Below are 249,343 nucleotides of genomic sequence, written 5' to 3'. Positions count from 1 at the left end.
TCAGATGAGTGAAGATACCAAAATAATTAAAGTAATAAAAATATTAAGTATATACCCTGCTATTTGTAAATAAGTAGAGCCTGTGATAGTAATTAAAGAAACTTTAAATTACAGCTCAAAATTGGCATATATTTATCTGTATGTAGAGAAAAATAACTGATTTAATTTGGATTCTTATACCTGATACCAAGAAATTATGTTATTTGAAAATACAGCTGCTAATAACTTATGTCATCTATATTTGCTAAACTTGACATGACAAATGTATGAATGACAAATAATGGACCAAATTAATGTAGTTATTTTACAAAAAACTATAACTGTGTACATTTTGGACACAACATATCCACTGTGCAGTGATGAGCTGAAAACAGTATTGAGCTCTTTTAATATTTCCGAAAGGTGAAGATTCATGTTCAGATTAAATTTTTTCTCTTTCTTAAACAACCTTTTAAAAAGTCAGGTCTCTTTTGTGCACTGCTTAATGGAAGAGCCAAACTCAGGTAACCAGAGCTACCACTTGCTGAAATGCTGTTCAGGAAGAGGCTTAAGACTACCCAAATTTATAGACACTATGGTGAAAAAGAGGTATATAAATTGATAAAAAGAAACAACATCAACAAAATTATCTCTTCAATGAAAAGGCATTTCATGATCCTTTGTAGGTTTAAGACTGTCTATATAAATGGTAATATATGGGTGAAAAACACTCCCAATTTCTTAGGAAATTGCCTTCAGTCAGTGAGGGTACATGTCTTGTGCCTACAAATGAAGACTGCCTTAGAGAATTTTTGCTTCTCTTGGAATAAAAGAAGGGAAAACACAATGGATTCTCTGTTCCTGTATTCTGAAAACAGCATGCAATGGATGAGCCAATGCATGAAACAGGGTAGTCAAGCAACTTTAAACCATTAAATGTCTCTGTTATCTACCAGAAAAAGGCAACTGATTCAGAAACTGATTGCAAACTCTTGGTGTATATGTTGCCTTGTCATCAATACTGAAATTTCTTTTCCTTTGGAAGGAGGAAGTGAGAGTGGGTAACTTTTTATGAGAGTTAGACTGAAATACAATAATGCTTAGAAGGTTGCAGTCCAAATTTGTGGTTATTTCTTCATGTACACCAGCAAACTGTCTCAGGCTAGATTTAAGCTTGAACTGAAGGTTCTTTTATATAATCCTCTAAAAACACAGAATGTTATACTGGAAATGAGACAATAGAGCAATATACTCCAGAGTTTATTACAATAATGGCTTCTCCATGTCACAAGGCATTATAGACATCAGGCAAGGGCGTGTCAATTCTGGAGATGAGGGAGAAGGCTGAAGAACTGAAGATGTTGGATTAACAGTGTGGGAGGGATGACCATAGCCTTTTCACCTGACGACTTTTTCTTGATCAGTCAGAGAACTACCCTTCCCTGACCTTCCCTTATAGATTGTACAGATACTTGAATCAACTGAGCATGAAAAAATCTCTGTGTTGCTTTGTTTGCAGGTGGAGTGTCACTGACATTGAATTTGTACCATCAAATGTATCAGATTCCAGGGTTGAAAACACGTGGAAAGCAATTAGACAGATTTTACAGACAGGTACATGAACAATGGCCATATTCTGAAAATTCTGAATTATTTGTAAATTACTTCATTTATTCTAATAATTTTGTTGGGGAAGAATGTTTTCCTGCATCTTGAAATTAAACACATCCTGAGGTACATTACTGGAATATGGTTAGAGGACACAAAGCTTTTTAGAGTTATACTCTTAAGTGACTAAAGCATATTTTCACAAATCGATTGTGTAATCTGGTGTGTTAATATACCCACAGAACACTTAATCCTCCAGATTAAATATTCTGCTTAAATACAGCAGTCAGATTTTTTTTCTGTGTTATTTGCAAAAATCAGGGGGTTTCCGTTTTGTTCTAGAGGGTAGTTCCAGATAAAATGCATTCTAACTGCAACTATGTCTAGGAGAATATTAGGAGATGTTGAACAAGGGAACAAAGTAACTGGTGACATACAGGATGACTGGTGAGGCAACCTTTCTAAATGTGTCCAAGGAATGTTTCTGCCTTGACACAATGAAGATCCAAAGTGACAGTCAGTAAACTCTTTAGAACTTCATTTGATTGACAAGATTTGTGGCTTTTCAAATACCACAGCAGCATGTTTGGTAATTTATGTAAGCAATGTTGGGTATCTTCAGGTGCTTTTTGGGTTCTTACAGCTAGATGAAGCTTCGACCACATGCCAGTTTCCAATTAGAAAAAAACCAGCATAGGACTTCTGTGAAAATCAAAAGGTGACCTATCACAGTTTTAGTTTGTGTCCAATCTGCTTCATACAATGTGTTTCTAGCAGCTACTGGCAAATGTGAATTTGGAAATAATTACTTGTCATATTTCTTAAGTTACATAAAATCTTTCATCTGAGAATCACAATGTTCCTGAATCTCCCTGATTTCACTCTGAGGAAAGTAAATACTGGTGATGTTTCTAGGCTATGGACATATAGGCAAAGACAGATAAAATGTAAACATCACTGAGACAAAGATCAAAGAGAAAACAGAAACTTGTAGATTTTAGTTCCAGTTACCTGACTCTGAGTCTTGCTTACCTAGGGGGATAAACCAGACACTGCAATGATAATTGTAATCCAGATTATTTCTAGAGTTTTCACTGATAAAGTGAAATGTAAACAAGGTCTGAATGGACACCTCCTTTTCTTCTTAATGTAACTTAGCCATGTTATATAATAGAGCTATCCAGTTTATAATGTAATTTCTCTATTGACCTATCATGGACATGACAGACTTTGATGATATGATCATGAATGTATGAATGTTTGCTCTCTGCATGCCATGCTATACCATGGCTGCATAGAATTTCACATAGCATTACATGGCTGTTTTGAAGCCTAAATGGAGAGCCCAGCTTACCTCATCTCTCTCTCATGAGAAGAATCTGAAGCTTGGTGAAACAGCCCAGAGTAGCCTGGAATGTTAAAATGGCTGTTAAGGAAAGTCATGAAGATAAGGTACCTCTTAGTCTCTACAGAGACATATTTCAGTGGTCAGTAAGAAAAATACTATTGTTCTTCAGGAACAGTAAGGTGTGGTTAGTTCTAACACATACATATTGGCACATTTTTAAAGTACTGTTAATGAATTGTGAACTAAATATGTAAATATTTATAGAATTGTGTGTGAAAGCACAGATTTTAATTCAGATTTTAAAATTCTGGTAAATTATTTTACAGTCAACAATTACCCAGTGGGATATTGGCCCAGATGACACTGAAGCACCATGCTGTCAATGCTTTGCTGAATTAATTGCTGCAAAGAATAATACTTCATGCCATTCTGAGGAGATAGGAGGCAGGTACAGTACTCAAAACTGCTGTTGGATCATTGGATTTTTGAGATCAGTACCAAATTGAATTGTATATGCACATACCTAGATAGCCATATATAGGCCAGAGTGTTTATTTGCCTAAGGCTGCCACAAAGTACTTTGTGCAGGCTGGAGTTCCCTTTTAATGACATGCAATCCAGTTGGAGCTCTAATGAGGGCTCATGTTCTTTTTTGTCACCTTGAAACCAGTATGGCATCCCTGAAAAGCCACAGGAGACCAGCTTTGAGAGTACAAGTGATCCCTGAGGGAAATGCATCTAGCATTGAAACACTGGTGAGTCTAAAGTCCCTGTCCCATCCCTTTCCAGTCTGAATTACCTCACTCCACACTTCAGGATTTGGGAACTCTCTCTTCAGCATACCTCTGCACACTCAGGCACATATATGCACATTCCATAAAATCATCATTTTAAAAGCAATTAAGACATCTACTAGAAAAAGTTTGAGTAATTAAATATTAGTGTCCATCTGATCCTGAAAGTGGGAGGTAGGGAGCAGCAGACACCTACAAGTATCAGGTTTGACCTAACAAAACCACCATAAGCATGAATTGCAAGCTCTGCATAAAATAACCACGAAGGCTCAGGTTGATACTGCATGGAACAATGAAGGTCTGCAGGTTTTATGCAGGTAGCCACATATTTTTCTATCCTTTCTACTGAAAAGACTTTTCAAGTTCATATTCCCATATTTTTTGCAGTCACTGCAGATGAGCAGATAGCATCCACGTAAGCAATCTGGAGCTTGATTAAATCTCATGGGAATGATGAGTACAATTTACAAATGAATGATGACATTTCAGACCTTTCCTTCAATCCAGCGAATGTTCTGAAAAAAATCTTAGTCCATAGCCAGATGAAAAACTTGAAAACATTAAGAACTGGCAAAAATCAGTGTTTTGTTTGGGTTTGGAAAGAAAACATTGAGCTAGGTGCTACGCAAACAAGCAAGAAGGTGCAGACACTCTAATAATGGTGTTCCTAAGGACAAAAAAAGTGTCATATTTTATACTAAGCTTTTCATTATTTGAGATATTAATTACAGCAAATAAAATGTTTTATGCTATATATTAAAGACCTTGTCCCAGCCCTTTAAATTAAAACCTCTACATACAAGACTTATTAAAGATTAACTCAGTAATGAAGTATTTTGATCTGTAGTTTTTTTAAGATACTCACTATATTTGTACATATGTTTATACTATTTTCTAAAGGGACAATACTTTTTCTGTGGTTTACTTGCTTTATTTAATCCATCCTTTCTGCTAAATTATTAGCCCAATTATTAATATTTGTCAAAAGCATATCCTTGTACTCATTTTCTTTTACAATTCTCAAAATATATTTTAAATACACGTGTTTTATTTTCATTATATGTGTATTTTAAATCCTTCTTGGTTGACCAGTAATTTTCTCAAAACTCTTTTTCTTCTTGGACCTTCCTGAAATCAGCACCAACATGAAATTCTTACAGTAATTTTCATAATATAGTTCATGCTTTTTAACAGTTATTTGTTTTTATTTCTTTTTTTTGCTATGCTTCAGTCTCTATGTTGAGCCAATGAGACTCAAAAGAAGAAAAAAAATGGGGTTTGGCTCTACAGATCAGTACCCTGGCTTTTTCTACTATGACCTTCAATAGAGGAGAGCATTATTATAAATGGTATTATTAACAGTAGTGGTAGTTTCAGTGAATTAGATTATACTAGTTAATATGTCTCTTTTATATCTTTCTGCTGACATACATATTTCTCCTCTCTCACAAACCTAGAGAGATAATCTCAATTTATTTTTTTTTCTTGTTAAGCTGTTTAGTTCTCTGCTTAGGCTCAAGTGAATTCTATTCCTAGGCAGCATCTCTCCCTCCATGTTAAATTCAGACTCCTCACCTTAATTTTCTAGATTCTAGCCCTAGATTACAGCTTTGGTGCACTGCACAATGTCATTTTAATCTATCCAGTTTGGGCTAGGGCATGAACAAATAAAAATTTGCTTAGCTTGCATTGTGCATAAATGACAATACAGAATGATGAGTAGTGAAGGACCTAACATCATATTTCTGCCCTCATTTTCTGCTAGATATTGTTTTACATTGTGATCTCCCTATCTTATAGGATAGGTTAGTGTAGATGAGAATTAACCAATTCTGTCTTTGACTATTCATCACTTGCATGAGCAAGTCCCTTAATTTTCCATGCTTCAGAGTCATTATTAAAATGGTAATTCCTATAGAGTTCTGCCCCTAACTTGATCTTTTTTTGTGGTTATCTCTGTGTTAGGAACAGGCTTTCCTCCATTAGCTAGGTCATTCTCCTCTTCTTGTCTCCTTTGCCCTCTTCTTACTGTCCACTACCAAAACAGCTGGCTGCTTTTCATTATTTAAGAAAAGGTAACTCTCTCTCTCTCTCTCTCTCTCCCTCTCTCCCTCTCTCTCTCTCTATATATATATATTAATATATATATAATATGTATATACACACATACATACAAAGCCAAATCTATAAGGAGCAGCCCAAACATACACTATCCTGCTACAAACTCTTCCTTCCCCTTCAGTTTGTCTAATTCTGCATGACCTCAAGATTGTGAACTCTTTGGGTATGGATCATATTCTTCATTACTTCCTGTGCACATTTATCATCCTGTAGCAGTAACAATGGACTTCATAGTTTCACAGTCATCCTACAAATGCATCTTAGAAAACAGAGGATGTAAAGGAAGTATTCTGAGTCATCATCCCTTAGCAGCCTTGTGAAATTAGATAGAAAAATAATTTAGGTGAATGCTGCATTATTTTTCCCAAGATTAGTGCCCCTTCTCCTCTCTCATACACTGGGAAACTCCTGTAAAAGGAGTCTCTGCACATCTCTGTAAAACAAATGACCTGAAAAACAAAGGCAAAATCAGAAGCTAATAGGAAATAGGGCATACTAATGTGCAAACAGATGCTGAGGCAACAGCAGCATCCTAGACTCCCAAATGTCTTTGCATCTGAGAGATCTATAAACATTTGTGAGAATATGAATTTAGCAAAGTGCACAGAGGAGATGGCTTGAACTGTTTCTGTTCCATGACAGCATCTGTGCTGTAACTATAGGAACAGATTCTATAAATAGCCCAACCCAGTTACCTTTTTCAGAACTTTGGGGATGGCTAATCACCAAAAATAGATGAATTACATAACTCTCTTCTCTAAACATATTAGTTCACTCTGCAAATTGGGTTCTTTGTGCACCAGTGTAAAACTAGTGCATCCTCTAGCTTACAGTCATTATCACTGGAGCAGTTGCTCAGTTGACATGGTCACACTAACTCAAAGGAGCAATTAAAATTTTCAGCATCTGAGGATTTGGAATTTGGCTGCAAATATTTGTTGAAGTGCATTTAAAAAGAAAAGCATATCTGAAATATCAGACAGTAACACTGATCCTAAAATCAAATTGGGTAGGGTCAAAACCACATATTTTTGATGCACCAGCCTGGATGCACATGGCTGGGTTCTATGAAGGGAAGCAAATACTTAAACTGAATCATGCACATTTGCAAGACTGTGCTTGAACTGAAGGTTACAACAGAAGCTGGAAAAGTGTTTCTTCCTCTGGAAAACAATAGTATTTAATAAGCACCTTATACTAAAGGAAAGATCTCATTCTGGAGTTCTAAAATCCATCCTTACAGGAGTAACTGCACACAAATCTGGACCCAGTGTATTGTAAGTGGAAGTGTTAGTCTTGGATCAAATGTTGACTCTCCGAGGGCTTTTTTCAGTGCAGTTGTGTATTGGAAGTATTTGCGAACAGAATGCCACAGGAGTCCTTAATACATGCAGTTTTATGCCCAGATACTGCATTTTCAAGCAGAGCAATCACATACATCACTACTAGAGTGGCTCAGCAGCCTAATAATGTACAGAGAGGACAATGCATTGTGTCAGATCTGAAGACACACATGCTCAAATATGACCTCATCACATTAAGGATACCCTTAGACAAATTGTGTCTTTACAGGAAGGAGTTCTCTGCCCCTGTGCTATCACTAATGCCTGAGCAGGTCTTTTGCTCATGGTAATGCTCAGACCATCTTGGAGGGAAGAGTTTCTTTTCCCATTTTACAGATGAACAAGCAGAAATAGGAAAAACTACATCCACAGGTCTCAGAGCTGAAATCTATGTGGAATGATAGGAAATACCAGAAAAAGTTCCCTGCATCACTGCATGTAAGTGGTCCACACTGTGTAACATTTTGGCTGCAGGGACCCAAAGCAGAAGGTGTTTGGCATGTGCAGTCCTGCATTCCAGGCTGCAGAGCAGACTGCAGGGCTGCCAGTCTATTACTGCTCTATTATGCAATGTTTACAAGCTCTCTTTGCCAACAGTGGTCTAACACCTGTGAAAGGCACATATTTCCCACTGTGCTAGGGTTGTAACCTCATATTTTCTTCCCTGTACTGATCTTCACAGGGGAATTACACCAAATCTGCAGACTTTTTTCTAAGACTCTTGGGTGTTACTAGATTTTCACTCTAGTGAAAATGTGTCTCATATTTTGTGCTGTCCAGATATACTTATTTTCTTTCCATTAGCCTTCACTATTTTATCCATCTCTGTTGTGATTGTCTCCTGGGTTTGTATTCCTAATTCATAATCAGCCATATGGCACACTACCTACCGTATTTTAAAAAAATAATTAAGAGAGGTAGATATTGTTCTGTTTAATTTATAGCTGTGCTCTTTTGAAGCATGAAGTAAAAGCTCTTTGCAAGTATATGAACACTGAATGGAATGACTGTAATTTTTTGGATTTCTGGGAAGCCTCACACTGACAGCTGTTACTGCCGGTGCCAATCCTACCTCCATCGCTTCTTTGTATTATCTCACTGCACAAGTATGATAAATACTTTGTTGCAGGCATCTACTTACATCCTAGTCTTTCTGTGATGGTGAAACACAGGTGTTAAGAAATCACTCAGCTTCTGTGGCTGCATTGTAAATAGCATTAGACTAACCAGGTGATGATATCACATCAATATTTTGCATTTCCAAAGAAATATCTTGCATTTTTATTTTCTAAGTACAGACTATGAAACAATCCAAAGAACTTTCCAAATTTCTCAATGCTAAGAAGAGACTATTGTCCATATAACCTTTTTACAAAAAGAGGCTTTCAACTATCTCCTGTTTCACAGAATCATTTAAATTTTCAGAGTTTCTGTGGTCCAATTGCTTGCTGAAAGTAAGGTCAACAATGAATTCAGACCAGGTTGCTCAGGGCTTACTCCAGCTAAATCTTGAAAACCTGCAAAGACAAAGATCCCAGAAGCTCTCCAGACAGCCTGTTTCAGTGTTCAATTACACTTAAGGGGAATTATTTTATCCTTAGTCAGAATCTCACATTACAATTTGTGGCCACAGTCTCTTAGTCCCTCACAATGCACCCTGGTAAAATAGCCTGGCTCTGTCTTCTTGGTAACCTCCTCTTAGACACAGAAAGGCTATTTTTAGGCCCTCCTAAGTATTTTTGAGACCATCATGGTGGTCCATTGCTGGATATGATCAACTTGATCATCTTTTCTGCACTGGGGCCCCCAAAACTGGGCACAATATTCCAGATGCAATCTAGTGTGTGCTGAGTGATAGGGGATAATCACACCTGTCAGTGTGCTGGCTGTGCCCCTGTTGAAGAGCCCAACATGCAGTTGGCCTTCATTGCTGCCAGGGCACGCTAGGGAATCATGTTTAGCTCACTGCCCACCAGGACCCTGAGATCCTTTTTCAGCTGGCTCTTGAGCCAGTCAGTCTTTAAGGACTGAGTATGACAAGATTTCTGTCAACCCATTCCTTTAACCTAATGCTAGGTCCTTCTGCATGGCAAACCTGCTTTTGAGCTACTAACTGCACCCCCTAGGTGGGTGTCACTGACAGGTTTGCAGAAGTCACATTCTAATTTAATCTAATCTAATCTAATCTAATCTAATCTAATCTAATCTAATCTCATCTAATCTCATCTAATCTCATCTCATCTCATCTCATCTCATCTCATCTCATCTAATCTTATCTAATCTAATCCTTTGGACCACTGATAAAATTATATAAAAAGATGGGTCTCAGAGTAGACCCTTGAGGAAATTCAGTTGTGCTTGGCCCTCAGGTGAAGTATAAACCATTAACCACTGTTCTTTGAGCTTGATCATCCAGGCAGTTTTTCATCCATCTAGTAGTCCACCTGTCCAGACTGAGTCCCATCTTGGTACAAGAATAATGTGCAAAGTTGTGTTAAAAGCTTTGCTTAAGTCAAAAGAGACAACAGCCACTGTTCTCTCCTCATCCCACAGTCATTTCATTATAGAAGACAACCGTGATGGCTATTCCCTATCACCTTTCTCCTCATGTGCCTAGAAATTTCTTCCAGGACTCATGCTATGATTGTACAGGAACAAAAGTGTGGCTGATTGGCCTGTAGTTCCCAGAATCACCCTTGAAACAAAGGAAATCAATATACAAGGCATGCAGACAAACTAATCACAGTTTCCACCATGTCTCTGCAGCAGACTTTTTTTAAAAAGAATTCTAGGCTAAGGTGGTTACATAGCGGTTTCATATGCAAAACAAAAAGCAAGGCAAAAAAAGACATTATATTAAAAATATATATATAAAGAGGAGATGATTAAAAATAATGACATTTTAGCTATACAAAGGAAGCTGAAATAGGCATTTCCACGGTCACTAATTTACGAGTGAAGTGATACAGTAACTAGAGAAAGAAACAAGTTATGCAAGGTAGTTGAATAATCTTCAGTATTCAGTTTTGTTTACACTAAGCAAAACATTCAATAGAAATAGCCTCTGTTCTTGAGGACAGTGAACCAGTTGTATCAGTCTTTGAGAAAGGCTCTTGGGGTGTATTATACAACAGTAAGCTTTATTTAGTTTCATTGCTTGCCTTAATAATTAAAATGGAATAACAAAACATTGCAAGATTAAACAAAATTCACAAAGATCACGCCTTACTTATCTCTCAGAATTATTTGAATATGCTAATAAAGTAGTAGATAAAGAAGGCAAAATGAACCTTGAGCACAACCTGATTTAGTAATTTCTGTATTGCTAAGAATATTGCATGTCAAGAGATGTCACCCACTGGAGCACAAGTTTTCCATGAGGATTTTGACCCCTCGCTTTCTCTTTTCATTAGAAGAAGAATCTAGATACTGGAAAAGTATTTATGTGAAATGAAAGAATACTTGTGCATTTAATATATTTTTTTTAATCAATGTGGTTTACCTCTTTAGGATTTTTACCATGTAATACCTTGACTAAAAGTTAGCTTTGGCAAATTTAATAAAAAATTATTGTCTCTCAGGGGCTTTGTGCAAGCACTAGCAAAACATCCAAATACAAAAGCTTTTGAAAATCAAATGCATTTGCAGCATCTCAACAATAAGTGCTCCATTATAATTAAAACTATACCATTAGTCATGAATATTTGTAATCAGAGAAGGATCTGCTGAGATGGAAGCATCCCAGAGGTCATTCTTTGCCTAGCATGCATTTTCCTTGGCTCATGTTATTGCATCTGTACAGATAATTTATTTCTTCAGGTATCTTTCTTAAAACCAGAAAAACAAATCCAAGGTACAAAATGTTATGTGGGAGGAGGTATCATTTGAACTTACACAGTCTGAATAACATACGCAACAAGGAGAAGCAGCACTTCATAGTGCTTTTTTGTTCTCTCAGTGTAAGCACAGAGTATAATCACAGGACCATAGACTGGTTTGGGTTGGAAGGGACCTTAAATATCATCTATTTCCAACCCCCCTGGATGAGCAGGGACACCTTCCACTAAACAAGGTTGATCAGAGCCCCATCCAGCCTGGTTTTGAATACTTCCAAGTAGGGGACATCCAGAACAATAATACATTCAACATAGAACACCGTGACCCAAAAGAGTTCTGACAACACTTCCAAGAGTCCACTGGCAGTGGCTTCCTTCAGTGTAAATGAGATAGACCAAATTTTATTAAGTGGGCCTTGAAACCAGACTGCCAGGATGATTCTCTTTTATTGGCACAGTTTCACAAGCACAGAACCTTAGATATGTTTCTTCAGAGAGCATTGCTCTTACAAGCCTGACATTCTTACTGGGGAAACTCCCTTTACTTGTGCCAGAGATCCTAAAAGGAGAATTTGGCCTACAGTTCCAACTCCCTAGCTTCCAGGTTTCTGTTCTGAAAGGCAAAAGAGCATTCATTAGCAAAGACAGTTCTTTTATCATTGCAAAGGTAGGGATGCAGAGCAGGAAGCCCAGTCCTAGTGAAGTTGATTTTGTATTAATTTCTGACATATGATGTCAGTTTATTGATGTCATAAGTGGATTTACACTTTATTGAAAAACATGCACATTTGAATGTAAAAAACTAAGTTATATAAATTGTGCCCCTGCAGAGCTGGTTAAATTTTAGGGAGGCCATGGGTTTCTAAGAGGCTCCCTCCAACTCCAAGCATAGGGATAAGTTCTGGAATGTAGAGTTTAACTGATGTTTGACTCAGAGACCTTCTGTTCTATGGCTGTTTCCTTGGATGACATTACAATAAAAGATTCAAATGTCCCATGTACTATCAGCAAGGATAGGAGTTTATGTGCTGGGAAAATGAGAAAAAAATGGTAAGAAGCTTAGGGGAAAATTTGCTTATCATATTTACACGGATATTCTTCAAATCTTGTGTATATTAGAAAGCTGAGAAAGGTCACTTTTTATATAAATATACCATGTTCTAATAAGTATGCTCTCCAATAAAGAGAAACATTTTCCCCTGTCTTTTAAAGACGTTTCTCTCTTGCACACACAAAAGTTGCAGAACAACTAGTTCCCTGCTGAGTGACATCTGAAAAGGCATCAGGTGCAGGCACGGTGCTGCGTCTCAGAACGCCAGTAGCATCGCTGCCCTCTCCTGGAGAGAAAGGAAAGGGTTTATTTAATTGAATCAGGCACCCAGTTACCAGCAAGAGCACAGTGACTGGGCTTGCTTTTGCTACTGAACTAAAAATATGGGGTGCTTTATTCCTATTCTTGAGAAACAAATCTCTCACATGTGCGAGAAGAAAACAGCTGAAAGCCCTACTACTAAGAAAAAAATACCTGAACAATTTGCTATGCAAATAATACAGAACATGACAGAACCTTTCCATGGTCACTCCTGTATGAACAAAGAGAAACTGGGCCAAGTCAACTCTGCAGGAATTCTGATTAAGTCGATGATCTGTGGTTGTGCAAAGGCTGAATCTGGACTGAGATGTTGCTATTTTCTGTGTTCAGCTTCAGCGTTGATAGATGAACTCTGAGAGATTCAGAAACAATGCTTTAGGATGTTACCACCTTACCTGTTGACTCCTTCCAACTAGATGTGACTGCCATAAATACTGGGCTGCATGGATTAGGCAGATGAGCACTTCAGCTGCAGAGCAAAGATTGTCAAATTTCCAGCCAGAATAAACCTACAGAAACCAAGCCTATATTAACAGAATTTCTGGATATTTGAGATAAATCAGGTATAAGTAACAGTAGCTGTAGTAATAGTGATTCACACAATATCTTACTCACACAGTAGAACTTACATCAGTATTTTATGCAGTAATACCATCTTAACCTCCAAAATCTTGTCTCTCCAAAGACCTGTTTGTTATGAAAACAGACTGTGTTAAACTGTTTCTTATTCATAATGATCACATTCTTTTAATGAAAATAGAACTGGAAATACTTTAAAAGCACACAATTAATAAGCCTTTAAAACCGTTATTTTTTAACTTTTTTAGAACTTGGGCTATAACATATAACATACAAGAACTGAGAATGAGTGGTGTAACATATTGAGAACATTAATTGTAACATAACTGAGAACCATTGCTTTATGTTAATTTTCCTACTCTTTACCTAGTTCCTCGAGTACAAAAAAACCCAACAACCCTAAAATCTAAACCATGTAGAAATCAAATACCCTGACAGTTTCTTATTTTTAATGAGAATAAAAACTTATTTCTGTATCTTTTCTGTTGATTTCCTTAGGGAAATTCACATGTAACCTCAAGGATTTAATTTAATCTTTAGAACATCCTTGGTTTCAGTTATCTTCTGTTATCATTACACCTGGAATAATCCTTCATGTAGATTTCAACTGCAATCCCAGAAAGTTCTTAACTCTTTTCCAAATTTCAAGGCTTACTTTGTCCTCTGCTAGACTTACAAGGAGTGGACATAACTGCATTTTGTGATATTTTGTCCAGTGGCATTTGTTGCCAGCACTGTGCTGCTAGACTGATGGTTCAGGCACTGACCCTGACAAAGAAGGGAAGAGCTTACAAAGCAATACTGTAGAAGCTGATTCCTTGTGCCTACTCCATTTTTTAAAGGTGAAATTGCAAAAAAAGTCACATTCTGTGGAAAGGGTGTTTGTTTTACTGTCTTACATTTTTAGTGGGCTCCTGTAATTTAACAGGAAGCTAAATCCAGTCAAGGTGCAGAGAACATAATGCTACGTATTCAAACTTCTACAGGTGCTGTGTGCAGGCCCCGTGACTTCCAGACACAAACCTGAAAGAAAAGGTAATCCCTGACCTCTCAGATTTTATCCTCCTTAGCAAACTCTAGGGAAGTACTAAGAGCAGAAAGAGTGAAAACTATTTGAAGAACAAATTAAGACCTTATATACCTTTATGATGACAGAAAAGGAGATAGTTACATCCCAAAGAAAGAAAGACAAGGAATAATGATTTTTCACTAAAAGGTCATTGATGTTTTTGGTTCATTGTTTTTTTGTGTTTTGTTCTGTTTTTTTGTGGGTTTTTTGTTTTTTTTTGTGGGGGTTGTTTTTTTTTTAGCTCTTGTTTAACCACTGCAATGTGAATCAACTGGAGAAGGAAACAGTTGTTTGAGATTTGTCATCTCGCTGCCCATGTGTGCAGTGTATGATTAAGAAAAGTGGCCACACCTTTCTCCAGCAGGAGACTGAGCAAGACCTGGCAAGGTTGATAAAATGAAGTAAGGGAAGAGAGAGGAAAGTGGGAGGAGAAAGGAACTGTTTCACTGGAAAAAAAAAAAATCCTTTCATTTTTCTTTAGCTAATGTAAAGAAACAAAAAAGAATTATTGCAATTTCTAGAAAGTCCCATGCTTTTCACCTTTAAATGTCCCTTACAGTAATTCACCCCTTATTAAGTCTGGAGAAATGTAGGAGGGAATAAGGTTACAGGAAGAGAAAGAGCAAGAAGTGTAAAATGAAAGGGGTCCAGAGGCAGGGGGCTGTGCTACCCTGGTTTGGAGGAATCCTCATAACCACTGAGTGTTGGTGTGGTATCAGTGGGACTACAGTGAAGTTACCAAGTAGACTGCAATGCCATAAAAGCTCTATGTAGGTCAGATCTGCACAGCCAGGTGAAGTGGCCAAAGCAGTGCTGGATAGGCACATTCAGGCTACTTGTAATCCAGCTACTTCCAGAGCAAGCATACTGAAGGCCTGGTGGCACAAGCTTTACCATGGCTTGGCAATGCAAAACCAAGCTCTCAGATGGTGTTCTTAATGGTAGTGTGGCTTGAACTAGCTAGAATATAGCTGCTGTGAATGTACATATCAGGCTAAAATGGACACTTTCTCTTGGCTAAATAGGCATAGGTAATTAGTTAACTGCAAATCTCACACAACAATGCTATTTTTTGAGAGTGTGTGTTAGTTTGGCAATATTTATTAAAAGCATATTGAACATGACTCCGGAAGGACCTAGAAGAGAATTCTGAAAGAAAAAATGCCGAAGGAATTGGTTTGTATTTATACTTAAGCAAAATATGTCTTATTAACTAACAGTTATTTTGTGAGGATTTTTTCAGGTGTTTTAATGATATCGGAGCTTTATGCATTTCCCCCCCACCTGAATAAAAGTACCTTTGTGAAAATTTAGCTCTAGCAGGTTTAGGATGCAGAACTGAATTCAAACAGGATTTTTCCAGGCCAGAGAGGTAGCTATACTCTGTGATACTACACAGCTCATAGTAGGAATTTGGTCATCCTTCTGATGCACTCAGAAGCCATATAGTTAGTATTATTGCCCCTGTCTAATCAGTCTTTCCACAACAGCTTCACATATTTTGGAATTACTTCAGGATCTTAGGGATGCATCTGACAGTTGCTGAGACACTAGGCTCATTGTTTATCACATAAAACAAAAATATATAGACACGATTTTCCACTCATATATATTTGTAGCATCTTGTGCTTCTTTTCACAAGGTGCAGATTACCCAAGATGTCTCGCAGTGAAAATTCAAAATCCTCTAAGGTGTCATAAATATGTTCAGTCTTCCTAAATACAAACTTCTGGACACAGAGGGCTTACTTTAATTCTCATTGATTACAGTTTAAACCCAAGTTTTACAGTTATAGTGGGATTACAACTGGTTTGCCTATGCAAAAGAACTGTCAAGCCATGTAACACCTAGCAGCTCAAATAATCCTCTATCAGGTATTAACTATTAAAAGTATAAGTTCAGAAATCATCAAAACAGAAACAAATGGGTTTTAGTGTATGTGAAAGGATGTCTAAATGCCCTCAGGTGGATGCTAATGGTGGAGAGCTCTAGCAGGGACTGTTGCTTGAAGAAATCTGTGTGTTGACACCTGTCTCAGATTGTGACACACAAGTATCATCTGTTCTCAGCATACAGAGCAACTGCTATCATGCTTCCAGAGAACTGGAAGAAAGACTGCATCATTCTTCAGCCATGGATATCATAAAATTATTATACTTTTTTGACTGCTGGTTTCTCACATACTTCTCTCTGCAAAAGTCGCTGTTTATTCCATTTCACAACAATAAATTCTGTAGGATAAAAAAAAACCCACCTTAATACAGAGAAGTCTGATATTTTCTCAAAGCATTCACAAATTAAATTCAAACACAATCTGTCAGTTATTGCAACCTTGAGCACACTTACCCTGCTACTGGGAGTGTTATTTGCCTCTAGATGGTGCTCTCATGTTGAGATTAGAGTTCCATCAACTTTTTCATTACAATTTTCATAATACTCTCAAAATCAACATAAACTCTCTCAAAAGAGCAAGGAAAAAAGCTTGCTAGAATGCATATGAGTTTACCATCTGTTAGTTTCAGAAAACTGATAGCCTCTGGATTGTATAAGGAAGTTATTTTAACTCTAGGAAAACCATCACTGAAAGCACATAATACTCTAATATAAAGGTGCAACTTCTATAGAACCTTAAACCATGTAATGAGCATTAGTTAAATAATACCTTTATGGTTAAATAATATGTTATTGTACAGCATTGTAGACTGGAAAAGAAAGGCAAAGGGACTACTTGTTTTGCTCAAAACTTTGAAAAAATTGTGCTCAGAATGTGTGTGTAGGTGATTTGATACTCTTTTAAATGGATACCACAGCTATGAGTTTCCATGTTGCTAAAGTGTCCCCTTGATGTCTTTCTAGGGAGAGAGTATGAGTAGACTCTGTAGTCTAAGAGCACAGCCAAGAGGCTTCCACTTGAGAAGACATATTTTTTCTGGGGAAACAGGAGAGCTGCACATTGCCACAGCAAGACCAGCTTGTACAGCTGTGTAACATGCCCACAGTTCACTCTCTCTCTGTCTTCACCTGCTCTGGTGCTGGAATTGCTCCCTCACAGTTACCACCCCTGCTGGCTGCACAGGTGAGATCTTCGATGCCTCAAACTAGCTCAGGACTCAGGTGATAACTCTGGCATTTTAGCAATGAAGTTCATTATTTTCTTCTAAGAATGAATTACATTGTTGGCTGTGTGGTTTGCATGGATCTGTACTTGCATATTTCCACTCAGCATTCTCCTTCACATTGGTGCAAATATTGTGGCAGAAAGTAGATGCGATTCATATGTCTCAAAGATTTCTGACAATGTCTATTGTCTTGGAGCAGAAGACATTTTTTACATAATTTATAAATGCTGTGCATTCTTTGGGATTCTTTTTGATTTTTAAAAAGCAACTCATCTTACTCTTGAATGCTGCTTTCCAGAGAGAGCTCTAAATGAGGTGGCATTCATCAGCAAGAGGCTCTCTTGGTCCCACTATTTGCCTCTTCTTTCTTTTGCTACATGCAGCTGTGACATACAGAAACATTTTGGTTAAAAATGCAACAATGGAAGATTTTGGATGCTAGCACTCTCTTGCTGATAAGTCTGAAGTTTAAGCTTACTCTTAAGGAATGAGTAGCTTTGCCTACATTTTGTAGTAACTTAATTTCCATTCTAAACTCTTTTTGTCCTTTCTTCTATGTAGTAACACTCTATGCAGGGTCCATCTTGTTCCTTTCATTCTAGGCTCACATTAGAGTAAGCCCTATTGGGACATATAATTATTTATCTCTTCATTGAGATTAGGGCTGTTCATACAAGCTGCTCCATTTCTAGGTCAAGTGGAGCACCCAATTGTTCAGGATAAACATTCAGATGTAAAGTTTCTTTTCAGCAGAGTCAGCATTCCCACATGTAAAGAGTCTATTCTCATACAGCACAAGATAAGAGCAGTAAATTATCCAAAGCTGGCATTTAGTGTGCCCTTTACCTTTAACCTCCAAATGCCCTGAACAGAAGCAACTGAGACTCTAGTTTGTGCTAACCCCAGTTAATAAAGAAAAGAAAGCTGAAACTTGGAGGCTGCAACACAAGAGATTCTGTCAAATACTGCATGAAGTATTTCTTCATGCCAGGAATTACTCAACAGCTGCTTTTCTAACCTTCATGTGACAGTAAATAAAGATATACAGACATAATGCTCAAGAACATTCACTGCTGTTCTAGTAGTGGATTTTTTTCCTGTGAGACCTGATGTTAGGAGTAACTTAGCTTCTGTTCTCTAGGATCTGCCACATTAGCCACTTTTAAAACAGATCACCTTTACTCTTAAGTCTTTCTGCCTGCAGTAATTTAAAATACTTAATAATTTTGATATAGTAAAACTGTAAAAGCATTCCCAAAAAAGTCCCAAGCAAACTTACTGGTGCATTGGTAAGTATTTGCTTCTTACAAGCATGAGAGACATCTCTTTTTCTCAACATACACAAATCTTTTTCATCTTTCAGATTGAAACACATCAGGAAATCAGTGCACACAGAACTGTGACAGTCCATGCTCCAATGTTATTTCCTACGGTAGAGACTCTGATATCAGAGGAGTTATTACTCTGAATTGTTTGTTTGAAAAGAAAAATCAAATGGAAGGTAAAAATTTCTTGATGTATTTCCATCTCTCATAGTTTTATCCATAAAATTACAGATTTAATTAACCAAGTATTTTTTTTTACTGAACTTAATTAAGAGTAAGAAGCACAGATTAGTTTATTTTTCCTGGTAATGTTTTTAGCATTACATCAATCTATTGCAGTAGCTTCCATAACAGTAATTTTATTAGTCATCTTTCATAATTACTTTCATAGTTTTCTCTACATTAAAAACTAAATGGCAAACACCACTTCTATGACTGAAATGCTGGTGCCACTTCCTCACCATGCTGCTTCCCAGTTTTGCCTCTAAACTGCTCCTCAGAATATTATCCTGGGGTATCCGCTGGCATAGCTGTTCTTGTGATCCAGGCTGGAGTTTGTCCAACATCATGGCTTTTCTACTGGTGGTTTCTGTTTTATGAACCCCACTGTTTTCTCTGCTCTCATGTCCTCTCTGTCCTCCAAACTGCAGCAAAGAATCACACAGGTGTTGTGGAGTGAAAGGGTTAAATGCCAGTCACATATTTCTAATCTAGCAAATAAACTGTGCAGAGAGAGCAAGTGGGAAGAAACATAGTAGAGGACAGAGTGAAATGACACTAGAAAACTGACTGTGCACAGCTGTACTTACTCTCACAGTCACAGCCCATCACAGCAGCTGTAATCCATTTCCCTAGTTGGGAAAGAGCACAGGTCTGAAGCAAGTCTAAAGCTCCTACACAGAAACCAGATGGACAGCAGTGAATTAATGACTTAAGTGTTTAAATGACAGTAAACACAGGTTCCTTGCATCTCTGCCCACATATGGACTTAACACATTGATGTGTAATCTTCATGCTAGAGTTGCTCCTCTAGCTTCTTGCCTTTAGGTATTGTGCAAAATATATACATTTATATAGGTAAGGGCAGTGTGGTTCATGTTGTCAGTGGCGGTTTCTTGTAGTTAACTGCTCTTGGGCTAACAAGTTGATTTAAAGTCGGTGAGAAAGAAGGATCTGAGGCCTATAAATGCTAAGATTTGTATGAACAGGCATTGTGATGTGCAAAGCCATCTTATGAGTCATCTGTGTGAATGGATAGTTACGTTGCTTTTCTTCCTTCTAAGAATGAGGTTCATAATTTCCTTGAGAAAAAAACCATTAGTACTCAGCATTTAGCATGGCTCATGCAGATATTCAGGGTAGCCATTCCACTGGATTCTGTTTTCCTGTGATCAGTACAGAGCATCATTTGTAGTCATTAGTATTGAGTTTTGTCACCAGTAACAATCCACGACATACACTTTGCTCTATTTGGGACTAACCCATTCATAAATATGACTTACAGTATTACTTTATGTGGATGACTCTATCAGTTATACAACTTTTTATCAATAATCTGGAGCTCCCAACATAAGAAGGACATGGAGCTCCTGGAGAGAATCCAGAGGAGGGCTACAAAGATAATCAGGGGGCTGGAGCACCCCTCCTATGGAGACAGGCTGAGAGAGGTGGGGTTGTTCAGCCCGGAGAAGAGAAGGCTCCAGGGAGAACTTATAGTGGCCTTCCAGTACCTGAAGGGGCTACAGGAAAGCTGGGAAGGGGCTTTTTACAAGGGCTTGTAGTGAGAGGACAAGGGGGAACAGTTGCAAGCTGAAAGCTTGAAAGATTAGATATTAAGAAGAAACTCTTTACTGTGAGGGTGGTGAGACACCGGCACAGGCTGCCCAGGGAAGTTGTGGATGTTCCCTCCCTGGAAGTGTTCAAGGCCAGGTTGGATGGGGCTCTGAGCAACCCATCTATTGGGAGGTGTCCCTGCCCATGCAGGGGGGTTGATCTCTTCCAACCCGAACCATTCTATGATTCTATGATTCTATGAAATGTCTATTTTCAGATTGCTCCACTGCATGAACCAAAGCATGCTAACTGAAGAGGATCAGGAAATGTACTTTGGAAGTGCATGCCTAACCTGATGTACAATGCTAATGTAGCTGCACCCTAAGTCATCACACTCTCACTGCTTCTAAATGAACATCTGAAGGCTGAGCTGAACAAGATTTGTTTTGATCTACACTCTCCAGAGAAAACCTCAACGTCACATGCCATCATCCCTCAAATTACGAAATTCTGCCCTCATCTTGTAATAAGAAGACGGGTTTCCAGATATCAGAAAGGTAAGTGCTGACTTCTGGCATAAAATAAGCAAATCTTACTCAGTGGAGTTCCAAATGTGTAGTTGGCTTTCTCTGTCTTCAATTTGTACTCTAGAACATGTTTTTGCCTACGGCATATACGATCCTCTCTGAATCAGTTTTGATTTTGTATTTTTCTTCTTCTTGGCAAAAGTAGTCAGCTAACTCTTGCTTTCTTACACATTAGGCCTGCCAGGAAAAACTAGAATCTGAGTCCTCCCTAACTTTGTAACTTCTTTCCTCAGAGAAGGATTTAAACAACTTTAGCTAAAGAGGAAACACTCTGTGAACCAAAAACCTCCTTATCCTCATGCAGCAACTGGAATATCCAAGACAATGACAAGTTCCAACAACTTTCTAGGCTCTTTTATTGTTCAGAGCTTCCTGCATCAATTGTTCTCCCCAAGGTGCTTTGTGCCAAGGTTACATGTGTATACCTTCATTTTATAGCAGGCAACACTGAGAATTTCTCTGAGAGGGAAAGTTTTCTTCCTTCCACCTAGAGTGAGACTTAACTTCTTTATCCTTCCCTCAGTGTGAACTATGCCAACTTCATCACACAGCCATAGCAAGAAAACACATACTGACCAGTGACATTTTTCTAGCTTTCCTTACTGCAAAATTCCATGAATTTCACAAGATAATTAGCCAGTTTTTGTAAGAATTACTAGAAAATTGGGAGAACTTTGTAGAGTAGGGATGATGATTGGACTTGGTGATCCCAAGGGTCTTTTCCAACCTGAATAGTTCTGTGATTCTATGAAAAAAAGTTTTCTTTCTAGGGAACTCCATTCAGTAGTGAAGAATCTTTTTCCATGTTTTATGAGATACTTCTATAATCAGTTACTGGTTTCATCCAAGATTATGTCTTTTAACATTTACCAAAAGTTAGCCAAAAGCATTACATTTTTTTCAGACTTTCAGATAAAGGGTACTCCTTTGACTGGGTGAAAAACTGTGAAGGGAGATAATTAGGCCAGCATCAGTTATAAGGTAAACTATGTGTGAGCCCATTCCAGACTACTGAGGTATCAGATAGCCCAGCTGGCTGTGCTAACCCCAGAACTGTCAGTATCACAGCATCTTCATGGCACTGCACTCAAACTAATTACCTGGGTGATGAGAGATAGGGCTTTTTCAGCTTGCCATGTGGTTTATAATATACTATAGCTTAAGCTAAATGTCTGTACTCTGTTTGCTTCCAGGACATGTGTCTCTGTTAGCCTGCTAGGAGTTTGCTTAGGGTCTTTGCATGCTGCTTGCTGTGGGGTGCAGCCAGGGCCTGAGCAGATAACCCTAGATGGTTGGGTAGGGCCTTGGAATGAAAACAGGTCGCTAGGAAGGAATGCAGAAAGAGTACAAGGTTGCCTGTTCCTTCAACCAGTCACAGCTCCATTTAATGATATTTCTAAGTGGAAGAAGTAGATACTGATCTGTCAGTAGCTCCCAGCATAGCTGGCTACTAGCATCCTAACTCCCTGACAAGCTTCTGATCCTGGTAAAAAAGCCACCAGGTCAGTGCTGTTGCTGTGCTTTGAGAACTGTCCACATCCTTCTCTCCCCACATCAGTGACATAAGAGACAAGCAGAGGCATTTCATGCTACTACATGAAATGTAACCCAAGATCTCAAATTCTAAAATGTCTTTACCTGCCACTCCCATAATTTCTGCCTGGTATCACTGAGTGCCAGAGCTGCATTGCTCTATCCTGACATAGTTTGCTTTTCTTTTCAAGGTAACATGTATTCTGATCTTTCTCGTTGTGTAATACTTGGGTTAAGTATTAATTTCAAGATCTGTGTAGTGTATTTTGTCCTAAATAAGTGGGTGCACTTACCTGCATTGTAATTTAGGGTTTGGAAATGATAGAGCCCTACAGTGGTGTGACTGTACATGATCCTTTGTTTACAAACACATGGCAGAACTCAACACCTACACATTATGGCAATGAAAGATTGAAGCACTATGCTTATCGTGTGCCTAGGTTACTTGCAAAGCAACTACAGCTCCTTTATCATTTAACATATAGAAGCAATAGAGATGAGATCATTATAAATTAGAGTAACAGGAAGGGAGTTTGCATCCAGAGCAGATAGATTGATCTTTGAAGTTCATCAAGCCTTGGAGTTGGTTATTCTTTTAGTGGGGGGTTGGATAAATGAGGTCTAAAATTTTTCTGTTTTTTAATGATTGTAAGAGATTCCAAGCACTCAGTCTTGTAAGGTGTGGAAGAGATAAGGGAGTGAAGAAATAAGAATGGGAAATGGAGGAAATGAGCAGCTATTAAAGGAAAAGAGCAGCTATTAAAATGTCTCATGGAAGAAAAATAATCAGTTTGATTTCTTCTAGTCTTGAGCCTCAAAGTTCAGAAAATCAATCTGAATAAGGTTTTCAAAGGTGCTTGACCTCCAGGTATCTGACTGCTTCAGCTCCTAATTGGAAACCCTGTGTCTATAAGCAATGCATTCAAGTCTAATCCCAGTAGTTGGTCCTGCCAAGAACAGAGATAAATGTAATTTACATCCCAACTAATAGAAAGCTGCTTCTCTCCTTAGGAGAGCGTGATCAGTTTTGCATCTTAGGAGGATTCTAATTAGGAGGAGGGATGTATTTTCTAATCCACATTCTGTCTCTCATCCACATCTCCTTTCTGAAGAATTTATGATATAAAGCAAGTGAGAGATTCCAGAAGATTGACACCCATGGTGTATGGCAGTCTTCTGCCAAGGTCACTTTCATGGACCATGGGAGGAAAAATTAACACTATTACTAATCACGCAAAGTGAGGACTGAAAGCAGGTCTGTCAACACCAGTGTCGGGCAGCCTTACTCACCAGATTACTGGATCTTTAGACTTCTCCAAAATTATATCATAGCTCAGAATGGCTTCTGAGTCCTTATGTTGGAGCACAGAATCATAGAATCAAAGAATAATTTGAGGTGTAAGGGACATTTAAAGGTCATCGAGTCCAACCCCTCTACAATAGGCAGGGACATCTTCAAGTAGATCAAGTTGTTCAGAGCCCTGCCCAACCTTGAATGTTCCCAGAAATGGGGCATCCACCACCTCTTTGGGCAACCTATTCCTGTGTTTCACTACCTTCTTTGTACAAAGTTTCCTCCTTATACCTAGACTGAATCTACCCTTGTTTAGTTTAAAATCATTACCCGTTGTCCTAAAAAGTCTGTCCCCATCTTTCTTAGAAGCCCCCATTAACTACTGAAATGCTGCAATGAGGTCTCTCTGGGGCATTCTCTTCTCCAGGCTGGAGAACCCCAAATCTCTCAGCCTTTCCTCATAGCAGAGGTGTTCCATCCCTCTAATCATTTTTGTGGCCCTCCTCTGGACACAACAGCTCCATGTCTTTCCTGTGCTGAGGACTTCAGAGCTGTACACAGCACTGCAGGTGAGGTCTCACCAGACTGGAGTAGAGGGGCAGAATCACCTCCCTCCACCTGCTGGCCACACTTCTGATGCAGTCCAGCATACAGTCAGCCTTCTGGTCTGCAAGGGCACATTGCTGGCTCATGTCCAGCTTTTCATCCACCAGTGCCCCCGAGTCCTTCTCTGCAGGGCTACTCTCAATCCCTTCAGCCCCCAGCCTGTCTTGATACTGGAGATTGCTCTGACCCAGGTATAGGATCTTGCACTTGGCCTCATTAAACCTCAAGGGGTTCACATGGGCCGACTTCTCAAGTTTGTCCAGTTCCCTCTGGGTGGTATCCCATCCCTCAGGTGTGTCACCAGATGCACAACTCAGCTTGGTGTCATCTGCAAACTTGTAGAGGGTGCACTCCATCCCACTGTCTATGTAACAGATTAAAATATTAAGCTGTAACGGTCCCCTGAGGACCCCTGAGGGACACCACTTGTCACTAGTCTCCATCTCGACATTGAGCCATTGACCACTATGCTCTGGATGCAACCAACCAGCCATTTCCCTCATCCATCAAACAGTCCATCGATCAAGTCCATATCTCTCCAATTTAGAGAGAACAATGTTGTGGGGGACTGTGCCAAAGGCTTTACAGAAGCCCAGATTGATGACATCCATAGCTCTTCCCTTCTCCTCTGATGTTGGTGATGGAGAGCTCTTGCATTCTATGGAAAGCATCCTCAAGGATCTGCCAGCTCTGTTCTGCTCCCTTGTCCTTGAGGACAGTTTCCCAGGGACTCCTATTGACTAATTCCTTGAACAGCTGAAAGTTTTTCCTATAATTCAGGGTCATGACTTTACTCTTTGCTGGACACCTACCCCTCAGGACTGAGAACTCCACTGGTGTGTGATCCCTACAGTCCTGGCTGCCTTCAGTCTTGACATCACCAATTATGGTGGTGACCATCAGCTCCTGTATTGAATCCCCTCTGGTAGGGGTGTCTATTATTTGGCTTAAGAATTTATCCTCAGTACCCCAGGAGTCTGCTGGATTGCCAGCAGCTTGCAGGGCTACTTTTCCAGCAGATGTTGGGGTGGTTGACATCCCCCAGCAGGACAAGAGCCTGTGAGTGCAATGTCTCCTGTACCAGGATGCTCTTGATCTTGTTTTTCTGGTAGCTGCTCCTGTTTCTGTCTCAGGGAGGGCAGAGCATGGCTCCACCAGTCTTATCTCTTTCTCAGACTCCCTGATACTCCTTAACCTTTTTACTTCCTCTTGTAGCTCTGCCACCAGGCTGAGCAGATCATCCACCTGGTCACACCTCAGACAGCTGCTCTCACCACTGCCACTTGTTACCAGTGAAAGGCTCTGGCACTCCCTGCAGCCTGACACCTGGATGGCTGCATGTTTCCATGGGAGCTCTGTCTGGGTTGCCACATCCATTTGGTTGAGCACAGCAGACAGAGCTTTCTGCTAGCTGGATCCCATAGTTGAGCTCCTTCATGCAAACCCATGCAAGAACTATCGCATTTAAACTGCTATTTAACCTGATATAGGTTGGGGCTCTTTTGTCTCTGTCTGGATATAAGTATATATCCATCTATTTGTGCTTAAACACTGAGCTTGACACGTTCAGGGTGCAGTAGACCACCTCTACATATTCTTCATGGGCAAACAGGCATTTTCTCTAAATCAAACACATAGAGAGTTGCTGGATTTGTTGTGCATTTGCAAACCAGCAAATGCACATTACACCTGATTCCTCTGGGAAGTGCCATAACCACTCTGTGTTTGGGATTTCTAAACAGCATGCTGTCTGCTTAGGACTGAGAGGTGTGACAACCAGAAACCCTTGACAAATGTCCAATATCCTTAAATTCTGCCTAGTCAAAATATCTACAGAATCTTCTGCAAAAAATAGGCTGTATCCTTGGGATCATGAGAACTTGATTACTCTGCTTTAAGATTCAAGTCCTGTTGGAGATTGCAGCAATATTGTAGCAATACTATAGCTGTAATTAGAACTTAAAACACAGATTATAAATCCAAATGTTTTTAGAAGAAATAATTTCATGGTACCAAGTGTTACAACAGTGCATTTGGTGAAATTTAAATTTACTGTGTTGCCAAGATTATAATCTTATGGTCCAATATGGCTAATGTTAAGGTTAAGTTAAGCTACTAAGCAGCTCTCTAGTATGTAGCTCAACTGACTGCAAATTATCTGAATGAAGCATTTTTCAGTGTTAGAATTCATGTAGTTCATTGCTTGATGAGAAATGAGTCTTAAAAGAGGTGTCTCAGCATCAGTGCCATCTTGCAAGCGTGCATCATAAACTTAGATTATATTGCTCAACAGCTGTAAATCTGCTCAGTGGATATAAGTGAAGATAATTACTGCCAAACTGAGCCAATATTGTATTTTCTCAATGTTACTCTAAGTATGGTCAGTAGCAGACACTTAAGGAAACAGAGTGTAAGAAGCAAAGGCAGTGTGTTTTTCTCCTTGGCATTCAGCTTCTGCCATCCAGTGTGTGCTGGTTGTGGCTGGGAAGGAGTTTGTTTCATTCCCATGAGTTTTCTCACTTTTACTCTTCTGATTCTCTCCCACATCCTACTGGGGGGAAGTGAGTGAGTGGCTGTGTGGTGCTTAGTTGCTGGCAGGGGTTAAACCATGACAGTACTACTTACATGTCATAAATAAAATATCAGGAAACTGCATCTGGCACTGTGGTGATGGCTTTAAATCAGTGCTAAATATTATATCAGAATTACGGTTGCATCTTAAACCAGATATGGTCCCTGGTCTGTACAACTGATAGCATGACTTAAAATTAAGACAAAAGAATATGCCACAAATTCATTAATTGCATATACTAATCTTAGACTCAGTGTTCATGTGCCCTCACTCTCATTTTTTGCTATTGATGACTTGTGGCTCTATATAAATAAATAAGAGAATTACAGGAAGTTCCACAGCTTCTGAATGTGATCTGCTACTACTGGTTTTCTAATTTTTAATTTCTAATCACATTCCAGGTCATATCACTCAATGACTCACATGAGATTCTGGAGTCAGTCTTAGATGGGTGGAAATAAAGTTAAAAAAAAATCTCATAATGGGTCCTGGGACCATGCCTGAGAGCCAGAAGATGAACACATACCAGACTGACACTTTCTTTGTTGTGCTGCAGTACCTGCTGCAGTATCATTTTGGGACAGTTTCCAGGCTTCAGCCAGAGATGCTGGCAGAGTAACCATTGCACAATAGCAACAGGAATCACTTCAACATATCATTTGCTTCATCGTGATGTAGTTTCCTAATGTAAAGTTTGCATGTGTTAATACTTCGATGTGTGTTACAACTTGGTGTCTTCAGCAGGGATTTTGTTGTCATTGCACAAGTCACACCAGCTGAGGGAACTGTGGTTATTTAGTTTGGAAAAGGGAGGCTGAGGGAAGACCTTATTGTGTTGTTCTCTTCTTCCAAGTAATAAGGGAGAGAACAAGAAAGGGCCTCAAGTTGTGCTGAGAGGTGTAGATTGGAAATCAAGAAAAATTTCTTTGCTGAAAGGGTTGTCAGGCCCTACAACAGGCTGACCAGGGGAGTGGTCAAGTCACCATCCCTGGAGGTGTTTAAAAGATGTGTAGATGAGGTGTTTAGGGACATGGTTTAGTGGTGGACTTGGCAGTGTGCTAGGTTAACAATTGGACTTGATGATCTCAAAGGTCTTTTCCAACCAAAATTAGTCAATAATTCTATGATCTGTTGAAGCTGTAATTTGCCAAGAGCCTGTTCTTATGGGCTACTTGTGTAATGCCCATTTCAACACCTTGACGAAGAATAACAAAGCTATGCTCAGTAACATAACATTCAGCATCTTCATGTTTTAAATCCTTTTCCCTGCCTTACTTTCTACTGCCATTCCCACCTTTATGATGCCCTTCTTTTTTTTATTACTTTTCAGTATTTGCTCTTTATCTACTTGCTTCTGCCATGTCAACCTTGCCAAGTTCAGAGAAATTTCAGAGAGGTGCAATCAGGAGCCTTAAGAAAAAGACACTCCATGTGGATCTGTGTCAAGAGAAAGCCACGTGTCCTGGGTATCAGGATTACCTCAGGGCAGTATCAGAGGGTTGCTAACCTTGCAACAATTGCTGGCTTTGAAAGGACTGTTGCCTCAATAAATCTGAATGAACAAAGGCAGTGTTCTTGAAAATGAAGAATGACAACTACGCCTTGAAGTCACGCAACAGATGGAGCAATAACAGAGAGCTTGAAGGCATCCTCTGGTGGAAACACCCTATGCAAGCTTGCATCTCATCTGGACTTCTGCATTCTACGTCCCATGGTCACTATACAGGAAAATGTGGAAGAGTGGGCAGTGCTCTGGGTATCCAATTCCAAATCTCACAGATAACACTGCAAGGGATATATCTTTAACTTTCTCTCCACCACAACCAGCATCACCAGCTCCTTGTATCAGCACACTTGATAAAACCCAAATAATTGTAATACTTTTTTAAGGTGTCTTGAGGGTGGAAAGCATGTGGCTTCTGATGGAATAACAGCAATAGCTCTGAGCTGTGGAAAAGTAACATACACTGCTGAGCTGTTCAGAAAACCATAGTTCTTTGTGCTATTCCAGCAGCACAGAGTTTGCACAGGCACTATATGAGTGAACTGGTTGCCAGTAATCATGATATGCCTTGTCTGCACTCAAAAGCCTCACCCAGTAACTATCCCTGGGGTCAACTGAACAAGCCAGAGTTTTTGACTCATTTTTAATTCACTGCAGGCAACAAAAAATAAGGGATCCCAATCTTTGCTCCCTCTCTGCTCCTTTGCAGGTGTCTCTTCCCATTCTGCATTGCCCTGCAACAGGTATTCACAGGAGACTTCACAGAGGACACAGACTCTTAGGTCACTATGCTGGGAAGGGCACTGAGGTAACTCATCACTACTAGGTGGATCATAATTTTCAGAACTTAACTTCACCCACCTGTCTCATTAGACAGTCAAGAAAGAAATAGCTCTGTCCCAGTTTTCCCACACTGTTTGTGAGAACCTGTCAGGGTTCATGGAGACCACAGGCAACAGGACAGTGCCCTGTGTTTGACAGGCTTGCTTTCCTCAATTCTGCATATTCCTTTGATGAAGGGGGGCCTCACCACCAATTGGTACCGTCTTCTGATTTGCCCCTGTTGTGCCAAGGTGCAATGAATATCAGGCAACATTATCAATCAATGGAAAAAAAGATTCATTATGCACCAACAAACTGAAAAGTGACAACAAACTTTTGAAGCAGTGATTATGTAACTGAAGAAGAGATACCATTTTATTTCACAACTGAAAGCATGAAATGGTCTATTTCGAACAGAGTAAACACAGGAAATGCATGAATTATTTTGAACCTACAAAATCAGAAACACTACCCTAAAAAGAAATAACTTTGCAGAAAATACCATTATGGCAGGATGTTCTGCCTATATGAAAGGGTATTATTCAACTGCTTAATAGAGCAACAGCAAAGATTATGAAGTAATCATTGTGAACAATAAGACAAGAATTTGTAGTTTATGTAATTATACAGATAGAGAAATGCCTGCTCTTGTTTTTTGTGAGCTAGATCTTGATTGTGTGTAATCAGTCCTTGAGGACAAATGATGAAGTTTATGCAAAAAAGGGTTAATTAAAACAGAAATAGAAGGGACAACTGTCCATGTATTCAAAGGTATCAAATCTAAGGGTATGTTATGTAATTACTAAGCAAAAGAAGGAGGTAGATTTCAACATTTTCATATGGAAAATTAACAAATAAAGAGAAAAAGTGAAGCATGAAATGAGCTCACACAAAAGGATATGGCTACAACTACTGTTGATATGTGGACACATGCTAATGAAATTTACTGCTATAGTAAAGAAATATCAACAACACAAATAAGTAATGATTACCAATTAGAATTGATACTAAAAGAGCCTATAGCCTTGATTAATTGAAATGAGAAGAAATTTAATTTATACAGAAATGTATAGTTTTTTGCTTGAGAAAAAAATAACACTATGTGCTTGTAGTTTGACATGACAGACAGCAAACGAAAATATATTCATCAAAGACACACTTTTTTTGAACTGCTGACATGAGGTAGTTGTGAGAAAAACAAATAATCCTAAATTGCCATTAAGAGATCTGTTTACAGAAGAGGTGTGAAAATATTTTTGCTGTGTAAGATCTCAGTAAAACTTCATCTGGAACATTGTATAAAATTATTAACTGAATCTGAAAAAGATGCAGAGATGAGCTCCTGGAATGATTAATAAAGATATTCTCTGCACAAGAGAAAGCTTACAGAACATGGCTATTCTAGTCCAATACAAAGAAAGCTGAAATGGAGTAAGATTGTTCTCTACAAATGTATCTCTGTGGGAATGGATTATTGGATAAAAGGCAAGTGCTGGCAAAGAAACAAAGGTGTAAGTTGGCAAATGAATGTAGGCTGAAAATTAAAGAACAATTACAAGAAGGTTAGAAGAAGCAAAGTACAACTGTGTTAAAAATGGAACAGAATCATTTTACAAAGGAACGCCTGGGACTCAGTGCCTGTGACAGCTGGGCACCAGAACCATGAGCCCACTAGGCTCCCTTTAGTCCTGTGTTTCTAGCTGGGTTACCTGTCTTACAACGTATTGTCAGCCAGTTTGCTGTTCCTAACTGAGCAACAACTTTCACACCTTTAATAACTGGTCCCTTTTAACAAGTCTATACTGTACAATATTTCTTCTTTACTCTTTTGTTTTAGTGATATGATCCAGACAGCCACATTTTCCAGATGTTGTGATGACCTAAACCTCACACAATCAAGTTTTAACTAAGCCTCCGTGCTACCTCTTAGAGGATCAGCTCACCCTACAGCACTTCTCACAGACAACAGCCATTCCTAGCAACTGTTCCTCCTGCCCACAGGTTTATTGGTACACTCAGTGTACTAAAATGCTATTAAATGTATTGATGGGCTAAAATTCTATTAAAGCAAATAATTTCAATAACAAAGAGTGAAAATATCAAACACAAATGTCACTAATATTGAGCTGGCAGGAGTCAGCACAGTAGCAAGTACACTTAGGATGTGTTTTAATCATTTTTTTCAAAATAAGAAGTAGGAAATTAAGTTTCATACTTTGGATCTTGTAACAGGTATTTCTGCTGCTTTGAAGTGACGCAGCAAGAATGCAAAAGGAGACATTTTTTTGTGTGTAGTCATGCAGCAAAAGATAAGAATCAGCCAGCAGAACTTTATACAAAGTTCAACAAAGGGAAATGCAAAGCTCTGCACCAATGCACTAGTACAGCCCAGGCAACAACCAGGTGGAAAGCAGCTTTGCAGAAAAGGCTCTGGGGATCTGGGTGGACAGCACATCGACCGTGAGTCTGCAACGTGCCCTCATGGCAAAGAAGGCCAACAGCTTCCTGGGCTGCACCAGGAAGAGCATTGCCAGCAGGTCGAGGGAGTTGAATCTTCCCCTCTACTCAGCACTGGTGATATTTTTGGGATTCCAGTACAAGAGGGACTGGGACAACAATGGAATGAGTTCAGCAAAGGTGAAGGTGATTGAGTGGCTGGAGTATCTGTCATGCAAGAACAGGCTGAGGGAGCTGGGACTGTTCAGCCCAGGCAGGAGAATGCTCCGAAGGACCTTATCAGCACGTGTAAGTACCTGGTTGGGGGAGTGAAGAAGACAGCCAGACTCTTCTCAGTGGTGTCCAGTGGTAGGACAAGAGGCTACAAAGAGAAGTAAAGGAAATTCCATTTAAACAAACAAACAAACACATCAAAATTTTTGTGTTGTTTTACTGGGAAGTTGATCAAATACTGTCACAGGTTGCCCAGAATGGGTACAGAGTCTCTGTCCCTGAACACTCAAAACCCAACTGGACACAGCCCTTATGAATCCACTTTGAGCAGGGGGATGGACTAGACAATCTCCAGAGGTCCCTTCCATTCTGTGATCTGGTGATTCAGTATCTTTACTGAATATACCTTGTAATCCTAACAGTTGCTACCAAAACCTGAAGAATTAGCAGAGAAAACATCAGAAGGCAGCAAAATGCATTCAGCTGCAAACAATGTATTCATTACTCATCCATCTCATACACGGATACCTAATACGTGTTAAATGTATTCAGGATTAAGTTCATAAAACACCCAGAACACTAAATAAATATAGTAAATCAGTTGATTCACTACTAAAAGACAAAAGTAGCATTTTTGACCAAAAACTGTATTGCTTCTTTGGAGAGTAAAATTCTAAGTTTACTCTCAAGGGGTGTTTCCTCTGTTTTGAATCCAAAGGTATCTTTACATATTCTAACTTTAATATATATCTGAAAATAAGTTCCTGGACTTTTCCTAAACTGGTTGAACTAGTTTTGACCAGACTGTAATCTTTCAACCACAGTACCTCAAATTAGAAAACAAATAGTTTTAACTGTATTACTTGATGCTCATACAAAGCCCACATTTTGAACTCGTGTATCACATCATGAACAGAAGTAAGGAAATTCCAGCCTGTATTACTGTGACTGGAATGAACTGTAGCTCAAGGATAAGAGCTGTTAATGCTCATGACAACAGAAATACACCCTTTATAAACACCTTTATTAGGTATGACTGTTAACTCCTATCAGCTTGAGCACAAGTGAAGTATTATGAGGGTGTCAGTTTGTGGAACAGAGACTGCCTGTGCACATGCTTCTGGCAGCACAGAAAGTTATTTTCTTTGTTGCCTGATTCTTGAATTAAATGGGCTGCATTTACCAAGAAACAGAAGTGAGCATCCATATAGCCCTCACAAGCAACTAGCACCTGGTAAATACATGACTTAGTTTATGCAACCCCCACTCTTCATAATATATATCCAGAGCCTACTGAAATAAAGATACGTGACAAATGTTTGCATAAAACCAGTTCTGTATGTGAGGTATATAGTGATTAATTTATGCACAGAGAAACCAAGTTTCTATATGAACACTGTTGCTGTAGCATGGCTGTCATTTCTAGTGATAATTCATGGTCTTGGTTTGGCACTTGTCCTTTCACCTCTGCCTGTGACTCCTTTCTCAGTTTCCAAAGCAGGAAGACCGTGAAACTTAGTCCAGGCAGTGGGTGCAAAATTAAAGATTTTTATGAGAAGGCAAATAAAAGGCACAAAGCTTTTACATCTGCTGGCCTTGCTAAAAATTGGGGAGATGCAATGAAGCACTCTGTGGAAGATCCTTGTGAATGAAATCACTTGCTCGTATTGCTCAGAAGTTTGGACCAATGTAAAGACGTGATCTGATCTCCTTTCTTTTTTTTTAATTTTTTTGTTTTCTTTTTTTCTGATTGTGAGTATGTAGTCACCTGGGTTGTATTCTCACAGATAACAAACCAAGAGTTGGGTCTGCAGGCACTTGTAGTTGTTTACATATAGATTTATATAACCTTGTGACTCTCTACCTGTTTGTGTTGGGTAATAGAGTTTCAAATACTTTATTTTTTAATATTAGCTAATGCAAGTCTATGTTGTTGGGTTTTTTTTTTCTAATTTATTCAGTGTGTCTAGACCAGAGCACTTTTGTGTTGATATTTTATCAGTTTTCCTGTGATGAAAAATTCTCAATACTACTGAGCAACCTGATCTAGTGGGAGGTGTCCCTGCCTGTGCAGAGGGGTTGGATCTAGATGGCCTTTAAGGTCCCTTCTAACCTAAACATTTCTATGATTCTATGATTCTACCCTGAATAACTAGTTTGGTAGGCTTTTTGAGAAACAGCCATATGTTGCTACATTAAAAGGCAAATGCATCATGATGTCACTTTGATGTTTTCCTGCCAATAAATAATTTAGGCAGGATAAATTAATTGTGACTTTGAAAGAGTAATCTTGAAAAAAAAATCAGGTCCCCACAATTTCTGAGGCTCTTGATATCCTGAAGAAGTTTTACAGCTTAGTGAATTCAGGCTGTGTCATTGTGATCCTCTGCTTTTTCAAGACATTGTGTTCTAGGGCAGTATAAAACGGATTCAGACAAGTCATAGTACCTTGCAACATGTTGATGTTTTGAGTTCACTGAATAGAACTGTATACTGCACTGATGATCAACACAACCCAGCATCAGTGTGCTCTGAATACTCTGTACATTAATAGAGGGGGGGTTGTTCAGCCTGGAGAAGAGAAGGCTCCAGGGAGACCCTTCCAGTACCTGAAGGGGCTACAGAAAAGCTGGGAAGGGGCTTTTTACAAGGGCTTGTAGTGAGAGAACAAGGGGAACAGATGCAAGCTGAAAACAGGAAGGTTTAGATGAGATACTAAGAAGAAACTCTCTACTGTAAGGGTGGTGAGACACTGGCACAGGCTGCCCAGGGAAGTTGTGGATGTTCCCTCCCTGGAAGTGTTCAAGAACAGGTTGGATGGGGCTCTGAGCAACCTGATCTAAGGGAGGTGTCCCTGCCCATGCAGGGGGGTTGGAACTAGATGATCTTTAAGGTCCCTTCCAACCAGCAATTTATATAGAATGCATCAATTAATGCACTGTCACTGCATTATAACTTATCATTAGTAAGCTCTGACAGTTATCAGATCACATGGTATTTATTATAGACAAGGTTTAAAGCTTCACCACTTTTTTGCCGTTTTCAAAAACGAGACTGGATAAAATACACTTCTGTGCCCACATTGAAACATTATTGGTGTCTTTCCCTTTAGTTCCATTCGGTGCCACAGACATTTTACAAAGTGACTTCTGAAAAACGCACACAAATTTAAATTCCGCGATAATTTGAGACTTTTAATTTGCACATAGCCAAGAGAGATTTTTAAAAAAACAGGGTTTTTTTTAAGAGCTCGTGTACACTGACTGCAATTCTGCATCTGCATCTCTCTGCTGCAGTGGACTCATCCATACCAGAGAATCCGAAATGAAAGGGCTTCATTCCTTTAGGCAGTAATGCTGCCAACATATGTCAGGATTTCACCAAAACAAAATGGAAGCACTGGTGCCGTAACAGTACACAACAAACAGTTCAACCTTTCAGCAGGAATGTGGGAAATTTCAACTCAAATATTTGAGTTGGTTTCCCTATACTGCAGAAGTTCAAATAAAGTCTTGGCTTCCATGTGCAGGAATTTTCAGAGGAAAATCTCTTCACTAGCAGTGATGACAGCATTTAGAGTTATGTGATTCTAATCTGTCAATAATTAATTAGGTAGTAGGTTTAACCTAATATGGAGTAGATAAATCATGAGAGTACGGACCTAACAATGAGGATGAGATAATTACTGGGTTCTGCAGATTCTGTGAGCACAGCTCCCATTCTCATGGCCTGGATGAGGCAGGAGCCATTCTGAAAAATAAACATGCAGTTGTATGAGCAAAGACTGTTTACAGCAGTCCTTATATATTACTTGATATGCTGTGTAATTTGGATGAACAGGGTTTGCACAAGATTACATGGGGTGTTTCCTCATTTTGTCATGTATTGTTTTTTTTTTTTTTAATTAGATGTGTGTCCCACTGTGCAATATTTCGTTGTGAAACAAATGGCACAGGGTGGGAGGACGTGGCACAATGGCAGGTTGTTCAGCAGCCTGGCATCATTTGTTGACAAATGAGGAAAACAGAGCGCAGTCATTTTTTTTTGTAGCCCAGGCGCACTGGTTACCGACACTGTGCTGACAGAATTGCCCTCGCACAGGACAAGGCTGCGCGGGGCCCCCGGGCTTGGAGCCTGTAGGCGCAGAACGTCCCCCCAGCCCGGCCGCGGTGGCACCGCGGGCCCAGCGCGGAACCGGCCGCCGCGGCTGCTTCCGTGGGGGCCGCGGCCGTTTCCGACGGCCTCAGCCTTCCGGCTGACTCCCAACCGAAACCGGCTTCCCATCGCTACGTTCCCAATTCCACAGAAACCAGTCAAGTTGCCGGGTACATCCACCTCAGGCGCCAGATGCGGGGAACACCCCCCACACACACACACCCCCCCCCACGAAGGACAGCGCGGCAGAGCGCCGGGCAGGCCGGGGGCTGCCACGGACGCGGTGCCCGCTCCCCCGGCTCGGAGGCGGCCCCGGGCCCGCTCGGACATGGCAGCCGCGGCGGCGGGTGACGGAGCGTGGGGGGGGGGGGGGGCGGCAAACCCCGAGCCCCGCCCCGCCCCGCCCCGCCCGCGGCCGCCAAGCCCCGCCCGGCCCGGCCCTGCGAGCGGCGGGGCCCGGAGCCAATCGGCGGGCGCGCCCGGTCTGCGCAGCGGCCAACGGGAGCGGCTCTTTTAGGACCGCTGCCCGAGCCCCTCAGAGCGGCGGGGACGGCGCGGGGAGAGCGGCGAGGCGAGGCAGGGCAGGGCGAGGCAGGGCGAGGCGGGCAGCGCCGCCGCCCGGAGCAGGTAGCGGTCGCCCGGGCTGCGGCGGGAGGTGGCGGGGCAGCCGGCGTGGCTGGGGGGGGCTGCGGGTTGAGCCGCTCCGTCCTCTCCCGCCGGCGGGAAGGGGGAGCCGGCCGGCCCGGCGCGTTTCCGGGAGGCTGCTGCGGGGGGCGGGGAGGCAGGCGCCGGGGAGCGGCGGCTCCGGGGGTGCGCGGTGCCGGCGGGGGGGGGGCCTCGGCGGCCGCAATGGGAGCGGGAAGCTGGAAGGCGGGTCCGGGCGGTTGTGTCCCGGCACCGCCGCGTCCCGGCACCGCCGCGCTGCGCTCCCGCCTGGGCGAGGCCGGAACCCCGGCGTCTGGGGCGGCCGCGCTCCGGCACCTGCCGCTGGGCCCGCTCGGCGGGTGCCGGCCCCGCTGCCGCCCCGCTCCCCCGCGGCGGGAGCGGCCTCTCGCGGGTCGCGGCTCTTCCTGCGGGGCGGCTGCGGGTTCCCCGGCGCCCGTCCTGCCGCTGCGGTTCGTTCCCCTTCCTCAGAGCCCGCGTCGTTGCGGCTGGTGCGAGGAGCAGTCTTGCGGTAAACAGCCGGGAGTTCCTCTCCCCGCTTAGGACATAGGAGGAAGAGAACTGAAAGGGTCAGTTTCTTCCAGCAGGGGTCCCAGATCAGGGGGTTCATGCGTCAGGAAATGGATGGGGAGCAGCGATGCCCCATGAGCACGCACCAGGGGGGTGCTTGGAGGTGGAGGGTCGGTGTCCTTGTGGAGCAGGAGCAGCGTGGGTCTGCAGAAAGACCTTCCTGAGGGAAGCTGGCAGTGTCGCTGGTTGCAGCGGTAGGTAGCAAACTGGTAGTTAAAACCAGCTCGAGTCCCATGGAAATAGAAACCTTTAATTTCGTTTAACCTACTTGACAGCTTTAGCAGCTGAAAGTTTTTGATATTTTAATAACTGTTTCAACAATAATTAAACCAGAAGGGGAGCATGTAGGAATTGTATTATCTGTGACATCCATCTGTACTGCAGCAGGCTACTATTTCTTAACCCCTAACTTCCCCATTTTGTGTATCACGTCTGTGCTTCATAACTGAGATACTATTATCTCAGCAATTTAGAAATTACATATTAATTATATATTCTTAGGATCTCTACTCTTCTGTTTTATCCTACTTTTGTACCTGCCCCTCAAAGATAGTTTAAAAGTCACCCCTTTCCCCAGCCAAAACCTCCCACAACTGGATAGGAAAGATTGACTCTGCATGTTTGGGGTTTTGGTTTTTTTCCTTCTAGCTAATGTGGAACTGTAGAGCAATATGCAAACCTAGATCTGTATCTTATTACTCAATTACTTGGTCTTCATTTAACTTATGCTGGACTGCAGGTCTAATGAAGCTTTGCTAGAGACAGTAATTTTAACAGTAAAAGCAGAACGGGGCAGTTGTTTTCCATTAAGTCTGACTGACTAATGTAGAGGTATGTTTTGGACATGATAAATGTATTTCCTCCCTATAGTTACAAAAAACATAACCTGTTGACATCACCCTAAGCAACTGATACTTCTCAATCGAGAACTGGCATTGAAGCAAAACTGTAAATTCTGTAATAGCAAAGGATTTCTCCTTATTCAGTGTTTAGTGTTCCTCAGAGTTTGGAAAATGTGTTCAGTTTTGGGCTGCCCACTGTAAGAAGGACATTGAGGTGCTGGAGCAAGTCCAGAGAAGGGCAGCAATGCTGGTGAAGGGTCTGGAGCACAAGCCCGATGAGGAGCATCTGAAGGAACTGGGATCATTTAGTCTGCAGAAAAGGAGGTTGAGAGGAGAACTCATAGCTCTCTTACAGCTACCTGAAAGGATGTTGTAAGAAGGTGGGAGCTGGGTCTCTTCTCCCAAGTGACAAACGACAGAGGAAAGGGTGTCAGTTTGGGCCAGGCAAGGTTTATCATAGGTATTAGGGAAAAATTCTTCACTGAAGGGTAATCAAGTAGTGGAATAGGCTACGTGGGGAGGTGGTTGAGTCTCATCTCTAGAGGTGTTTGAGACATACAGATGTGGTGCTTAGGAGTATGGTTTAAACATGAATTTTGGTAGAATTAGGTTATGGTTGAACTCGATCTTAAAGGTCTTTTCCAATTAGAATGATTCTGTGATATATAGTACCCAGATGTGGACAGAGGGCATCACTGTCAATTTTGTAATGCTACTCCTGACAGTATGCCATGATTCTGAAATACCTGTACTGACACTTCTGCAAAGGGAGAATCTGTCCATCCATAGAGCCTCTTAGCTCCTGAGGGGCCTAATTGAATCTTCTGATTACTGTAAAGCAAAGGGTCCTTCATCATCTGCCTGTTTCTGCGTTCTGGCTCTTGTAGGAACTCGCAGTTCCTCACAAGCACCATGCTTCCAGTGCTTGGAAGAGATTTATAACAAACTAAAATGGTTATACAACAACTTGGAAAGTTTAAGCAAGTGCTAGAGAATGGACTAGATGGTGTTGAAGACACAGCTGTATTGCTGCAGTGATTTCAGTTTTTGTTAGCTTGTTCAGCCAGAAATTGCATGTACTTCGTGTGCATGTTTGGCTTTGTCACAATATTTTCAGTGTATGAGGAGGGTCCATGTACAGTACAGCATGCCTGCTACTTGTCTGGAGGAATTGGAGCTGCTGGGTAACTCAAAGCATGCAAATGAGAACTTCTGAGAAATAACACATCTTAAAAACTTGTACTGGGTTAGTTTGATACTTAGTAGGTGAAGAACTTGCCTCATGTAAGCCATTAATGGCAGGGCATGGTTGTTAGTACATTGATAAACATCTGTAGTGTTTCTCCCAGTCACCAATTCTGAGCCTTGAAGCAGTCAGGCAAGTAATACAGTCCTCCAGCTATACTTCATTTAGCTTCAACACTATTAAAGTTTGGAAGTTGCAAATGGTCCTAACAAATCCTGTCTCTCTGAATACACTAGGTATTCCTCTTTGCTTTTTTCTTCTGAGTGTCTCCAACCCGCAGTTTGTAGCTGTTCTGCTTTCCCTTTGTTAAGCTTTTTCCAGACTTTCCAGGAGTGTGTTACACCAGATGTACCCTGTGACTTTCTTCCTTTGGGTGTGGTTGGAAAGACTGTGGTTAGTAGATCTCGCCAAATTGCCCCTTGGTGTTGGTGCCTATGTGTTTGCTACAGCATGCCAACCTTTACATGTTGTTGTTTGGCTTGATGCTTGTAAATTTGTAGTGCTGCTTCTGCAGTAAGCATACTTAATAGATCCAAATAGTACAGCCATTAGTGTAAACAGGAGTTAGGATTGGAGCCCTTAGCATTTACATGATCAGTATCAGCTACGGGAGTGGAATAATCACCCCTTCTGAGAAGGAAGAGAGAGGCTTCATGCATTCTGTTCAGTTGTTCACTATTATTTGTCCTGTTTGTAGGACAGGTAGGCAGTCTGTTACTAGAACTTGCTTTAACTATGTTGGTGTTGTAAGTGGTTTTAAAAGATAAATTTGTGAAAATGGGCTTTTCATTTTTTGACAGGGTTTGGTTCTGTGTGTACTGGAACAAAAGGAAAGGTAAACTTGTGTGTGGGGGTTTTTTTATAATATTTAAAGGAGGTGATTAGGCTTCAAGTACAACTTGATAGAGCAGTTGTCACATAAATAAGTTATCTTTAGGTTTCAGAAGATTAATTGGGAATTTCTGCAGGAACATAATGGGAGAGGAAACATCTTTATTGGTTTGCATTGGAAAGGCAGTGAATTGCACAATGTTAAGATGTTATGTTCTTTGACTGCAGTTTTATATGGGGAATTTTGAAAAGGCTCACCTGAACTTTAAGGAATTAAGTTATTGGCTACAATTATTAAATTTACAGTCAGGCCTTTCATAATTTCACAGTTGTTCAACAGTAACCTCATCAGCTGTGAGTATGCTTACTCTGGGTGTCCTTTACTACAAAGGCACTACAAGCCTGGACTTGGTGAAGCATGATCATAGCCATTTGATTATTTTCTTTCAGAAGTATAGTTGGTGAATTAGTACTATATATTCATATGTATCTGTTAAATAATGCATTATGGTTTTTTCCCTGTATGAAACTCTTTGCTAAGAGGATCAGCAAGGTTGATCATTCTATTTTTTTTCTAACTAAAATGTATGGGAAAGCATGGAAGGAGTCTGAAGGTGTTTATTCCTAGGATTCCAAATTCGTTGTGTAGTGTCTGCTGTAAAAGAAAACTCAAGCCTTCTAACGCCATAATAATACGTATAATCTAAAACAAGGGAGGAATAAGTGTGTTTTTCTTGATTAAGTGTTCAGAATATAAATGGTTTGTTAATAAATGTAGTCATACATGCCAAGGTAATTCTTGTAGAAGACTTGCTTAAATGGCTTATCTTGTCCTTCCTGGAATTTTGAACAGAACGTAACTGCAGGTGCAGTTTTTGGGTGGTTATCTTTGTCTTTTCAGCTCAATATGAGGAAAGTGAATCTAGGTTTTAACTACCAAGATTTGTCTCTTACCTGTGAAGCTAGACAAACTGATGAGTCACTTGAGTATTAATTGTTTTTCCCACTGCCCCCTTCCCTATTTTTGGTTTTTGGCTTTCCAAAATACTTTGAAGAACTGTGACTCTCCCCTCACATCCCTTCCCAGCAAAAATGATGGTGTCACAGTAACATGGAGCAAATAATCTTGCTGCTGCTGCTTAGACTTCTTAGTGATAACCTGCACTGGATGTCTACATGCTTGTATGAAGGCTAAATTTGGCTAGTTTTCCTAATGCAACGAGTAAGAACTGAGTGATCTTGTAACTTCAGCATTTTATGTAGTAGTCAACTGTGAATGCTACTTTTTTTTTATATTGTAGGTAGGTTCTTCAGACACGTTTTGTTTTCAGGGTTAACTCGAGACATGATTTGTGCCTAGTAAGAGCCACAATTTATGTAACTGTCTTGATAAACAGTGAGGCTTTATCATGTAATCCTTTGATAACCAAAAGCACAAGTGAGGTTTCCAATGCATATTTCTAATTAGGTAAGATAATTGGAACTAGGATCCTGTTTGGCAAATCTTGAATCAGCTTGCCTCTTATTTTCCTAAAACTCCTTTGAAAGCTCTCTGGTTGTAAGTGTTTAACATGTTTCCACATGAACTGGAGATGGTCTAGTAAATGTTCTTATGTAGTATGTGCTTTAACTGTAACAGCTTTATTTCTGAGTTCCTCTGTGCCTTCTGTGCAACTTGGAGAAATAGGTTAATTATATCAAAAGAGACTTTTTTTTCCCTTCAACATGCACTTGAAGACTAACCTCAAACAGCAGACAATTTGGAAAGCCAACTTATAACCCAAATATAAAGGGATAGCAAAAACCTTTTACTCAGTTGCACTAAATCAACTCTTAAAAACTTTTGTTTTAAGTTGTTTTTGGAGGAGGGATTTGCTATAGAAGAAATGTAATTACAGCAAAGCAAGGGAGTGCTCAAGTGTTTTTTGAACAGAGTCAAAAGTGATTTCAAAGTCAGCTGGTACAGAATCCCTCTGAATAGAAGCAAAAGTGAATGGAATTTTGTAGAGAAATCAGAATTTTGACTGAAAGATGTGTGAACACATGTAAAAGAAGTATCTGTGTAACCTCATGCATCAAATACCTCTAATGACAAAGTTCTGCTGAGATCAACTCAGCAGTGGCCCACACTGAGGTCAGGTTCCTCACAGTATGACTAAAGGATTAAAGGAAGTTGAAGGCCTCATGATTTCAGGCATAGCTCTGACTTCAAAGTATCATGCTTTCACAAGGATGTTTTCAAATGGCAAATGAAATAAGTAGGTTTTGGGTTGGGATGAATTATTGGGTGGTCATGGGTTAGTTGATCAAAATCCACTGTCTTCCTAAAGTAATTGCTTGAATACTGTACTTTGTTGTTGTTGTCATAAAGGGGGCTACAAGACTACTTCAGTATCTGGTATCAGTCTAGATTTTGGTGTCAAAATGCTTTAGTGCTGATAAATAGTTAATATGCAGTATTAGTTAAGTCTCACCTAATTTAATAATGTTCCTTACCTTGAATGTATACACACTACCAGAGTTAGTGTTGTGTCCAGGAGGAATGTATCTTGAGGAGCTTACAGTCCAGGAAGAGCTTTCAGTATCTAGCATATTTCTGTGTTTAGGAACAGTGAGAATAATTGTTATTTTAAAGCAAGTCTACTTTATTTGTGGACATAAGGCTATTCACTTAGTCATGTAAACTTTGACCTAACTATATTAGTTACTCTAACTGGTGTAGTGTTTCAATAGATAAATTATTTAAAGTAGACAAATCTGTCCATTGGTAGTAGGTTAGTCTCTTTGAACATCTTCAGGATTGAAGAATATAGCTAGTTTGAAATATCTATTGTTTTTCAGAAATCTTCTAGTGTATAGAGTTCCAGCCACAAGTTTACTATATTCCACATACACCTTTGGGTCTTTTAGTGTCATCTATACTGCATTTTTGATGACTTAGGTATAATCTTCAGGATTTATTTTTTGTTGCCTTTCACTTGTTTGTAGGGTTTATCAGTGAAGGCATGTTGGTACACATGAGAGAACTTACTATTACTCTGAATCCACTGTCAGGTAGGTGTGCAGTGAAGCAGTTACTATCTGGCATACTACCAGGCATAAGGCAAAGTGTGGATAGCTAATAGGAAATTAGTAGACCCGTTTTGGTAGTTCTTCAAAACTTTGTTGTTCCAATCAGCTTCCAAACCTGACAATGTGTTTTCCAGCTCCTGGAGATGTGTTAAATTTTATTGGCACATTTACCCTACAGGGTACTGTGGCTTACAGCTAGTAAAGAAAATGACCTTGCAGAGAGTAGATAAGAATGTTGATCAAGTCTAAAACATGGATAAGCTTGTCTTTCTGCTAGCTGTGGGAAGAATCCCAAATCTTCCACACAATTGTGAAGTTTGGAATAGGTATGCTTTAAGGTTAACTTACACCAAAAGCAGTTTATGACAGGAAATACTTCGTCATTTCAGTTTCTACTCATCTTCTAAAATGTTATCTTTCACACATAAGTTTCTCAATGGATATAACCTTGGACCATGAAGACAAACAAACTTATCATCCTTCGGTGATAACACTGGATAGGTATTGTCCAAATAGGGCAGATCACTGACCCTTGTGGTTGTTGAAAATGTAGTTGTTCTACTGATAGCATTCAATGATGTACTTTTGTGGAAACAAGGCACCAGCTGAAATGAGAGATATCATGACCCAGGCTTGTCTTTCTGACACTAACCTTGTTTAGATGAGTTAAATATTTAACTTCCTTTTGGTCCCTGAATGTCTACGGTTCTTAAATATATTTTTTGTTGTTGTTGTATAGTGTCCTTGCAACGTGGCAACTAAAACTGTATGAGGGACTCTTGTTACGATTTTGTTTCTGGAGTGGATGCAGTGTGTGGCATTTAAAAGTATTTGGTGCGTTCAGATTTGGTGTCCAGATGGATTTCATCTCCTGAAAATGCATCAATAAAATGTTTTCAGGCTTACTTTTAGGCCTGTTTTTATACTGCTGTTAGAGTGAGGTTCAAGTTGTTGAAGGGAAACTGGAAAATTAATTTGTGAGGCTGTATTTTTGCAGAACTTTGTGGCTAGTTGCTGATGCATAAGATATTGGGAAATGCATGTTTTCTATTTCCTGTGAGTGATAATCTCAATATGATTAGGTTTGGAGGGAGCATGTTGTTGACCTAATATTTGTCAGTGATAAACTAGAGAACAGACCTCTTAATCTCTAACAAGGACATACATACATGCTCTTTCTATTTGCTGGATTTAGCATTTGGTGGAACTGCAGTAGGCTTTCCTGACACTTGGAAAGTGGATCTTTAAGCATCTTGATCTGTGTTTGGACAAATCTGAGAGTTGATCTTTTTTTCTGTTAAAAACAGAATTGTCCTTGTTTTGAGAGTCAGAGAGACCTCTTGTTTGAAGCAGTGAGTTAAATATTGCTGCAGTAGCTCTGAAGGCAAACAGAGCTGCTGTTGTTTGCTCCATAATAGCACTTACTCAGCCTTGGACACCAGAATTTTTTACAAGATGGGGAATTTTGGCTAGGATCCTGGAGAGAAGGGATTTTTTTACTGAAGTGCCTAAGAGCTCTTGATTTATCAATGGACAGCACCCTTCAAAAAAATGGTATCATCAAAGTGTCACCGTTGGTTTGTCCTGACCCTGTGAATTCAGGAGAATCATAGCAGCAGTTCCTGTATAGCAGCTTAACAGAAAATTCCTCTACCAAAGGCTGTTTATCCCTACAAGTCATCTGGTGATTTTGATTGTGTGTCCTAGAGCTAGAATCCTTTACGGAACTCAGTCCTTTCAGTGGTCCATTTTCTTTTCTCTTAACTGTTAATACTTAGTAGCTCAAAAAGTAGGTACGACCTGGGGATTCCAAAGTGTGCATTTTGTGTTTAATGGGTGTTAATTTGTCTGCATGTTTAAAGAGGTTTGAAGTTATTGGGCAACTATTGAAAAGATGTGTTGTTGGTTAATAGCTACAATTCAGATGTTGCAAACATGCAAGAAGTTGCACTTTAAGACTAGATAAAATGATTGCTTACACTTAATTATCAACTGTGAGATGCTAAATTTGATTTTTGGTGTGTTGTCTTGCAAGGTAGGTGTTTTTTTCTGGACCTACTCCAGATGGTTGTATGTTAGAGGTCAAACTAAATTTCCACTTGAACTGCATCTGTTTCTTAAGTCTTTTGTTGTTTTTTTTAAAACACAATTTCAGTGTACTTTTCCAGTAATTTGCTGGCATAAGTAATTTTAAAAGTTAGTTTATTATAGCTGTGAGATAAGTCCCCTCTGAGCTAGAAAATAGGAGTTCCTAGCAATGCTATGCAGAGTGGCATGTGGAGATGCATTCTTAGAGAAGGCAGGGAAAGGTACATGCAGAATAGGAACATTCTTTCCTTTTCCATCTGTTGAGATAACCTTCTTTCTAGTAGGGCAACACACAGGCATATATTTTTTTTCAGGCTTTCTTCACGTGTACATCCCATACATGTTTTTCTAACCTTAATTCAAATTTGGTGCTTCTAGGCAGTTCCCTCACAATCCTGGTATTTATTGCTGTAAATTTGCCAGCAACTTATAATTCTGAAAAGTTCACCAATACTGTTTTCTAGCTGGAGTCTCCTAGAGCAAGTGAAGTAGAGGACAAGCTTACAGAGTGAAAGATTGCTATGATTAAAATATACCAGAGGCTAGTTGTCAGAGCAGGGTAAAAGGAAATGGTGTTGAGTTTCTTAAAGGAAACAGTTGTATCAGTTGTCAAAAAAAAAAACAACAACAAAGAGCTTGTCCTGCAAACATAGTGGTGTTGCTGCCTTTCAAGTATGAATGCAAGCATTTTTATGTTTGGTTTTTTTAATGATGAAATGGGCTCACTTTATCATAGGTTTGGATCTGGATGGTTTGTAGGACACGTGTTCTGTGAGTTTCAGGAGAGTAATATGATTTTGATCCAATATCAACCTTGTACTCAAAGGAGTATGGTCAGAAAGAACTGAAGCAAGAAACTTTCTCATCTCTTCTGGCTTTTATGGTTGTTTTTTTTATATCATACAACCCTAAATATTGTCAGATTTTTTTTCAGTTAAACTGGATGATAGCAACACAGATATCGCCCCTGGTATAATAACCATTCTTGTTGTTTTAACTTTTAAAAATGGATGTAGGACTGTAGCCCGGGTAATGGACATAGTAACAAGGTTCCTGTGTTTACATAGCTGAAGACAGTCTCTGCCCATGTGAACAGGTTTGCGGACTGAGGATACAGTGTTATGTCAGGAGTAGTGTTAAGCCTCCCTTTGAGGAAGGGAAAGTGAACTGATGGTGTTAAAGTACTGTCACAGAGTCTTAAGGGGGAAAATATATGAATTATGGCTAGGCAGGTACATTAATAACAAGATTATATAGGAATCGTAACAAAACTGATTGTGTAAATGGTTGTTTGAGTTTTCTCTTCCCTCTTTGAGGGAACAGAAGTCTCATCCTGTATGTGGGAGTAAGCATGCAGTTTTTCAGGGAGAAATGGAGTTGAATGGTGTCAGGCAAAGACCAGGAAAATGCAAGTTACAGAGAGGATGTACTTGAATAGTGTAGAGCATAGACTGTGACGTCAAGAGCCACAGTGATAATAATAGGCCTGCGTCTTACATTGAACAGGAAAAAATTATTCATAAGCATGCTGTATCTTGCACTCCATGCTTTATTGCCAGAGGTGTGCTTTGAAATCTACATTAAAGTCTACTAAGTATGTGGCAAAAGTGACTTAATATAAATAGCTTTTCCCCTCCATCCACCTCTTTCAGTCTCATCAACCTTCAAATAAACAATTTTGGATGAGGTACTGTGACCAATGGAAATAGGAGTGCTTGTTCTGTCTAAGTTTGCTACTGTATCTCACCATCAGGTTTTCAAATGCTTCACTGATGAATGCAGGAGTTAACTTTGTCAAAAAAGGGAAAGAAAATAAGAATTGGAGTGTTGGACAACAAAATGTAAGACTGTACGCAGAGTGCTGAAACTGGGGCTTTTGCAAGTGATAACTTGTTTCAGCCAAATAATAGTTTAGAGCTTGTTCAGAGGCTTTGTTGTGATCCGAACACGTGGAAAGCACAGTACAATGACTTTAATATGAGAAGTACCTGAGAGGTAGACCAGTGTTCAGAAAGTACTTACTTGCTTTTTGGGCAAAAAGTGCAAATTAAGTCTGTAGTTGTTCACTCCTGGTGTACATTTCCTGTGCATTCCCTGCTAAGTTCCTGTTTGCAGTAGCCTGCTGTTTCAGAAGAACTGAGCATAGTTAAGTAAGTTTATAAGTGAGGGCTTAAAATCTTAGTGGCCATGAGAGGAACCTGGGAAACAGCTAACAGGAGAAAAAAGTGTAGTGAATACTGTTGTTTTACAATAATACATCCTAGGTTCAATGAATTAGCCTCTGGTACCAAACATAAATGAGTATTTTATGTGAGTAAAATATTTTGCATTTTGCAAAAAACAAAGGATAAGTGGAACTATTTGTCCTGCTATAATGTTTTATGATACCTCACAGTACAGCAAGCAGTACAGTACAGCAGTTGGATGTGAAAATGTATCAGAAATGGAAGCAAGGAAATATTCCATAATATGAAAGTCTGTTATAGTCACTAGGCATAGCTAAAGAAAATTGCTTCATATAAATTACTATGGGACAACAGAACTTTTTCACAAATGGGATGTGTGTGTCTACACAAAAAACGAAGTGGCTTATTCATTGAGTATTCTCTTCTACTTTCCCTTTGTCAGTCTGTATTATGGAAGCAAAGCCTTCAGAGGAAGGAAAAAAACTCTGTGTATTTCTCATGTGTTTAATTAACAGTCCTTTCTTGTTGCCGTCATATAACTTCACTGGCCATTTTGGTGAAGCCGCCAAGGTGAGGGATGGTGCTGGTGGAGCCCTTTTGCAGCGGCTGAACTGCAGGAGGCCCTCGGCAAAACCGAGGAAGAGAAGGCGAGAGAAACGGAGAGAGTGGGAGGGGGAGTCAGTCCCAGCCCCTGTCCGTGGGCGGGAAGTAGGAGCTTCTGCGGGGCAGCAGCTCTGAGCAGCCCCTGGGGAGCGTTGGTGACCAGGAGCAGCAAACAGGGCACGGGGCGGGAGAAGGGCGTGCGGAGCAGGGCATGGGTCCTCTTTTGGCTCAGGGTAAGAACTCAGCTAGTGGTCATCCCTTCCCCCCTGCCCCCCCGAAGGGGAGCTAGCCCTAGTATTCACTTGGGCAAAAACCATTGCCAGGAGGACAGTGGCAGCCCAGACAGAGGTGCCTCGCAAGAATGCAGCTGTCCAGGTCTCTGGCTGCACACAATCTCAGCCTGTCAGTTGTATCAGAGGAGAGCAGAGAGAACACCTGTGTACGCTGTGACCGGGGGAATGACTTACTCAGCCTAATGGCTGAGCTGAAAGGAGGTGGAAAGATTATGGAGTATCTGGGATTGTGAAAGAGATTTGGTGGAGTAATACCCTACCATCCTTGAGACAAAACCTCAAGGTGGAGACTTTACGAGAAGTAGAGGATCCTCTGCCTTCCTGTCACCTGGCAGAGGTAGGGGACCTGAGAGAAGAGGGGAATTGGAAGCGGGTCCCTGCTCGGGGCAACACCTGAACCCTCTCCTGGATTCCCTCACCTTCACGTGTGCCCTTACAGAGCAGGTATATGGCCCTGGATCAGGAAAATCTGGTAACTGAGGTTACTGACAAAGATCTGTCCAGGGAGTTGCCGAGGCAGTCTGCTCCATGCATTAGTACTGCCTCTGCTAAGAACAAAAGGAAGGTAATTGTTGTAGGAGATTCTCTTTTGAGGGAAACTGAGGGCCCTATATGCCAGCCAGACCCAACCCTCAGGGAGGTCTGCTGCCTCCCTGGGGCCTGGGTTAGTGATGTTACTGAGAAACTTCCAGGCCTGGTGCAGCCCTCTGATTACTACCCACTAGTGGTCATGCAGGTGGGCACTGATGAGGTTGCCAGGGCAAGTCCCAGGGCTATGAAAAGGGATTTCAGAGGACTAGGCTGAATGCTTGCGGGATCAGGAGCACAGGTGGTCTCTTCCTCAGTTCCTTCAGTGGCAGGAAAAGCTGAAAGGACTAGGAAAACACAACTGATCAATGTATGGCTTAGAGCCTGGTGCTGTCAGATGAATTTTGGGTTTTTCGATCATGGAGATGTTTATGGGGCACCAGGTATGCTAGCAAACAATGGCATAGAGCTATCAACAAGGGGGAAAAGGATTCTTGGCTGGGAGTTAGCGGGGCTCACTGAGAGAGCTTTAAATTAGACCTGATGGGGGTAGAGGACAAAACTGGATAGTTTGATTTCTAGGACACTGGGCCTGCTGGCATTGATGGGAAGACCCTGTCCTGTCCCTCAGGGGACAAAGGGTCCTAGGGCAGGAGTTAGCAGGGCTCATTCACAGACCTTTAAACTAGATTTGAAGTGGGAGGGGGTTATAGCTGGGTTTGAACTAGTGTGGCATTGTTCTAGTATTAATGGAGACCAGAAGGCCTCCCGCCTCCCAAGGGTGCCACCAGCGTGCTCAGCTTGCTCCCTGAAATGCCTGCACACCAATGCAGGCAGCATGGGGAATAAACAGGAGGAGTTAGAGGTCTGTGTGCAGTCTATGGATTATGATCTGGTGGCATTGACTGAGACATGGTGGGACAGCTCACATGACTGGAATGTGGTCATGGATGGCCATGTCCCTTTTAGGAAAGACAGGTCAGTGAAGCGAGGCGGTGGAGTTGCTCTTTTGAGCTCTGTCCAGGGGCTGATGAGGAACAATGGAAAGCCTGTGGGTATGAATTAAGGGGCAGGCTGGCATGGGTGATACAGCTGTGGGGGTCTATTACAGACCTCCTGATCAGGATGAGGGAGTTGATGAGGCTTTCTACAGGCAGCTGAAAGCAGCCTTGCAGCTACAGGCCTTAGTCCTCATGGGGGATTTTAACTACCCAGATATTTGCTGAAAGGCCTACACAGCCAGCCATTCACAGTCTAGGAGGTTCCTCCAATGCATTGATGATAAAGGAGAGGTGCCTGAGGACTGAGGATAGCAAATGTCACTCCAGTCTACAAGAAGGGCAAGAAGGAGGACCTGGGTAATTATAGACCGGTCAGCCTCACCGCCATCGCTGGAAGGGTGATAGAACAACTTTTCTTGGTACTATCTCAGGGGATATCAAGGATGAGGGGGTCATTAAGAGCAGTCAACATGGTTTTACCAAGGGAAAGTCATGTTTGACCAACCTTATAGCCTTCTATGAGGAAGTAACAAAGAGGGTAGATGATGGTAGGGTCGTAGATGTGGTTTATCTTACTTTCAGTAAAGCGTTTGACACTGTCTCCCACAGCATCCTCATAGATAAACTGAGGAAGTGTGGTCTTGATGGTCAGGTAGTGAGGTGGATCAAGAACTGGTTGAAAGCAAGAAGTCAGAGTTGTAGTCAACGGGACAGAATCTAGTTGGAGGTCTGTGACTAGTGGAGTCCTTCAGGAGTCGGTACTGGGAGTAGTGTTGTTCGATATTTTCATCAGCGACCTGGGTGAGGGAACAGAGTGTGCCCTCAGCAAGTTTGATGATGCAAAACTGGGAGGAGTGGCTGACACACCAGAAAGCTGTGCTGCTATTCAGTGAGACCTGGACAGGCTGGAGAGTTGGGCGGGGAGAAATGATGAAATTCAGCAAAGGCAAGTGTAGAGTCTTGCATCTGGGGAAGAACAACCCCATGTACCAGTACAGGTTGGGGGCTGACCTGCTGGAGAGCAGTGTAGGAGAAAGGGACCTGGGGGTCCTGGTGGGCAGGAGGATGACCATGAGCCAGCAATGTGCCCTTGTGGCCAAGAAAGCCAATGGCATCCTGGGGTGCATTAGAAAGGGTGTGGTTAGTAGGCCAAGGGAGGTTTTCCTCCCCCTCTATTCTGCCTTGGTGAGAGTGACAGAGCACTGGAACAGGCTGCCCAGAGAGGTTGCAGAGTCTCCTTTGCTGGAGACTTTCAGAACCTGCCTGGACATGTTCCTGTGTGATGTGCTCTAGGTGATCCTGCTCTGGCAGGTGGGTTGGACTCGATCTTTCGAGGTCCCTTCCAGTCCCTAAGATTCTGTGATTCTTTATAGAGCTCTGTAGATGTTTCCAGTTAGGTCTTCGAAAATTCTGTGGATGGGGCAGCTGATGATGGGCTGATGTGGGTCCTCTTGTCCACAGCTGCATATTCCTTCCAGCTGCCTGTGGTAGCATGCCATGGTACTGAGGTGGTGTGTGCTGTGCTGCTGCTGTTGTCCATGGCTGTGGGACCTGGATGGGGTACAGATACGGGAGGTGGTGCAGCAATCCCTTTGCTCATGGCTGTGGACAACTTCTGACTGGCTGTCCATGACATGGAGCGCAGCCAACGTTGTGCCTGCTGTGACATAGCCCAGAGACATCAGCCCTTGACTTTTGTGATCCCTGACCTTACACCAAGCTTATGTAGATACATGGAATGGAATACTCTGGCTAATTTTGTTGTCCATCTAGTCCACTCCTCCCTATGGGAGGGCTGCAGATAAGACTTTTCTGCTCCTGTAGCATCTGAGCTGCAGGTTCAACAGGTAGAGTGAAGTGATCTCCAAGTCCTGACAGCAACATAAACATCCCAGTGTTATCAGTCCACCAGCTGGAAACTTGCTGCTAGTTAAGAGGGTTTACTGAAGAAAAAAAATAAATCAGTAGAAGGAAAATTGGCTTAATCCTGGCTCAAACCAGAACAGCACTGAATTTGGTAGTGTTAGGTTATGGTTGGACTCCATCTTAGAGGTCTTTTCCAACCACAATGGTTCTGTGATAGAGAAGTTGCATTCACTTTTTCTTAGGTTGGTAGGTAAACAAAGGGTCTCATCCTGTTCAGGTATTCAGTGCTTAAACACTTGCCATCTGTGTTTAAGGAGACTAATTTTTGTTGGTATTTTAGTACTGTGATTTAGTGCAATCTGTCCATTTTTATTGTAATAGCTTGTGTTGATTTGCTATAGAAGACTACAGCTGGACTTCAACTACATCAGCTTGTTACTTTTATAAGTCTCATTAAAAAGATTAGTACAACATGGTGAAAGTGTATCATATGTTACAGTCTTTGTAGAGTAAAAGTAAGGTTTGGAAGGGTTACAGATCAGATGTTGGTATATTGAACTTGGCAGAATGCCTTTAAGCTTGTTTGAGGCACAGGATGACTTCTAAGTTCATAAAGATCATGGTCCAAATACAACATTAATGTAAAAAATAGCAGTAGAAAGTCTCTCAGTTTCCAGTATCTAGAATTAGTCATAATCTCCACGTGGTAGTTTAAGGGAGGGGGAAGAAATAATAATTCTCATAGTCAGTTTCCAAACTGAAGCAAAAGGTTGGAAACCTGTATCATCTGTGAAACTGGGGGGGTTTTGTAGTCAATGTAAAACCGGTTCTCATAACAGAAACTAACTATACCTTTTTTCTGGCCTAATGATGTTTGTGGGAAGGCTCAGCCTAACACTGACAGGGGACTTTGCTGACACAGAAAATACCAGGGCTGGCAATTGGCAGATGCTTGGCTCCCTGTCTTCTGTCAACATATTTGAATTATCTACTTGTGATTATATTTTAATGATAAGACCTGTAATTTACATGGAACAGTCACTTAGAGTGGTAAAGGACCATGCACATAAAGATAAAAATAGATAAAAGTTGAGCTATTTTCTGAGGCTGACTGTAATTCCTTAAGGCACTGTCAACAGGAGTAGTTTACAAGAAGATCTGGGGTGAGTGTAGTGACCCTGTGAGACTGAAAAAAACATCACTAAGTATTTAAGTAAAATTTAAAAAAAGGCTGTTAAAGCCTCATTTTTTTGAGGTGTGAGGTTGAACATTTGCACCTGTGCTGTTATATCTTCTGCAAATAGGAACTCCTAGAAGTTCTTTAATATACCTTTCTCTTTAACTTTTGAAAGGTCATAATGGTTTCCATCCCTGAATACTATGAAGGAAAGAATGTCCTCCTGACAGGAGCTACTGGCTTCATGGGAAAAGTGCTTCTGGAAAAGCTGCTCCGATCTTGTCCTAAAGTGCAAGCAGTGTATGTATTGGTAAGATGCAAAGCAGGGATGACACCTGAAGCACGAATAGAAGAAATCACCAGCTGTAAGGTATGTGTCATATGCTCACAAAGTACGTTTTATCCTTTTTTATAATGTTACTATTTAGTTTTGATAACAACTTTGGGATAAAGTGTGCACAACTTTATTGCTGATTATGTTAATGGGAAGTCAGTAATGTTGTAATATTCCTAACACACTTTTCAAATTATGATCTTGAGAAATAAGAAAGTAAAACTCTGTATAGGCAGAAATTGTAGGTTTTTTCTTCACTTAAATGAAATGTGGATCTTATCTTCACTAGCTATTAGTTTGTGTTTTTATTTTATTTTTTTTGAAAGCTCTTTGACAGGTTGAGAGATGAGCAGCCAGACTTCAAAGCAAAAATAATAGTAATTACAAGTGAACTTACAAAGCCTGAACTGGACCTTAGTGAACCAATCAAGGAAAAACTTATAGAATGCATTAATATAATATTTCATTGTGCTGCTACAATCAGATTCAATGAAACACTAAGGTAAGTATAAAATTCTGTGTTCTAGTCTGGTAAAGCAATGGTACTCAAAGGGAAGGGGCAAATTAGGTGCCTGCACAATCTTGCAAGTATTCAGCTTGTCAGGCTACTTCATGTACTCTGTGTGCTTGGTCAATATAATGATGTGCCTTAACTCATCTTTTCCCCAGAATTTATCTTAAGCTATAGGGTTTTCATTTGCTGCTCCTAGAGATGGAAGACATATTATTTAAACCTCCTTTGCCAGAGGTTAGAATTATGCTATTCAGCATGGAAATGTTAATATCTTTTTTAAGCTTCAGGCAAAAAAAAAAACAAAACAAAACCAAAACATAGTGCTTAGAATCTAAATGATTTTTGTACTTCGTTATAGACTCCTCAGGCTTTGTGTTGGACTTTTTTTGTTCTGTTGGTTTGTTTTGTTCATTTAACCTAAATCTGTGTCTGCATTTCAAAGACTTTGAAGGGCAGCTGTTGAAGAGACTACAGAGCATGTTTTTATTCTGAGCCGCCTTAACATCACGTGGTGTTTGGATCTCTGGGATGGGTAGAAAGGGTATGAATAATCTGTAGCTCTATGTCCTGTGCTCACTGCTAGTGTTAGAGCCCTTCTTCCTAGTGCATAAAAGGGAACACAAACTATTCCTTTAGCTTTCCTTCTGAGAAGGGGAACACTAAGTTTCAGATGATAGCTTTTTGGTGAGACTGTATTTGGAGGAGTTCTAGCACTTGCTGTCTACCTGATGAACAAACAGATTAGATACTGCTCAGCAGTCTCCATCTCCTTAGAAAGTCCTTAATTAAGAATAGTAGAGTTTTGCGTTGGAGGGAATAGAAGGAAGTAAATGCACAGGGAGGAAGGTGAAAACTAAAAGTTGAAAACTTTTGTACAACAAATCTATTAAGGAAATACGAGAGAAAGGCAAACTAGAAGCAAAGACAGATTGTATTTGCATTTTGGCAAAAACAATTAGTTGATTTAGTTTTGAAACAATTGAATAAGTATCCAATTTGGGTAAATGACTATGAGGAACAGCTCTAATTTTTAGGGGGTTGAGGGGAGGAGGAGTAAAGCAACTTGGAGATGTAACATTTCTCAACTCAGATTGAGTTGTTACACGGTTTGGCACTACCTCTGAGAATCCTATGATGTATTATTGTAATGTCATAAGGTAGCCCATGTTTATGACTGTTCAATTGCATTGAAGTGTTCAGGAACTGCCAGCCTGAGAAAAGCTCAGAGGGACTTTCAAATTGGTTCTAAGACTGGTGTAAAGGGGTCTTGGTACAAAAGCCTTTAGCAATTTCTGCTTTCTTGGTGGGCCCAGTATGTTGTTTAGCAAAATAGAAAATGCAAACATTTCTTAGGTGCTCTGATCCCAACTCTTCCCTAACAGATGTGCTGGAGTGGTTGGAGGAACATTAAAAATCCGAAGACCACTTAGGGCAGCTTTCATCAGACATTTAACAGAAATAACTAAAGTTCCATATACTTGGCTTGGGGCCAGTGGGCAAAATACTTGGGCTTATTTTGGAACTCTTTCCAATTTGTATTTGCTGTACAGTTATGTATCTTAAAATTGTGTGTACAGCTGTGATTATGAACTCCTTCTTTTGACTTCTTGAAAGAGGCAGTGAAGAATAACACCTTTAGCTTAAAAAGGAAAAAGTGTTTTATAGATAAGTAATATTTTCCATTGAAGTAAATTGCTTTGGAATAGTGGTTTCCCCTCTCATGTCCCCTTAATGCTTCAGTAATAATGTGTGATAAAGCAATCTTAAATTGAGGGTTTACCTGAAAGGGATGAATTTTTTGTTAATATAACACTATCAAAGTCCTTTGCAAGAAGGTTTTTTTCAGCTGTATTCTTAACTCAGTTTATTAGTAAACTGTATACAAGAAAACTCGTGCCCATAGTAGGTTTTATAGGCTGGAAGGTCTATCTGGATTGTATAAAATAATCCTAATAGCTGGTCAGTAAGATGTGCTCCGGTGGAACTGTAGGGATATACCTACCCTTCTGCACTGTCCTTAAGGACTATTGTAATGAGAAGCAGTGAAACTGGGGTGGGGGGTAAAAGTGTGGTTCCTAGTGGTTTGCCTGTTTGTTTTCTTCCTTCCTTTAATCCTTTTGTGCTACTGAGCCTTGTGATAACCTGCAATAAGAGGCCAGTCTCCAACTCATAGGCATCTGAGCCTTCCTTCCAAGCTGTTGACCTAACTCAACTTGAACTAAGTCGTTCAGAGATGCTGTTACAACTGACATGCATCTTGTCTGGCGCCAAGGTGTTGTGTTGCATTATTTCCTTCACATTTTATTAAAAAATGTAGGATTAGGGTTTAGCTTGAGGAAATCAAAGGTATGCAGCTTTCCCACTAAAAAAATGGAGCACGAAGACAGTAAAACTTGGAAATTTTTTTCTGTACATTAAGAGATGTTCTAGATTAAGACCACAGCATAGTGTTCTAAGCAGAAAGTTAGGATGTTGTCTATGATGCTTTTTGGGGAGAGTGGGATGTTTAGGAATACTTCATATACCCACCAGGGAAGCATTCTGGAGTGAATTGCCTGATTATTTCTTTTTACCTGTTTTTGTCTTGCTTTCTGCTAATCAGATTTCTGTTTAATCAACAGAGATGCCGTCCAGTTAAATGTGACTGCCACACAACAGCTCCTCCTCTTGGCACAGCAAATGAAGAATCTGGAAGTGTTCATGCATGTTTCGACTGCCTATGCGTATTGCAATCAAAAACAGATTGGGGAAGTAGTTTATCCACCTCCTGTGGATCCCAAGAAACTGATTGATTGTCTCGAGTATGTGTTATGTTTTATGATGCTACTTCATTAATCTGCAACCACTTGCCTCCTAGTAATGAAGTACCAAAAAACAGGAACATGAAAGATTAAGTCATTAGCTTATGCTGTGCTGTAAGACTGACAGGATGGCTGACACCTCCCTTTTCTGTGAAGGAGGTGGGCTAAGATTTTATGGTCACTTTCACCTGAGCTAGTTGTGGAGTAGAACTGAAGATGGGGATGCTCATCTCTGTTCATGAGGTCTCCTATATATGGAGAGTGGCAGTTTTCCAGCTGTGTGATGAGCTGAATCAGATGCTATTAAAAACAAAAAAGCTGTGCTGTTAGAAGTATGCCAGCACCAGCATTGTGAGGAAAAGGGATAAAAACAAGACAGTCCCCTTCAGCTGCAGCCTCCACTACATCAACCTAAATGCCATAGCAAGATCAGTCTGAGATACTGAAATAATACTCCTTTACTACTCAGAGACAAAACTGTAGAAGTAGTTCTGTTAGGTATTCAGAGAGTGCAAACATTAAAAAATCTGTTTCTGTAGTCTTTCAGTCTTTAATTGGGCATTGCAAGGAATTACTCACTCTGTATTTTATTGTCTGCATGTATTAGCTGTCCTGTAGTCTGTCTTAGTAGCTATCAAACCCTAGCTGAAATAGAGGGCAAATAGGGGACAAGTCCAATGTAATGTAATAAATGTCTCCTCTCTAAATTGGTCTGTCCCTTCTTCCTTGTCATACAAAATATCACCCCTTGTAAGAGAATTATGAAACTGAAACCAAGTAATTAAAAATTAAAGTACCTTATTTAACTTCTTAGAGATGAAAGAACAATAGTGTTGAAGACAAACGAGCTACTACCTAAAATGCACCTTGAGCCAACATTTTTTATAATGGCTTTAAATACACTTTATTCTGAAGTAGTGATATTATAGTTTTTCTTTTCACAACCAGGATGTAAACTGCTTGGTTTGGACTTGGGCAGCTGTCTGTATTTTAGAACTCATGGTAGTGAGGGAGGGGTCTTGTAAACTTATACAAGAGTGATCTCTGTAGCTGACAGCTGACTGAGACAGAGATTTGTCCCTTTCTGGACTTTTCTACCCCTCTTCACACCCCAGTTCATATAATGAAGGCAGTCTCATGCATGTCAGCTTTAATTGTAACAGAACGTTGGTGAATAATAAGAGTGTTGGCTAAATTGCATTTATGGGGCTTAGATGCTGGGTGGCTGAGGCAAATAAAATCCTAGTCCTGTTTTGAAGTGGAGAACAACAGAGTAGCAACATTTCAAGAGGCACATGTCTGTCGTGCTGGTGTGCTATGACTGAAGGTTATTACAATTTTAAGTACACACTGCTTGCTTAATGTGAGAAGCAAGATGAAATTGAAAGACTTAGCTAAACTAAGAGGAGAAACATGGTGACCCAGCTTACTTTGATGCTTATAATGCAGCTGGGACTCCTTTCCAGTGGCATCACTTTCTAAATCACTTAATGCAAACTGAGGAGCAGTGTGCCTATGTCTCAAAGACTAACTTGCTCTGTCTGCACTTCGTGTTTGAGAATGTAGTTGATAGAATTGGGATTATTATAAAGTAACGTTCTACTTGCTCTGTAGTTCATGTGTAATAAATGAATTACCTGAGCAAAAATGTAAATAGCAGTATGCTTCTTTCAGTGGACTGTGAAGATGCAACCCTCCCTCTTACTAAGAACCTTGTTTTCTGTAACCCATTTCCTTTAAAGACACAAAACCCTCATTCCCGATAACTTTATTTTTTTCTTTTGTTGTTAAATTATATTTAACGCATTTCATAAATGAACCTACTTCCTGCAGTACACCATGTGAAACAGTTCCAGAACACTTACGAAACTGAGCACGTGTTCTGGTGAAAGATACTTTGTTGTTGTTCTTAGCATTTTCTCTCAAATGTTTAGGTTTTTTGAAACAAAATGAGCATGAAGTCAGTATAAACAGTCTTCTGTAAGTTGGTAGTGATGTCCTTCAGCCAACCATCCTAACTATACTGCTGCTGTAGGATCTCAAATATAACATTCTTCCTTAATATCCCTTTTCAGAAGGGTTCTACATATGCAGTTGCCACCTAAATTCAAATAGTAGTGTATAATATAAATGATTAGTTTAATACTAAGAGCTTGTCTATTAGGTTTTTATTTTAATAAGCAAAATCTTTAAGCACAAAACTCTAACTTATATTTTAAAGAATGGCATTTTAGGAGGCTATGTGATTTTCAAGTGCAGTATAAGCTGGCAGACATTTATTGTTTGATATGCAAATGTTTACGAAAATGTTTTACAACTTCCAGCTGTTTAAAGTAGGAAGATGTATGTGACGTGCTATCTTCAGTGAGAGTTGGTGCTCAATTCTGAAAATCAAGCTGAGATTTAAAGTGTACTAGTTTAGTGTTAGATACTGGGGTTGCTGCAGAAACAGGAGGTATGGAACTGAGTTTTTAATTACTGCTTAAATTTCTTAATGTAATTTCTTATTCCTCTGTACTTGTACAGCTTCTAGGGGAATGCCAGTGCTTTGGTGGCTTTGGTATGGGGTTTGAATATTTTTTTGCATTGGGTGGTGTTTGTAAGAAAATACTGGATTTTACTTTCACTTTCCAAAGTATTTTTGACTTATCTGGCAATCCTTTTTTACATATTGCTTTCGCTTCCATTCTTCCCCTCCCCAGTGAAGCAGTGTGCAGTAATTTATACCTGACTCTTATTTTGTTTCTTTAGGTGGATGGATGATGGCCTAGTGAATGATATCACTCCTAAACTGATAGGTGACAGACCTAATACTTACACATTTACGAAAGCCTTAGCCGAATATGTAGTACAACAAGAAGGTGCAAAATTAAACACAGCCATTATAAGGCCATCTATTGTTGGTGCTAGCTGGAAGGAGCCTTTTCCTGTAAGTCTTGGAGCTTTCACCTGACTGTCTTGCCTGTAAACTGTAGTACCTGCTGGCAGCCTGTTCATCTTGTGACATGTGTAGAGGAAAGTCTTCGAGACTATGAAGTTGGGGCTTGGTGGCTTCTGAATAAGAACTGATACAAAAGCTGACAAATAAGTGTTCTTATGTGGGAAATGTAGGGGTCAACTACTAATTATAGAAAATGCACTTCTATCACAATGAGAGATACTGTTTCAAACATGAAATAGTTCTGCTTTTTACTTCATGATTTTGTGTATCTTCATCTGGTTTTTCCTGTTCGAGATGCTTTTGTACGTCAGTAGCTGCAGAGGATGACTAAGAAAATTGGAGACTGTGGGATGTAAAGATGTTTTGAGTCTGCTTCTTTTAGTGAAACCCTCTAAGCTTTACAGGGGGTGGCATAAGTTCTATGTACTCTTTGCTATACTGATAATGGTATATGTGCTATGTGCTTCCCCCTCTATGGGGGATTTGCATTGGAATGGCTTCTCTGGTCCAAGGTTGAGTGTCTCAAGCTTGTCAAGACCATATAATTGTATACCTTTTTAAGCATGTATAATGTACATGTCAAACCAGTAAGTATAGTGTCTAAATACCATTGTTAGAGATAAGCAAGAGTATCTTATGTTTAAAAAATGAAAAAACTAGTAATTGCTAGCAAAGCTACTGGCCTGTTTCCTCTGAGTTGCCAGAAGCTAGTCTAAAAATACTTGTAAACTTGAATACTTGCAATATAAATATATCTATACAGACAGTGCCCTGCAGTTTATTCAATAAGAATAAACAAGCTAGAATCTCACTTTAGAGGACCAATGAATCTACAGGTAGATCTCTCATTTGAGTCATAGCAACTTGTTACATCATTAGATTTTGCTGCAGAAGAACTTCATTTAGAGACATGGAAATTAATATATTTGTCCTCTTTATTCTCTTTTCCCTCTGTCCCTCACACTTGTAGAAACTTACCAAATTTTCACTTGAAACTGCTGACTTCAGTATAGTCTAACCAAACCCTTTCCCTCCCCCCCTGTTCATAATAGGGATGGATCGATAACTTCAATGGACCTAGTGGTCTCATCATTGCTGTAAGTAATGAATATACTGATTTTTTTTTTTTTCCCCTCTTTTTAAAAGGCAACAAAGTTTCATGGGTTTTACCTCAATCTCTTTTTGCTGTTGTTTTGTTCTTTAAGGCAGGAAAAGGAATTCTTCGAACAATAAGAGCTTCCAACGATGCACTAGCAGATCTTGTTCCAGTAGATGTTGTTGTCAATATGACACTGGCTGCAGCCTGGTATTCTGGAGTTAATAGGTATAATGGGTGACAATAGAGAGTTCTAAGTACTTTGCAATGGTATAATGGATTGTAATAAATTGGTCTTCTATTGAATGTGTAATCAAAGTCCTGCTTTTCTCCCAGGACAAAGGAATCTAAGGTTCTAACAGTGTTAATCCCTCAAAGCGTAGCTTCCTTACACCAAAGAGGAAGATAACACCTACTAATACTGTTGTACAAGCTATGCCTGAAAATTCTTTCCTGAGCCTTGTTGTAAATAATACAATCTACAGTAACACAGGTGATGCCTTACCTGAAAGAGAAGAAATGTGATAGTTGAAGAAGGAGAAAAATACTGAAAGATGATACAGGAAGCAGAAAAAAACACAAGACTGCTGCTTTCTGCTCTTGGGCAAATGATACTGTTGAGGGAAAGGATAACTTAGGGTATGTCTTTGGTCTGTGTTTTTAAAAAGGTGGTTTGTCTTCTAATTTGTTGTTTTGTCTTTTTTTCCCCCCCAGACCAAATACTGTCATGGTATATAACTGTACAACAGGTGGCACCAATCCTTTCCACTGGGGTGAAGTTGGTATGCCATTTTTTTTTTCATAAGCTTTACTAAAAACATAAGGTCAAATAATAAAAGCAGAAGCTATAATCATTAGGTCATATTGCATTTTTATTGTTGAAATTGGCATCATAGCCATACCTCTCAATTTTGCAGTGTACTGTGCTTTTCCATTATCTTCCATTGTTAATTCTCTCCCTTTGTAGCATTATCACTGTTTCATTTTGTTCCTGTGTTTTTAAATTCCATTATAACTTAAACTATGGGAGAACTGATTTTTCTGTTTGATGCTGCCATGCTCTAATCTTAAAGAGCATGGCTAGTATGCAGAGAAAAACATTGCTCCCAGGAATGGTAGTGATGTTGGGTTTAATACCAATTTTACTAAATACATAAGGATGAACAGCCCACAATTAGATGCTTTGTACATCTGTGTAATTAAGGGATATGGTAATAGTTTTGCATTTGTGTAGCTCTTTGTTGAGTTTGGCTAAAGTTAATTGTTAGTTGAGGTGGCTTTTTTAAACTTCCAGCAGGTACATGAGACTTCAACTATTCATGTATAGGGAAAACTAATAATTAAAAAACTATGACTACACATTTTCAAGTCTCAGATATCATGACTAGAATGTAATCTACATGCCAAAAGCTTTGTAATAGTTTGTTTTAAATACCATGCAAGTCAGCTTGTGTGCTAAAGCTGTTTATTGTCTCTGTTTTTTTGAAATAGAGTTCTTAAACTCAGATTATTTTTTTTTCTTTCAGTTAACTAAATACTTAAATCTTTTTTTGTCTTGACTACTTTCTTGGTGCTTTTTACTTTAGCCCATTTTATGTGAATCTGTATTTATAAGCCTTATTGCTTCAGCCAAACTTGGAAAATTGATGACTTCATTTGTATCCCAAATTGACCTGGGGTATTTAAACACTGTCTATAACAGCAGTGTGAGTTACAAGAGATAATTACAAAAATGAGGTGAATTTCAACATAACTTTTTAAGATTCTGATCCTGCATATCTGCCATGTACAGAATTTTCAAGTGTCAGGAGGAGTTTCTTGTGGAGTCCCATCCTAATCACTTTTTTCTTAATGCTTAAATATGGATAAGTTTTTTAAAAAATGTCAGTTGAAGTGCATTTCAGATGCTTGTAAAGTCCTCACTCTGTTTTGGAATTTATTCTTCACCAGAGATTAGAAATGCCTTTGTCATGAAAGACAGATGACTGTTTAAATAGCTTTATGTGCTGTATGAACTGAAATTGCTGTGAATTTTTGAAATCAATCGTTTCTAAGGTAGGGAAGAGGAACAGAAAGAGAGAAGCTACAATAAATTATGATACTGAAGATGTGAAGGCATAAAAGACCTCTTGATTATGCTAAGAACCAGTTTAACAATATTTTAGGTTAAAAGCTTATGACTTTCTTTTGACTTAGTTTCTGAGGCTTGTAGGTGAGTGAGGGTGGCTATTTAAAGAACTTAAAGTAAATATTGTATGCTGTAATGTACTCTGAAAACTAACTTTACATGGTGATTATCAAAGCTGTTCTGCAACTTTTCCTTCTCAGAATACCATGTCATTTCTACTTTCAAGAGGAATCCTCTGGAACAGGCCTTCAGACGTCCCAATGTGAATCTCACTTCCAATCACTTTTTATTTCATTACTGGATTGCTGTAAGCCACAAGGCACCAGCATTCCTGTATGATATCTACCTCAGGATCACTGGAAGAAGCCCAAGGTAATGGTGACTGCCCTGTCTTGTCTGTGCCTCTCACTTTTAAACAAAGCTGTGCTTATGCTATGATGTGTATTGATTTTTAATTTTTTTTCTTCCCCTTAATACTTTGTGACTAAAACTCAGCCTTTTTTCCCTGAGAACAGGTCCTTGAATTCAAAGTGACTTTGAACTTTGTAGCTAAAGTGCAGATGTTTTTGGCGACTAGTTTGGGGGTTTGAGTAGTCAAGATAAACAGAATTATAAGATCTAGCAAGTGATGTTTGTTCTTGAATAATATTCAAAAGATGTTGATCCTTATTTTTTCCTACAAGGCATCTCCTTAATTTGATTTTTAAGATAATAACATTAGAAAGTGCAGTAAGGCACCCTAACCTTAGTTTCTAATCCAACCCCCTCTTGTGTCAATATTAATATATATGATACCTGCATTTTTGCACAATCTTTTGCTCAGATTGACAGGTCATGAGCCATGGTAAGGAGGACAGGGCTAAAAATACCTTGCTGCTAAGGTGGTGAAGACTTGTGAAGAAGACATGGCATGGGCACTATCTAGATTTACTAACTATAAGTGATAACAATCCAGTGGTGGCTTTTTTAAGAGATTAATGACTGGCTCTGCAGTGTTGTCCAAGATATGTCTCAGATCAGTCATTAAACTCTAGGAAGAAGCTTGCATTAAGATTGTTGTTGCTGTTATAAACCAAAAATGGATCCGGAGGCAGAGGTAATAGTTGTGGATTATTCCTGTAGATGATACAACTTGATCTGGTATGTTAGTTTGTATCATCTCAACTTTCCGTTCAGTTTATGATACTGACACTAGCATCTGACTGATGTTTTAGGTGGTGAAAATGGCATAGCTCTGCTAAATAGACTAAGCTAAATTATGTAGAAGATGTCACTTCAGTTTGCTTCAGATTTGCCAAGCCATATGATCTTAACTCATTGCATATGTTATTTTTTCAAAAGTATTTGTCTTCAGACTATAAAATCTCCACTGTGGTGACAGTGTGTTAACACAAGTGAGTATTCGTTCATTGTCCTGTAGTCTAGGTCTGTCTTACAAGTAGAAGTTATGTAGCAGACTTGGCACTGGATCAGTAGAAGGAAGCCATGTAAGTGGTTTGTAGGAGAAAACTTCTAAAATGCCCTGGGTTCTTTTGTTCCAAGCCTCTACTCAGCAGTGTGACACAGCAGCAGTAGTGGCAGGAGGCTGTTCCTGTAGAGGTATCTTCCCATGTTAAAAAGATGTAAGCTCCTCAGATCAAAAGAAAGTACTGAGCATACAAATATCTAGCTTTTATATTCTTTTGCAAATTTAAGCTATTCCTAACAAAAAAATGATAGAAATTACCTGACAGATCTGAAAAACTAATCACTCACTAAAAATAGTTATACAGTAAATACCAACCTACTCTCAAATGGTTAGGGAGTAGTACTGCCAGAATCTTGTCAGTCTTTAAAAGGTGTCTGGTCTTAAGTATTTGACCAGTGGGAGTAAAACAAGGCTGTGAATAATCATGTTATTCATAACACTCTTAGCAATTTTATATTGTAATGTTGGGAATGTTGAATCTTGTTTTTGCTTTTCTTGGAGTTTTTAAATGATGCCCAAAGATGGAATTTAGAACTTCAATTAGTACTAGTACAACTGGTGACAAAAATGTGTTTTCTAGCCTGTGAAGTATTAGTGATATGAGTAATCCTAATTAGGTTAATATAACAGTGGTCAAGCGAATTTCCTATCGTGTCCAAGATTTCCAATTTGGAGAGAAGATGGGAAATTGAACTAAAACAAGCTGATGTTCAGTCACTAAGGTTACTCAAATGCAATTGAAAGAGCAGCTTTTAAATTTGACATCCAGCCCATTTACAGGAATATAGCTTTCATTATATAGCTCTCTTTTTTTTAAGCATTAAAAAAATCAAGAGTGTGCAGTAGGTGCAGTAGTACTGTCTCAAAGTACTTTGAAAGCTGCTCTGTCTGATGGGCTGGAACCAGTCATCATATAGGGATGTACTAGTGTTGCTGTGGTCATTCTCTCCAGTTGACAGAATGGCTTTAATTACCAGGTGGCACCTATCAGGAAACTTCTAAAGCCTTGGAAGCATTAATGGAAGTTCTTAAAGTCATTATAATGGTGTTCTGAGTGACAAAGAGCTAGCTTAATCTAAAATGTTACCTTTTCCACCACATTTTAGCAGAAAAACCTGAGTAGCATAATACATGTAAAATCATCAGAAGAATAGCCAAATACCATGCTAGCCTGACTCACACAGTCAATAGCCTGCCCTCTCTGTGCTGAGGCTGGGTACACTTCTGAGGTCTCTATTGTGTACTGTGTAGGAAAAACTCCAAGCAATGAAATGACTGTAGGATTAACTGCATTCTTGTGATACTGTCAGGATATTGCATTGTAACTGAGAAATTTTTAAGAAGTGAAAGAAATAGATCAGGCCTAAACCCTTTGGAACTAAAGGATTATGTTAATAATAATAATCTTAAAAAATATTCCTGTTCAGGGTTTGTTTTTTTTAAAACTCATCTGTTGAAGTCTTTATGCAATATGAAACCATTCTTATGTACCTGACTTGTAGAAGCAGTGGCTTCAGTGAGATGGGAATATTTTTGCTGGTTTCACATCTAGTTCAAGGTTCTTGAATTTAAAAATTCTCTAATATTAACAGTTCAGGGAAGGAGGGAATAATTTATATAATATTTTCTGCAAATTTTATAGAAAGAAGATGTACAATAAATATTTAGAATAAAATATTAAATCTTCATTACTTCAATCCTTGGCTGTTATAGCATTGCATAAATAGTGGTGATAATCCTTAGCATCCAAGTTTAAGGATAGTGTTACCAGTAGCTTGCCACATATACTTAGTTGCATAGCAAAGCTCATCAATTGTCTAACTTAAATATAAGGCATAGTTATCTCTTGTAACTTTGCATAATGCTTAGCACAACAGAACCATGTTACTTAAAAAGAGTTGAGTATATTTGAAGTCTTAAAGCCTTTAAACTTACACACCCAGCAGATCTTTCCAGTTACCCTGAAAGAACAGCACATGGCATGCAGGACCTCCAGATATCATTCAGGGATTTCTCCAGCAGTTCATTTTCTGTTACTACTTCTTTGAAAACTGAGAGGAAGGTGTGGTTGATGCCTGTAGGGAGGTGCAAAGGACACAGCTTTAAATTGAAATGATAGATAGGAAGTCTTAAAACTTAACATGAAGAACCTTTCACATAGTTACTGTCTTACAAATCAGAAATGAGTTGAGTAGAGTTTCATTGAACAGATTTAATGTTTTTTCCTTCTTGGAAGCACTTAAGTTTTGCACTTAAAGGAAGGACTGATCTGCTGGAAAGAAGAATTCCAGGAGTATGTCTTACACTTCAAAATTTAGAGTCAAGTGAAAATTTGAACAAAGACAAATCTGAAAGTTTGTTTCATGTATTTTAGAGGAATGTTTTTTAAAAAAATTAATTAACTATCTCAAATGCTTATGCAGAGACTTGCAGGTTAGCAGCCTGTAGGTCCACTGAAGGATCAGGCTGCATTTAGCATTAAAAGTGTTTTAATCTTGGAGACAATAGGTTGTGTGCAAGACTTCAAAATGCAGTCATAGCCTTAAGCCAGGTCACTTTCAATTGTCTGGTATAGAAGCATGCCCACCTAACTTCCAGATAATTAAATTAACTACTGCTTAAAACTTCTAATTCCTGTGATGTGCTTCTCAAAATGTTGCAATGTAGTTTGTGTTAGAAGGGCTGCCTAGTAGAGGCAGAACTCTGCTCAGTGTAGGTGGAGGTCTTGGGTGCTGCCACACTGGCTTGCTGACTGACACTAATGTTCAGTTCTTTGTGGTGATCAGCAGGTCTGGCTGTTTTGTCTTCAGTTTTATGAAGACAGTGTGATACAATGCTTGATATTATACTGACTGGTTATAATATATAGCTTTAATATGTATGGCTTGTATCCTAGGGCTCTCTGGAACAACCTGAGAGGTGTATATTTCAAGACTTCAAGTTGAGAAAGATCCATTATGTGTATCCATGGTTTTTTTGAGTTGTGTGCAGGAGGAATGTGGTGCCATTGAAGTTACAAAACCTAGTCTGCCAGAGCTATACAAGTGTCCAGTAAATTACACTCATGCTGACATCACTGAATACAAGAGCCTGTCTCCATAGTTCTTTTTCTTTTCAAAAAACAAAAAAGTGTACTTTCATGTTGATTTAGTGCAAACTTAAAAGCTGTTATCAAGAAAGCTGGTCCTCTTCTCTTACCTTTTTAATTGTTGTAGCAACTGAGAGAATGTGGAGACATTTGATTATTTTGGTTGATATATTGAGAAACTAACCCTATACAAAAAAATTCCATTGATCCAGCTGGTTCTGTGGCCAGTCACTAAATCTGGTTTGAGTTGGAGGGAGGTAAAAAATTGGCAGCTGAGGTAAAACTCTTCTTAGTCACTTGATTTTATTTTTTTAAATCATTTTAGCTCTGCTCTAAAACCAGATCCATAAGCAGACAGCAAGTTTCCCAGTAAAGGTTAGTCTTTACATTAGTTTAGATTTAGTTTAGTTTTTGTTTACAGAAAAGAGCAAAAACCCATGTCAGTGACCAGTAACAAGCTCAGAATCTGCAATTGCCTAATCAGTTATTCACTTGCACCATTTAGTATTTTGCAGGGGCACAAGTTTTCTTAAACTATAACAGCTTAAGTGTTCTAAGTAAAACTCAGCTGCTCTCCTAGCTTAGCATAAGAACATGGGCTGGGGAGGCACAGCAGGGCAAGTCAGTGAAGTTAAGTAAGACTGTCAGTGGACAGACCTCTACAAGAAGTCCAAGCACTTGACCACCAGTTCATGTTTGGAACTGTTTTTATCCAGGCTGTTTTGCTATGAGGTCTTCCTGGCTTATCTGACAATTGAGATTTTTGCTTCCAAAGTTTTGAGTTCTTTTCTGATTTTTTTTTTTTGCTTAACTATTCCACTTTTTAAATGTTCAGTATATTTAACACAGGATATATCTTGGATGCACAGTCTATATGCCTAATTATTTTTGAATCAGAGGAAATCTGGCTGAAGTCAGCTCTTACTGTTGCCATGTTGCCCAACAGGTGAAACTATGAACAGGTGTTTAAAAGCATCTAGAAAGGTTTACTAATAGAATTAGCTAGTGGTCTAAAATTTGAATAAAAGTGAATTTTACTCTATAGATAGGTTCCTGCCTGGTTTAAGGAAAAATACTCGTGCTTTCTGTGCTTTAGAGATGCTCTGCTTTTTTCACTGGTGTCTGCAATTTGTATTACTCCATTTCATGAGAAGGAAAAAAGGCAGCCTTGATATTCCCTTTGATAACTGAGATGCCAGCCATTAGTGACAGTAGAGTGATGAATAATACTTGCTTTAGAAGAGTTCCTGGAACCATGTGCTATATCCCTTTAATAAGCATGAATGTGTCAAGGCAGCTTTCAGAGAAAAAAAAAAATCAGTTGTTTTTATTGCTTTTATGAATTTCATGGAACAAAACCTACCTTCAGAAAGCCATTTCCTGTTAGTGCTGGGTTGTTCTGCTTGCTTTGCCTTCCCCTCCCCCATGCTTAAAATGACCAGTGTGTCCTGCTATAAGGATCAAATCAGAAGCAGTTCTGTGAGATGGAAGCACCTTGAGCACCCAAAGCAGGACTTCATTAGCATTAGATTATGTGGTACTAGTTAATGCTTATTAAAATTGAGTGACCATCAATAGCACTGTAACACTTGGAAAATTTCTTGTCATAAATGTGGGAACTTTGCATCAGAGAGGCTGGATGACTCATTTTTTTGGGTCCACTTCCAATAATCTGATGAAAGAAACTTGCCCAAACTGATCCTTATAACAATTTCTCTGTACTCCCAAGTGATGGTTTTGTAGAGTTGCTTCTTCTGCATAATAAGGGATGATGGAAGATATTTCTGCATATTTTGAAGTAGCATAGAATTGGTCACCTAACTGGAAGGATCTGCTGTGGTCTATCTGTGCCCTTAATTTTGCTGCCTTCTGCTGCAGAAGCAGTGTTTTTAAGGGGTGGGCCATATTTCATAGGGAAGAAATTTACTATTGGACTGGGAAGTAGGATTAGGAAAAAATAACTGTTTTATAATTTTTGATTCTATATGAAGATTGGACAGCCAAAGTCCACTTTAATAATATGCAGAAATATCCTGTTGATCTAATAAAAGTTGGTTTGTGTACAGAGCAGGATGGGATATGTTAACCCAAGAATGTGGGGCTGGAGGGAAAAAAATGTACAGTCTTACTATCGTGGTTTTTTTCTTGTTTGAAATAACCTTTACCACTGTAACCTGTACATTCCTTGCCTTGGACTGCAGGATGATGAAAACAATAACACGCCTTCATAGGGCCATGATGTTGTTGGAATACTTTACAAGCAAATCTTGGATCTGGAATACTGAAAATATGACTATGCTAATGAACCAGCTAAACCCTCAAGACAGAAAGGCAAGTATCTGTGTGATGTGTGTGTGAGGACTGAAAGTGAAATACAAGATCATGGATTGTGAGCTTGAATAAGGACATGAAGTGGTAAAGCTGCTCACTGTTGTGTCGAGCTAACCCGGCGCTGGAGATTGTTGTCCCCTCCCTTCAGTTGTGGCAGGGCTGTGTTAAGAGCTAGACCAGGGGTTTGATCAGAGATGAGGAAGGGCAGGAGGCCTGGTATGAGGTGGCCTGATCAGGCCATGTGTTGCCCATCTATCAACCAAGTGGCCAAGCTGTTAACCTTTTTACCTGCCTCATGAGTAAAATAAGGCTTTACTTTCTGATCACTTAATCTGAGGAACAGGAGGTAAACTTTGAAGGAATTTCTTGCTTGTTTTTAAATTAGTAAAAAAAGGTATATACACTTTTCATGCTTGGGCCAGAGATTCTGTGTATTCAAAGAAATACAAGTGTAAATTCTCTTCTTTCTGAAGCACACCCTTGCTGTGTGACTGAAACTGACCCATGCAGGGGAGAAAGGGGGGAAAAAAGCAGGATGACAGAAAAGTCCTGAAGGTTGTTGAACAAGAAAAAAACTGATATTGAGTGCAGGGCTTGAGTAAGAGTGAATGAAAACTCAAAGGAGAAGTCTTATTTTCCCACTGTATGTGGTTGTTGACCATCTGAGTCTCAATTTTTGTGCTATGTGTACCAACCTCAGACCAACAGAAATGCCTGGATGTGGCTGGCTGGTTCACCCTGGTGTCTAGTGTTGACCAAGCCTACCTTCCTTTTCTACATGTATGCCTGTGCTGCCAAATTCCCACCTACCTGCCCCTCATATGGCTGGGAAAAGTTATAAAAATCTTGCTGGATTCATTCTAAGTTACTGAAAATATATTTGTACAGTAGTGAAGCTGTAATGGAATAGAGTTGTTTCCTTCCCTCAGTGTGTCTTACAGCTAGATACATGTACACGTTAAAGACTTACTGCAGCTGAGATCAACTTCTGCTTCTGCTCCCCCAACATATAACTGAGTTTAAACTTCCTTTCTGCTATCACTTTGTTGGTTAATATTCAGCAGGAATAAAATAATCAGTTACAGTTCTAAAAGCTCAAATTCTCTTACGCATTTGGAATAGCTCTGTCATCTTTAGGAAGTCTTCCCTGTTTGAGTGTTTTCCAGAATGTAGTTCTGTAGTGAAGTTGAAGAAAAGATGCCCAACTTCTAAATAAACTGTCTAAAAGCAGGAAATAAAATAGCTTGATGTTTCTTGTGTGGAGAGGACTTCCATCTGCCATCCTCTCGCCTCCTCCCAGCAATTTTTTTGTTCAGGTTTAGTTTGAAAAACAAAACAAAAATTTGGACTGTTAGTATTTTCAGTTAGCTAAATTTTCAATGAAATGTGCATACAGCAATAAAGAACTAGTTGAAATAATGGTTGAAGCTTTACTTTTGCGTTCTTGCTATGTTATATTATGGAAGATAAATTTTAACTGAGAGATTCTGATAACCTCCCAGAACCAGAAGGCCGTTAAGCATGCACGTCTTATTTCATGACCAGAACTGCGCTGACCTCTGGCTTAGGAACAGTGCTAAATTACAAAGACTCACTGTGAGGGATTGTCTTCAGAACTGTAATGAGTTTCATTTTTGCTGTACTTTTTATAGCACACCTGCTGTGCTGTTAAGCAGGCTATTTGGAATCATGAACTTGAATTTAGAGTATGTATGACAACTTCTAAAGCTGACTAGTTTCAGTGCACAAAACTGTTTACATGTCTTTTGTTCCTGTAACGATCTTGCTTATTCTTTTTACCTGAAATAAAACTGGCAGAGTTAAAAAGCTGCTAGGAAAATCTTCCTATTTATTTGGACTTAAACAGGTGTTACTGTAGACTCTTGAAATGAGGAGATCATGTTATTCGCTCATGTATTGAATTGTGAATTTAACCAAGTAACTTTCCTCTCCTGAGGAAGATTCTTATGTGGTTCTTTTAAAAAGACAGCTAAAAGAACTCTGTATTTATCAAATGGTGAACTTGGCACAGAGCAGTGTTTATAGCATATTAGAATTTTTTTGTTGCTTAAAAGGAGGAACAATGTTATAGGGGATAGGTTTTTTTAGAGTGGAATTCCTTACAGACAGATTAAATGGGAAAGCATTGCACTTGGAAGTAAAGGGAGGAACACTACTGCTGAGGAGAAAAAAAAAAAGGCATTAAATGGTTGGAGTTTGGAAGAGGTGGTATAAACAGCTGCTGGTTGAGTCAGAACTGGATCTAAATCTGGATTGTTCTTATTAAGGACATGATAACTTTTTTGCATCAAATTGGTCTGGTATAGAGACATTTCATTTATTTGTAGCAGCTGAATTTTTAGGCAACTAACAGTGAAAGCTTTTATTTGATGCAGGTGTTTAATTTTGATGTTCGACAACTACACTGGGCAGAATACATGGAAAATTACTGCATGGGAACGAAGAAGTACGTGCTGAATGAAGAAATGTCTGGCATCCCAGCAGCTAGAAAACACTTGAATAAGTAAGTATACCTTTTTATTTCCCTCTGTTTTCTTTATCTTCCTGCCCCTATCAAGTTTTGATTTTCCATGTTACGAATTAATTGTTCTTTATAGCTCCTGTTCAGGTCCTTCAGAATTCTGTTGCAGTCCAGTGGTCTGAAGCATTTTCTAACAAAGTCAGATGTCATTGTGTTCCATTTGCTGCTCCTGAGTTGCTCTCAGTATTTATAGTTACAACAGTAGTCTGTGATTATGGTTGGAGCTCTGATCACTAGTGTATACTGTAATCCAGATTTCTGCTTTTACCCAGATATCTTTGGGAGGCAAAAAGGTACTCTAGTACCACAAGGTCAGAACAGCTTGTTCAGGTGAGGAGGTTTAATAGAACAATAGTTGTTTGTTCTGGGAATGCAATCTTCTGAAGTAGGGGAGTAAACAGGCATGGACTCTCCCCCTCAGAGCAGAAAACTTTGATGTTGGTGCTCTTAAGATGACATCTCTCAGCCTTTTATCTGTGGCTTAACTCCTCCAATGTGAATGCATTGTTACCTTCTAGAATTGCCCTCATTTTGTTCTTGGCTGATTCCTAATGGCAGTTGTAGACTTTTTTGGTTTGTCCTTTTAAAGAGTGAAATAAGTGATTAATCTTATTCTGCAATACTATTTCACATCTGCTGTCCTGATATCACAAAGATGAGTGGTCTGGGTCGTTCCTTGTAATTCTTCTAAGGATAAGGATGTGCAGTTGTGAAGTGGATTGGCATTAAGAGTTACAATCTCGAACATACTTTTGAAAGATGGTAATATTTGATACTGGTGGGGAGAGCTGAAGAGGTGTCCCCCCTTTTGTTGTTATGTTTGTTTGGGTTTTTTTTAATTTAGATGCTGTTGAAAAATACATAAGTTACCATAGAGTAGCCATTCCTTGTAGAAAGGGTCATACCAAAAATGACTTGAGAAAGTCTTGTATTGGAAGAGCATCTGGTTGCCCCCAGCTCTCAGTTTATAAGTGGCTTATTTTGCAAAACATTTATATTTACTCTGAGGAATTAATTTGGTCTCTTCTGTTACCATCTATCTCTTAACTCCCAACTAACCTGAATTTGAAGAGTCCACTTTTTCTAATATTAACTAGGTGTGACAGCCTGGCTTCTAGAAACTACTGAGTAAAATTTTCCTCAAGTAGAAAAGTGGACTTCACTTTTGTAATATAAAAATTTAGACTTTTTTTTTTTTCTACAAATAAGGTATGTAGAGGAAGGTCTGGCTGCAGTAACACCCAGTGTACCTGTAAAACAAGTTAAGGGCAGTAAGTTATTTCTTTAAAAAGAACTGCCTTTAGACTACAAGCTGTCCTGATCTACTGAACCAGAGAGATTGCTCTGTTTCTAAGAAATATGAGCAAATTCTGGTTGCTGTTTGCCTTGAAGCTTCCATCCTTACATGTGAGAAGATTTCTAAAAGTCACAATTGCCCTAAAAGGACACTTAGTTTCTCATAATCTTTAAATATAGTTATCTGGGAAGGAACGAGTTTAAAATTGCAGTGAAGACTCTGGGCTCTGTGGCTGGAAAATCCTGTGATGTGCTGAGTTGTTTTATTTTCTCAGCAGCAGTTGTAGTTACTTCTCCATACATATGCAATGTTAAATATGTGGAGGGGAGGTGGAGTTCAGTGTGTTAAATAATTCCTTGTTTTGGGGGTGGGTGGCAGCCCTCTATAGGTAAGCTACCTTGTGTTTGACCTTGGCTTTAAGAGGTTTTCATCAAGCAGCTATAAAGCAGAAGTATGTGAGATGGCTTCATGTTTTCCACTTTTCAACAGTGAACTATGGAAAAAAAGCCTTCTCTGTTTGGTCTTTCACTTGCCAGCTTCTGTTATTCACTTAATATCACTCACAGTGTATCTGGAGGTGAACAGATAAATTAAATTCTATATTAGAAGCTAATTTCAGAGTGTTCTTTTTTCCTGTAAGTCTTGGTATCTTGGCTTCTAATTATTTCCTTTGTTTTTTTCTTAGGTTAAGGAATATACGCTATGGCTTCAACACAGTTCTTGTGATCCTGATCTGGCGCATCTTTATTGCAAGGTCACAAATGGCAAGAAATATCTGGTACTTTGTGGTTAGTCTGTGTTACAAGTTCCTCTCCTACTTCAGAGCCTCCAGTACGATGAGATACTGAAGAAGAGAATTTGGCATTAGGACATCTATGCATCTGGTGGTCTAACTGCACAAAGCCTGTAACATGTAGTCATCTCACATTTTGTAAAAGAATAATTTCATCTTAAATTGGAGTGAAAATTTATGATATACTATATGTAATATTAGTTGTGCATCTTCCTGGAAACAGAGAAAATAAAATGGTCAAGTGCCAGGTTGAATTGGCATTAGAAAAAGCATTTAAATAACTCACCTGGGGAAAACATTTTAGACCACTGACCAACATAACTGTGCAATTTGGACCGTGTTTGATTGAAATCTGCCTTAACATGATTTTTTTCTTAAGTTTTACTCCACATTGAGCAAGATTAAAAAACTTATTTAGTAGTTGTTAGTTACTGTACACCTATTTATTTGAAATTCTTCTAAATTACAAAGGGTTTTGCAAGTTGCAAAAGTGTATAAATGATGGTGGATCTCTGAAAAGAATTACTTGAGGACTTTTGAAACTTGTCTTTTTGCCACTCTTCCCTTCTCAAAGTAGGGATGCAACAATGGTGCCTACTTTGCTTTAAAAGGATAAAAAAACCAAACCCACAACCTTCCTTCATTCCTTACTTACTGAAAGACCTTCTCTCCAATCTGGTCTTCAGAATGTACTTGGTGATTCAGTTCTGTGCTCGAAATTGGCCACATGCAACTTGCATTTATGTCAGCATGAACAGTTTGCTTCTCTGAAAGCATAATTGATCCTCTCCTTGAGTAGATAAAAGGAAATGTAAACCTGAGGAGGCAAAAATAAAGTCACTGAGCAACCTCTTTTAATTATATCTATTGAATGCGGAGCCAGCATTTGATTGTCACACTTCTGACTTCAAAAAGTAAAAGTATTTGAGAGGAGTTTATTATACTTAGTTGCTGTTTATATTACTGGTAATAGTAGTTGGACAAACTATAGGCTTTCATAAAGAGATATACCTGGATTTAAATTCTAAGCCATGTTAGCAAATACTTCATGACTTAATATTTTCTTTAATCCCTGAGCTATGGAATTTGATGCATGGACGACACCAATGCATAAGCACACTTTCTCAGCCCTGCACCAATTAAAACCTCTCATCTCACTGGGCAAGCAGAGCAAGATGCACCTTGCTTCAGATCAAAAATATTTTAACAATTCTTCCATCTATCTTTTAACTTAAATTATTAGGTGTAAATATGAAGAAATATGGGGTTTTTTTCTGCTTGTTACTTTGTTTTGATAGGGAAAACACTTGTAAAACAAGCAAGTTGTAAGAAAAGATTGAATGCTTGTTTAAGGCAATACAGGAAGATTGCTTTAAAGTTTGGTTGCACAGAGTTCTGTCTAAGAACACTGTAATGTACCTCTAACTGATGCACTGACCAGCACCGTTGCCCAGTGTTTTATCATTAAAACAAGAAGCTGCTTGGAAAGGCACATTATGACTTAATTACACAAGAGGTACATTATACCTGCCCTTGGTAGTTTTTTGTCCTATTTGAATTAAGTATGTAAAGAACTTATTTTGCTATTCTTGTGATAACTCTTACTTTAAAGAGAACACCTTTCGTGCAGGTGTATTTCTCATTTTGAAAAGATAATGGCTTCCTTGCTGAAGCTAAATATTCTGTAGTATTAGTTAAGCTGTAATTCCTTTTTAAAATTACTTGTGTATATATAGAGCTAGTGATGAAAAGCCTAAATGGTCTAGGACCGCACCTTGTGTGAGAGACCTCTGACTGTGGCTGAAAATGAATTATGGCTTCTGTGATTGAAGATGTTACACTTTAACAAATACATTAGATATATTACATTTTAGTTGCCTCCCCAAATATCTTGTTAGACCTGAAAGTATGCTTAAGCATTCTTGCATTGTAGAGTTTTTTCAGAGGTGCCTACTATCCAATGACATCCCTTGTCCCACGTTGGCTTGTGGCTGAAGTTTGCTGAAGATTAATACATCATATTCTGAAAATTATTCTGTGAACCAATTCACATATGCATTTTGGTTGTTCATAACTGTTAATACATGACACTTTTAATATTGATTTGTTAATACTGAGAACTATGAAGCCAATGAACTGATTCTGGTCTAAAACACTGTTTAGAAATCTATTATCTTGAATAAGTAACAAAGAAGATTACTTTAAACATAAGGTTATTTAACCTCTACTCTTCAAACATTTGCCAATTTAGAAACCTAAATTTTTCCCCTCTTCAGAGACTGTGGTTCTGTACACTCACTATTGGTATGTTACCCAAATTCATCAGTCATCCTATTTAACTGACAATAGAGTCAGTGTCACATTTATTGCATTAGTTTTGTCACTTCCTGTGGTCAGTCTGTAAAATTCTCTCTGAAACTACTGGGATTTTTTTTCCATATCAGAACACCATTTTCTTGCCGTTCTTCATACCATTGTTTGCACAAAACAGATGTTGATCAAAAATATACCAGAACTATATTTTGATACAGTAAGCTAGACTTACTGCACTGACTAGCAAGTTACAGGAGGTATTCCAGTTGGTTAAATAGGAAGAGGAGGAGTCTGAAACAACATGATCACTTCACAGTTCCTGATATTTAAATTTGGGACCAGGAAAAAATTACATTTTCCTGTAATGTTTTTCTCTGCTGTAGGAACAGATGTTTGAAAACAAATGCTAAATCTGTGAGCTTTTATAAGACATAAAAAGAAATATTGGGTGCCTTTGTTTGTAAACCAAAAATAAACAAATCCCTTGAAACATTGTTACAGTGCTTATTGTATTTTTGCATGTTTTTAGTCTAATTTGTGGGAAATTATAGTGTCAATGCTATTAATATACAAGAACATGCTCTTTCTTTTGTGAGAAACTTAGTTATTGACTTGATTGTCAAATATTGCATTTTAAAAAACAACACATGAATGTAAACCTTTATGGGGTAATATCAAAACACATGGTGAGAGATGCTTGGTCATGGTGAGGCTGCACCTCAAATACTGTGTTCTGTTTTGGGCCCCTCATTACAAGAAAAACACTGAGCTGCTGATGCTTGTCCAAGTGAAAAGCTGTTGAAGGGTCTGGAACACAAGACTTGGGAGGAGCAGCAGAGGGAACTGAGGTTGGTTGTTCTGGAGAAAAGGAGGTTGAGGAGAGACTTTATAACTGCCTGAAAGGAGGCTGTAGTGTGGTGGGGGTTGGTCTCCCTTATAAAAAGTGGTAGAACAAGATTAAACAGTGGCAAGTTGTGGCAAGTTGTGTCAAGGGAGGTACAGATTGCATATTAGAACAAATACATTTACTGAAAGGGTTGTCAGGCACTGGAACAGGCTGCCCAGGGAAGTAGTTGAGTCACCATCCCTGGAGGTATTAAAGACAAAGGTGAGGTTCAGTGATGGACTGGGCAGTGCTAGCAGTGCTAGGTTAACAGTTGAACTTGATGATCTTAAAGGTCTTTTACAAGCAAACTGATTCTGTGGTGGCTTTCTTGTGTATCAGCTAGTTCTCATTGTCCTTGCCTGTTCATTTGTAGTATATTTAACTTGGATGGGTCCTTTTTCATATGCTTTAAGGGGTACTGTGGTTCTGCAGTAGCTGTTGGATTAACATGTCAAGGAATTGCAAGCAACTACAGCTATTTGTAGCATCTACATTTTGTGGTGAGGGAGGAAAAGTTAGCATTAAGTTAGTGTGTCACCAAAATGGCTTGTCTTTTTGTTTTTCAACCTTGATTTCTTGGAATCTTCACATTTCATGGATTTCTCCTCTTGTCAGCATCACAGTTTTAGCACTCATCCATGATCTGTAAGCTGTGGTTTGGAGTCTACCAGCTTTAAAGCAAAACCTTTCCTTTACTTGACTTTTAAGACTTAAACTACCAAATATAGACTTTTCTTACTATTTTTACATATTTCACAACTGCTGCACAGACTTCAAAACAGAAATGACAAGAAGTCACCAAAGACTGGCCACCCTGGAGAAATGGAAGTTAATTGCTTAAAAGTGTGTTCTTGCTGTTTGTCAATCTTTCAGTGTTGAATCATGTGCTATTTATTTAGTCTAGTCTGGTGACATTCAGAGTGTGTGTAGGTAAATCTTTAGAAACTGTAAGATAGTTCCAGTGGAGCTGATATGAATTGTCTGTTCTTATTTTTAATACATGCTCTACCATCATAAATGTAGAAGCAGAGGTCTCACCTCTTTGAATTCTATGTTTTTCCTGCTCTGTTCCAGTGTGTTCTTCAGAGCTGCTTCTGACATCTCTTTCCTCCTCTCTGTCTGCAGGTGACTGCAAATTAAAGGTTACCTAACCAAACTGCAAACTACATTTAACCCTGCTTCCCCTTTCAAGATACTTACAAATGCTGTGCTCCTTGAGGTTATCTTAGTATTTCTTTTCAGCATAGGATTGACATTCACTGGCTCTCTCTGCTCTGCAACAAATATGACTCAGTGATAGATAGTCATTATGCAACTGTCTTTTCTGGAATATGGAACAATTACAGCTTTGAGCAGCTTTTATTCATATTACAAGAAGCAGGAGAAACCATGATGAATTAGTAGAAGTTCCAACACAATGCACTGAATAAAAGGAATGCTTAGAGCCACGGACTCCAGGTAGGGTGAACAGGGATTTTTTTTTTACTCTTGATTCAGTTACATCCTTTAACTGCAAGCGTAGTGATTATTACCAGCAGCCTTTAATTTCATTCTAATTGAACTGTTACACCTTTCAGGATGGCAGTTCTGTAGCCACTATCCCTTCTGAAAAATTCATATCCTGACATGTACAAGCAAGGCCTCTTGCTTCTTTATGAGCATATGTAAAAACAGAAGTATGAACTTACTTTAAGATTCTTTGAAATGAAAAAAATGAAAACCACCACTTGGTGAAAATGTTCTTTGCTGTAGAATAAACATTAAATCATAAATTGCCCTGACCTCATACAGTAGGGGTTTCTACTACATTGTCTGTTTATACCCTATCTCTGCTGCAGAAACTGATTCAGTCCACCACCAGGAGTGTCAGAAAGTAGTTGTGGTATTCCTGTTTTAATCAACAAACATCTGATTTACCATGTAAGTGAAAATTATTCAGTACTCGGCCACTATTGACTTTACATATTGTGACAGCCTTAACTAGATTCATGACAGCATCACATAGTTGAGTATTTTTATCTTTATGAAATTCAGTATCTCACCATGTTCTTCATCCTCGATGAAAATATCCCAGAGCTAGATGTCTAGGGACACAAATAGTTACACTTACTGTTTTAGTTTTTAGGCACCAAACCTGGATGGAATTCAAGAATCTAAACTTAGGAGGCTTGATTCTCTCTTATACAGTTTTCTCATTCTGATTCAGAATCATAAGACAAATGCTTAAAATAAGCGGGGACTTCTCAAAGCAGTCACATTATGGAGTGGAGAGAGAAAGACCTGTGGAAATGAAAGAAAATAGTTAAATTATGAGATCAGGCTGAACATTGTTAATATTTTTTCTTAGATTAGTATATATGTGGAACTGAGGCTGTATTGACATTTTCCTGTGTCATATGGCTCATGATCTGCATCGTGTATGAAGCTTGTGATTCAGATTCAGTTGAGAGAGGGACAGCAGCTAAAGGGATGTTTGAAATACTGCTGACTGTATGAAAGTGCAGAGAGTCTCCGGAAGAGGAGGTTTTTCTTTGCAATTTACAGGCCAGAAATCTTGTGGGTCAAGTTATTTATATGGGCTAAAGCACAGCAGTGTGTCCCATAAATACACATGCTAATCACTGCCATGATTAGACTCCTACAAACAGACTCCAAGTCTGTTCAAAGAGGCTTTAAAAATGTATTTCAAGGAGGTAGTTAATTTTGAACAAATTGCATGGGTTAGAGCATGAGGACTTGAGAGCTACTGCGAGTCCTTAGCAGAAGGAAGGGAAATTTCCTGATCCACTTCCTGTGCTGTACAATTTTTTACTTCATGGTCCTTCAAGGACTTCTTATTTGCTATGCTTAATTTTTAAGTTGTACTTCAGTTAATAGTTAAGTATAATTCTTTGATTATGTGAAGTTACTTTTACTTTGAGAGAGACTAGTTGTGTTTTGTTTGCCTGTATCTTTCAGGTCCATCTTACCTTTCCTGTTTCATGAAGGCTCTCCCAGGTTAGGTCAGAGACCTGCTACCTGTAGCATAAAGCACACAGCACATACTTCCAGAATCTTGTGCTTAGTAACTAGGGTAAGGATTCAAATCTTCAGGCCAGAGCAGCACAATTCTGAAGCTGTTGAGCTTTCACTGACTCCCTGTGAGTTAACAGCATGTGCTATTCTAACTGTACATACAACCTTCTCCAACTCTGCAGGTGAAAGAACTCTCTTCCAAACACAGCAGTGGAGAAGCCCTAATTCTTCCCTCAGCATTCTGCTTGGGTGCTGGCAGAGCACTTCTCTGTAATTGGCTACTTAACATCATCTAATAGAGGACTCATAATAATCACCTCTTTTCCCCTCTGTCATGTTGCAGGAGTGACAATCCAAAAGGCTGCTTCCATGTTTGAGTCTTGGGTTAAATCTCCCCCTGCTGAAAGGGCTTTTTTAAAAGGAAGACCTGGTTTTAACTATGCTTCACTAAGATCTGGTATGTTTGGAGTATTTTATGGCAGGTTAGTTTGCACTGAGCAAACTCTTGAGAACTGCTCCTTCGTTTCTCCCCCCCCCCCCCAGATGCCACCATTGGTTCCTCAGCTCTTGCTACCCACCCAGCTGACTGTAGTTGTAGTGCTAGGCCTCTTGAGATGAAAAGATTGTCTGCTTTTGGTTGTAAACAGTTTATTAATGCCAGGCACAGCAGCAGTCTTCAAAAAAGTGGTCATTTCCCCCATACCTAAGTTATCATTCATGGAAACAAACAAAAGGCTTCTAATTCTCCTGTGATGAGAAGTATCAGCCTGAATGATGCACTTCTAAAGCTACTAAGTGAGGAGAGCATGAGTGTGTTTTGAAGCCACAACCAGTCTTTCCTTGTCAGTGACACCTGTGGTTTTCCTTTGTTAAATATTTGATTTGGAAAGAAAAACATGTAACTTCCACTCTTTGTGATTCTAATTTAAAACCAAGTTTATCCATTTTTAGTAGGAATGTGCTGCACTTAGCCTGGTAAATTGCCTTCTGTATAAATTGGCTGCTTCTGTGCTGATTTCTGCATTTTGTATGGTTTCTGCATTTCAGAGCCAATGGGTGCTTAGCATCCCTCTGTAAGTTCAAAGAGCATGAAATGTGACTTGAAATTTTACAGAACATGAGGTGGCTGAACATATTATAGGGACTTAAACTGCAACAGTGTTCCGTGAAGGCTTTCCTTGTAGCAGTTCTCTCTGGTTAGAGAGAGGGGAACAGTTCTGGTTTTTTAAAGGCTAAGTGATGTCACTGTTAAATCAGTCTCCTGTTACTGTAGGGAATGAAGAAAGTGCTGATAGGAGTTAAACCAGTGGTAGGAAACACTGGCTGTGTTTGAATTAATGAGCTAAAATATTTTTAATCAGACTTGGAAAAACTCAGAGCCACAGAATATAGAATCAGCTGGTGCTTTTCTCTTTAAAGGGTGTGCTAATACCCATCAAATGACCTTGCTTCTAATTAGAACTTTACTGTAACTTTTGTAAGCCAAAAATGCTAAGACCAGAAAGCAAGTGCAAAAAAAATTCACCAATTCTTGGCACTTCTCTCTTTCTTTGTTTTAGAAGTAAATGCAGTCTTGTCACTTGAGTTATTTGGTTGGAAACTTGGAGTTTATGCTTCTTGTTTGTCTTTTGTTGAAATGTCAGGAGTTACTACCCTGGGTGCCAGCAGTGATCAGGGTAGCTGGCACAGAAGCTGACTGAGGAATTTGGGCACAGATGCTCCTTTCACTCATGGTAGCTTTACAGGTGCTTGACAGAAAGTTTACTAATTAACCATTTTATGTCAGGCATCTTTTAGGGTTAAATTGGATATCTAGTGGTATGGTAAGATAGGCAGTGTCTGTCCTCTTCAGACACTTACTAAAACTAAAACAAAAAATAAAGAGAAACCATGCTAAGTGTAAAGCTAATGTCACCTTCATACTGAAGGTAATACTCTTTCTAAATCCTGAGGCATTGTCACTACATCAGAATTTTCTGCTTTTTTTTGTTAGAAAGCTATTAAGACATGACAAGTGAAGATGATTACTTGCTTCTTGATGAATAATTATAATACGTAAAGCATGAAATCTGTTTACAGGTTACCTTAATTCCTCTTCCCACCTATGAAACATTGGGTGGCCCCTATTTTAAGGTCACCTTCTTAGAAATGCAGGTGGGAGCATTTACAGCAGGCAGTTACTAGCATGTAGTGCTGCAAAAAGACACAGGTGCTGTTCATTAACTGCTTTGGAGCAGAGAAGAACAAGCTCACCTGGGTCTCAAGTGATGGTGAAAGAATGGGCTGCCAGCACTACGTACTGAGAACACCTGCTCTTACTCTTCCTGCCCGATTTGATTCCAGTTCCTTTCAGGGGATCTTGACGGTTGATTGCTGCTGTGTCTTCTTGATTTATCTTCTAGAAGTTTTGCTTTATCTCTTCATCCAGCAGCAGTTTCATAGGATTCCTTAGGAAGTTGGGCAGGAGATGGACACAGACTTCAGGTAAGAGAAATGTCCAAATGAGCAGTTTCCATAAGAAAAGAACAGAAAAGGCTCAGAGGTTCCTCTGAATAGCGGCTTGTTTGAGCTGACCCACAGTGAACTTGCTGCTCTACTTACTCATCTTTGCATGACCCATGTGCCACTCCATGCTGAGTTGTAAAAACTTGCTTCCAGAGGGACTGCTGGCTTCCTCTGCTTCACTGCATTTTGTCAAAGCATTTGTCCTCAGCTCCAGGCCTTTTGCAGCCTTAGTTCTTTTGATTTGGGGTATCAAATTTTCTTTTTTCTACTGGAGCATATATAGTGTGTTAGTGGGTGTTCAAATATGGATCACGGCTTCTGGGTTTTGTGGAACTTTTGAAGGTCCTACTAAATACACTGCAAAAAGCTTCCTTTGTGTAGAGCTTTGTCTTCTCAATACTTCTGTATCCTTAGCCTGGGTGGCTTGGGAGGCTACTGCACATTCCTAGATATGGCTCACCAGGAAAACATGGATGTGATTTCCCATGCACATAGTCAGCACTCCAATTGGTAAGGTAAAAGAGTGTTTGGGGCTTTTTTATGTAAAATGTATGAAGTGAAACACTACTTATGTTTTTACTTCTTTTTCCTTCCAGTTGTCTGTAATACTGTATTGTCTGTTAATTGGTTGGATTTTAGAGCAATTCTCAAACTATTGTGCATAAAGCTTCTGTTGTCCACCCTTCTGATTTATTGCTGGTTTTATGTTCCCTGGAAATAGGATTTTTTGACAAAATTCTATGTAGAACAGGTATATCCACAACAAGTTTGAGTATTTGTTTCTTTAAAATATTGGTTGTGTTAATCCCACTATGAACATCCATAGCAATGAACTACCATTGAGTAATAATCTGAAAATTTTCCAAAGCGTTTAACATGTGTCTAAATCTCCATAAACATTTATATACATAAAAAGAGCAAAGTATGTTGCCAGTTTTTCCTCTCCTCTTCCGTTTTTGCTTATGACTTGTGATTTGCTGTTATATCTGTGGCTCCTTTTGGAATGGAGTGAGGAAACACTTTCCCATTACTATTTTTATGACTACATAGCTGCTTTACAAGAAGGCTAAATACAGAACGCCTTTGCTAGCTTCTGCCACCTGCAGGATGCTTGGCTTGTGTCAAACCTGCAGTTGTCCAGTTCTGCCTTAAGTCCTTTTGCTGTGTTGATGCCATGGTCTTCATGCTGGCTGTATGAAAGAGCACAGTTTGGTCTGAGGAGAAGACACGAAGCTAGTCTGGGTACAGCATAATATGGAATCCTTTGAGGCTGCTGACTGATGCTGTGCTGTAACATGAAATGCTCTGAACCTTGTGCCCACTGGTGAGCTTCTAAAGGAGGCTTTTGAAGTACAGACCAATGATGGATACTGAAATGTTAATCTAGTTGACAAGCTTATTTATCAGAGGGCACCAGAACTGAAGTGGAGGAGCACGGGTTTTCACCAGTATCTTAACACAGATGTGGAAAATGGGAAGGGATATTTCATCTGTTCTGCAGAAATCACTTCTTGAGACTCAGTCTAAAGCCTTCTGCTTTCCTACCTTTTGAAAGCAAGAAGTGTGCATAAAATAAATGGGAAAGTGGTAAAAAAGTGTCAAATTTTATACAACTAGATCAAATAAAACTTGCATATCTTGTGGTAGTATTTGCACTTGTCTAAAAGAGAAGTGGAAAATGAGAGTTAAAATGGAAGGTGGATGATTAATCACTGCTCTTAAAATATTTATACTGTTGTCCTTTTATTTAGGGTGAAATAATTGCTTTAGAGATTGTGTTTTGAAAGTAAAACACTGAGTTTTCCTCCTGCGGGAATTAGTTATAGTTTATTGATAAAATTTCTGCAGGGTTATATCTCTTGAGCTGTGTAATTCTTTTATGCCAAAATGAAGTATCTGAGGAAAGAAAAGGTGCAGAAGCTGTAACTGACATGTTGACTGCAGGTTTTGAGCACTGGACTCCTGGCCACTGGCTGGGCTGTCTTGGAGCTGGAGTGATTTGAATCCATGTGGTGTTAATTACTGAACTCAACCTAGATTTAACTGCCCTGTCATTTTGAACTGTGTGTGATAGAAAGCTTTCTAGAAAAGCAGTATTCGGTGTCCTGAAAAAGTGACACACAGTTACTCTGTGTACTCAGACTGTGACACTATTGCAGCATATTTTCTAAGACTCCTTTCACCTCTCTCTTTTTTTTTTTTTTGTTTTGTTTTGTTTCTTAAGAGTGACTGATTATTGTTTTTTGGAAACTTAAGAAGCACAGAGCCCAGATCTCTCTTGTCTGGCAATTAACTTCATAGGAAAGAGGCTTGTCTTGGGAGATTGGAAGTGGTGCATGTCCCAAAACCAATACAGCATTTTTAAAGTACTGAAGTAAATACTCTATATGGTCAACACTTTTCAAATCAACTGAAATTTAATGCTGTACAGACAATACCTGCTATATTGTGATATTTAGGCAGGTAGTTCTAATTGTAATAGAATTTTTTTCCTTGTTATTATTAAATAGAAGATTAAAATACTGTCCCCAACTTAAGTATTTCTAAATAAAAATCATCCTTTCTAAATTACATGCTTATTTTTTTTGTAAACTCTACATTAATGCATAAACAAATGTATGAATGGCTTTCAATTTCAGTCTTTGGGTCAAAAGCTGAAATGGCTGCAGTGCAAAGTGTACCAGAGGATTTTCACAGCTTTACAGAATTTAAAAACGTTTCTCACATCCATTTCATCATTGTATGTGTATTAACTGCATTGCCACATAGAGAAGTTGGTGCATGTATTGTTGGTAAGTTCTGCTCCAGAACAACTGAGTTTTGAATAGAAGTGATACTTAAAAACTGTGTCATAAGAACTATTTTTATGACTGCAACAAGTTGTATAGGTTCTAGTTTGTTTACTGAGGGGTTTGAAAGCTTGGCAACTGGTAAATGAACTTGCAGAGAGACAGTGTCAGAGTCTTAAAAACTGCACATGCTTGAGCAGGTAGCAATAAATGGAAGGGTGAGAGAAGAGGAGCAAGTTCAGTTGCCTTCCAGGAAAGGCACTTTCCTCCTGTCAGTTACCAAAAAAAACGTGGGAGCTTGTAACTGCACACATTGGAGGGGAAAAAAAAATAATTTTACTTTTTCTACAGGTCAGTAGGAGCTGTATTCTAGAGTTAGTTTTTAGAGCAAACTTGAATGCCCAGTTAAGCCTAAGTCTGAAAGTGCTGTTACATCATCAATAACAATATTGCAGATGCTGTTGCTTCAGTGAGTTTATGGACTGACCAATAAAGAGAGCAAGCCAAAAGAGGAGGTTATAAAACAGGGCTCAGACAATGGAGTGTTGTTGCATGCAGAGTGTTGGGCAAGCAGTGATAAGGAGAGAGTGCATGTAGATGGCAATTATTTGGTGGTGTTTTGAAAACTGAATTGTGCCTCTGACAAAGCCAGCGTGGCTGCTCCGGGGCTGCTGTTAGCCTGCTGTCTGACCGGGCCTGTGCGATGGGGGTGCGGGGGATGCCTCGGGACACACCCCTGAGCTTTGTTGCACACACCCGCTCCTCTCTGCGGTCACACACGGCGCTGGCGCTGCTCCCGATGCTCTGCCTGCGCAGATAGGAAATGGAAGAAGTTGTTCACATTCCTGCAACGTTGCTCAGAGCCCTTGTTGTTAAGAGACTGGGTGTTCCCAAAGTGAGCTGTTGGTCTGCAGCCTGAGCCCTTCAGGGCGGAACTTGGGGAACGTGGCCAGGCCCCAATTTACTGCCATTAGTCTCAACTGCAGGATTAAAACCTGAAAGAGGGAAGTGAGTCTTCTGGGGGGCTTGAAACAGACACAGCATTGTGGATGCTTTGCATGGCAAAACCCACTCTTCCTTGGGGAAGAGGATTGTTCTGATTAAAAGAGACTTTTTCCTAAGAGCAGAAAAAGGACTAAACAGGCAGTCAGCCCAGCTCAGGTGCTATTTGAGGCTGACCAATTAAAAGCTACACTGCAGCAGATTATTTGATACCTTCAATACTTCCAACATATGGTACTTCAAACTTCAATCCTTAAAGCAGTGTTTCTGTACTTCAAGAATCATAATCTCTCTGTAGCAGAGAATGTCACATCAGTGAAGCTGGCAATACCGGCTGGGCAGTTTGGGTGCCAATAGCAACCCAGCTGTGGCAAAATGGAGCTTCCTTAGGGCTCAGCTGTTCTGCCCAGAAGTCAAGATTATTTGCTTCATCTGAACTCAAGGAATTTCAGATATTGAAGTTTCTGGGTATCTGAATGGTCAGGACCACACATGAAAAATGTGCAACAGAACAGTCGCACTACAGAGGTTCTGAATTGATTTTGGTTTTTTCTTCTCTCCGAGTTAATAACGCTGTTCTGCTGTTCTGACCTTTGCAGTGGCCACTCGTGCAGTGTTAATAGCTGAAATTCTGGTTCTGTTTATTTAATTGTATCACTTAACAATAGATTTTGTACAGCAAACTGGGTATTTCAGAGTGAGAAATGAATGAGGTCAACAACAACAAAAAAATAGATTAAGTTTTAAGCCAAAGTGTACCCATATTCTGTTGACAAGTTCTTTCCACCTTTGTGAAGTTTAGACAGTTACTTTTATGCCTGTCAACTTCATTTTTAACTTAATCTAGGAAGTAGGAGAAACTTGGCTAAACACAATACAAGTGATAAAGGCTGTCATAGCACAGAAAACTGGAATGTAACCAGGATCTTCCTGTGCTCAGTGTGTTGAATCCAGGTCCATAGGGATAGGTTTTGTGGCAGTGCAGTGTTAAATTCTAGTTTTTCTGGTATTTGTAAGTGACTCACCCTGAACACACCTATTAAGTAACCAGTACTTCCTTTGGTGATTCTTTCCTTCCTGTAACAATGAAAATATTGAAGACTACTTAAATTGTTAACTCTTTGTAGTCCTGTATCTGTCATCCTTCCTGCAGTTGAGAAAGGCTTTGAAGCTGCAGAAACCTTTTGGTTTGCCTTTTTTTTTTTTTCCTATCTGGGAACAGGTCAGGATTCCTAAGACTTTACTAGGGCCATGGAAGACCACTGACATTACAGGTGCAGAAAGAAAATGGCTCTTCTCATTGAGGTGGAGAGAAGCATGCAAAAGATGGAGAAGCTGCTAAACTGAAGGAGTTGCCTGTTGGTAAGATCTTCTCATGTCAGTGGCAGTGCTACCTTTGGCTGGCTTGTAGTGTTAGTGCACAGCCCTGTTGTGTTTCCTGTTCTCAACACCACATATGGCTTCAGACTCTGGAAAGATTAGGAAGATATTAAATATATATATATGGATATTAAAATCTACAGTTTACCCTTGACCCCTGCGCTCTAGAGGTTATAGAGGGTTTCTAAATCATGAATTAGTGATACAGCCCCATACAAATTGCATGAGGGCAAGGAACAGTGCAGCAAGTGATGTGTAGTAATTCAATATAAGCTAGCACAGAGTGGCACAAAACTACAGTATTCTGCAGTATTTGTGAGCTGCAGTGTTCTGAGGGCTTGACACAGCACTTTCCTACATAAAAAAGGTTGCATTGTGCACAAAGTCGTGCAAGAAACACTGCTATTCAGTGTGTTTTAGCTGTTTATCTGTAGGGAGTTAGTATTTGCTGTCTAGTTTGGGGGTTTGTTTTGTTTTGGTGATTTTTTTAAGCTAGCCAGAGATTTTGCATGGTCAGCACAGTGCTGCTGAGAAATACATGACCTGACCCCCATGGCAATAAAGTCTTAAGGCAAGGGTATGCAGAATGTGTAGGTGGTTATTTCTATCTCCTGTTTATATCAAATTAAGAATAAGCCTTGTTCGTTTTAACACTATGTCTGTATTAGTTGACTTCACATGTCTTTTTGAGCGACAAATAAATGTGCTGACCAGTCTCCTAGTGCCATGTACCACTACGTTAGAAGTAACTGTCTTGAAGAAACAGCTGACAGTAAAGCTTGGCTGCTTTGCTTGGGTGGACTATATTGCAGTTGTTCTGAGTGGAAAGCATGTAACAGCTTGAACTGGTGCTGATGGTATGGAATATTGTGCAACTGCTGAAAAAGGCAAAAGCTGCTTCCTGTCTTGGAGCACAATGTGGTTTCTCGAGTGTTCTCTGAGTTCATTAAAGGGGATTATGAGCTAGACTTTCTGCTGTGACTTTCCATATCGCACTGGATTTGAATGAGGCTGCTCTTGCAGTACATTTTTATTTCTACAGCTACGCCCATGGCTGCGTGTTACTGTACCAGGCGATCTCAAGCTATCCGGGGTAGATCCGCTGCCTCCATGGCAGAAATGGTGTTGTTCTGCCATCTTACGGCAGAGCTGAAAACTGAACACAGCACTTCCTACTTCAGGGAATGCTCCTGTATGCATGTTATTCTGGGGCAGCTAGAAGAATGAATATGAATGCTGTTGATTCTGGTATTGGCTGTATTTTAATTATGAATAAAGGAAATATTCCATCATTGTTCAGTAATGGTTTTTGGCCTAGCTTTCCTTGTCTCTGAAATGGCTTTCTCTTTGGGTTTGGCCTGACTCTTGTTTTTTCTGCACTTTTAAATTACTCTGGTAGTACAAGATAGTAGACAGAAGATGAAGTTATCCTTTTAGCTGTGTTGCAGACTTCTTCTTTGGCTCTTTTTATGTGCCTGCCTTTCCATGTTTAAAGGTGGAGACAGTAAATCTTGCAATCTTTCACAAAGAAACCCAAAACCCACTACCCAGAGTTCAGCCAGGAAAGTACCACCCAAGGTGTTTAAATCCACCTTTTGACAGTCCCAGCACAATATAAACAGATCCATGGACATGCTGCTTTGTCACTGTTCTCTTTCCTTGCTTGACCTCTCAGTCTAAGCCAGCAGCTGAGGCCTGTGAACCTGCTCTCTGATTCTCCTTATGCTGCATTTTCCCCTGGGTCCTGAAAGTAAGTTACCTAACCATGGAGACCAAGCCTGGCCAAGAACAAACAGACCTGGTCATGTGTCAGTTTTCTGTAACAGTGGAAACTGGTTTCTGTTGACTGACCAAGAGCAAATATATTAATTACTTTCAGACTTCCTTCTGGACTTTTAAGCTCGTCTGACAAATCATTCATCTCTGACTACCTACATTTGGGCTTAGTTCGGTCTCCTTGTAAGGCAGCGGTGCCCTCTGTGAAACAGGTGGTGCAATGATACCGGGAGTTCTGAACTTAGCAGACACCTGGACTGATGTCCTTTATGTCCTGTTCTTGATGTGATGTGACATACAGACACTGTAGTGGCAGCATAGCCATGCTAAATTAATACATTTTTATCTTCAGTATGTTTCTGAAAAAAGCATACAAGAACTCATCTTACCACTGTTTGCCTGAGATGGCATATTTATGTATTTTGGCATATTCTGCAAGCACTGTAATACTGTACATGTTTTTCCTGTGTTAAAATCAGACATTAACATGTATTCACTGTGCTCTGCAAAAATCTAGTAATTTGTTGGATTTATTTTGGACTATGTGTCTGATATGCATCAATTTAATAGAGATGTGCAGCTGATTCAATGTAATTACTATGAATGTCTTCTACATAGCAGACAAATTCTCCTTTTATCCCTTGCTCTGCAATGATGTTTTGAACGGTGTTGGAAGATAGTGTTTAATCAGAGCCTGCTGGCAAATGTGTATCTGGGGCAAGAGTGCCTAAAGTTGGGGAGGGGAGACAGGTCAGGACCGTAGTCTCACTCATATTTGTTTCACAGCAATGACAGGGAAGAGGTTGTATGGCCCCTTCATCCACCTGATGTTACTGTTGCCTCTATCATTTATCAATATATACCTCATTTACAGGTATAGAAAAATAATGCAGTCATCAAAAGGCTGTTACCAAAGGTGGTTCCTTATGTTCAGCTTTTATGTTCAGAAGTTGTGTTTCATGATAAAATGCTGAAGCCATCATAGAAATGCTTAACCAGAATGGATGTTTAGATGTTGAAAATCTAGCGTGTCCAGTTACAGTTTCCTAGTATGAGGCCCAAAGATGAGAGGAGCAGTAAGCAAAGCACAAGGTAATTGTTGCACAGGTGAGGTGGAGATTTATTCCTGAGACTTGGTAGATATAAACATATCAGACCGATTCCTATCACAAGGATGGTGAGGAGACAAATGATAAATCTTAATAGGTGTATATAAATTTTAAGTGGCTTAGCTGGTTACACTGGAAAGCATTCTCTTCTTTGTCACTGGTAAAGCTAGGAAAAGTTGTATTACTGGCAAAAAAAATCTGTTTTTTAATCTAAACATCTTGCTTGATGAATGTTGGTTGAGACAGATCATGCACTCACATTGTTTCAACTGATATTGTTGAAGTTTGGTAGGATATAGAATTGTGCTTGTTAATTAGTGTACTTGTCTTGCAGCAGTTAGCTGTATGAGGCATCCACAGGGCTCTTGTCCATGCACACAAATTCCAATTGTGGGAGGGAGACTGAGGAGAAAGGGAGTGAGTGAGGAGAGCCAGGACCTCATACCCTCTGTGCCCCCTCACACCCCTTCTCTGTGGTATGACGCCTTGTGAGCCCAGGTTCAGTGTATTTCAGGCTTTATTCTGTGAATGTGAGAGAGTGCTAAACGCAGGGCCTAGATACCAGTAGAACAACACCAGCAATTGCTGGCGTGTTAGCATAAAATAGTACAGTTACCTGAAATTAATGCTTTTGTGTTCCTCTTATTTTTTATTTATGTTTACATGGAGGAGCTGCCACTGTGCTAAAGATCATGCATTTCATTAGCAGCAAAACATTCCTGAGGGATGCTATCCATCTGGGAGCCAAGTGCCCAGCACACTCCTGACTGTTGTTGATTTGCTTGATCCATTTACAGTTTTTCCTTAGCTGAAGGGCGTTCGTGTCGATCTTTCCTTACAAAGTGTCTTGAAATATTCAGGCCGAATATTGGAGCTTTCTCAAATACTGTTCCCTTTCTCTTCATTCACTTGTCCTTTCCCAATTCATCAGTCATGCTGTAGATGTAAGGCTGGACTCTTATCTGGAGGAAGCGGTGGCCTGTGTCTTAAGACGTTGTGCTTTTCATAGCCTGCAGGTTTTTTGTGTTTGTTGACATTGTTAATCTTATTTGGTTCCAGGCTTGTTTACTTTGAAAAATCTCTGTCCATGAGAATGCTTAGCTACGAAAGGAAAATGTATGTCTTGGCATTACTCATTGCAGCTGCCAGTAACTGAGCCTGTGTCTACAATTCTTATATATTGGTGAGCTCTGAAAGCAGGAAAAATGGGGCTGGTGGGAAAAGGTCAGCTGATGTTTCTTTTAGTTCTTGGTTACCAGTTACTTTTGGCTAGTATAGCAACTATTCTGTGTTGCTTTGCATAATGAGAAAGAGCTTAGTGCATTTCCCTCTAAAGTTGTGCTCCTTTATTAACAGGAGACTCAAATAGATCTTGATGCACATTCAAAAGCCTGAATTAAAGACCAAACTTTCTGGGAAACAGGGTCCTGGGGGGCTTCTGTGGGTTCCTATTCCACTGAGTAGAAGAACATTCTTGCTATTGTACACTTTGTTCTGTTCCCTGACAGCTCAACTGAAGAATTTAGAAGGATGCAGCAAGTTGAAGTGAAAACATTATAAAAACCCAGCCTTTCTTGTTTTATTGCTTCTTCTGAGCCCTCACTTTAGTTAATTAGAAGCAATAAAACATAACTAAATGTCTCTCTGGGAGGCAAGACCACTGGCCCTTTCAGTTACAAGGAGGGCTGTAATGGGATCACAGTGTTAGTGGGGGAGGAAACTAAAAGTCTCAAAGTTGTCTGCATCCAAGGGAAGCTGATATATTAGCTTGACTAATACTTGGAAGGATGTGGAGTGGATGGAAGTTGTGCAGGTGTGGTAGCAACTATCCTGTTTGAGCTATGGAGTTACTAGGTGACTGTATCTTTTATTTCTGCTATGCTGCTAAAAGTCTCTACAAAGATACTTTGCCTTTTTAGGGATCTTCACACCCCAAGAAAAGGGCCTTCATAATCCCCAGAATGTGATAACTGATATTATTTAAATATTGCAGAACATTTAGCTGAGACATGTTTGCTAACCAGAACCAGATGGGAGGTCATAACAAAGCCTGGAACTCTAGGTCTGGTTTTAGGACAATACTGTGCCTAAACCTTAGCTGAAGTTTCACAATTGCTCCAACTACATAAAAAAGAGGAGTATTGAGCTGTCCACACAGCCTGGCCAGGACTGAGGCTAGCACAGGGGAATGGCAGCAACAGGCACTTTCAAGGGAGGTGGGGCAGAAATGCCTTCTTGGTAGCACTTTAAACTTGGGCTGGTTTAAAGCTATCAAGAACATGCAAGTGCCGTGAGAACATGTATCAGTGTTTTGGATCACTTGTGAAGCACTTGCCTTGTGTGCTTTCAACAGATACTGTTTGTCCTTGGTATGGTAGCAACCAATCATCAGCACTGTTTTTAATAATAGATGGAAATGAAATAGGTTCGTAATGGTACAGGCTTAAAACTTTTGTCTCTGACCTCTTTATAAATTTTTGCTTCCCAAAAAAATGTCTCAGCGACTGAAAAATTGTGGATAGAAATCTTTCAGGACAATTATTTGATAGCATTGTGAGCATTATCATTGCGAAATTTTAGTTTGCAGATCTTTTGGGCAATGTTGACCCAAACTTAGCTATAATCATGAACCCCAGTTAAGCTAGTTTTATAGCTTATGTGGAATTGCTGAGGTGAAATTCTGTGTTTTGTCCCAGCCAGGAATTCCAGCTGAAGGCATAACATAGAACAGTATGGTTTTGCTCAGAGATGAGACTGTGCTTGTAGGGAGGGAAAAACATTTTTGTGAGTTGAAGAGTTATTTAATGTTTTGATTCTAGGAATTTAGAATTTCAAGGAGGTAATTCCCTCAGCCTTTTAATACTACTAATAATTGATCTTAGAAGTAACCTGAAGGATTTGACTGAAAAAAGTGACTGACAATTTAACCTCTCTCAGTGTGTGTGTGGGTGGTGGTGGTGGAAATTTTTAAAGCACATTAAAATTGAAGTGAGTTTTTTGCTGGTGCTGTTCAGGATTTTTTAATATGCATTTCAAAGTCTTTCATTTGAGGGAAATGGTAGGCAATAATGGGCTTACTTAAGCCCATTAAACTTCATTTTCTTGTTATATCAAACTTGGGCGTAATTGGAATCAGGTAATTGCAATTACAATAGGCTAAAGCTGGTGAAAAATAAATCTGTTGGAAAATCAAAGTTCATGCATACTTAAAACATTTAGTCTCTATTAAAACTAAATCTACTTTCAGTTAAGAACTGCTGGCTTCATAAATCTAATACAACAAGATTTATAAAGTTTAATATTTCAAGACATTATATCTTGTTTAAAATATGAAACTGTTCATTTTACTGAGCTAATAGGTTTCTCAGCAGTGACCTTGCAAACTGTTCAGTTGTGATCAATGACCTTTGAAAGCACTGCTCATTATGTTTAAAAAACAACACACAACAAAACCCAAATAAAAACCAGTCCAATTTGAATGTGTCTTTTCTACTGATCTTCTAACAGGTTAATCACTACTAAACATTTGCTGTTTATTTTACCCTCCCCACCCCCTGTCCTTCACTCCTCATTCCCTCTTTTCCTAAACTTCGAATTGTTACTAAGGGAATAAATTTTCCACTTTTCTTCCTCCTTCATATGGGAGCAACATGAAGTAACTTTTCTAGCAAGAACAGGAAATGTTTTTTGGTTTTTTTTATGTCTTGCAGTCTGGCCACCTCAGGTGGTTCACTAACCTTCACTGAGAAGCAGCCTGCCTTCCCTCCCACGAGCCCTTAACTCCCTTTGAGAAGTCCTCAGAACAAGGACAACAGAGTAACCATTCTGAAAGGTTCTGATGATGAATATAGTGATTGCTTTCTCTTGGTCTTAAACTTATTTGTATGTGTACATTACTTTTTTTTTTCATAGCCTCATAAGAAAGAGAAGCTACATACATTTCTACAGCATCAAGCATACTTTGATTTACAAGCATTTTATTCTCCAAGTGCCGAGCAAAAGAAGGGACAGGCCAGACAGACTAGCACCAATTAGTGCCATTATTTTAGGGTAGGGACTGGCTCTACCTGCCAAAAAGGTGAATCAGGTCATTTTGGACAATTAGTGATTTAATGGCTTTGGTTTTCTTAGTATTTAATGGCTTTTTTTCCTACTACAAAGGTACAGGACACTAAAAGGATACAAAGCCAGCTCTGCCCTGAGATTGAGAGCACATGCGTGGATGGAGATCAAATTGTAAGATCTGACCTTTGCCTGCCTTTAAGGAATGATGCTGGCAGCTGCCTGCCAAAGCTGCAGCCATCCAATGGGAGCAGTAGGTGAAGTCTTTAGTGCCTTTGTCTGCACAAAGGATAGACAACAGCTTCAGGAGAAAGAGAAATAGGTAGTAAAAGAGGACACGGCACAGTAGGGCAAGAAAGCCTGCATTTCTGCTTTGCCATCACAGATAAGGAGCAGGTTGTACAGAACGTGCCCTTCTAATGCTTTCTGACCTCTGGCTGCTGCACAGTAAGTGTTGCCTCTCTGACATTAATTTGAAATGAGCTGATTGTTTCTCTGTTTGCCTGTGGGCCAGATGTTTGTTTCTCATTGATGTGACAGATGCAGTTTGCACCGCATCACTTATAACTGCAGAGATTTATTCTTTTTTTATATCATCCTCTTGGATAGCATAATTTCAAAGGATGTCATTGTGGTGGCTGATCAGAGAGCTTTACTCGAGATAGAACTGATTTGGGGAGTTTAGGGGTTTTGTCTTGTCCCTGCAAAATACTAATGAATTAATGAAGGAAAGCAGCCTTCAAAGTTTTTAATTAAAGCTGGAATGATATCGGTGAGGCAGGTTTCAGAAGTTGCAGAATTAGGGGTCTCGACAGGACCAGTAGGAAAGCTGTAATCTTAAGAAGTCCTGCATAAGAGAAAAAGCAACTGCAAGTAAAAGTTTCTGGGACAGGGCTTGTATGCAGTTGTTATGAAATTTCATGTTCAGAGCAAAAGCTGGTTTTTGTTATCCTCTGACTAGCAGAGATAAGAATAAAAAAGCCCTAGAATTGAATAAATGCATAAATGATGGCTAGGATGTGGATTGATGGTGGATCAGGGGGTATAGTGAAATCCTTGGCCAAATAATAGAACATATTCAATAGACTGGGGCTAATGAGCCAAGTGTAAGATTCTTTTCTTTGGGAGCCTGAGCAGAATTTAAAAATAAGAGTCTTGTCCATTGTGATGGTAACAACAAAAACAGAAACAGTTTAATTACTGCTGCAACTTGTTTTAAAATAATATATATTGCATTTACCTGTGGACATCTTGAAAAAAAATGTAGATTTGACAAGTTAGGACTATGAAGGTTTTCAAGATTGGCATTTGTATTAACATGCATGTATTGTTTACCTTGTGTTTCTGTCTTCAAAGTTTGATGCATTTCCCATGTGAAAATTGTGGGGTCTGTGGAAGGTGGAAATAGAGATTTATTTTTTACAAATAGAGGGCAAGCTGAGGAGCTGAACCACTTAAGTCAAGAAAAAAAAGCAACAAAACCAAAATGCAAACAGTTTTTTTTTTTCCCATCTTGTGTAAACATTTCTTTGTTTCCAGGTATAAATAATCTTTGCCCTTTCTGGTACAAATGAGACTTGTGGCTTCTGTCATCTATTGCTTCTCTTGATGACTGATGTCTTACTTGGTGCTTATATATTGCATATGAATTTAAGGTGGTTCAGATAGTATTTTAATTGTATTTACCACTTTGTTCAGTCACTTCCAAGTCAGGCAACACGTGCTAAAACTGATGAGATGAAGTCTGAAGTGGTGAATTTGCAGGGTAATTTAACTCATGCTTTCTGGTTTGTGAAATCTTTTACTTTATCTGCTGATGTGTTCCGTATTTACAATTTGAATAGCCTTCTAACAGATCTGCACTTAAAATGCTATTAAAAGAGGAGCATAGCCACTTAAGTGGCTTGGAACTGGCACTGCTGACTGCAGTGATACTGAAACAGTTTCTGAAAGCTGAGCCCTGACCTGCTGCATTTTAAAAATGGGATTTTAACATTGTTCTTTGGAAAAAATGACACTTTTAGAGTTATCTTTGTCTTGTAACACACTGGGGGTTCTGCCAGCTAAATGATAAACTTTTGATATGTTTCTCAGGTCTGTAAAATTGAATAAATACAAAGTGTGGCAGAAATATAAAGTACTGCTTCTTCAAAAGCTGTAGAAATTGTAGGGGCAAATAGGAATTGACATTCTGTTAATGTGTGTTCTAGTTTGGTCTGTAGATCAGCCCAGGGAAGTGTTGCTAGCAAAGCAAGTAATAGTGACTTAATTTTGGCATTGTGCCTGAAAAAACTAGTTTTAGGGAGGATTTTAGCTAGTATTTTATGGCAAGGACTTCAGTAATGGCATAGGAAAGAATCATGCTCCGTTAAATTTGGAAAACTTATTTGTGCAGGTAAGTGCTTCATTGATGGATTAATGAGTAACTTCTATTTCAATGAGTTGCTGTTCTCTTACAGAGTAGTATTTGGGTTTCTTTTTCCCCACTAAAAACTCTCCTTGTTTTCACCTGGTCATTTAGCACCCCAAGATGTGCATTGCCCTCAGTAAGCTGCAGTTACTCCTGATGGGGGTAGTTGGTATTACAGAGTTTCGTGCTGCACCATCTGCTCTTCAGAAAGGTAGGATGAAAAATTCACATCTAGCTTTAACAGTTTTCCAAGTGCTAATTGTTTTGTTCTTAGGCAGTGACAAGCATGGGAGTCTGTGCTGAAATAAAGAAGCTGCACTAGTATCACCCTCAAGCATCTGACCCTAAGAGCTTGTAGACCTAGACATAAGGTAGCATTAGTATAATTGGTTTAGTTTCATTCTCTGCTTTTGTTCCAACCCAAGGTAGTAACTGAAAGTTATCTTTTTATGAGTAATTCTTACAAAACTGTTGCCTGATTTCTTGGTGAATGAGAGAGAATAATATTAAATAAGTAGGCTTTCTAATTAAATAAAATGAAATACTCTCAGATTTGCAGCAAGTTAATGAAGCTCATGGTTTAGCATGTTACTCATGGGCTGCAAACAAAATACAGTGAGTCCTCTCTTCCAAAGTATTTTTTTTTTTTTTTGAACAGTTAATGATTGGAATTGCTCCTGTTTCATTCATGAAAATTTACTGATTTACATCAAGCTGGAAGGGAAGTCGGATCTTGTCTGTTTGTGTAACTATTTTGCTTCCATTTTAAATTTACAGTAGGAAAAAAGGGAAAATTACAGCTTGATTTCCTAAATTCTGCAACTCACTTATTCTCATTGTAAAAAAACCCTCTATTTTGGCTTTCAAAGCTGGTATGGCATTTAAATCATCATCATAAATTGTTCACTCAAGCAGCCCAAAATGTAGTATTCTGTAGAATGGTATTCTCTTGCCTTAGTGTCCTGCCATGCAGATGGACATGGTGCAGTTTACACAGAAATCACTCATCTCTTGGGCTTATAAATATCATGGCACAGAAAATTTTTAGAGCTTCTTGAAATACAGATAATATAAGCTTGGTATAATATTTATATAAACATTCACTTAATAGTATCATAGAATGCCAGGTTAGAAGGGGCCTCAAGGATAATCTATTCAAACATTCTATTCTGCTGGCAGAAAAAAAAAGAAAAGTTTGTGAACTTAATTTATTTGGTGAGGTTTTTGGCCATTTCCCCAGTACCAAATACCTTTTGGTAAAACTTAAATGTTGTTTTTCAAAATTTTGTCCATTTCATCTTTCTCTTTTCCTCTCTGAATCTTGCACATGGGAAAAAGGTGGGTGCAGTAAGAATTAGGGAAGAATGAAAACAAATCAGATAAACAAACTGGGTCATTTCTAGATAAAGCCTTTTTTATTTAAAGGCTAGTGGAAGTAACATTGTGCAAGCATTATTGTGACACTATAATCCCTTGCATCAGCCATGCTAATCCCGAGAATGATTGCAAACCCTTTTTGTAGATGTTGTAAGCTGCATTTTACAGTTGGGAGGATTCCACATTTTCCAGGCAGTCTATACAAGTATTGGTCCTCCAGCCTTTGAATACAGCCACCTACCTGCCAGAGCAACAATAAAATGTCCCAAGTTTATGCATGCCAAACAGAATTTGTAGTAAAATCCATTAGAGAGGAGTTTGACTTCATTGAGTTTTTCATACAGCTTTAAGAAAAAAATAATTGTGGTCACTGCTGGGTTTGGGACATGCACTACAAAGAATTCCTCTTGTTAAAATGTCCTGCTTGGCAGAATTGGTTGCTTTGCTTCTCTCTTTCTTAAAAGACTACCAAAATCAGTACTTATCACCACAAATGTTTGTTTCTATAAATATACTCCTTTACGAATACATAAATATTATCAGCTTTACTTGGCATTAGTAGATGGTAACAATAATGATTTAAGTAGAAATCACTATTGCTTGGCCCAGGAATAGATGTTCTGGAGAAATTCAGCCACTGTTGCTGGTAATTGAGGTCTGTGTGTTGTGCATTTTCACCCCGTTTGTCTAAAACATTTTGAGTACAAATGCTGAGTGTAAATTTCTGAAAGCAGCAATTACTCCAATTTTTTTTTTTAGTCCAATTTACCCTTAGTCTGGGAAGTTTGTATGAGGAATTATAAGAATGATCATGTCATGGCAGAGAAATTGCACTGATCTGTGCATCAGGCCATGCCTTCCAATTCTTTGTTACTAAAAAGTAAAAAATGTAAATCCAAACTACATCTTTCCTTCTTTTCCCCCTTTTACTCCTCAGAACCTAAGTGTGGACAGAAAGTTGAAGAGACAAAGCCATGGAATTACTTTAACCTTTTCACTCGGATTGTTGGGGGAAACCAGGTGAAAAAAGGCTCACATCCATGGCAGGTTTGCACATCCTAGTGTGATTTTTATCTACAGAACAAAGACCTGACTTTTAATAGAAATGACAAAAGGAGAAAACAGGTGTGTTTTGTGCTTACTGACACTTATGGTGTATTGTTGAGCTGCATTCTGCTTCTATGAAAAGCAGTAAAGCAGACAGAGAGGACATGGAACCCCTCTTGCTCTCTAAGAAACCTTTGCTTATTGTTTATTATTTTCTTTATCATTCTTTCTGAGTGAGCATCTGTAGATTAGTCTATTGTAAAGAGGCATGGGTGGAACTGCTCAAAAATAGAAGGACATCAAAGGACACCAGCCCCCAGCTACTGACAGGCATAATGGATTTGCGGTGCTCTCAGTTTCTGGCAAAGGAAATAATCTGAATAACTAGTAACGCTTACAGAGTATGCTGCTTTTATCCAGGTACCAAGTCACAGCTGAGGGGACCAGCAAGTTTCAGGATCTCTTAGACTGAAGGACCATAGGAATGCCATGAAAGTGTGTTTGCTTGAAATGCAGCATGTACTTGAGTGAGTCTTCTGAGGGCAGCTGCATGGACTCTTTCCTTTCTTCCTCAAATGCAATCAGAGCAGATACAAAGATTGTTTTTATTTTACATACCTTCCTTATGTGATGCAGGTTTCCTTAAAACGAAGAAAAAGCATTTCCGTGGAGGCACCATTGTTTCTGCTCAGTGGGTGGTCACAGCAGCTCACTGCATCTCAGACAGATATGGATGTGATATTTCAGGAGCAGGCTGCAGGTGCAGAAAAATACTGATTGTTCAAGTGTGTGTGTGTGCTGTAACATCTTTTTGTGGCAAATACTTAGGGTGCTACTCTTTCATTTGTAACAAATGTTTTACATGTTTTAACGGGGAGAAAAAAAAGAGGTCTATGAATGTTGTATGAAAGGTTTCCATCCTGATTCTCTGGTGGCTTCACTGAGATTCTAATTCTCTTAGAGTTAATCTGAACCTTTGTGCCAATGGGTCACTCAGAATTGTGAAGTTGATCTGTATCTGGCATTGTGTGTTATCTTGGTCAAATTAACCAGTAACTTCAGAGTTTACATTAACAGCCATGTACAGGCAATATCTAAACCAGCATAACACATCCTGACACAAATTCTTCAAGTGTAGTGAATGAATTTGAAGCAGAATAAAAAATTTATACTTATTACTTTTGTGTTTCTTTGTTGCACATCTGATCTGGTACTAAAAGCCCTAAAGCAGGATTCACTACAAGGCAAAAACGCATTAGGTATAAGTAGTAATAAATTTTCAGTGGAAAAACATATATTTTTTCTGTCATTTTGAAGATTCTGTAACTGAATTTTATTTTCGTGTTCTACAGGAACCTACTGCAGTACTTGAATGTAACTGCAGGAGAGCATAATTTGAGGATCAGGGAGAATGGAGAACAGACACTCCCTGTTAAATATGTCATTAAGCATCCAAAATTTGACCCCAAAAGGCCGATGAACTATGACGTTGCCATTGTGAAACTGGATGGAGCCTTCAGTAAGGCCATAGTTATCTGTGATCTTTTTCAGGGGGGAATGTAAGGCCTTTGTTTCTCCCACATGTTGTGACAAGTCTTGAAACTCAGTTTAAACCCATTTCCCAGCTGCCAGATGATGCCACTAAACATCTCTAGAGTATTTTGTCCTCTTTTCCCTTCCTGAAGGCTGCAGAGAGGAGCATGGGGTCATCTTCAGCAGTGGCAGAATGTCCATAAGGGCTGCAAGGGAAAGGGAGGACAGCTATTGACACCTTGTTTCTTGGCCTGTGAGCCAGCCTGTGGCCTTTCTCAACTGTACACTGTCTTGCAGTCAGGTTCTCTGAAGGGCCACTTCACATCAGGTTTACATGATTTTGCCACCACGAAGCTCGAAGCTGTGCTATTACTTTTCTAATGGGAGTTGGGATCATGATAGCAGCTAAAACTAATCTGAAGGGCAAGGCCTGGGCTGAAGTTTGTGGTGCTCCTGGTTTTCTTTTTCCATACAAAACACTACCAAGTGGAGACACAGGTGAATTGCCAAATGCCCGATTAGTTTTCCAGATGCCACAAAAATATCAATACTTTTCAGTTAAAGCCCCCGCACCCCCAACTAACTGAGAAAGGAAGCTTGTTGTTTTTCTTTCAAATGCTTATCAATAAAATTCATGTCCATGTGTGGCAGGTTCATCAGTTTTGCCAGCCTGCCTTCCTGATCCAGGAGAAAAGTTTGAAGCAGGATATATCTGCACTGCTTCTGGTTGGGGCCGTTTAAATGAGAGTAAGCCACTCAAATTGTTCTTTGACATTAAAGTTTCTCAGCATCTTATTTCTGAAGCTAAGAGCTTGATTGCATAGGCTATAGATCAGAAAAAAACCCACATCAACTGATCATAAGAACTGTAATTTCAAAATGGGATTTTTACTGGCTGCCCTGCCTATCTGTGAATTATCTCAAAACAGATCACTATGATATATAGACCTATATTTCAATTTTGCAACATTTTGAATTTTATTCAAGTAAAACTGCTTACATACACAAAACAGGGTGGTTATGTAGCCATAAAATGGCTTGGGGCAAGTTTACAACTTTTTTTTTTCCCCTCTCCTAGGTAGTAGCAGGGAAATGAAGTTTACCTTTCAGCATTTCTTAGGAATTTTTTTTGTATTTCAGATGGAGTACTCCCTCAGGTCTTACATGAAGTCAATCTACCAATCCTAAACAGTAAGGAATGTTCAAGAGCATTATCAACTTTAAAGAAACCCATCCAAGGAGACACTATAATGTGTGCTGGATTTCCAGATGGAGGAAAAGATGCCTGCCAGGTCAGCTGAGCAGAGGGCCTTGTGTATTTAAAAGTGTTTCCCAGAAGATCAAGGCTCTGTGTGTCTAAGTGAATAAAATACACTGTTAAATGTAATATTTTGAGCATATTTATTTGGATGTGTGATTTCTTTCAAAGGTTCTGTATGGGGCAATGCACTTACTTGCTTGATTCCATAGTAATTATTGTATGAATTGTATGACAGGTGAGAGCACTTTTGCAATGTATCCCAGTGTAATGATGCTTAGGGCTTTCTTATTTTAGAACACTTGGTAATTAATGTTGCTAAGATCCTAAGGAGCAAAGTAGAAAGTATTGCCTTGGACGGAAAGGAAGTGAGAGAAAGGTTAAGGGATTGTTTCTTGCCATGGGGGTAAAAATGAAGCTCCTCACTTCTTTTTACATGCTGTTTTACACAACAGATGTGCACCCCTGAAGGAATTAGTCTCTCTCTCCCCCACTTGACAATCCTGACTAAACACAATTTTAAAAAAGCTCTTTATTCAGTTTCTTTTTATATTACTATTCCCTGTGTTGCAGGTTTGTTAGCATTGCACAAAAGGGAACTCAATAAGCTTGAAAGACTTGCTGAGTGCCATGCACGCATTTCTGTTAGCTGTGGGTTGTGGCCCTTGTTTTTTACAGGGAGACTCAGGAGGCCCTTTTATGTGCCAAAGTAAGCATGGTGCCTGGACTCTTGCTGGTGTGATCTCCTGGGGGATGGGATGTGCTCGTGCCTGGATAAGTAATAAGGAGAAGAAACATTATGACAGAGGATCTCCAGGAATATTGACAGACCTGACTGCAGTGCTTTCCTGGATTCAAGAGAATATGAGTGCTGGTATTAAGTCTCCACAGTGATGTGTCCCTCACTTTTGACAACTATTCTGTCTCGTAGTAGTAATTCACTTAACTATCTTTTTCAAGATATAGTAGTTACATTTCCCCCATTTTTCCTTGCAACGCACCATAGCATTTAACAGTGCCTTTAAGTACATGGTGCTGATTGGCAGTTGCCAAAACCAAATTGAGAGCACTGTAAATATTTACTTATCTTCCACTTCACTTCCTACTTGCACTATATCTGTGCATGTGTGTATATTTTTTTTTTCTTATTTTTTTTCCACTTAAGAATGGTCCTTTTATCTAGCTAGCCAGTTAGCCTGGTATTTTTTTCTTTTAGTGGAAATTCACCAGTTGAAAGTGTCTGAAATTCCTTATGCACCTCTTCAAAGTCACTTGTTGTTTTCCTCACATAAAACACGCTGGATCAGACATTAGTCTACAGGGGTAAAAGTTGTGCTTTCAGAAGTGTTTTTGCTTACTCTGCCCATAAAACTATGTATGCCTTCTGTGCCAGGGGAACAGCATAAAAATTGTCCATCACTTCCAAAATCATAGAGCTGAAGGTATAAATGACAGTCTAACCAGGGTCAACTTCACTCAGAGATTTTTTTTTCTAGTTTGGGCTATTTTCCTTAAAAAGCATTGGAGGTTATATTATAATTTAGGCAGACCTGAAAAATTGCAGAGGGGTGTTTAAGAGGCTTTGCTAGTCCATTATAGGAAAAAAAAATTGTGAGGGGGGAAGACCCCCCAACTTTCCCATTAGAAACCAGCTTCAAGTCATGATTGAAAAAAGAAGCCCTCACAATGTTGGAGAAGAATGAAAGAGTTTAGCTTCTGAAAAATATTTTGGTTTTCAATTTAAAGAACAAAGGAAGAAAAGAGAGATATAGGGTCCTTTTATTAAAAAATTTCTAACTGGCCAATTTTATTACCAGGAAAAAATCTTATTATTAGTTATTGTGGTAATTAAAGTGTGTTGGCTCCAGTGAACAGGAAAAGCTATTTGGCAGATAAAGTGAAAGCACAATTCTTAACTGCACTGCACTGGGTTTTGCATGCTTGTTCTTTTACACAGACACACTGGTGCAAAAGATCTTCATTGTAATTGCTGTCAGGCTCCATGTCTCCATGCCCCTGATGTGATGCTAGCTGCTGAATTCTGCTACCTTTAACTGAAATGTGTAGTACTTATTCAGCAAGTATGTAGACAGTACTGTGGTGGTCTGACTGAGCAGTGGCTGATCAGTGTGTGATTAATTCTAAAAGTGGCTACTCCAGAATTGTCTATTCCAAAGTCAGCATTGTCTGAATTTGGAATTTTGATTTAATTCTAAGCCTAATTTATTGTAGGCACAATGTCATCAAGAGCATCTGAATTTGCCTCAGTGCTAGCTGTATAAAATGACCATTTCACATAGATAAATAAAACCTACATTGTGAATATGAGACTACAGTAATTTATTATTTTTTCTACCCCCTTCCCTGTCCCTCCTTTTTAGATCTGAAAATTAAAAGCTCCACAGGTGAGCACAGTGTTTTTTTCAGTATCTTTTATCTGTGTTAGAGCACAAATGATCGCAAAAAATAGCATTATATATAATCCATGAAGAAAAAAAAACGTAGAACAGAACCTCAAGCAATGCATTAAATCTAGTTAGTGTCGTTGATCCTGTATAAAAAAATAGATTCTAAGTAGAAAGTATGAGGTAAACTAGAGGTACTTTTGTGTAGTCTATGATGAACCTATCTACTATTTTCAATTAAACAAATGCAAAAAAAATACCCCACAAATCCCGACACCAAATGTAACGTGTTTTAAAACTCAAGTCTTACTTCAATTCTGCCATGTTTATGTTCTTGTTGGATGCTGTTCATCTCAGTCAAGTTCACATAAGGCTACTAGAAACAACTCTTGTGAACTAGATCTTAAAATTTTAATGTTAGTACTTTAGAGTGAGGTATCTCAGATGATAAATTAGCTTGGGCATGCGATCAGTTTGTATAGAACTGCTGTGGCCAGTGAGTGTTTCGTGCCAGTGCTGTTTGTGTCTTTCTGAATTTTTTTACTGGTCTTCGTAGGACACTTCAGGTAAGATAACATTAGAAGTACATGGCTCCTTAAATTTGTTTTCATAGCTGTTGCTAAATGTTTTACTTGCTTACCTTGCAAGAAGGAAAGGCAAGAGGAGGTATTTTTTGTAAGTAATTGTTTTTAGTGAGACTTATCAGGAGAGGAAAGCTTCTGCTTCTTCTATTAAAATGTCTTTAAGACCATATTGTACTGTTTGTTACAGTAAAAGTCTGCTGTAACATGGCTGAAGAGGTTATTACAATTGGGCTGCAATGAACACTTATGTCCTGAGGCAGGCTTTTTTCCTTCCTGAAAATAATTGTACTGAAACCCTCAAATAGTTTCTTGAAGGTAAAAAGCAAATACTGCCATTTTTATAAGAAGATATGATAGCACATTGGCAGTGCTTCATTTTTGCTTCTAAATTACATGTTTTAAAACTGACTTACCATTATTTGAAATAAAAAGGAGAAGAGAGAAGACTCAGCATCAGTCTGACAGCAGAAACAAGGTACAGCTGAGCAGTCTGAGTCTCATGATATTCTCTAAAAGTGAGCTTTTTTGTGGAAGAGATCGTGACATATGTGTCCAACCTGATCCATTCTATTTTGTTTTAACTTTACAAATAGCATTTTGTAGTATTCAGGATGGCAAACTCCCTGACAGTGAAGGAGAATTAAATTTTCCTGGAACTCCTACGCAGTTCTATCAAAACCAGCAATAAGTAGACAAACCACAGTTTTTCCCCAGAAACTATTCCCCCTGTTGGTGTAGTTGTATTTTTTTCTTGCAGTTTTGTGAATGGGAACTAATTTGTTGTTCCAGATTGTGTGTATGGACTCTGTTTGTACCAGAAGGGAATTATATATCACTTCATTTTTCCCACTTTGATATCAAGCAGGGAACATTTTGTGACTATGATTCTTTATCAGTCTTTTCAAAAGACAACAGACTTATTGGTGAGTTGCCACCCCCTTATTCTTTGCAATAATCAGTGTTCTCTTTCATTCTAAGCACAAGTACACCCAGTGAGGACATTGCAGCTGATTGTGTTTTACTTATGTTTTTGTTATGTGTTGTGACATATAATCTAAAATAAAATACAAAGAGTGTGGGAGGAGAAAAGAACAGAAAATGCCTGGAGAGAACTTTCTGGTGTCAAGGATTTTCAGTTGTTAATAATGTGTGTGGGTCTATTTGATCTAATAGATTAATAGGAAATATAGAGGAATGAATAAGCAATTTCCTTTTAATCCTAAAATTTTCATAGCTCAATAGTAAAAATGGTACATGCACATTTTTTCAAGTGACTAAAGACTTAGAACAGTGCTTATTCTCTAACATCATATTTCAGGGAAATTCTGTGGAGGAGATATTCTCTTACCTATTTTGATTGGCTCCAATAGTATAAGCCTGAAATTAGTTTCTGATGACAAGGATTATGGAACTGGTTTTTCCATGACTTACAAAGCTCTTACTCCAGATATTCTTCCTGGTAAGTCTAAATCTAGTGATATACCTGTCTGCACTCTTGGGTCTGAAAAAAAAATTCAGGAGAAAATAAATCAGAGGAAGCTCCTATGATATTTCCATGTGCATGATGTTATGAGCAAGGTAAGTGTGGTTAGGCTGCCCGGTGACATTGTGGAGAAACTAGGATGCCAGAAGGAGAGAGAGGATAGATGCTGTTGAGAGAAGCCCTTCTTTAACTTTGCCTCTTATTCATTCGCTTTCTACAAGACCTCATTTCCTTCCCTACTTCCAGAATGTTTTAAAACTCAGTAAGATCAAACGAGCAGAATTTCCAGCTGGAAGCTGTTTTGCTAGTCCCAGGCATGCTTTCATGGAGGGGCCCTGAGAGAGGCAGCTTGTGGAGTCGTGGAGAATTGCTTTCAGTTTTGCTGTGCAGTGCAGTTCATAACCCCTAGACAGCAGGCTGCAGGTTCGTCTGCTGAGTCAGCACAATCCAGTTGCAGACAGACACCTGTTCTTCCCATTTCTGCAGCTCTTCCAGCCAGTTTCTTTCTTCTGCAGACTGTAATGTCAGAGTACGGGGAGGAATCCCCTCTGAGGGCCCTTGCCACTGCATAGCCCATCAGGAAGACATGTCCTATGGTTGTGTTTTATGTCTTTACTTTCCTCTGCAAAGAAAGCTGACAAATATTCTGACATGCCCATGTCCTGGTCTTCTGTCACCACACACAGGTACTAGTGCCTGCATTGCCTGTATCCAAAGGGCAATGCTATAATCCTGGGAGCAGATTTAAAAATTACTTTCCATCTTTTCCAAACAGGAGGATTTGGCTTGCTGCTCTTGTCCTGTTCTCTTTCTCAGCTGTGTGAAAGTAACACAAGATTTTTTTCTGGGTTTAATTTTTTGTGTGTGTGAATGATTGATTGAATAGGAAATCACAGCATCTGCGCTTCTATTTTCCTGGCTTTCCAGATGCTGGCTGTGAATCCTTAGCTGTCCTTTTTGAAGAAGGAGTGTTACAAAGTATGCACTATCCAGAGCACTACAGCAACATGGCAGACTGTCAATGGATTATTTGTGCACCACAGGATCATGTGATCAAGGTATAATATGAGCTATTCTTTTGTCTATAGAATTGAAGTAGGCACCACTATGCAGCAAGGGCAAGCAAGATTATTGAGTCAGAATAGTTTGGTTTGGGAGGAAACTTTAAAGGTCATCTAGGTCAACCCCTGTGCAATGAGCAGGGACATCTTCAACTAGATCAGGTTGCTTAGAGGCCCATCCAACCTGACCTTGAATGTTTCCAGGGATGGAGCTTCTACCACCTCTCTGGGCAACCTGTGGTTTCACCACCCTCATCATACATTTCTTCCTTATACCAAGTGTAGATCTACCCTGTTTTAGTTTAAAACCATCACCCCTTGTCCTATTGCAACAGACCCTGCTAAAAAGTCTGTCCCTATCTTTGTTACAGCCCCAATGTAGGTGCAGGAATTTGCACTTGTGATGAAGCAACATGAGCTTGAATACTGCTGCTGGATGCAGTTGAGATAAATCACTTTTCATCCCAAAAGCCAGACAGATTTGATTTCTCCTTTAGGTTATAGTAAAACAGGAATTCCTGGTTTAAATTTTATTATGAAATATTCTTATAGCAAATGTAGTATGTAATATATCACCTGTGAGAGGTCTTAATATCAGAGAAACCAAACCCTAAAGGAATCACTGAGAATACTAAAGACCCTAATATAGAACTTTGATTTTTTTTTTTCTGTGTGAATTTAACAACAAGGTTCACTTTTTCATTTTCTTTTTAAAGCTTACATACCAGTCTTTTGAAGTAGAAGAGAGTGAAGATTGCTCTTATGATGCTGTGACTGTGTATGAAGATGTGCAAAAAGAGGAGGAAATTGGTTAGACTTCTGATTTTTTACATATTTTGGGGATGAGCTATTTCTTTTCTGACTTAGACTGCAAAAACAGGGCTAATGTAAAATCAAGTTCCCCTCTAGAGTCTCAGGTGATGTCATAGATATTAGTTTCAGTGCCCTGAAAAATACTTGCAGGTATGCTGCTTCCATTCCATTTACAGAGGCAAAATCCCATTGAACAGAACAGTTCTGTGTATTTAAGTTCTACATGAAATGCAGGTCTGAATTCACATAAATGAAGACAAGGGCATAGCACAATAATTTGTTTTTGTAGTAAAGATCAGATACAGAAAGCACCCAAGAGGTCTCCTTTTCAGAGTCCAGTTATTCTTCACTCCAGATGAGCATTCCAGTAATTCTTGCCACCTTGCTGGAGACCCCCCTGGCTTACATTGAATGAGAGGAAGACCTGTCCCAGTCAACTGATTTCAGCACTTGCCTGATGCTGGTGCTTAGATGAGCACTAGCAGGTGCTAGTGCTGCAAGAATAACAAGGGGAAATCAGGTTTCCTGTGTGTTCTATATGTAATGGCACCCTATGAGCTGAGTGCTGCAATAGACTCTTGTGACATAATGCAAGTGTCTCCTTGCTCTTATGAGCTAGTTGCTGAACAAAGACAGATCATCAGGAACAACAGAACAATTCTTCAGCCTCAGTCTGCTTATATCTACTCCTCTGTTGTGCATAGTTAATTTTTATCCTCCTGTGTGAGAGCTGGGATACATGGAATATTTGGTACCCACTGATGAAAGGAGAATGAAAAAGTACATGTTTTAATCTGCAGTGAACCTTTGTTTTCCCATCTTTAGCTAAGTCTTGTGGATTTGCCCTACCAGCACCTGTTCTAAGCTCCTCTGCCATGATGCTTGTTGTCTTTCATTCTGATGAAACAGAGACCTTTGGTGGATTCAGAGCTACAATCTCTTTTGTCCATGCAACAGGTAAGAGAAGTAACTTGATAAACTGCCTCTTTGGGGCAGCAAAAAGGGCTCTTCAGTGTATCTGGCTATTCAGAATTATTTTACTCTAAGAGAGTCTCATCAAACAAATTGTTTCAGTGAAAAAACTGTATTGGGAACCTCTTGAGGCATTAAAAAAACCTGCCTGTTGAGTGGGTGAAGAAAGAGAATGAATCTATCCAAAGCCTCAGAGTTTTGTTTTGTGTAAGAGTATTTTGGTGCATCTTAGGTGGCACTTCACTACTATGTGAAGAGGTAACAGTACAGAGCCTGACTGTAGAAATCTATTCCTTCTACAAACTTTATAATAAAGGAAAAAAAAGTGATTCTGTAATAAAACTATCACTCAAGACAGCCTGCTAACACTTTTGCTATTTTCTTTTTTTGGATTTAGATACTTTGCATTCAACCAGTGAAGAATCTGAAGATATGGATATGACTGAGGAAGAAACACAGGTTACAACAGGTAAGCCAACCTGTTATATTTTCCTCATGGGCTTTTTTTTATTTCAGTACCTTTGGGACTATAATTTAGATGGTCTGCAAATATTTAATGGATGCAGTTTTCTCAGAATTTTTCATTAAGATATTTTGAGGAAATTTAAAAGATCAGTAGTAATGTTTCTATCCTTTGCCTTTAGAATACTAATTTTTCATGTTTCTTTCATCTTGTTAAGTCATTTACACCAATGCAAGTACATTTTTCAGCTTGTATGTAAGTTTACACCTACTTACTTTGGGGAAAATAACTGCAAAGGGTACAGGGTAATTGAAAATAATAACCAGTGTTTTAGAACTTCCCTTATTCCCTCCAGTACTTTGTGGAAAATGGGATGAGTCCATATTCATTGTAGGTTTAAGGCTAAAACTTCTGAAGGTAAGCAGTTGCTTTCATCTTGTTGAAGCTCTGTTTTCACTACGATCATCTCCTCACACTATCTCTAAAATGTGGATCCTTTCTAATGAGGGATTTTGAAAGATTTAGCAAAAAAGGGGGAAGGGTTTGAGAAGCTGTGGGGTAGCTCCTAAATAGACTGTTCTTTGTCTCTCCAGATCCTAACCGCTGAAGACTCCTAGAGACATCTGTACTTTCTGTTTCAGGTGATATTTGTGGAATGCCTTCAAATCAACCCAGGTTCATCTTCAGTAGAATAACTGGAGGTGAAGAAGCTGTACCATACTCATGGCTATGGCAGGTCAGTGTACAAATTTCAGATGAGCATATCTGTGGAGGAGTTCTTGCCAAAGAATGGGTTGTCACAGCTGCTCACTGCTTTAATTCTAAGTAAGTACACTGGGATGAACCCTTTGCTGGGGATGTCTGTAATTGCATGGTGCATTTCTGCAGCATGGTGATTCTGCTCAGGGTGGCTGGCAGTTTTGTTTACCAGCAACTTACTGCTCACACTGGCACTGGGCTCTTTTGTTCCACATGCATGTACTAGGATCACAGTGGAAGTAAGGAACCACTTAGAAGTAAGTAGCCTACCCCTGTAGGCTTGGATTTCATTCAGAGCAGTTTTCAGAAGAGATTACAAGATAGTAAGTCCCTTCTCAACCATCACTTACTCTTTGTGTTTGGATCATTTACAGAGCATGTTCTCATTCAGGTAGAATCAATCTATCAAAAATTACTGAATTTGTGTAGATTTAGGAGGACATACAGGAGACTTCTGTGCACAGGGTTGATGCCATTTTCTTATTAAGAACCTATCAATCTGTTAAATCTGATTACATAGAAAGTTTTCTGACTTTATTGAGAGGAGACAAATGGACAGTCTGTGTGACTTTCAGACTCTTAAAAAAAACTTTATAAACTCCTCAGATGATGTGGACCATGCAGGCCTTGTGTTCTGCATCAGGCACCCCCAGTCCTTATAAAAGTGACCTTTCTCTCCATTCACTCTGTGCTTGAGAGATCCTACTGCCTCATCATGATAATATGTCATGCTCCCTACTAGATTTCCATATATTTGTATGGGAGTATGGGCCCTGAGAGTTGTTGGCCCAGAAATATGTAAAGCCTTAGGAATCCAGTTTGAGTGGGGGAGCTTTTATGATTCACAGGTTTCAAGAATGCTGTTACAGCAGCTTGAGAATGTACTTCTCCTTTTTTGCTTATTTTTAGGGAATTATACAGAGACTTATGGATGGTGGTAACTGGATTTCATAATCTTACAGAGCAAGAATATAGACAGGTACTATTAAGTTCTGCTTAATGATAAGATGTATGTCAATCTTGCAAAATAGTTTTAAATGCAAATGTGTCTCCCAAGTTGTTCATGATGCAGCAACCTAACAGCCTACATGCTGACCTTAACCTGCATTTACGCAACAGCTTTTGTGTGACTGTCAGAGAAACTGTATTAACACATATCTGTGCCTTCACCAGTAATGAGCTCCAAAGCTCCTGGAGGATGTGTGAGTGTCTCTGAAGTCCCTGGTCACTATTACCAAGGCAGAAATATTTGGGGCACAACTTTCCACTTTGCTCAGATTTGACAAACGCTTTTAAAATAACCTCTCCCTACACTTACTGGATGGAGTTTCCTGCATGATTCCCAAATCGTGTCCAAGAGGCATAATCTTGACTTGCTAATGTAAAAAAGTTGGTGGCTTCAGCAGCTGCTTTTAAATGTTTCCTCCTCTTATGGTATCTTGCATATGGCCTGAAAATGTATAGGATTAAAGTTACTTAAAGACTCAAATTCCCACATAATTCAGAAAATGTCAATGTCCTTTTTTTCCTATAAAAGGTCAGTAAAGCAGTGTATTATACATCCAAATTTTAACAAGACCACTATGGACTCTGACATTGCCTTACTGGAACTGGCCAAGCCCTTAGAATTCAACGACTACGTGTGGCCAGTGTGCCTCCCTGCCAAGGAGGAGGCAGTCCAGCCCTGGAGGGCGTGTGTTGTCACAGGATGGGGTACACATGAAGGAGTTATGTAGTCTTTGATTGTGAAGGCTGAGCATGCTGGAACTGTGTTTTAAATACTACGTTCTGTGCTGTAACATTCAGTCTGTATATACATTAGTTTCCAGAGAACAGATGTGTTAAAAAGCTTACACTTGTGCAATCTTAGCTAGACATGCAAGGAAATGAGTGGGAGGAAAGAAATCAGGTAATTTAGATTGAGACCATTTGGGAAAGGGGAAGAGTAAAGCTTCCTTCTGGAATAATTAACTCATGCCTCTGCTGGTTTCTGAGATATCTTTTACTTCAAGACAGAGAAAAGGGGAAGAAGCTGCATCAGCTGGAAGTCCCCATCCTGGGGCTTGACACATGTCAGAGCTATTACGTAAATCTTCCCAGTAAAGTGAACCAGAGGATGATCTGTGCTGGATTCCCTCTGGAAGAAGGCAAGGACTCATGCACAGTAAGTTGCACATGTCACCTTTATCTCTGATGCTTGGGGTATGGCTAATCGGTTCTGAAAAGGGGAGTGTTAAAGCCTGTTTTCTTGCCAACAGGCTGTAGGTGATTTACAGCGAAAGACTCCTTAATAGTAGGATTTTAATTACTCATATTGCAAAAATAAGGACTTCCCTTGAACAAAGGTTCTTTCTCTGCCTTTTAAAAACAGCCCCTAATACACAAGCAGCTGGAACCTCCTGTAGCTGAACTGATATTTAAAAAACATAAGGAGTGACGTTAGTGCATAACAAGATTCCTTTGTCCTTGTGCAGGGCGATTCTGGTGGCCCATTAGTTTGTCCTTCAGAAGATAACTCAGGATTTTACACCCTTCATGGTATCACTCGCTGGGGCTTGGGATGTGGAAGGAAGAGATACCCAGGAGTATACACAAATGTTGGTGATTTTGTTGATTGGATCAAACAGAGTGTTAATAGTAGCGGTACGTGTGAAAAACCAGTTAAATCAATTTTATGTTATTGCTAGATGTTTAACTCAAGGTCTTTTCCAGGATGCCAGTTTCATATTTGAGTGTCCAGCACTTCCTGAAGTCTCAGCTGTTTAAAGTATCCCTAGCTGAATGCCCAGAAAAGGATGAATCTAAATCAATAGTCACTTCTGAAAATCTTATTTCTTCTAGATATATTATTATCCTTCTCTCTATTGCATTTCTTGTGTTGATGAATGAACTGACATGTTGAGGCATGAATTGACACATGATGATAAATGAGTGCACTTTAACAAGTTTACAGCCTGCCTTTGACTATTTTGCAAAGTTCACTCTGTTTTATTTGTCTCCTTTTTGTAGATCTCCCCATTTTCATGGTGAAATCAAAAGAGGAGTTCTGATGGACCACATTGTAAAACACTTCCAAAGCACCAACGTCATTTAAAGCAAAATTTGATGGGAGTGTGTTAGTTCATGACTGGTGAACAGATTTCCAAGTAGCTGATACTCAGATTGGTGCATTTACTGCTGATTTACCCAGGTTGAGACTTCAGCTTTACACACGTGTGCTTCAGGCTTCTAACCCTCTGTTAGTTGATCGTGGGATAGAACAAGGCCAAACATGTCCTAGATTGCAGTACTGGAGAGCATAAAAATACTGTAAAGATTAGGTTGAATAAGTGTGAATGTAAGACAAAGGAAGGGGCAGTCATCCTTCCATTAAGGTCCATGAAGGTGCTACCTCTGGCTCTGAGAGGACCTAGGCAGTGGAAGAAGTGTCTCCCCGAGGAGCAGCAGAACATTGTCCATAGTCGTTAGTGAGGTGAATCAATCCAATTGCTGGGAAAGGAATAATTTTAAGACAGTTGCTGGGAAAGGAATAATTTTAAGACAGTTCCTGTTTTAACAAATTGTGCATTGTTGAAACAGGTTGAGGGTTTGCAAAGACGGGTGGGATGGGCCAAAGACCACTGGCACCAGGCAAGAACTGACAGCTGTCCTAATTAATCTGTACGTGTAATTAAAGAGGTACTGTGAAACACACACTGTGAACAGGGCACGTTTCCTTGTAAATAGCAGGTTTTTATTGCCCAAACAGCTGCTTCCACCAGAAATAGCGATGACAGACTGCAGTTAGCTTTGCAGACTGTTCTGTGCAGTCTTAGTGTTTAGAAAGGAGATCAAGGTAGCACAGGTATGATCCTTCTTTGACACAATGGTCTAGAAAATAACTAGAGAGTAAGAAAGATGTCTCACTTTGTTTCTGTTTGTATTAATGGCAAAAATCCTTAGAAATGTGTTTCCTGTATGTGCGTTTGATGCTAGTAACCCTGCTTTTCTTATTACATTAGTGTAAAACTTCTGATTTTTTTGAAGGTCTAATTTTATTCTGTAGCTCTGGAAAGAAAGTATCTCTACCTTTATTTTCAGTTGAATATGGTAAATGTTTTCCACCAGTTTTAACCTCTTCACTATAAAGTTTTAGGCAAAAGCCCACAAAATAATCTGGAGCATGAGCTTTCTGTGAAACTATGGAAATAGTTCATGGTGGAAGGACTATGACAAATTCAGATGAAGTGCAAGGCACAGCTGTGTTACACTATTGATAGAGTATGCTTGTTCTGTCTTTGATAAGCTCTTTGAAGAGGCCTTTGGAGAACAATGGAGGGAAAGAATGCTTTGCAATTTTTCATTGTGGAAGTCTGTCAATGCTGAAGTATGGTGGCAGTTGTTAGGCAATGATATCACTTTAATTGGCTGGTTTTCTGGTTTGCTTAATCAGCCAAAGGACCATTAGGAATAGTTAGTACAGAAAATCAGGAATATTTCTAAACATTTCTCAAGCTCTGTAAAACCCCTTACCTTTATATTTCTGAAGGCAAGGAAAGAGTCCAGTTCTCAAGGGAAAATTAGTGCTTCCTATTGATAATGCATTTCAGAGAACTAGTTGCATAGCTGTTCAGTTGTTACTCATGGTAGACAAAGTTCTGCCTTGAAAATGAAAATAAGTATGTATTCTATGTATTCTTCACTTATTATTCCTATTTATCCTTTAGGATAAATTCTGGCAGAGACATCTGAATTAGTCTTTTTTTTCATTCTGCTTTATTCTCGAGTTTCAGAGCCTTCTGCCACATGGAGAACACGGCAGATCATTGAGTAAAGCAAAATACGTAAAAGCTACAAACTGTACCATGACCCTATTTTCAGAAAACACGAAGACGCAGCACTTCAGTAGGAGGATCTAGCTTTGAACACGGAGAGCGGGTCGCTCAGTCTGGAGGTCCTGGATTAAAATACTCTCGAGAACAGCGTGACCCTGGCACAAGGGGGAATTCACTTCAGGAACAGTGCTGTGTGTGTAGCCCCAGCCTCTCCCCGTCTTCAGCAGCCTGGCTGGTAGGGCGTTGAGTCGTATTTTGTTAGTGGTTCCCCCGCTTCTGAAGTCAGAGGAGGGAAGCTAATATTAACCAAAAAAAAACTTAAAATTGAGTGCGGTGAGGCATTCATTCTCTGGTGTTCCACAACAGTTCTTCAGTAGCGCAGGAGATGGAATGTTTGGTTTGGTTTTTTTTTCTTTTTCGGTCTTTCTGCCAGTCACGCAAAGCGTTAGCATTCAAAAAAAAAAAAAAAAAAGCTAAGAAATCCGAGTGATTCTCCTCTCCGTGTGGCAGGAGCTCGGCACGCTGGCGCTACTCCCGGCATCATTTCCCTCACGGCGGGTTCGAGGAGCCGCCTCTCCCTCCTCCCGCCGCCGGCCCGTGGGACGCGCTCAGCCCCGCCCGCCCAGCAACCGCTCCCAGCCCTGCGGGACCCGCCATCCCGCCCCGCGCGCCCCCAACGGCCGCCGCGCGAGGGGACGCCCCGCCCCCGCCATCTTCCCTGCGCCATCCCCCGCCCGCCGCCATTTGCCGCCGGGGCGCCGCGGGTTCCTTCCCCGCTGCCCGGCCCTTCCCTGCCCGTCCCTTCGTCCTGCTTTGCCCCCCTTCAGCTCCCCCAGGGCTTCTCAGCCCGGCCCACCCTCTCAGCCCCAGGGAGGAGTTAGTAAATCGGAGCGGGAAAGGAGCAGCTTGCAGCCTCGCGGAAGGGCAAAGAAAACGAGTTGACGAGGGAGCGGGAGAGGAATACAGAACGCACGGGGAATTAAAAGTGTCACAATTGCCCTAAAAAAAAAACCAAACAAACCCAAAACGTTTTATACTCCTGCTTACACAGCCAGAAATTAAACTTTTCCTGATTTCTCCCACTCTGGAACGTTCAGTTTGGGTTGAGTTAAAACGGGATGCAGGAAATCAGCATGGAGGACTGGCTTAGCTTCAGCTGGAGGAAGTATTTACTGAAGAAGAAATCTGGATGTAGGGGAGCTTATTCTGTCAAAAACTAGGTAGTTAAAACAGGCTGCCCAGAGAGGGAGTTTGGTCACCGTGCCTCAATGTGTTTACAGATCTGGTGCTTTGGGATGTGGTTTAGGGGGTCAGCTTGGCACAGGGGTGTTACAGGTTGGCCCTGATGGTCTTGAAGGTCTTTTCCATCCTAAATGATTTGGTAATTCTATGAAAAGCTAGGTAGTCAAGCTGTAGGTAGCATCGAGGAGGGTGAGCATGAATGGCGGAGGCCAGGCAGAAGAAATAAAATCAGGTGCTTCATCACGGGGAAACTGGGGAAGTCGCTGTGGTGGTACTTTTGTCACCGGTAGTCCTCAAACTCTGCACTGCTGGGAACTCGAAGAGTTCACACCTCAGACATTTTCTAGCCCTGGCACAACTGTTTTTACTGTTGGACAGCCTGGGAGCTGCTGCAGAAGGGCCTTTCTTCCAGAAAAAAAAAATGGGTGTTTGTTGATAAAAGTGTCAGCAAGAACTACCATAATGCAAAGCCTTTTTTTAAACTATGGCATTTAAATCACAGAGAATATACAAAGGGAACACTCTTGTTAGTTTAAAAGTTTAATTTCTGGCTGTGTAAGCAGGAGTACAAAAGAACATCCTCGGGGGAAACCAAACCTGATGCTGCCCCCAATAACAAAAAATACAGTCTTGTTACTGCGGGATGTGTGTTGGTTCTGTAAGGCTTTGGGAAGCAACCTCAGCAATCCTCTCCCCTGGACAAAGCTGCACTGGGGGCTTGTGGAAGCTGCCGGACTGGCACAGGCAGGGGGAGGATCTGTGTGGGCAGCTGGGGAACAACCTGGTGCTGGAGCCACAGGAGCTCCCAACGCAGTGAGCAGACCTGCTGGACTGGTGTTTGACATGCACAATTCCATTGCTCACTTTGAGCAAACATTTCAATAACTCCACACTAAACAAAATCCTTAGGAAAGGGTCGCTGTATTCTGAGTTTCAGAAGTTTTTGGGAGATTAAACAAACCCCATGGAAAACAAAAATAATTTGCTTGAAATTCTCTTCTGAGGAATAAAGAGAATTGAGTGAAAATTGCAGGAGAAACATTTTAGACAAACAAAAGGAGTCAAGACTTGTACTTTCTAGGCTTCAGAGCATTAAAAAACAACTGTGTAAAGAACTTAAGCAAGAAAAAACCTCAGGTATGAAAATAGTATGAGCATAATAGACTGTTCTACACCGTACTTTTGACTGATTTTTGCCTTTACAAACTTCACCTGGGAAGACATGAGACCAAGTCTACTACTTTTCAACAAGTTCTCAGTGCTAGTTCTGCTTTCTTCCAAAAAAGAGGAAAGTTAGCCTAACAGTGACTAGCTAGGGACAAGTGTTTTTCTCCTCATGCTTCAACCTCAACAGAGCGGCTATATGGAAAGTCATCGGGGCACACTCAGACTCTGGAGGAAGGATGGGAACACCAAAGAGAAAATCTTTTTGCCTTCAGCGTCTCTCTTCCTGTAGACTTTACACTCCCTGCTGAATTTTCGCTCGAGACACACTTGACAGAGCATCATAGAAGGATACTTAAAAGTATCACGTTTACATAACTCTTAGAAAAGCAAGCACAGGAATGTTTTTCATACCTGTTGGATCACCGGCTTGCGAGTACTGCGTGGAAGATACGCTGCTGTCTGGAAGGGAAGTGGCAGTGGCTGGAGATCGTCGCTCCAGTGGCAGAAGGGGACAGTTTGGTATGAGCAGGTGACCTCTGTCAAACACCTTGGGAGTACTGGGAAGGCAAGCCCTGTTGCTGGAAAGCCTGGGGAAGCATCATGCCCTGGAAGCGAGCCGAGGGATCTCTGCCATGTTCTGCAGTGGACTGGACTCTGATGTAAACTTTTAGTCATGGAAGTGTCATGTTTCTGGTTTGAGGTAGATCCATGGGATTAAGGAAAGAAACGGTTTTGAGGAAAGTGTCCTACATTCATTCGTCTCCTGCTGCGGGTACAAAAGAAAGGGAAACAAGTGCTTAGGAGTTTCCACAGGCAACGGAAGGCAGTGTGAGGACCAAGGCTCTGTAATGGTGGTCTTCTCCTCAGAGCCTTAAACTGAACCAACACAGTTGCTCTGTCAGCTGCAAGGAAGATAATGGCTGGCGTGCCACAGAGGGAATGGGCAAGTGAGACTGCTCTTCTGGTGGCAGTGGGGGAACTGAGTGGCCACCAGCAAGGCCAGGGAACTCTTCTGCCTCAGGAGAGTGCTGCCTTTCAATCCCCACACTACCCAGTGCTTCTCAAACCCAGAGTGTCCCCACGTGGCCCACCCAGTCTCACGGGACTGTTGGCCTTGCATGGCTGGAAGCGGGTGTCCGGGCGGATGGCCACCTCCAGGCCAGCACCAGCCTCGCCTGGTCGGCATGTGTCAGGCGCTTCATGTGGCCTAGGAGGTCAGGCCAGTTGTGGCGAAAGTGGGGGCTGTGGAAATGGTGCAGGGTCTTGGTGGAGCTGCCACCAGCATCAGGGCCACCCGCTGGCCCCACCACCACTTTGCGGAAGCCGTAGAGGTTGAGCTGCTGGATGAAGCTGCTGAAGTTCTTGGTCCTGAACAGCTCGGCCCCATTGTCAGCTGACCTTGCTGTGTGGCCCAGCCTGGTGCCCCGGAGCTCCTGCTGCAAGAGTGCCTGGTCGATGGCCAGGCCTTGGCTGCGGGAGTCCCAGCGGATGTCGAGGCAGCTGGGCTGTTCACCAGCTGCCACAGCTTGGCGGGGAAGGTGTGGGGGCTGAGGGGGATGGGCAGTCGTGGTTCTTCCATGGCGTTGGGCACGCGGGGACGCAGCCGGTTTCTCCATGGTGACGAGTGTGGGAGGACACCTTTCTTCCAGAAAAAAAGAGTGTGTATTTGTTGGTAACTGTGTCAGCCAGAACTATCCTGATGAAATGCCTTTTTTTCAACTATGGCAATCTATAATTTGACATTTCAAACACAGAGGAAGTGTAAAGGCAACACTCCTGTTAGTTTAGAAGTTTAATTTCTGGCTGTGTAGGACTCCACACAGCAGGTTTGCACCTCTGGTGGCTCCTACAGCACCACAGGATCCATCAGTGAAAGCAGCATACTGTTTCTCAAGCTCTAGTAATTGATTGTGTGGTGGTGCTTCTTCAGCCTGTTTCACCACTTCTGGTGGCATTCCAAAGTGTTTGCCTTCTGGCCAGTCTGTGATCACTTCTACACTTCCTGGTTGATTTGGCTTTCCTTCCTGAGCCTGCTCCTGACTGACATGGGAGCTTTGTCATGTTATGTCTTTGACCTGTACCCGTTAACCCCTCCTTGGGCAATTAGGTGTGCTGTGGCTCACTGGGGCCACCATATTGATGATGGCAGTAGCACAGGTGCCTGCTCAGTGTAGTGCACTGGAGCTCAGAACTCCTCACTCTGTCCATCCTGCGGGCTCGGCCTCCCAAGTACCTGGGCCTGCAGGCTCACGCCAATGCACCTGGCACAAATAAATTGGTCGCAGTTTAACGCAGATGATTTGCCAGCTTCTGCTCTGTTAGTCTCTCTTAGAAGGAAAGGGAGGGAAAAGCCACCATATACCATATGCCAGACATGTCCTAGAGTGTGGTACTGGAGAGCATAAAAATACTGTAAAGATTAGGTTGAATAAGTGTGGATGTAAGACAAAGGAAGGGGCAGTCAGTCATCCTTCCATTAAGGTCCATGTAGGTGCTACATCCCTAGATGTGTTTAAGGGTCATTTGGATGTGGTGTTGGTGGATATGGTTTGAGGGAGAACTTTGTAGAGTAGGGATGGTGGTTGGACTCGGTGATCCCAAGGGTCTTTTCCAACCTGAAGAGTTCTATGACCTAGGCAGTGGAAGAAGTGCCTCCCCGAAGAGCAGCAGAACATTGTCTATAGTCGTTAGTGAGGTGAATCAATCCAGTTGCTGGGAAAGGGGTAATTTTAAGACAGTTCCTGTTTTAACAAATTGTGCGTTGTTGAAACAGATTGAAGGGTTGTAAAGACGGGTGGGATGGGCCAAAGACCACTGGCACCAGGCGAGAACTGACAGCTGTCCTAATTAATCTGTACGTGTAATTAAAGAGGTACTGTGTAACACACACACTGTGAACAGGGCATGTTTCCTTGTAAATAGCAGGTTTTTAATGCCCAAACAGCTGCTTCCACCAGAAATAGTGATGACAGACTGCAGTTAGTTTTGCAGACATCAGTGTAGTACAGGTATGATCCTTTGACACAATGGTCTAGAAAATAACTAGAGAGTAAGAAAGACGTCTCACTTTGTTTGTATTAATGGCAAAAATCTTTAGAAATGTGTTTCCTGTATGTGCATTTGATGCTAGTAACCCTGCTTTTCTGATTACATTAGCTTAAAACCTGATTTTTTTGAAGGTCTAATTTTATTGTGTAGCTCTACAAATAAATAATCTCTCTACCTTTATTCCCAAATGTGCGTAAAATTTTTTCACCGTTTTTTACTTTTCACTGTAAGGTGTTATAGTTTGAGGGCACACAGGCTTGTTTTATGGTATGAATAAGAGAACCTAGAGAGAGGCTGTTAAAGGCCTCAAGGGATCCAGAGGGCTCAGGGGAAGAGGGTTCAGGATTCTCCTCCCATTTCCTGCCATAGCCTATAAAAGCCAGAGGACAGTAACTCCACCCCCCTTCCTGCTCCCTTTTTCTTTGCTGTCTCTGTTCCCTGCTGTCTTCAGCTTGCTATGTGCTCTGCAGGCTCCTACTCCATCAGGTGCTGGGAAGAGCCCTGGACCCTTTTAAGTCAGCTCTGCTGTGTAGGACTTCTGAACATTTATATCAGTGACCACTGAAATAAGGTTGTGTATATTTGTATTATTTTCATTGATATTCCATGTGTTACTATCCCTTCCCTATCATAGAATCATAGAATCATAGAATCCTAGGGGTTGGAAGGGACCTCGAAAGATCATCTAGTCCAACCCCCCTGCCAGAGCAGGGTCACCTAGAGTACATCACACAGGAAGGCGTCCAGGCGGGTTTTGAATGTCTCCAGCGAAGGAGACTCCACAAGCTCTCTGGGCAGCCTGTTCCAGTGCTCTGTCACTCTTACAGTGAAAAAATTTTTCCTGATATTCATCTTAAACCTCCTATGCTCCAACTTGTATCCATTACTCCTTGTCCTATCACTGGTCATCACCGAAAAAAGCTTAACTCCATCGTCTTGACACTCACCCTTTACATATTTGTAAACATTGATGAGGTCCCCCCTCAGTCTCCTTTTCTCCAAACTAAAGAGACCCAGCTCCCTCAGCCTTTCCTCATAAGGGAGATGTTCCACTCCCTTAATCATCCTTGTGGCTCTGCGCTGGACTCTTTCAAGCACTTCCCTGTAAACCCATTCTAATTTTAAATTCCAACCTTGAAGCCTTGTTGCTTTATTCCCCTGGGAAGGCTGGAGGGAGGTAACAGACAGCAATTCCGGTCTCTGGGCTTTGGTTCCCCCAGACGACTACACTGAGACAAAGTTAGGGAAAAGCCCACAAATTAATCTGGAGCATGAGCTTTCTGTGAAACTATGGAAATAGTTCATGGTGGAAGGACTATGACAAATTCAGATGAAGTGCAAGGCACAGCTGTGTTACATTATTGATAGAGTATGCTTGTTCTGTCTTTGATAAGCTCTTTGAAGAGACCTTTGGAGAGCAATGGAGGGAAAGCATGCTTTGCAATTTTTCATTGTGGAAGTCTGTTAATGTTGAGCTGTGGTGGCAGTTGTTAGGCAATGATATCACTTTAATTATGCTGGGAGCATTGGTTGCTATTCTGGTTTGCTTAACAGGAACAAGATGACTTAAAATATATGCAAGTTTTTATCTGCATATTAATCTAATACAAGGATATCAAGTGGGTGTGTTCAGGAAAATGAAGAGTTGGGGGAGAACTACAAGTGATGCACCAGCAAGGCCAAGGAACTCTTCTGCCTCAGGAGAGTGCTGCCTTTCAATCCCCACACCGCCCAGCACTTCTCAAACCCAGAGTGGCCCCACGTGGCCCACCCAGTCTCACGGGACCGTTGGCCTTGCATGGCTGGAAGCGGGTGTCCGGGCGGATGGCCACCTCCAGGCCAGCACCAGCCTCGCCCGGTCGGCACGTGTCAGGCGCTTCATGTGGCCTAGGAGGTCAGGCCAGTTGCAGCCAAAGTGGGGGCTGTGGAAGTGGTATCAGCTGCACTAGCCATATTGAATGCAGGGGTTATATGCTGATAAATTGGTGTATCTTTAAAAAATCTCTTTCATATATTCATGATGCTATTTTAAATTATTTGTGTTTGATTGTTGGGATCCTTGCTTTTTACTTGACTACAGGGTGTTGACCTTTTATGTTTCTCCTCGTCTGTTTTTTTACAAGTAGTCTAGTTTTGATTTTGTTTTCTCTTTTGAGTCTGTTGTGAGCTGCCAGTATCTTTTGGCAATAATGTGAACTGTTTTGTGATGCAAATGAAATAGGATTAAAAAAAAAATACATTACTTTCACTGTGTTTTGTGTTATTTTGTACAAAATTTCCATGAGGTCCACCTTAATTCTTGACAGTTAATGTGAGGCTTTCATGCACCCTACAGTCAAGAGCTAGGATATTAGTAGCCTACCTGAGTGCTGAGGTAGCCTCAGGTTTCCTGAGTGTTTAAAATCTAGATATAAACCTGCTGGCATGTAAATAAAACATCATCTTTGTAAGGTGACATGGAAGCAAATGATCATTTAATTGTTCATTGACACTGTGCTAAGTATTTACAATAAAAGTATGTCTAAAAATACTCTGTTCTGTGACCAGAAGTCTTCCTGCTTAGCTCTGTACCTCAGTCCTGCTCCTTGTGTATGTGGACACACATGCTGGCAGTCCATCCCATTGCCAGTGGTGCACCTGGATAGCCTTTGTAGAAGTGGTAATTAGAGCATTTATTTAACTTTTGCTGGCAAGGGGAGATCTTAATCAGGAAGCAGAAAGTGTAAGTGCATTGTTACAGCGTGCCTGGCAGTAGTACAGGAGAGGAAGCAATTGTCTGAAGTTCTGTTTTGGTTCTGGCTATGTAGCCTGACAAGAGGTGTTAAAATACTGTCCATCTCTGACTCAATGGCATTACCTCTGTGAATTCTCAGTTCATAATTCTACTTTGCAAAGCTCTATTTTCTGCCTAGGGGACCTGAACCTTGTTATTTGACAGGACAGACTGAGGCAAACTCGATTAGACCTCCTGCATCGCTGTTTTCTGTTGCTGAACATGAAAAGAATGAGAAATGCAGGGGAGGAAGGACTATAGCCATTGACTGCCCGCTGTTGGTAACTGGGTTTTGTGGCAGGTGTTACCCTCCTGATTCCTGCTGGCCGGTCTGGTTGCTGTAGGGGCCTGCCCTGTAAGTGATGGGGTTCCATCTCGGGGAGCAGGTCCCGCAGCCCTCTCTGCCCGCGAGATCTGCGTGCGGGCCACGTGAAGTGCTGATAAGCCCCTACACGTGCGTTAGCCTTACAAAACCGACACTTCACCCGCGAATTCGCCTCCTCGGGGAACCTGCTGCAGCTGGGGCTGTGTGAGAGGAGCGGGGTTTCGGGCAGGCGGGACACGCGTCGTGCGGCGCTGCCCCCGGGCCCGCGGCTGAGCAGCCGGGGGCGGGACGCGGCGGGCGTGGCCGCGCTGCGGCGGGCGGGGCGGGGCGGGCAGAGCGCGGGGGCTGCTCGGCGCGGAGCTGCGGGCGGCTGCCATGGAGGGGCTTGCGGTGAGGGGCCGGGAGGGGGGCGGCCCTGGGGTGGGGCCGGGTGCTCCTCTGACCGCCTGCCCTTCTCCTCGCAGGGTGGTGCCCCCGTGGCCATCGCCGTGGTGGTGGTCGCTGCATCTGCCCTGCTGCTGCTGCTGCTCAGAGGGACGGGGCGCAGGGCGGGCGGCCTCGTTACCTTGCAGGACCCACTGGCTAAATACCCGCTGCAGCTGGTGGACAAAAAGGTGACCGAGCGCCCGGGGCGGACTCGCGTGTTTAAACCCTCGTCCTGGCTCCGTGGGGAGACTGTGCCTGCCTCTTCGCTGCCCCTCGGCCGGGACGGACGGGGGCCCTTTGGCGGGGGTGGTTGGTCCCTTGGCCGGGGGAGCCTGAGGGGTGGTTGTTCCTGAGCTGCCCCGGGCTTCGGGGCCAGAGGAGTGCGCAGAGCCCTCGAGGGCGGCTCTGACCCCCTCTGCCACGCTGCAGTGTTTCCCCAGGGTAGAGCAGGGTTCTTCTGTTCGTGCCTACCCCATGAGTTTACAGTTGTTTCAAGGGGAAGGTGGACTGTCTTCTTACATGTTTAAATCCTCGTTTAGAGCTGTATTTCTCCCGTGATTTGTGTCTGTTGTGCATCAGTGAGAAGTAACCCCCACAGCTTGTGCTTCTCTGCGTGTCATGTCTTGCCTGATCTTTGGCCACAAATTATGAAATGTGCTCACTGGCCTTGGGCAATAGAGGGTTCCAGACTTTCTGTGCAAAGGTGCTGTAGGGATTGCACGGACAAATGTCACTCCATGTGGAACTAAAGAGGAAAAGGCTTTCCTTATAAAACTTCTGGTCTGTTAAAAGTTTACTTCTGAAAGCCATTTTTACTTCCCTTCCTACCATTTAGTATGCGTGCTAACAAGGAACAGAGTTACTAAAGCTATATCATGTTGACTAGAGTTTGAAATTCAAAGCACTGGGGATGTTGACCTCCTGATTTTGCTTGGATTGTTAGGAAATCAGCCATGATACCAAGAAATTCCGGTTTGGGCTACCTTCACCAGATCATGTATTAGGATTACCTGTAGGTAAGTGCTGAAGACGCTTCATTATGTGTATTCTGTTGTTAAGATTTACAGCTGTACCCATAGTGCCTCTGACTAGGAATTCAATACGTAGCAAAGCAGGGAGTTAAAGTCTGCATCTCAGTGCTGCAATGTCAGAGAGAAATGTCAGATTTCCTAAAGGGGTGTATTTCTGATTTTTTGGGTGTGCTTTGTTCTGCTTGTGTTAGTTTAGAAAGAACAGTGAAACTGAACTGAGTCTGTATGAAATTCCTCACCAGTCAGAATATAAGCAGGAATGGTATCTGTCAAAGCTTTTTCATATTCCGTACTTGCATTCTACTCCCATCTGATGCCCTCAGTTTATTGTTAACTTATCTCATGGTTTTGATGAATATGGTTGCGCTTGTAGATGAGAAAGAGAACTCTTCTACCTGGGAAGCTTGTAACTATTCTGTGCAGAACAAAGGGGAAAATACAACTACTGTATATAGAAGGTACTACAATATTCAGAGTGTTTTCTGTGCATGCATACATATGTGTACAAGTTTATCTTGCTTTCTGTAGCATGCAGTGCAATTCAGACTAGGATTGGCAGTCTTCTTTCCTGTACCCTGCAAAACTGATGGCATGAACCTTGGACCTTGAATTAATGATAATCTACACAGGGGAAAGATCCCTTTCTTATCTGCAGATGTGGCCCTGGTTTGTGCTGTGCTGTGTTTTGCAGTTTCTCTTGCTGTATGGCAAGTGTCAGGGCTTTTCCTGTTCCACGCTGTGAGCATGTCCTTGCATGCTGCTTTGACAAGGGCAGCAGTCTTTCTCAGAATTCTCTTCTGGCTTATATGGGAACGTGTATTGAACTGTCCACATAAACTGGACAAATAAGTGGAGATATGCCCTGCAGTGCTTGTGTTTATCCAGACTTAAGAATTAAGGAATACAATCCTGAAACTACATGGAACTGATTACTTCCTGGGAGATTCCTGCCTTCTGCTTCTGGTTATCACCAGGATGATTTTGCTAAAAATGAAAAGTTTTCTGCCAGCATTGTGCCTGCTTTGTGTTTTCCATGTTTTCCAGGTTAGTGCTGTCTGGTTGAGAAGTTTAATTTCTTTAATCAGCAGAAACAGGTGCCTTTTTGAGTCTGCCTCTTGGAGCATTAGTTGGGCAGGGAGCTCTCTCTGGACAGCAGAGTCCAATGCTGTGGAAGCCATGGTGTTACATGGTTTGCTCTGAGAGATTGCTGCTATTAAACTGCAGTGTGTATTTCCTTCTTTGCCTGCGTGAACTGGTGTATCCTTTCATTTCATTAATGAATATGAGAACAGTAGAACCCAAGATATCGAGAGCACTTTTGAATGAGCAACAACTTTTCTATTTTACCATTTTAGTATAAATTTCCTGTTTTCATAGTATCTTGTCCTCGATTCTGTAATGTACTGGCTTTCCTCAGTTACCCTGTGCTCCAGAAACTTTTGCTGAAAGAAGAGACTAGATGTTTTAGACAGCATTTATATGGTCAAGATTTTATCAATGCTTGTGTTTAATGGGTTGCAATGCCTGCTTTTTCTCTCTTGTCTTGTCCTCCAAGCACAAGAAAAATTTGAAACTGAGGGTGAAAGAATAAATAATCAGATTGTAATTCTTTCTCCCTAGGCCAGCATGTTTACCTTTCTGCAAAAATTGATGGCAATCTGGTGATTCGAGCCTATACCCCAGTTTCCAGTGATGAGACAAAGGGTTATGTTGATTTAATTATCAAGGTAAATTTTGGTTTCCTTTAATAAATCACTAACTGGAAGTAAGTACTTCATTTTAGTGAATTACAGAGCTTATTTTGGTTTAGCTCCTTTCAAATAGGATGACTGCATGGCAAAAAACTCATTTAATATTATCCTTGGATAGTTAAGTTGTATCCTGTGTATCTGCTGTATGTCATTGAGGGACAGCAGAGGTAGGGAAGGTGGAGAAGGGAATCACTTCCCTGGCAGTACTGCAGGAACTTGCCTGGTATCTTTTATTTGGCAATGTACAAATAGCAGCCACTCTCCCTCAGTCTGCCTCTACTGCTACTAGTATTTACTGCTAATAGTTGTAAGTTGGAAACAAGTCAGTAAGAACCTGCTGTCTTGGGTGACACTACAGAGATTGCAGTTATACATCTGTAGGTGTCAGAAGTTGTGCTAATGTGTTTGTTGATTAAGAGGATGGGGATATAGAAACAAGGGAAATCCTTTAAGCTAGGGAATACAGGATTATTTGATCCTAGGACTTCTGGGTTTTCTAATCCTTTTCTGTGATAGAGTTTGTCCTTAGGTAAAAATCTGAGCTTTTTTTTTCATACTTTGTTCTTCCCGAGTATGGTGATTTGTTACTAACTGCTTAATATTTATTAAATGCTTTGAAAGGTGAAAAAGCTGTCATGTGGCTGAAGTCTCTGGGAAAGTCTTTAAAAGGTGCAGCAATGCTGTTTTCAGAAGAAGCAGTTACAAAAACAGGGTAACATAAGGCTCTTGCTGGAGCAATAGTGGAATGAGGGCATCAGTACATAATCTGCCTGCCACCTATTCTTATTAGCCTGGCTGTTTGCAGAGAGCATAGGAATGTGTGCAGGAGAGAGTATTTTGCTTATTGGGCTGGTTCCTGTTGCAAGGCACAACAGATAACTGGGAGCAAAGAATTGTTTCCATTTCTTTCTCAGAAGCTCAATTTCAGACCTGCAATATTGTGTTCTACACTTTGTAGTACTGTCTGCAGGAAAGCTAGTGGTTGGTATCATACAACTTAGTGTTTTTACAGGTTTACCACAAAAATGTCAATCCCAAGTTTCCAGAAGGTGGGAAGATGTCGCAGTACCTTGATAACATGAAGATTGGAGACATTATTGACTTCAGAGGGCCAAATGGGCTCCTTGTCTATAAGGGGGCAGGTACTGTGACATAAATGTGGGAGAGTAAAGGGATGAATTTGTATTGTTTCTTTCAGAGGTGTTTTATAAAACTTTTACAACTTTTTAGAGAATCTTTTAAAAAATGGAAAAGAGAAAATTCGCATTTCCTGATCTTGACCAAGAGCCCATCAGGGTTGATATGATGGGAAAGAGAACTTTTCACTTTGTGTGAGGAATAGCTGGATATTGTCTCAGTCCTGGGACCATATAAATAAATCTGGAAAAATGGCTATCACATTTTATTACTGAGAAATAGTAGCTCAGCTATACAGCTGGAGAGAGATGTTCCAGATGCTTCTTTAACAAGGGAGGTTGTGGCCTAAAAGACCCTTTGAGGATCTCAGTGTTGTTACTGAATTGCCTGCTGACTGAGAGCCAGCTCCACTTCATGATTAAACCAGGTCTGAGTTGACTGGGAGGAAATAAGTTCAGAGAAGTAATCCCCTTTCAAGATGCAAGTGAAAGATTTTGCACTGATCGGGCCTGAGAGTGACACTGCACTTGGCTTGTACTTCAGAGGATAAGAGATTAGCACGTCTCTGGATCATGACCTTTTATGATAAGTAATATCCTGATGAATCTGTTATATCTCAGAGGAAATGAGTGGTGCATGTTTTACCATTGTTCCTTTCTGCTCTGCCTGCTATGAAGGTAGCTAGGAAAGCTTGTTCCTAGTTACAGAGCTCTTAACAGATGAATGGAATATGTTAAGTGCTTTTCATAGAGGATACTTTTAATGGGCTTTTCACTTGGCTTGGCTCTTGGAGATTAACTCAATTACAAACTGTCTGGTTTTCTGACAGTTCTGAAACAGTGGTATGGCCAGGTGTAGAGCAGAAATTGGCAAGGTCTTCTCATCACAGAATACCAGAAGGTAATCACCTAGCTGACTGAAAGTGTCATGGGGATCTCATTAACTGGAAATTATTTACAATAATAAAGTATTTGATGATAAAAGTATGCGAGACTCCCAGCATTCCTGATTCTGATCTTTGCAGGGGTTTTTACTTGATTCTGGTTTAATACAATTCCATTGGCTGTGGACATGCACAAATGGTTAGACCCGTGGTATGAGTGAGGATGATGAAGACAGCATAAGAAAACTGCTTCTCTGTAATAGGAGCTGTGGTTACCTGTAGCTACCACTAACATTCACAGTTGCTGAGTTGTGTTTGTGGGAATCCTTGAGTTTATTATAAATTATGTTGTGTAATAGGGAAGGAGTAAATCACTTTTTCAAAGCTAGGATCGGAGTTTACAGAGACAAAGAAGTTTTTACTTTTAGTGCTCAGTGCTGTGCTGAGTCCTTTTAGCATTTCCAGAAGATCTGTCCCAATTAATAAGAAGGCTGTAGTAATTTATTCCCATGGAAGTTGTGTCTGTGTTTGTTTAGAAGTTAATGTACCTATAGGTTTTGAATGTTTCTTCTAGGTACCTTTCTTATCAAGCCTCATAAGAAGTCTGAAGCAGAGAAAAAGTTTGCAAAGCATCTTGGGATGATAGCTGGAGGAACAGGTAAAACTACTTTGATCATACAGAATGTTGAGAGGAGTCTTTATGGATATGTGTGAGGAGTGTCAAACAGTACTTTAGTAGCAGGGCACTTCCATCTGTATTTCTTCTCAGAGTGCTTGGTGACACAGGCTTTCTTGTATCTTGAGCTGAGTCCTGGGAGTTAGTACCTTCAGAGTTTTAATCTTGATTTACTGTGTGCCCTCAGAGGAGGCACTTCATCTCCCTGATCTTCAGTCTCAAAGACAAAAAATATTTTAGGGGAATGTCTCAAGGCTAAAATTCCTGTATGTGATAGAGAATGCTGAAGAGGAAAGCCCCAGATACAAGTATTGTAGGTTTGGTTTTGTTCTGAAATGATTTGTAGTAATAGAAACTCCCAAGTCTGCATTTGGCATGGATTGGAAATTCTGAGGTATGTAGCCCTGAGCAAACTGAGCTCCTGCTGAAGGCAGAAGGAGGGCAGCATTAATATTGAAACTGCAGCCTTATGTAGGTTGAAATACATACCTGTTTTTTAACCACTTTGCTTTTTATCAGGAATAACTCCTATGTTGCAGCTGATTCGTCAGATCACAAGTGATCCTAAGGATTCCACAAAATGTTACCTCCTTTTTGCTAATCAGGTGAGTAAACTGATTCACCTATTTTCCTTCTTTAATAGCCTTCTTTTTTGGCTGACCTGTGAGCTTTTTAAACTTACAGGACATTGGCCCCTGGAGAAAACACTGCCCTGCATGTTTCATACTCTGCCAGTGTCTTTGGATTTGTATTTTCACCCAACCGTTTATGAGAAAATAACTGTCTGAGGTAGCACATCACTATAGGTGGAGCAGGAAATTGTTATTTTGTAAGTTCTTAATCTACTGTCTTGGGTTAAAATTATTTAAGAAGGAGAAACTGAATAAAACACATTATTCATAAGGCCTGTTATAATTACTGTGTGGTGCTGTCATAGTTCCCATGATCTTCTTTTATTTGTTGAAACTACTTGTAGTTTCACTTACACTCCCTAATTCCTGTATTAGGGAATAAATAGTGTTAGTAGATCCTTATCCCTCTACTCATTTTCTCCTCCACTAATTTCAGGGAAACAGGATTTTCTTCTGTTAATCTGGTTCTACAGTTAACTTTCATCACCACGCTGGGACAGGGCTGCATTTGCCAGGGTCAGAGACAAATCCAGTAATTGTGATTTTAGTCTGGATTTAAAAGTTGTTCAAATTGCCATCTTTAAGACACTTTAGATGGCTGTTAAGCCTCATACTTGGTTGTTCTCAATCTGAATTTACAGAAGCCTATAATGATCATAGCTTGCCATGTAAGGGGGAAAATTACTTTCTTGGTCTGAATGAGTTACCATTGCATTTGTTGAATGCCAGATGGGCTCACATAAGAGGGCACCTTGAGCTGGTTTGTAGCTAAGCATCTGTCTCATTTTTCAGACAGAAAAAGATATATTGCTGAGAGCTGAGCTAGAAGACATTGCTAAGAAGCATCCTGAGCAGTTCACACTGTGGTACACACTGGACAGACCTCCACAAGGTAGGCTGCTGGTACACACTGGAAGTGCCTTTGCTCATCACTGCAACAAGCAGTTTTACACTTGTTCAAGTCTTCCTGTCTTGCACTTTTAAGCAACGGACATTCCCCAACCCCTCAGAAACAGGCCTTACTACAACACCTGTTTTGAAAAGTGAACTAAGCCAAGTGGGCCTTAAAAAGTGTCTACTAATAATTAACTCCTGTTGGGTCAGACATGTTATTTGGAAGATGTTTACATGTGCCAGTTTTTGGGACTTTTCAACAAAAAGTGCATTTCTGTTTTGGCCTGTATCTCCTCAGTCAGGTTACGTTAGCATGTTATTGGCATTAAATTGCTTAATACCTGTCAGTAGTACACACACAGCCTTGTTTGCAGCTGCTCTAGATTAGATTCTGGTAGAACAGAGCTGCCATAGTATAGACTAAGGCAATAACTGTAGGCTGGTGTAGCACAGAATTGGAAAAGGAGGGAGAGGTTGAACTTTACTGAATCTCCTTTGAAACTTGAGTATGTGTGTGATTCAAGTGATCTGAGCTTTTAACAGACATAAGAGCCAAACTGAGTCAGATCAAAGTTCTTTATGTGTTGTCAGCAATAGCCATGAGTAGATGGGCCAGAGAAATCAGCCAGCCTTGATGCCCTTCCAGTCTAATATTTTTCAGTTCTGAACCAAATGTGTCTCTACAGATAGAGTAACCCTCAGCAGACCACTTTTGTGTGAATGTCCTATGTCTCCTTTGGAGCACATGTGAGCTTTCTGGCAGTCTCTTAGTGGTTCCACAGGATTAGCACTTTTCTGTGAAGATTTACTTCCTCTGGCTTGCGTTTGCCTTTTAATTCTTGTGTTGGAAGAGAGTGTGAATAGGTGCCTACCAACTGTCTTCCCATTTCTAATTTTACAGACATCTGTCAGTCACCCCTGCTGCCCCATCTCTTCTATCCTGAAGGTTGCTGGCACTCCCCCCAGAGCTGTGATTACACACCTTTGCTTATCCTTGTTCTCTCGACGTTTTCTAGCTCTGCTGTATCCCTCTTTGAGCTGAGCAGATCAGAACTGAACAGCAGTAGTCAAGATACAGGCAAACTCTGTGCTTTTAATGTTATGTTCTCTTTTCCTTTCCTAATACTCCTCCACATTTCATATACCTTTTGCCGCCTTCTGTTCTCATAAACCCAGTATCTTGCTCTGGATAAAGCACACATTTCTATATGTGACAGCAGGATTATGTTTCCTACTTGGTTCCATTTAAATGGCAGATGAATTCAATAGTATTACTGCTTGAAATCATGTAGCATTTCTTTCCTCTAATTTTTGTTTTCTCTCGTCACTTAACTACATGGCGGAACTTTTGTCATCATCAAACTTTGCCACCTCCCCACTCGATCTCTTTTCTAGTGGTTTTTTTTTGTATGTTGGATGGCACAGGTCTCAATACCTCTCCCTGCACAACTCTCCCTGGGTGATCTCCCCTCACTGGAAAAGCTGATTTACTCTCCATTCCTACCTGCTACCAAATTTCGTTTAGATCTCTCATTTATTCAGACTTTTGTGTCTTAGCAATCAGGTCCTTGTTATCCACATGCTTGTTGTCTCTATCGAAGGGGACCACTAGGTTTGAGCTCAGTGACAGACTGAACCCTTGGCTTGCAGTGATGGTAACTTCGCTGACTCTTCAGCTGCTTCATCAGAACAGCATATACAGTTTAAAAAGGCTTAAGGCTCTACAAAGATTCCAATTAATATTTTAATTTCTTTGTTTCAGATTGGAAGTACAGTTCTGGCTTCGTCACTGCAGACATGATTAAAACCCACCTCCCTTGCCCCAGCAGCGAGACGCTCATTCTCATGTGTGGGCCACCACCTATGATTCAGTTTGCATGTCAGCCCAACCTGGACAAACTTGGCTATCCAAAGGGCAGTACATTTGCCTATTAACACTGATGGCATCTGATACCTTTTTGTAAGTACTGCTCATTTTCCTATGGGAACAACTAGTATGCAACTGCCGTATTTGCCTGTACGTGTGTTTTTTAACTGCTTAGTGTAACTTCTGTGGTGTACAGCTTCATAAGTACCTTTGCATGTTTTAAGACTGAGAGGTTGAGAGATCACCTTCAGATGTGTGGAAGTAACTTAGTCTAACCTTTGAAATTAGTATGAAATGTAAATTCTGGGGGGAAAAAAAGTGTAATTGGAAAGGCAGGACAGAGATAAAACCACTTGTTTGTTAACACTGGTATTGAATTTGGGGAAGGGCTATAAAACTGGACTAAGATTATTTGACTGTATTTTAAGGTAACTTAGTGCATCCAGGGAAAGGCAGGTACAAATAACAGTTGTTGGGTTGTTTTTATTAATGTTGTTTTACAGCTGTTTACCAGGGACTAAGCAAGAAGTGACAGTATGCTATTGAAAAGTGTTTGAACAGCATTTAGGTGACATGCAAATTGCTTATTACTGTAACAGAAATTCTCATTAGTGAGATAGTGTTTCAGGAGGATTACATAACTTCATGCTGTTGTCTGACAGCTTTAGCTAAACAACCAATGACAACTGTATATGGAAGCTCTGGTCTGTGTGTGCAGACAGAACTAAGCAGTGATGTTACATCCTCTGCATGTCATTCTCCAGGTGTAGTTCTTGCTCTTCTTGCAGTTTCAGGACTTTGCTTAAGAGAAAACGTCTTCTTACTTCCTATGGAAGCTATGCCAAGTTAGTCAAACTCAGCTAATGCCTCATCTCACTGTTTTTACCACACAGCACTTAATTATTAGCCTTCAGTGCCTGGAGAAATGATCTGCACATTCATTTCTGTGAATTAGTTTATACTGCTTTTGATCTAGGGTCTGACAAATCCCCAAGTCAGAGGATTTGTTTCTTCAGATGCTAAGGAAGGTTTACCCTTTTTATTACTCTGAAGCAGAACCAAAAGAATCTAGTGGTTAAAAATTGACGTAGGGTTTTTGTACTTCGGCTACATTTGTAGCAATAATGCAAAGAAAGACACAGGGATTCAGACTGATTCTGTCCCTTAGGAGAGATCAACCACATATATTTGTGTTAGAATCATTCCACAGTCAGTAAGCGATGGAGGAACATTCAGAATTAACACTCTAGGAAAAAAAAAAGAAGCATTTATGCTTATGCTAATTAGGTTTTCTTACTATATATGTTAAAAAAAGGGAAATGTAGTTTGCCTATTCACAGCCAAGTTAGCACAACACACAGAGTTATAAATACATCATCAAAAGAAATTTTAAAATCTGCTTGGAATATCCCAGTGCTATCAAGGCTGCCTCTGCTGGAGCAGGTTATCCTGTTTGTAGTGCTGTAATAAGTCTGATGGCTGATTAGCCCAACAAAGTATTTTAAATGCCTGTAGTACATGATCTGTTCACTAGTGTTGATTGCATTGCCAAATCAGGGATGTACTTGACTGATATGTTTAATACCTTTTATTAGCATTTTCAGTTTGCTGATGTGTAGACTGACTTCTCATTCCTTTGGATTTTTTATTATCATTTCATTGTTCTGTGACTGAAAAAAATTTGCCTTAGTTTTACCATTTTAGACAATTAAGTGTTTACCTTCTAAAATCTGACCACGAAGCACAGTGTCTGTCACACAGTGAGGACTTGGGGAGGTTACCTTTGAGAAGTGGCACCAATAGCTCTTGAAGAGCCCTTGCTGCAGACTCTGGGCAGTACCTGAGCCTTCCCCTTCAGTGGGGAACATTGTGGCTGGGAATGACCTACCTTCAGGCTGTATCAACAGGTAAACCAAGGCCCTGCAGCCAGCAAGGAGAGAGTAATGCAAACCATCCATACACATACCCAGTCTTTTCTTAACTGAGCAGATTTCTTTTCTGGCATTTCACTAGTTCCTGAGATATCCTGTTAATACCTTATTAATACACAAGAGGCGTGCCAACAGATGGCACAAGGAATTGCTGCTGTAAAGGAGACACTTTGACCCTCAAACAGCCCCTCAAGTAAGTAGTGAGAGGCCTTCTTGCCTTCTGTTACAGTGCTGCAGTACTGCCTAGCTCAGCAGAATAGCAAAAGAGCTATTTTGTCAGGTGTTTTAAAGATACAAAAATTTGTTTATGATTTTTGTGTTATGCTCCTTAGTCACATTTTACACATCACAGGGCAGTTATGTTAACATTCTATGAAAATCTATTCATAGCTGGAACTAAAAGAACTGAAAGTGAACAGCAGTATTTTTTAGTTCATCATTAGTTCTCATGCAAAAGTTACAAGTGTGTTTCTACTGCAGTCTCCAGTCCTCAGGGCTGTTTACAGTCATATGTTTAATTAGGTGTAACTACAGAGAGTATAGGCTTATTACCATCCTTGTCTTCCCGAGAACCTGTACTGTTACACACCAACCAGGTACAGGGCTCAGAAAATGCTGTCTGAACCATTCTGGCTGTTCAGAAAGCTTATGAGCATCCTGATGCTTGCAGATGTGTCAGTACTAGCCCTTTTAGCCAAAATGTCAATGTACAGAAAGAGCCCATTTGATAGCTCTAGTTAAAGAACTGTCATTTAAAACCAACCAATCGATCATGCATGAAATTCTGTTGCACTTACCCTACAGAGCCCAGCAAACACCATCCTTAAAAACCACACATTAGGTAAGTTTTGTGATTGCTTCTTGATTGTGACCATCTTACTGCATATATAAAAAAATCATATGATAAAAATCACTTTAAATGAATCATCAGCTTTTGAGTCCATTAGTCTTTCTAGTAGTCTCAAAGTTGTATTTCCTGCTGCAGTTGTTCAGCATCTTTTTGATTTAGGCTGATACGTGAATGTGCAATCTTGGTTGTCATCCTCCTGATAAAAGCAAGGGCCTGATGGACAGTATTATGTTCCATTTTTTCCATTCTGCACTGCGAGAAAAAAGAGGGCAGGACATGTGCTACTGCAAGGGATGAGAGATTACAATCCTTTTGGGAAGCAGTCTCTGGCAGGACTGCAGTAGTAGTCAGTGAGCCATTACCACTGCACTCCAGCATCCATCTGAATTTCTAGGTGCCTCTAATTAGCCCACTTGGCATTACAGAATATTAATGATTCCTGCATTACAAGTTAATTATAAAAATAAAAAATTACAAAAGATCTTTCATATGACAGTACATAAACATAGCATGTAAAAGATGACTGAATAAAAGGTTAAAGCATGTTGCCAATCTTGGCTTTCCAGACTCTGGCTACAAGTGCCACTTCTCTCTCAACACCTGTTTGACATTATGAAATAGGGAAAACAGCGTGGAGGAGAGTTACCTGTCATGCATTGCTACACTGACAATATTAAATGCTACGTGGCAAGGCTCACTGGCAGAAAAGAGGTAAAGCTCTTCTGCACCACAGTGTTAAGCTTCTCCTGGCCACTCCTCTGGGCAGGCATGAGGTATTAGTGTTCTTGGTCGTGTTGAGACATCATCTCCAGTCTTCAAAGTTAGGTGTTAAAAATCTGCTGTCATTCAGCATTTCATCTTGGCTTAACATGGTCTGAAAAAACAAAACATGAATGAGCAAGCACGTTAAGTTAGAGGCCTAAGTTAAAAGAAATCCAACTGCAGTGAGATCAGATGTGCAACAGAGGGGGTTAGAGCCACATAGAAATAAAAGGAATTTCTCAAATGCAGCTTTAAGTAAACTATTATTTGCTTGAGAAAATTCTCAGATGCTTTTTGTGTCACATGTGACTCCACTATGTTATGCAATTTCTCATACCTTTCAGTCAACTTTATGATTTTTTTTAAGTGGCTGCTATGGAGTCCAGAATTAACACAGGGATATTTTTGGTTTGTTTTCCATGGAGTTCCTAGCTCCTGTAAATTTTGAAGTCTGTACCTCTTCGCTGGACTTACCTGCTGTCTGAGGCATTCAATGGTGGTTACTTGAAAAATCCTTGAAGAATTGTTTTTTGTTTAAGGGAATTAATATGCGTCACTGGGTCAAAGTGATCGCAAAGTTCATGAAGACTTAAAATAGGCCTATATGAAACTGAATTGCTAGTGCAGTTTAAAAGCAGGGAGGTTCTATGACTGTGAATGCACAACCAGGCTACAAAGAGGTATTTAAAAGAATAGTGACCCACTTTAGCACCACCAACAAATGAGCAACTTTCACCAAATTCTAGCAGAATACATTTGTGACTTTAAAACAAGAGTGAAATCAGTACGTACCGTAAGATGGCTTATGCCTTGAGAAAGAGCCCCTATTTGCATTACTGTTCCTTCTGAATGTTCCATCTGTAAAAGTATTCAGGACTTAATTCAAATCAGACAGCATGTAAAATTTTATTCCCTCTACATGCATCTTTGGGATGCCCCTGTGCCTGGGCAAATGAAGCTGTGGTATGTTTTAAAAGCTCAGATTTCTGCACATTAACAAAAGAGTGAATCCTGAGTAGGAAAGATTGATTCCATCAAAGTTAAGCAAATTGTGAAATTTCTTTTGAAATCCTCACAAGAAAAGAAGCAGCTTAACTGATATTATCAGTGAAAAGTAGCATTTTCCTGATGGTGTAATATTTATTATACTTCTGGTAGTCTTCTTCCACAGGCAAGTGTCCTTCATGATATAGTCCCACCTATTCTTATGTAAAAAGATGAATAGTTCCAGAGCATTAAGATTTCCCTGCATGACCACATGCTCAGCAGTCTTGCTCAATTGAAAGACCATCCTCCTAGAGCAAAATCCAGTATTTTTTTAATGCTTGAATAACTAGTGCAAGCTGTTGGCTTCAAGTTCACTTGCAACTGTGCAAGCGGACATCCATACTAAACTATAGTCAGGATTTGGTACTGTCCATTCTTAGGAACAGTACTTCTTTTGCTAAGGTGTACATTGAAAAAGACCATGGTTAGATAAGGAACACAAATGAGATGTTAGATGCAGTAAACCATGCAAATGAAAAAATTACTTTCACAGTTAGTCTTTTCAGTTTTGTGACCATTCTCTTATTAGGTTTAAAATGTTTTCTCTTGCTTAAGGTCACTGGAGACAGGACAGTTTAACCCAGCTGCCTGTCTGCCTCTCATGTGTTGCCAAAGTTCACACAAGCTTCCAGGAGCTCCATTTTTCAGGGTTTACATCCCTTTACACAGTAGTAAAGTTGAATAAAATGTGATGGGTTTTAGTCTTTGTAATTTGTATGATGTCTAGACACAGTTTCATTCACAAGTTCAGTACTACAGAACAAAAGCAAATTATTTAAGTATTGGTTTATTGATAATCTTGTTCACTACTGATGAATTGTTTTCACATACACTAAGCATACCTACTCCCCACTGTACATACTGAAAGAAAAAAAATCAGTTGAATTTTTTGATTAATGTCTGTTAAAAATATACAATCCAGTTGTACTTTAATAGATAACTTGATAGCTTTATACAAATTAGTCCAAATAAATTTATAACATTAAAAACCACCCATAACGAAAAAAGTAGTGTGCCATACTGAGATTATGAAAGCTAGAAGTACAAGTCTTGTGTTTACTGCAACCTCCACCTTAACTGTCAAAATACATTGATCTTTGTAGTGTAAAGGTGTTACATTCCTGAAAAAGGGCTTGAAGATGGATGAATTTATTATGATGATGATTAAAAAAAAAATAACCTGACATTCTTAGTATAGAACTCTTTCCAGTGTCCATAGCCAGTACTTTCTCAATGAGTTCATGCAGATGTAGCAAGTACTTTGTTATATGGCTAACATTTGGTTATTTGCAAGCTTTGGAATGCATGGAGGGGATGAGATGAGAATGGCATCAGTCTGTCTGTCCCACCTGATCCAGTTCCTTATCAGTGAGTGGACTAAGTCCTTTGAATCCCCCATAGTTTTTCTGAGTACCATTTGTAGCAGCTGGGCTTGTATCCATAGGGCAGATGTAGTCTGTTGATTCATCAAATTTCTTTTTTCTCAAGTTTCCAAAATGTGAAAATCCAAGCTTCTTTGGCTAAAAAAAGAAGTCAACAAGTTTTAAAGAAAAAATAAGTTTCTCTTTAAACATTACAAAATGTCTTTTTGATTTACTGCTATATGCTAGTCCTTAAAGTATGCAGATTCTGAACTAAATACATTCAGTTATTTTCCAATTAGGAGTTACAGTTGATTTTACAGAAATTGAGATAGTGTCCCTTCTAAGGCAAGACAGAAGGGATTGCATGCTTACTTCAGGAGCTGATTTGAACAGATACAAATGAAATGCTCTGGTATCTAGAACCAAGGAAAATGTAACACTCCTTTTACTGAACTCTCCCTGCCCATGTTTGTCCCTTATATTTTTATAAGACAGGGGAGAGGAAGGCTGAAATTCTGAAATACTTCCTCTTTGAAAGCAGTACGTACCCGAACTTTGGCAGTGGTGGTCAGAGCTGTGTATGCTGTTGACTCAGTTATTTCTCTTTTTTCTTGTTGTGCCCCCGGTCCAATCAACACATTAAAATTCGTTGTTAGGTGGCGTCGCAGCAGGGTCTTCTGAGGAGGAATATTCAGCAGCATTGCCAGTGTGTCACCATTAAAACGAGGTTCCAGAATCTATTAAAAAATAGCAGGGTATTTTTTTTTTATATATGGCTAAATCTTTGCAATAGCAAACCATTAGAGTGCTTATCGGAGAGACTTCTCATTCTCACAAAGCCATCAATCTGCATTAGACCACTTGTAACTCTGGCAAAATGATCCTCACCAGGGTGTGAATAGGAAATACATAGAAGTGGGCACTAAGAAATGCTGAGCATGATCAGGCAAATACATAATTATATTTATAATCAAACCGTACATTTGTCTGGATTGAACAATTCCATTTTCGGAATTTTCCGCTCTGCTGCTGTAGCTGAGAGAATAAACTTAATCTTAGCACAATATTTTCTATTTCCTTTTTGCAAAAGTTGTATGGCACTAGGATCACAGGATTTCAGAACAAACACTAAGTTGCAAATAGCTCTGAACATTTCAAATTAAAAAAATTTCATTCCTCATTACTGGCAAGAGTGCTGCATGTTCAGGACAGTTACTTACTGTGGGGATCAGAATTCTATTCAAACCACTCAAAGACACTCGGTGATACCTTAGCAATATGTAACTTTCTCATAGTACAGTTTATTTTAATGTACTGCTGTTAAATACTCATGCACAGCTCAGCTTTGAATATAAAAAAAATGTGCAGCTTTTGCTTTTTACTTTTTCTTAGTAAAATTAAGATGCATGGTTCAGATAAAGAGGCACTTCAGAAGGCCTGGATCATGCAGTCATATTGCAAATGTCAGTAATTTTTTTCCTCCTGTTTGATAAACACCAGATAAAAAAAAAAAAGTTTTCTATTGCAGTCTGTCAATTTTTAATAGATATGTAGTAAAACATTAAAAAGAATTCTTACAATCAGGCCACCATGCACTCCACTTCCTCGAAGGTTTGGTGCATATTCTGCCAGATCCACTGATCGGAGCCACTCCATCACTCTGTGATTGGACCACTGAACCACTTCAGAAGGTGAAATGTTATTCTGTAAAAGTAACCAGAAATGATGACAGCACAGCCTGCATTGCCACTGCAAGTTCATGAGATGTCTCCTCGGTTCAGATAAAAACATCATTCCTCCTCTTCCTCAAAGAGCTCCATTTTTTCCCCTGATTCTAAAGTATTGTTTCTGTTCAGAGCCTCTTCCAAACACCCTCTGATGAGATGGAAGGCATAGTCTAGTGCACCTGACACCATATATTGCATCCAGTAGGATAACAACAGAGATACAGATGCTGGGTGTGAAAAAAAAAAAAAAAAGAGCATTTTGAGAACAGCATTACTGTCAGGTTTTAATACTAAGCTATGCTGACCGAGTACGGCAGAAACCTTAACAGCTTTTAAGAGTTAAAAATTAGGCAAAGAAAAAACATTTCAAGTCATTCTCTCATATAATTTCTAAAGAGAAGTGCGTGAGATTCAACTAATAAGTGGCATAGATTTTTGTTATCAGTGAATACATTATATTCCAGAGCTGGAAAGCAGCATCACTGCAGCTTTACTTGCAATGCCCTAGTAGCAGTGATTCTATTGTATCATTGTACACTGCTAGCCTTCTATCCCCTTTGACTGGAATCAGGCAATTAGTGCTTGTTTAAATTAATTAAACATTCTTTTTTACCTCCTCAACTGGTCTCCTGCGTAGACAGTGGGGATTGAAGCTGTTGACATGCAGCACGTGAATGGCACATTTAATACTCAGATGATGCAGCTGACTGGTGACTTTCAGAAAGAGAAGGTCATTCTGTAAAGGAGAGAGCCTGTTAAGTGGCACAGAATACATACCAAAACAGGTACTTTCCCCAGAAGAAAGATTTTAAGCTTGAGATGTAGTTTTTTATAAACCCCAGTTTTTAAAAGGTTGGGGGTTGTTTGTTGTTTTTGTTTTGTTTTTTTGCTTTTGTTTTTGTGTTGTTTTTTTTTTAACTGCACCATATCAAGAGAAGGCTAAAAAATGAAAGAGATCTTGCAGCCTATTCAAGTAAAATCCTGGCTCATGGATTGTTTTAAAAATTTGGAATGTTTCTGAACTGGCTAAGACCCTGTTGTGGGCAGGATCACTGCAGCTGGCAGGCAACACACACCTGGCCATGGAACAGCAGGGACCATGCTCCTATAAACAAAGGCTCCTCCAGCAGAGGAGACAGAGATGTACTTTTGATAACAGCTAAATTAGGCATTTTTTTTCACTGCATGTTTATCAAAAATAAATGCTTAATTGTCCAAACTTGGGCAAGGAAACAGTAAAAAACTCAAAAGTAGCTAAGTGTAGTGCATAGGCTAATGTGGTTGGAGCTGTACAAATTACTGGATTTGCTGCTTATCTTTAGTTTACTGAATATTGTTGCTAACCTGGTGTGGAGAAAAATGCAGTCCAGAAGCTGCAAAAATAGGTCATTTTACCTTAAACTGTGATGTGCCGTATGGTATGGAAAGGAAGACTTTGCAGAAGTTAGCTATAACATCTCCTCTTACTTACTTCATGTACCTTAGGAACAGTAAGTGTGCACTAGACAACACAAATTGGTTATTGTTTCTGTCTTGCAAAAAATAACTACTGACATTCAAAGGAAAATTCTAAAATTCTTTGCTCATTCTGAAGTAGATTTGGTTAAACAGAGGAAAAAGGATTTTATCTTACCACAGTTAAGTACTGCAACATTCTCCCATCAACTCTGGATTCGTGAAACTGGTCTTTGTACTGAGGTAAACCAATGTCATCCAGCCACCCTGCAGACACAGAACAGCGCTCTGCCCATATCCCCATCAGCCAGAACAAAGCCCTTCTCCCTTCTTGCCTGGGCTGGCTGCTCCTGAGGCAGCCAGGGAGTTCCTTCTACGTATTCACCTTTCCAAAGGTGAGGAGAGCCTCTTACCTAAAAGCAATTCCCACCAAACAGCTTTGTCCACAATACCCCTGGGATAGTTTATTTACAGTGCGAGACTGTGAGAGGGATGATCATGCTGTGTATTTGGATGTCAAGAACAACACAAAAATCTTAATTCTATGAAAATTTTACTATGTTGAAACTTAGTGTTTCAACATCTTAAAAAGATGTTTAGTAACTGCGTAAATATATATCAGGGAGCCCATTCATAGGTGTGGGGGAAATTCCTTTCCAATCAATTCTGTGACAGTTAAAACACTTACGTGTTACCCAGATATGATCGAGTTGTGCAGACTTCTCATCTTGCTTTGCATTTATTGATTTAATGGCCAAAACCAGTTTCTTCCTGTGCAGTGGATGCTTTATTCCCATTTCCTGCAACAATTAACAAATAGTTTGCTTTGCCTCTGCCTCTTTTCATTTCATTAGGTATATACAAAAAAGGATACCATGTATTTCAGGAAGTCAGAACTGCCAGCTCTTTGAAGGGCCCTGGTTGTGCAGACTCCACATGTATGGTTGCTTGAGGGAAACAGACTATTACCTTTTCCATGTCCTGAGGTGTTGCAGTTAAGAGAGTATGGCCTGAAGTCACCCACTGCCGTGCAAAAATGACGTACTGACCAAGACCAAAGTCCTCAAGCCAGTTACAGACTCTTTCAGTGCTCCACTGGGCAAACGGAGCGTTGTAGTCACTGAAAAGTACAAGAAATGTTTGAAAAACCTTAAAGGAAAGAATGATGGATATTACCAGAACAGGCAGTGTGTGCCAGAGGCAGTGCTACAGCACACCTAGTAGTGTGCTTTGTTCTGTGCAGTATTAAAAGCCAACAGCCATTACAGCAGGATATGCTGTGCTACCAGTATCCTGGTCAGCTGGCTGCCCATCCTCCACTTGTGAGCAGTTAAGGGGGGGTGAGTAAGAATTTCCCATTTTCTGTTTGAGAAGAGGAATAAAGGGAATTGCTGAATCCTTATCACTTTGCAGATATTCCCACAGGAGCTGGTAAGTTTGCTTGTTCTTTAACAAGGTGAAACTTTTGACGCTCCCAACAGCTATAGCTGCAGCCTGCAACTGAAGGAGTGCAGATAGGAGAGCTACTCAGGATACATTTTCTACCAGAAAAATTTCTTTCCAGTTGTTGTGGAATCCCATGTGTAATGAAGTACATTATGAAATTCTTGTTTCACAAGAGAAGGGTCTGGCTGTTCAGCACATTTACAAGACTCTACAGCATGCTGTGCCAGGTGAAGAAGGAACCATTCATTACCTTTTCTGGCCTTTGGTTTCCTTTGATCTGGATAAGCGAGGCCCAGCTGTTGCACGGAGACCCCCTCTTCGAAACTCTGCCAGACCCAGGTCATCTGCAGGGAAGTTGCCTGACTGAGTTCTTCTTATTCTTTCAAGACAAGAATGCCAGGATAGCACTGTTAGCTTGCAACAGAGAGCATTTGTTTCACATGGAAACTATCATGACAACTAGAAGTTGTATTAATCTTCCTGTAAACCGCAAACATTTAATTCAAGTGGTAGCTGAAGAAGTTCCCAGCAAACTGTCTAGACCTAACTGAGGAAAGAAGAGCATTCTGCAGAGCAGCTTGGAGGCCAAACTCGTAAATGTCTGCTGTCCTGAAGCAGATGAAGTGAACACAGTGAAACTTGGTCCCCCTGCTTTTTGCTTCTTCTGTTTTCTCTCCTTTTTTACCTGATGGCTTCTGTAATGAATAACTTGCTCTTATTTAAGTTTTCATAGCTAATGAAACTGTTTGCATTCTAGGACAGGAGAGTGTATTCTTTCTCCCAACAGCATGATGCTGTGAACACTTCCATTCATTTTTCTACACCTTTGTGTAGACAGAGGCACACCTGTACAGTCACAGACCTCCTTGCTCTGCTTTTCCTGAATTTTACTTTAGTATTGCTGTAAACATCGTAGCTTTTGCTGAGAACAGAATTAATTCTCAGCCCAGATGCTTTAATGTGAAACTAAAAAAAAAAAAATGACCTTACTTTCCCCAGATTTTCCTGATCCCTTTTGGACTCTTCCTGTTTTCTGGAGACAGTGGAGACTGTGGACCTGAATCTGTTCCCGAAGAAAGAGGTGAAAGCTCATCTGAGGTTACTGTACCATCCATATTCTCCGTTTCTCCTGGGATAAGAACAGTAATACAGTCACATTTTATAGTCATTATTAACAAAGCTGTTATCTGGGAGACTACTGTTTAAATGCAGAACATAATAAAAATGTAAAGGTATCTATAAAATTGTTCTTGTATTAAAAAAAACAAAACATGCACAGAAGGTGAAAAAAATACTAGCTGTACATTTGATACAAAAAATAAAATAATAAAACATTAGGTAAAATAGTATTGTTATTTCTGTAGTTTGTATTTAAACACATTATTTTAATTAATTTAAGGTCTTAATTTAAGTAGACTTTCCAGACTCTTGTCTTGCCTATTCTTAATACCATAATTCTGACATCACAATCAGTGGGAATTTTTTTCTTTTGACTTCAGGGAAAAGAGAAACCAGGAATAAGTATCTTAAAAAGAAATCCCATCTGAATGCCATACAGCAACATTTGTTAGTTCATTTTAGTACTGCACTTAAGGAATTCAATCTGGATGGCCCACTTGGTGTTAGTATTTTGTAGAGAGGAAAAAGGGAGGGGAAAAGGAAAGGAAAAAAGCAAAATTCAAGTTACAGTTGCATCTTGTTTGGATACAGTACCTAGCACTGGTGCACTGACACTCCTGATGCGATCTTCAGTCATCCCAAGAAGCAGAAAGCCAGATGAAGAAGCAAAGAAGATATAAAACACCAGCAAAATAAAGTTACAGAAGAGCAAAGTAGTGAGCTAAGCATTAAAAGCAGAAACAAAAAGAAAAGAAGCAGTTATGCTTGACATGGAAGTGAATATGCTTTGTTGTGCACAAGCCCTAAGAATTCTGTACAGGTCATCGTGAATAGATAGGGATGATAATTTCTTACTATTATTTTAAAAACCCACTAGTATTAGACAATTTTTTCACATTAAGTATATACTACAGAGCTCCATGAAGCCTACAGACCACCTGAAGCAATATGTAAGATTACATCAAACTCCTCTGAAACAAAGAACTGGAGGTGTAACAAGTTTACTGCACATGCAAGAGACAAACCAACCTGCATAAAAAATTCTGTTAATTGAGTGCATTTAAGGAGTCATTGCTTGTTTCTAGAAAAAAGAATATTTTCCTTTACAAGATCACCCATCCTTGGATAATCCTGCAGTTAAAGACAAACAGCATGGCTCTACAACACTGCAATTGCAGAAAAACTCTTTAAAAAAGCCTAAACAACCCTTGACCTATTGAAATCCTGAAGCTTCAGCACCCATCCAGCTATAACAGCAACAACAAAACCCAACAAACAAAAAAAAACCCCACCACAACTTTTAAAGCATAGGAACACTTCAGAATCACAAGGGATACTCTTGTGCCTTAGCTCCCAAGCTCTTCAGTCCTAATGCCTGGTTCTGATGTTCTTCTACACCTAGCAAGGTAATTTTTCACTCGTGTCTCCACAAGCTACAGCAGCCAGGACTGCTGAGCCAGGGATTTTTGCCTGAAATACACGTTGGTGCTCGTTATATTGTAGTTTCACACACTAAAATGCAGTGGGATGGCAAGGGACAGGTTTGTTAATACACCAATCTAGTGTACGTTTTAAAAAAGTATCGGTGTACTTGGCTGTGCATTTTTGTTTGCTTGCTTGTTTTTTAAATAAATAAATCAGAAAGCTCAGGGAGGCACTGGAAGCTTGTCTGGGAAAATATCACTTACTCATGTTGTCAGTATGTCTGCATCTTTAGAAGTTCCAATTTTTAGTGACAGATTTGTTGTTTCTCAGAATGCTCTCCCCACAATCTTCAACACAGTGTTTCTTCATGAGTTATGCTATCAGTGATGTCAGCAAATTGTGCCATTAAGTGGAACAGGGAAGAATGCTCTAACTTAAAACCATCCTCTACTCTTCAGTGAGCCAATGGGGAATATTTTCAGTACATTGTTAAAAAAAAGAACTTTCCTTAACAGAACCATGTGAACATCACAGCCCAGTGTTCTGGCACAGCAGATTACAGACCATGTTATGTCCCAATCCCTCAGTTTGCTTTTTTCCCTTTTACACAGCCCTCTGAGGGAGGCATGGATACATACTTAGGCTCAGGATGCTGCTGTCCTCACTGTCGTTCATGCCACATCCATCTGGTGAATTATATGTTCCCTGCTCTCCATTCTGTAAGGGTCGAGGCAGCTTTCCTGGCAAGGTTTGATACTTGCTGCCTTTCACAAGTGGCTTACTCTGTTACGGTTTTCAAAGAGGGAAAAACAAATAAGTAAAAAAATGAAATCACTCATAGGATTTGCAATCCAGTACACAATATTTTAAAAGCTTAGAAAAAGCATCTGAAGTTCATGGCTCAAAATGACACCACCCCCTTCACATTCCTTCTTACAGATAATTCAAGTCCAATATATAGCTAACAGTTTTCTGGCTAAGACAACAGCCTTCTCTTCCCTCATACCCTCCTTCCCCTTCAGCCAGACTGTGTATTACATTGAAATACAAGGTATGTTGAGCATGACCCTGTTTTCATCTTACTAATTTTTCTAGCTGTCTCCCTTCCCTCTAGGATCCTGGCACTGTATCATAATTTGGTCCTTCCAAGGTCAACTTTGAAAGTGCCAGAAACACACTTAGTTACTTCTCAGTGCTTTCTTTGCTCTGTCAATTTTTCCCCCTATATTTCACCAGACTTTCTATGTTTCTGCCTCACAATTGTGCGTTGGGGGAATTTAATCATAGAATCATAGAATCCTAGGGGTTGGAAGGGACCTCGAAAGATCATCTAGTCCAACCCCCCCTGCCAGAGCAGGGTCACCTAGAGTACATCACATAGGAACGCATCCAGGTGGGCTTTGAATGTCTCCAGTGAAGGAGACTCCACAACCTCCCTGGGCAGCCTGTTCCAGTGCTCTGTCACTCTTACAGTAAAAAATTTTTTTCAGATATTCACTTTGAACCTCCTATGCTCCAATTTACACCCATTACTCCTTGTCCTATCACTGGTCATCACTGAGAAGAGCCTAACTCCATCTCCCTGACACTCACCCCTTACATATTTGTAAACATTGATGAGGTCACCCCTCAGCCTCCTTTTCTCCAAGCTAAAGAGACCCAGCTCCCTCAGCCTTTCCTCATAAGGGAGATGTTCCACTCCCTTAATCATCTTAGTAGCTCTGCGCTGGACTCTTTCCAGCAGTTCCCTGTCCTTGAACTGAGGGGCCCAGAACTGGACACAATACTCCAGATGCGGCCTCGCCAATGCAGAATAGAGGGGGAGGAGAACCTCTCTTGACCTACTAACCACACCCTTTCTAATACACCCCAGGATGCCATTGGCCTTCTTAGCCACAAGGGCACATTGCTGGTTCATGGTCATCCTCCTGTCTACCAGGACCCCCAGGTCTCTTTCACCTACACTACTTTAAGCCAAAAGTATTTGTATGACTCAAATTTGGTTAATCATATTTGCCCACCACTATTTACTGCAGTAAAAGAATGAACAATTAAGTCAGGCTACAGAAGTTTCACTTTTGTAAGAATGCAGCTTTGTATAGATAACAGTACAAATGCGAGGTTTCAAAAAATAATTCAAGATAAATATGTAATTGCCAATTCTATTACAAAACCTAAACACAAGGCATACCTTTGATGTATATTGGGGGAAAAAAACAGAGACTGAGTTGTGATTTAGGGCTGTTGTGAAGGGCTGCCAACTCCATTACTGTCCCTGTCAGGCTCCATTAAAACCTAACATGCTTGCCTGCAAAGTCTCAGTACTGCATTGAAAGGGGACTGATATGTAGGGTTTGCTAAAAAGAGTCTCTTCATTTTCCTTGCACTCAAATTTTTCAGCCATCAGCTACACTTGGGAATCCTGCTCCTTGTACAAGGGTAGGTTAGAACTTGCATATCAACCTGATAGTTTTGAGCCTCACAAGATTCTTTCCCAGCCAAAGGATGCATTTCACAGAGGTACTTGTCTACAGTTTTTGGAAACTTCTTCAATACTGAATCCAAATGAAAAGATGGGGCCACTCTGGACAAAAATGTATATCCCACAACTGTCAAAACTATAGGACTATTGATAGAGGCTTTTCCAGAGAAGCAATGAACCTGCAACTGCAATTGACATTAGTGGGAGCAGTGTACGTTCCATGTATGCTTTTGAATAAACTCCTTTTGGTGTTTCAGTGTCAGAAAGGAGCTTATGTAGGAAAACTGTACTGAAAATACACAAAAGGTATTTAGTATACAGAAACATACATTATGCCCTTATTTAGTAACCTCACTTTAACAAAACTGTTTTAAAACATGGCCCAGGACAGGATGATACATGATATATTTAAGGGGATAACCACTGGTTTATCCTTGTTTTGAGGCCTAAAGGGATCTTTGTGATACTGTAACTGCAGTTCAGATTCCTTAATTCCTCAGCCCCAGCTCCTGTTCTGGTAACTGCAGGAGTACATCCTGACTTGTACCAAATATTCTATGAGCAGAGAAATTACATTAGCACTATTTTCTGAAATTGAGTGACTTCATCTTATAATCTCACATAAAAGCTTTTAGATTAAAAAAATCCCTCTGAAATCCTCACCCCTCTTCTGAAAGTCTGTCAGTACTCGAACTATGCAAACATTTTAAGAAGAAAATGAACATAAAATGAAGACACAGCCATACTATCAACAGCACATCACAACAGATAAATGTTAAAGAGAGTTTACAGTTAATATACCTCTTGTTCTACAACAGGCTGTGCTGGTTTTCCATCTACATACTACGGAGTTGCAGGGAGGGTAATTTCAAAGTTTTATGGAAAAAAGCAACAGACAAAGGTTAGTATTAACACACATACACAGAACATCAATTGTAGTCTTACTGCTATAGTGATGCTACGTAATGCATTGACAATATATTACAAGGTCTGTTATCTATTCATTTCAATAAAGTATTTAATATTAAATGTGTTTGTTCAAAGCACTGCACAAAATCCGAGCCCTTTCTAGGTTCTGTTGTGATGAAAGGAATTTTTCTATTTTTAGGCTTTTGGGTGGTCCCTGTAAACTTACTTTAAGTTGGGAACATAAAAATATTTTAGCAGTTAAAGCAACATAAAGATGGCTGACATAAGAAGAAGACATACACAATATGTGTGATAGAAATGAAGTGATAAAAATACCAGCAGGGCTAGGTCAGAAACACCAATGTGTTTTGTTTTATTTTATTATTATTACTGCCGGGCACAACTGGAATTTGAGTTTGGTGCCACACAGAACAGTTCCAATGAACAGTGCTGCTAGCACAGGTTCTCTTGGACTTAACAGAAGAAGCAGAGTCTTATGCTGAATCAGCAAAGCAAGTTTTCTTGGCTTTAGTTGTGGTTGTAATTAATTCACATTTACCCACTCATATGCACAGGGAGATCTCATTAATTTCACTAAGGAGCCTCATGCTTAAATTGGGGCATACAAATGCATGCCTTGCTGAACACGGTGCTGGCTTGCTACAATCCTTGCCTATCCTTGGTAGTTTCTTGTTCCTCTGGACTCTGATTTAACAGACAGAGCAGAGTCACAGCCTAAATGTGTAGGTACAGCCCTATCACATACCACAGAGACAAATCCAGTTTTTGAATTTAAGACAGGAAAAAATTTTAAAAGTTACTAAAAGAAAACAGACCTTCATGAATTCCACGTGGAATGAAATGTTAGTTCTGAACTCCTTCATCACAGGTATGACCACAATCAAATGAGTGCAACACAAATTTCAAACGTTCACTGTCATCTTCAGAGATTTAACAAAAATTAAGAAAATCTGAAGAACTGGAACAATCATATTACTGGCATTGGTTTTAAATGGCATTACTGGCTGTGGATAATCTTGTAGTAAGCCTCATTTGAGCACAGAAAGCATCAATAATAGTCTCACAAAGCATAATTACACGTGCAGAACAATTTCAGTGTACATAATGACTAAACAAGCCTCTGGTCCGTAAGGTAATGAGACTTTGTAAAGTCGTTATCCTGGAATGGAATTAAGCCTTTGAATTAATAACAGTGCTCTGCTGTTTTAAATAAGGAGGCATTGCTACCATCTTCAGGAATGCCATTTATATTGTAAGTCAGTTAGGGAGAGACACTCATCTTTACATGCCAACAGCCCAAGAAATGCTATGTGGAAATATCCAGTTCCAGTATTTAGTTACTTTCAGAATTTGCTGCCTTAGCATTTTTAGCAATTTGGAAGTCAAAATGGTTTTAAAACCACATACTTATAAACAAAATAATACTGCATAATACAAAATTACTCCTCATTAACATAATTTGTTGTATTTCTCTTAAATTTTTTTCTTCATTTTCAGCTGGAGAGCTGAATTTGAAGATGTACACATATGGGTGTGTCAACTACTGTGTTTATGCCAAGCTTGGCAAGGTGGTAAAAAAAGAACCTAAACTGTTTTATCATTAGGGCTTTTTGTTGCCACATACAAATTTAATGGTGTTTGGGGTTACTGTGTGTGTGTGTGTAAGCATATTTATACTTGATCTTTATATCTTTTAGTTAGTTTTGATATGAAACACAAGAAACTATGATTACAAATAAACAAACCTTTTCCAGGGATTCACTCTGCAAGTCTTCTAAACTATTTGACTTTTTTTTCTGTGGAACCCTTAAAATAATGACAGGTAGAAAAGCAACAGTTAATACAACACCGTATGTTTGCATGTGCCACAACTGTATCATATGACAGCTGTATGTATCACATAATGTCTGAATATAATTCAGAATTAGATTCTTTTGTTATATTTCTAGCCTCAAACTCGTAGTATTGGGAACTGCAAAAGATCAAGTCAGAAACAGCAACAAGACATCCTTTGATCAACAGTGAAAGGCAAGAAGTCACAATGTGCAGTTTTAAACTTTGTATCTATACATTACTTTAGAAGATCTTAGCAAGCCCATGTACACAGCAATAATTCTCTGTGAACAGCATGTGACATTAAGGGCTTTTAAAAAGAGTTTAAAAACTGAAAAGGGCAGAATTGTAAAAAAAAAAAATTCTGGCTGTGTGTTTTACATTTCAATTGAAGTTACTCATTCTTACCTGTTTGTGCTTTCCAAAGATTCTTCTTGAGGAGATGCTGAATTAGCTGAAGATACTGGAATGCCTCCACTTTAAAACAGAATAAAACACACTTGTTCAAGTACTACAGTACATTCATCTTCTGATAAATAAAAGTGGGAATTTATTCCTGTATTTCAAACCTTATACAACTACACATTGCTAACTCCCACAGCAAATACTGCTTTCACAACAACTCAAAAGTTCTTGCAAAGCCAAGAGCAGGCAAGACAAGATACCAACAGTCAAACAGATTAAATAATACAGACTTAGGGCAATTCACATGAAAAACAAAAGCCAAAGGTCTTGCCTGGTTTCCATAGTTTTGTGTGGCACTGGAGGGAGCATCGCCGGTGACAAGTCTCCTGAAGAAGCCTATGTAAAATACAAGAGTTTCAAGCCTGTAAATCTAGTGTCTGCTTCTAAACCTACAGTGCCCATACCAAGAGGCACAAAAATTGAGCCAGGGCCAAACTCATCTACATTGCCTTAGCTACTACAGAGAAACTAATACAACAAATCATATGGACAGCAGAACTTGCTTCTAAAACATCTTTACTAAGTACCTCTGTTTTAAGTAATTCTCCTGGAGGATTATTCAAAAGATTCCACTTCCTTAAAGTTGTTTCAAGTTCCTCTTCACTGCCACCAGAGACAGAAGAGCCTGCAATCATTAAAGATTATAAGCAGAAAGGGAGAAAAACATGCACAAAAAGTAACATTTAGGACCACATCAGACAGTCTAATACATCAGTCTTCATCTGATGCAAATAGTTTACTAGCCTCTCTGCTCCCCACCCCTCCTTTGGGCTCTGAACTAAACTTCTAGTTATAATGCTGTGTTATGAGTAGTTGAGCTGCTTATGAGGCAGCTTCTGAACCACTCTTAACTCGTAGCTTGATGTTCTGAGGCAAGTTCAAGCTAGTACCATCTTCTTACTGTCAGTATATCCACTTCATAGATATCTGTATCATAAGGCAGCCCCCATGCTTAGTTCAAGGATCCACATGATAAACATGCTCCAGATTTTTCTGGATATCCTAGATCTAAACAAATACTGAAATAGTCCAAATTCATTATTTAAAAGGATTTTTATTCTTAAATTGTCCAAGCTGCAATACTGAGTCAGTCTAAATATTTAGTGTTCAGCAAACTTCCACAGTACTTTGGATATGACATTTTTTCTGGAGATCTATGCATAGGGTTGCCTCCAGGATGTGGAAGGGCTGCTATGCCATGATGGAGGAATTTAGACTGACCTTTAAGCACATTAATAATTCCCAATTCATGTGATAAGAGGTGCAGCAGCTCTAGGTGGTTATGAAGAAGCACTAAATGTTATGATAAAGCCTTGGCACTATCAGAGGAGAGACCATTTGAAGACTCATTAGACATGAGCTGGGTTATCGTGCTGTTCAGCTGCCAACAACCCTGATACTGATCAGGATACAAAGTGAAGCTTATGCTAAGGTTCCTGGTACGCAGCCCCTTGGTGAGCACAAACCCCTGAAACTGAACGAGCTGCCTCCAGTTCAGGACAGCACCTTTGCATTTTACTCATCTCTGAGTGGCTGCTTCAAGCAGCTGTCCTACTTTAATCCAAAATACATCTTTTTTCTTCAAATGTATGTGCGACCTACGGTGAGGAGTCAAGTCATCTTTTGTCAACTTGCTGCATAGCTTGCCTTCAGAAGAAATGCTTACAATGTATTGTGCTTCTCTCAAGGAATTACCAGAATATTTCAACCCATTGATTCTACCAAAAGTTTCTAAGCAGGGATTACACTTGAAAGGGAACCTCTAAAACACACTTCTAGAAATAAAAAAATAATTCAGCAGTAAGACATTTCTCAGCAACTTAAACACGAGACTCCCACAAACACACATAATGCAACAAGCTCATCTGGGCTGTGATACTATTGTAGCCATCACAGTTTGCACCTCGGTGTGGGCAATCTCAGTGTTTACTCCAGTTCCCACACAGGTTTGGGGTTTTGCTTTAGTATGCTGAACATCTATACTAGCATATATTAACATCAACATACTCCCTGCAGCACCAGCTCAATTATCCAGAGCATCCTGCTTTGCTCCTTGCCCTTGCACACAAGCATCCTCCAAAAACCATGTCCCAAAGAGGGATGGTGCACTCACATACGTACAACCTGAGGTGGCCAAGGAGCTGCAAGGGTTACTGTTGAGAGCAGCTACTCTCAGGGTAACAGTGGTGTACATACAGATCTTGGGAGTTAAGATCAGTTATGTCTCAAAAGCTACAATCACACCTTTGGATTTTCTTTCAGAACACTTGCAAGCAAGATAATTTTATTATTTGTATTTTTTTTTAATTGTTCTTTAAATGATCATTCAGAGAGAGATTTACCTGACTCTGGTTCCCTGTTCTTGTGTGTAAAATACAAGTTTCCATTCTGCCGTACAAGACCTGAAAATATTGTGTTTGTTAATGTGATGGACGTTGAACAAAACTGTCCTTTCAGAAGATCAAGTTTCCCACACTCAATTCAGTACTGAAAACTAGGGTGGCAACTTAAAATGAGATTGTTCTAAAACCCACTCCAATTCCTGCAGTGTAACTGATAAATGGAACAAAAACCTTTTTTTCCCCTCAGATTTTGAAGTTAAATATATAATATTGTGTGCACCAAAGCAACCATGGATTTCAGCTGTTCCCTCCAAGCCAGAACTTGCCTCGTTGGGTGATTGTTCTTAGGGGAAGGGAAGGGTAACAGAACTTCAACCTTAACTGCAACTCTTTTTAGCAAAAAAGAAAAAAAATCCTCTTAACTGTATCAAATTACACCTGAGATCAGCTTCCCTTTTATGGATGTTGTATAAATAACATGACATAAAAGGCAAATGTTGTGTCATTAATGCTGGCTGGCAGCTGATCATTACTGCCATTCCTGAACTGAACTGTGGTGTAGGAAATCTGAATTTAGGATGTGTTTAATCAATTCATGTTCATCATCCACCAAGGTCCGATATAAAACCCAGTTACTCATAACATAATGGCCACAGGAAGCACCAAAAAATATCGTATGTATCTGTATACTTGATTCATTTCCTACAGATTAAGTAATTTAAATCAAACTGAATGTCACTTTAATTTTGAGTAATAGGTTCTTGAGAGGGATATAACACAATTTAATAAGAATACTATAAGCTCATGCCTTTACCTAATTTGAATGAACTTTCCTAATTGCCCCCTGTTGACAAATTCTGTGTCTGCATGAGCATCCTGCTGTTGGTCCCTCCTTTTCACCCTTCTTACTCTAATTCCTTTTGGTCTGCCCTCTCCAACCCTTGTACTAGTGAGGGGATGACAACCAGCAGCGTTGAAAAAAGAAGCATGAAGCTTTGGCTGTGAAGGACATGTCATGGGTCTGCACTGTGGAAGAGACTTGCAGGAATCCCAGGAGTGAGGAGGGACAGGGCTGCACAAAGTAGCAGCATAAAACCATGGCCCCAGCTGTCCACACACCCATTGCTACACACACATGGGAGTTCTGCAACTGAAGCTCCTGCTCCATGGCAGCAGACTGCAAAGTGTTTTATGGAGAGCAGTGGCTGACTTCAAATTGCCATGGTTTATATGGGGGTAAACTGCAGTGCTTCAACCTCAGCAGTGATCTCAGCAGTCTCCCTTCATCATCAATCAGTATCCTTAATAACACCATCTAAAACAGCATACAGCATCACAATTGGGCTCAAAGGAGGGATTTGCTACTGACTGACTGTATCTGAAAGAGTTTATACTTACCCTCACAGCACTCCAACATGATACAAAAACATGCACAATGAAACATAAATTACTAGACACATACGTTTTGAAGGACAACAAATAGCAGTTGTAGTGCATGCGGTTTTTAGAAGACCTTGTATCAGGGGATTATCACAAGACATTTTACCATGGGCTGCAATCATTATCTCTTTGACCCTCCTGTACTGGCTTAACAACAGCGTTAACTCCTCTATTCGACGGTCCTGTGGAAAACATTAAATAGTATTTTAAATTCTACATTTTTTACCTGGAGAAACACTGTATTACACATTCATTTCTGTGATTTTGGCCTTGTCTTTTTCCAGAAAGCAGGTTCACGTCCTACTTCACATGCCTTGTAAAGAACATTTCCTGGCTTTAATTTGCTATCATACATAGTATCTGCCGGATAGTGTGAAATTATGGATATAAAGAAATCAGGAGTTTGACGTTACTAGTAAATCAGTTATTTACAGAAGCTTAGCTTGAAAATCTGCTTGAATTTCCAAGAGTCAAGGGAACTATTGTGGAGTTGAACCTCAACTGCCTGAAGTGGGCAGTGTTTGTTCTTTGCTAGCATCCTACCTGTAATCAAACATGGTTATGTTTTATACAGTTTTACAACCTAGTCATGTTCTTTAATCCTCTCTTGCAGGCTATCTCTGCATTCCCACATCTACGTTTACTCCCATTTTGAACACACCTTTTTGAACTTGGGCAAACCTGTACAGAACCAAATAAATGAGGTTCCAACAATGTCTGACACATGATCTCACTCTGCTCTCTCTCCAGTACCTCATGCTTTCCTGTGATGTCCAGAAAGCACCTCAATTCATGTGTTCAGGTGGTGCACTTGTCTCTTGCATAGATGCCATGTAGTGATGGGTGATAATAATTATTTAATTGATTGGATCTGTCATTCCTCTCATTGCTATATGTGGTCGTGTCCCTGATGAGAAGAAATTCTTGCTGCTGGCCACTAAGTGTGCAGTCTTGCCATGTGCACTCCTTATACTTTGTCCTGTTTCTCTGACCCCAGTTCTAAACAGCTCCTGTGCACGATTGTTTGCCCAGAGCTGTTGACCACAGAGCACTGAAGACAAACCCAAGCAAACAATAAAGAACTGTTTTTCACAAGTAGTGTCAGGAAAGCTACAGAGCAAAGAAGTGGGCCTTGGGAAAAACAAAACAACACTTTCCAGGGAAGGTGGCAAGTATTTAAGTGATGAGCTGGTTCTGAGCTTCTGCACTTCAACAGCTCAGTCAGTGTCAGGGATACTCCAATTAAAAATTCTCCAGTACACAGTATCAGCTGAGCTGTAGAAGTAACTGCACAGAAACCAGACCTCTACCACAGTACAGAATGTTAGATGATGCTGATCCTCCCTTCATACCTCAGCAAGCACACACAAGACAAGAAAGGCCTAAAATACATGCCTGGTTATCCCAACTATGGATGGGAACAGTATGTTCTTCTTCATAGCAATGAACTGAGACTAAAATACCCATTAAAAAAAAAAATATATATATGTGCACCAATTACTAGCAACTTAGTTGAGCACTTTCTGTCCTAAATGACAGATTCAACATCGTCCAAGGCTGAGCCCTAAACCCTACACTTGAATTGTCCAATTGACATGCAAACAGAATATAGGCAAAGAGACAAAAATGATTACATACCATTTAAATGGGTTTAATTTCACTCCTCTCATTTTGTACTCTTTTTATTTTTCTTACCCATGTTTCTTTAAACCTGGTCCCTTTCTCCCAAAATTTGAGTCTGATTGAAAGGCTACTTTGACTTTCTTTTAATATCACAGTCTAAACTGGAGACATCAATGGACCTCAGATTGGGTTGGAAGATGAGGAGCTGCCAGAGATGACCAAACCTTGTGATCTTTTCAGTAGCAGAAACCAGGGGATTCTACTCATTACAAACTTGGCTTCCTGGAATCTAACGAGCCTCCCAAATTCTGCAGCCAGGTTAGCAAGGTCAGCCACACTTTGTATTTAAAAATCCATTTTCTGTCACAATCTCATGGGATAATCCAAAAATCAGAGCAACACCACACTTACAGAAAACAGGTTATTCAGATCATTACAGAGCTTCAAGCCCATCATTTCAGTATTATAACTTAGAACAAGGTCTATTTTCTCACCTTTTCCTCATTTGCAGCCAATAACGATTCCATTCCTATCTTCAACCGTTGAACTTCTTGTTCTAGAAATGTTTTTAAAATGTTGTAAGGAAAACACACTGCTATATTTAGTGTAAACAATGTAGGTTTTGTGATACTCTCCCTGTGTTCTCATGAATAACCAAAACCACATCAGTGGCATGGCAAAAAGGCTGCACAACATTGCACAACACAAACATGCTGGTTTTGCTTATAAATGGCTACATAATATTACTTGATACACTAAAAGTCAAGTAATTAAAAAAAAAGAAACATTTATGCTTATTTTGCAAAGGATAAGAGTGTGTTTTGAGTTATACATTTAAGGAAATAATTTTAAGTATGATTGAAAATTAATTATATTCCATCTGGGAAACATATTCACCTACTTATGAGAAGTAATTCAAGGACATTCCTGAAACTTGGAAATGAAAAATACCAAAAAAAAGTTTGATATGCAGAAATCCTGTAATTTTTTTTTTCTTAAAACATTTTAGTATAAATAACTGAGTTAAAATTTACATAAAAAGCTAATACAGAATTGCCTCACACACTACTTAGCATTACAAGATAGAGGTTATTCAGGAATGTTATGGTCAAAACCAATTAAAACACACTCTCTGAAAATGTATGACGTCGTTAATCAAGTCATTCTAACTTAGCTGAACCAAACCTTTCATTCCTTCTCTATGCACTATTCCTAGCAAGTTCTTCAGTACCAGCCTATGCTAAAGAAAATCTAGATGGTAGAGACAGACCCTGAAATAGCTGATCATCTGCTCTAACTGCCACTGGAGGAATTTATGCTTTGACAGTAAAACAGATCCTCTTGTTTCACAAAAAACTATGAAAACCAGAAGTGGCAGACATGAAGGGAGAGAAAAGGAAAAACAAAACAAAACACAATACTGCTGAAGATCATCTTAAAAAAAAATACAATCAAACGTTGAACATACAATGTCATGTCTAGACTATTGGCAAAAACTGTAATCAGTTGTTATTGTAGTGATTTCTGAAAAATGCACATCTTGTAATGATTACATTTTAAAACACATAAATCAACTTTGTAAACGTTTATCTTGCAAAAGAGAACACTCAGTAACACAAGACATGCACAGACACAGCCTAATCAAGAACTAAAGCCAGCAGGCAGTGGGCAAGCAATTGGAAGATTTTTAAAAAGCATTAAAAAAAAAAATCACAGCCCTAGTTCATGTCACTTCATAAATATTAGACTTCAGAAAGAAGTGATGTCAAGGTATTTTTAAGCACATTAATCCAGACTTTACTTACAATATTTATAACAACATCAAGAATGGAAACATTTTTATTCAGACTGTTTTTTAATTTAGTGCATTGATTAAAAAATAAAAAAAACACCTCAATCCTTTTCCTCCAAGGAGGGAGGCTTTCAATTAAAGCCATCTTTCCAGGTATTATATGGGTTTTGCATATGATTAAATAAAAGAATTAAAGATTAAGTTTTGGCTCTGATAACCTTGACAATGTCCCTTTGAAGTCTAACTGTCTGATTTGTGAGCCTCTGATTTATTGCTTTTTTCTGAAATGAAATCTTACTGAACAGGGCAAGTAGCTGTCTGGCTGCTGCAAGCAATGGAAGCAACGTCTCGTGTTGATGACAGCGAGACAGCCCAATCTGAACAAACATTGAATTACGCCTGCAGGACGCAGTGGAGTTTTAATTTGTGTGAAAGGAACAGTGAGATAAAGCCAAAGGTGAATTGCAAGGCTTACGTTTTTCTTTTAGCCTTCTCCTATAAACTTCCTCTACGATGGTAAATGGTGAGAATCAAATAAAGTATGTAGAAAAAGCACATATTAGATACATTTTGCAATTTATTTAAATATGCATTCTAGCATGCTACACGTACATTGACATTAGCTTCCAACTTTATTTGAGAAGACAATCTAAAAATATGATAAATCAGTATTTTTGCAGAACAATTATTACTGCTGCATACTGTTTCCATTCTAATACAGCCTAAGTGGTTTCCTTATATGTAGCCTAAAGAATCTGTACAGGGTTTGATTCTTCTCACTGGCGTCAAGGCAAGTTTCACCCATTTTCAGCATGAACAGAAACAGACATACTACTAGAAGCTGAAAGTTGCTGAGCTCTTGATTTATTGTCATACCACTATTTTTCCCTTGAAATATCATAGTTTATTTGGGAATCTCACAGAACAGATAAAATTCTATTAGTAGAAGAGATCCTCTACAAACACTGCTGTTAGACAAACTAATTTTCTAGTTAGACATGCAGTTCTCTACATGCACAAACTGCAGCTCAGTGAAATCAGCACCAAGTATATGTTAAGTCACTTATTTGGAATAAACAACAGTTAAAAGAGTCTTCTAGAAAATACACCTCTGCATTAAGTCCTGTAAAGAGATTCTTGGTGAGGCCTGAGAAAGAGGTAGCACAACACCTGAAAAGTCACATCTCAACAAGGGCACTCCATGGAAGCACTAGTTAACACCCACAAAAGAAGTTAGTGCAGCTAAGCTGATGAATTGCAGTCAGCTGTATACAATATTCCTGCGTGGTTATTAGGATTACAGCAGAGAAAGATCACTAATGTAATATTGTTCACAGCCCACCAACTGACTGGAAACTCCAGGGAGTCAATGTTTCAGAAAACTGTGACATGACTGGTTGAGACCAAAGGCTGAACAACCTGGTTTATTTGCCAATGACCTGTACCAGCAGTGCAGGTTTACAACAGAAACCTGCAATATCACAGAACAGCCCGGGCTGGAAGGGACCTCGAAGGACCATCTGATCCAACCTTTCATGGGAGAGGGAGCCTAAACAAGATATAGTGCAGAATAAAGCAAAGATGCTAATCAATGACTATGTTTTAAAATGCTTGGATATTTAAGCATTATGCTTAACTACTACTATGACAATTTTTTTTTTTCTTAAAAAGTGGAAACTGTGAAGATTTTTTCAAAGAAACTCTGAAGGTACAAACAAAGCACACATTCCCACCAAACAATGAACCTTCCCAATTATACATAAAATTCCAGTAGAAAAAGTTTCTGTACCCTGGGGATACTTAGTGCAATTTGTGCTGCCTTTAGATCGGGACAGAATTTCATACATTAAAGGCCTCTACTCTACCAGAAGACAAATTGAATTTGTTCCATTTTTCCTCCCAAAATAAACTCTGTAAGTACATTCTTGTATCTCTGTGTTGCTTTGAAATGCTACAGAAGTGAAGCCAGAGTTTTGGATTTCTAATTTTAATTCCTCTCCTCTTACCTCTTTCTGCCACTTCACTATGTGATGAAGTCCTAGATAGCTGACTTTGCAAGCGTTCTATTTCTGCATCTTTGAGAGCTAACTGCTCCTGAAGCTGGGCTATCTCAGCCTGGAAGAGAGCACAACAAATTCAAAGTATTACCACCGATCCTCTGTGTTTCCCACAAACTACAAGACTTCTAAGCATAAAACTTGGATTGATGCCCTGTTCCCAATGCAGGACATTTCATAAATGCTGTAACAACCGTTAATGCTGTTACTATCCTATTCCTTTTACAGAAGCTCACTTTTCCCAGCACAATTAGTTCTCAGAGAAGACAGACTTATAGAAAGGTAACATTTTCAAGGACTCTTGTAGGTAAAGAAACTCTGGAAAGCTCTCAATGCTACATGCTGGTCACATAATATTGACTATTATTGGGCAACTCCTGAGTTTTGCATGATGGCCACTAAAAGATAACACAGCATTTTTTAAGAGACACTGCTTTTTTAATCCTAGTTACTACTTATCATAACTGAGAACCTATGAATGCTGAGCCTTCTTCTCAGCAGCGTCACAAAACAGTTCTTCCTCACATCAGATCCTATAGGAAATAGGCTAGAAGCAAAGCACGGCTTCAAAAACTACCACATACATGCAGCAAAGTAGCACTGCTTCATTTACACTCCCTGCAATTTGTGCTGTTGCTAAACTAAGATAGAATATCACACATTAAAGACTTCAACCATACAGAGGGAAAAAAATTCTGTGGTTGCCCTGTTTGAAACACAGTGACTTTAATCTCTTTTTCCTCTTTATAAGAAAAACTGCCAGCAGCACACTCTACTAAGACAGTAGCTTCATTAGGATTTTCTTCAGCAGCCTTAAAGCCTTTATGTACCACTGTTCTGCAGTTCCCCCAGTGAAAACACACCACGCCTCCTTGTGGTTAAAGAGAAAAAGGAAACAAGCAAACAAAAACCCCCCTCAGTCATGTGACCAGCTCCTCAAAATACTAAAATAAATCAGGGAAAAAAAAAAAGCAAAACACCACATAACATTATCCAAACAGGGAAAAAAAAAAACATGGAATCGTTTACTCTAACACACAAACTTATTTTCACCAGGAAGCAAGCAGCTGGATGGCAGCAAAAGATCATCACTCTGCCTGCAATTCCATATGGAATAAAAGAATCTGCCTTATTGCATCTCTGAAGGGCTCCTACACTTCTCAGTGAGTAATATGCTTTTTATATCCAGCTGTGGAAATATTCCAATTTCTCATCTAAGAAGCTGGATCAACAGGAAGACAAAAGCTACAGACTTCTTAATACCAGATTAGGATTTGCCTTCCCTGGTTTGTTTGATCTCATAGCTCTTTTAAATGCCCTCTTCTCCTTTAATATCTCATTCCTGTAATCTCTACAATTGTTTTTCCTCTTCCTCTCTCTTTCCCTGTACTTTTCTTCCTTTCTACTCCTATATCTTTTCTCACTGAATGGGTTTTAAGAGTCCTCTTTCTTATTTTTATTCTGCTTCTAGACTTTCCCTAATCTTTATCTGTCTTGGCAGCTGGCCACACACTGCTTGAAAAAATATTTTCCCAAAGACTGCTCATTTCCACCAAGTCAGAGAAAACATTTTCATGGATACAAGAGCTATTATCTTAATAGAAAAAAAAAAAGACACGAGAGCAATATTTCAGTATAAATCTAAGAATTCTCAGAAGAAAGAAATGCTAAAACAAATAATAGCTATCTGTCATTTCTGGATCAAGCTATCAAGTATTAAAAAGAAAACTCAGTTTAATAATTTGAAATGTTTTTCCAAGGTCCAACCACAACTCAAAAATGTCAGTCATCACCATGAACAGGGACCATAGCTCTAAACAAAAGGAGATGTGATTGTAACACAAAAGTGTACTTCTACAGGGAGAAATGGTAGGGTGCTTTTTAATCTAGAGGGGAAGGGCAAAAAATTCAAACTAGAAATAAAGTGCAACTGTTTAACAATGAGAATGTTCAACTAGAAAAATTAATTACTGAGGAAAATGATGAAATGTTTCAAATGTCAAGTTTATCTGGATTCTGATCCAACAGCTTTCCAGGATTTAAGGTCAGTAGAAGGGTAAGGCAGCTATGCACTTTGATATACACAAAGTCAAAGCAGATGATCTAATGGTGTATTTTGGGCTTAACATCTATTAAAATAAATTCCATAGTAAGTGAACACCCAACCAACTTTGCATGTCTCTTCAGTCTGGAAAGCATATTCCACAGAGGCTTGTCACCATTACACAATTAAAAGTCAGAAAACCTTCAAAGAGGCCTTTCCTCAGAACAGGTCTTTTGTGAGTCAAAAATACCTTTTTTTTTTTTTTTTAAATAAAAATTAGCAAAAGGTAGAAGACTGTAAACTGTGGGGAGGGAACAAAAGGCACAAAAAGAAGCTACAAAAGCTTTAAATCAAAATACTTATTCCAAAGATGGACTGAAGAAAACATGACTTTATAGTAGGCCTGACTCAAGGCAAGGCTAAGAAAACTAAATATTGATGAGAAGTGGAGCATATCCCTTTCCAGCTGAAATAAGTCTGTCATTAGCAAATGCCAAGTATGCTGCTTACTTTAGTTGCTTTTAATTGCCACTCGTATTGATTTCTTTCATTTTCCAGTTCTTCCACTTTAATTTTGAGGTGTCTAAGCTCCTGTAGCAAACCCTGCAAAGGAAAAACAGCAGCTAAAATTAAGATTACTCTGGTAGATATTAATTTTCCATAGTCTTGAATTAAAGATCATGCATGACCCACAAAGTAGTGAACACTGAACCACCACATTCAAAACTGTGAACTAGTCTAAAAACACAAAAACTACTGTGAATTCAGAGATAAGGAATAACTTTTCAAACTGTCCACCTGAAATTATGAGGAAATTCCTTAATCATGTTAAGGGATGCAGCTGAGCTTGGTAAAGTCATGTGTGTCTCAGTGAAAATGAGCCAAAAAATCCACAACTGCAGTCTAATTAACTATTGGGGTTTGGGGGAGTTGTTTTTTTTGTTGTTTTGATTTTGTGTGTGTTTTGTTTTTTCAGCCACTGCAAATTAAGCAGAAACATTCAATGCTAAAAGCTTGCTAACTTTTATGAAAGTGACAATCTTCTCCCCAAGCAGGTGCTGAGGATACTTACCAAGAAAAATAACACTCAGACTAAACAGTATCTAGCAAGTTTCAGGCCTTTAATACCATACACATATGGTAAAAAATGACTACTGATACTTTCAGCATTGATGTTTGCCACTTTGCAGGCTGAGCTGATGCAGCCTAGAACAGCAGTCAGCCAGGGTTCCTACCATTCTCTATCTGTTCCTCAGCCAAAGTTGTCCCTCAGATGTCTCTCCTCCCTTTCCTTGATAGAACCTTATCTTGTGGTTCATTCTAAAGGACAACATTATTAAATCCTTGATGGAACTCTGATGAGACTGAATGTCTTAAAATTAACTGAAGGAAAAACTTGGAAGCATAACCCAATTTTGGAATCCTGTATAGTATATACATTAAGCAACCATACTAGATCTTGGCTTAAGGGAATGTTTATTTTTAAGGACTCCCAGATGAGACTCTCAGATTATTTCTCCAACATGCAGCTTGTACTGCAGTCTAACAGTTTACTAGTCAGCTCTGGAAAGGCAAGCTCAGAAACAATAGCACTGTTTTCAAAATAGGCATCATACCCAAAGGTTCATTGTAGAACAGTAACTCACAGGAGGACAATTACTGAAAAACTCCCCCACAATAGAAGCAGATGATTTATGAGTTCTGTGGATCTGAATTTTCACCAGAGGATCTGGCAACTAATGCAAACTGATTGGAGAGCAAATATTAAAATGGACTTCTTTAGACATACTAGTATAATTTCACATTCAGTACATTTAAGCAGTTTATGCAAAGTATCTTTTGTTTTGACATGTAACAGAATTTTGATCAAATGTAATGTAAATTCAAAAATGCTTTTCTGGTAACTGCTGATGTCAGAGAACAAAAACATGTGTTGGATTTGCTATTCTAAAGGTACAAGCAGCTTATTTTTATTACAGCTCTTTTAATTCACTTTAACACTATCATCAGAAAAAGAAGATACCTGTCAGATAGTCTTACCTGAAAGTGTATTTTCTGTTTGTGTTAAGATTTTAAGATATTCAGGAATTAATAATCCATGTTCAGAGGACTGGTTATGGTGCACCATCATGCACAGCTAGGGTGACATTATTGTGAGGAAAATGAGCAGACTACCAAACCATGCCAGCATGCTGCACAGCAAACAGACAAACTTGACTAAGAAAAAGATCCCCACCAAAACACACCCCAAATGCCAAATAAAAAACTCCACAACCCACACCACACCAGGACTAAGGATCTACAAGTACAATGAAAATATTAAAAACCTGGAAGAGGTAATTGGGTCTTAAAGATATCTGTGCTTTAGAAGACAGACATCAATGTTGACCAAATGTGTCCCAATAATCAGGGATAGGGTGCCTGGGGTGGGGTTTGTTTGGTAATTTTTATGACTGTCTCACTTCTTGCTAATGAAAGCCACAAATATTAATGCAAATAATTCACAACATAACTCGGGTTTAGTGGAATTTAGTTTCTGCAAGAGAAGAGGCAATACACAGGCTTCTGCTAAGGTGTACTTCTCATACTTCACACTGAGAGCAATTCTTCTGGCTGAGAGTCTCTACCACTGATCTTGGACTAGATTGAGGAACATTAGGTGTCAAGTCTGGTTTCCTATCTTGAGACTTTCTTTCCTGGATTCTACTATTAATTTCCAGCTGCAGTCTACACATCTGCTCCTGTAGCTCACTGATCAGGTTGACTACTGACTGAAAACATGGGAAGACAGGAAAAAAGAAAAAAAAAAGACAAAAGGGTGAGAAAAATGCAAAGAAGCTATTTCTACAGTTGCAGCACAAAGAAATACATGAAGCACATTAAAAGCAAATGAAAAAAGATGATGTGTTTCCCTTCTGATGAAGTGTATGTGAATGGATATATACCTGGAATATTGCATATAGCTACAGTTTAAATAGAACAGAATCTCTATTCCAGACTAATTCATGATTCAAATCCTAATATGAAGATCAGAACTTGGCCTCTCATTTTTGGAAACTTACCCAGCCAGATGAAGACAGATACAGGAAAACTGGAACATATTTTAATATGCTCACTCAGATGCACACTTTTGCTAAAATGGACTTGATTACACTCATTTACACCGCCAAATCATCCACTAGGAAGAAACTGCTAAGGGCTCAGTTTGGGTCATAACCTTCTCTTTCACAATTTACACACAGAATTTACTAGTAAAGTTATTCTGTTTCCAGGTCTAGCATGGGTCAGAAAAATAACTCCATTGCCTAGCTTGCTTTCTAGGCAGTATCTTGACATGGAGAAAAAGCTAAGCAACATACATAGGAGAAGTCAAAGGATACCACAGAAGAAAAAGAAATGACTTTGAAGTGCACTGATTTGCTGGCCAGATTCTTAGATTTGTGTGTATTGGTGACACACACAAAAAAATCCAGATTGAGAGAGTAAACTAAAGACAACTATTAAATTCTATGTAACATTTCATTTAAATTCTCTAACTCATTAGCAAATAGTGCTGGGTATTTTCTCAGGTATTACAAATTTGGAGTGCCTTTCTGTTAGTTTGCATGTATGTTAACAGCATATGTTTTGCGAATTCTCAGTCTTCTAATCCATCTCCTAAACAAGTGAAGAAGTTTTTAGTGGACAGAACAGATGACAAGGCATCATTTAAAAAATGTTCTTCATTAGAATGCACAACAGTCCTCCTTTAATCTCAGCTCCCTGGTGAACCAATGATCTCAAAACTAGGGAACAGCTACTGCAAGGACAGGACATTATTCTGACAAGTACTTAACCGATTTCAAACTGCATCAGCCTCCACAGATAACTTTAAACATTCACAAAGATTCCCTTTCAAAAGTGTATGTATCAGGTAAGAGTGTTTCTCATCCATTAAGTACATTTCTAGGACACTGTGCTTAAGATGAAATTCAGAAAAGCAGTTGCATGTATTTCACTTTATACAAATTATTTTCAATCAGGATGACAATGTCTGATGCCCATCCTCTTTTATCCAACAAATCTTTTATATACATAAATGAGGATTAGTCCTGTAGACAATTAAAAAAATAACTAAAAGAGTACTGGGCCCCAGCACACCAACAGTGCAATATCCAGTCTTTTACAGACTGACATGTTTGGCCAGGGCTGCACAGGTAAGACAAGACATCCTCCTTCAGTATCAGCTCTCCTGGGTGAAACCGTATCCTTTGTGTGTGCAGTGGGTACGCTAGACACTTGGAAGCAGTAACAGTAGGACACTGGTGAGGAGAAGGTTCCCCTGGCTAACCCATTCTCTTACCAGAGTGCTGCAAAGCAGAGCACCTGCACGACTAGCTCTATGGACAATTCAGATCCTATCCACAATCCTTCCATCTTCCATGCTTTGATTTTGTTTCTTTTTTACCCATGACATTCACAATCAGACACCTCAGTACCAACTGCAGACTGGAATCATCCCCACACACATCCACCTCTCTTGCTTTCTTTGAAGCAACAATTTAGTCTATGCTTGTCTTTGGCAGAGAGCACTGTTAACCCACATGAGGTTCTGAAGGACCGCTGCTGAAGCACAATGGACAGACTTTTGAGCACAAACTGACAGCTGCTCCAACTGTGGCAGAGGGGAAGAGTTCAGAAACACTTCTGCTGCCATCTCATAGTTCTTTTCTCTTTTGTCTTATGTTAAGGACAGGAATGGGAAACACTCTGTCCACACAGACTTCTCTCAGGGCAATCCTGACAGCACAGAAATGGCAGAAATCCTTATTCCAGTGAAGGATAAGAGGTCTGTGAAGGAGAAACAGCTGCAACTCCAGCTGCAATATATGCTTTTGCAGTTGTTTCTAGTTTCAACGTAGAAAAGGATTCTCATGTTTGAGATTCTTTCACAGCATAAAAATGTATTAACAATAACATACTAAATTGTGAATTTGATTCAGGTGAGACAACACACCAACCTCCCCAGTGGGAGTCAGTTGCTCATGACTCAGGTTTCTTTGAAATTGCAAGTAACTATGCACTAGATGTTTAATTCAGAAGTGTCCCCACAAGAGCCACAAAACACCTCCCAACAGCTTACAGCAAACTTCACATCTTCAGCAAGAAAAAGAAAAAGAAAAAACCAAAAAACTTAAGCCATGCTAGAAAAGACAAAGTAGGAGCAAGTTGAAATTGAACATTATTCCCAGTCTCCTAATGGTGACAGAAGGTCTCTTTTGTCTGTGTTCAGGTAGAGCAGGTATCTGGGCTACCATTAATCACTTATTAATGCTGCTTGCTCATACCTTGCTACATCAGAAAACACATTTCCAAAATTTCTAAGGCTTCGCAGGTAAGAGAAAAGCTACACAAACTCCTTCAGGTTGGATTTCAGAGACCTTCATAGCACCACTGCACCAAAAATAGAACATTATTCCACAAAAAAAGGAATGAAAATAACAAAGAGTGAGACTATCCATTTACAAGCAGCTATTCTCCCAGATCCTGTGTCCTACATATAAATAAATGGCACTTTAAATCCAGCATATGCTTTTGAAGAGCCAGAGACAAGTGGCATTCAGTGTGAAATTAATACCTTTGAGAGGCGGTTAGGCATGCTTGATACACTCTTTGCTAACTAAAACCAAAGCTAAATCAAAGCTGCAAAAGATAAAGTGAAACAAATCTGACACATTAAAACCTGCTCATGTTTAGGTAGGTTGTCTTCATTTGTTTTGTTTACCCCACAACCCAAACAGAGAAATAATTCTACAGACAATTTCACAGGACTGTAAACAGCTGCTGTGAAATACACTGAGACAAAATTAGAGTACAGAGTAAATAAGTTTTAGCTGAATTATTCTGCAATGTCCTATTTAATTTTAGACTTTAAAAGGCCCATTATTATATTTAGGAATTGCAGGGTCAGCTATGAATTATAATAACAGGCTGTTTAAAATGTTTTAACTACTGGATGCCTCTGCAACACACTGGGGTGAAAACTGAGGACTATTACTCCTGATAGTAGCAAATTTATAAAATCGCTGCTCTGCTCACTTCTGTCAATTCTAAACTCAGTCTTGAAAGCAGCAATTGGCCAGCTACAGTCTGTAAGAAAGTCTCTAGCTCTGTCACCCATAGCTTTGTTCCACTTAAGTAAAAAATACTAATTGCAATTTCATTTGAGACATTACATGCTGTAAGAGCATGTTGTAGTAGTCTTGACACTCAGAGATACAATTACAGCAAGATTAACTTCATTCTGTCACTGTCAAGTTTGGAGAACTGTCTCACTTTGAAGCAATTAGGTTTCTACAACTGTCTATGCATAAACAAGAGCAACCTGAAGGCAGACTGTTGGTGTTTATTCACTAGAAAGGTGTAGCTGGGCAGTGGAAGCAAGCCGTTCAGGAAGAAACTCAAAACATGTTACCAAATTTAAGCAGCAGTTGTAGCCTCATTGGATAAATAATATTACTAGATTTCCTTCTGATGTTGATATTGTGCTTGTATTGAAAATTTATGGTAAATGGAGATGAAATAGGGTTAAAGCATTAGAACTCGAGTAAGCATCCAGTTTCTCTGAAAATAGCCCATGTTTATCTTGAAAAAATGGATTAATGCTTATTCAGAATAATTTGAACTAATTTAAAAAATGGCTCAATGAGCAAACTAAAAATGTTGTTTAATTCCCACATTACTTACAACACCCATTTTCCTTGCTACATATACACAGGTTTGTGACTTTCAACAGGCCAGAAATCTAATCACATCACGGGGTAGTTAATAATTCAGGGCATACTTAACACAACCATTCTCAACTTTTCCATCAGATTAGAATCCTTTTCCATCTCAGCAGGAACGTTTCCTATCACTTAGCAATACAACAAAGGCTTTCAGGCCAATAAAGTTCAACTTTTCCATCCAAGGGGGCCATACACCTTGTTGCAGTGGTAGAAGAATTTCACAGGTCATAGCCTCACCCTCACCACAGGTCCAGATCTACTGGGTCCTTAAAAGCCCCATCAATGCACGTGCACTCAAAAGCTTTGTTGCCTTCTAGGCTGACTGAGTGTGTCCTGCAATAATTTAGGCAGCTTGGACATGGAATGGGGAATGCTGAAGGCCTCTCAGGAAGGGGGCTGCTGGAAGTAGGCTGCCATCTGTAGTGATTAGGTGCTGCACAGACCTGTTTCAGGTAGTACAAGACTGCTTAGGCCTTCTGTTCACAAGACACTGACAATTATGTGTGAAAGAGCATGAGAAGGCCACAGATGGTTAAAACAGCAGCTGGTGCCTCTCTGGCTTCCAACCTTTGCCAGAAATTGCTCTCTTTGAGCTATCTTTCAATCTCTAAAGAAAACTTCAGAGGATAAACAAGTTAAAAAACAAACACACCCCAAATATATTATGTCACTGCAGGTAAACTACTTATGCATAGTTATCAAATAGTCCACCAGCAATGTTATGGAGAGCGCTTTTCTAACACTGCCTGGATTTCAAATTCTCCCAAGTCAATGTGGAACATAGTCTTTTCAGTCAGCAACATATAAATCTTGGAGAGGTAATCCCCTCCTGGCAATTGGTCCCCTTAAAGGACCATTGAATAGGGCAAGACATGGCAATTCATATGAAGTACTGCCTTCCATAGTTGTTTTCCTTCCCAGCTCCCACCTGCTCACCTGTGAAATGGTTGTTATCCATACGATTCCACATTTCATACTCTTTTTCTTAACCAATATGGTAAAAAGCAAAGCTGTTTTGATGTCCAAAACCCTCCACATCTGAAGAGGCGTAAGGATTAGAATATCCACCAATGCATGTCACTTTTTTGCACTATTTATTATGAAACCACATGGGGAAAGGCTCATTGAGGAAAATGCCCTGCCCCTTGCCTCTCCTTCTCAAGTGCCATGAATGCATTAACAGCACCAAGCATTTCATCATCTGTGTTTGTAGCATCCCTCAAACTACTCAGCTGACAGTCTTCTCTGCCACACAAACAAGGACCTACAAGAGCTCTGGCAGGCCAGTCCAGTGCCTGTGGAAAGGGTTAAGTGAATGCCAATTGCAATGTATGCTTCTGGAAGGGACTTTGTCTCTTGATTAAAGCCAAACAGCAACCTTTGAAGTATAATGAGAGAGGGGAAAAGAAACCACATCCCAAAAATGCATAATCATATTCCTCACTGAATTCACAAGACCAATGGTACGGATTGTGCTGTAAGCACGGAAAATGCTGTTGCATGCTGATTTAAGCTCAAAAGCTCAGGTGTATGACAAGCACACTACAGGAATACAATAGACCAAAAAAAACCTAATGAAAGAAACTCACCTCTGCTTTGTTCTGTTTCTCTTCATATTCACTCTGTTCCTTTTCCATACCAACCAGCTTAATCTTCAAGTCTGAAACTTCAGCCATTAGATCTAACTTCTGAGTCTCTAGTGATGTTCGACTTAGCAACTCCTGAAAGCAAAGCAGAACATTTTCTCCAGTTGTTTGTATGCTGACAGAATGCTAAGGGATTTACTATCAGACCCAGAGAAAACTCTCAACCCCAGTGTTTAATGCTTCCAATAAGAAAGCAAAATTATTATTTTTTCAGAAGTCAGACTTGCTACTGTTTTACAATGCAAAAAAAGCAGCAAAATAGATTTGATGTAGGCATTTACAGCAAGCAGCAAAAGGAACTTACATAATGGAGTGATTGGCAAACTCATATGAAATAAAATTTCTCAACCTCTCTTCATGCTGTGTGTACTTTGAACTATTTGAACTGCATGTTTCTCAAGTTCTGCAGCTACTTTCAACTAAACATTCTCCTGTGTTAATCACTAAACCACCGTGTCCCCCATCCCATTTCAAGAAAAAGTTTGGCAGAGTTAATCCCTGGGCAAGACATGAAATCGGAAAACAATACAAAGGCTGAACAAACACAAACCTACATAATGTCACAGAGTCCTTCCCATGACACATTACAAAACAGATGACTACTTCCCAAAAAACTCTTACCAGACAAGGCACGTTTTAGTATTACAACAAAATATTTTAGAACTTTTACTCACATGTTATTCAATCAAACATATTACAAAATGAAAACCCTAATCAAAGTAGTGTCGAAGACAAGGAACATTTCTGCAGGCAGCCCATAGCACTAGAAAGTTTACACGACATAGCACGTGTTAACTTCTGAAGGCTACACACACTGGAGGGAACAGCCTGAATGAAAAGTGGAATGTCCTAACTGAATGTAAAAGGCAGTGCCTAAACTGAGTAACAGTGCAAGAGAGAAACAACTGCCCATGACTTTTGCTTGTGTGCCCCAAGTTTGTTTGTCAGATTGCAGAGAAAGACATACTTTGGGCAGAGTGATATCACTGTGTTTGGAAATCTTTCAATATTCACACCTTCACTGCATCTTTCAGTTTTCAAGAATGCCAAAGGAAAAATATTTTAAAAAATCCAAAATTTCAGTGTATCATCACATATATAAACTGCTTCTGTTGGCCTCCATTTGCAAAGGGAAAACAATTTATTCAGGAGCTTAAGCCTTACTGAAATTCAACATCTAACTTTCCAAGTGCCTAATTAATTTTTGCAAAAGAATGTATATTTCTAATTGGTTAAGAAATGTAATGCAAATTCATAACTCTCATGGGTGTTTTCATCAGATGAAACACACTGAGGAATCACAGCAGATTCTGTTTTGAACTACAAGGAAGTGACTTAACTGAAGCTGGTGTAGTTACTCTGGATCTATGCTGATGTTACTGCATGACCAGAAACTGCCCCGTCTGTCACCTTTTTCTCATCTCTTCCACAAACTGTATAGTATGTTTCAAACCATGGTATGGAGACAAGGAAGCCACAAAAGTTATTTTTAAAATTATACAGTTAAAGTTTATTTGGAACCCAAATCTGCTCTAGAGGGGGGAGATTTAGTCTGGTGGGGAATACTGCCCAAATAAAAAATAGTACTAAGCTTGCATCTGCATTTGAACACCAATTATCTAAGCCACCCACTATTCCCAGTGCCATACCCATTCCTGCTGACATTGACAATGATATCTGTGTATGGACGGGAAAATAAACAGAAATGTAACCTCTTGGTTTGTTTTACTTTCTGTGAATGAAATAAATCAAGCACTAATTGGGAAAAGATAGTGCACTGACTTTTTTTGTTGAGAAACTCCTTAAGAGGCAGTCATCTAATGAAATCCCAGTAGTAGCTGCTTTCTACAAAGTTGATTACAAATTACAATTATAATTGTTGATTACAAGTAACTCCTCTATCTTCCAGAAATACACTAATTTGCACAAATTCAGAGGCACATTCCAGCTCAGACTGGAACACGCTCGGTAAAGCTGTTAACACAGCAGAGTTTTGCAGATTAAGACATAGCTATAAAAGAGAACTCTGACATGAAATAAGGCCACTGAATGTCAAAAAGACTAGGAGGATGAGGTGACTTTGGCCCCATGGACAGTCTCTATTTACTGTTGAACTGAAACAACATACAGTTGGTGGGGGTTTTTTTGTTTTTTGTTTTTTTTTACACTAGCATAAGTGTTCCATGATACAACAGGAAGATTTCTTAATAAGGCAAGAAGACACTGCAACCCTCTAGGGATTTTTAACTGAAGAGCTATCCTTTGAGTCCACCATCTGGCTTTACTCCTTACTTTTTCTATAGACTCCCAAATTGCACTTAGTGATGCAATGAAGACTAATATCCCACTCTACTTAATCTGATTTCAGTAGCTCCACGTGAAAACTAAGGTGCTACCTGGTATAAATGAGCATGCAGGCAGCTGACTTTTTTTTTAATAAACTCAAAATTCTACAGTTTGCTCTGAATCAGATCCTCAGCTAGTGTAAACTGGCATAAAACTCCTGCCTTAAAATAGACAAAATAGCTAACTATCCCTTGTTTGTCTTCAATGGAGCTACACTGATTTAAAACAGCTGACAATTTCTCTTGCATCTAGAGAGTCTTGCTTTGAAAGAAAGTGCCCTTTAAAGTAAATGTCCCCTCTTGAAATGTAACATCTGGAAGCAATTATTTTCATCTGCAAGCAGATGCTCACAGTGAACAGCTCATTAAGAATGTGACCCATTTTGTTACAGAGAAATTATAGTGTACTTCAGTGGTATGATGCAACTTGAATTCAGCCAGAATAAATATGTAATTGTAAGAAAAGAAAATACAAATTTATGTTATAAAGCAAAAAAACAACACAGGACAGGCAAAATGGTAATTTGGGCTGCAGCAGCTGTAAGAGGATCTTAAAGAGCTGAAATGCAGAACACAAACAAAACATTCTGAGAAATCTTATTTATAAACAAGAGACTTGAATTTTAAAGTGTACTATAACTCAATTTATCAAAGTTCTTTTCCTAAAAAATAAACTTCTAACTTTAAAAATTAAGAAAAAAACCTCATAATTACAAAGATGAGTGTGCAGAAGAATATGCATGCACCAGACAGACCAACAGACAGCAATCTATTTCCAAACATAGCTGTATTTTTAAAATTCACACTGTGTACTTTTAAAATACTTCAACATGCTTTTCAGTGTTGCCCATGAAACTGGAACACATGCTGTGTATCCCACTTTCACATTTTCTTGTCTTGGAAATACATAATTCTTATAAAGCTGCTTATAAAACTTAACATGACAGAAAATAGCCTAGCAAGAGGACACTGCACTATTCTAGACTGCCAGCTGCAAGCACAGAAAATTCCAGGATATTCAACACCCCACAAAACAGAATAAAGAATCATGCCATACACTGATTGAAAAAACATAAGTAAATTTCAGTCAAGCTGGAGGAAAAAAAAGCCCAAAGATCCAATTTCACACTTGTGCACTGGACAAAATACAACACTCAAAAAATGTCAATACTTTTCACCCTTATTAAAATAGTTGAGGGAGTCAGACCGACCAAGCTACCTACCTGGTAAGCAAAATTCAGCAAGAAGCACCACTAATGAGGACTGCACTTTTCAAGTCCTGTGTGTCAGCCGTGGTAGAAATCAGATATTTGCTTAACTGAAAACACAGCTGAGAGCAACGTACATGTGTAATCACCATGAAATGGTGCAAGTCAGTAGCCCAGAGTGAATTACAGCCTTTCAATTCATCACTTGCCCATTATATAGCTAAGCAACAGAAAGGACAGAACTTCCCACTGCACTGCCAATTTGAACAGCCCTTTCCATATGCCTGACGAGCAGATTTGTGCTTACCTTAACTGTAAAATAAAAAAGCAGAGTAATGCTCACCTGTATAGATAAGCTGCACAACTTGAGAGCACACTCTGAAAACTTTATGCCTCACACCAGAGCAGCACGGAGCACACTCCAAAATCTGAAACACTGAGCTGGCTGCTGGCAAGAAGTTACTGCATGCTATAAACAAGTGCTGAAATTCATCTAAGATCAGATAACTCAGGCAAATGAAAGCTGAAGGAATGATCCTTGCCAGCCAACAAAGTTCCTGAGAAGCAAACAGATACGTACCAGATTCATACTCTGCAACCAAGACAGGATTCTGGCTCCCCTGAGTATAAGACAACTGCAAAACCAGAACAGGTACACACTAAACTGCATTGGATTCAAGTTCCTACTCTCATACAGCTCCTCCCTGCATTTTTTTAATCCACTGGTTCTCCACTGTGCCTCATGAAGGGCACTGTTTGGCACACTTTCCACTGCTCCTTGAACCCAGGAAGAAGTTGGTCATAAACTGATGTAAGAAACAGAAATTCACTCCTGTTTGCATGCAACTGTTTCCATTTCTATGTGTATTTTTAAGACACAAAAGATATTAAAGCTAAGTGCTTTGTACTTGGCAAGTAAATTCATTTGATAGAAGACACAACCACATGTACATAATGTAACCATCTGACAAGAGACCCTGGGCTCGCTTCTTGCAATGTGTCACCAATAAGATATGGAAGGTGGAAACACAAGGTCAAGCCATATCTACAGTTTAGTACACGTCAGGTACAGAAAAGATGTTGCCACACAGACCAGCAATTTTGTTGGCAAAGCAAACTATATGCTGTTGTACTTTATGCCATGGAGCTTCAAGGGGAACTAGTATCTGTTAATTAAATCAAATGCAGCACTGGAATAGCAAAGAGGTAACTAAGTATTCTCACTCATGTAATTACCATAAACACACTTAAAAGAACTGTGGAGGTGCAATCTGCATGTGCAGAAAATTCACTGTTCAAACTGACTTAACACAGCTGTCAAGATTGACAGTATAGATTCCATAGCATCAATTTGTTTACATTTTGCCTAGCTGGTACTCTCTGTTACAGGGTGATTTAGGGTACTTCAGAGAGCAGAAGTTATTTTTGTTTTCCAGTTCTCTTCTACATTTGTACATAGCACAAATGAAAGAAAAGTTGACAGCAAGTTCCACCACAGCTAATAGAGCAAATGCTCAAGACTCTTCCCTTAAAAATATTTATTTCTTAAAATTGACTGAAGAGTACTCAGAAGTGCTACAAACTAACTTAGAACAAGACATACACACATCATTCTTCAGTAAAATTTGCTGCAGTTTTACATTTTTCAAGCAGCTGATATACTGGAAATGGACTGTCAACATAAATTGTTTTCACAAGATAATTCTAGGAAGTTTTCATATTATTATTTCAAGACATTCATTACAACGTGCTAAGGGCCAAGGTAGGTAACTATTCACACAGGCTGGCATTTCCATATTCTTTACACATTTGATGGTGAGACAGTGTTCTGGTTTGGTTTGGTGGGTTTTTGGTAGCAGGGGAAAGTCCCCAGGAGTGGCTCTGGTAAAAAGCTGAGAAGCTCCTCTGCTCCAAAACCAGCCAAGGAGCCATTAGAGGGACAACAGATGCACCTCACTGATTAACATACAAAAGAACTGCTGTAACACCTGAGCAGAGAGGCATTTTGGACAGAGAAGAGCTGTGCTGGGGAAGGAAAGCAGTGCTGGTGATTGGTGAGGAAGCAGGGGAAGAAGATGCCCAGCAGAAGTTTCCCTGCAACCCATGGCAGGATGGCAAGCTGTCCCCCTGAACTAGTGGAGGAATGTGGTGGAACATTCCCTGAGGGCGCCAGGAGGGGTGAACCTGGCCACTGGACTTGGATGTTGTGGCCAGAGGATTTGCTGCCTGTGGACTCTGATTGCACAGCTGTGCAATCCCTGGCACCAGGGGAGGTGGCTGTTCCCAAAGTACCTGTGACTCTGTGGGAAGCCCAGGCTGGAGCAGCTCCAGACCTCGTGGGAAGGACTCATGAAGGAGAGGTTCGTGGAGGACTCTCCCATGGGAGGGACCCTGTGGGGAAGCAGGGGAGGACTGTGAGGAATCCTTCTTCCTGAGGAGGAAGGAGCAGCAGGAACCACCAGCCTGTGAACTGACTCTAAACCCCATCCCCTGTCCCCCTGTGCCGCTGGGGGGAAGGAGGGAGAGAAACCGGGAACAAAGGGATTTGGGGCTGGGAAGAAGGGAGGGGTGGGGGTAACATATGCAGGCCCTGCTCTTTGTGTTGTCTGTGTCCTGTGTGTCTTTTATTAGTGCAATATGAAATTATTATTTTTCCCCAAGTTGAGTCTGTTTTGCCCAGGACCTTAATCAGCGAAGAACCCTCCCTGTCCTTTGTCTTAACCTGTGAGCTTTGTCCTGCTCATCCCAGAGTGTGTGTGGGGGGAGTTGAGTGAGCGGCCATGGGGCTGTTCCTTTGTTGTCATGTTGTCCCAAACCACGACCATCAATGGCGAGCCAGCCAGGAGAGACAAGGAACCACGACAAGACAGAGATACTACTGGAAGGCAATTCAGTGAGATCAAACTGGCATCTTACACCCAGTCACGCTCCAGAAGATTTTCTCCTTACATTTACTATGAAGGATGACCAGGGAAACGTGTTTGTTGGCCCAAACCAGAACCACACTTAAGGACTGATTTAAAAGTTTGCCACTGACTTTCAGGAGTTTTCGAAAGATCTGCTTTTCTTGATTAGAGACTGTAGCAGAAAAAAATATCCTTAACAAAAGCAAAACATGGAGTTTGACACCATAAGCATCACATCTCATGAAAACATACATGCATTACCTGTAACTGTGCACACCAGGGCATCTCTGCATCTGTTACACTGGATTCTCTCGTTTCTCAGACACTGCTGAGCCTATTTTTTTTGGCTGTGGCTTCATAAAAAGCCAGGTCAAATGCACATCTCACCACTGCCCTTATGCCACACTTTGACCTTTTCTGTGACCTGTTTCAACTCACCCAGCAGAAAAACATCCCCTTCTTTTCAAAGCCCAGCTAGTTTTCTCCCAGTTGCTGAGGAAAAAGTTTGGTAAGTGTAAGAGTCAGTATAAAGTAAGCTGCAGAAGCACACTGATGAAAGGAATATCAGGCCTTCTGCTTTTTGTAGCATTAACTTTTAAACTGGCCCAACTAATTTATTGAAAGTTCATATTTTGACTAAGGGCTATTGAACTGTCTTCTTAGACTGATCAAGAATCACAGTTTTCTGCAAAGCAGAAGTCTGTTGCTATTATTCTAAAGTCAAGATGTCCACCCTAAATGCTGAGCAGCCATTTCATGTAATTTGTATAAAAGCTTATTTTACCTGTTATTTCAAAACTGTTTCCATGATCACTTTGTAGCAGGGTTCAAAAAAACTGTGCATAAATCACAAGCCAGAAGGATTTTAGCCAGTAACCCCACCCTGACAAAGTGGACAAGTTTCTGCTAGCAGAGATTCAGCAAAACCTATTTTGCAGGGTAGCATTACATACCTTTTCTCTTGTGGAACTAACAGATGTCATGATTAAATTACCTCAACAAAGTGTATGATTTTTGTTTTTACTGTAGCATTTTGGGCACAAAAGTAATTAAGAGTAACTTTTCTTATTGTACCCAAAATTAAAAAGACAGGGCTTATCTGGACTCAGGTACATGGTTTTCTAGATAAGCAAATAATTTGCTTATCCATACTGGAGTTAGGTTAGTTCTAATATACAGAACAAGTTTTTCAGACTAGGCCACTGATCTTCATAATTCTCTTTTCCATGTAGAGGAAGCAGTCAACTTAAGTTCGAAAAGGTAAAAATCAGTGGAGTTCAATATATTGTAAATAAGCAAGCAGAACCATGAAATAAAATTGAATTTACATGCACTTACGTGCACCTCTGGAAGACAAAAGAAGTATTTCTGAAAAGCAGTAATATTTATACAGGTACCTAGATGATTTTTTTTCTTATCAGAAATAAGTTAGGTCACTTTAAAAATAAAGAAATACTGACTTGGAAAACCCATTAAATAGTTTTGACAGGAAAAACACTAGTATCTTTCACCTCATTGCTAAGCATCATGAGCACTTACTTCTACAGGACACTGGAACTGCTGGCTGAGAAGACTGAAGCTAACTCTCGCCAAAACCTGATTGATCCATCAGTCTGCTGAAGTCCCTGAGGCCAGATACTCAACTCCAGTTTTGACAAATTATCTGCAAGAAAGCCTGTTGGCAACATAACTTACAGGAACATCCTAATCACCACATTATCAGATCATTCCCTTCTCTCCAAATCTCAACTCCTCCCCTTTAGAGAATAATCTTTTCAACAAGAGGAAGTGAGAAAAGAAAGTTTAAAATAAATTACATACAAACAGGACCCTCTGCTGAGCTAGAATAAATGCATAATTCCTCTGACTGTTGAGATTTTGAGATCTAACTCCAGTTTCCAGTATCTCACTGTCTACTAGGGAATGTAATCCATTAGAAAGACATCCCAATTACCATTTCCTCATCATCCTTCAGTATTTCATTTAATTTGCTCTTCCTTCTTATTTCACAGAACGAAAATGTTAAAATATTTATTTTTCTTATTCCAGTGAGAAAATAGATTTTAAATATAATCATTCCACAATGAATTTATTTTTAGATTTTGGTTTAGCTAATGAAAGTATATAAAAATTCTAAGTGTATGTGTCTGTGCAAAGTTCAAATGGACAAACTTTTAAGATTAAAATGAAATAAAAATCTTTACCAAGTTATGGCCTAGATAATTCTTAAAAAAAACAACAAACCAACACACACCAAACTTGAGCTATCATACATGCTGTGAACATGAGAGATCAGTCACAAATTCTGTAAGCTATGTTTAAATGCAAGATCTCAGAACTACAACACAAAGCAATCAACAAGTTTGAGCTTATTGCTAACTATTTAATACGTGTACAGGAAAGAAAATAAATTTGGAATTACTCCCATTTGGCAACAATTACAGCTGCTCAAAGTGATCTCAAAATTTAGATTTAAGGTTTATGTTAAAACTATTTGAAGAGTCTCTGACTTCTTGTAGAAGAGACATTTGTAGCTTGTCACTTCAGACTCAGCTTTGCAAGCAATGGATGCATGTGCCAAACGCCCAAGGGGTAGATTAAAACGTTTTCATTAAAAATAGCAATATACATGCATTATTATATTCTATTTTCAGATGCCTCAGTGTTCTGTTAAATCAGACTTGAAATTCAGTTTCCTCAGAAGACTACCAGAGCAGAAAATGTTAAGTCAGAGAAACAATAAACAGTTTTAGCAAAGTCACAGAACAACTATCTAGTTTTAGATTGAAACAGGAAACTTCTACACTCTATTGTGAAAGCCTTCCTGAAGTTGAAAACAGATTTTCAGAACCTAAATAGTTATTGTTCTTTGAATTTCACTTCAGATCTCAGTTGAAAACTAAATACACTTGTTACCTGCATTTTTAAAAACATCCCCTCATTTAAGTATGAGAATAAAACTTTTCCCAGCTGGAAAAATTTTGGGCTGCAGAAGTTGTGTGAGATTGTTTTTTTTTGGAGAAGGTTGGAGAAGAAACTGCTGCTCCTTACATATATATGTACGTGGATCCTTAGAGTAAAGTAAGATTATAAAGATTAACACAACTTTTATTTAAACCTATGAATTGTTCATAGAAAGATTTGTCCATTTCACATAGACTAAAATAGTAATTTTGGGTGGGGAGAGGAAATAAGTTCATCAAATACAATATTCTGCAAATTTCTGACATATATTTTGAGGGTAATTTACAGTTTCAGATCTATTTTTTTATATCAATGTACTGTATCACCAGTGGATGATAAAAGGAAATTGCACCTGAAAGTTCCTTTTGCGTCGACAACCTGCCAGCTCTGTGGTAATACACGAAATGTGAAATTTTTAATTTATCATTTTTTCTGCTCCCTCAATACATATATAACATGGAAGGGCAAAAATTAAATCACATAGCCTGAAACTGACAATTGAAATAAAGAAAGATATGGCTTAAGATACTGTCTTTAAAAAATAAGTTGAAAGCTCCTAAATTAAGCAAAAATGGTTATAGATCCAAATTTGATACAGTAATTAATTTCAACTTGCTACATGTTCAGCTTCAAAGCCATAGGAAAACATAAGATATTTAATTAAACTTCTTAATTCTGTAACTCCTACGTATTAGATACATTTAACCTGTCTAACCAGTTACTCAACCATGTCCAAATTCAGTTTGTCAGCACAGTACAAATAAGACACAATAGTTTCATTTTACGTGCTGCCACGTACAGTATTATGCAACCAGCCAGTAAAACATTTCTGCAACAGGAAAACAAGGAAACATTTATTGGGAGGGGGAAGAAAAAAAGTGTGAAGCAGCAGGAGTACAATAAAAGAGGGATATTTTTTTTTTAAATCTTGTTGCCAAAGGCAGTCACACATGCAGACATGCTGAGCATACATGTTCACCCCTCTCTTGGGGAAGGTCATGCAAGAAGCTTTCTGATCCAGATGTTTACCTGTTGAAGCATTTCTTCTGTAGCATTCAGTTTCAACTGGTGGCCCTCAAGACAGATTTCTAAGTCCCGGATTTTCTCTCCTTGAGCTTCCACCTGGTCTGTAAGAACGCTCACCTGTAATTTGAGAATAGAAGCACAATGCTACTGAACCGACTGTAAATAAGCTTCAATTACATTATACAATTAGCATCCAAATGCACATTTTTAACAGCAAGTTTACTTCTAAAGTATTCAATGGTTTAATATTCTTGTGCACTGCAACAACCTGCTCTATCAAGATAGACAATTATTCAGTCTTACCTGTATTTTGCTTCAACCCCGCCCTCTGCCCCCCCTCCCTGCCCTGGAGTATTTTGTTTAATATAAAAAAAAAAAAAAAGAAAGAGCACTTCTAGAAACAATGGAACACTACCTACAGGTAGCTCCAGTCAGTTCATGCAAGTGTTGGAAAAATTAGAAAGCACCAAACAAAAACAGAGGATACTAAAAATATTTTAAAGTGCTCCTGAAGCGTGCATTGCAACTTCAGGTTCCATTGGCATTTCACCCCCTAAAACAGATAAAAAAATAAAACTGTTCACTTGGAAACCAACCAATTACTTTACTTCTTACCAGAACAGAAAAACAGCTTACCTATCAATAAAGGGTTCTGAAGTTATAAAGAATGCTATGAGTAAAAGGCATGTTTTAGCAGCGGCAAAGTTCTATTCCAAGAAAAATTCCCAGGCTTTGCAAGCCAAAACATGAAAGCAAAAGAAATGAGATACAGAGAATGAATCCCAGGAAAAGAAACAATAAGCAATACCAGTAATGAACTGTGGGAATGGTGGTAGTGAGTGAGTATGTAATAAGAAAAGCTCAGCAGCCTAACCCAATGCTTGCAAAGCTGAAAAAACTACATCCAGGATAGCATTAGAAAGATGTGAAAAAAACCTCCAAGCATTAATTCTTGTGTTAAGTAGCACACACACTCTGTATATTAATTTTTACTATTTACATATGTAAGAGCCTTGATTATACTATAAAAATGTTTCTTCAAACAAAAACATATCTATGCTCTCACATCCAACCCTGCAACACCTCTATTTAAGGGGGGAAAAAAGAGGAAAGTCCAATACGTCTAAGTGAAACCTTTACAATGTATCCACCATAAAGCATTTCTAAAACCCAATCAAGGAACAACAGAGTTCACTTCAGGGAAGATGCAGAGGGAGTGACTGGGTGATCTGTGTTTGTTTTACCTGCAAACACAATGACACACGTCTGGGAAAGGACCACAGAAAAAGAAAAAAAGAGGACTATTTCATTTTTATGACTTTAAGGTATCTGGCTCTTGGGCTGAGTACAGATGATTGCAGGGTGAGAGATGACAGGAAGGAGTGGGTGGAGGCAAATGGGAGGGGGACACATCCAAGCCGGGGCAGGGGGAAAAACTCCCTGCAAGGAAGTCTGTTGTGCATCGACTTTTGTTTTGCTCCTATTAAATGAGTGATGGCACACAAAAAAACCCAGTGAGGGGTGTGAACAAACTGAATCCTCTTCTGCAGTATGATGCAGGTTCTACCACAAACAAGCTCTACTTACTAGCACCATAACCTGTAAGGAAAACTATGTTAAATGTGACCTGCAAAGGAATTTAGTAAAGCCTTAGCAGCATGTGTTGGATGTTCCAGTAGTTAGGCTGGGAGGCACATCAGCCACTTTCAGCTCATATTTTCCCCTCTGTTCAGGATCACATCTGCCAGACTCTTCAGGAACTCTGCAGGCTGCACACAGAACATAACCCCAGCGTATGCTATGCTGGCAAGTCCATCTTGCCTGAGCAGCACAATACCTGCAGAAATCAGCCCACAGATAACATATTTTCCATAGATATCTATAAAAGTGAGACATACAGAACAATTAGCTAAAAATCAAGTGGTATAATAGCTTAAAACCTCTTGGTGGAAAAAAACAAAACACCAAAACAAACACCTAAAGCAGTACATTAGCTCCTGTGCACAGGCACAGAGCTATGAGAAGGCATCCCAGATGCTGAAGCATTTCCAGCCTCCACTACCAACAGAACAGTGGAAACAAGTTTCCAGGTGCACTGTTCAAAAGTCTTGAGGGACAAAGGTAGTCAGCACTATCTGGGCCCACTACAACATGCCTTATACTGCTTCTTTTGCAGCAAGTCTGATGCAAGACTGGAGTGCTCCTAGCCTCATATTCCCTACAGATTACAGCTATGGACCACAGTCACCAGCATAATGCAACACGAGTTACAGAACAGAGGTGCTCTGTTTCCCATTCCTTTCTCATCCTGCATGCCAATGGTCACACCAAGGAGCCAGGTTTATACCACCAGACTCCCTCAGGCCAGTGCAATCTCAGCACAGGTCTCACTTGTGTTCATATTCAAGTGCCTAAATAGAAGACAAAGAATTGGAGTGAGCCAGGTTCTAACCCCAGCTCTATCTTGGCACCTTTTTATTTGCTGCTGCTGATGTTGATCTATGAGACTGAGGTTTTCATCTAGCTTACTTGCCCGGAGTTTTTGGAGTTCTACTGCAATACTGTGCAGTGGGATATAAATATGCATAAATATTGACTAAGCCTCTTGATTTGATGGGGATGAAAGGCAAGAGAGACAAATTCTACATCTGACTTTCTTACACTCCTTTTGAGAAAAACTCTAGGCAGGTTTCCAAGCCATGTCATCAAAACCCTTCTTTGTGAGTTTGCCTGGCTTCATTCTATGGGTGCCTATTTGTGTGGATTAATAAATAATTAATAAAAATCAGCAGGACAAAGACAAGAAAAGTACATACTAAGCAGCAGCCTGAAACAGTCTTCAGGAACATACAAGCACTGGAGACTACCAGTCCTGTTCAATCCACAAAAGATTATATACTTTGAACACCAAAATTCTGCCAAATCTGTACAAGCCCACCAGCACACATGACCACCACCAACCAGCTGTATGGCATGAACCACCTCCAAGACAACAGTGGCTGCTAAAGGCAGACAAAGATTGCAGGACTATACATGCAATGTGATGGAACAAAGGAGGCCTTCAGGGACAAAACCACATGTGCATCACTACAACCCTCCGCTTCTGAGTAAACAGTTGGGTTTGGCCGCCTAGTTGTTGCTCAAATTATGAGTTGCTCATGTGAGTGAACTGTGCAAAAAGTGAATGTCCATCCTGTGTGAAAAGTTATTTGCTAGTATTAAGAGAATGAAGATGCTGCTGTTAATAATCACTTGATTAATGAAAGCTTTTCTAATAAGTATCAGTTGTGATGCTGTCTTCCCTGACCTGATTCGCTGCCAGAATTAAAAAAAAGGAATTTGCAGCACAAACTTAAACACTTAAATTCCAACCAGAAGTTTGTTTTTCATTCAGGATTTAATAGTTTTTCTTCTCAATTTGGTAATAGCAATTTTAGTTTAACAGCAATGAAAAATCCAGCCAAGCCTAAACTTACATCTCACAAACCGTTTATTGTTTATTTAAAAACAGCAGTGAGAATTCTGCTCAGTAAATTAGCACAAGTGTGAACAGAACATACAGGATAAAACATGCTTACAGAAACTAGTAACTGAAAGTACAGAGAACACCTACAGTTTTGTTTGATATAAATACATACGCTTATAATATGCTTTGTAAGCATAAAGAAAAAGGCTATGCAAAGACCATTTAAAGAATCCTCAGCTTCAGTTTTAAAAAGCAGATAATGTACAGTTTAGTAACACTGAAAATACACCCCCCCCCCAAATTAAGGCTGATTTTTTTTATATTTTTATTTTAAGTTGTACAACATGCATTTTTTCCAGGAGGACATGGGATCTCTTTGAAAAAGGCTTGGTAAACTGAGACATGGGAAACCTGGAAAAATTTAGGTCTGCATTTTCCTATCACATTTTTCTTTATCTCCCCCTTAAGCTTTCTGATGATTTAAAACAACTTTGGTACCGTACACAAGCAGGAAAAAATAGCAGTTCTTCCAGTTAATTAAAAATGGTGGTACACAGAACTTAGAAAAATAAACTGGTACAAGCCAGAAAGCCTAGAATAAGAACCACTATCACAGCATTGTCTCAGGACTCCAGAGCATTATTTTTAAATTTTGGTTTTGTTTCCTTTGTCATTCTTCTCCCTCTTACTGCTGTTACACCCCTCTCCTTTACCAAGTTACCCCACCATGAAACCAATCAGATAGATGATACAAATTGTAAGTTAATTCCTGATTAAATATCAGTTACATTTGGTGACCTGCTAACATTTGTTTAACACAAAATACTGTCACTTCAGCTTTTATTCACTGAATATCAACTATGCAGACAATGTTCCCTACAACACGTACCTGCAGTATCAGCGACTCTTTATCACCTTCTAATCGTGCCAATCTTTCTTGATAAGTTTCATTATTAGCTGAATGATGATTCGCCTGTGACTGAGGGAAAACAGTGCTATGAGAATTTTTAGTTAATATTAAAATTTCAGGCAACAGTTAATAAGAGATTGTTCTAATACAAAAAAAACATGCAAAAATATGTCCACAGATTAAAACGTTATTTCATATGTAATGAACCTTTTGTGTGCAGCTTTTTTTAGCTGGATTTTTAATACTTTCTCATTTCCAGCAACCAAAATCAGTATCGTAATAGGTTTGATTATTTTCTAGCAAAAATCATTTCATTAGAAAATGCCACCTTACCAAGACAACAAACATATAATTTGAAATATCTGATCTCAACAGTCTTGTGCCATAGTCAAGGAATACTAAGTGGTAAAAATTGCCATATGTATTATACTATTCTCAGAAATTACTGAAAGTATAAATTTTCTGTTAGCAATTAACAAATAATATAAAATAGCAAATTCTTATCAGGAACTACTCTAGCTACGTAACCACTTCTGGATTTCTAAATGGCTCTAAGGAGCAAGACCTTCTAAAACATGGCCTGTTCCTAAATATTCCCTACATTCCATTTCCTGTGAACTTTGATACTCCAGAGAGAAACACCACAATTAACAAAAATAAATCAGCAGATTTATTTTAAGAAGTTTAGAAGAGTCTCATAGCTTCATCCTGCGCACAAAAACATTGTGTAACTGTGGGAATGGAGCTGTTTGCTTAGAGCATCAAAAGTAACATGAGCTCTTTGTGGTTCATTTCCCAGCTCTGTTGCAGGCAATGCATTTCTGCCAGGGAATCAAACACCCTGGCTGGCTTTTCAGCTAACACAAGAATCCAACTTCACTGAGTTCCCTTCAACTACACTAGTCTGCAGCTGACTACTCATTTATAGTTACATGAACAATGGCACCAATAATTATAATCCTCCCCCCTAACTCTCTTTTTTAACTGAACATTTGTGAATAGTTTTTTTTATATTCTACATATTCATTGCTTCTTGATCTCCACTGAGATCTGCAGTAGATGCCCAAATGTAAAACAGATTACAAAAATACACATGGTGCTAATTAATGTAAATCAGGAAATCAAGTATTTATCCCACCAAAAGACACTTTTCAAGCCATAAAAAGCTGAACTAGATATAAGTGTGGCATCTTTATGTGCTGAGCTGTGAGGAACTGACACCTTTACCTCTGTGATTCTCAACTCCTTTCAAAATCATCAAAGACACCACCACACTGGCCTGAAAGGTGTCTGAAGAGATGATCTGATTCATTATTCCATCCTAGGACCAATAATTATTTGCAAGGAGTCTTGACTACTCCTAAAGGCCTCTAGACATGGATTATACCGCCTCAGATAATCTGCTTCTTAGCTACCCATCATTGGAACATTTTTCTTAACATGTAACCTGCATCATCATCTCTTCAACTTCAACCTACTGGTTATCATACCATCGTGGATAAAAAAGGCCCTTCCCTTAGCTTCAGAATTTTTTAATATATTTGAGGATTATCTGTATATATCTAAATAGCAGGTCCCTCTTTAGACTAAACAGACACAGGTTTTTCTGCCTTTTCCTCATGTGTTAATTTTTCAAGACCTGTTTGTTGCTTTCTTTTGGATCCTCTTCACCAGTTGTTCTTCGACTTCTGAAATTAAGTGCCTCAGAGGAGACACAGGACTCTAGCTGAAAATGGATAGAGTGGAAAAAACCTTTTCATGGATCCTTGGGCCTTCTTTTCATATTAGCCATATAGCAACACTGATATATTTTCAGCCCAGGACCCATATCTTCCACATCCCTTCTCAATGCTCTTACTTAGCTAGCATCCTGTTCTTCATCCTGTGTTTACTCATTGCTTCTGCTTAAATGTATAACCTTGCACTAGTCTATACTGAATTGTGTCCTATTATTTATACTGTTTTCATACGTATCAGGCTCTTACATTTCAGTCATATTCTTTAGCATAGCTGCAAGGCCCCTAACTAAAATCACCTATAAATTCCCTAACCTTAGCCTGTATTCCCCGTTTTAGAGGGTTAACAAAAAAACACAGAAGAATAGAATGTGCAGAACCTCATTAACTAGGATTGATTGTTGAAGAATATGTTAATTCTACTCAGAATACATTTTTCTCACTAGCTTTGGATGCTTTCATAGTAGGAACAACTAAAATTCAAGACATGGCTCTAAGGCTGCACTGAGTGCATAACATACAAGACAGAAGTATCAGACAAATGAGTAAGTTTTACAGTGGCCCCTGTAGAGAGCTGGCCCACTGTGTAAGTACATTATGTCCTAAAGGAATGGTGACCTCACTCCCTCTTCTTCTCCTAACTAGTTTTAATTCTTTAGAATTTCTGTGTCTTAAGAACTCCATCCATCTTTCCTAACATCTCGATGTAATTTTTTCAAGCCTTCTCCTTTTATTAAGAAATACCACCTATCTTGCAACCTCCCTCGGCGTGTTTATAAAACATGCATCTTCAGTTTAACTTAGGCCATCTGTAACAAATGTTGGTCAGTCCGTCTCTATGGTCTTAAAGTTCATTCCTTCTTAACTTTCATAGTACTATAATGAAAACAAGGAATCCTCATAAGTAAACAACATACATTTCTCTATGTCTGCCCAGATAATCCCTTGACCTCGAATATGCATCCTCAATTGTACTGCCAGCCATCCTGCCTGGGGTATTACTCCACTTAGAGAGCAGTCTTCTATTGCACTTTAGAATTCAAAATCTTTAAGCCTTGGCAGCTATGTTTCCATTCCATTTCCATTCCATGACATACCATTAAATGAGTTTTCTCAATAGAGAGCCCACAGACCTTCCCCAGTGTGTCTCTGGCTTACAGTGGTAGGGGAGACTTTCCTGCACCTAGAACATCAAGTATTCAGGGAAGAACAGCACACTGCTAAGCAGGGAAAGATTCTCTTAATGACAAAAATCTAGTGAAGAGGATCACCTAATCAGGCAGATTTTGCACACTTTCTCCTGCTGTCATTTGCTATTTTCCTAGGCCAGATTTAAGAAATATACCTGTAACCACTTGTGTGACCACGCCCCCCCCCAGCCTTATAAGCACAGTGAGTTAAATTACTGCCAACACATTTTTACATAACCAATCTGTCATGAGTGCAAAACAGAATTCAACATTCTACATAATCAGTAGTTAAGTATCAGTTCAACATCACATCACAAATATGATATTTTACTACACTCACATATACCAAATATATAGCCTCTGATGATGTCTGCTACACTCAGTGACTGAAATATCCTCTGCTGGAAGTCCTCAATGCCCATGCAAAACCTAATGGATCCCACCCATGTGAACAGAAAAGGGGAAGAAAAAAAGAAAAACCAACCCTATCAATACATCAGCCAGAGTGTGCTCAGATAAGTACAGCAGACAGAAAGTGACCTGCTAAATGAAAGTGACTGATTGACACAGCAGTTGTTAAAGCCTTGGGAAATCCTTGTGGCATGCATAAAGACAAGATAAAACAATGTAATATGAACCAAGGCCATCTGTGGATGGTTGGAGTGCATTCTGCAGTTGTGAAAGTCAATACTGAGAGGAAACTGAGCAAGTATAGTTAGATATCACATGTATCAGCAGCAACTGAATATAGAACCTGTAACACATAAAACATGTAGAAAAGTTTATGATAACACATGGTAACAAACTAGAAGGAAAGGCATGCTAAGGCAAGGTGGCTGAAACTACCTTGATGGTAGTACCACTGCAGATGAAAAGTCAAGTGTACACCATAAATACTTTGCCTAAGGGAGTTGCAAAGCAATTTCTTGAATCACCTGTCTCCATAGAGATTATGGAAAGAGTTTAATGCATATCAGATATGAACATAAAATGTTTCCTCAAACAATTAAAAATCAACTATTTCTCCCAGTTTTAGGAAAAAAAAAAAAAAGCTTTTGCATTCCATCACTTGCTTCAGCTTCTTCTTCACCTTTAGTTTCCATGTGTCTCTTTGGAATATGCTCTTTAAACTCAGACAAAATATCAGTAGCTGCTGGAAAACTGACTGGCTAAGCATCACATCATCAAATCATTACAGAGTCCTTTTCCAAGAAAAAGGCTTAAACATTTCTTCAGAATCTATGAGACACACAAAAAGTCAGACTTCAGAGTATCATTCAACAGCTTTAATTTAAAATGAGGATAAATATATAAAAATATAAAAGGACATGGCAAGAAAGGGAAGAAATGTTTGATTGACTCAGCTACTTTAATTTTCAACAGGCTTCTCAGAGCCTGGTAAGCATGGATTGCTATGTTTTCTTGAATGTTATTTTAATAGGAAACAATTCAGAATGCAGATTGTCAGAGCAGAATGACAACCATTACATAGTGCTTCTGTACAGATGTTCTGTTCTGAAGCTCCCATAACAGAACTTCTACTTGAATCTTGATAGGCTCTAAAAACCCTGTAAAGCAAGGACACATGCAAGATAACAAAACTGAATACAGACCAGTTTGAGTACTCCTCATGGTTGTTGTTTCAGTTTCAGTTCAAAAATCTCAAACGAAGCTATTTAAAAAAATAATAATAAAAAAATCCCAACTTCTGAAGTTGATCAGCAAGCTGTCACACAAATTTGTCACTATGGATCTCATATTGGGCTGTGGAGGCAGAAGGAGCTGGGAAAAAACCAACTGGCAGTCAGTTAGAGTGGTGATTTGTAAGCTTTTTCAACAAGTAACCTGCCTCTTTCAGAAGACAGATTATGTCATAACCCTCCTCTCTTCTTATTCAGTCACATGAATCACTTTCAGTTCCACTGATAATTGAGTAAGACACTTGTGGCAGCTATAATACTTGCAGTAATGGGGAAGATCAGGGACCTGCTTGATATTGTCTTTTGTTGCAGTTCAGAAGATGAAAACAAGTATAGCCAGAGTTCAACCACTCAGTTTCCCTGCAAACTGCCAGCAGCACAGAGACTGTAGTATTCCATTTCAATATAAGAAAATGTACACTATTGATTTTTTCCAGCCTATTTGGAGTTGGTAATATTTAGAAGAGCATGGACTTTTCATCTCTTTATTACTCTTTTGCGTAAGCAGAACTGATGTTATGAGTCATGGTAGTTGCTATTGTGCAGTGATGAGTGAATAGCCTAGCCAGTAAACATTTTTATTTTGGCATGTGACTATGGATTTAATACAAATTTCATCTCTTGGCATGTTAGCACTACTTCAGATACACACCCATCTGAATATATGTACATTCACCCAGTCTACTTGAGAAGGCTGTAACATGCTTTCTGTTCTGTAATTCCTGCTTTTCATCTGAAGGTAATTAACAAAGTAACAACAGGATTTTCTATTTGCCATTTTAACTAGTTGATCAAATGAAAGTGCCAGTCACTTGGAAAAAGATAACAGCATATAGTCTGAAATTAAGTAAAGACAGAGCTAGGTAAACTTCTGTAATCCTTACAATAAATCTGTCCAAATATTTGTATTTTATCTGGATAATTTTTCCTAATACTAATGCCTATTTTTTTCTCCATAAATTACTTAAAGGAAGATATCCTTACAAAAGAAATAAGATTCACCCTCAATATCATGAACTTTGTGGCTATAGCATGGATTTGACTGCTCCACCTCTTATGAATAAAGGTTATGAATTGGATATTGAAGAAAGGGAAGAAAAGCCTAAGACTCACGTACACTTATTTCAGGTCAATGCTATGTGCACTTCAAAGGGTAAGTCTAAAGCAATCTGCAAGAGTCATCAGATGCTTCCACTTCATATGAAGGCATGTCTTTCAAAATAAGATATCTTACCCTTGTACAAAGTTTTCCAGGTGCAAGAGACTTTCCATTTTGCTACACCCCATACACTGCAGTTCAAATAGCTCACTTAATTTACAGTGTCCTTAGAGAGCCCATAATACTGTTTGTAGTAAACATTACCATTTATGTTTGTAATGCTTTTTAATAATTTGTGGTTATACATATATGCCTACATAAGAAAATGGGGTTGTGCCATTTTTATGTGGAATGGTGTGTTCCAGATGGAAATAAAAGAATAATGTAACAGGACAACAGATGAAATGGTATGTGAGCCCTCTAATCCAAATCCCTTGGGAAAAGAGAATTTGCTATAAATGAGACCCTTTCAGTTTCAGGTAGTGGGGAGTGTCTCAGGTTCCTCAGCTTGCAACAGCGACTTTTAACAGTGACAGATTTGTGCTCAGGCCCTGTAAAAGAAATCAGCATGTTATCTGCAAAACACTTCTCACAAACTGCCCACCAGCTAACTACTTCATAAGAACAAAGTTGCTGCCTTAGCTGTAATGTTAGAAGTGCACTGTCTATATACAAGAACTTTTCCATATTTTTCTAGAAACAGACTGCTGAGAATTCCTTAATAATTCCTGTGACCTCCTTAGCCAGATTTTGTGTCTTACTAACAAGCTATCCTTGAATATCTGTTGTTACAAACTCTTGTAACCCTGCATGAAGCCAGAGTGGTACTATGGGCCTCTAATCACATAACATTCAGCTTCTAAGCCAGAAGAAGCTAACCTGGACAGTTCTGAAATTGCCATGAAAGTACAGTAGGGCTGTACCCAGTGCAGAGTTTTGCTTTCTGGTATTAGGTACCACATTATCAGGGCAAGTTTTCTCTTGTGAGAAATACTACTGCAGACTAATATTTTTTTTATTACTGACAAAAGGCACCAACAAAATTTGAGAAAAAAAAAAGTAAACAAAGGAAAACATGTTAACTGTGTTACATATACAACTGAGACAAAGCTAAATTGTTTTCTCAGCTTTGTCCATCTGCTCTTACATTTTGCTGCCCACTCTGTCCATACCTATGGCCATTCTTGGCACTTTCTCACAAGTAATTTCAACACCAAGAAAGCCCAATGGAAAGAGCTGAGGTGTGGTGACTATTTCAATTTCATCTAAACACTGCTTTGTCCCTGCTGCTGTTGCATGATCCTACTACACACAACGTCTTACAAGACTACCGCTTAAAACCAGATCCTCTATTCCAGGCATCTGAAAATAGCAGTTCTGTCATTTTGCCTGCCTGGATCAAGTGATTTTTGTACTTGTTTGCTGCTCTACCCCAGTTCAAGCTGCAGATACCATGCAAATCTGGCTTAGCCAACCAACTGCAACATCAAAACTGATCCTGGTCTCTCAAGTGATTTCTGCTAATAATGAAATTGGCGCCAGCTTTGGCATACTTCACCAAGGGTTTATGAAAGTCTGCTGCAGTACTCACTTGTTAAGTGCCATTTGTTACTCTGGAGGGTACTCAGACTTTCATGATCAGCCAAAGAGCAACAGTTTATGACTGCAGGGCCTGAAATCTTCATATGCTATCACAGTTAAGTGCCCGACATGTGACGTAAGGTTTCTTGAACATGAGAATTAAATAAGCAACTTAGATGGTTTCAACTGGTTTTTTCTGTTTGTTTGTTTGTCTTTTTTTTTTTTTTTTTAATGACTTGTCAAAGGAATTTGAGACCAGACTGCTTAAGTTCTCCTGGAAACAATACAAGACCATTTTCAGTTCTCTTCCCTTCCCCCACATGTTCCCACCCCCTTAAAGAGCTTGCAAGAAAAAGCAGCAGTATTGATACTCTCTTTTAGCACCCTACATAAACGAATTAACATGCAACCACAGTAATAGCATAATTTATTTCTGTAAAAGCCAGTGCCACATTTCAACACAGTATCCTTTCTGAACACAGTACTTCAAAATCATCCCTAAGACAGCCTGTGTTAACCCCTCCAGCTCTTTGGATTTTTCAGTGTGAGCCTTTCTTCACTGAAGCTGTTTCTTGATCCCTCTCTCATTATGATATTGTCCTCAGTGTATCCTGAATGCCACACAACCTGACAGAGCACACCTCAGCCTTTTGTTAGCAAACCTAGCAAATTTTTAGAAATTAAACTGAGAAGCAGGGGTGGCAAACATACTATATTCAAAACCTCATTTAAATAACAAATTAAGATGTGATCTCAAAAAACATTAGAGTGTTATTCAGCTTTAACTCCACACAGCACAGGTTAAACTACTAGTATAATGTTACCAACTGCCACTTCCTGTTGTCTTTTCTTCACTATCCCACTCAACTACCCATTTAATTGCCTCCTATGCACACTTCAGAAATATAAGTTTCAGGAACCTGATGCAAGAATTTGGTAAATTACTTTCAAGATTCTCAAGCTTTTATTAAAGACCAACATTATATAATTAATATTTTATATGAATTCAACAAACTACCCAAACTAAAGTTCCTAATCACATGCCACACACATATATACCTACATTTCATGTTTATACATCTAGTAAAAAAAAAATAGAATGCACGTCTGTATGTGTACGTGTGTGTTTTTAATTGACTATCATACAGACGCACTAACATAAATGGCATGCATAGAATTTGCAAGAACACAAAGTATAACAAGAGGGTGTGCTGCTTACATGACACACAAATTAATATTGTAATTTAAAAACAAGTACACCATGAAGAATCTACTCACATCCCATTCATGGATTTTTCAAACATTGAAAATTAAATACTTGGAACCTAAACAAATCTAAAAGCTGACAAAACCTAAGTAATTTTTCCAAAGTGACAAATGTACAAACTTTTTCCTTTTCTAGGATGACAAAACCGATTTCATGCAGTTAATTCATGTTCAGACAGATCGTGACAGAATTATCATTTTAATACCACTGTCTTTTAAAAAAAACCCCACAAACCAACCCACAACAACTTTATCAGAATAACATATTCAGGATAAAAAGTACCACCATTTTTATCCAAAACAAAGGCATCCTAAAAGATCCCATTCAGTTCCCCTGATCAAGAATCGATTAAGTGAAGTACTAGTGCAAATTATTTTTCATTTTAAAGCACAACGTGGTAAACAGCATATTCTCCTTTTTCGCCATACATTCCCAGGTGGGATTTGCTTTGTTGTATCTCAGGAAAGCAGGAGCACTTGCTAGGATCTATTGCCATTCGTTCACAGTTCCCGAGAGTTTCATTTTTAAAGACAAAGACAGCTGATTCTCTCCCCCATCCCTAAGCCGCCTCCTCCTACATGAAAAAAACATCTTTTTTCATTTCTTATGAAGAAACTTACAGTATTTAATGTCTGAGGCACTCAATAAGTTTCCTTTTCCAAAGCTGAGAATTCCGACTAAGATTTGCTAAAATGCATTCACAAAGAGAAAACAAAGCCCAGCAAACCACTTACCCTCTTTAGCCACGTGAAGTGCTTGTAAATATCAATCTCACCATCCATGCTTTGGGCCCATCTCAGCAGTCACATTCCCAGGGTTAAAAGGAACCTTTGGAAGCAAGCACCCTGCTTTGTACTACAGAATATAGCTGTGACTTCTTCCCCTTTCAACCCTCAACTTCTAAAACCTTGAATGTGTTCACATTTTTAAGCCAAATCTTCTGCCTCTGTCCCACAGGCTTATCCCGAATGCTTCTCACAGATGTATATATAACACACAACTGTATAAACTTCAGACTCTCCCCCAAACATCTGGTTCTTTTAAAAAGCAGATCAGTTAGCAACACGAACAATGTAACTCCGAAAACTTAAAAAATGTAACTTGCTAAATGATCTTTAAAAAAGGATCTTTCAAGAATAGTATAAATCTGCAGAAACTGTTCCGCTTTAATGTTGAATAGTAAGCTAAAAATTATTAAGCTGTCACCGAGAAACTATTTTCAAGTAATGCTTTCTCTGGCTTTCTGCTTCTAGAGTGCCTGGAACTCATTACCAAAGACCCCCTATTTCCTGTCTCTGTTTTACTCCCTGTTTATCGTAACACTACTCAGCCTTCTCAGTTTATTTCAGGCTCAGACTAATCCTAAAAATAAGTCTGCTCTTTGAATTACTTGCCTGTCCTCTCAAAAGACATTATAAAAGAGGAGGAATTCAAGGACAGTCCTGTGGATAAGTTAATTATCCCATAAATACTGCTATTGCCAAAGAGGCAATTTTACATCCTAACAAAAGATGATGATACCCTTCTAAGACTGTCTGCTCCCACCGAAGCTGAAGTCTCACAGCATGGCAACTTTTCAAACTTGTAACACCAGGATAAATGCATATGCAAAGCAACGCTCTGGCAAGACAAGAACTTTAAAAAGTTCCTTTGCCTGTTACTGTGGTGTCCTCTAGTGTCTCCACACAGCAGTTATGATTAAGTTCTAATTTTCCCCAACACTTTCCAGTGTTATGTCTCCCACTAGTTAAAAGCGGCTTTGGCCTTAAACTGGGCAGCTGATTCTTCTACACACAAGGACAACTACTTGGGCAATGCCTATAAAACACAAAACACAACTGTCCCCATGGGATTTTTGTCACGATCTCAGAACATTTACTTATTTTCCCATTTTCTTCAGTTTCTACAGCCAAACTCACTCCTGCATTAAAGGAAAGTAAAACAGCAATTTGGAATAGCCAGTGTGAAAATTGTCCATCTTACTAATGAAATATACAAAGAACTCAAAGTCTGAAGCTGTATAATGCCCTGAAAAGCAGTTCTTAGAGGGCTCTGCTCCACTTCACCATCTATCTACCTTCCAAACTACATGAAGGAGTTTCTACAAGGAAGAAGGAATTTTATTGTTTTAACCATTCTTGCTCCTTTTGACCTGACAGACCTCTTTTTAGACTTCAGCTTTCTTCATATATTAATTACGTGTTGTTACTTCAAGTCACGTGACAAGAAAAACAGGAAAGGTTTTTTTAGAAGTTAGTGCTACGTGTCTTCTAAAGGTGCTAGGATATCTAAAACCACCAGTAAATATGACAAGAGAAAAGAATTGTCAGTTTCCAAAAGTGAACCATGTCACAGGGCAGATCTGAGGAGGACTTGGGTTGCTCTGTACACAGAACAAACACACTTACTGTGTCCTGGTTGTAGAAGTTTTTATGCTATCTTAAAGTTGATGAGAGCAGCTATTTCTTGAAAAGCTCACAGGATCTGGCGAAAGCTACATTGTCAATAGTCCACTTTTCTTTAAAAACCATAAAAACTGAGATGCACTTAATACAGGACACTTCTCAGTGCATCATAGCCTCTGTCATGGCTGACAAACTGAAGACTGAAGAGGGATTGTATCAACATTAAAACATTAAGTCTCTCAGCCTTAAGGCATTTTCCCCCCAGAAAACTAGTTACCTAGTTATGGAGAACAACAAATATGTCAAACTATCTCAAAAGTATCTCATAGCACAGCCACTACGGAGCCTCAAGTTCCACATTTCATCCATTTCAAAACACATGCTCTAGGACTAATTTTGGGCTTATATAGGGAAGAGGAAAACACACCTATCTTAAAACATTCCACTACACAGCCTCTCTGAATGATTTTGCTTTTAATTTAAAAAAAAACTACAGGAAAACTATACTACTCCACTTATTAGTGCCTCAGTGCAGTGTCTGCAGTTAGGTGAGTATCCATTTCTCCTCTTAAAAGTATTTAAAATTACAAACATACCTTATTTCTGCCTAGTCATTTGTCCTGGATTTCATGCAAAGGCCTCCTGATTCTGTTACAGTCATTCTTCCTGATTAAAAGGTAAACGTGTCTGAATTTTTTGCACCTTATCAGCCACAAATGTTGACAACAGGCATTCCAGACAGTCACATGCTCACTTTTAGCCTGTTACCTGCAAGCTGAACTTTACATCCTGCTTGAGCTTTGGCCCGAAAATGTTTCAGACACCAACTGAATGCAAATCAATTGCACCAGATTTGCTTACAATACTCGTCCATTTCACTGAAAACACAGGTTAGTTTCCCTGGGCAGTGTGAAAATAAGGAAAATATGTTGCAAACTGGGAATTGCTTTGCTGGGTTACCAACACTGGGTACTTTTTTTCCTTTATTTTTAGGAAATACACATCTATGTGTAGATCTTCACTGAGAATTAACTTCTAGTTCAACAGAGAGTTAAAACACAACCAAAGAACAATTCCTTACTATCACTGCAATGCTACCACCCTCAAGAGTTAGCCCGTGGAGAGAGAATGATCTAGTTATTGCTCCCTTCCTCCCTCAAATTGTTTATTTTCTCCAGTGCAGTCTTCAAAAGTCACTGAAAACACACATTATGGTCATATAAATGCAATGTAGGACACTAAAATGTTTAAAATGAACTAAGTTCATTACTCTACAAAACCCATTAGGATTTATTTGCCAATTCTGTGCTTCCATAGAAAATTGCACTACTTCTGTAATGACTACTGCCACTGTTGATAGAACTAAAAACTCCATTTGCAGAACACCAAAGGTGCTAGCTCCTTGAATGTCTGCTGACACATAACCCATAAAAAAGACCCAGCTATTAATATCAGAACATCAAATATTTCAAACAAGATTTTAAATCTGTTTCAAATAAAAAGACATCCTGTAACAGCTTTGAAACTGAAAGTAAGGGAATGCTTCAAACAATCAGTTAAACTTCTCATGTGCCTCCATTTCAGACCTAAGAGGCAAGAAAAAAATACACAAATCCTCTTAGAACAGTGGGGGAAAGGAAACCTGACTGGTCTATTCCCTCTTCTCTTACCAGTCCTGGACCTCAGAAAGCACAAGGTTGTTTGCTTTCCCACCACTGCTCCTGTTTGTCCTATCCAGCTGAGACCCTATGAACATTATGAAATCATGTTTATTACTGGCATTTCAGTAATTTCATTTTTTATTCAGCTAAATCTGTGCTAAAACACAGACTTCAGTGATTTTGTCAGAGCAGCACAAATGCAAACTGACAATAGTGTTCTTGTGCTGGCACTGCATTGTCTGGGAGGCTAAAGGGCAAGGGAACAGGAAGGAGAGCAGCTCTTCAGCCTCCATCGTCAGGTCCAGGTCCCTGGAGCATAACACCTCTCTTTCTTTTCAGAAATAACTTCTAGTTAATTTTGGTTTCAAAACCCATCAGCTTCTGAAAACACTAAAAGAATATATACATGGCCTTTCAGGCCAAGAACTGAAATGACCAACTATGTGTCTTCCTAGCCGCAGAGTCCAGCTGAGTATGCACATACAACAACAAATATACTCATTCCCAAGAATTAGTATCAACTTTTCCTACATCCATTACTCTAAGCTCTTCCCAATCCTAGTGTCTGGACTGCTTTGGAAACACAGGGATTAGGATCAGATTTTAAAATGGAAAAATTTCCTCAGCGTGCCAATTCACACACCTGTCATTCGCATGCTGCAGAAATATGTGAGAACTTCAGAGTGAAGTAAGAAAAACTATAAGAATATTCTTGCACAGGAATACCTGTGTAAGATGTAACTCAGGACATTTGTGCAAAAGACTATGGAGGAAGAAATCCTTCTTACGTGGTGAGGAATGGCTTTAGAAATCTAGATGAAGCATTTCCAGTAAGATAATTTGTCTTTCTCATGACTAACTGATAATGCCTAAGTGACAGAGAACGATTAAACTCTTGAAACAAAAGGAAGAAAAAAAAATATTGCACTATGCATATAAAAACATTTGATTTCCTTTTGATAATTTAAAAAAATAAATATGGATCCTGGGAAACAGACTAGAAGTAGTGTTATGGAGATACATTAACAAATAATCCTTTCTCAGCATAAAATGCACTCAATCCTAATGGCCTAAATCTTTGACTCAAATCTGTATTTATGAAATAATCAGACTTAGATGGCCATTAGCTGCAAGCCAGCATGGTTAACACTCACTCTTATCTCATGTTCAGGGAGGGGAGGCAATATTCAACACGGGTGCTGGGAACTTTGGAGTCATTCCCATCTGCAGGCTGTATGATACCATGTATCTCTAGCACTGCTATGTCCTTTCTGGTTATTGCTCAAGTAACAACGAAGCTCTCTTCCCTTGGCTTGCATAAAGAATGTATTACCAATACTTAGATGAAGTTACTGTTCATTAATTCATCCACAGACATTTGTGCATTCTTGGCAGTTTCAAGCATTCCTTGCCCTATGCTGAAACACTTTTTCCAGCCCAAGATCTAAAAGAACTGTAATTTTTTACATGAAAATTATTTAGAAGAAGAAACTTGAGTACAATGTTCTTGCATGAAAATGAAAAAATGTTTTCTACTTAACAAAACAATCTCTGTGAACACTCCCTCCCAGTCACTACAGGCAAGAGTCACTGATATGTAAAGAAAATATTTAAAGAAATATATTTACATTCTACCACACAATATATTATAATAAATCAGCTTTTTTTCAGTCTGAAATGTTTCAAATTACTAAATATGCAGTAAATCAGTATAAGAAACATTTAAAACAGGACATTCATCAAATATTTGCACATACATCCGTGACATTAGCAGTTAAATTTTGCATCTTCTCAGTATGAAACACATCAGATTTTATCTTTTAAATTTCACAACAGACAAAATTGTGAAAAAAAACAAGTCAACAAAAAACCAAAACAAAACCCAAACAAAACCAAATCAGAATAAGTTGCAGATAAAACTTTAAAAGTCCTTATTTCTGATAAGGGTTATACAAAATTTAATTATTTTCTTCTCAAGCATTTATTTCAGAAAAATAAAGCACATGGTTATCTACTTATGAAGTAGAGTAGCACGCCATCACGTTGCATAACATGTCTAAAATAAGTATAATTTTTTCCATTTTTGTAAGATCACAAAACCTGAAAATATTTTTATTTTGCATTATAATGAAATGCAGGTATGTTTGCCACTATTATTAGCACACTAGTCCAAAACTGATGGAAGTAATTTTGTTTTGCATTATGTTGTTGCTATGTTTGTAATCAATTATAATATTCAGCAAACGAAATGGCTCAGCCTACTCAAATTCTGTGAAATTTGATCAAAGTTTCTATAAAAAAATACTTCAAACTTGTGCCATTCCCCTAACACTCAAGTAATACACCGAATCAACACAGGACCTTTAAAAAGAAAATTTTGCCTCCAGCTTCTTCCCAAGACCATTACATTTATACCTTATCTGTTAGCACCATTGTTTTTAATAAAATAATTACCTTTTACCAATCCGTCTGTTATTTACTTTACATGAAACATTTTCTGATGTTTCCTCTAGCTACACTTGAAAAAGCAGATACTTCATAGCACTTACATCAATATTCATGTTTGCTAAATTAATACACTGTATCACGTTTAAATCAGAGAAAAGCAACGCAGCTGGAAATTCTAGTGACAGATCTTAATGTGAAATTAAAAAGGGACACCATGCATAACACTACACACTGAAGGGAAGATGAACTAATGTGATATCCAGCCACTTAGTGCAAAGGAAGCAACTGAAGCCAACAGCTGGAGCAGTCTTAGATAAATAGAACTGAATAAATTGTATTAGTGTTTTTGAAGGCTAACATGCAATTTCTGTATACAATCATGGCTTCTATACAGCAGTTCTCTGTTTCCTTTGACAATATCAAGGTGTGGAGAGCCCACGTAGGTGAGAATTACCCTCAAGGGCTAAACTTCACAATATGTCAGTAGAACACCTTGAAACCTTGGAAAACTTAATATATAAAAATACAGGCCCTGCTATTACAACAGGAATAACACCTTTCTTCCGTGAGTACTCTAAGCCTAAGGTCATAGCACAATTCTGTTGAATCATTTGTGGTCACTGCAATTTAAAGGTGGCTCTGTTAGGCATTACTGACATAATAATAAAATCATAAGCACGTGATTCTACAATTCTACGACCATTACAAGGTGAAAGAAAATACCAAAAACTAATCACACAGTGTCATTTTAAGACAGAGATCTAAATCAGCACTACTCACTACAAAGCTATTTTAAGCTTCTAGTAGTTCATGCAGAGAAGACTTTCCTACCTCTGCTGACAGCTACTACAGTGAACAGTCAGTCAAGAGATGACAGAGTTGACTCCCAAACAAAAGAGCCACAGATCATTAAAAATATTTTTTTAAAAAACTAGGCCTGGTGTAGAAAACATTCCATGCAAGCTGCATATACCCTCTTTCCAGTATCTCCAAGGCACTCTTCAGCATTCATAAACAGCTGCACATATAAGGGACACTTCTCTGGTCTTTCTCGTGTGCTGTGAATTGCTCTGACATGCTTGGGGAACTCAGAGGACCAGATCTTCCAGGTCAGGTCTTCCCTGCACCATCAACTCATTGAAAAAGTGCTGGAGCACAAGTGAAGGACTGGGTCCATACAGTTTTCAACTCCAACTACTGCTCAGAAAACATACCATCTCATGTTTCAAGTTGGCTAAAATAAACACGAACGCTTATGGAATGATGGCTTTTCTACACTGTCCCAAGCAGGCTCTACTGGTCCATTCTCAATTTAACATGTGTTAATACCACTTGGCACTGGGCAGATTCAGCTATATATAGCTCCGTCGTGACTCTCAACAGTTGAGTCCCACAGTCAAATCCACCAGCAGATGAATACATTGGCTTTATCTGGCATTGCTCAGAAAGCATTCTCTTCCCACTCAGCTGTTGCTGAAAAATACTGTTGATACTTTTCTAAAAGCATGTTGTCACAGTATATTGAAGTGCCCTGTGTGGCAGTAATTTTCTTCCTCTGTTCTGGACAGATAACTCCATAAAATGCATTTCAGAAAAAAAGTGAAATAAATGGACCAGTGATTATGTTTCAGCAAAGCCCTTTAACACATGCTTAAAACAAAACTTTGAGCAATTTAAAAACTTAAAGAACTCCATCAAATAACAATTCTGAACTGGGCTTTACTGTTTTAATCCAAGTCTCTGTGAAGACACTAGGCAAAAAAAATCCTTTATTTTAACACACAGTGGAAACAATCTCTTCTGAACCTTAATCACGACCAAATGGCAACCAAGACTCTAAGAAATTGATCCTATTTGTGCTGAAAAGTCTGGGTTTAGCACTACAGTAACATAGAGCATGAAATGAGACTAACACCAACATATATCATAAGGCAATTCACATTATTTTACAAATTGCCTCTACCACACATTCCTCTACTGTTTCTTCTGTTCTTCTCCCCTTCCTGTTTTCTCAAGAACATTTAGAAAGATCACCAGAACTAGGCTTCCAAGAAAAAATATAATTAGGAAAATACTGATGAGTTTTCAAGAATGAACATGATATGAAGATACATGGTAAAGTGGCTTGCTTTAAATATAAACGTTCCACTGAAAGGAAGATCAGATTTTTCGATACTGGAAATGAGGCTTTCACACATGTTTAAAATTTTTTTAGGACCACTGTAAGAACACTAGGGTTCCTCTTTACTTAGAAAAGGGCTCCTGAAAGATGTATAGAATAAAAAAACCCCAAAAACAATCAACAGCACAGGTAATTTAGAGTAATGAAATGAAAGTGTAACTAAATACATTCTCTCATAGCTCACTGAGTCAAACAGTCAGTTGTTACTGCAGCAGTTAATTTTTAATGCTGAAATTACTACCTGTTTTGTGATATGTCTGGTGGTCACTAGCAATACTAAAATATTTAACAAGAAGCACTGAAACTACGCACAATTATTATTTTTTTTTAATATGAACTCTCCATGATAATATTTTTGTTCTGTTTTTAAGGCCAAAGAATTTACAGTCATAAAGCATGTAAAAAACTCCATACATTCACTTTGAGGCAAATTTTTAATACAGTTCTTAAGTAGTAAGAAGCCTATAATTAATGATGATTTATTCCATTTTAGCTTAGTCAAAAGATTTTTGCAGTTATAGCAACTATTAAATCCTCATTCTGATACATAGTCATAATCTTTCCAAATTCAGCCCTAACTTTGTCAAACCTATTTCATCTATCTCAAAGCAGAGGCAGCAGAGTTAACTGTGCTTGGTTGTACTGTAACCTCAAGAACATGATACGTTCACAGAAATGCAAAAAAAAAGGCTTTTCAAAAAACACACCTTTAGTTTCACAAAAGGTGAGTCTCTTCCTTAGACAATTGTAAAGGATAAGCACAAAATCTGACTCCACCAAATCTCTGAAACACCAAACCACAGCCAATGGTTCCATAAAAACAGGAATAAAGTAGATGCTATCAGAGGAAGAAGTAAGCTAGGGAGCACCTATCAGGTATGAAACACAGTGTCTAAGGTTTTCACTCAAGCTGTATCTAATTTTTTCCATCTTTGGCATTCACACCTATAGCAGACACTGAAGAGTGTAACAGCTAAAAGTGCTTTAAAAAATACTAATTTGAACAAACCACAATAAACAACTTGGTGACATTTCATGTCTGATAAATTCCATAGTTTGGTACTATGGAATGGAAGGAAGAGAGACCTTGAGTGAGACCAGCTGGAGTATCTATAATCAGCACAGAAGCTTCCTGACTGATCAGTAATAAGCCCATGTGCCTCAAAAGGCCAAACTCCACGGTCATTTATTTAAACACTGGGTGTAGCTCAGCACATTCAGTGACAATTACCACAGTGGTAAAGCTACCTGAATTATAAGGCCAAGGGACAATTTTCTGCAGAAGTTATTTCTTCCATTCTAGTACAACTGAGCTCTAGTTTCTAGATGATATTCCAACACAAAGAAGGGTCAAGTCACTTTCTGTCCTCTGCCCTGCAACCCCAAATAGTGCTGTGTGGCACAAACAGAACTAGCATGCCTGCTATGGCCACACTCTGCCTCAGAGAGCTTTCAGGGCTGTAGTAGGTTATGATAATTGCTCAGGAAGAAGTAGCACACAAGAAAATAATTGGGACTTCTCTTCCATACTTCTACTTAAACCAAATGCTAATTGTTAAATACTGTTGTTTGATACTATCCAGCAGGACCTAATCTTAAACTAGCTTTCTGCCTCCCCCCCTTCTGTGGTTTCCCATAAAAGATTATATAGGGCAGTAGCAAAACACAAACTCACATTATTTCCATAAGGCACACTGTATTCTTGATTAAGGGTGGCAGCTGCAATGATTTTTGACACAATTTTCAAGCAACTTAAGTGAAGAAAAAAAATAAAGTATCACTCTTTTCTTGAAAGAAGCATGCTTATCTACTTTTAAATTAACATCAGATTTCTTTTTGTATCTCTAGTTTTTAATGTATTTCTAGTCAGGATAAGCTGGCAATATTTTTAACCACACCTATTCCTGCATAATGTTAGAAATTAAGCAGTTGCTGTATTCTCTAAAACCAGTGGTTTATTCAGTACATGCTAGAGCAGCCCCCAGCTTCAAAGGAAGGTGCATAGACACCCCAAATAAAGAGATGCAGAATTAAACATCCACAAAAGAAGATCCCCTTCTAATATGACTTATAATGGCTCTAAAAAAAAACAACTTCAAAAGCATCAGTTCACTATCTACTCTAAAGTTTGTTACAATTCAATTATTACAATTATTGCTACTGATATTAGACATAGTGTTATGTAACATTTCATTTGAACACAATAATTAAAGTATATTCCAGATATCTGGACTGAATTCCTAGTCTACACTTCAGAGAGCATGTTTAGAAGAGACTCTTTGTAGCAAATTCCATTTGAGAGCATCTGGCATTTTCTGTGTAACGTTTCAGTTGCAGTAACTGGGGACTCACACCTCAGGGGTGCCTTTGTGAACTCGACAGGTTGGCAGACAGTAGAGAACTCCACGGGTACACACAGAAACTAAAGCACCCACCTGTCCATTAGGAGAGGTGTGTGAACAGGGGAACCCACATCCCCAGAAGAGGCTGTTCATGCTTCTAACCAGCTTAGAGGGAGGAAAAAGGTGCCTGTAACTGTGAATGCGTGCATTTGAATGTCTGTGTGACTTTAGCTTTTGAAATTAGTTAGAGACGCATTCAGAAATTTGTAGGTGTTCCTTAGCATTCCTTATTCTGGCTTATCTGTTGTATTGCTGATGTTGATCCTAAATATATACAGTTCACGGATTTCTAGTTAATTATGTCTTTAATAAATCAGCAAACTGCTTCAAACTTGATGTGTTTAAAACACATGAATCGAGCAGGAGTTCTTTATGACACCCCAATATTTCACAGACTAACAATTACCAAGCTTCGTTTGAGGCTTCCAATGTGAATGGATTCAGTGAGCTACAGAGTTCTCATTCTCTATGCATTACTACCTTAACTATCCGTTTTTTGTATGTATCAAGCATCATGTATCACAGCTCTGGGTTGGAATTAGGAGATTTTGGTATGGGACATAACTATGAAATATGTATTCCATTTCACTGAACCAAGCTGAATTTTATCAGATTTTTTCTCCATTTCCAAGTGAAACTGCTATGTGTTAGTGGAGAAAGTTCTTGCAAATTTGAAGTCCCTGGAAGTTGTGTGCATGCTTACAATTTATTTGTGTTTTTTTTAAATACAAAAAAGGTTTAGAAATAAATGTATTACTATCCATTTTTAAATAACAGTCACTGTGTAACTAGGTACTACCCCTCCCTGTGCACATCTTTAAAAAAAAGTGCAGAATTCATCAATACAGAGTGCAGAATTCATCAATACAGAGAACAGTGCAAACACTGTGTGCCCCATCTCCTCGTTCTCTTGGTCTTTCACCAACTTCTTATACTCCTATAATTTAGTAATCAGCAGATTACTAAAGCAGTGGTAATTAGCAGATGAGCAGTGGTAATATCCTCAGCTTTTTATGATTGTTCACCATCCCCTGCAGTGCTCTAAGTAGGCAGATTTCAGTTATAAATAGAATTGAGGTATCAAAATACTTCAACCAATGTTGTTTGCAAACAAAATGGAAAAGCTACAAATAACTACTCACCAGGTTCTCCTCAAACCACTCCCGAATACACACTGCTGTGGCCCCTGGAATTTGATTTCGCAATGCTTCTTTCTCTTGAGGATCCTCTAGCATTTCCAATGCCATCTTGAGATCTTCCAGGAGATGCAAAATTTGAAATGGGCCCAAGTATACTGATGGAGCAGGTGACACAATATCATAACCACCATTAGCATACTCTGTAGCTGTCTTTGTACCTAAACCCAAGAAAAAATCACAAGATAAAATAACGTTATATAATTGTTTTGTTAAGTGACAAACATATAGGTACTACACACTACAACATTTGGACTTCAGATGCTAACTGTTAGGTACAAGTATTTCAGGCATAGAAATATTTGAGTTAGTCTCTAGAGAAAAAATGAACACTGGAGAATTCAATGTGAGAGGTATGTGCAATCATATTTAAAAAGAACTGTGACCTAGAAAGCATTTGCAATGTCTATTAAATTAAGCAAAAAACCCTACCACAAATCACCTGTAATTTTCGATAGTTACCATGAGATGTCACTAACTTCTCAGCTAGCTAGAGGTCCCCACACGGAGCAGTGTTAAGCAATGTAAGAAAGATTAATGCACTCCTTTGACAAGAAACTTAAATGAAAATAGATCGCGTTACCAGAACTAGAAAAATATGTGACCTCGAGCAGGTTTAAAACCCTCCCATAGAGAAGAAAACCCAAAAAGTAAGCAACAAAAATGGCTAATGAGACTTTGCTAGCTCTCTCAATTACAAAACGCTCTCTCAATTACACCACCTCCCTCCTGCTAGCCCTCCAGCACCAACATTATTTTCTAAAGAACAATTAGGCACAGCAACAACTGTATGTCTCTTCAGGGAAGAACTATAAAAAAATAGGAATTCTAATATCTCTGAACGTTTTTGTCTTATTACCCTGTGTTTCAATGAGATGCACACTAAAATGAGCTATCTTTCCTCAGTCTTTAATTTCAGACCTTGATTTCATTTAATATACTTTTGTTTCTTTAAGAACTAGTCAGGTGCAAAATGTTTATTTGCTCTACTTTTTACAGTCTTTGTATACAATTCATTGCATGACGTACATAATAGATTGTACTCACATCATGTCTTCATTCCTGTGCTCTCTGGCACAAGCAATCACATTTTCCCCTTTTATTTGACTTAATGGAATTATTTCTTTTTTAGGCTTTTGATCATTTGCATTGTACTCCTCTCAATCCTTTCACTTTGTAACATACTTTACAGGTGTATACTTGATCCACATAGCATACAGTATTTCTTAGAGGACTGTATCATTGATCTAAACAAGGGGATTATAATACTTTCCATACTACTGTTTGTTTTACTCCCATGTTGAACATTATTTAAATCTTAGTTACAAAAGGAACAGAAATCTTCACTGGACCTTGGAAAATTATTTGCTAAGTTTTTTTCTTGAGCAGATGCATCTAATTTGAAACCCAGATGTATAAGTAATTCAAATTTTCTTCTCGAATGAACATCATTTTGCATTAATCAATGTTACTTTGCCTGCTATACTTACTTATCTACCATGATTCAGACATTACAAGTTATGTTTGAGCCCAATGGTTCATTTTACATATAGCCTGAGATACAACTACTACCTCAATACAACTCTGACTACAACTCAATATACTGATACTCTAGGTCCTAGTACACTGAAATGCCTTCTAGGTTAGCTTTTAACAAAAATGCTAATAGATAATTTAATCCTAATACTGTTTCCCATCTCAATCTGTTTTTGATCCAAGACAATATTTTGTCTCTCATGTTGTGAATGCTTAACTTTACTCAAAGCTCTTAAGAAAATTCTAAATAATATTACCAGGTTTTCATCAACCTTTAATATTGCAAAGAATTCTGTCAGATCAATAATCTTTGGAAAAAAATAATGTGGTTTGTATTCTACTACAGGATGTACATGCTTTTTTAATGTTTCAAGCAATGTAAAACCATCCCTAGAAATTCTAAAGTTTTGCAAGGCTCAGTAGTAGGGCTTGTTGTCTTTTTAATTGGGATTTTTTTGTATGTGTGTTTTTTGCATCTTGTGTTTTGTTTTGTTTCAAAGCAACACCCTGATTTTCACTACTGATGTATTTCATATATTCTTAAGATCTTTTCAAACTCCTGTTTGGTCCTGTTGACTTCCGTTGCTTATGAGTTTATTTTAATACCTCAAGTGTGAGATCTCATCTTAATTTCTGGCTAAGACCCTGTCCGGGATAAAGTTTCTTCAATATCCGGTGCCGTAAAGACTGCTACACAAGACAACCTCATAAATCCACCTTGTCTTCCTGAATTATTTCCTTCTGATGAGAGGATCAACTAACTGTTTTGCTGGACTTGAGTATTCTAACCACTACAGGATATTTTCTAGTGTACTTCTGTACTCTCAGCTACTTCCACCAGTTTAGTTGTTGCTTTTTATGTACTTCCTAATGCAGATTATAATTAAACTCCAGCAAGTAAAAATAGCAGATTTCCAGACTGCGTAATGTTTTAATTCAGCCAGAGTGGCTCACAACTTACTTTCCAACAGAGGTATGCACACAAACTGAAATCTGACATTGCCTTCTTAAATAGCATTGATGGCACTTTTAAAAAATGTGGCTTCCTTGGTTATTGTGACATTAGGAGTTTTAAACTAGTTTTCTTAGTCTTTCTTTTGTAAAACTCCATGTAAATTTTCTGTCTTTTTGCTTAGCAAGTATTTCTCAGGCCAGAAACACAGACAGGATCCACAGTTATTTCATAACCCTTCAGTGAACTGACAATTTAAAATAGATATGGAATAGGGAAAACTTAATGGAGCATTCTGTTACAGCATTTTTCATGCTACTTATATGAAGACTTTTAATATATAAAAGAGGGAGAAATGAACAAAAAACCACACAATCCAGACAAAATCCCATAAACTTTCAGGTCCACAACCAATACTTCAGCTGCAAAATAAAAGCCATAATCTTTAAGCTAAATCCAGATTTAAAACAATTGTTCAGGAGTTCAGTTAATTGTACTAGGTAGATTATACAGCCATAACTACAGCCATACCATACACAGCACTATTGCCTTCTTGAGGACAGTATTGGTGACATATTCCCTGACCAGTCTCAATGCCTCACTACATATCACATCTTGCCTCCATCCTTAGATGATAAAGACTACAATGTTACTGGTAACATCTGCCTTCCACAGAAAATAATTTTAAATTCTGTAGGAAAGTTGAATGACAGTGAAACTCGCATTCTGGCCTTTATCTGATTTGCTTCTATCAATGCACCAGGAAAAAAAACATTTAAGCACACTCTTTAATCTTGGCAAGTGAAAGAACCGTCAGCCTTAAGAAACTCAGCTCTATAAAGGTAAAAATTCTCAAGTGCTGGAGCATAGCAGGGCCAGCTAGGAATTTTATGCTTCGTTATTTCGTGAGACTCCATATGTACGCTTCAGTTTTCCCAAGCTCTTCAACTAACTGTTCAGTCTGGCAGAATTTTCAGCATCCTCAAAGTCTCACATTTTACTCTCTTCTCAGAACTGCCAAGAACTGGGTCCATGTGTAAGGCACATGTGCTGAGTTCCCACAGTTGTAATCTAAGGTGGTTATTGAGGACAACCCTGTCCTGTGTAGGGACATTTGGAAGGTAGTCATGTGCTTTTACTGGGAAAGAACATCAGCTTGACATCTAGTGATCGAGACAAAGTCCATTTAAGAATTTGGAGGGCTTTTTCTTACTGTTCCCTTCCCTGCCTCAAGTTTTCCTGCATTTAAGTTAGCATGAAATAAGAAATTAAAAAGAAGCCAGAAGGAGGAAAATGGCTAACAGAAAGAGATGCAACAAATGCAAAACATCCAAGACATCCTTATGGCAAACTCATGTTCCCTGAACTACCTACAACCACACAAAATCTGCTACATCTTATGACTAGGAATTAATTTTGAGGGCAAATAGTATAGGATTTTAAAATGCAGAAGACGAGAAAGGTATTTCAACATTTTCTTAGCCAATAACAGCAGACACATAGCACAGTATGTATTTGCTTTTATGAATAAAGATGTAATAAACTTACAAGTGAACTGTCTGTAAATTCTTGTATGCACTAGTTCCATTAAAACTTGAAAGGAAAAATATCTCTTTGATTAATACCAGCTAAAATGAAGGAAGAAGAGATTGAAAGGCTCAATTTGATTCAGAATTTTAGATCTTTCAACTGAGGTTACTGAGGTTACTTCAACTGAGGTTTCATTACTCATGAAAGACAGTATTAATGAATGTGTGTGTGTGTGTGTGTATATATATCTCAGTACTATTCAAAATTTGTATTTAGACTTCAAAAAGAAGGCAGTAGTGAGAGAAGAAAGTACCCATGTCTGATACCATTAGGAAGAAAGACAAATGGAACCCCACACCATATCTGTACCCTTATGCTGAGAAATCGGCGTAATTCTGACACGTGCTGAAGATTCCAGCTTTCAGCTAAGAAAATTCCACTAGTTTTGAGTCACTGGGGTCAGAAATATGACGCAAGGACTTAGAAGTGCTTTGTGTTGCTGGATGGGGGCCAGAGTACTCAAGAAAAGTTAGAAAGCCCTCCCATGAGTAACTCGCCTTGTCTGGAACAGGAGCTACCCACAGACCTCAGTGCCTCAATAACAGAACATGACCCTTCACACTTCCCCATCAAATACATGCAAACACTTCTCCTTTGAGAGATTAGTTTTAAACTGGTTTGCTATGGGCTGCTATTGTGGTACTTATTCTCCTGGCCACATCTCTGGATGCAACAATTACTGCACTTTATGCTAGGTAAAGAAATGCAGAGTTCAACTCAGCATTTTAATGTAAAGACTTCTCCTTTTTTACTGCTTAAATTCAAATGAATCACAAACTCGCTTTCCATGTAGTTTCATATCAAGTAGGCTATATATTGCTCACAGAAGGACAAGAACACACCCTGAAACACAGAAGTAAAAGCGTGTAGGAGTAAATAATTACATTTCTTTGCATTTGTTTAAATCTTCACATCATCAGGCTGCAAAGCACAAAGTTTTAGCACCAGACAGTAAGAATTTGGATCTCCTTGCAGACTGATGAAAAAAAAAAGATACCACAGTGCAAAGAGAACACCACATGTTACCAGTACACTCTACCATTAACAGCAATTAATTTGAATGTAACTTTATTATAAATAGTTGGAGTGGGAAAGTATATGGTTCAAGCACAAGAATTTTATAGATACTCAGGAAAAAATCAATGTAGTTTTGAACTCTTGCAAAAAGACTTATTTTGTATAGCCTAGAGCAAGTCACAGTCTTCCTCTGCACCTCACTTTTTTCCAGAGGTAAGCAGGACACCGGGGAATCTTTTGTCATTACGTTTCTATAATATTCAACACCATGGTTTCCTAGTGGAACACAATTCATCATCATAAATGTCTGCCTTAGAAGAGTAGGAAAGAAATAGGAAAAATAAGTATTGGAAGTAAGACATTCCAAGCGGCTCAGTTCTGGCTTCCACGTACAGACAGTGGATGAAGGAGCTGCGCCATAGGTTTATGGTGGAAAGACTAAGAAAAATAATTAAAAAAAAAAAAAGGAAAGCTTTTAAGTTACACATTTCCTACACCTTGACCTTGCAAGCACATTTTTAGTTCAAAGTTCCTTGCAATTAGCTCAATGGCTTCAAAGAAACATTCCTTTTGGGCAAATACATAACCTATTGAGACAACTGCACTACGGGTGGATTGCAAAAATAAGTTACTAAGCAGAAGTAAAGAAAGAAGCAGAAAGCCTTGCCAGTTTGAAAATCTCCTCAGCTTACATTGTATATATTCATCTATCACCCAACTTTCATTACTCTTAGAAGTGAATACTGGCTTCGATCTCTCACTTTTCCTGGCATTTTAACTTTTGACCCATGCATTCACCCTTAGTATTTTTTTGCTCTAAAACTGGCTGAGTTTTAGAAAAAAGTTCCTGGTAATACATAGCTCAACCACCAGTGGTTAAAATGAGATCTTCCTTAAACTGCTGACTTCATTAGTTCAGTAAACAGCAAAAAACATCAGAAGCCCCACAACAAAACATAAAAGCTACTTCTATGCTGGGGTAAGGATGACTTTCTATAAAGCAGAAATACTCAAGGCTAACAGTTTTGATACCTGATCAACACTGGTTAGAATAAAATTATAAACATACTTTTTTCTCTGGCCTTTCAGTCAAGCATTACACCGGTAGAGAACTTTTTTTTTACCTGAGATTTTACTCAGCATATAGGTTATCCAAGTTCTTCCTCTCCTTCAAGACTACAAAGTGTAAATCTCTTTGAAGCACAAGTCTCTTTCTCATGAAGACAGCCTTGAAAACATCAGTTTACATAAACTAGTAGCAAGGTCTGGACGGGACATAATTCAGCCTCCTTGTTCCTAAGCCTTCTGCCAAAGGAGTGAAGAGGTAGCTCACACAAACCTTTCTTCTAATGCTGTAATGCAAATACATCACAGCTGCTGTGTTTTGAATCATAGCTCATATTAGCTTCTTCTTAAATCTCTGCTTTTAGATCTTTAACTACAGGGAGCAGTAACTGTTAAGCTGGACTAGCAGGAAGCCCTCAGAAAAAATTTCCAAGCCTAGAAACATTAATGACCACATTCAGATTCAAGCTTCACACACAGCTCAGATGATTTTCAACTGAGTGTTTTTTTTTCAGTCATAGGTGGAATCCTTGAGACAATTTACAAGAACTGCCTATAATTTCTTATGCAAATTATCTGTGTAATTACTGAACCTTTTTACTTTTACATGCTTACAGACTCTAAACTGTGATGTGCAGCACATTAGGTACTGCGTATACAACTATAACAAAAGGATCTCTCCTATCCAGAAACACAAGCCAAGCAGCCTTACAGCTGGCGAAGAAAGGAAGATGGATTATGCTTCTATGACAGAAATTTGTGGCCAAGTCTCCACTGCACAGGAAAAAACGGGATCAATACATTTTATTCAAGACAAACAAAAACTTGCACCAATTTTATCTCCTTTTTTATTTACACACAAAAAAAATGTGTATTTAGAGCCAGTGAAATCAGTCGTCTAATTAAAACAGTGTTGTGAGACAACAAAGGTATCTTTTCAGTGCAAAATCTGGAACTGCTCATAGCAAGCAGTAGTACACTACTGGTAACATGAATACTGTTTCATGGAAAAAGTAATCTCTGAAAGCATAGGGGAAAAACCAGCATTCAGTTTCTGAGGAAATAAAAGACATCTTGTTTTATGAAAATTACACTATTTTGATTTTTGAAAAGACTCAAGTCAATTTCATTGCCTTAAAGTAGGAAGATGAGAAGCTATGCTTTTGAATTTAAAGAAATTCCATCCTTGAAAAAGCTTGTTTAAATTCATATCTTAGAAATCTGTTCACTAGCCTGTTAAACAGCTGAGTGACTCATGTACTGAAAAACAGATAACATCATGCAAACCACAAAAGAACCTTTGTGTCTCAGATTTTCAATCCTATGGGGTTATGGCCACCACGGTTTAACTGCCTTTCTTTGCTACATATTGCATCTGCAGCTCTTTACATTTCTGTTTCTTTTCCATCCTTTTCAAAACTTAAAACAAATACCTATGATATATGGATTTTGTTTCACATAAACACAGTACTGTATATTTGGTAAATTGATATAGGAGTCTAGCTCATAACCATATTTTTGTTGTTTTATACTGGCAGAATGGTTTATCTTATAGTTACTGGTAAATAATTTGAAGCAGCATATTTCAATTGCAAAGATTTCTCCATTTTGAATTCCTTTTTAACTCTTATTTTCAAGAAAACTTCTCATTTTGTTGTTTTCCTGGAAAGGCAGGAACACATTTGAGGGAAGCCAAAAACCAACTTGATCAGTAAGTCACTGTTCAACTTAGACCTTCAATGACCACTTTTGTGCTTAACAATGTTAAGCATCTATCTTGTAAGAAATCACTAAGTCTTTATAGGAAACAAGTTCTCAGTGCTTTCAGCTCCACAAGGTTCTGAAGTACTGTCATCTCTACAGAGGGAATTCATCAGTACAAACAAGATTCAGCGAGTCTTCACTCTTATCTTGTGCTCAGACCCCCACTATCTGGGAGAAAATATGCTTAGGACAGTGAGAGCATGGGAAGTATGTTTTGGGACAGTAGCTCAAATAGTTATAATGACCTCTTGCAAGGTTAAGCACTCAAAATTGAGGAAATTCCAAACTTCAGGTTGCTCTGGCAACCCTGGGTAAGGAATGAGTAGACAATGCTGCACATGCACAATCAACAGGCAGTTTGCCACGTTTTTCACGTGCTTTTAAAACACAGATCAAAACTGCACCTCAACAGTTCTGCAAGGTCTTAACCAGAAGGCTACAGCTTGTGTAAGGCCCTACAATATACAGTATGAAATGGCTGCAATGGTTATTCAAATACATGCACAGCTTGTGAGGCCCCATCTTAGATGTTGTTGACAAACCTTTTAAAGTTTTAAAAGATTTAAAATTGTTATAAATCTGTTATCATTGACAACATCTAAGGAATTCACTAACTACCTTTTCTGAAGTCAAGTATCTGAAGCTAAATGTCAGCAGCTAACAAGCTATAAGAAGCGTTCTAAAATAAAGATAAACGTTGAACTACAAATTATTAACCCTAAAAAATTGTGTTTATATTTTCCTCTTTATTATCCAGGATGGCTAAAGGTCACAATTTTTATCATTTTTTCCCCCCTCACAAGACTCTTGACATGTATTTTTCTTGAACTGTTGTGATAGCAAGCTATATATTTTCCTATCAAACACCTTATTTTAAGTTAATTTCCTTTTTTAGATCCCTATTGCTGCAAGATCTATGCATAAATAAGCTTTAGCACTATAGTGATTGTATGGTACAACTTCACAAATGTTCACCTTAATTAACACATAGCTACTGCATTAATTAATTAAGAAACAAGTGCTGTAGATACGTTATGCCTTTTGCTCAGAAAAACCCCTCTAACTTTTTGATTGAAAAAGAACAGAAAATAAAAAGGAAATAAACTAATAATAACTGAGGCACAGCCTATTAATACAACTACAATTTATTTAGAAAATACAAGAAAACTTGTTATTTTCAATTACTCTGAGCTATAATGAAAAAAATTGTCCAGTATTTAAATGACTGTTTCTCTCATCATTGTTTCAACTATTAGTCTGTCAGTTCAGTGCTCTAAAATTAAATTCTACAAAGATCCCTGTATTAAAATTATAAAAAGTTATACACCTTTACCATAGAAATTAAATTTTGAATATGAACCTTGAATAGGGCGTGATAAAAACACAAAGCCATCTGGAAGTATAAAAATTCAAAAGACAAAATAGAAGCCATTCCTTAGCCATTCTACACAATCACAAGAGGCTCATACAGCCCATCAACTGTGTGTCACCCAGTGCGTATTTCATGTAAGACCCACCCACACCTCCCCCAACACACAACACAAAAAACAGGATTAAGTGCTCTCTGGTCTGGATAATTTCAATCCCTTATGAAACACAACAGAGTTGTCTATATTTTTCACTTAAAGTGAGACTAGTCCTTACATTCTGTGATGATTTATGTGACTATTCATGGGTAAAGGATGAGGTCACAAGGAAATATTTTTATTTCCTATTATTTATGTAGGAAGTCAGTGAAAACATTATCCCACAAAACCTAAAATTCACCTGAAGAGGTTCAAATGAGTGTATTTTTTGTCCACTCCTGCATTTTAAATCCAGATTCTAATCATTTAACTAGAGGTGACTTGGTAACCTAACACATCCAGGAACACAGCATAGCTCTGGAACTTGAACTAGATTATTTTCATAGTAAAATTATGATGGGGCACAACCAGAAAAGAAAAAAAAGAAGAAAAAAACCCCCACAAACAGGTCCTCCTTCTAATTCTAGCAAATAGACCCCACAAGGAAAATATATTACACTTGAATTAAATTCTTGTTAATCTCTTAAGTATAATTTTATTTTAAGGCCCTCTTTTCAGCAAGGCTGTGGGAAGTGGTTGGGTTTGCAGCACACAGCTGAAGCAGTGAGGCAAACTCAAGTGTTCTGCCACCTCCAGAGAGGGGTATTTAAACAGACATACTTCTTGGACAAATTGACAAACTTTTACATCATTTATATTTTTAAATCTTTCAGTACTACTACTGAAATACCAGTACTCACCTGTGTGACAACACATTTAACTTTCTAACTATTTTTCAGTAAGCAATAATTGTAGCAGCTCTGGTTAAAACGAAACTCAATTACACTGATTACTTGGTGAATTTGAAAAGACTCTAGATGCAGGAGACTATAATATTGTGACAGGAGTTTTCAGATATTACAATTACGGTAATTATTCATGAAAAGAAACAGTGGATTTTCAGATTGTTGACTGAGAGAAGTCTTGATATTTAGTTTTATACGAAAGCAAAATAACAATGATTTTAATTCATTAGGATATATTGCAAAGAAAATTTATTAAAATCTAGTCCTTTAAAGAAACACACGTTAATAAATGGGTACAAACTGAATAAAAGGGAAAGTAACGATTTCCCTAAACCTCAGAGGGAAGCAATGCCAAAGTCCAGCACTTCAAATAAAGAATGCATAGACAGACATGACATATGAACACTTTCTTTGGAGAAAGCCTCTGTTTGGAGTGCAAGTCATTCTAGCTAATGGATAAGTCATGTTCACTGACAATCACATTAGCCCTTTTTGCTATTTTAGTTAAATAAGGCTAATCATTTAGCATGCCTAATTTATATAGCTATGAGGGTGGGTTATCAGTACAGATGTACTGAAGCATAAACAACTTGGGAACACTGACCTATCTGTCAAATTTGATCAAGCCCAATGAAATTCAATTAGTTAATCTGGCTTCACAATCCTACCCTCATGTACTCTAAACAAATACATTTCGAATGGCACTGAGATGCACAGTCTGCCGTAAGACTTTTTATTTGGATTAGTCAGAATCATGTATGAGCTATGTTAACATTTGCCAAAAGGAACATGACTTAAAATGAGAAGGTTAAAAGTAGGACTGCAAATCTGTAAATATGTGTAATGTTATTTGCATGCCCAATTCTTACCTTAAAGGACAGGACAACAATCTAATATTTTAATAACAACTGAATATAAGAAATAAGGGTTGTTTTCTCATGAAACAGAGAATCCTGGCTTTGCACGTATATAGATACACATATACTCAAGCGTCAGAAATTAATGAATACAAGTTACACATCTCTGGACTTCTCACTTCTCTAAACAGCTATTAGTTCTCATTTTGTGCATAAAGCAGAAGTTTCTGAGGCCAAGAGAAGAGCATGGTTATTCTAGTACCCACTCAGGCCCAGTTCCAAAGGAAACTTCTTTTTCATAAGCTACAAATGTTTCCAACAATCATAAAGTTTAGCCTCAGTCTTTGAATCCAGTGCTGCCTAGAGATATCCACAGAATCTGGACACAATGAACTGAAATAGCACAAGCTCTGAACAGTTTGGTTTTTTGCTGTGTAGTCTCCCTGAAGAGCATTTGCACAGACAATATGTCCAATATTTACATAATACGATATATATAAATATGCAGTTAGAAGACTCCTGAGTGCTGGTTTGTTTTCTGACAGTCCTATAGTCCTCCTTTTGGAGTTTCCATTATTTGCTCTCTCTCCAAACAGGGCAAGAGAACACTCCTGTTTTCCAGTCCTTGCCCAAATTGCATACAGAAGCTTAATGGATTGAATTAGAGAGAATCAAACTCAAATAATTGCTAGGTTCCTCAATTTGGAATGAACTGATATAGTAACTGTATCCAAGTATAAGCTCCAAAAGATATCTTTGCTCCTTCAATCATATCAGAATATTCAAGAAACAGCTCTGGAACACACAGAACATTAGCTAAAGAAGAATGACCAGAACAGACTTAACACATTTTAAAGTGTCTTATCTATTTCTAGTAATGGAAAAAAATGAAGAAAGAAATCTGGTACACTACCTTCCCAACTAGATGAGCTTTTAGTTTATAACTAAAAATAAGTAAAGGAATAAAGCAATATGATTTTTATTGATACAGGCAGGTGTAATTCTAAAATCATATAGGACAAATTCAATCAGCATTGATGAGACTTGACAGGCACATTGTCAGGGAAATATCTTGGGGTTTTTCCCATTAGATATCTGTATAGAAGCCTGTTTTCCATATTGTACTGAGTGTCAGTGGACATTAGACTAAAAATGTAAGTAATGTGAAGTCATAAAGTCAGCTCTTTTGAAGGTGTTGCCCATTTGCTCATGCACTGTGGAAACAAACTCTACATACCACTAGCATGCCTGCATCTTATGGTTTTAGAGCTTGGGCATCAACCCACCACAAAACAGTTGTGAATGGGACATGCAAACTGCTGATGCACACAGAATATTTATACCATTACTTGCTTTGCTTCTCAGTATCACTCTCTCCACCACCACAGCAACTGAGATAAAAGTGGAGTTGATTGGAAAACTAAAAACAATTAATTATATTCCTTATTTATCATGATGAAACCCTAAAATATTATGGCACAATCTGAAAATGGAGTAGGAAAAGGAAAAGAATATTGAAATAATATTAAATTATTAAAAATTTAAATAATTAATAAAAAAACCCACAAAACTTGTCTTCTGACCTCAGTTATTTCTTTAGCATGAATCTAGAATAAATATATGACTTTCTCAGCCAGTCATACCACATATTACAAGACTGTTTTTCCATTTATCTTACCCAGAACTAGCCTCACAACCATCATTTTTCTGAGCTTCCATTCATGGAAATGCTACTGAATATCAGTGTTATCCCCTAAGTTGAAAAACCATACAGCCTGTAAGACTGCAACACTTTTTGGAATGGAGTATGAAATGGCATCTTCAAGTAAAACTGAACTTTTTTCTAAACAAAACATTGAACTGCTCAACATAAGCAAGGTGACAGACTTGTTTGTTGAATACATGGTCTTTTATTGCTCCTAAGAGAAGATACTGGACAATCATGATGGAAGCACCATCTATAAACAGAAAAGGTAGAAGCAGATGAAATCCTCTGGAATGACAAACCTGAAAATCCTGGAAGTTTTCTAACCCGTTCCTTCAAATGAAAACATACCACAAAGCTCTGACAGCTCCTGGAGGAAAGTAAGTGTCTAATCTGAAAATCAGTTTAAATAGAATATGTCTATTTTTCTTTCTCTTGATTTTTCTGAAGAATGGAATCATCAGTGCATCCATGATACCACCTATGTGTGCTGGGCTATGTATAAATCATCACAGAAGAGAAATACTATGATAAAGCTTCCACATGTATGCAGGCTATTTATGAGCACAGGTTCCACATCATAATAAAAGGGACATGGGCTTCTATGTTACTTTGGCTCTTCTATAGCACTAGCCCATAATCCAAGGTTTGCAATGGCTAAGAAGTCACCTCAGTTCCCTAGTTTATGAGTTATGGTTTGGGACTTGCTTTTCTTCTTCTCTCTTCACGTATTTGAGAGAAGTCCAATGCTCCCCTCACTACCTGTTTAAATGTTTTCTAAGAGGTGAAAAAATAAAATCCCAATTAACTTACGTTGGTTAAAATCTTGTTTGAATAAGGTTTTGCATTCATAAAAACAATGGAGAAGAAAATACATATCCAAATTTTCCTATTTGCCTAGAACTTGTTTCATTGGTGTGAAAAGTTATTTGTGCAGTTATATCTATCACATATTCACATTTACACTTCTGTGTATCTTAGCAGCCTTTTAAAGCTCACGCATTTAGAATAAGTGAAGACTTATACACGGATGAGAAAAACTAAAAATCCTGGATGATGATTTCCTGCCTAATCACTGCTAGGAAAATTTGAAGCTCTGAGAGAAAGTTGTACTAGAAGAAAAGGAAGAAAAGCAGGAATAAGCACAACTGCAGCAACAATAGGCTGATGTCTTCTTCCTCATCGTTAGGGGGGGGAAGAAAAAAGAAGGCACAGCATGGGCGTCACTATTTAAATTTACAAAGCTTTGGTGAATGCTCTCCCATTGTGCACAGTGAGATCATAGCCCTACCCAGATCCTTCTCTTAGGAGCTCATACTGAATGAGCACTCACCCCAAGGCTACAGAGTCCTAACCACAAAAATCATCTTCTCTTCTTACATGCTGTAATGTTGAGAGAAAATTTTTTAATTGCCTTAAGAGAACAGGACAGCAAATCCTGCCTTGCATCACATGCCTTTCTAGTGGACAGCTGTGTAAGAAGAAATTCTTAGCTCCGCTCCTGGATATGTGTGTCAACAAAAATATATGCATTCTACCTCACAGTCCATGAAGGTAATTAACAGCTACACTATTTAAAAATATAAAGAAAAAAAAATGTGTATTTTATATACATACATATTTATGTATATCTATTCATATGTGTGTGTGAAATACAGATATATACTATCCAGCTAACTGGAAGCCTTGGTGAAAACCTTTTTCAAAAACACATTGAAATAAAGAACTAACACACACAATATGGAATATTGCCACATGAATTAGGGTATTTTAGAGTTTCCACATAGCTTTACAGCAAAGTGAGTCTCCCTTACTACAATATTCACATCTGAGGTGGAATTGTGGATTATCTTCCTTTATTTTCCTTTACATTTTTTTTCATATAACTGCTGAACGAGAGAAATCTGTATGTCACAGAGAAGTTGACAAATTGAGAATAATATTTAACATGTAAAAACCCAGGAAAATTACAAAAGAAAAAGGAAACACATGGTTAAATCTCAAAATACTTTGATATAAACCAAAAGTATTACTATACCTGCAATGATGTCATCCATCTGCTCCAAAGCCGCTTCCAGCATATGACTAGCATCAGAAGCCATCATCTGTGATTTCTTCAGACCTTTACTCTTTCTACTGAAAAGACAGATGAAACCATGTGTATTACACTAAACCAGACCTGACAGAAAAATACATCACTGTTATATTATAAATTAAGCTAAAGAAGCGAAAGTCCACACTAGCAAATATATGGCTTAGTAATAACGAAAACTAACAAAAATGTTCCTATTCTTAATAGATGTCTTGGGATTTCTGAGGTTTTCATTCAGCACTGATTCATACTTTATTTTAACAGCTTTTGCTAGAACAAGGGAATGCAGATGGAAACAAAACCAACACCAAATACTGAAAGCTTGAGATTCCCCTACCTCTCATCCTTGGCAATGGTTTCCTAGATTCAAAGTTCAGTGCATTTCAGCCTTTTGCACTGTGGGCAAAAAGTTCCTGGGTTTCAAAGAAGGAATGAACACATGGTGAAAAACATGCTTAACCTATAAGCAGAACTCCATAGGAGATCTGTTTTTTGATTGCTGCCTTAAGAGTAAAGACAACTCTGAAATGATCATTACTCCTCCTTTCAAGACCCTCATTCAATCTTTTTATCACTTCATTCATGACACTGAAATTACAGTTCTTTCTGTTCCAATAACCAAAATGTCCCAAGTAAGAATTTCTGAAGTTACTGCTGCCTCCTTAAAACAGGATTAAAGACATTAATGCTACCATCTGACATTTACGATAACAAATAGTGTTCCAAAATGAGTCCCTACTTGTCAGTTGGTGTTGCTGGACTCTTAGTCACTATTGTCAACAGATGGCATTTCAAAGGAGAAAAGAATTTACGCTGTCCATTTCACTGCCAGTGAGAAAATTCTCACTGAAATAAGGCCCTTCTGCACATCACTTCATCGCTGAAGCATGAAAGCAGTGCCCACACAGCAATGAGCAGCGCTCTAACATGCAACTCAAAATAGTGACAAAGCCTTTAAAGGGTCATAGAATTTGGTCTGCTCTTCTATGAAGGGTGCAACTCAGCCTTTTGACATTCAGCCTTCTGATACAGTAAGTTTTAAAATCTGTGATTCAAAACTGTTCAATGTTGACAGCTTTCTAAGCACAACAAAAGACACCTGTCTGACAATGTCTAGAGATATCCTTCAAATGATGCAGGTTGTAGATAAGTGTATAGGCAAAGGTCATATTTTTGTGGGGCTGATTATTCCAATGCCAATGAAATTTCTGTAATCTGTATTTATCATGTACATTTATCATGCATCTGTATTTATCATTATCATATCTTACCTGTGGTAAGAATTAAATTCTTTTGAGTTTAAATAAATATTACAATAATCTTTAATGGCAATTCACATATATTATTTTTGTACTGTGTTCATCCAGTGACAGTTCAGACACTGGCCACCTTGACCAAGTGCATGAGTAGTAGCTAAACCACCCACATTTACTCTCTCAGTTGGAGCCTGCCTAAACACTAGAATGTAGAGTCATTGCCCAGAGGACAAAGTGACCTTAAAAAAAATAAAAGCTTGCCCTTTTTTTTTTTTCCTCAGAGAGACCATCAGAAAAAAAACCCAACAAACACCACAGCCCAAAAGTACATGTAAGGCTAAATCCAAATTACTGCATCATAGGAAATGTTCAATCTCAGCAGCAAACTCAGTGCCATGGAAAAGATTTACTAACAAGTAAAAATTATTTGCTTCTCTTATAAAGAGAAGACACAGAATCATGAGACGCAGGATTTTTTCTGTGGTGCTGTTGAAATACACACAAAGAAAGCAAATTTAATAATAACCTCTGTGTTACCAGCAAGATGCATGTCCTAAGTCCATTCTAGTCACCAGTGGTGTACAACACCACTGTCTAGAAGGAGAGATGCAGTAATGAGAGCCAGAAACTCCTAATTTGAGCCTTGCCATTAGCTTGTATTGGGTAACTCATTCTTTAATTCAGATCAAATTGAAGCACAATATAAGAATGCCTTAACAGAAAACAAAAGAAAAAACTACAGTGTCACCCAAGGCAAAGAATAATATAAAGGAATGGTTAGTTTTGGTCTCTGCATTTTTGTCAAAATATTAAAGTATTAACAACGCTAAATTTAACTGAATTTCACCAGAATTAATCTGACCCAAATAATTCATGTAATGGTGCTGGAAATAACACAAATTGTGCTCAGAATTATCTGGGAAGTCATTAAGTCAGCTGATAAAAGCTTAACATTTCAGAACGCTTACACATGTGAACAGACACTCCCTCTGATTCTGTTGCTTCAATTTACTGGTTTTGGTAGACTTCCATCTTGTGTTGTCACATTCACCTGCCGCTACCTTAGTAGACTCACCACATACTTTAGAAGATACCTGATTCTCAACTGCAATGAGCCTCCTTCCTTGCAGTACTTCCCTTAGTTCAAAGTGACCAGAACATCAGAAATAACCATGTCAGTGAAAGGAAGTCCACCTACAGTGAGCAGCTGCCAAAGAGGCACCCAGGCCACCTTGCTCCTTTGGGGGATGTGGTGACCAGCCACTTCCCCAGAAATCTATGGCCACCAGCTGTGTTGGTAAATCAGGACAGCAGGCTGGCTCAAAATTAAAAGGAAGGAAAAGAGTGAAAGATACTAAAAGCAGGATAGAGTTTCTATTGCTAGATTGCAGTGCTCTTGTTTGTGCTGTAAGCCACGGCTCCATATGCTTACATCAGCTAGAACAGTACACAGTGGCTACTAACAGGAAATGAAGTATTACCATGTATTTTAAACATCAAATATAGAACTTGACCACCTCTAATGAAAAATGTACAGAAAATGCTAATTACAAACTTAAAATTTTACTTATAGAAAAATCTTCAATCAAGACCTTGGCACCAATCAGAAAGTTTTGCTGAAAAATAACACCAGAACTGCTTTCTCTCTCTTCCAGCCTCCACGCTGCCTATTTTTTTACCTGTAACCACAGTGTACTTGCTGCTTAACTGCACTAAGCTAGAGTAAAACCTGCTGATCAAACAATAATTTATTAATAAAAGCAATGTTCTTTGCTCCAGAGCAATAATGTAATATTACTTGCTTGACATCTTTTTCTAGACAGACCTGTTGCTTGTGCTTCAGGCAAGTCTTCCTTTCCCAGACACTCCCTACTTAAAGTTTGACTGCTCAGAGCAGTATTATGAAAATAGGTTGTTAGATCTGACAGGCTTTCAGTTACCATTTCTGATTTAGTTCTATATAAATATCAGCAATCGTGGATTCTTTTTAAATTATTATTAAATAACAAGATACTTGTATCAATCCCAAGGCCTGCTGAGTGCCTCAAACAGGATCCATCTATTTGCTGGTATTTTAATTGCAATTCCTCTTACAGTTTTCATTTCTGAATTACAACAACAGATGCAGAACACCACAACTCACCTACCTATATAAAAATACACACATTCTGAAAAATACAAGTAAGTTTTTTCAGCTTTGGTAAGGACTGAACAAAACTCTTACATTACAGTACAAGCTTTAATATTAGGCAAATTCTAACCATCAGGATATATTAGATTAATTTATATACCAGCAAAATACAAGAACCTATCAACTCACCTTTTCAGGTCCCTTAGAAGGAAAGAATTTACTTTTATAACTTACCAGTAAAAATAGCTCAGTATTACTAGCCAAAGTTTTACTGTTAAGCAGATGTAAGTCTAAATTATTATCATCCTTCTAAGCCACACACTCATACTAATTCAGAGCCCAGCCCACAGATAAAGACATTGCAATCCTGTTTGTTATAATTACCTAAGTAATAAGATCTTCCAGGAAGCGCAGACAGAGCAAACTGGTCTGAAAGCCCTAAATTTATTTTGCTCAGGTAGTTTTACCCTATAAATCCTGAACTGAGATTTGCATTGCAAATAAAATGAAAAATCTCTGGTCGAATTATTGTGCTTAGAGCCAATATCCCTTGCAAATTTCTTAACTCACTCTCTGTATGTAAAGCTATAGCTTACTGTGTCCAAAAAGAACATAATATTTAACAAACATATTTGCTATGAGCAAGATGTTCTTCAGAATTATGAAAAGCCTTAATTAAATGTGAACCTTTCATGGCTGCCTTGAACGAGCAGCTACCCAGATAAGAATGTGAACATTTAGGCAACTCCTAAGTCAGATGTTTTTCCAAGGTTGCTTCTAACCTAATGAGGTTGCCAACTTTTTTTCAGTTATGGAGGAGGGTGCAGTTTTTGTCAAGAACTCCTGAAATACAGATCTTGTCTTAATGCTTTTGGTAGCCTACAAATTCCTCTTACATTTAGAAGACACAGATAATAATTAACTACCTCCACCTTTTTTTTTTCTGAGTGAATAAATACATGTGTGCAAACTGTTTAAAGATTCAAATTCGGTTATCACATTGCTTTGTACTTAATGGTATCATGAAATATCAAGTGGCTTGGGTAAGCTTCAGAAGTCTTTCATGTTTTTTCAGCAGCAAGGCAGCCCCTGAGCTAGAATGAATCCCCGCCATTTGCCACCTTGCTTCTCTCCCAGTCAGATGCCGGGTTGTATCCACCCACCCCACAGGAACACAACTGCTGATTCATCTCTCCAATCTGGCTCAGAAGTTCTCATGACATCACCAAATGCAAAAGTTATACATATTTGAATCCCTGCATTTTAGAACCTCTCTAATTAAGTTAATCCTTAGTCCTAAATAACCATCCACGAAGAACTTCTGATGATCACTAGAATGACTGTCTAAGGAACACTACTTACATGCATCCGACAGGACTATCCAGCCAGAAATTTAATACAGACACTACTTGCTCTATTTCCTCTTCATATGCTTCACTAGAATGGGCAGAAGGGTAAACAGAACCCTTCCTTCACTGATTACTCTTTACGTAATAAATAAAAACAAGACTATAGAGGTTTTTTTAGAATAATCAGAATGGGAATTTAAAAAAATAATTTTCCACTAGAAGGCGTAAAGGGTACACATTAAGGCAGATGGAGAAGCTTTAGAGAGAAATTTAGATTAGAAAATTTGAACAAAGACCTGATACTGAAATATTTCAGGTAGATGGTAGAAGAAATGATAAAGTGTCTAGCCAGCATATTGCTGGGAGTCCTTAAATGAAGACACATCCTTAGGCAAAGCACAGTACAATTCTGCCATGATGAAAATGAGCTAACTCAGCTCATTAACTAAATGATCTAAACTACCTTATGCAGGCAGCTGGGTATTACCATGGCACTTGTAAAACCACCATGTTTGTGTGCTGCTGATAAAAGTTAGAGTGACAAGCAGTAAGAACTATGCTGCTTTTAAACATATTATACTAAATAATTTGATTTAAAATATGAAGGGAACTGAATGTAGTTAAATTTAATGCATTACGAAGTAGCAAAGTCAAAGCCAAACATCTGTTTTCAAAAATAAACCCATTAAGTTTGGTAATAGAAGTCTGAATATCAATTCTAGGGGAAGGAAGGGGGAAGGAAAAAAGAAAGCACCCTTAAAAAGAAGCTAAATTATTTGAGTGATACTTTATGATGCTTTAGGAACACAAATCACCTCATAGTAGCTCCTCCACAGGACTTGTCGATATTAAGTTACAGTTGCTATTGGTACCATAACCAAATTTCCTGACTCATGTTTGTACAAAGTCTCCTCCTTACATATAAAATCTGATGTGGACAGAATGGCATGTGCAACGCAAGATTCCTCTCTACAGCAGTTCTATCAACTGTAGAAAGTTCTTCATTCCTTCAGTGTTGTTTTAAACATTGTTCATAAAACTTTAAAAAGCACTTCATAATTCAATTTCAGATAGTTTTTCTCTCTGTCATACACAGTCTAAAGGGAAATGAGTTCTGACTTTGAAATATAGCTTCTGACTTTGTGAATCTTAAAACCAAAATTGCATTAATTATTTGTTATTGTGTTAAGTGAAACAAAAAACAACCCTAATTATTTTAGTTATCATCCAACTAGTTCCATTTTCTAGCTAGTCAAAATTCAACATCACAAGAAATATTCCAGATTTAAACTGCAACTGAATAAAGCAACACCTGCTAAAATACATGAGAGTAAAGTTTATTTGGTGGAAGTTTGTTCACCAAAACATTAATATTTCTGGCCTTCAAATAAATGCAAAGATTAATGGCATACAGATTTAGTACTACAGTTAATATTTATTTATAAAAGTATTACAATTAAGAAGAGTTAGACCCTCAAAATTCTGACATTTAAAATAAACAGTTTCCTTCTTTGCCTTCTAGTCTTTGGTATTCTCTGGTCTTAAGGTCACAGCTTCAAATTTTCTTCCATGAAGGCCAACATTTCACCTAGGGGCTTTAAGTTACCTGACTCCAGATCCAATGCCTGGGAAATTTCACCCCCCCACAAAAAAAAAAAAACAACAAAAAACAAACAAACAACAAAAAACCCCCCAAATCATGCAAGAGTTGAAAAACTTAAGATGAGAAATTCTGTAATTAATAATTTCATGAAAGTAAATTAATGCTCTAGTAAATTGAAAGGTGAGAAATGGTAAACACAGAATTCACGCATTAATGAATTCCTTGCCCTAGAGTAAAACAGAGGATAGAACTTGATAAAAATTGAAAGAGATTAGGTATATATGATTAACAAAATAATTCAAAGCTATCAAAATCCTAAAAATTTAGACAAACTATACTGCTGGAAGAAACATTCTTTAAAACTTCAGAATTAGGAAGAACGTTTCTTACGGTTCAAAAACAGTTCTCAGGCTTTTTCAAATCTGTGAAACACAGATTTATCAGCCTGGCCATAACAATCTACTGGATCAGGCCAATCCCCTATGGAAAATTCTACTGTTCAATTTTGGTTTTCATTTCTGCATTTCAGTAAGTTTTCTAAATGGAAATCATTCTTCCTACCCATTCAGCTGTTATACAGCCACCTCAGCAGAACATGCACTACTAATAACTTACTTTATGAATCTACTAAATACATGTGTATAAATCCCACTAGGGGTACAGAAGTGTCTGAGTACTGTGAAACGGAGACTTTGTGTAACTTATGCAAGTACTACTTGGAATATTATCCTGAAAACACAGATATTTCACTGAAGGAGGTCTGTGCTAGCATAGAGCCTGAAGATCTGCTATCTCAAAGTAATATAAGGAGGTCCAATTTTCAAATCTGCTCATAGTCGATTTTCTTCAGTTCCTTGATGTGCACAGAGGATCACCGTAAAAATCAACTGCTTTGACAACAAAGATCAACTACTCCTCAGCCAACTGGCTTAGTTTTCAGAACCCCTACAGTCCTTGGTCTTAGTGCCTCGACTGCTCTTTATTATTGCCTGTAGTGTAATCAAGACAAGTATCCATCAAACTCAGATGACTCAGAGGCAGAAAACAGCTATGTATTTTTGAAACTCTTCCAACACCATAAGGACAGTCATGCTCATCCAGACCTACAGTCTGGCCCAGTGCTTTGTCTCTAATGATCCTCAGTGCAAGACAGGTGCATAGCTATCAGTCTCCTGCTCTAATTTTCCCAGCAATCAGTAAGCATGAGACTTTATGAAACAGACTGGATAGTGAGCCATCATGTTTCACAGATGCTGAACAATCTACCCTCTGTAGATTTAGCTGATTTTTTTTTTTTTTTCAAATCCATTTTGTGTACTTTTTCAGTGAATGTACTGACATTACTGAAAAAAAACAGACAACTTCTTCATGCCACTATCTTTCAGCCTCTTTTCAGTCCTATCCTCCTTGCTCTCCCACAACATTCCTGTTTAACTGGAGAGTTGTTACCCTGTCAGTCTCTCCTCAGAATAAACCAGATCCACACTTCTCAACATACTTACTGCCTCTCTATATACTTCTTTTTTTGGACTGTTGTTGAGATGAGATGACTGAAGCTACATGGAGCATTCAGCTCGCAAGGTACTTCTGATCTTTAGAAAAATGCCACAAAATAAATTGATTGTAACATAAGCAAATAATGCGAATGTTTCCACACAGAGTAAAAGCAATGAATCTTTACAGAAATAACTCACTTTGGAGGACTAGAAGAGTGGAGAGCAGTAAGTGTCCCTTAAAATGGACAAACACTAAAGTAGGTAAGGATTGATAGAGGAATTGGCACCAGTGGACACCAAGATACGCAAGATCTGCTTTTCTGCAACAGAACCACAGAACAAAGAGGAGGGTTAAGAAGCTAGAAAACCGATTTCCTGCAATCGAGAGACAATTTGCATCCATAAGACTTCTAAAGGTAAAAAGCCGAGATCAGGGTTACACTACACAAAGGAACAGTCCAACATAGGCACAACTAAGAGAGGTATTTCTTAGGATTATCTCTCATTGCAAAATTATCTACTCTTGGGTTACACAGATTAGAAAGCTCATTCCTGAATCTGCCTCAACTTTATGAATGTAATATGAAGATTTTGTGAAGTCTAAAATCAGCTTTAGACGTAAGGTTTAAAAATTAATATTAAAGACAGCTTTTTTATGTAGTAAAATTTAATTTCATATTAGTATTTTTCAATCTTTGAAACACTTTGTGCAGCAACTTATAAATAACTGGAAACATCACTAAGCGAGTTCACCCAGCCTGCATCTGTGAATACAAACATGCTGAATTCTCACTAACAGGAACCGACAGTATTAAGTACTTCTGTATAAATTTAAGCTTCAGTAGCTATTTTGAGGAAATTGTCTGTGGGAAATGAAAAAAGGAAAAAATAAACTTCTGCTAGAAACAGCAAATTCAACATAAGTGAATTTGCTTAGATTAAAACCATTAAACTAGGAACAACAAATGGATAACTATGAAAAGCATCATATCCCACATCACTCATGACATCAATGAAAATATAAATTTTAACAGCTGTGTCAGTTTAATGCCTAAAGATTAATGAAAATATCTTTGGAAAAAGCTGTCTTCAGGTTTTTCTCTCTCTCTGCCTAAATAATAGGTATAACTAAGAGGGGAAAAACTATCCCTGGCAAGTTAAATCCTGATCTAAAATGACACATTTTGTTGATTTTGCTCCTCCATAATTTAGAATATGGGACATCCTGCTGCTCACAGAACTGGCCAAAAAGTATGGAAATAACTGTAACAAACACTGTGCCATAGCTGATTTCTAAATTGGAGAATAATAGATTTTCCTATCATATTTATCCTCCATACATAATGGATTAACATAATTTTCTAATTATGAGAAAAAGCATTATACAGAGACACAGTTGCAGGATAGACACAACAGCAACCTGACATCCAAAAGCAACATTTAATATTTCTAAGATGCATATAGGTGAGAGAACCTTTTAATATCTTCCAGCTGAAAAAACATTATTACAGATGGCAAGAAAAATGCTACATCCTTTATTGTTTTTCCAGTGGATCCTAGAAAAAAAATTAATACCAAGATGACTAGAGACAGATTAAGCATCAGAAGCTAACTTTAGAGGGAACAGGAAGCAGCCTATAAAAAAATGTGTGACTAGATATATCTGTCTCCAAAATGACCAGTTCTATGGAGGAGCTCTATTTGCTCACAGAAAAACATGTCTACCTAGCAAAGGATATTAACAGACTCAACACACTGAAAACCCCCTCAAGTGCTCAGCTTTTCTATTTCACGTTCATCCATGCACAGCTACTGCTCCTGCTCTATCACCACAGCTGAAACAACTACATTTCAGGTAACTGTATATTGAGTTTGGAGTATTTGGGGCTTACAAAACAGTTCTGAAGGGCCCAGCATGCTGCTTTCATAAAGTAGATACATTAGATGACACAGAATACAAAAGAGATCCTGGAAGTCTACTGATAGAGATAGCATCTTTTATTATCAACCATGCTAGGCATTCTCAAGCTCTTTTCAACCACAAAGCACATCATGCTGTGACCGCCAACCATTTCAAGGCATTTATTTTCAGTTTATTTAAATGTAAGATGTACAAGTTTCCGTGTCAAATCGTGTTACCAAGGGTAAGCCAAATCAATTTTGATTTCTTCTTATAAAATACACGCAATAGCTAGGACTAAGAAAGATGTAAGAAAACTCACAGCCACAGTTCAATGCATCAGAATGACTATTTGAATTTGCAAAACTTAAAAGGATACATCATTTTTAAAAAGAGACTAATTGGTCAGTAAAACGGGTTCCATGTATGAGCCTCCAAAGCCACCATATTCAGTCATTTTGGCTTACATGTTTGCTAGGACACTTAATACAGAAAGCTTTTTGGTAGTTTTGCAAATTAAAAAATGCCTTTCTCAACACAATCTTAACACAAGAACTGGACCTAGAAACAGACCCATTCATAAACTCAGTATTCTTCTGGTTTTTAGATACATATTTACATCAGAAGATCAGGATGCTGTCAGCACATTTCATCAATGGGGTATGTAAAAGGATCACTTTTGTTCTCTTTTACTAGTGAATTCTCATTACTTTTAGGGCATGAAAAAAATAAGTTAAACCAATATAATGAACATACACAGGATTTCTCTAGATTAATTTCCAGATAAGTATTTTAATTAGCTACTTGGATGTGAACAATGACCCAAAATATTTGCCAAAAAAACCCAATTTTAGCCTACAAGTAGTGCTATTGTTACTTCCAGTCCAAAGAAAAAAATCTTTCATATGACTAAAATAAATAGAAAAATTGGAGTTGTCACTGCAAATACTATAGTGCAACAATATCTGAAGCAATATATTATTATCAAGTAAGTAAAATTTTACTAGCTCTGAAATAAATTTATTAGATAACTTTGTACTGACGTGGGAGACAAACCAGAACTTTTACATTATTTTAAAGGGCCTGAGTGGCATTATAGCATAGCCAGAAGGACTAAATCACACTGTCACAGTCCCAAACCATAACAACACCTGAGGGGATTCCGAGTGTCAGGCTTCTACACTGCCTGTCTTACTTCAGAGTATTTCATGTAAGCCTCAGAGTAGCTTTTTGGAACTGTTTGAAAGGCTTATTACTAATATTTGGTCTAATTGTCAGTAAACCTGTTGAGTTTCCTGAGGTAGTAACTTAATAACATATTTTACTGTTTGGTAACAATGCTTTTACCAGACCTGTTTATTAAAACAACCACAAAATTAAATTATTTCAGGATAATGACTTGCGAAGTCCTTTAATCCCTAACAGCTATCAGCTGATTTGTCTTTATGAAAAGTATCTCAGAAGTTTCTTGCATCTGGGGCCAAGTAATAGTGTGACAAGAGCATTAAAAAACCCACAAAAACAACCCCCCCAAAAAAACCACCTACCCCAAAAAAGAAAAATCCAGAAGAAAGATTGAACTATTCAAATGACCATCCACTGGGCGAAATTAGTATTTTCATCTGTTTCAGGAGAGAAATGGAAATCAGAGTTCACTGTCAGTTTCTTCAGTTTGTTTCATTTTCTGCTACCCATCAGTGATCATGTCATCTTAACACTTTCAAACTAAATTGGTAAGTAAAATCTGATAGGCTATTATGTATCAGAGACATTTAGTCCTCTGCACTTCAGTGGTCCTTAAAAATTCCAAGTGAAAAAAAACACTCAAGACAGTTTTATTAATTCTAAAAAGAAAAGAAAAATATGGTCATGTTAACAAACCTGAAATACTGCTCTGTCATGAGGAAACTCTTTCTTCTCTATTAGTCCTTATTGATGAGGGGTAGTTTTGCTCCATGACAGAAACAATACTGTTTACTTTGTTAGTTAAGAAAAGCAAATAAAATACATTAACTGTAAAACTGTATTTACAGGCATACTGACTGACAAATGAGACAAGCTGCCTAACATGGCAGTTCTATCAATCTCAAGTAATTTATAACCTCTGCTTCTAAGTACTCAAATCTAGTTTTCCAAGGGAAGACAGCAGATGCTAGTCCCCTTCTTCATAATTAGTCCTTGGATAAGCACAAGCTTTGATTAAATAAAAACCCACAAATTGCTGGTGAATCCAACTAAATTCATTCTAGAGCATGACTTCCCTTTTTACCAATTTACTCTGAACACAAACTCTTCTCCCCATCTTAAAAAAAAAATAATAAAAAAAATGCAGTCTTCTACAGTCCATCCTTTTGCAAGTAGTTCATGTCAAAGGAGAACCAGGTGGACTTCACAATCTACCAATAAAACTGAAGATGCTACCAAATTTCCTAATTAAAATGGAGAACACAATCAAAGCAAAACAGATTTAGACCACAATTCTTGCAACAGTTTTCTAATCCTTAGCCTGATCTACAACTGTTATGAAGTATTGCATGCACGGGACAAAGAATAGGTGGGTAACTACTGTGGACTATTAAGTATTTTCACAACCCTACAGTATGTTCTGCAAAACAGGCCAGAACAGATCTTTTTCTTGCATAAAGCTTGTTAAAACAACTCTCCTTTCTTCTAGTAACAGAACTTTCTAATACCATTTTTCTTTTGTACATATGAAGTTTGCCAGATTAGATCATAAATTGTTTTTTTTTAGTTTCAGGTAAAATTACTACTTTGGATACATTCAGCTTCCTATATTGTAAAAAAGTTTATTTCAAGAAATATTTAACTACTCATTTATGATGTTTATGATGGCGATTTTCAGGTTTAATCTAATCTGTACTAACACTAAAATACTTTATATACATAGTTTTCATCACAGAAGATTACTTTCAAGAGAAGAATACTATTCACTTGACTTTTTTTTTTTAGATGCAAAGAACACATTCTTTGAGAGAATTACATATCCTACTTTTATTGATATTTTATAAGCAGTCTGTGTTTTTAGTCTATATAAGTAGCTCTAAATTTTAGCATTTGGTCTTTTTCCCTTCTTGAAACAACTATTCAAGTGTGTATTACAAAAGAGCTTACAACAACCACTTTACTTACATATGTATATATGCTTCCATAGCACTTGTATAAACATACCTTAAATTCAGCTAGAGGAGGGGTTTTTGTTTGCTTGGGGGGTGGTAGTTTTTCATTTTGATGTTTAGGTTTTTTTAGTAATAAGTACATTTAATGAACAATTAACAGGGGTAGTTGGGGTCCACGTCTGAGTATCTGTGTTGAAACTATTGCAGCATTTCTTCCTGCCTCTCTGTTTCTGAAGTTGTTAATCCACATCCTGAAAACATCTCAAGATCCAGTGACTTGATTTGCCATTTTTTCTCCTCATCTGCTGGATAACTATAAATCTACCAGTAAAACTGTTTAAGGAGTGATAGTAAGGCCACTGGAAGGAGACTCATGCTTAGGTCATTTCTCCCTTGTACATTTCCTGCAGAGTATATAGAGATGTTACATTCCTAAATAAACCAAAGCACAACTTCATGCCTTAGGTTGGGCACAAAAACTTGAAAAAGGAGGTTTTCCTCATGAAAGAAAGGAACAGAATTAATACTGAATTTCAGGTAAGAGCTTAAGTTAACTGTGAAGACCTGCACTTAAACATAATGAGAGTCGTTTTATTAAGCACATGGCAGTGTTATTACAGAATAACTGAGTCACAGAATAGTTGAGGTTTGAAGGTACCTCTTTGGATCACCCATTTAAGTTCCTAAGAGCCTGTTTTTATTAGGAAATAGGTTAAAATTGGCTGGAATGTCACCAAGGAACTGAATGTATAGGACAAAAATGATTTAACAGAAATTTCTTTATGAACTACAAAATGATAGAACATTCTAAGAAAAATACAGAGAAGCCTTACGTAAGATCTTATTACATGCTCTGTCTAACACTGCCCACTGCAAACATCATCCAGGTGAAATGCAAAAACTTTTCTTTCCAGAATCATTTGTGCTGGTTTCCCATTTATTTAAAATGTCAAGTTTACCTTGCCAGAGAATTTTTTTCTCTGGAGTGAAACATCAAAATTCTCTACTTAAGAGTTGACTGAATTACATGCATTAGTTTACCATCATCACAGAAACATGTTAATAAATGTCACTGCAATGACATTAGAATAAGATGTTCTGATTATGCACCATTAAAGCAGATGCTACCATCTGCACTGCACTGCAGTGAAATAGAACTATGATTCACTATATTTAAGAGACATTTTTCTCTGTCAAGCTAAGACTTCTGTATAAACTTTGGATTGAAAATAGGAAATTGGAAAATTGGAAACTGGAAGCAAAATTACTTCTTTGCATGAGCAATACAGACAGAAACAAGAAGGCATCTCCAGCTAGGTCACGTCAGAATGCGGAGACCAACCAGACTTGTTTTCAGAAGAGGATAAAGTTAAATAGCAGTTCCCATATTGTCAGTGCTTGAAATCCAGATTTGAATCCAGCATCTTAGATTTTCTTTACTAACTACTTGAACTGGCATACAATCTGTTTATCTTCAAGAGTATGAAGACACAGCCAACAAGTGAATCACTCTCTATGAATATTCATACACATTACATCATTGCTCTAATCTAAACAAGAGTTGCAGTCAACATTTGATAAGCAACATTTGAAACAGGGACACACTTTGGACCCATCTCTTTCTTCCATCCAGCATGTCTGACTTCAAGCATTCAGTCTTATTTCCCCCTCCAGCTTAACTGAAGAGTTTCCAGAAGGAGAATCAGGCCTGCTGATCTCTTTTCTCCAAATTCCCATCTGCTTCAGGAAACCATCATCAAGCATCATGTCCTTGGGTGATACGCAAAAGACCTCATATGATCAGCAGTTCACACTCTGTCCTTGCAACTTTTTGTAAGTCATAGATAGCCATCATTTACCACTCCAGGAATATTGTCTGCCACATACTACTTGGACACCAATAGATTTCTGATCTGTCCCACTCTCTAAACCACAAAGTTGTGTTTTTCCCTGTATTAAATACTCAACTTTTTCTTCAATTACTTTGGGTTTTACCTGGAAAATTGAGCTAAATAGTTGAACACACGTTTTTATGTGGACATAAAACAGATATAAGAATATATTTTGTATATGACATACACAGAGTTGAGAAAAACACTAATGGCTCCCTTTCCCATTAATTTGTTGATTTATCTCAGCAGAGAAATAACATCTTGTCTTATTCATGTGAAGATACCAAATTTTCCTCTTTGATCAGCATGAAAATATACAGCTCTTTCCCCTCAGCACCTTTTGGTTACAGGTCTTCCAGAAATACTAGTAAGCTACACAATATTCTTAACAATCTTGCTTTACAGGTTATCAAATTAGAGTTTAAAATCCACGTCATGTTTACAGTTCTTTAAACCACTACACTAACTTGGCAGATGCAAAATATAAACATAAAATCCACAAATGTACCTAGCATGGCAACAATGTCATTAGGATTGATTTATGTTTCTTTCAGAAAGGAATTCTCTTTCTAATCTGACTACTTTGTTCTCTGCATCAATGAATTACCAAATAAGAGCAAGGTGCTATTCATTTCATAGCAAATAAACACACGAAGATGCAGGGAAACAAAAGATGTAACTATAATGTTACAAGGTCACAAGAGACTTGAAATGAAAACGTGCTACAAAAATAGGCTAGATGGCCTATTTTTAGGCTAGGAAATAAAAAGGCATCTGGCTACAAAAAAACACCTTTATTTTGTGCTTAATGTGCATCTATTTCAAAGAACAACTATAAAATACTGTAAAGGGGTGTCAGGATGAAATTCAAGCTGCCACAGTTTATCAAAGACGTGTTATCACCTCAGAATTGGTGCTTAGACAAAGTTAAAGAATAGACTGTTCAAAGATGGGAGTCTCAGGTTCCTCAGCTCTTCCGAGTAACTAGTGAGCTGACAGCACAGAATACACAAGAGCAAACTAATGAAAAATTTGAGACCTTAAAATACGGTTCATGGATTAAACTTTCCAGTTTTCAAGGGATTAAGTTACTGAAGTGAAATTATTTCATAAGCATCTAGCTGAACTCTGGAAACTAATGAAGCACGCGTCCAAGGGCAGTCATTGCTGGCTAAACTTTATCCAATAGCTTATGAGAATTCCAAGATTATAAACTACGAATTTGAATTCACTCAAGTTTGAGGATGAGATGGCAAACTGAGATGATAAACATCTCCAAAGATTTGAATGATGCAACTTCACTAACAGAAAGGTAACTTATGAAGGTTCTTAGATACTGCCCTGAAGAATGTCATTTTCTGTTCCATTACTATTTCTACACTATTAGGTATTTCTGCAAAATGTAAAAAAGCCTTGCTTGGTAGAGTACATTGAATGATAACGTTTGCATCTATACCAATGATTACTGTAATATTGTTACAAAACACATTCCCTTATGCATAATTTCTCTGCTTTGTTAAACACTGAATCCTCTGAATCATGCTATAGACATCTAAAGCAAGAAGGTGGTAGCATCCTATCCCTGTAAATATCTTTCTTTGAGGGGAGAAGGAAAGGTAGATTTTTTGCTAACTAGCAAAGCTCCACTGAGGCTCTGCATTACTCCTTTGTTAATCTTACAGGTCAAGGCCCTCATTTGTTTGAGCTGAGAGGCTCAAACAAATCCCTAGCTGTGGGGAAAGTGAACTTAAGTTTCTGGTCTATTTCTGAATAGTCTAATAAGAATGAAAGTAGTGTCTAGGGGTAAGTGCTTTATAGGTTTTTGTGGGAGTTTGTTTGTTTTGAAAAGGGAAACAGGGAACAAGTTAGGCAAATGAAGACTAGCAGAGCTGCACATGCAGGAAAAAAAAGCTGGGTCACTGTCTCTTTTTTTTTTCCATTTTCATGTGTTTTCACTCCTAGCACATCTTCTTTCTGCCTTTCATTCGTTTGTGGACCCTATCAAAATAATTGTGGAAGATGATTCTTAAGGTCTTCACTTACTCTTTTTCACCTGTTTGCATCCTCCATTCAAACACCACTACCACATCAAGTTACATTATGCTGCCTTAGAGCCTGCACTGACAGTCTAGAGTAACAGAGAGACTCAGTGTAACAGAAGCATGATAGAGGGAGAACTGATTCAAGAACCCAGAAAGCACTCACCTGTCTATGCCTACACTGATGCATTCTCTCTTTGTTTATGCACACATACACACACACCCCAATGACTTTTCCACACTGCTGGTGCCACCTTAACAAAGATGAAGTGAGATTAGATACAGTAGGAGTGAGGGGAGGACAGCACTTATTATGTCATCTCTACTAATTCCTTCCCTGCTTCTTTCCTGTCCTCCCTGCTTCTAGCATGCTCCTCATGTGAAAGGGGTTGCTGGAGTGAAATCAAGATGGTAGCAGCAGTGCTCTCTGCCACCATTCCTCTAATTCCTTAGCTTCCTGGGACAAGAGATGAAAGCAGCAAGGGAACACAGAACCAGGGAACAATGCTCCCAGCCCAATTCCTACCATGCTTCAGCCACACAGATTAATCAGTTTCTGTCCCCTCCCTTTAATTTGGCACTTTCCATAGGGCAGAGTCCCAGATTGATAGATAAACTGCTATATATTTTGCCAAGACACTTGATTATTTCCTGGCTTGGGTAAATAAAGCATTTAAGTTTTCAAAAGTGATGCTAACATCAATTTGAAGCAGTTGCATATCATGTGTAGCTACAACAGATATGAACATCAGGAGTCAATGGCAAGATTAATCTTGAGCTATCCCACTGTTTAAGTCTTGTTACTGGGGACTTGAAGCTGTCTTATATAATACAAATTAAATTATTTTTTACATATTATTTTTACTCATATTCTGGTACCAAGCTATACTTGTCCTGAAGAAAAATTTAAGATTATTTTGAGTTATGCCTCTGCATTTACACTGGGTTTTCTTCAGGTTCAAGAGGCCCTGACAATTGCTTCCAACTGGAACTATCAGCAACTAGAGGGTAAAATCATATCATTTAAAAGCAAACTGTATTTGCTTAAGTTTGTCCCAATTTGTTCTTTCACTCTCCTGGCACATCGAGTTCTACTCCAAGCATTGCTCCATTCGGAAGACACAAGGAAGTATAAACATTTATAGGGTTCATACAGCAGATCCCAGACAAAGTCAGGAACACAAGCAGAGTAAATCAAGAAATGAGGAAAGGTGAAATTCAGTCTTCGTTGCTCTCCCTTCTACTGCTTCCACATTTCCATATAAACTTCAGAACTAAGCCCTTCATGCATTTGTTCACATATTCCAGTTTAAAAAAACCCACAATAAAACACAGAAAAGAGCCCCTGACTGTTTCCCCCCGTAACAAAGCCCTGCAATTAAAATCTGAAGTTGTAAAAGACCTTTATGACTACTAAAATACAATGTGCTGTATACGCAAATCTTCAAAGCACATACTGCACTTCACCTCTACAGTCTGACCTGCGATTACTGAATTAGCAAATCAGTGCTCACTTTATTTTGCCCCATGCAAAACTGAACAAATGATCAAACAAAAACGAGTGCGATTCCTTATCCTTCTTTTAAATGTTAAGGGAGAAGTATTTTTATCATAGTAGCATGATAAGATTGAGTGCTGAATGATGAAACTGGAGATCACTTGACATCTCCTCATACTCTTACCTCCCTTATCTCTGTACTGGTAAAACAGCCCGCAACAGCCACTTTCATCTTCCAGCTGTGTTTTACTGTACATTCTTTTAAGTATCTTATTTCCCTGACATACCTCTTCTCTGAATTAACTGTCCATTACCCATCGGGGGGCGAGGAGGGGAAGAGAACGCTCCACTTCAGCGAACTTGGCTGCAACTGGATGTCCCCACTGACAGCGGAGTTTCTGAACCGGCTGTTCTATGTCAATAAAGCGGTTTATTTACTGAACTGCCAGCCGGACTCCAAGCTTTGCTCACTGTGTGAAAAAATATTTGACTTACAGGAGCCGCGTCTATTTAAAAGCCTCCTCCACAGGATGGAGTCCTCAACTCCCGCAGCAAGAGCAAAGCGGTTAAGAAGGAGCAGCAACAGGTATCGCAGTCGCGGCGGTGCAGGGCTCGCCGAGGCTCCCCTTTCAACACCAGCAGCCGCCAGGAACCTGCCCGCCCGCTGACCTGCCTCCTGCCCGCCGCGGCGCCTCGGCACGGCTCGGCCCAGCGCTCCGCCGCCTCAGCGCCCAGCCCGGGGGACACCCCAAAAGCCCGGCCAGGGGCGCCAACTCTCCTTCTCACCCAGGCAGGACCTTCCCGCGGAGCGCCCTCCCACGCCACCCCTCCCCTGCGGACCCACCTGCGCGGCGGCAGCTCCTGCCGGGCTCCCTCCTCCTCCTCCTCCTCCGCCAACCGACCCCGCTCCGCTGCCGCCCCGGCCCTTCAGCGCCGCCAGGTGCGCCACACGGCGGCCGGCGCGCGCCCCCCGCGGCCCTCACGCCCATTGGCGGAGCGGGCGGACGGGACCGGCGGCGCCGCCACGTGACAGCGAGGACTGGAGGGGGGCAGGGGGGTGCGCACCTCGGGGAGGTGCGAAGGGCGGCGGGCCGCGCGCGGCAGCCGTTAACGGCCTGTGAGGGGCTGAGCGGGCGGCCCGGGACACCCGCGGGAAGGTCGGGGCCCCGCAACGGAGGCGCCCCGCGGCGCCGCGGCGGGGAGCAGTGAGGCTGGCAGGCGGTGGGTACCCTCGCACGGCGGCGTCGCCGCAGCGTGTGGGGGGGTGTGTGTGTGTGTGCACCTGTAGGGGTATAAATACGCCTGGTGCCCAACCTCAAACCCCACGTAAAGTGAAGTGTGTGCCAAAGCGCCTGGCTACAGAGCGTGGCCCGGTCTCTAGCAGAACGGGCAGCGGAGGCAAACCCAGGGGGAAGGGTTTGGTGTGTTCCTGGCTGGGGCCTCACCACCTGCCCTGCCTCGCGGTTCCTGCAACTGCCCTGTAGGAGCCGGGGAGCTTTGGGCTGTCCCAGCTGCAGCCTCCCAGACCTTGCCTCCACAGAAACCTTTCCCATCGCCTGATTGCAGAGGTGAAAACTGGGCATCACCAGCCCTTCCGTGAACTTGCCCTGCCCGCCCCTACTTCTGAGTTTTATTCTTTGAATCATTGTTACTGGAACTAGAACAAATGATGAACAGCCTTGTTTTAAGAAATGCTACCAAGCAATTTTTTTTAATGTGTATTCCTACATACCAGGGTTTTTTCTAGGTTAACAAAAATGTTTTTACCTGAGAAAAGCAATAGTTTATTTCTCAAAAAAAAAAAAAAAATCAGGTCTTTTTATACTTAAAGCACTTATCTATTTTAATACTATTAGTAAAATAACATGGACCATTCACATTGGTATAAGTGGTTTATGTCATATTTCTGTTGATTCATGTTTTAAAAACATTTTCTAATGCTATGTTTATAACTGCAAAAATCTCTAGTACAGTAAGTCTCCAAGGAAGAAAACATAAAGACTCACATTGAAAAGTTATTGGCTTTTCTTCTGTCTGTAGAGATTCCAGGATTACTTAGAGATATCTGAAAAGTGCCCAAGTTTTTGGTCATTGGGAGTTTGATGGTCACTCTGAGTGCCTTGCCGATTCAAAATTTGATGGGGTTTCTGTTGTCTTGTTTTTACCCAATCAGGTCATCCCCAAGTGTGTGATACTGACACAGCACCTTCACAGCATGCATGTGCTGAGTACTTCTGATTGTGTCACTTTTCTGGGGAGTTGGCTAAACAACAGCAAGCATTTAGCAGAAAGTGAGATTAAGAGTTTCGAACACTTGTAGCACCGACAATGTAATTAACACACACTTTTCACTGTTTGTGGAGTGGCTGTATTTCAACCTCCCGTTTGCTGTCTTTCCTCTCCCCTGATGTTGACTTCCATCTAAATAGTCTAAGCATGGTTTTTTGTGTGCATGATATTTTAATGCAATTCTATTACTTACAATAATTGTCCTCAATTTTAGAATTTCCTTTTGTCTAGCATAAGCTTGTACTGTATTTGGAATTTTGAAACATTTTATTCCCTGTTACCAACTGATGCACTCGCTGACCTTGTGAGGAGTTATATGTGATTTCAGTTTTCTTTTAAGTGTATGCATGAGACCAAGACCGTGAATCACACACCAGATATTCCAGATAAAGAATTGGACCTCACTTACAGAGCAAACATGCCTGAGGTGGGAGAGTGAGAAAATGGGATATGAAGGAAAACGCCTTTGAAACATCTCTGAACATGCTAAAGAATAATTAAAACTGGCAAGAATCCACAGGCTTGCTCTTGAATTTTTCTTGTCTTTTAGCTTTGATGTCGTCATCTTAAATAGGTCACATAGAGGAGTGGTCAAAATCATAATTGTTGATTACATTTGCATCTTTCGTAATCCTGACACAAAAATGTGTTACTATAGTTCTGCTTGTTGCAGCATTGCTAAGCCATTTGGGAAGGGGTCGGTGGAATTTAGAACAGGCTGGGCAAAGCCGGAAGTCTTTTTCAACAGCAGCTGGTTTCTCTTGCCCATCTAACCTCACTAGTGATCTAGGACATCTGGGTGACTTTCCACATGATGGAAGCAGCATCTGGGACCTCATTTACTTTATTATGGCTGTATAGGGCTGTTACTTTTCCTGTTTATTCCTAACCTGGAATAGTCAACACCCTGCTGCTACATGCTTTACTCCAACGTTTTGTTGGGAAAACCAGCGCCAGCCAGTGCATGGGAATGTGAGCATGGCCTTGCCCTGGTACTGTGAAGGGAGAGGACCTGGAACAGGGAAGCTGCACAGTTACTGTCACTCTCTTGGGAAGCACAGGCAGAAGCAAAGGGAGGCTGAGCAGCACAGGATAAGACTAGAGCACACACCACTATCCTGCTGCTGCAGTATTTGTATGGAATCATTTTACTGTTCTGTTTCTGTAGTGTTTGATACATGCAGTGCTGATAGTACAATAATCTTGTACCACTGGAAAGCAAAGAGAATCCTAATTTTGGGCTACCTTTAGCTTGTTGATCCTGTCTATCCTGTCTAACACAAATTTAACTGAAGTGAATTAATTCTGCATCTCTCTTTCTCTGCATAGTTGTTTGAGAAGCACTCCCTCAGCTGTCCTGGCCTCTTGGCTAATTACCATTCCAGAAGTCTGCCCTTCAATAAGAGTGGTTTGTTTCTTTTCTGTAATAGTGCAGACACATTACTGTCACAAAGCTGGTATTGTGTCATGTCTTTGCCTCTCATTTAACAATGAAGCTTATTCAGGGAGAGTAGAACCATCCTTCACAGGAAAGACCCATGAAAAAAACAAGTTAGGAACCCCAAAAGAGAACACTGCTGGACACTGCTTTGCTGACCATCTTAATTTCTTCCATCTCAAAACTCAGTTGAAAGTTTAATGCGAGATCCCAAATTTTGCTCTATAATTGCTTATCTCAGCTAGAGATAATGGCCAGGGTATATTTTTATTTTGTAAACATTATTGAGAAGAACTGTCCGGGTTTCTGTTCCTCAGTGTCGCAGTCACATCATGGGTCATGCTGACAATGCTGAGAGGTCCTGTATTTGAGTTCAGGCCCTGTTCCTGATCCTGCAAGTGTGCCTGAATGGTGCTTAGGCTTATGCATGTTAGAGGTTCTTTTGTAGTGCCCTGCTTGGTCTGTTACTGGATTGTGCAGAGAAGTGGCAAAATGGTTCACAGTCCAAAGGATCAAAACAGACACTTAACTCAAGGCTCTAAATGGCAATGCACCCTAGATAGAAGCTCATGGCTACAAGGCAGGAAAAGCATTCATGTTTTGGTATGTTTACAGGTTTTTCTAAATGGCTGTTTTATTTTAGGAAAATTTTTTATAAAGCTTTGATTTTACTGTTTATAAAGGAGATTAAATTAGCTGCAGCTAATATAGTCTAAATTCAGTACAACCCATTCTGATTCTTTATTATTAATTTAGTGAAGATTTCCCACAAGAAGTACCTAAATCCTCATTTCCTTGTCAAAAGCTTTACTCCAAGAAGTCTAGAGCAAAGGTTAGCTGCTGTGTGATTTCACTGTTTTCCCCAAATCACAGTATTCATAATCATAGACTGTACAGGCTATGAAACATCAGCATTAAAACAATGAATTAACTTTGTGATGCAGGACTGTGAAAGCTGCTTGTGAAAAAATGACCAATAAAATACTCCAAGATTTCCTTTAAGGTAAATTTGGTTTAATCAGCTGTAGACAAGGAGTAATGAATTGGAGAATCCTTCCCCATTGACTCCATACAGCTAATCCATTATGCTTCATTCAAAAGTGTATTCTGCTTTATATTAAACAGAAATTTGTGGTCAGTCATGTTACAAATTTCCTTTGGTGAGGTGGACAACCTCCTCTTATCCTTTGAATTTTATTTTATTTTTTTTACCACATGTGGCATTTTCTTTTCTAGTGGGCGAGATATGATTTTTGGGCTTTTTTTCCTCTGTCATTATTTGATAGAGTTAATGTGAAATATTCACAATGAGAGTTTAAATAAAGATATTTTGTCTCTACATAAAATTGCACTTGAAATTTTCTTGGACTCTTGCAGCTACTTGATACTAAACCAGAACTTACTAATTTTTTTCTATCTCACAATTTAGAGCATAACTGTTCTGTAGCAGTAAACACCATATAAAAGTATTTTCAGATATCTCATACTAGGACAGATGAAATAGGCTTAAAAGAAAAACCCTTACCATATTGTTCACTGTCTTAGAGAGTACTGTACTTGTTGAGCTGTTTCTATCTTCTGTTTAAATTCCAGAAGTTTTTGTGGACACATGTAGTTCTTAAAAAAAGCTTCCAGGAACGTACTATTACTTTTGCCCAGCATTTTTAAAGACATTTAAGCAAGCCATTAATCTGCCCACATACATGTAGCTAAATGGAATGATATCTGAGACAGCTGTAACTATCTAAATTTAGCTAGTGGTGCTGCAAGGACATAGCTCCATCTAACGTTCAGTTTTTAAATCAGGTACAAGTGATCTCGAGAGTTTTTGGAATGAGCGTTTGTGGCTCCCAGGTAAATACTAGCTCCCTCTGTTGAGGCATTTTATATTTTTTGAGGTTGGCAAGCCGATCATAGCACATTAAAAGCTAATGGAGAACAGGTGCAGTCTTTTCAGGCAGACACAGCTGTTGAAAACATCCATATCTGCATTTGCTCTAACCATCAGGCAAAGGCCTTATTGCAGCTTGGAAAACAGAGCTTCTACTGTAAGTTACTGGATACTGCTGTATAGAAAATACAATGCTGTATCAGCTGCTACTCCATCTTCTAAACTGAGGTAATTTTGCATCATGGGACTTGTTTCTGTCAGATGGAACTCATAACATGTAGGGATTTGGCATTTGTTGAAATTTGTTGTGTTAAGAAATGGTAGGGAAAAAAAAAACACCAGGATAGAAAGTATTGTGAATTATGTTAAGACATTATTAAGCTGTTTCTTGACTGGAAATAAACCCATTGTTCTCATATCTTTTGGTGAAAGCTTCTAACCAGCATCTTTTTAGACAAAATCTTGCATCTTCAAACATAGGAGAGACCATAACAGCAGACAAATTCCAAGTTCATCTTACCTGCAGGTCTTGAGCCAGGAGACAAGGGTCTCTGTCCACTTTTTTTCCCAGATGATGCTTTTGATTGCTTCTGTCTTTGATTGTTACAGTTGCTATCACACAGTTCTTTTTCACATAGTCATACATACAGGTGCAATAAGACATGCCTTCACTGTTGTTTTAGAGGCAGACCTTAGGCACCTCCAGCCAATGCTGTTTGGTATTATGATTCAGTCAGTGTGATATAACAAAGTACTCTTTGCTTTGTTGCAGAAATGAGCCATGGTGTGTGACTTGTTGCAGCTCTCAGGCAGTAGAGATTATTTTAAGCCACTTTCATCTAACCTCTACATTAGCAAGAGCAGGCAAGGTCAGTTATTGTGACTCAGCTGATATGCAGTAACTTCGTCACATGCCTCAGCTCTTGATTTATTTACTGATCAGATTTCTTTTGTTGTTTTCTGACATTTGCTAAAATGGAACTTCATAGAGGATGAGTGATACCGTCTGCGGAGATTAAAGAAGAGTGGGCAACATCAGTCAACTATAACTGAGTCTTTGCTGCTAAACATCTTAAAATTATCTTAAGGGACAGCCTGCAAACAGTCCCTGAGATCTACTGCAAAAACCTGCACAACAATCCAACCCCCATAACCCAAGCCAATAACAGAAAAAAGCTGGAAGTCCCTATCTGTAATGGTTGTCTTGGATCCAGTAGTTGATAACCTGTATGTGTGCACCATAGCAGGCATAACTTGGAAATTAGGAGTAATTGACCCTGATTGACATATGCAACGGGAACTCCTAGACTTACAGATTCTCTGGGGACATGGAGCCTGCTTTTGCACAAGACAGGTCTCCTGTCAGAGCCCTTCTTGACTCTTCTGTAGTCTGACCTTTAGCCATTTCCCTGTTGCCTGTTCTCTTTGTTCCCCTCTCTGCTTTCAGAGACAAACGGGTGGTTTTCTGAAACTTGATCTAGCGCTTAAAACCTATTTTGTCCACCCAGGCTGCGGGTTCTCGGCAATTCTTCACTCCTGTGTCTTTTCTTGAGGCTAATGTATCTGTTCTCCCTGCCATGGCTTCCAGCTGTAAGCCTAACTTGTAGATGACTGCCCACGTACTGGTCACTTACACTTTCATTAGATTTTAGAAGTAACCATAAAAATGTCACTTGATGTGTTTTTATTTTTTAAAGCCTCCTATCATAAAACCTGACTGCAGCCATGTTAATTAATTTTCCAGTGCATTGCCTATAATTGTAATTATCAAGGAAAAAAGTCACTATAAGATGTTGAATATTTGAATTAATGGCAGATTTTATGTAAATTTGAAAGTATTACTGGGGAATGATAAATAGTATCAAGCCACTTTAAAATTCTCCTTTCTCTTGTATGGCCAAAACAGGTAATCTTGCCCTCTTCACTCAAATCAAGATACATGTGCTTCATGGTCTCTGTGTAGATGTGTAGATCTTAGCACAAACTAATTTTACCTCCACAGTAAACAAACGCAAACTGAAGTCTTCCGTGTGAGCTGCCTATATATACTTTTCCAGTTAGAAAATCAGAATGTTTATGAATCCTGAATTTCCAGCCCACCACCCTTCCACCCCTGACTTGTACCATTCTGGACTACAAACTGGGGGTAGAAGCTGTACAGCCTTTAAGAACCTTTATACCACATTGGGACTGGAACTGGCAAGGGACCAAGTTAAGCACCAGCAGGAGCCCTCTCAGGGTTGTTTTTGGCTTGATCACAATGCCACCGCTGCAGGAGTGCTGAGAAAACTGGCATTTCACTGTAAATGGCCCCTAAAAC

General features: G+C 39.1%; 4 protein-coding genes and 1 long non-coding RNA gene across 6 annotated transcripts; 4 read left to right on the top strand and 1 right to left on the bottom strand.

The window, feature by feature from the left end:
* Positions 1-16,923: 16,923 nt before the first annotated feature.
* Positions 16,924-30,908, top strand: LOC127385936 (uncharacterized). Its single transcript, XR_007889774.1, has 4 exons — positions 16,924-17,125; positions 18,532-18,669; positions 20,544-20,823; positions 28,189-30,908. It is a non-coding gene; the product is annotated as an uncharacterized LOC127385936 (long non-coding RNA).
* A 5,624-nt stretch (positions 30,909-36,532) lies between these two features.
* Positions 36,533-77,111, top strand: FAR1 (fatty acyl-CoA reductase 1). 2 transcript variants are annotated; one of them, XM_051622200.1, is made up of 12 exons: positions 36,533-36,636; positions 53,151-53,345; positions 53,636-53,811; positions 56,445-56,624; positions 59,376-59,553; positions 60,618-60,662; positions 60,771-60,889; positions 61,376-61,443; positions 62,990-63,161; positions 69,547-69,676; positions 72,073-72,200; positions 74,201-77,111. In XM_051622200.1, exons 2-12 carry the CDS (start codon positions 53,157-53,159, stop codon positions 74,361-74,363), a joined length of 1,548 nt encoding a protein of 515 aa, XP_051478160.1. In that variant the 5' UTR covers positions 36,533-36,636; positions 53,151-53,156; the 3' UTR covers positions 74,364-77,111. The 2 variants fall into 2 exon arrangements, with proteins under 2 accessions (XP_051478160.1, XP_051478159.1); XM_051622199.1 differs by having other exon boundaries at positions 60,618-60,889.
* Positions 77,112-97,675: 20,564 nt separating this feature from the next.
* On the top strand, positions 97,676-115,909 carry OVCH2 (ovochymase 2). The gene is given in 21 exon segments (XM_051622192.1): positions 97,676-97,766; positions 99,870-99,995; positions 100,616-100,702; positions 101,328-101,498; positions 102,164-102,259; positions 102,653-102,804; positions 103,449-103,644; positions 105,152-105,175; positions 106,353-106,440; positions 106,546-106,682; positions 107,078-107,218; positions 108,170-108,300; positions 109,020-109,113; positions 109,942-110,067; positions 110,474-110,557; positions 111,193-111,376; positions 112,220-112,299; positions 112,853-113,042; positions 113,306-113,474; positions 113,785-113,953; positions 114,320-115,909. Coding segments are annotated over 21 exon segments (2,577 nt in total). The 3' UTR covers positions 114,361-115,909.
* A 9,091-nt stretch (positions 115,910-125,000) lies between these two features.
* LOC127385944 (NADH-cytochrome b5 reductase 2) lies at positions 125,001-145,904 on the top strand. Its single transcript, XM_051622220.1, has 10 exons — positions 125,001-125,069; positions 125,144-125,293; positions 126,049-126,121; positions 127,757-127,863; positions 128,900-129,029; positions 130,482-130,565; positions 131,103-131,188; positions 132,008-132,107; positions 133,872-134,069; positions 145,558-145,904. The coding sequence occupies exons 1-9, from the start codon at positions 125,055-125,057 to the stop codon at positions 134,042-134,044; spliced, it is 918 nt and encodes a 305-aa protein (XP_051478180.1). The 5' UTR covers positions 125,001-125,054; the 3' UTR covers positions 134,045-134,069; positions 145,558-145,904.
* On the bottom strand, positions 137,157-242,289 carry PPFIBP2 (PPFIA binding protein 2). The gene is made up of 30 exons (XM_051622221.1): positions 242,250-242,289; positions 223,051-223,148; positions 208,162-208,376; positions 187,328-187,417; positions 182,976-183,089; positions 172,467-172,598; positions 166,699-166,881; positions 164,621-164,713; positions 162,016-162,124; positions 160,485-160,517; positions 158,712-158,773; positions 156,701-156,776; positions 153,340-153,437; positions 153,084-153,148; positions 152,756-152,824; positions 152,260-152,320; positions 150,386-150,427; positions 147,741-147,885; positions 146,272-146,304; positions 145,549-145,687; positions 144,809-144,937; positions 144,082-144,232; positions 143,801-143,912; positions 143,291-143,379; positions 142,271-142,393; positions 141,509-141,634; positions 140,479-140,667; positions 139,916-140,086; positions 138,312-138,377; positions 137,157-137,631 (listed from the first exon to the last, which is right to left on the bottom strand). Exons 2-30 carry the CDS (start codon positions 223,115-223,117, stop codon positions 137,560-137,562), a joined length of 3,054 nt encoding a protein of 1,017 aa, XP_051478181.1. The 5' UTR covers positions 223,118-223,148; positions 242,250-242,289; the 3' UTR covers positions 137,157-137,559.
* Positions 242,290-249,343: the final 7,054 nt, after the last annotated feature.

This window comes from Apus apus, chromosome 5 (genome assembly GCF_020740795.1).
Source record: "Apus apus isolate bApuApu2 chromosome 5, bApuApu2.pri.cur, whole genome shotgun sequence".
NCBI lineage: Eukaryota > Metazoa > Chordata > Aves > Apodiformes > Apodidae > Apus > Apus apus.
The sequence above is the reverse complement of the archived record's forward strand: the minus strand, read 5'-3'. Positions and strand labels throughout refer to the sequence as shown.

Excerpts from the sequence above, each read along its gene's own strand:
- FAR1 (XM_051622199.1), top strand. The coding sequence starts at position 53,157 with ATGGTTTCCATCCCTGAATACTATGAAGGAAAGAATGTCCTCCTGACA. Across the intron at positions 59,554-60,617 it reads GCTGGAAGGAGCCTTTTCCT|GGATGGATCGATAACTTCAA; the intron begins GTAAGTCTTGGA and ends TGTTCATAATAG. Across the intron at positions 72,201-74,200 it reads GCTAGAAAACACTTGAATAA|GTTAAGGAATATACGCTATG; the intron begins GTAAGTATACCT and ends TTTTTTTCTTAG.
- LOC127385944 (XM_051622220.1), top strand. Across the intron at positions 125,294-126,048 it reads TGCAGCTGGTGGACAAAAAG|GAAATCAGCCATGATACCAA; the intron begins GTGACCGAGCGC and ends TTGGATTGTTAG. Across the intron at positions 131,189-132,007 it reads ACCTCCTTTTTGCTAATCAG|ACAGAAAAAGATATATTGCT; the intron begins GTGAGTAAACTG and ends CTCATTTTTCAG.
- PPFIBP2 (XM_051622221.1), bottom strand. The coding sequence starts at position 223,117 with ATGATGGCTTCTGATGCTAGTCATATGCTGGAAGCGGCTTTGGAGCAG. Across the intron at positions 152,825-153,083 it reads CACAAAACTATGGAAACCAG|TGGAGGCATTCCAGTATCTT; the intron begins GCAAGACCTTTG and ends TCTGTTTTAAAG. Across the intron at positions 138,378-139,915 it reads CTGATAAGGAACTGGATCAG|ATGGAACATTCAGAAGGAAC; the intron begins GTGGGACAGACA and ends ATACTTTTACAG.